General features: G+C 40.7%; 3 protein-coding genes across 15 annotated transcripts; all 3 read right to left on the bottom strand.

The window, feature by feature from the left end:
• Nucleotides 1-2,363: 2,363 nt before the first annotated feature.
• CDV3 (CDV3 homolog) lies at nt 2,364-19,385 on the bottom strand. Of its 9 annotated transcripts, XR_008448375.1 has the most exons (7): nt 19,089-19,385; nt 14,401-14,480; nt 12,186-12,322; nt 11,008-11,170; nt 9,809-9,858; nt 9,593-9,677; nt 5,077-9,430 (listed from the first exon to the last, which is right to left on the bottom strand). XR_008448375.1 is itself a non-coding variant. In XM_054057328.1 (6 exons), exons 1-6 carry the CDS (start codon nt 19,329-19,331, stop codon nt 9,670-9,672), a joined length of 681 nt encoding a protein of 226 aa, XP_053913303.1. In that variant the 5' UTR covers nt 19,332-19,385; the 3' UTR covers nt 5,077-9,669. The 9 variants fall into 9 exon arrangements, 6 of the variants coding, with proteins under 6 accessions (XP_053913304.1, XP_053913303.1, XP_053913302.1 ...); XR_008448376.1 differs by lacking the exon at nt 9,809-9,858 and having other exon boundaries at nt 19,089-19,383; XR_008448374.1 differs by having other exon boundaries at nt 9,593-9,858; nt 19,089-19,382.
• A 7,386-nt stretch (nt 19,386-26,771) lies between these two features.
• Nucleotides 26,772-43,821, bottom strand: BFSP2 (beaded filament structural protein 2). The gene is made up of 7 exons (XM_009570398.2): nt 43,366-43,821; nt 35,470-35,552; nt 33,388-33,544; nt 30,752-30,913; nt 28,365-28,496; nt 27,661-27,881; nt 26,772-26,863 (listed from the first exon to the last, which is right to left on the bottom strand). The coding sequence occupies exons 1-7, from the start codon at nt 43,819-43,821 to the stop codon at nt 26,860-26,862; spliced, it is 1,215 nt and encodes a 404-aa protein (XP_009568693.1). The 3' UTR covers nt 26,772-26,859.
• Nucleotides 43,822-47,374: 3,553 nt separating this feature from the next.
• Nucleotides 47,375-217,316, bottom strand: TMEM108 (transmembrane protein 108). 5 transcript variants are annotated; one of them, XM_054060390.1, is made up of 7 exons: nt 217,107-217,313; nt 214,793-214,913; nt 208,487-208,616; nt 135,805-135,886; nt 59,379-60,491; nt 49,084-49,238; nt 47,377-47,701 (listed from the first exon to the last, which is right to left on the bottom strand). In XM_054060390.1, exons 4-7 carry the CDS (start codon nt 135,842-135,844, stop codon nt 47,579-47,581), a joined length of 1,431 nt encoding a protein of 476 aa, XP_053916365.1. In that variant the 5' UTR covers nt 135,845-135,886; nt 208,487-208,616; nt 214,793-214,913; nt 217,107-217,313; the 3' UTR covers nt 47,377-47,578. The 5 variants fall into 5 exon arrangements, with proteins under 5 accessions (XP_053916367.1, XP_053916365.1, XP_053916364.1 ...); XM_054060392.1 differs by lacking the exon at nt 214,793-214,913 and having other exon boundaries at nt 47,375-47,701; nt 49,084-49,235; nt 217,107-217,316; XM_054060389.1 differs by lacking the exon at nt 214,793-214,913.
• Between the last annotated feature and the right edge of the window lie 26,477 nt (nt 217,317-243,793).

The raw sequence follows: 243,793 nt of genomic DNA, 5'->3' as shown, positions 1-243,793 counted from the left end.
GGAGCAGCTAACTGAGATGCACACCAAGCCCCCGAGGAAGCACTAATGTGGGATCTGAGCATTACCTGTTGTGCCATCTGCTCCGCTTGTGTGTGTCACAAACAGGCCAGAACACGCACTGCCCAAGTGGACATAAGCTGAAAGGCAGGGCGAAGGCAGGCACTGAGCAGCAACAGTGAAAGGAGGAGGACAGCGACAGAGCGCTGGGCAGGAAGAGGCAGGAAGCAGCTATTCCAGACAAAGCAAAGCTCTTCTGCACTGAGCCCAGAACAACGTCCTGACAACCCCCCTACTGCTGTGTCACACTGACTGCTCAGTCACTGAAGAGAGGGGTGAACGTAACAAAAGCGCGACAAACTTGGAGATATAAATTCAATTGGTGCTGTTAAGATAAATTTATTTTCTTCAGCTTTCTTCACAGGAAACATCACAAAAGTGCTTTACAGTTTGGTACTATTACTCCAACATGGGATGAAAGGGCAACAACGGGGTGTGCACTGCACAGTTAGAAGTTGTCATATGCAGAAGCCATGATAGGTAAACGGGTAAAAAAATCTACTGACAAAAATATATATATATATAGTTCAGATTTGAACTTAAGTTATGGTTATAAACATGTAATTATATAAATATACAGGCACCCTTAGGTTCCTGTATTAACTGGGAGGGAAGGGGACACACAGGGCTTCTCAGAAATAGATCACATTGTACTCTACTTTGCTCAGTTTCTGCAAATCATACCAGCCAGACAGTGTCATTCTTTCATTTGCATTACAGTAAGCACTCGAATGGCTTTATCTTCATTTCTTCAGGTTAAGTCTGGCGGTGAGACGTTCTGGTACGTTGCTGAAAGTAAACTGTTTTGTATTTTTTTTTTTTTTCACTTACAGCGACGTCCTCTTACTATTCATCACTGAGTCATCTCTTAATTACAAAAAAGAAGAATGCTTTAGGTGAGATCTTGCTGTCCAGGTAAGACAGTTTTGTTTGAGCTAGTACGTTACCAGTCATGCAACCCTAGTCCTTTTCAGAGCTGTACTGTGTTGTGCTGTGCTACTGCCTTCGTTTTGCTGTATGCTGTGGGAATTCAGCTCCTGTGTAGCCATTGTGGGGCTAGGTCTAAATTCTTCAGGGAGATCACATTTACTTGCTAAGCAATTTTGCAACAGCTGGAGCCACGTTTATGACGCTACAGCCCTAAATGAAGAAACACAGCACAATCAAGACTCAGGAATTCTTGTTTATAGAGCTGCTTTCTATGTGGTGAATTATTCAGGCATCCAACTAGAAATCCTTGGCAAGGTGATAATGTAGATGAACAAAAGGAGGAGGAAATACGCTAATGTAAATAAAGGTGAAACCAAGAGACTTTCAATGGGCTGAGTTGCAAGGGGGGAAAAAAATAAAAAAGCCAGTTATGTAAAAAACACTGTCATATCAGTATAAAAAGCTGGTTTGTCTTTTACCCGATTTCAGATTAAAGACAGTGCACAGTCAGAGAACTAGTCAGTCCTGAAGGATACTGGGTAGTTCATAAATAACAGTCAGGCTTTACAGTGGTAAGACAGGGCTCTGGTGAGCATAGCAGCAGAGGAGTCTTTTAGATGTGTGGGAGAGTATGAAGTACTGCATTCTAACACCTCTCAGATCCTGCTGCATCTGCTCTTCCCCTCCCCCCACCACCTCAAAATTAACAAACACCCTCAGCTCCAATTTGCCATCTTTATAAACTTCCAGCAGCTACAATGGTTTTTGACGGAACACGAGTAACTGCTGTAACAGAACACCTAATGATGGAATTTATTTGGACGCAAAATCCAAGGTACATTCTTCTCAAACACACATCACTGTTAGTGCTTGAAAACAGCTGTTCTATATGACATAGTATTCTGATACTGAAGTGGTGCACGGCTCCTACGGGGCAGGCTATACATCCTTAGAGGTTTGAGTCTTCCCTTACGACACCTCCTTTGTATTCATAAACATAGCATTACTGGTAAATGCAGTCAGCACTGGAAGACTTTACCTTACTTCTATTTATACGATCTTTAAAGTACAAGATGAGAATGTGAAAGGATGAAACAAACCACAAAGACTAAGCCTGGCCCCCAGTATTGCTGCACTCATCTTTGGCTCAAATACTGTCATCTGATTTCAATGACCAGTTAAATACTACAGGAGGTATGTTAGACAAAGCGTGGCTTAGCCCATCTGGTTGCTGGTCAGAGATCAAGTGATACATCTGCTTCATCTCTGCCACAAAGAGCAGAGTAACCCAGCAATTTCAGAGAAGATCACTATGGGGCTTGTTCACTTGTGCTTGATTCTGGCCTTTATATCTCAACTTCAAGCAATAAGATCTCAAGTGACAGAAATAGCTCCACTGAAACCAATGAAGCTAAGCTCTGGGAGATCAGACTCGTGCATTTTCCCTGTTTCTCAATACATTTGTTCTCTTTATCAGCCTGTTTTATGGTTTGAATCATTTTGCTATGGTTGTACATACTCTGAGATACAAAATAAGTCATATGTTTTAATTAAAATGGAAACTTATGATGTTTTAACTATCAGTTTTCCATAGGCAAATTATTTGAAATAAAGCAGGCAGTTGTAACTCAAGGACTTCAATGCTGGAACTAAGCTGGAAAGAAAATTCAGTACAGAAGACAAGGAACAACAGAAAAGGTCAGATTGAGTAAAAGTTAGTAAGAACATGCAATGCTAATCACTGTTAAGAAGAGTAAATTATAAACATGAAACTGAAGACTTCAGCATAATGGATGGCAAAAGCCAATGCCCGTAGAAAGTTATTAGGTTGTCAGCACTGGGGAAGATGGTGATTGCCAGAGTAAGCTGACTAAATCTGTAAACTTGGCAATTCAGTGGCAAGTGAAAGGCCACAGAAAATAAACCCCAGGCAATGGATACTGGAAAGGCTTTAATCCACTCATACATGCTCAGCTGGATTCTGAATTAGTTGTGATCTTTCAAGGGGACGGTCTAGGCATCACCACGGACAGCTTGATGAAGACTTCAGCTCAATGTGTAGTTGCAGTCAAGAAAGCGAGTAAGATGTTAGGCTGTATTAAAGACAGAACAATACGGAAAAATATTACAGCATGTATTTCTCTTAGAGGTCCTCAATGAATATTTTCTGGTTTATCAGCACCTTAAAAAAAAGTGACATAAAAAAATACAGGGAAAAAACTAAGAAAGAGTGGTAGAAGCAGCTCATCCTAGCTGCAAAGACATTAAGACCAAGGTAGTTTATTTGTTGAGAGGAAAAGAACTGATGACACCCATATTAAAAGTAATGCTCCTCCACACCATTTAACAGGACACCTTAAATTCATTTTTCAGCCACCTACCAATCTGTTGACTGCAGCATCACTCATCATCACCACCACGAATATTCTAAAAAGTCCCATGTTATTCTTTTTAATGCTTATCATTCAGCTAGTTAAACATTTCCTCTGAAGCAACTGCAGCAGTGTGTTGAAATGTAACAGTAATCATTTCTGGCAGAGAATTGTCATGGCTGATGCACATTAACAACTGTCTTAGAGGTGTTGCAATGACAAAAACAGCAGTAAGAGAAGATTGCTGCTGGGCCTCCTCTCTGCCCAGCCTGCGTGCATGCCACCATCATATTCTCTGCTTCTATTTGGAGGCCCACTGTAAAAGCTGAGCAATGAACCTTGAAAGCACCAACAACAGCAGACAAGGGCATATTCATAAAAATTGTTTCTTCATGTTCCTTCAGCTGCAGTTAAATGATAGAACAGGAGATAACAGTAAACAGTGTAATCACCTCTTGTGTATCTGTATTTCTTCCTCTCCTATGGCTCTGCTTACCCCTCTTAGCTATCTTCTGGGTTATTTTCTTTCCATTATCTGCTTCAGAGAAACCTCTCCATGGGTGACCATTTCCCTTTGCTTTATTCCCTTCATCTTTTTCCTCTATAGCCTGCCTCAAAACCAGACTTTAAAAGTTGTTTGAAGTCAAGATTACTCTCCCATATTTCCATTGTACCTGCATGCTACTTCAATACAGGAAAAGATATACAGTAGGACAAATGTGTGTTTAGATGTGGAGAGGGGAAGAAAACTACATTCCTATGACAATATCACTTCACATCCTGATACAAATAAACAATTTCAGGAGTTAACATTTCTAGTTCATGTAATTTGACAAACTTTAAAACAGCCACATTCTAGGAGATGGCCCTCAACTGTGCGCAGGATTTTATTTCATCATGGGGTTTACAAAATAGAGCAGTATTTATATTGATGTATTTCACATAAAAACAAAGCCTCATATTAATACACCATTTGGGTTGCACAGATAATTTAGAGTGGAAATACTAGTTTGACTGCTCAGTCTGAACATTTTCCTTAGCCATACATACTAAAATAAGTCTAATTACATAACACTTAGATAGAATGTATACTACATATTCTAGAAATAAGCCTTTCCCAAAGCAGTATTAAAATACCACAATGAAAGCTAATGTAAAGATCTTTTAATATAGATTTTCAGTCCTCTGTAACACTTTCCATCAGCCCCAGCCCTTAACAAAGAACAGCTTGGCCTCACAACACCCCTGTGAGGTAGGTTGTTGGGATTTTTTTGGTACATCTGGGAAAACTGAGGCAAAGTGGATCGAAATTACTTGCAGTTCAGTGCAAAAAGCAGAAAACCGAGGCCAAATCACACTCTGTTGGTCCTATGCTCTTTCAAAAAAATGGTCTTGCTTCTTTTCAGTGCATGCAGTTGTCTTCCATTCCAAATGGACTACTTTCTCTGGTGATTCAGTAACACCACTTGTATTCTGGCTAAGCAGCCCATTGAACTTCATTAACTTTGCTCTACCAACACATATTCTAAGCCACTGAACATAAACCCAAGCTATATGTACCACACAAGACGCTTCACAAAAAAAGGACATTTCTTCAGAGCAATTTGAATCAATGTCTCAACTTCTTAACATACAGAAGTGAAGAAGTTTTCTTAGATATGAAACAAGGTATTTCCTAATAAAATTGCTGAATTATCTCGGGATTTGTCTTTCCTTGGTTCTCTTTGGTCAACGGGTTAAACAGTTTCGTACCAATGTAAAATTCTACCTTCTCTCTGGACAGGTTTTCCTGATTCTTTTCTTTAAAGAGAAAAAATAAAATGGGATGCCTTCCTCAAGAACTGAACTTTAAACACTTTTGCTGATTTAAGGCCAGATCGATCTACCACTTGTCAAAGCAGCGCTTACCCATGCAGCGCTTACCCATGCAGCGCTTCTATCCAACCATTTACATCCCACACCCTGCCTCAGGCTATCCAGTTAATACCAGCATTTAGAAAATGGCCTTCCTAATCCCTTAATTCCTACACCTCCTGTGTTTTATTTGCATAATTTCCACTCTCCTTTTCTTTTTTTAAAATCTTCCTTCCTGCTCTATTTCACTTCAAACAGAACATGGCACAAGTTCACTGTGCTTCAGAGGCCAAACTCTAGATACATGATAGTTACGACTTATCCAAATCAAGACCCTTTAGTTCTCTTTTCTGCTGTCATTTCTTCTTCCATCTGCTAGAGCTTGCAGGTTCTCATATTAATCTCAATATAGAGAAGCTTTTCAACTTTTTATAAATGATTGATCAGCAAATACATATCAATTTCCTCCCCTTTTGTACATCCCTAATTTATATATCTGAAATTTAAATAACCATGTTATTCTTTTCATATATACACAAAATAAAGGCCTATTTACCATTAAAACCAATTTGTGAAATTAAACGCTGAAAATAGATAGGGAGAACTTGGAAACTCAATTACAATCAGGCAATGAAACCTGGATTGTGCTTACACATAAAGATTTTTAGTTACTCGATGTTTTTTTAATAAAATTTAGTTTCTTGGGCCTCTGATGCAAATTAGTCATGTAAATTATGAGGTACTCATTTCTCTGACCACGTCAGTACTGGAAAGAATAATATTATTACCTTGTAAAGATGCACCTTCTAAGCACACAAAGCCCTATCAGTCTAAAAAACCAAATATTTGCTCCATTTGACAGAAAACCACAGGCAAGTTCAAAACTGCTCAACCAGGCTGAAATCAGAAAGACAAAAAGATACAATTATTGCAAAAGCTCAGATAAGTAAACTCCAAGATGCGCAGCCCTACTAAATTTAGATTGTGTTTACTTGACCTAAACAGTGCAGGCATCTGGCCACATTGTGGTGAAAGAGCTTCCAAAAGCCAACAGATGAGGTCAAATACCAAAAACGCAGGTCCCTGTGGGGACAGGTCCCTAACATGATTTGTGCCATTAAAAGTCCATCTATTCGTATGCTTTGTAGGAGAGTGGCTTTGGACATGACTGGTAAAGCTACCTACAAAGACAAAACTGAAGTAGCAGAAGACCATCACTTCTAGTGGTCAATTTCTCTTCATTTATGAATAAGATTAAACATGGCACAGCTACAGTGGGGGATGGGGACGGGGCAAAAGTAATCCTCTCCTACACTTAGCGTGAGTGTAAGTAAATACAGATGACAGATTTCTACAGCAGGCATTTGAGAAGTCAAATTTTATTAAAATTGTCTAGTTTTTGGCATTTTAACATTCCTTAAATATAGACTGTATCACCAAGAACCACAAATCCAAATTGTTCCTTTATCAGTAAGTACTGGACATTTAAATGTTCTACCAGTAAATTGGTAACTTCATGGTTGTGTTTTTATTTTAAGCCAGAGAAAGTAAAATGGAACCTTTAAATTGGAAATTAATGACAAACCCACCATAAAAGCACGTTACAGGTTAGGAAGTTCCTGAAGTGACACACAACTGCATTTTACTGGCTGGTATCAAGAATCTCATTTCTACAACTGATAATCTTTCAATTTATGGAATGAACCTTCAAACAAGCATTCTGAAGGAATGGACATTCTTAGCATGCCTTGAAAGAATGCAAGAACAAACCAGAAAAAGTTGGACTTCAGGGTCTCAAAAGCATACTGAGCTTCCAGAGGACTGACTTTCAAAATTTCAGGCATGCAGAATAATTGTTACAAGGAAGATACTGACAACTGGCATTTTGATACTTGCTAGCAGCAATATTTAACACAAGAAACACTTTATAATAGTTTAACATTCTGTCCTATGCTGCATTTCTGATTTTTTTTTTTTCCTTTATGCCTTTAGAAAGCACCTGGAATGATATGCTTAAGAACAGCCCCCAAAATAATACCTCTAGTTGTCAGAAGCTGATGGAGTCTGGCGACAGCAACCATTCAGAGGCTCTTTTTCAATGTCTAATTTTTCAAGTGAAAAGTGAATCAAAGCTTCATTCATACTCAATTCACAATCTTAAACCAGTCCTATATGGTGAGATTAAGAAGACACCTTGACAGGCAGCAAACTAAACTTATATGGATAAATAAAAATCATATTAATATGCACCACTATGAGCCTTTAAACACAGTGCGCTTGACCATAAGGCTGACTACCCACTCCATGGCCTGTCCCTTAAGAGATCCAAATGCTCTGTTTCCTCAGCTGTTGCATGGTCATAAACTAGAAGGTAAAGATTCATTAGACTCCAGAATCCATGTATATTTCCATTTTATTTGATTTGAAACTGTTACAAGTTTTTCTTGAATTGCCAGAATTCATGCCCAAAACATCAAATAAAGACGGTACAATGGACAGTCTCATCTACCCTTCATACAGTAGACTAAAACTTGATTCGTGTGCACTGGTGATCTCAACCGCTTTTGAACATCAAGAAAAGCGCTTTAAGATTTCACATTTCTACCACATCAAGTGACCTGTCCATTTACCATGAATTTCACAGAGACCTTTAGTGACAAATCATCAGTTTTTCTGGCAACAATGTATTTTCAAGGAAGATACATGGCTCAGAGTCCAAGGTATTGATATGGGTCTTTCAGTGGGGTTTTGTTTCCAAATGAAGTTTCCATCTTTAAGAATAGTCTCTTGAGCCCTCTCTTTAATAGCAGCTTCTAGCAGAAGTTTTAGAGACAGTTAACTCTGCAAGGGCAAGGCCAGTTTTAGTCTGTGCACAAAAGAACCAGGTGAAACCCCAGCCCCACTGAAGCCAACGGCAAAATTCCCATTGGCCTCAGAAAGTAGATTTAAAGCAAGTCAGCAGTTAGTCAAAGGGAACCCAACTAGGCAATTCCTGCACTATCCTCATCCGCACAAAGTACTCCCACACACGTAAGTTTTGTTTTGTTCCCTTGTTTTTCTTGCCATTGGCAACTCTTATAGATGCTGTGTTTATTTTTTGGCATTTACTCTGAGAAGCCTCAACACTGGAGCACACCACTATTGTATACACTTCATTTTGCTTCTGATGTAAGAATTCAGAGAAGAGAAAGAGTTACAGCAGGACACTTCTGGTACTTGACAGTTTTCGTTCATCGAATCAGTGCCATTTTGCCTACTTCCACTAAATTAAGTCAGAAGTGACAACTTATACAAGTCACTGCCTTCCATTACTACTAAACTTCCTGACTTTGAATAAACATCATTTATGAGTTTTACTCAGAGGATTTCTGCCTCAAAAAACCTGCATGCTTCAGAAGTAGCCAAACAAATAAGGCTTACTAGCTTTAGTTATCTCTCCGCATACTGTTATTTTGGATATCAAGTAACCATTAGCCTTCATCAAACAACTTTTTAATAGTGGAGAATTTTTTTCTATTATCCCCACTGCCATGTATCTAATTTTTAAAAGAAAATTCTGAAGATGATAATTGGAGTCTGGATACTTCTGCGTCAAATCAAAATTCTCAAGTCTTAGTGCTTTAGGCCGAGAAAGCCAAATCTCATAAGGAAAAACAAAAAGAAACCCTATTTCACTACATTTCATTACTTAAATATACTGTGATTTGATACCAGAAACAAGGCAGGCAATTTTTTGTGGAGAACAGAATCAAAAAATGCTTCAACATACAACTGTGAAAACGGCTAATGCAAACAGACCAGTCAAACCCATCATTCCTCAAATCTGATACTGAATTGAGTTTTAATTTGGTTTGCAGTTACTTCAGGACAGCTATCTAAAAAGGTAAACAAACTACAGCTCTGTTATACTTGGATAGCATGAGTGGTATGATACGCTCCGGAAGTCTCTAGTAGGCTATGGCTACACATGACAGGATTCCTCAGAAGGGGAACAAAATACGTTCATCATTAAGGTCACTTAAATCTTTGTTATAGCAAATTGGAACCAAATGGCTGACTTCTGCAGGATTTCTGACAGGAATCCAGTAGAGCTGGTTTCAAGTTTCAGATGGCCACTAAAACAGCTGTAACCTTCTCTTCCAGAAGTTGTGATCCACATGGTGTCCACAATGAGTGCAGCAAGTCTGAGGTAGTCAACCTTTACGAAGGCTCAGTATCTGAACATAAAAAGATTTTGAAATGACCACTGGCTGTAGATATTTTTCTGAGCAATTAAAGAACACTGATGACTCTTGTTCATTTACATTAATTTGCCCCATATCCAATGGAGAAGTTGTAACATATTATGCTTCCATACTGCAGGAGAACCAATCACTTACGTCAAAGAAGTCTGCACTTGCTGCAGTAGATCCAGCAGAAATAAGGTGGCATGTTCATCATAGCCGTTAGCTGTAGTTTAGTTACCTTAGTAGAAGGGTTACCAAAAAAGCATTCCTTAATTGTAATGTATATGCAGCTCTACTGATCCCCAAGCACAGCGTACTGGTTGTCTAGCTGAAGTTTAAGTGCCTGGTTTTTTGAGACCTCATCCCTACCTCTAGTTTTGTGTTTTACTACTTCAAAGCTCTTCTCCATTTCTTTATCCCTAAGGGAAAATAAATGTAATCAGTAAATATTTTATCACTACCTTGTGAATTGTGAATTTCTAGTTGATTTCCACCCCATCCCAATAAAAACATTATGAACAAAGAACACTAAGGTCTAGACTTTTAACATAACAGCCAAACATTCCCAAGCAAATCTTGTAAAACCACAAGGTTTTACATAAGATCCAGACTCAAGCTCATCACCTGGTACAACTCTTGATTACATTCCAAATTTCAATATTAGCATTCATAAAAGTAAATTTAAGTGCATTTTTGAATAGGGCTTGTAAAGCAGAAGTCCATTTCTAGAATGCACGCTGAATTTCATCTTGGCTCAATTTGCATCATTCGAACACTAGCACATGGGTCTCAATCACAAGCAAAGGCATATAAAAAAAACCCTAAAAACCAGAAGAAATGAAATTTCTTCTAGGCTGTATTTGTCAATAACATAGTCAGCAGGAAACAAAAAAAACCCCAACAAAACAAAACCCCAAAAGTAGCCCCCAAGTCCCCAATCCCTGAGTGAATTAGGCATTCACCTAGCTATCTGTTCTGCAGGGAATGAGGTTACTGAAAGATTAGGACTCAAAAGCACGGTGAGACTCAAGTCTTCAGCACCACAAAACCAGAAAACACTTCAGCAGAATCGAGGAGGCTCACCACTGTAAGCCACAGCTCAGACAGCACATTTATTAATTTATATTTTGTATTAAACCTCATTTTTCCATCTAAGTGACCTTCACATCTTTAATGAGAAGGCAGCGTGCTCAAGACATCCTACTCATGGCTACTGACTGTAGTAACATGGAGCCTCACCATAGCCAGTATCTCACGAGACCAGATGCTGTCAAGAACAGAAAAATTCTACTTCAGGGAAATCCTTCAGCAAGTCAAAGATAACGTAACTGGCAGTCTTGTTTGGCTGTCTCACTGGGTTATGTACTATGAAAGTATTTTATGGGAAGCTCTTCCTAGAGTTGGAAAAAACAGTTAAGACCTCCCCCATATCTCTTTGCCAAACAGAATATTTTCTAAGTTATTTCTTTCCTCTGTGGAAAGATTCAAGATTAAGCTCCAAACCAAAATAAGAACTTACAGAAGGCAGTTCAAATATGTTTCCTAGGGAATTAAGGGAATGTACTTACCTTCGACTGTCTACAAGCTTGGCAGTGGACTGCAGTGATGGAAACTGCGTATCACTATAGATTTCTGGTGGTCCTTGCTGCACTCTCCGTGGCCTGCCACCCTCCCTGGCACCAGGTGGCCTGTATACACCACCAGTCTGAACTGGTTCTGGGGTTTCTGTAACTAATTATAAGAACAAGATTTAGACAAGAGAATAAGTTTATATTCATATCTGAAATAATAAAACCACACAAATTAAAGAACAGAAAAGAATCTTACAAGTATGTTTTTGCACCTTGTAAAGCTTTGGAAGCAAATCATTTAGATAAGGCTGGAAATCGGGCATCATGTAATTTAAGCTACACTTAATGGTCAAATTAAGATGTGGTTGCAGTGTATTACATCAGAAGCTCAGGGAATCAAACCACTGATGAGGACTTCATGTTTTGTATTTGAAATTTATTATCAGCTTACATTTAAAACTAGATATCTAAACACATAATTATATATTTGCCAAATCTAATTTAAAGCACTTCTGCAGACAGAGGATATCCAAATAGTTTGTATTCAAGGTAACAATATACTATGAAATAACAACAATTAATTAACTTTATCTTCTTGTCTGTATAAAAACTAAAAACACAGCAGGCCACTTTTCAATGAATTTCTCAACAGAATAGCCTGAACTCAAGTCGTGGCTAAGTAGTGTTCTTCCATTGATGTTAATAAATAGTATTTAATGAAAACTAACGTCCTATCCCAGTTAAAGAAACAGTTTTGCAATGTCATGTTCTCTGTAACCTAGAACTGAAATGAAAAGATTGCTACTATGAAACCCTACTCAAGAACTGCCATACCAGACATCAGATACTGGTTGAACATCCACTTAGCAGTACTTTTAGATCAACGGAAATGCTTCCAACAGATATTCTGCGGACTGTAAAGAAGAGCCTTTAAAAATCGAATGCTTCCACTCTCGACCTCCTTTTGAAGTAAAAACCCCTCCACTGGCATTTATTTAAAGTATCTAATAGTACTATCAATTCCATCCCTCAGATCTGTTCACAGGAGAATTTTCTCATTTGTTAGTATGTCAAACAAGCCATTAGTACGTTAGAAGGTGCCTGAACATGAACTGCTCCTTCAGCTCTACCCTCTGAGCAACCTGGAAAAAGCAACAACTCTGAGTTAAATTTACCAATGGGTTCAACAACAGGAGCTGGTGCAGGAGCTGATTTGTTCCAAGGACCAGATGATCTGTCTACACCACCACTTGTCTCCTCCCAGTTGTCACCAGTTTCTTCTCTTTTTTCACTTTCATCATCTTCTTTTTCACTATAAAAGAGAAATTCCAAGTAAGACAAACAGAGGCTTAAGACTTGCTATAACTTACACAATCACCATAGACAAGACTTCTCAGCTACTATACAGAAGAGAGTAAATTTAACCAGACTGCATTCATTCGGTAACCACTGTATTAGTCCTTCCCTCTGAGTAATTTCTGGTACGCTGCCACATAACTTGACAACTGAGAAAAAAAAATAATTCTTCAGAAAAAGACAAATTAAAACTGTACTACGTGATCAAAGAAATTGATTGTTATTTTGAGCTTAAAGATTTTTTTCTTACTAACAGCCATGCATTTGGAAGTGATGAGAAGATGAAGCAGGAAAGGGCTTACAAGTCCAGCTTCCATAAAACACTCCAGTGTTCAAGAGGAAGAAGTTGCGGAAAAGTAGTGACAGAAAACAAATCCTGAGCTCCCTTTCCCTATAATCACAGCCACCTGAGAAAATCTTATATTACTCACACATACACATAATCTACAAACAAACTCAGATAATTTTTAAAGCAGTCAAGAAAAAATAAAGAGAAAAACATGCCCTTTTTTAAAGGCAAATCCTGTGCAAAAGCCTGACTAGATTTTCTTTTGCATAGAAATAGTTGGAAATGCAAAATCATTTGCTAGACAAAGCTATTACAGAAAGCTGTGAGGTATGATGGGACATACATGGAAGGTGAGGCTGTTAAAAAAACCCAAGACATTGATCTGGACAACAGCAGCAAAGCATGAATAGAAATACTCATCAGTATCAGATAAGTTTCTGTGTAAGTAATAATCAGAGATTAAAAATACCTGTAATTTCTGAAAATTAAATGACCTTTCACTGTTCATCCAAAAGCAGCAACAACAACAGTAAGCTGGACCAAAAGCCTAAACACATCACCACTGTACTTTAAACCACAGTCAAAAGCAGATGCCTACAGACTAACCAGAACACACCAAGTATATATACATAACACCCCACCAGACACTGTGTCATATTTTCAGCAGAGAGATCTCCAGAGCTAAATAATTTATAATCTCCAGTGGGTTTTTCTTGCATTTATTTCTCTACTCTTCCCTTAAATCCACTGAGTGGTTACAAAATCCTGTGGCAGAAACTTCCACATGCCTGAAAATCTGCCATAGCATCAAAAGCATTCAGAATTCTGGCCTTTGTCTACAAAACCAAAGTACCCCCTCTTCAATCAAACAGTACTGCTAGTCAGTGAAGCAGCAGCCCACTTGTTACTTGTCCGTTCAGACACGTGATTATCCACTGTGACACTTCAATGGTATGGAGAACTTGTGCACCAAATACATACAAGTGGCCTAAAATGACCAGTTAACAGAGAGGGGTGGGGTGTTACAAAAAGTCCAGCCTAAATCAAAGAATATGTAAGACCTGCTCAAACAGTGAAGAAAGCATCTACTGCAACGGTTATAGGTGAGATGATTTTAAGATGACATCATTCTAAACACCATCAACACCTGGACAATGAGGATTACGTGACATCCTCATTCTAAGACTGAGTTCATAAAAAAATTTCTTCTGAACTGACGAAATGTTTTTCTTAACTAGGACAGCCTTAAGTAGACTTACTTTGGGCCAGACTACAGGAACAATCTAATGAAAAAAGCAACCAAAGAATCTTGGATGAGACTCTCAATTACAGTCCTGTGGGACGTTGTCATGGGACACTAGTTTTACCAGCTATATTTTCATTTTTTTAAAAATAAAAATGCAATGGTTCAGGAATCCATTCCCCAATCTGAGATGATGAATAGACTGAGGCAGATACAGCAGTCAGATGAATCAGTGGGAATCACTATGCTGCACTCCTCTCTCAGAGAAATTCCTACTTTATTATGTGTATGGAGGGGAATGTTAAGCATTTGTAACAAATATTTGAGTCCTAACCAAAAGAGAGAACAGGCAAACCTAAGTAACCCTACAAAAACCTCTATACTAGCAGAAACATACCAAACCTCTGTTTAATTGGACTCCATGGAGGCAGCTCTGAAGAAGGAAAGCATTTTTCAGACATAGGTTATGATTATACTGGAGAGCAAAAGAAAAAAGCAATACCTTATTTGCATGGACTGAACTCTAAGACCACTATAATCAACTTCTTCTTTTTGCTCAAACTCCTTCCAATCATCCTCTTCCTGTAAGAAGAGAAAAATATAAGTTGTTACCTTCTTTACACTAGCAGTAGGAAAGAATGTAACTAAGATAATACAAAGAAAACTAATGGTGAAGGTGCACTTCCATGGGAAACCAATCTGTGTGCACCACTACCAACAAGGGAAAGGATTCCAACTCCTTCCCTCCCTTAACTTACTCTGTCATCTAGGATGCACTTGTGAGCCGACTTTAACTCACTAGAACAGCTAAGAAACACCTCAGCAAAGAAGTCATTCAAGTGAGAGAAAACCAAATAATCCCTGTAAAACTCCAGCAGGATGTCAAGAGACAACACATAGTACGGAAAAGCACCAAAACAAGGGCAAGACTCCTCCCCTTTGACTAACAGTAAGCTTTTATGACAGCTTCAATGCACATGAAGCTTTAGATTTACTTTTTCATCACCTATTTCATGAACCAAACATTAAAGAACATTTGGAATAGCTTATAGTGGATTTACGACAAAGATTAATTTTGCTACATTTCACATTCACAATCACATTTACAGTCTTTCTTGTTTTCTTAATGTTTTCATAACGGTAAAAAGGAAAACTTCGAAACCACAGCAATCTTAGTATGCAAAACCAGTAGAACACATAGTCTTCGGAAAGCGCCACTTTAAGTTTTAAAAGCAGAGTTTGGATACATTCTTGGGAAAGGGGGACCCATCGAAGTGGAGCCAAATTTGTCCTACTGCATAATCAGCACATTCTGGGGTTATTAAGGCAGGCCAGAAACGGACCAGAATAAGCAATCCTTCCATGTTTAGTCACAGCTTTAAGACACGCACAGCTTAATTAGTAGTTTCCATAATTCCTATACTCTACATGAAATGTGGTTATTTTACTTTAAATACGAAGACCTTGCAAGCAAGATTTGCCAATGGCATACTCCCCTTTCTGCTGAACAGCTTGGAACACAGCTTCTTTTAAGAACGCCGCCTTAGGATCTTCTACGTTATCAAACTCTAGGAGGGAAACTTTGACCTGCTTTAAAGTAACAGCAGAAGTAGAAAGTGACCTCATGGTATTGCACCATCTGCTGAAGATTCAGTCCTTTGGAAGAGCTTTGAGCCTACAACTCTAAAATCATTTAGATTTCTTATATTCCCATGGAAACATCACAGTTTCCAACTAATATACCTTTTACATTTAATGATCTTTATTTTTAATCCAAATACAAGCTCTAGTCAAAACCAGGTATCATTTTACAAGCAAAAGAGCAAAAAAGCAGCTGAAAGATTACCACTGACCTTGGTCTACTTTAGAAAGCTACTGCAAGTGTCAAGCTCCCTTTGTTAAAAATTAGAAAAAAGGAGAGTATTCCTTAAAATTCATTTTAAAATACACAGCATTGCAAGTTGTAAGACACTAAATCAACTACGAGCATTTGCACTCTCCTCATGTCACTGTAATATGGTATAAAAAAAAATTGCTGGCAGTAAGGACCTTCCTGGCAGAAAGGCAGAGAGCTTGGCGTGCTTGGCAGAGTCAGGGGGACCTTATCACCAAGTTCCACATGCCACAAACCACAAAACCAGGTGGCTCACGGCTGGCACTTGAGGCACACAGAATCAAAAAATGGTTGGACTGGAAGCAACTATAAAGGTCATCTAGTCCAAGCCCCCTGCAGCGTGCATGGACATCTTCCACTAGATCAGGCTCAGAGCCCCATCCAACCTTGTCTTCAATGTTTCCAGGGATGGGGCATCTACCACCATTCTGGGCAACCTGCTCAGTGTTTCCCTCATCTTCAGCATAAAAAAAAATCTTTTCCTAATATCTAGTTTAAACCTCTCTTCCAATCCCAGCTCTGGCCACTACCTTGCAACAAGACCCAGAAACCAGGGAAGGCTGTGCAGAACCCAAGCCATAGAACGGGAACTGGCCCTACTTCCCTCCTCACAGATAAAAGGTGTGTTTTGAGACTGGGGAGTCCACTGGGCTTCCCTCCCAGTAGCAGCGCCTGCCGAGGGCCACTGCCCCACTCTAGGCAGGGCCTGATACTGAAAATGCTGACAAATAAAGCTCTAAGACACATTCTGCAGTTTTAGAAAGCAAACACCCTTTATGAGGCCGCGAGGGAGTGATCTCCATCAATTATGTGCACAAGACAAGAGTTGGTAACAGAAGGTATGTCCCGCTTATATGTATATATATAAATTTTCCCAGAAATCTTCTAGAATCTTCTATTACTTTCCAAGGACTAATTTTAATGTTATTATGAACTTCACAACAGTCAAATCTCTTGCTAATTTGGAACTGGCTCCAGCTGTCTGACCTTGCATTTGAGATATGGAAAGACTGCAAATAGAGGTGATTATATAAGATGACACATCTATTCACCACAGATCATACTTAACACAAGATGTTATCATTTCCAAAGAACGAACACTGTCTGGAAAAAAACACGGTTTAAAAAAAAAACATGCTATCAGAGGGACATTCTGCCTAAGATTCGAAAAATGCAATTACTTAGATGAATGACCTGAGTTGGAAGGGACCCACAAGGATCACTGAATCTAACTCCTGTCCTTGCATAGGACAGCCCCCAAATTTACATCACGTGTCTGAGGGCACTGCCCAAATGGTTCCTGAATACTGTCAGGCTTGGTGCCATGACTACTTCCCTGCGGAGCTTGTTCCAGTGCTCCACCACCCTCTCAGTGAAGAGCCTTTTCCTAATGTCCAACCTAAACCTCCCCTGGCAAATCTTCCTGCCATTCCCTTGGGTCCTATCATCGGTCACCAGAGAGATCAGCTCCTTCTCCTCCCTTTGTGAGGAAGCAGTAAACTGCTACGAGCTCCCCCACCAGTCTCCTCTCCTCCAGGCTGAACAGACCAAGTTACTTTAGCTGCTCCTCACATGGCTTCTCCTCTAAACTCTTCAACAACTTTGTGGCCCTCTTCTGGGCACTCTCCAGTAGCTTTGTACCCTTTTTATACTGTGGCACCCAAAACTGTACACAATACTTGAGGTGAGGCCACACCAGTGCGGAGCAGAGAGGGACAACCTCCTCCCTCAATCAGCTGGCAATGCTGTACTTCATGCACCCCACCCAGGACACAGCTGGCCAACTTGGCTGCCAGGGCACAGTGATAGTTCATGTTCAGCTTGTCGTCAACCAGAAACCCAGACCTCTTTCCACAGGGCTGCTCTCCAGCTTCTTGCTCCCCAGTCTGTAGGCGCACCCAGGGTTGCCGTGTCCTAGAATCTCATATCTACCCCAAGTGAGCCCCACTGATGGACTCGGTTTCTTCTTGGAGGAGAGGTGCCACGGGCAGAGGATGTCAAGGCTAGGGAAGCAGCTTTTCCCTTTCTAGAATCATAGAGTAGCTTGGGTTGGAAGGGACCTTAAAGATCATCTAGTTCCAACCCCCCCGCCATGTGCAGGGACACCTCCCACTAGACCAGGCTGCTCAAGGCCCCATCCAACCTGGCCTTGGACACCTCCAAGGATGGGGCAGCCACAACTTCCCTGGGCAACCTGTTCCAGTGCCTCACCACTCTCACGGTGAAGAAATTCTTCCTTATGTCTAGTCTAAATCTGCCCCTCTCCAATTTATACCCATTGCCCGTAGTCCTATCACTACACACCTTTGTGAATAGTCCTTTCCCGGCTTTCTTGTAGGCCCCTTTCAGGTACTGGAAGACTGCTATAGCATCTCTCTTTCTTTTCACCTCCTATGACAGTAACAGGTCCCAAACTGGAGACACCTCATCCAGCTTACTGCTCACTAAGGCACACCTGAGCATCCCGCTGTCTTCATAGAATCATACAATCACCAGGTTGGAAAAGACCTCTTAGATCATTGAGTCCAACCATTCCTATCAACCACTAAACCATGTCCCTCAGCACCTTGTCTACTCGTCTTTTCTTTCTTTCAGGTATTTGTAGAGAGCGATAAGGTCTCCCCTCAGCCTCCTCTTCTCCAGGCTAAACAACCCCAGTTCCCTCAGCCCCTCCTCATAAGACTTGTTCTCCAGCCCCTTCACCAGCTTCGTTGCTCTTCTCTGAGCACGCTCCAGAGCCTCAACATCATCCTTGTAGCGAGGGGCCCAGAACACAGTATTCTAGCTGTAGTCTCACCAGTGCCGAGTACAGGGACAGAATCACTTCCCTGGACCTGCTGGCCACGTCGTTTCTGATACAAGCCAAGATGCCACTGGCCTTCTTGGCCACCTGGGCACCCTGCTGGCTCACGTTCAGACGGCTGTCAATCAACACACCCAGGTCCTCCTCCAGGCAGCTTTCTAGCCACTCTTTCCCTAGTCACTTCAGCTGCGCACCAACCCGCCACTCCAAAACATCCAGGCCTGCGATGTCCCAGATACGAAACCTAACTCTAGGTGAGCTTAAATCAAAACATTCTACTTCTTTGTAACAGCAACTACTTGTTCCCGGCCGGCCTTCGCTCTGTCCCGCCACGGCACCCGCATGGCCGGGCGGCGCCGCTCCCCGGGGGCGGCAGTAGCGCCCCCTGCCGGCAGGAAGGCGCCTCCCGGGGCCGCAGAGGAAGCGGCGACCCGGCCCCCCCCCCCCCCGCCAACCCCGCCACTCCGGCCCCGCTCCCTCCTCGCGGCCGCACCTTGCTCTTGGCGGCGCTCGCGTTGGAAGCGGCGGCTCCGGCGCCGCTGGTATCGGCCTGGCGGGCTCCTCCGGCCGCCGCCGCCCCCGCCGCGTTGGAGGAGGCGGCGTTGGAGGCGGCATTGGAGGCGCTTGAGGCGGCGGCAGCGGCGGCGGCAGCGGCGCGGTTGCTCTTCTCCTTCCGCTTCTTCTTGTCCCGCTTGGCGAAGAAGTCGTCCAGGCTCCTCTCCTCGGTCTCCGCCATCGCGGCGGGGCGGGGAAGGAAAAGAGAGGCGGGGGGGGGGGAGGGGGGGGTGGAGGGGCAGCGGCGACCCCTGGCCCAACAGGTGAAGCGCGGCCTGGCGCTCACCGGGCGCCCCTCGCTGAGGGGGGGAGCGCGCGCGGCCGCCTCTAGCGGCTGCCCGGGCCCGCGCGAGCCCGCCCGACGCCGAGGCCTTCGCGCTCCACGTTGGTGGCCGCCGCTTGACACGGCACGAAAGGGGGTGGGAGTGGGAGGAGGTGGTGCCGCCGCGGGGCTGGGCTTGAGGGGAAGGGGGCGGGGCCTCGAGGGGCCTCGCCCTTCCCCCCTCCCTTCGTGCGCATGCGCAGCTGCGCCCCGGCCAATGAGCGGCTGGGAAGGACGTTCCAGCCGGCCAATCGGAAGCCTCGAGGAGTGGGTGGGCGTTAAGCTGGTGACGTCACGACCCGAGGAGGCTGCGGACTGGCCGAGCCGGGCGGGAGGAAGGCGCCTGCGCGCGCCGGTGTCCCGTTTTCCCCCCCACTTCCGCCTTCCCCCGCTTCCGCTTTTCGCTGCTTCCGTCTTCCGCTGAGTGAGGGGGTGGCTGTGGCGAGTGCGTTGTGACCAGGGATCCTTGGCTGCTTCCCGAGTTGCGGGCGGGGAGGGAAGGAGGACGCCCACGGAGGGTTGTGCTCACGGAGTGTTGTTGAAAGCCGCTTCCGAGTAGGCCGGGAGTGTCGGGGCGGCGCCTGCCCGCAGCCAGCCCTGCCGGCTCGGGAGCGTCTCGGTCTGTGCCGTGCTCCCCGCCCTCGGGGGAAAAGATGGGATCGTTTGATTGTAAAAGACCTTTGAGATCATCGAATCCACCCGTACCTGTCTACTACTGAATTATATCCCTGAGCACCTCGTCTACCCATCTTTAAAACATCTACAGGGATGGTAACTCAACGATCTCTTGGGCAGCCTCTTCCAGTGCTTGATAACCCTTTAGGAGATGAAATTTTCCCAAATAGCCAATCTGAACTTTTCTTGGTGTAAATTTATGCTATTCCCTCTCGCCTTGTCGCTTGCTTCTTGGGAGAAAAGACCAACACCCACCTGGCTACAACCTCCTTTCAGGTAGTTGTAGAAAGCAATAAGGTCTCCCTTTTTTTCCAGGTTGAACAATCCCAGTTCATTCTCATAAGTGTTATTCTTTGGTGTGGACTGAGATGAGTAAGGCTCAGCCTCTCCGCAGCCTAGAACAGGCCTTGCACTTAGGCTGTCATTGTAAAAGATGCAAGGAAGTAATTTAGCTTTCCTCTTGGAAGTGGTGTGGTTAAGTAAATGAGACTTGAAACACCACTGTGCCCAGGATGTCTGGATGTGTTGATGTGAACTTCCCAGCTTCTTTCCTGACTCATAGTGAAGCCTAGGGAATACTACTAAAACCAAACTTAACAGTGGGTGCCTGGGGATTGTTGTCACTAGCTTTGGGTGCTGTAGTGGCCATTAGCTGGGGAAAAATACATAGTTGTTTAAAATGCTCACTGTGGCTTCATAATACGTTGCCAGAAATTTTGTGGCAGTACATTTTGAAAAACAGCCTCAGGCTGTCATGAATCATAAGTAATTACATGAAACATTGTTTCTGATAACTGACACTGCTTGTCAGCCATCAAAAGGAGCTAGATGTTCCTACTGCTAAAGTGTGAGCCCAAATGAGAATTACCCATCAAATAAGAGTTGCTTTATATTATAGTGATATACAGTAAGCATGTTTGTATTCTTGATTTGCTATCATTTTATGCTTTGTGATATTTTCTCTTGAAATCATTGTGTGTGTATTAGAATTAAAAGTTTTTTTCAGAATTTTGAGAGTGTTTGACAGTCTCTTTTTGTCCATGAAAATACTGTTATTTAGTGTTTTCCATCCATAATTCTCAGCTTATTTGAAAAAAGGGGGAGGCACCATTATCTTTTGCAGAAAGAGGTTATATACTTTTTGTCTTTGTGAAATGTATTGTAGCTGTAAGCAACTGAATCACTGCAGTCAAGCGTTCTGTGTTTGAGAGATTTGTTACAATCTTCTTTTTATGCCTGTCATGCTGCATTCTCCCTATATTTCTCTACTACCATTGACATTCTGTACCCTTACAGGTTTTGATCCCACACAGAACTAAAAATTGCAAGCATAACAGTTCATTTGGTAACACCGAGAATAGCATGTGATCAACGACACTCTCTGTTTCATGATAGGAATAATTACTGAAGTTGAAGGCAAATTTGGTATCTGAGTCTCATTTTCTGTGTCTCCTTGGTGCACCTGCGCTCCTTTCTGGCTGTCCCCTTCAGCAGCTAGGCAGTTGCATGGCAGATGTGACGTAGGGCAGCTGGATGTGGAAGAGCATTTCATCTTCCTTTTGTTGAAGTGCTGCCTTCCCTTGCATTTGTACCCCATTACTGCCCAGGAAGCTGACTTACCTCCGCACGGCACCATGCTGTGACTTGCAAGCTCAGCACTGATAATAATATGCAACTAAGCAGCTGTATCCCTCCGCTTTTGTGGTAGATAAGCTAATAATGGCCGCTAAGTACAGTGCTTCGTCTGAATCTAAGCTACCTTTCATTTAGTTTCAGCAGCTGGCAAAATATTTTCATTGCCTTATTTTGGATAACCCCTAATATCAGGCTGAAGAATGCAAACCTGATGTCCTTTTGCTGCTGTTGGCGTCTGTCACTTGTCCCTTGCAAACACAGTGCTGTAAGGCTGGAATGACCAACTCTGAATTAGAAACTTAATACCTGTCAGGAGCAGAGTACCAAGAAACAATTCAACTTAAAGATGAAACAGACTCAGTGGAAACCATGGAAAATAGCAGCAATGTTTTAAGCCTCAGAAGGCTTAGATCCCACTTTAAAACCATGCCTCAGTTGGCACTTTAAAGGAAGCATTAGTTATGCAGTTATGCTTGGATTTGCCTCCCACCTCTAGTTTTATTTTTATGTAAAATTGTGAAAATGTGCTGTTGCACAGCATTTATAGTTCTCTGTGAAAGCATTGCATTTCTTTTATGGTTAAGGTTGTTGCTGTGCAAAACGTTAGATGCAGGGAAAAAAAATAAAAGGTCAGTGTTTCTGGTTTGGTTTTTATTTATTTTATTTTCCTCTCTCAAATTCAGCGATCCTCGATACTTATGCAGAGGCCATTTGAGGAATGGCTTACAGGCGTGGACTGGAAGAAGTAATGTTTATAATGCAGGGAACATATCCAGAATGCCACATTGCCATGACAGGAGCATGAGCTCAGCAGACAGCTTCCTACTGCACTGTGTATCACTGATCTGTGTGACCAACCTTTGGCAAGACACAGTGCTCCAGATGCCCCTGCTCAGGTACAATTTTACCAGGAGGACTCTGAGAACTTTGTTTTTTAACTCCCCCACGTAAAGCAGTGCATGCTGCAGTGTGCCTGCATGCCATGCAGTGGTGCCTGTCTACCTCCATCTGTCCTGTAGCTACAATGAGTCCTGCCATGATGCCGTTCCCTGTGCATCTTGGTGCATTTTATAAAGACTGTGGAATGAGGCACTATAGCATTTGGGAGAAGTGATGCAGCAGCCACTGTTCATGCGGAGAAACTGAAGAAAGGAAAGCTGAAGTGAATTGTGGGTGATGGAAGGGTTAGGAGCAGACTTCCATTTCCAGTCATCCAGTCTTATCCTTACTTCTTCATACCTAATTATCTCCATGCTGTTACATGAAGGTGATGATAGCACTGCAAACTGCTTTGACATTTGCAGAGCACAAACAGAAGAACACTTCATTCGATAACTCTTAGGCAGATGTCTGCTTAAGGAAGTGGGAGAAGGAGCCCTTAGGTGCAGAGCAGCTTGCGGAATGGTTCTAGCGGAGTCCTTGCCATAGCATGGGTCCCAGTTCTTTTTAGGAGCTTAACCTTCATGTCAGTTTTGGGGCACTGATTTCAAACCTCTACAGCCAGAGAGAAGTGCTGTCGTGCCCTTTTCTTCACCAGTAATTGACATCAGAAAGCAGGCAGTAGTGGCAGCAATGCATGGTATTTTGCTGAAGCATTCAATTTTACACAATGCGAGCTCAAAGTCACTTTAAAAATAATCTTTTAGCCATAGAATTGGTGCAATAATGTGTAGGCTAAAATGTAAACAATAGAATGATAGGCTAGAATACCAGTTCTTAGCTGGTGTGGTATGCTGCTACTCCGTGTGAAATCTGAAAGGAAGCATTGGGCTAGCATGGGGCTCTTCTCCCGTGGAGGCAGCAGCATGTGTTCAAGCTGTGGTGCAATAGAGGCTGGTTTTGGCTGAGGAGGAGGATGAAGTATGCTTATGGTTTGATGGTACAGCTAATCCAACCTAGTGACTAGCTGTCGCTGGGTGGGGCGGCCCTGCTTCACAGCCTTGACTAGTTTCTCTCCCCCTCCCATCCCTGTGCTGTGACTGGTACATGCCTGATGCTGCAGTTGGCCTGATTCAGGGAATCGAGTGGCAGGAACATTTCCTTGTGTTTTGTGAGGCTAATTTCCTGTTGGTTTTCCTTCCTGAACTGTCTTCTGACACATCAGACTAGTGTTGGTGCTAACACAAGTCAGAGTGATAGCAGGTGAGAGGGAGTAGAAATGTCCTTTTATACAGTAGCTGGCTGTTATATTGCATTATCTGTACCTCTGACTGCATCCAGAGTCTTCCTAACAGCAAATGTTACAAACCCCTACATGGAAATATAGATGGGACATATGCTGCAGTAGGAGATAATAAATAGTTTTCTAGTTTTGGTTTTCTTAGGAAAACCAGTTGGAAACGTTGATGTGTATTTAATGTAGCAACTGCTAGTCTAGAGGGTAAATATAAAGATAAATCAGTTTATGATCCTTAGTGGTGACAAATAGTTGTGAGAGCCTTTATTCTTTTATATTCTGTTTCCCATATCACTGAGATGATAAAAGGCTGTTAATATTTAGTAATCAGGCTGGCAAGGCTTGCTGGAGGGGCTGTGTAGCTAGCTAGGTAGCTAGCAGCAATCTGTGTAAAAGTAGAGAGAGATTTCTTCATAAGAGCTTTAACACTTAATATGAAAGCACTTTTGTTTTACAGAGGCCTACATTTGAATTCTGATGAACGAGTCGCAGGAATAATCTTTTCAATGGCTTTTGGTCTTTGTTAGGAATAGAGAGAAAAGCTGCTGGAAGTTCATTATTTATGCTTAGACGCTTCCTTCTTTTCCAGCCACTTCTCCATCCTGGAATACCTTGATGATTTTGCAAGAATCTATTTCCATTCCAATGAATAAACATCTCAGTAGGAATCAAATCTAATTTTTATGAAATACACTGGACCATTTGAACCTGTGATGTAAGTTTTGTTGGAACAAGAACTTGGAATAACATATAAGAAACTTTAAAAAAAATCCTTCCTTTCAAATCACAGTATGATTGCAGACTCATAATTTCACCAGATTTATCTCTGTCAGTGACATTTATAAAGAACAGTTTCACAGTGGCATAGCCAACCGTGTGTTTTCATACCTGAAGCATCACTAGAAAATAACAGAGCTCTGATGCCACATTATATCTTTCTGTGCTATGGGGTTCATTTGAAGATCTATAGAAGCTGCTGCCTGTAATTACAGCACACACGGGACAGAGAGAAAACCTGAAAACCTATCAGGGAAGAAATACACAAATCATATGTAAATTCCTTCTTCTTTCTCAAATGACCCTCTTATGTGTCAAGAATGAGGGGAAGGTTATGTTTCACTAATGTAAAAAAGTGACCAGTTCCAGGCAGCATACAGTTAACAAAAAAACCCCAAAAGTTTGTGCCATCTCATCTCCTTTACCACCGTTTGTGTATATTTTCTCTCATCATCACAATTCTTGATTGGAGTGTCAGCTTCATAAGTTCTGCACTGCTACGCGAGAAGGTATTATTGCTGTTCTAAGAAGCCTACATTCCATGAGAAAAAAAACCAGAATCTACCATCATCTACCTTTTTTTTTTTTGGTTGTTGTTGCGTAATCCCTTCATCCAGTAATTTTTTGATCAAAACCTTGCAGGTGGTACATGCCAAACAGCCTTTTTACAGAGATTTAATGAGGAGTTGTTTGTGAGGTAACTATATTGGGAAGGATTTTCCATGTGTGAGGGAATATGCCTGGAAAGGCAAGACAACATGTGTGTGCTGGTTCCTGTTAGTCACTAGTGGAGCAATTATACTGGATTTGCAGTGTATTTTATTTTATCAGTCATGAAAAACTAAGTAGCCTTATTAGCCAGTGTTTCAGCTAAAGATCAAAATATCTTCAGACTGCCTCTCACACATGCTGTACGCTGTTATATTCTCTAATACATGGCATTTCTCTTTGAGTACACTTGAACTATGTTGTCAGCCTGTGGAAGTGTTGATACTGTAAAGTCCTAATCCAACAAACATATATATGTTTAGTATCATTCCTGTGCAGGACCTTACTTGTGAAGAAAAGCCTGCCATCTACCTAAGATTTTGTGTGATGTGGCTGAGGTTCATTATGTTTCTCTGACAATACAGGATCCTTCTTGGCAATTTATATGACCGTACTGCAACTGCAATAATACGAGGATATCAATATATAAAATATAAAAGAAAGTCAGAAGTGAAACTTTTTCATCATGCTGCCATCAAAATAAAAGAAATTACCTAGGGTCATCCACACGTTGATTTTATGTGGGTGCCTTTTCAAAAGAAATTTGGCCAACCTGCCTTAAGGGATGTTCATATCAAGAAAGAGCCAAGCGTATTCTTTTTTAAGAAATCCAAATATATAAATATATCAAAAAGTATCACATTTGTACAAACTGGCAGCCTGGCTAGGACTTTCAGTATGCAGATTTGACCTGGACTGCAGACAGAAGTGCTGTTGCTGTCCTTCACCTTAAGCTTTTCCAGAAGTTTGGTCTAGTGTTAAAACACATGTAAGTTTCCAAGTACTGGTGGAATGCTCTCATTAGTGCTTATGCTGGCTTACATATTGCAAAATTATTGCATTGAGTTAATGGCACACTTTAGGTTCTTCAGCATTATTTGGGTTGGATTTCACACTAGTGAGCTGATGACTTGTGATGCAACAGAGGGCTTGCAATTTCTATATGCATGCTGTGTGCACAGTGGAGGGGTAAGTTCAATCTTGATAGATTTGTACTATAAAAATAAAAAGTTTACTTGCTGGAAAGTGGAGGGCCAGTTTTCTTAATCTTGTCTGCTTCAACTATGATGACAAATACTGGAAGGGAAAAAAAGTAAAACAAAACCCCTGATATTCTTTATTTTTATTATAATTTAAACAACATGAGTAAATTGAAATCTGTAAGCAAAGCAATAAGTGAGGAGGCTCTAATAAAGTTGTTCAAGCTACAACCTACTTCGGTTGTTGAATCAAACTGAATAAAGCAGGCTGCTTTGATGAGTTTTTAGCTTCCACTAACATAATTGGCAGTGACATCTTCTTTTGCTTTAATGGCGATGAATGGTGATGGTCTTTGGTGGGCTGAAAGTTTCATAATCAGCTGAAAGTTGGAAAGAAAAAAATTGGTCAGTACTATGAATAGGAGAATTGCTCAACCAAGTACTACCCTCAGTTCAGCTGCTGAAATCTCATCAATTTCAGCAGGTTCTGATTATAAAAAAGTTTCTCCCTGACCTGAGCAGAAGAGCAACTCAAAATCTGTGATCAGGTTCTCAAAGGTTCCATGACTAATGGTGATAAAAGATCTTAAAAAAGCCCAGCCAAGCAACTCAACCACTCTAAAGGCATTTACCGGCTATTTCCAGGGGACAAATATTTATAGTATGAACTATCGTTTCCCTGTGAGAGGTACAGTCAGTGGACCAGGTTCTGTCTTTGGGCTTAGGGGGTAACTTAGAAAGGGAGCTTTACCAGGATCACAGCTTTAAAATTTGGACTGTGTAGTGGGAGGCAGAGAGAAGACATAATGCACCCAAGAAAAAACTGCTCAGCGTCTTTGCTACTGTAGCCCCTAGATGCTGTAGTAGCTTTTAAATCTCACATCTCAAATCTTCAGGGAAGTGAGGCTGATAGACCTGCTGGTGTATTACTAAACTCTGCTCTTTAATGGCAGTGCTGGAAGCCACTCATCTCCAATACACCAGGAATCTCTGCATAGCAGCATTTTGGGCGTTCTTCCTCTTTGGCTGCATCTCCAAATGTCACCATCTACCACTCAGCCACAGGAAACATGAGAACCATCCCAGTCCTCCTGATTCCAGCAGCCTCAGAACCCCTTCCCAGGGAGCATGTGTTCTCCATCCATTGAAAGGCACACTTCCTTTAAATGACATGTACCTGCTTTGTTCTCCATCCAGAAGGCAGTGATATGCAGCAATGTCTTTCTCCAGTTGTTGTTTGCTGGTCAACAGGTTTTCACGATCCCGCTGCTGCTGCTCGGTTTCTACTTTGATTTCTCCCATTTCTGCCTCCAGCTTGGAAATGACGGAGCCTAGATTCTGCAGTTCGATGTCATGCCAGTGCTTGGCATCGTATAAAGAGTTCTCCAGACCCCTCTTCTGTAAGGGCAGAACAGCAGACATTAAACCAGTCAGTTTTCATATGCTTAATAGTGATTTTTATTCAGGTTTGGCCAATATCTCTATTGAATATGCTTAAGTGGAGATGTAATAGTTTGAGAATTTCTTTCTTTAGATACTTAGAAAAATGTGTCTTATCATTGCAAATGTTGAACTGCTTTGCTTACAAGATGCAAAAATTTTTCACATTGTCAAGTACTATCCACCCAGAAATCTCAGAGAAATTATCATTGAGTATGAAGGCAGTGAAGATTGAAATTTGGGGCCCAGGTGTCAAATGTGGTACACTTGGTGCATCACATCAATCACGAAGAGCCTAGAAATGTCTGAAACCTCTGCAAACAGTATCCACTGCAAAACGAGATTTATTCTTAAGCCTGCATCCCAAGACAGAATTGTTTTCCTCATAAGGCTTGTTGAATTCACATAGAAGGTACCCATTGAAAACCCAACATTACTTACCAAGGTTCTCAAAGATTCGGTTTCTGCTTGCAAGCTCTGTATTTTGCAAGCAGTTTCATGGAACTCAGCTCTGAGGGTCTCCACTAGTTCTTCCTCCTGGGTTCGCATGGCAGCCGTTGCTTCAGTCTGTTGCTGGCAAAAGATTGTGACTGTCATCACAGCCTGCTCAAATTATGGTTTAATTTCCTTGCATGCCAAACTGACAGTTAATATTTTCACAGTTTTTGGCAATTCTGACTTTCAGTGTTTTTCCTGTATGTTAAATCCATCAGTTGAACAATTCTGGATACTTCTTAGTGTCAGAATTATCATATTTTGTATGCATTTACTGTAAAATGGCTTATATGTATAAGTGTTTACAGTTTATCTATGTCAACAAAAGCTGTTCAACATACATAGTACATTTAAAATGACCTGCAAAAATAAAACATTGATGTAATTCTTCATTTTGTAGGTACACTATAGTATTTTTTTTAAAGTTGTGTTTTCACTTAGTCTGTTGGCTTTCAGAAGAATTCAGACCTTGATTTTTCATACAGGATTCTATGACTGAGAGAGCAAGTCATATCACAGAGGTCAGAAAAATAATTTCTGTTAATTGAATTAAGATATTCTTATGCAATTTCGTGCTCTTGTTGCTTGTGGGGTTTCATAAGTGTTTAGTTTATGTTCCCTGAAAATGGGTGAAGGAAAACGTACCTTAGTAAAAATAAAATTTCTATACTGTAATGAGAGCTGAGGTCAAGGTTTTCAACGCAGAGCTCTAGGCTTTCTAGCAAATACAATTCTGCAGTCAAAATCTACATTTCTTCTGGGTGATGTCAAGGTTAAACTACGCAAAATACTTCCATTCATTCAAAATTCATCTTTACCCTGTCCTGCTTATGCGTGCTTTTATTTAAAAAGTAAAATTGTTAAAAAATCTGGGACCATGCACCAGGAATACTTTTTCTATGTTTTATTGGTACCATCATAGGAACCCCACACCTTGGTCATTGTGAATGAAATAATCTCACGTGCATAAGGTCATTTAAGTACCAGTTAAGTCTCAAACAGAATTTAGGGTTTTTGAACCTTTGTTGCAGAGGGCTGAATTTCCATCTGAACACCAGAACTGTCATTTCCAGCAAATTGCACAGAGCCTGTATTTTCCAGGAATACTTCACAGGGACTTATGCTTCAGAAAGACTTAATTCCATTTCACTAGTCTTGGTGAACTCAGCTTAGCGATCATGGACCTGCCACTCTGGCCACACTCATTTGTGTCTCCCGCACTCCGGGCTCATGTATTTTTTTCGCTATGTCACTGAATTCCTTTGGTCTGTACAAACTAAAAAATCAAGCCTGCACAAACTAATCTTATGAAAACTTTGCTTAGTAACAGTCTGGCCTGCTCACATACTTGATGGGATCTCTGGGATAAACACGTTTGGTTGGCTTCTTCTAAATTACGTAGAACCTTTAGTATCACTGTTGTCACAGGATTTTTCTTCTTTAATTTGAAAATAAACACTACCCAGAGCTTGCATATATCTTTGCAAATGTATTTCTTGCTTTTCTTCTTGCAGTCTGGCTTCACCGTCCTCTCCTCTCACAGCAGCTCTGTACTATGGAACAGAGGGGGCTATGTTTTTGCTAAATATTTCTATAGCACGGCTGTATTAGGATTTGTTGTGCCATGATCTGCTATAATAGCCAACTCAGAATGAGACGGCTTCTAAAATACAGGGTTGTGTACTGAACTTCATGCTTAATCTCTGAAAAAATACTTATTTCAGCCAGATACTTTGGAAAAATGAGCGAACCTTCATTACAGAGAAACAGCTGCGTTAAAAGGTTATTTCAGTCTCAGTATCAGGAAAGGAGAGACCTTTTAAAGGGAATGAATGGCTATTATTATCACTTTTCATTTCGAAGTTAGTATCCAATTTTCTCACCACTGCCAAAGGAAACAATTTCAAGGAGAAACCCACAAGGCATTTGCAGCTGTATAATTAGTGCAGAGTAACGTATTTTGCCCTTTTGTTTTATAGTCCTCTGTAAATTGAAGTGTAATGACTGGCTTATCTGACACAGAAGGTATGGACTGGTTAAGTTTGTTTTTCTCAGTCAACATTTCAGAACCCTTAGAAGTCTCCCGCAGATACCTGTGATATCTGCAGGGTCACTTCCAACATTACTTATCTGTGCATCCCTAATATTTATGAGTGTATTTTCCAATGGACTCGGACCAAAATCCTTTAGATTTTTACCATCTTTTTCGTTTCAAGAAAAAAACCCCACACATTCAACCATCAAAGTTCCTGTGGAGTATTAGACAGATTTTGTGTTTGTTTCAAATTAATGAAATTAACATTTAATGTTGGAGTGGGTTACAGAGCGTTTACCTTGGTACGGAGCAGGGCACCTGTCTCAGCACGATTCTTTTCAATGTCTCTCTCCCAATGGATTCTGATTTTTTCCAGTATGTCATCGAGCCCACTTCCCAGGGGAACATCAAGTTCTTCCAGTTGAGATCCAGCAAGCTGCTTGTATAACACCTTCACGTCCTTGAACACAACGACATGAAAGAAAATGAACTGGACAATGGAATGGGGGCTTGAGGAAGAACCCTGTTGGTTCCACAAACAGAGAGAGTAATTATATTTGGTCCTGAAAAGTGTCTCTACGTGAATGATTCAGTGAACTGGAGGGCTTCTTTTGCAGATGTGGATTTGCCTTGCTTCTGCAAAGGGGGGATGTTGCTGGAGTTGCCTTTAATGGAAGGAGACTGAAGCCCTGCACTAGGGCACAGTCTGCAGCAGCCCTCTTGCAGTGGCAAGTTTCTCCAGCAGTCAGAGCTTGACATACACACATCCTGCACACCTAGGACCACAACTGTATTGTGCTATGATGCCATGGATCTACTAGGAGATATAACGAGTTGTGGAAAACAGCCAGAACTCTACAGCCTTGCAGCTTGTGTGAGCCACCTGTGTGCTTTTATGCATGTACAAGTTAGATGAAAAGCACTCTCCTTTGCTGTGACAGCATTTGGTTCTTTCTTTACGTACGAGCACTTCAAAAACATGTAGACAGGAGAGAATTAGTATGTCTAGGATTGCATGTGTAAAGGTAGTACATCAGTCGTAAACTGTGTTCAGGAACAGAAGAATAAATGAAATTTGCACACGTATCTGAACCGTCTGGTACCACAATCCTTCTACTCCAATCTGTTTATAAGTGCTATTGAAATAAGGAAAAGAAAAAGTGACGTAAAAGCATCTGGGAATTATATTTGTAGGTAGTGGCCCCTGACAGTGACAGCACTGGAAAAAAAGGAATGGGCAAGTATATGCGAATTATGAACCTGCAAGAATGAAAACCTCAAAATGTGCCCACTCCGAGTGCACAAAAGCTTCAAAAGAACTTGACACGGATTTCCTGGTGGGGGCACTGGGGGCAAGAAAAGTTTGAATTAGCTGTGGACTGTCCTTGTAACTTATTTAGCTAATAAGCTGGAGTAATTGCAATAGTTGCTTTCAACCTTTATTCTGTGACTTCTCTTGAGCATCTTCCCCTGGTGCCACTCCCATGGGAAAAGCAGGTTTGTGCTTGGATGGTTCTGCAAATGCTCAGATATTCCTAACAGCTAATGAAAGAAGCATTCTTCCACCCTGCAAGGTCTCCTTACTCTCTAAATGCAGAGTGAGAGTAGCTGTTGGAAAACTGTTATTCTTGTTACGTTATGTATATGGTCAGAGAACAGCATCAGGCCCAACTTTTCTGCTTTAACAGCAATTGTTGTGATAGACAGATGTTTAAAGAGGATCTTGTGTATTTCTGTCAATGTTCCGTTTTCCCTCTTATCTAAAAGAACTTCCATCTTTCTCAACCATACGGTGGTGCTGAAGCCACTGATTATTTTCTGCAAAATGCCAGCCATGGGATTAGACTCATGAAATAAGGGGGCGTATGAAGCAACCTCATCTTGGCAAGACGTCTCCATATGCCTGCCAACATTGCTGAAATCCTGTGGCTGGAGAAATAATCTGTAAGAAATGTAAGGCAGGGTAGTGCCTCACTTCCCTGAGCCATCTCAGTTCAAGCTCTTTTACTTCTGAGTCATCAGTGCAACTGCTTGCTGTCCTTTATGTGGTACTAGTAGTAGCTCCATAATCGAGGCCCCATCAGTAAAGATGCTGACTTGGGTCAGCTCTGCTGAAGGGAATAACTCACCTTCATGCAACTACTGCTGCTGAATATCATGACCAAGCGGGGAAGATATCGAAAAATTGGGTAGTAATGGGCTTCCCTTCCAGCTGCCTGTCCCTGTGACTTGCTCCAGTGGTGTGTTGCTTAGGAGAGACTCAGTTTTGGGAACCAACCAGTTTGCTAAGTCAAGCAGAAATTTTTCAGAAGAACCCATCATTGGTCAGTGTTAATGCAACAGGACTGGAGCTTGTTCCCTGCATAGGCATTTCTCTTTGGTCTGGCTGAGAATCAGATCTCACTGTTGGGATGTCCACACATATGACTATGCAGCCCAGTGACCAACATGTAGTGTCTAGCAAGAAATGATAACATCTCTTCCATATCATATTTATCAGATGAGAAAGAGTCATAGAATCATAGACTCATGGAAGAGTTTGTGTTGGAAAGGACCTTAAAGATCATCCAGTTCCAACCCCCCTGCCATGGGCAGAGACACCTCCCGCTATGCCAGGCTGCCCAAGGCCCCATCCATCCTGGCCTTGAACACTTCCAGGGATGGGCATCTACAACTTCCCTGGGCAACCTGTGCCAGTGCCTCGCCACCCTCATGGTGAAGAGTCAAAACTAAAATGTAAGTAATTTCATCATGTCTCATCAGTTAATGCTTTAAGTTAATGGAGAAGAGAGAAATAGGAGCAGGTTTCATGAGAATCCCTCCACCCAGACGTGGCAGGTGGAGATTTCAGTGCTTGCTTTGCACTTCATGTATGAAACCAACTGAATGAAACAGGCACACATTGGCTTCGCAGTGTCCTGAGTCTGGACTTACTTCTTCATGGTTCTTTGACAGCAAAGTTAGTTCTTCTTTCATACTCTCTATCTGACTCTCCAGATCCATTTTAGTTAGATTTGCATCATCAATCACTTTATATAGGGAATTAATTTCATCTTCCACTGCCTTTCTGAATGGCTGCTCATTTTCATACCTGCAGAGAGAAAAAAAACCAAAAACAAAAACCCGACACCAAACAAACACTAATGCAGCACAGATCAGCAGGGAGAAAACTAAATTTTTTTTTTAAAAGAACACTGTGCTAATTAGATCATGTGTCCCAGACAGAGGCACAGAAACACAGAAGATATACTTTGCTCTCACCTTGTCTCGCTATACTTGAATTCAACTGCTTGAAGTACCCTGTCATTAACTCAGAGTGTAATAAAATAGATCAAGTTAGCAGTCTGCACTGTAGTGTTTATCAGCCTGATAGGATTCCTGAATAAGCACAGAGAGGTACATGGTCTTCTGCTCGGTCTGGCTTTTATATATGGTATGACTATGGGTGGCTTTATCTCTGTCTGCTTGGCTTTAAAATGAGAATAACTGCTTATTCATGTAAATAAAAACTTGTGTGCTTAAAGAAAACACACACACACCATATCAAGCATTACTTCTACTGACAGACACGCCAAGGGAATTCTGGTCTTTGTTCGAGAGCTGCAGCCCATCCTTAAGACCAAATCACAGTATTATCCTAACAGAGAGCAAATTTAAGTAGTTTGTTTGTCAACAAGAACTGCTGTTAAACCAAACATCTTGTTCCTAAACAATGGCTGCAGTGGCAGGGGCAATTGTGACCAGCAGTTGCTAGTCTACAATGCTGCATCACTCTTATTTGTACCTTTTCATTTTAGGCTTTCCATTGAAAATGTGGCTGGGTGGCATGACAAATCTCCTTGGGTAGGAAGCTTTTGTGTCAAACTCAGCCAGCCTGGGGACCTGGTGGCCAGCAAGGCTAGACAGGGAGCTGGAAGCTTAGATGGGAGCCAGCTTCGTAAACAAGTCCTGCACTCTGCCACTTGAGAGCCACCCTCGTTGTTATGGGTTCAACAGCTTGGGAAAGTGGCAGCTCATTCCAGTGAGAATTAGGAGCTTTTTCTATGCAGTGGGCCGTTTTGACACTGGTTTTGTTATGTCGACTGACTGTCCAAGGCAGCTGACATTTGTAAAAAGTATTTTTTTTAAAACTACTTAAAACATGGGTGTAGCTTGCTGGATGTTAAAACAAAAATAAGCAGGTCAGAGTTGTACCTCTCTGAAATAAAAGATGAACCTAAGATCATGTTTAACATGTTTTGATGCAATTAAATAAAATAAAATGAGAGAGAGAGGTGTGATAATTTAAGGGATGCTAAAAGTTATAGGAAATAAAAATCAATTAGTTTGAGTCACAGTTTGAGTGCCAGATCATGCAAAAAAAAGATGTTTGTAAACTACAGGTCCATTACCAATGAAAGCTAGAAGGATCACCAGGCCTCCTGCGTAAAACTTAAAAGAGTTTCATGCACTCATGTATGTGAATGTTAGGCTTTACAAATGGGAAGATGTCAAAAAAGTAGTTTGTCAGTATTTAAAATCTTCTTTTACTATTAATTTCTCTCAGTAAAGACAAGGAAAATCAGTGCAGCCCATTTCTGTTTTCTTATCTAATATTTCCACACTGATGTTTGTAGTGGTATAGTTTTTGCTCTTCAGCTGCGGTAGAATCCAACCCCCTGTGTGGTACTGCAAATTATAACTAATAATCATATGAATGTTTGCCTTTACAAAATGTCAACCCAAATTTCAGTGAATACTGGCCTCTCAGTAAGAGATCAATGTCTGTACATTAACGAATAGCTTAAGTAATTTTGATAGTGCACATTTTTGTTACTGTAATTCTTCAAAATCTTCCAAAATACTAGCATCATAATTGTTTTACTGTTAAAAAATCTGCGCGGGTCAGGTGGTTGCATATTCAACTTCAAAGAACAAGCCCATCCTACTCACTAGGTATTGCTCCCCTATAGATTAAGCATTTGCCAAGGCAAATTTTCAAAGAAAGCAGCCAGCTAGGTGCCACCACAAGACTACCTGTCTTTAAAATCTTCAGCACAGGCTTGAATGTTCTCGGTGTGCAGCATAAGACGAGCATTTTCAAGAACTGCTTCGCCCACCTAGAAGAAAGAGACAACAGAGCTCAAGCAATGAAGAGCTTCAGCTACATTAGCTACACGCACTGTACATATATCTCTGTAGACGTATAGCTCTGACGTATAGCTCTGATTCCAAAAATAATCCTCTGATTCCAAAAATAATCCGTTAGCCTAGGGCTGTTCAAGTGACTCATACCAGATAATTTAATCAATGAATTTTGTACACATAAATTCATGAATTCTCTGCCAAAAGGCTGTAATTTGTCATGAAACCGTTCATTGCTCCTAAGTGTTTTTCTTCGTGTGGAAACACATTTATTTCGATTGTCAGCTGGTCGCAAGGGGTAAAATTCACTACTGTGTGCTAGGTATGTTCATCATTTAAGTCCCACTTATATTATCTAGATAAAGTTTAAGTAGCACTTATGCAGTTCCTATTCTACTTCCCATATCAGCAGTCCTCTTCAGGGTTGTCCTCTTCGGTGAACCAAGGAATACTTGTTTCTCATGCTGCCTGCGAGCCATCCTCAGCTCCCAGAGTGTCGTTTTTCTTCTCTGATGGGATCCTGTAAGCTCTTGCGATAGATATGAGACCTGAGAAGCAGGCAGTCTTCAAAGATTATTACACTGAATGTGAAATGCTTTGGAAAGATTGTGCAAATAAGACTCTGGTATCTTTGCTATGCCTCTGGAGGCAGGGGGTATCTTTAATGCCCAGGAGGCACTTGAGGGGTAAATAAACCTGAAAGGCTTGTGACATAGCAACTTGTTGTGATTTAAGATGGTTATATAAAATGATTGAAAGATAAAAAAAGACCATTGCCTGCCCTGGAGTCACGGGTGCACTGAGCTATGCAGGTGACTGAAGACATGCTGAATTCGGTACCAGCATTAGAGTGATCATCTCTGCAAGTAACTGTCTGGAGGCTCCAGCCATCCTGTAGGTCTGTGTCACCACTCTGGAGGAGCTAAACTGTTTTTTTCTTTCCTCAGGAGTTACCTATGGAAGTTTGCAGTTGAAACTAAACCACCACATGAATAAGAACAGCTTTTTAAGTGGGCCAGGAGAATTCTTGAAGCAGGAATCTTTCTCTAGATAATTAAGTCTGCAACTAAATGAGATTGCAAATTCACTGGAGCACTCTGCTCCCCTGAGGTGAAACAGGCCATGCAATGCGGAGACATCAAGGCTTCGTCTGGACAAGTTATCTCAAGTACTGCAAGTGGGATCATTGCCTTAGCGTGGTCCTACCTGCACCTGGGCCTGCTGCTTGGTGACGGGGTGGAGGTGGACATGCAAAGCTGAAGCATTTCTATGTGGTACTTCACATTACTCCTTATGAAAAGTGGCTTATTGCTCCAAATGTCTTACATAACTTGGACAAACAAATGTGAAATATGTGAAAGACTCTGATAAGGATAGGGCTGGAGGAATAACCTATATCTCACATTCAGAAGTCCATAAGGGATCATGAAACTAAAACCGCTTTGCATCGTTTAAATCTTAGGAGGCGTGAGAATTAGAAAAGTGATTTACTTTCTTCTCACCTACTGTTAGGAACAAAAAAGGAAGGTGGCTGTAGCTGGAAGCCTGGGGCTAGAGCTCTGTTCCTACCAGCCAACCCTGCTGTGCAGCACACAAGTACAGAATATTATTATGTGCTCTCTTGCACACAGAACTGGCTTTTCTTCATTGTTCAACTCCTTCTTTCCTTCTTTCTGCTTTTTTGCAACCCTACTTTATTAGCACCACCTAACTCCCTAACCCCTAAGTTGTCCCTTCTGCATCATTACAGAGTGGCTGGGCAGAGCTGGGATTTTGAGAACATGCTGGTTTGCTGTCCTCAGGTCCCCTTGCACCAGGAGACCCAAGTTTCTCCCGAAAGATGGAGAAAAGGCCTTTAGTTTTTACATGGCAGCAGCATGGAGGTAGAGGCAGTTATTTGACCCAAGCACTGAATTTCTGGTTGGGTCTTTTTCCCTTCTTTTTTTTTTTCCCTCCAGAAGTTATTTTGTCTTCCAACTTATACATGTGTGAATTTTAACAGAAGCTTCTGTTTTTTTTTTCCTGACTCAAATCAGAAAGCAGAAACGTTGCCTATGATTTGCCCTGCTTTCTCTAAACAAGCCCATTTGCTTCTGGCAGTGAGCCCACATGGTTACAATATCTGACCTGAAGTCTGATGAAAATAAATGTCTTTGAAAGAATTAGGGACATCTCATGAGCAAAAGTGACATTAAATCATGTGAGCTGCACAGTGCCAATCAGATGTATGTTAATGGCTAAGTTTAGAGGCTGAAACTAGTCTAAAATGGCATTTGTGCTGCAATAAAAGCAAAAGCAGGGAAAACTGGTGATTCGCAGCTGCCTGGATTTCTGCCTTTATACAAACTGTTTTTTAGAAGTGGGTTTTGGTAGTAATCTTGTGGTTTTATTGAGGCATTTGAGGTGACTTCTTACCTGCCCCACAGTGGATGTCTTTACCAGAACCCTGCTACTACACTCCTGAGAACTTGGTCAACATCCCATTCCCCTCTTCATAGACCAGCGGATAATGTCCAGTGAGAAAGTCCAGGGCTTTCCAAAACTGCACACAAACCTGAACTGTGCTGTGTAAGTGAAAACGGTATTAAAAAGTCTAGTGTTTGGAAGTCTTCAGGGATGAGTGTTGTAGCGAGAGCCTGCAGGCATTAGCCTTTCAGTTCTCTTGGAAACAAGTTGTGTTCCTTTAAATCTGACAGCAAACCTGGAGGACAAATAATTACATGGTAGTTCCTATGTAGAAACCAGGTTTCCTGAAAAATTCTCTCTGATTTGTGTGAGCTGTGAAAGTCCTGTTCTAGGCTTCAGAAGAAGAGATGTAAGACTTCCATCTAGCGGCTCTTTTGTTTGATTTAATTCTCCTAATAATCAACAGCTGGCTGCAAACACGCAGCATTAGTGAGACGGATTCATAGCCACTTTGCTGACACACGTATTAAAATGCATGATGCAGCAGTTTAGGAAACACTCTTCTTTGTGTCCACTGGAAACGAGAGGACTTGCAGTGCTGCAGACATTTAGACATTGCCTCCTTCATTTGTAAAGCAGAAGGCAACACTGTCTTGCCTCACTGGGCTTCTGGGAGGCTTAGGTCACTGATGCTCGTGTGGCATTTAAACAGCCAAAATAGGATGTGTTAGAAAAATGCAGATATTATGACTAATAATAGCACCTGTAAGTCACATACTGTCTTTCAACACTTGCATCTGTGATGCACGTACACCTTCTGAACGTGATTTTTTTCCCAGCTTTTGAGTTAACACTGAATATTTGTGGTATAAATCATCGTAACTAGAAAGTGGCAATAAATTTCTTTGGTTTCACTGTGATTTTATGGGCATGAAAATGCAATTTTAATTTTTAGAAAAAAACCTTATCAAATTCTTTATCAACGTACTGGCCCACTAATTGGGTTACATCTGGCAACAAGGAAAACCAGCTGGGAGTTTGCAGACTTCATCCTTGATAAAGTGCAACGTGATACAGACACTTATGGGGAGAATTTATTCCTGGTGACTGACAGCTTTTGATTTTTAACAGAGATCTGACCAAGTTTGGCATTGCAAGATTTACTATGCCTTTCAAATTTTTAGCTATGCTTTATCAATAGCTTTGTATAGTTTTGCTGCTCTTCCAAATGCCTAAATCCTTTCTGAAAGCTGCTAAATTTGTTGCCTCAGGTGTGACCTGCAATAACGAATCTCATGTTTTAATTATTCATGTAATGGAAAATTATCTGGCTTTTAAGTTCAGTCCAGTTAAAGCAAATGATGCCTCCACAAAGAAAGATCAGAAGATGCTAACCTAGTCTTTCCTTCCATATACAGAAAGAAATGGTTGATATCAGCCTATTGCCTCCATCACATTTTAATTCACAGCTAAATCAGTTTAAAAGCGTGCAACCCAGTGCCTGTTGCTCAGATGCCAAGCAGTAAACTGGTAACGGTTTTGGCCATGTTTTCCATGTTGAACGTGCTTCTCACAGCCTGAAGGAGTAAAACTCAAAGGTAGCAAGAGTGGCATTTGTTGCTTCACCTTGGGAAAGGTAGTGCCTGGAGAGAAGCTAGGAAGGTTGATGGGTCCTTCGCTGATTCCTGCTGCATCCAGGAAAATGTCTTCGTTTATATATCAAGCATATTATAAGTAAACAGGACTACATCAACAAATGCCTGGTTCTCAAAGCAGTAGTTACCTTCTAAAGAAACGATCTGTAAATACTGTAATCTTGCCTAAGCACAAGGAGAAAACCTTATTCCCCACCTCACAGCTGTATGTGAAGGTAGTCCAAGGTTACGCTGTTGGAGGTAGCTGAAAGGACGTAATTAAAACTAATTTATTGCCACTCTCTCTATGGCAATTGACCAAGCTCTGTGCCATTTTGTGGGAGTTTGTTGTGGCAGAATGCTATTTCACCAATTTACAGAGACTTAATCATGCACTGTTTTGCATTAGAATGTGTTATAGATTATACTCAGCGGCTTTTGTGGCCCCCTGGCAAATAAGCTACTGTGTGCAAGCCCAAATGCGGCAATTCCTTGGGCTGTCAGTCCTGTATATACTCTTGTGATCTGAACTACAGTACATGCTACCTCACAGGCAAAATAAATCTCTGTGTCTCCCACACAGCTGTAATTGAACAGTCACGGAGTCTGAGCTACCCTCTGCTCTCCATAAACTCTCTGAGATTTTGTCAAGTGTTCACTTTTCCCAGGTGTCACCCTGCTCCCTGGGAAGGGATTACCATTTCAAACAGAAATGTGTCTGTTCTGCAGAAGAGACACATTTGATTAGAGGTAGAATTTTACACAAGAAGACTGGGATGAAGCCTGGAGAAAAGGAGTGTGCCTGGGCTAAAGTGAGATGAATTTGTATCTCTGTCACATGAATTCCTCTCAGCATGGCTTTCTCATTGCCCTTGTTTCCTGAAAAAAATCCACCCACTTTGTGCCTGTCCCAATTAGTGTGTGTCCACCTGCTCTGCTAAAAAAAACCCAGCTGCCCAGGCAGATAATTAATTATGTGAGCTGGAGAGAGGCTTCTCATCGTTCAGCTCCTGTCAGGGAGACCCTGCTGCACTAACAGCTCTGCCAATGGCAATGAAACACAAGTGTTTTTTCCCCTGAGGGATGCTCCACTCATACCCTCCGAATCACTCATCGCCACATTTTTCCCCCTAACTCTGCATTTGGGAGGAATGCTGGCATCCAGTTGTTTCTGCTGGGGGGAAAGCTGCCTGATATGTGGGATGCCAGAGCCCATCGTAGGATGGGCAAGAGGGAAAGGGGACCTCTGGTCTGCTGGAGTCTCTCCTACCTCACGGCAGAGATAAACCCACCACATTTCTGATTTTGAGACCAAGAGAGTCCTACATGGCTGCATCCTCATATTCTCACTATCAGGGCAGGAGGCTCCTGTATAGACAACCCCCCTGCCACAATTGTGTATTTTTCTTTGCTTCCTCTTATTCAAAATCTGTTCCTATTGTAGGCGTTGAGGTTAAAACAGGTGGTGGCTCAAGTGGTTTTCCACCCCAGGACTTTCACAGCTGCTTCATGTGAATGGCACGGAGGGGTTTACGACTGCCGAGCTGAAAGCATGGGGCTGGCTGGGAATCAAAATGAATCCTCAGATTTTTCAGGAAGCTGAAAAGAGGATATATCACATTAAGCCAGAGGTGGGACAGCTACAGAAGAATCTAAATATATTTACAAATAATACATCTAGAAATGTATCTGCCAGGTATCTCTCATTTCTGTTACACCGTGCTCCTGAACACCTTTTACTTTTTCTGCTGGGATGCATCATGGCAGGAGGTTACTGATTTCCTATGATTCCAGCTGTTTCTGCAGCAGCTGATTTTGATTTTTTTTTTTAATAAATGTGACAGTTTCGGTGTTGATGCTGGCATACTTTACCAATTAGCTCCAGGATGAAAAATTTAATTGGTATTTGGGCTGGAAAAGATCCTACTTTCATTTTTTGTTAGATGCTTAATATATAAAAGCAAAGAACCCTGTTAGTTAGAATTGTACATAACAGCTCGGACTATACCTGAGAAAGTCAAACTGAAAACTTGATGTATTTTCTAATTCATTTTAATGGTAAAACAGATAGACTTATTTTCTATGATACTTGCAAAAGCTGTTACTACACAGCTTTATTTTTCTTATATGTATACGCAGAGCCTGATGTTCAAGCTAGGATTCATTATGAGCTGCTCTTATTTACTCATAGGAAAGGGAATTAGCAACAATTGGCAAGATGACAATATAAAGAAAGCTTAAAAGAAAAGCAATTTGGATGAAAAATTATTACATTATTAGGTTAATCTGCACTACGACGTGTAGGTTTCATATAAAGAAAAATTGAACACTGCTTCCTAAGTACACACAGTCCTACTTTTTTGGTCTCAACTGTGAGCCCTGATAGGCTTTATAGGAGAGGCCTACAGCTGCAAAATGGTACACTCGTCTGGAAAACATGGGATGGTGGCTGCAAAGTATTAACCCCTGATCTCAAATCAAAGTCCCTAAATAACTCAGCGACATAATGTGCTCAAGGGTATTGCTTTTCTTAAGTGCTCCAGATTTAGAGCACCCATCACCTTCAGCAGCCAGTCAGTTCAGGATGCTTTATGGAATTAGCTGCAGCAATGTCATTTACCAATAAAATAAAGTTAACAACGTTAAAAGTCTGTGCGAAACTGATAATTTCTGCTGACATGATCTTTGTACAGGAGTTTATACCGCCACATTCAGTGTTCAGATGACAATGATGGTGTTCTGCGTGGACGCCCGCCCTAAAAATGCAGTGCACTGTAATAACGTACCCTTTTTCCTATGCCAGAGGTAAACCTCCAGCCAGCCCAAGGTAAAACACAGAATCATCTCAGTGACCTTAAAGTTGGGTTTCAGTCTTTCTGAGGACCTGCCGATGGCACTTTTTGTGTCTGCACAAGCACTGCCAGGAAGAGATGTGCAAGATGCCAGGCTCCATCCGCTCCCGCTGACTGGGAGTTGAGAAAATGGGACTTGTGAGGTACACTGAGACCTCAGGGATCAGAGCCCCTTGTTCCCTGCAAGCAGCATAGCAACCTGCAGAATTAACTGTTTCTTCTCCATGAGGGCAGAGAAAGCATTATTTCTCACCTCCCCCATCCAACTAAACACTTTCCTGGAAAACCTGCAGTCTCTGCTGTATGGAGAAGATGGGAGGAATGGATGGCAGGGCGGAGACAAATGGAAAAGAAGAAGTTACTCATGTCTAGCCATGTAATTATTATTTTTTAATAAATGGAGCTTTTGAAAATGTGATTAAGCAAACAAGAGAATAAAGTAAAAACCTGAATTGCTAATTTAAAAAAAATCCAAAATGCTTGTAATGATATCATGTTGAGGGACAAACTAATTTAGTCCTAGCAGTTTTATTCTAATGATTTTGATGCTCAGTGTAATAACCACAGCTAAGAAAAAAACCAACAGAACAACCCAACAATAAAAAAATATCACCCATTTTAATCAGCCCAGAGTATCGCGCTTTGGGTGCATTTCAATCGTCCCCATGTGCAGGACGCCTGAGGCAATTCTCCTGCTTAATAGGCATTTTCCACAGCACACTGTGAAATGATAATGCTAATTATCATGAAGATAGATTTAAAGCCCTCTGTCTAGGGCACTGTGCCTTGAAAGCAGGCAGCATTCATCATGAGCATCAACCCTTGCTGCTTTGGGTTGCTAATGACTCATGAAGCTCCCCTTGTCTCCCCACAGCCAACAACTTTCCAACACTCACCTGATGGTAAATTGCCTCCCAGTTCTCCCGCAGAGCTCCCCAGCTGCCCACGCTGGCCGCTTTCTTGTCCAGGTACACTCTGATGTGTTCCTCCAGCTCCTGGTTGACTTGCTCAAGAGCTCGCACCTTCTCGATGTACTCCACCAAGCAGCCATTCAGGCTCTCATAGGAGAGACCTCTGCCCTTCTCCAGCCCTGGGGCCAGGGGTACAGCAGCGGAGGAGCTGCGCAGACCCTGGAGGAAGACGCTGCTGATGCCCAGGGCTCTGCGGGACACTCGGGTGCCCAAGCTGCTCACACCACCAGTGGGGACGGTGCCCACATAGACACCAGGCGGTCTGGACAAGCTCCCTCCACCCCCAACGCTGACCCGGCGGCCAGGTGGCCCCGAGCTCTCAGCCGTGGAGGAAGAGGGCTGCTGCCCCAAGAAGGATGACCGGCGCCTTGGCAAGGGCATGATGCCACTCCAGCCCGCCGAGCGCCACCGCTCAGCCCGGCCACCTCACCCCGCACTGGCGGGAGGGATGTGCCGAGCCCAGCAGGTTGGGTTCATGTGGGGTTTCAGCTTTGTGCGACAGCTTTCTGGAAGGGGGGCTTTGTGCTGCCCGGGAGCGCCCGTCACATTGTCCGTGCGGCCGCTGGGTCAGCAATCCCATTTCAGGGGAAATCTCCCTGCTGCTGCTGCTGCAAATGTGGCAGATGAAAAGCACAATGGTGTTTACAGGGACAGTAGGACAGGGATTCAGTATAATGTACGTGTTAAAATACCAGCTGTGTTTTCTACTCTGACACTCAGTACACAGATGAGTTCCTACCCACAGGTATCTAGACATACATCACAAACACATCAGCTGCTCACATCCTTCCTTCCTCCAGACGGTCTCTCCTGCAGCAAGACATTACCTGAAGTTAGCAAAACCCTAAGTTTTGAGGAGCCTGGGGGGCAGAGGCTGAAGCAAGTCAAGCCAGCCTTTCGTTGCTGCAGAGCCTCGAATGCTCTCTCGGCCCCACTGCAGCTTCTGGATTTCTCTGCGCTTTGGCGTCACCACACGACCAAGGCACATTGTCCCATACCCAGCAGATTTTAACGAGGGAGAAGCACCCTCGTGTCTACCCCAGCTCAGTCAGTTTAATGTTAACGTCATCAGCTGCACCTGATATCTTGAAGAAGGGCCCATTTCACTTTGACTGTACAATGTGGTGACAGAGTGAGACAACTGTGAACTGAAAGAAAAGAATACAACAATTCCCGAGACTTAGTGCAGGGGATGGGGGAGTTTTCCCTTGCTTTTCTTTTCATGCCACTGCTCCTCAGCAACTAGTGATCAGGTGGGCACTTTATAGGTACCATAAGCAGGATGGGTTCATGGCACAGTGGGATCCTTCACTATGCAATATTAGGTATAGCTTTTTCTACTTATACACAGTGATGCTTAGCAGCCAGGACGTCAGACTTGTTCCAATGTAGGATTACCATCTGCGCGTCTTTGTAGGCATGCCTGTAATGTGCTGATGTTGGGCATTGCCCTAATGCAGAGTAGGTTTGTACAGGGGTGGCAGTGAGTCTTTGGCGAGATGGAATACAATCAGAAATCCCTGTCTTCTGCGGGTGCCTAATCCTGGCTCACTGAGTTTGTGGCTGGAGTTTGTTTCACTTGTTTTTTAAGTTTGAGAACTGTGAGACTGCCTACAGTCAGGTCACCATTTCCCTGCTGTGTGAAGTCTGGGAATAGTGCAGCGTCTCACAGCTTTGCAAACATTTTTGGCTAGTTTCTAGGCGTTCTGCATTTAGATTACCAAGCAAATTGTGCTGAATAAATGAGAGGAATTTCTTCCACAACATTTTCAGTGCATTTCCTCTGTGTCAAATTAAAAAAAAAAAACAACTAAAAACATCTTGCAAAAGCAATACCCTATACAGAAAAAGAAATGCAAAAATAAGGACTTTTTTTGCAAATAACTGAATTTACTGCTCTGTCACCTGGTTCCCTCTTTCCACCTCCCTCTTGAAATAGATGAAGATCCTCGTGGGATTGCTCTCACTCTTGGCAAGACCCTCAGGAAGTTTTTACTGTATCAACAACCAGTGATTTCCAGGAGGCTATGATATGTAGGTATCATATTACGTAGCATTTATCCCACAATGAAAAGAGAGATTCCCAAAGTGCCCATTCACGTCCATACACAGCCGTGCTTTCCTGCATGCCCCAGTCATCTTGTAGGGAAGCAGCGTATTACTCTGATTCTGAACAGAAAATTATATATCTAGAGGAGTGCCTATACCATTACAATTTTCTAAGTTCGGGAAGCCTGTGGCCCACATTCAGATTTGTGCCTCGGCACAGTACAAGTGCACGTCTGGGACAGGGAGAAAGGAGAGGCAACAATGCCTTCACATCTTGGTTTGCTTGTTTGATTCCAGCTATCATTTACTAAAGTTGTCAGGGTGCTCTGACTAAGCAGAGCCACTGGGACACTGCTGGCAGGTAGGAACAGCTGGAGCAGATGTGATGCTGTTATAATTCCCTTTTATAGTACCAGCTGTGGCTCACCTTGAACAAGGCACGTGGTTAATGATGCTACACTCGACCTGTCTTGTCCAAGCTTCTGTTTTTTATGCAACCAGTAGATAAATCTGAGCAGCTGGTGTCAAGGGGCATCCAGATGGAGCAGGAAGTGAATTCCCTGCTGCCTCAGAGCCTGTTCTTGATGAAGTTACAAGTAAAGGTAGAAAATAACCTGCAAGGACTGATGGGCAGAGGTAGGGAGAGGACAGCCACAACCTCAAAGGACAGAAGCCATTTCAGTTGCTGAATGATAAAAAACGAGGCAATTTGAGAAGCAAAACTAAAAATTTGTCCCACGGTAACAGTTTTGCGTTATTCAAAGGCAGAACATCGATTTGGGCAAAGTCATTCCATGTTCCATGTTAGACTCCCCTTGTAACAACCTATTTTTAATCCATCATTTAAGCTTTGTTCTCCCCTACTATTCCCCTAACACTATTACAGCCTACAATTTAGTGCTTAAATGGGTAAGACCAAAATGCTATTTCACTCTGAACCACTGCATTTTTGTTCCTAAGGGGAGAAGGAAACTCTTAGAGAGGAGAGGAGGGCATGAGGAAACTTGATTCAATGACACTATCAGTCTAAGCACACAAGAGAAATAAAACAGTGGGGAAGTAGAAATGTGGTCAAAGCCACAGCATTCAATTGGTGAATTGATCATCAGATTTCAATACTTCTGATAAATTCAAAGGAATTTTCTGTTCCTTTGATGGGGACATTCTACATGCCTTCTTTTGAGGCTGTTTGCTCTACAGCAAATAAATTCAGGACTCACTGGGCCAGAGTGGAACAAGTCCAACATGTAGAGTGGTTAGGACATTTACACAGGAAAAAAAGTAATACTTGTCATTACAGTTTTGGAGCTCAAACTGGAATTTGGCTTTCCTGTTAAAGTCTGAAGAAGTACCATAAAAAAGTCATTGGGCAACTTTACTACCCCAATGGGTTTGCCCATGTCTTGTGTGATCCTAGACTGCATGACTGCATCAGGTTTAATTATAATTCCACAGAAGCACAGCTTCCCTACTGAGCTGGCAGACCCTGGCTGTTATTTACTGGAAGGGGAACGCTGAAGGTCGCATCCCAGTCCATGTTCAGGCAGAGCTGGAGTTAAGCAAAGGATACAAGATTGATACATAAGCCATATGGACTGCTTCTGGCAACAGAGCTGGTCCTGTCTGGTTTGTATTCTAGCTTGACAGTGTAAAGGAAAGGAATGACTGATGTAATTTTACAGCAGGAGAAGCGATGCTTACTGAAGAGGAATGCTGACAGCCAGGCTGAGTGATGTCATTTAGGATGCAGGATGCTGTACCCAGCATATGCTGCCTGCACCAACCCAGCCTTATCCAATATTCCTCCAGACGAAGTATATTTAGCAGCAAATTGTAAAGGACAGTGAAAAAAAACAGTCCATCTGACAGGAGTTTTGCTTAGAAATACCTTTATTTTATAAAGCTGCAGTTTGTTCTGTAAAGTTTTACCACACTTATAAAAAAGGGGCTGACAATTCTGAGGGAGAAAAGAAAAGCTGAAAACATTTCTTGTAATTCAGGGTTACACAAAGGATATATTTATAATATATATATATTTATAATTTGGAGACAGTAGAGATGAAACTGCAATAGGTGGGCAACTGTGGGGTCATATTTCAGAGACTTGTTCATGTCCTACAAATAGCGTTTCTTGACAGAAGGGGTTCACAAGGACCATCCCACTGTCGCAGTAGTCGCCGTTGGCGGGGGAACGTGGCTCAGAGAGGTGGTCCTAGGAGAAAGACAGAGAAGCAGCGTGAGCATTTCACACCCTTCACCCTCCATAAGCACACAGAGCACTCTGCTGACCTATGAGAATGCATGTGAGGAATGTAGTCCTGTTTTTACTGCTTCTCCCAACCCTCCAAAAGTGCTTGAACTTTGGGGCTCCAGCTCCCAGAGAGCTAAGTTTGGTGAGCCAGTTTTGCTCTTCTTCAGGCAGTAGGAGCTGTGAGTGAAGAGCTCCGTTGATAGTCGGGCTGATTCTTTCTCAATCTGGGCACCCAGAAGTCAGCCAGACTTCAGGTCCCTTAGCTGAATTTGTCTATTCATGCTTCTTTTTTCTCACTTTCACAATGCATTGCAACAGTTTCCTGTCTATCAGCTGGTCTGGACTCCTCAAAGATGTGTTTTCAGCATCTTTTTGAGGCCAGAAAACCACACATATGGTTCCAATTTAAATGACTCAGACGACAACTTCTGGACCATCCTATATGTGAAAAGGCTTATCATTCAGTTCTTGGTAAGCCTAAACCAGGTCCTGCCTTACCTTGAGCAAAATGATGGCCAACAAAGTGGGATTAATGAAGCAACTGTGAGTACTTGTCTACTCACATTTCAGAGGTTCCTTTCTAAACACTTTTGGTTTCTTAATGTAATGAGATGAGAGTGAAAAATCACTTCAGCACAAACCTAAACTCTCTGCTCTTTCTAGGTTTTAAATATCTTTGAACTAAACTAAATTATTCTTCTCTGTCTCTGAGTCAGAGGATATATTGCTATTTGTAGGATCATCTGCCCATACATGAATAATCACACTAAATCAGTCAGATTCCTTAAGTAAAGGCTGATGAGTATACATCGCTACACACTGTCTCATATTGATGTTTTGATTGCTTGTATACCGGGAACTGGTATTTTAGAAGGTATAGGCAGCTCCTAAGACATAAATGGACAAAATTTCTTTGCATTAACTCCTACTGCCTCCCTAATATGATACTGCATGGGACAGACATGATAGACAGATTAGAAGGACTGACTGTCAGTAACAAGACAATCTAAAACCCTCTTTTAAGTACTCATGTTATAGCTAGGCATTGACCACAGGCCCAAAGGGAAGAGAAATCTGGAAACAAAATCATCTAGAGGGGATTAACTCCCATGACCACATAGCAATATGGAACATATCTGCAGTGGCTGGGAGTAGCATGGCAGCCTAGTTTTGGTGACATATTTATCCCATTTTATACACGTGCAGCGGTGACTTCTTCTCAAAAAGATGTTTCCCTGAGTATGCATAGGGATTTCAAGGCTTTATTAATATAACTTCCTTTCCCCTTCTCCCAGCATTGCTTCAGTCACAGCTTTCAGACCCTAGTTCTGCAAGTGAGATACCTCTGAAGTCTCTAGGGACTGGATCTCTCGCGGTAACTCTACAGCATGCCTGTTGAAGTAGTCCATGGTAATTGCATTATTCCAATAGCTCAGGTTGTTTTCTGGGTTAGATGTCTTTTTCTTCCTCCTCATGCAGCAGACTGTCAGCAGAACTGCTGTCAATAGAAACATGTAAAAATTTGGTTATTTCCTTTCAATGAGGGCTCATAAGTACCACGGGTGTGTTTTTTGCATTACTTAAGGACAGGAGTGGTGACCTTCATTCGTATGATGCACTCTCAGTCAGATCTAGCTCTCTCCTAACAAACCCCCATAAACAAGTCAGAAACTGAACCAAGCAGATGAGGCCTTGAGCTTGGCAGAATAGGCAGTTTTTATTTTCCTTTTGATATGAGTTTATAATCTTCAAGATGCGGCTGCCTAGCTAATGAAAAGCTTTGGTGTAGTAAGTGATGGTATTTTAATACCTAAGCAGGGAATTACAGACCCCGTAAGGCAGAAAGCACTACCCAGGGACTGTGAAGGATCTGTGCAGATCTCCTGAGCTTCTAGCATGTTCAAATGCTGAAGCAATGAGCACATTAGCAAATGGGTAGTGAAAGACACCTGTCCTATGCTCAAATACTAAATTCATCAGCGCATGTAGTTGCATGTCTTCAATTCCAAAAGCTTCTGCCCTGAAGTACCACTGATCCCTGCCTCTGTCACTTGCCATTCATAACTTGGATTTTGGAAACTTTGTGACCATGCTCCAAAACATCAGTGACCAGCAAAGGGAACAGAGCTCCTGAGCAGGATGAGACAGTGGTGAGGTGGCATAGAGATCCCCTCCAGTCACGTCTCACATAGCTTACGCTTCCAGGGTAGCATTAACTCCAGAGGTGGCATTTTCCTGCCTGTCTCCATCAGCTCTATCAGGATGTGGAATCTACTGATATGCATATTCCATTCCTCACACTTGTCTGAGTGTTGGTGATGTCTGAACTTGGCTTTTTGTCTTCCAAGCTTCTCCCGTCTGAAATATTTGAGCTTAAACTAAAGCAGTTAGGCATGACAGAGTGACCAGCAAGTGAAACTTGTTGATGCAATTGTCCGCTTGGTTTCAAGGCCACAGGGAGCCCCATGGCCACAGAGATGCAAGGATAACGCTGCCCCAGTGGGTGGGCCAAACACAATGCTGGTTGAGTGTTATTTTCTGGAATTGCTTTTAGTTTAGTCTTTGTGGGTAATCTTGGTAATTTGATGAAAGCCAGGCAAACCCACTGTTACAAACTTACTGTTCCCACCGCTTCTCGCTCAGGCAGAAGCTAAGGCACGTATGAGGGTTTATTCAGAGGAGTAATGCATAAGCTCTGTGCACTTATTTTATACCTGTGGAATTAATTGACCAGTGATACTTGTAATCTACCCGATTTATACAGACAGACAGGTAGCTGCATGTGTACTTACTTTGATTTGTACCTGTGAAATAGGTAATGCCCTGCTGTAAATTCACTCCATTATTTCTAAACCCCTCATGACAGAAAAGAAGAGAGAAAATATTCACAAAACAGAAAAATATATTATTTTTCTCAGCTACAGCCAAAATTATTTATTAAAATTATAGTCCACAGGAAACAAAGGACTGCAGAGAGGTCAAAGCTGCTTTATATGTTTTGACAAACATTGCAGCTATCCATATGCTGTGACTCTAATTTCTTATCCCATCTATGCACATAAAATGGCAAAATGAAAGTGCAAAGCTAGAGCTCTATTTGAAACAAAATAATAACATATTGAAAAAAATTAATGAGTTTTAGCTCAGGCAGTTTATGTCTCATTCAAAGGAAAAGGTGAGCTTATGCTATAAATCTTCTTGCAAAACTAATGGAAAAATCTCCCGCATGGTTCCTCCATGTTTCAAAAAAACAGGTCACCATCAAACTTACTATTAACTTTGAATCATATTGCTTCCATCTTTCTATCGCCAATAACTTCATCTGCTGATGGCTCGACGGCATGATTCCAGCTGCTGCGCCCATAGGCAGCCCCCCAGAACTGCTCTCCCTGCCTGGGGAAACATTCCTCTTCCCGAAGGGCTGCTTCTTTATCCCCTACTTTGCTGCTACCCTCTCCAAGTCCCAGCCAAGCCTGCAGGCTCATTAAGATTAGAAGGTGAAGCAGAACCTACATTTAGACCACCCCATTACATAGGTAGTCAACAGACCTTGGAGCTTTTCGGCACCCAGCAAAAAATGCTCCCTAAAGGCATTTCTGAAGGCTCCTGAGGATATGAGAGCTCCAGTAAAGCAGACTCTGTCGCTGTGCAAATATTTTGAAAGCCTGAGGTTTTATAGCTTATAAAATGTTGTGGCTTCTGACAGAGAAGTATCAGCTTTGGGCTTTACGGGCTGGAAAGCTGGTGACATGGAGTTGAGGGATATCTCTACTTCTTCCAGCAGGAAATGGTCTTGCCGTGTGCAGATATAGTTGCTATAGAGCAACAATGCTCTGCCTTAAATACACTCTTGGCCTCCAACCTTAGTGCACACACGAGCAAAGGGATGGAAAATTGTGGAAAAAGGGTTCCTTAGATTTCTTGATTATTACATATTTTAGCACAAGACTATGTACTTAAGCTGCCCCTATTCAAAGCAGAGAAGACCTGATTTAAGAGAGAGAGAGGACAGTAGGGCTGGAATGGACCTATTGCCTCTTCATGTCATATTAACTATGTTTTTGGAGCATATTTCAGTGAAATTAACATAACTAACACAGGACCTCTCACTTCCAGAACAATACTAGAAACAGGCTACAGTTTTACTGGTATTCTTAGATACCTATTTGATCCTAAATTAGAATTATATGTATTACAGAAAAACGTCTTTCCAGACAGAGTTGCAATAGCCAGCAAAGACATATTAAGTGGATGAATTACAGAGAGGGCAGAGATGGTTTGGAAGGCAGAAATGGCAATAATAACAATAGAGCTGAAGAGAGAAACAGTAGCTGTAATACCCCACTCACCTTTCCTCATACATTATATGATGTCATAATATGGATGAGAAAATGTTGTTTTTCAGTGCTGCCATGTATCACCTCTGTTTCAGAGATGGCCAACTCTGGACAGAGAAAAGGCTAATTCTTCTCTGGCTTTCAAACACTCACCTAAATGCTTTCTGAGAGTCAGAAAAGCTAGACCGACTTTTCTCTTTGCCTGCTCCATGTTAAAGTCAATAGCGAATGCCACAAGAAGGACACTTCAGCATTGCCCCTGTGTAAGCCTGAAGCTCCTTGTACAGAGATTACTGTTCATGTGAGGAAATATCAGGGATTTTGTGGACACTGCAGGTTCAGGGAGTTCAGAAGCACTTCAAACCTATATCATCTGACCTGCTGCTAGTCTGGAGGGAGAAAAGTCAACCCACACATCCAAGGCCTAAGAGCTGCTGACAAGTTCTGACTCTGATGCTGGCCTCCTCCGGTCCCTAAGGCAAATGATGTCTCTATTATCTGTCTCCTCACCCAGGAGACAGGACATTACACATCTCACAAATGGAAGAAATCATATTCTCACAGATTTACAGATTTCTAGGCTGGTGGGAATATGTCCATTATCTACTCTCACCTGCACAACACCTGCAGACCAGGAGACTTTCACCCGTTAACTTCACCATAAGCTGTATTTAAGGTACAGCACATACCCAGCTTCATTTAAGGAGACATGCAGAGACTGGTTATCTATCCCATTCTTATGAAGTTTGTTTCAATACATAACTTCCATTGTGGGGACAGGTTTACATTCCCCTTCTTGTCTAAATACCTCCAGCTTTATCCATCACTTCCCCAGACTCTTTTTGCCTTTTTTTATTACGAGTTTCCACAATGCTATCAGAAATGTCCCCCATATATGTGGGCTTCAGCCTCTTCTTGGATTACGTGATGATGCAAGTGGAGTTATATTGCATTTCTCAGCTCTTAAATTATCCACATGGCTCTTTTCTGATCTTCTAATCTTTTTTGCTAAAAAACCATAAATCACCAGTATTATATACCATATTCAACACTGGTCTCACAAATGAGATCATACCAACTCCCTACAGTTTCCTGATAGTCTTCTGTAATTTTTTTCAATTCACTTAAAATATTTTCCCAAGATTATATAGCTGCATACTCCCTTCTCTCAGACTCCAGCTCCTACATAAAACATAGTGTTAACAGACCCAAGCGTTGCAAGCATTTATGAGTCAGGAGATATTCAAATGGAAGAATGTTAATTTACTTCATATGCCTGCAGATTATAATATAAACTAAAATTATACAGAACCCTTGCCTTTTGTGTTTTTTTCCATATTCTTCTCATTTTCCCTCACTTGCTGTGGTCATCTATAGTAGTACATCCTCAGCTGTAATACCATGATAGGTTTGGTTATTGTCACACCTGCCTACATCTGCAGACAGGAGTCTCTTCTCCAGGTCAGTCTGAGCTCACACCTGGATATTAGACTCGGTGCTTGGGATCTCTCTTGCTTTAGACTGGGAAGCAAAAGTTCATAGGTTTTGCAATGGAGAGAGTGGGTGAGATAATTTTGGAACGTGTCCCAGTGAATGAAATGTGAGCTAAGTGGGGTTAGGTCCAAGGCAATTCTTCATATATTCTTTGAGTTCTGCTGATGCCCGCATTCGGAGGCTCAGCCTTCCTCTTGCGTTTTCCTGTGTCAGCAGAACTGACTGAATGAATTGACTTCTGTGCATCTGATTTGCAAGTTTCTGTTCTTCCACTTTTTATTGCGTCATTCTGTAATTACAGAGATGTAAGTACTGGGAGCCCAAGGACTGGGACAGTGGGTTTTAAAATGAGTTTCTATTGCACCTTGTCCTGCACTACAGAACAGATATCAACATATGTACAAATGCACGAGTACAAAAATATTCAAGGCTGCCTGAAGGACACTGCAAAAACAACTCAAACTGTGACATGCAAAAAATACTGATATCAGTGTTATATATGACTTTGCTTTTCTGGGAATGCAATGATACGGAATCTTTTATTTTTGTAGCCCTCAAATGGCATTAGCAACATTACGCCTGTTATTTGTACCATGAAACCGAGGTACAAACACTGAAATGATTTCCCCAGGCTCACACAGCAGACATGGCTCAGACATTCCCACCTGAAGCACCACTTTTCTGGCCAGCATTTAGAGGGATTTCAGTGGGACCCAAAAACCTATGCATCCTTAAAGAAATAAGTACTGGAAGGATAGGGAGGCTAAATCCTGTATTTTATTTCAGCAGGTGAGCTCTTGAGGCCCAAGTCTTCAGGTTAGTGCTATAGCCACTGAGCTGTGCCACCAGTGTGGCTGGCAGGACCTGACAGTCCTCAGTGGGGCTCAGATGCTACGGCACAGCAATGCTGAACAAAATTTCAGATGCTTCGTGCTCTTAGGTGCAAATCCCCACGGCAGAGAGGGGCCAGTGAGGAACCCTGGCAGGGTTTTTCCTCCGTGAGGAGAAGTGCAGCATCCCAGGCACTTCTTCCAATGGGGATGAGAAGCCAAGGGCACCTGTGGTCACTCTAGCAGGTCACTTCCCTTGCGATGAAAGCTAAATGCCCACAGGTTTTCATTTACCAGGTACCCGTCAACCCAAGGTGTGACAAGGAGCAGCGTGTTGGGCCCTACTGTGCCAGGCTTTAAAGAAGGACAGAGGTGTCCCTGCAGCATCGCGGTACATCTTCCCTCCCAAGGATTTTGAGCAGCACGAGCTGTGGCCAGAAACCTCCTGAGAAGGAAGGCTTTTCCAGTCTCCTTGCTACCCCTCGTATAGGAGAGGGGTTATGAGGCACAAAGCACTGCCAGCAGAGGAAAGATGCACTAGCCACTGTGCAAAGGGCTCTGGAAACAACCTGGACGTCACCAAGCTGGCTCAGGGGCACTCCTCATTATCAGGAGGAAGGAGCACAGTTAATTAGATTCCTGCAGCTTTGCAGCCATGCACAGGCTCCAGCTGCTTCTCATCTCCTTCCCCTTCTTTCCAGAGTGCGCTGGTAACTTCCCTGCCTCGGAGCTGCCTCTCTCCATGGTGTAGGTCTTCCCCTTTCTTGCAGGTGTCTTAGCAGCAGCAGCCCAGATCTAGACCAGAAGTAAGGAGCGAATACCAGCACGGGGCCTCGTGTCCTCAGCTGCCGGCGCCTCTGCCCGGGAGGTGGCGACAGTCCCCTTCGCACACCCCTCTCTGCACATCTCACACCGCACACTGCGCATCGCACAGCTCCTACGGCACCCCAAGTGCTGCACCACACACTGCACACCCCGCACCCCGTAACACACTCCAGGCACCCCACACTGCACACCCCACACCCCATAACACAGTCCACACACCTCACACTGTACACCCCACACCCCGTGACACATTCCTGACACCCCACACTGCACACCCCACACTGCACACCCCACACTGCACTCCTCACACTACACACCCCGCACCCCATAACACACTCCAGACACCCCACACTGCACACCCCACACCCCATAACACACTCCACACACCTCACACTGTACACCCCACACCCCGTAACACCCTCCAGACACCCCACACTGCACACTCCACACCCCATAACACAGTCCACACACCTCACACTGTACATCCCACACCCTGTAACACACTCCTGACACCCCACACTGCACACCCCACACCACGTGACACACTCCTGACACCCCACACTGCACACCCCATACTGCACACCCCAAACCCAACCCCACCCACTGAACAGCCCATACCGCACACTGCACACCCCAGACCCCATAACACACTCCTGACACCCCACACTGTACACCCCATACTGCACACCCCACACCCTATACCTCACACTGCACACCACACACTATACACCCCACACTGCAGACCCCATAACACAGTCTGCACACCTCACACCCCATAACACACTCCACACACCTCATGCTGTACACTGCACATCACACACCCCATACCACACACCCCACCCCACCCACTGAACAGCCCATACTGCACACTCTGCACTGCATACTCCATAACACACTCCATAGAATCATAGAATCACAGAATCATAGAATCAGAGAATAGTTTGGGTTGGAAGGGACCTTAAAGATCACCTAGTTCCACCCTCCCTGCCATGGGCGGGGACATCCCACTAAATCAGGCTGCCCAAGGCCCCATCCAACCTGGCCTTGAACACCTCCAGGGATGGGGCAGCCACAGCTTCCCTGGGCAACCTGTGCCAGTGCCTCACCACTCTCATAGTGAAGAAATTCTTCCTTATGTGTAGCCTAAATGTGTCCCTCTCCAGTTTGTACACATTGCCCCTCATCCTATCACTACAAGCCTTTGTAAACAGTTCCTCTCCAGCTTTCTTGTAGGCCCCTATCAGGTACTGGAAGGTTGCTATAAGATCTCCGCGGAGACTTCTCTTCTCCAGGCTGAACAACCCCACTCTCTCAGCCTGTCCATGCACCCCATACTACACACTGTACACCACATGTCTCACGGTCCATTCTGAGAACCCCATACTGCACATGACATACCCCATACTGCACATCCCACACCCCACACTATACACCCCCCACTGCAGACCCCGTAACACAGTCTGCACACCTCACACCCCACCCCACCCATTGCACAGCCCATACTGCACACCCCACACCGCACACCTTACACTGCAGACCCCATACCACACACTGTATATCACATACCTCACAGCCCATACTACGTGCCCTATCGTGCACCCCACACACTGCGCACCCCACACTGCACACCCTATACCCCACACAACCCACACTGCACTCCCTGTACTGTACACTGCACATCTCACATCCCATATCGTACAATACACACGTGTGCCTGGACACACACAGATGCCTGAGGGTCAGGAAATAATGTGCCTTGCTGGTGTGCAGCACAGAGGGGAGCCATGACCCGGAGGGATTTAAAAGATGGGTAGACGAGGTACTCAAGGACACGGTTTAGTGGCAGATAGGAATGGTTGGACTCGATGATCTAAGAGGTCTTTTCCAACTTAGTGATTCTATGATTCTATGACTGATACATATGCATCTGGACACGTCCTCTTCCCTGATAGGAATAATCTATGCCTGTACAACAGTATGTAGCATGGTGTAGTTTAAAGAGCATAACTTCTGGATGAAAACAATTCGTTTTGATCGTTGACGATCGTTGATCGTGGCAGATCAACACCCCCCACCCCACCCCATTTAAATGCCTGCTGACTATTAATTTCCACTCTGAAATACATTTGAGGATGCCCAGATTTTAAAGGGACAGTCCCACTAGACCATCCTCAGAAATCTGGTCCTGAAAGCAGGACTTATATAGTTGAAACATTTCAATGCTCAGCTGTATTAGAGCTGGTATAGATAATTTTCAAAATAGCATTTGCCTTTTTAAAAATGTAGCTTACAAGTACAAGAAACAGGATAGTCACAGTCATATGAACACATACTGTTACGGTATAATAAGAGAAGTTCAAACACCACTATTTAATGAATAGTGGGTTAGAAGTCCTGCCAACGCTCTTCAGGTTATTATTATTAATAATAACTATCATTAGTTATTAGCTCATGTATGGTACACCGCAGGCAATGGCACAAACCAGTTTACACACTGGTTATGCTTTCTATGCTTGTGTTGTACGGTATAATACGTTGTGTTTTGTATTTGGATGCTTTCTATACAGAACAGCTTCACTTCTGAATAACAATGGCTCAAAACGTAATGCTTTGAAGAATTTACTTGATCTTCTATTTCTACTGATCGATAGACAAGGCACAGTTCATTAAAACATCAAATATCTCTACTGCCCATCCTATGCCTGCTATATCCGAAGTTCTCCTCTCCATTTTCCACATAAATACGCATGCACACTTCTGCTTTGGCTTCTCTTTATTTTGATTGCCCATCTTTTAGGTTTAAGCTTTGTTCTCACTCGTGGTTTTAACCACATTAGCAATAGCAGAACCAACTATCCCTGAGGTACAAGTCGAAAAGATACGCTGAGCCAATCCAACAATTTGCAGCTGCCAAAAAGATCAGTGCTGCTGCCTCTCCAGGTATGTACTCCTGCAGCCTCATCTGCTCCAGGTCTTACAGTCACCTGACCCTGTGCGGAGCCAATTCAGCTCACTGGGTGGACAGACAGTAACAAAGAGCAAAGTGAATATTTTTTTACCATATTAGCTCTCGGAAAGTGGCTCACGGAGATGTCAGGTCAGGCCTAGGCAGAAGGAGAGGGGTAGGATCACATGGCTGTGCCTTGGAGAGGGTAGGAGAGAGCAGCACTGTTGTTTTTGGCAGGAGTAAGCTGTGGCAGAGACTGGCTTGGTCAGCTCATCTAGCCTTGTCCTCAGTACAGCTCGTAGCTGTAAATAACGGAATTAGTACTCAGTATTGTTGGCTGCTACCCTTTTTATGTTTTCTCAGGCAGAAAAAGCTGGGAAATGTTTGGTTTTGTTTCACTCCAGATAGGTCAGCATAATCACACCCTGCAATGGTGAATCCTCAGAAAATATGTTGTCCCACCTTACTGATATAACCCAGCTAAGCAGGGAACAATCCCAGTGTCCACTCACAAGCTTTCTCATATTTTTTTCACGTGTTTTTTTCATAAGTGAGTGAAACCATGAGACTCTAAGCCGGGTCTGGAAATTCAACCTGCCCTGGTCCCGCAGGTAGCCAGCTCCTGGTCTCTGAAGGTCAGGATTTCAAACACTTCCTGCTCCCTCAGCAGCTACAAAGTTGGAATTAAAATGGAGGAAACCAGCACGTTTGTTATCAGACTTATAAATCTGATAGTTCACCAACTGCCTGCAATGGAATATTTTATTGCAGTGGAAAAACTGATGTTTCCTAAGGTAACAGTCATAACAACGGTCACTATTTTCTTGGGTGAACAGTAGGCTTTCTAACCCCAATTCTGCAGAAGAATATAGTGGTTCCTAGATTAAAGAGTTGTAAAATCTTTGGTCACCAGCTTAAGCAGCTTGAAGTAAATCTGCTTCACCTTCTAGACTTGCGTTACACTCTCAAAAGGTGGGCTCAAATAAGACTAAGTGATTTCTAACAGCTATGGAGCAAGTATGCTTTGAGTGCAAATGATAACCCTGCATTTTGGAGCTAACCACTTTGGCTGGTGAACGCGTTAGCTGTCTAGAGATTGCTTCTCATTCACCTCAAGCTCTCCACCTGGTCCTTGAATCATGGGCTGAACTCTGAATTGTAAGGAAAGAGAAAAATAAAGCAAAATAAAGTGCCAATTAACTTACAACATGAGGATATAGGTACGCTGATGGCCAGAATGATCCAGGCAATGTCCATCTTGCTGAGACAGATGGTTGCTCTGTGCTGGGGCTTGTCCCCCTCGGTCACATGGGAGATATTTCCTTGTACTCCAGGTTTCCAGGTCCCAGCAGGAACCAGTCTGTTTAGGAAGTTCCCAGTGGCGGTGGAACCAGCTGTGGAAATGGAGCTGGACAACCTTGTGGCAGGTGCTGCAGACAGAACACTGCCCAGCAAGGTCACATTAGTCACCGCACCATGCTGCGTTGGAGCAGGTCCTTTGGGTTCTCCCACTGCTGGAGAGGAGATGCTGACATCAAAACTGGTCTGAACGGAGTGACCCACTGCTGCTGTCGCAGATCCAGGACCAGCAAACAAAGGGACATTCGTACTGAGATTCAAGGTTACCCAAGAGTTGTTTTTGCTCAGTATATCCCATACACTGTAGTGGGTGGGTTTAAAAGGCACCGACACTGCCTCAGGATCATTTGATGGTCCAGCAGTTGTGGTGGCAAAATCTGCCTCCTGAACCACTAGCTTGGCCCCGTCCCCTTGTTCTGCTTCCCTAAGGCTTCCCGAGGCATTGTGGTGGGGAGAAGGGTCTGAGTGTGTAGTTCTTGCCAGCCCTGTGCCATTAGGATCGCTGGATGCTGTGGTCTGGGACTGAAACGGGTGGTCTGTGAAAGGGCTCCTCATGGTAGGAAAGGGTGAGTGCAGGGTTGTCTTTAGGTAAGGCTCTGAGGACTCTGTGAAGTTGCCTTTGAAAACCTGGAATATTTTCCCCTTGGGGCGAGTCTGTCCCGAGTACAAAGCACTCTGATTGTATAAATTATACGTTTCCTTTTCGCTGACACGAGGGTCACTTGCTTGCTTTTGCCCAGTGGAAGGGGCTTTCTCCGCCGGGCTGATGGGATGGGGAATGGCGCGAGTGGACGTAGGAAAGGGCTCTGCCACGTAGCGCTCTTTGTGGCGAGGTGTTGTTCCCATGGCTGTGATAGTGGTAGTGTCCATCGGGAAGCCCTGAGAGGAGGAGGCAGTGGGAGACAGTACCTGAACAGAAAACACCAGCTCTTCTGTCAGTGCCAAGATCAGTAGAACACCTGGAGGAAAAAAAAAAACAACAGAGAGAGAGAGGGTGAGTCACCAGGGAGGGACCAATGGACAGGGAACAGCATAGCTTGCAAGTCTGGCAGGAAGGAATGACTTCCGTGTTCTGCAGAGGACAGAAGAGTTGGCATACTTCTTTGTTGGCTTCTCTGGGGAAGTAGGAAGAGACAGAAAAATACACAAGGGCTGTGGTGGCCCCATGGCCATGGGAGCAGTGAAGTGGTAATGGGAAAGTTGCAGGGAATCTCTGTGGCAAAGAGAGAGAGGAGCTTGCAGTACGGACTCAGGAGAGTGCTTTGAAGTGCCATAGGCAGGCAATTTGCCTGTAGAAGCTACAAAGCATCCTACTCTTCAGCGGTAGAAACAAAAGATGTTTTCATTTTTGTTTTGGCCAGGAGGCTTAGAGGTGAATGTCCGCATTATTACGGGGAACCTTAGTCCGCTAATTCTTTTGGCTGCAAAATCCTAAATTGGGCTGCCTCCAGTCTTGGATGCCATTAAGCAATCTGTTTTTTGAGAGAGCAGCTGCTTAGCCCTTGCTGAAAATTAGGTTAAGAAAGAAAGTCTGATGAGAAGGCTTCCTGGGTTATATGCTGTCCTTTACTTAGTAACTTTGGAAATCTAGTCACTTATTTTAGAGCACGAGATGTGGCAAATCTCCAAATGTTAAAAATGAACAAGAAAACACAGCTACCATAGCCATTTTTAAAAGCCATGTTGATTACTTGGAGTCTGACTCAATCTAACACAACTACCCCTTGCACCCACATACAAAAGTTTGGTTGTAACCTGTTCTCTGCTACCATGTGCTGTAAGACTGCATTGTGTGAAATTTGCCTCCTGACACTCTCGGTAGTGCACATCATTTCATGACATGTCAGATTCACACTGCTGGGAACATAAATTCTTCCATTTATTCCTAGGACAGATAATGGACGTGGGCAGCTGCAGTAGCATAAGCCTCCCCAGGATGCAGGGCTAATACACTGGGAGTTAGCGTGATCTGCAGGGACCACATCAATCACACATCGTCATTTCCATATGTTGAAGTTGTTGAGAGTAATGTGGATCTAGGAAGCACATGGAATAAATCCATTTTGCACAGTCCACTGAGCATCATCAGATGGCACCATTAGCACTGTGCTAGTGTGATTTCAACCAGTGGTGTCACGGTGAAAAATGTTGTCACAGTCTTAACAAATCAGGGAGACAAGTTAGTCAAAGCTGTAGGACTCCAAAGTAGGTAACAATAGCTACCAGGCAAAACTGTGGAGTATGTCCCTGCCCCCTCTTCTAACCTTCCTAGGCTTGCCAGCTTTCTCTGTGAGCATTGCCATGCAATTTTGTTCTACCCTACTGGGGAATATCTGTCATGGGCAGCAGCAGAAAAGGAAGATGGTGTCTTCAGAAAATGAAACAAGAACTCTGATTAGGTGTCCACTGGGCCCTAGGGCTCTGTTGCATGTTGGGCACATGCAAATGCCATGAAATGTGATAACTCTGAGTCCTGTACATCAGTCACACTCATTCACTAGCAGTGCAACACATGTAGCAAAAACTCACCAAAGGAGCAGTACCTATTCCTCTTACCCAGCTAAGTGCTTTACTTTGATCGCTCACTGTTATTTCTCAATCAGAATAGCACAGAGCTCTGCAACCAACAAAATTCATCTCATCTTGCCTCCGGTAGCCTCCTGTTACTTTGCAGAGCATCCAGAAGATGAAAACACTGACTGGATAACATAGTGAGAGCCAACTACAAGCAATGCACTTTCCACTAACTGATGCTAAAATGCTCATATTTTTGTTCTTATTTCTGAAATAAAACTCTCTGTCAAATCGACCATCCTCTGGGATACTGCTTCCCAGTTCCTAGCCAGCCACAGACAATATGCTTTTAGCAGAACACCTAGCCAAAGATAAAACACTTATTCTGTGCACTGAGATGGAACCAGGAGAGCAGATCGTGCTATACTTATGGACCATCACTCTTGGAAATGAAAGGCAGGAGTTATCTTCACATTTTTGGCAGCACTTACTCTGAGGTCAAGGTCAAAGCAGATATTCTAGCGTCCATATGGTGAATATTTCATGCCAACACAAGTTGCTGCCACAGAACAAATTCAAAGAGGAAGGAATGACAATTTATTTTGGATTTGGTGCGCAGAGATAATCTTTCAGGAAACTTTAGGCCTGCTGTTCTAAGCACACAAGACAAACTTTGTTGGCAGATTTTATTAGATATCAGATTATAATGATTGTAATGCCTGCTAAAATTTTTTTATGTTCCTTGTGCAACTACTTTCTCTCACAAAGCATGTACAGAAAAACACCTCTATTGGGTGTAAGGATATTCTTTAAGGAATAAGAAAGCTGCTGGTTTCTCCGTATATTGTGCTCTGGCATCAGAAACCCTGATCACTACCTAAAAACCTACCTAATATCTATCTCCTCTTCTTGAAATGCGATAAAGCAGAAGCTTGCTGCTATAAAGATTTATCATCTCTCTGGGGCTGTGTGTTGTGGTAGCAGGTCACCACACATCAGGCAAGGAAAGCCAGATGCATTTAGCTATTACCTTTAGGTGGCTTGTAGAATATGGATAATTATTCAAAGGAAATACTACATCAGAAGTAATTTAACTGACAACAAACGATAACTCTCCTGACATTTGGCTGTCTCAGGACACGCAGCTAGAGTTGTTCATCTGCTAGACTCCCTTTAACAGCCTCTGCAGAGCCACTGTGGCCTCACTAGCTACAGATTTTTAGGACTATTTTTTCACTCGTTGAATGGACTACAGTAACTCCTTCAGCAACAACCAGAGCTAATGTGTGTCCCTAACTACTGAAAAAATATTCAGCTTAGTTGATCATTGTAAAAATAGCCAGTGCTGTATATTTAGGGAGAGTCAGCTGATAAGAAGGACTTAACCAGTGGGCTTTGCTGGCGCTTTAAGGAGAATTAATTTGCTTTATAATTGATTAATAGCCAACTGGAAAGCAAAAGTAAACCCGGAATCAGTATTTTCAGATGCTCTGCATCATCACCTAAGCATGTTCTGGCTGGATTTAGGATGATCTGATTTCCCAGAGCTCCTGCTTACTTTTCTGTTGCTTAAGAATATGTAATGTCTTAAAAAGTGGGACTCTTATTGAGGTCCTTGTTTGACAACTTTAGTTTAAGCCTAGGAAAATGTTATTCTGAATTTATCTACTAAGGTGCAGGAGGCATTTGCCACAAAACTGGGCTTAACCAGCCCCTTCAAATTTCTTTCCTTCCCAACCCATTGCCTCTGCTTCACAAATGCTCCTGCACTCAGAAAAGGGCAGTGGTGGGTATGATGCTAATTGTCCCCCAGTGCCTTAACTACCACCGAAAGGAAACCTTCTGGCTGCTAAGTTGCTGGCATGGACAAAGTGATGATATCCCAGATGAGGTGGTACAGAGCAGATACTCTTGATCAGTTCAAAGCACAGTCCTGCAGCTCTTTGCCAAAATCCTTCAATTTGGGCTGCTCAAGGCCCTTAGGACTGGCCTTAGAGCTTGAGCCCTTTGGGTAAGTCCTTACTACCTGCTGTAATAATGCTCATACAGATTGATGTAAGCACGTTATAGCCAATAACAATAATTAATTACATGTTCAAAGATCAGTTCACACCATTAAGTTTTTTCATAAGGGCCCATTTCTAAGGTACAGGACCTCATGCTCAGAAGGGGTCAAACGCGTTTGCCTTTTAAATGCTGTGTGTCACATACTCACTTTTGGAGTCTAATTATATGACTACATTAAAACCATTCAAACCTAATGAGAAGGCTGATTGATCTGACATCTTAGTGGTGTGAGTTGTGTCATCCTGTGGTCTTGCACACTGCACCAAAAGGGAATGCTAAGTACAAAACTAATTAACTCAAGGATGAGGAGCAGCAGAGTGACAAGCGGAGTGTACGTAAAGGGTGATGTGCATTTAGCCATAAAAACTCCTTCCTGACATAATGGTGCAATGGTTCAAATCTCAACAGGAGCTCCCTGCAGCACTTCTTCCCATAATACACTCACAGGAGGAGTCCAGAAATAGTGTGTACGGTTTTGTACGTGAAGAAAATGAAGGAGTTCCTTTACAGCAATGCTTTAAAAGACTGCAGCTGATGTCCTCAGTGGGTATCAGGAAAGCTGAGGGATAGGAATATTTTGTTTTCCAAAACTATGAAATCTACAGGGAGTCTAGCCAAAGTCTAGCCTTTAAGAAAGGCTTGGAAACTTCCTCACAACCCTTTTATTTGCAGGTAGGAGGCAGAACTGCCTCCCTCAAAACCAGAAAACAAAGTGGTCCAAGCCCCAGCAGCTGATATTCTTTGACCGTCTTATCTCAGGACGTTGGAAGCCCCTGCTAGGAGCCCATGTCCTGGCATAGGACAGCATGAGAAAAGCTTCATTTAGGAGTTACTACCGCCTGGTGCTGCAACAGGAGACTTCATGGGCACTTCAAGAACAGCCTTTTTGCATAATACAGCAGATCAGGCATGAAGCTCTCAAGCCAGCTCACAAGTTCACCCTCCCCAGGCCCCCCTTTTGAACAACAGAAACTTACATAACTTCTGATCTAAAGCCTATGGAAAGGTTCCCAATGACTTCAGTAGGCTTTGGACAAAGTCCTAATTGCCAAAGATACAGTGGAAACTTTCGAGCTGCACATTCACATTTTCTACAGCAAATGGATAAGCACAACGAGCTCAGTCTGGTGTTTGACCTCTTCTGGCCTCTGCTATCTCGGACCTTGCAGCAAGACAAACAGAGCCACGCTGAGCAGTACTTGGCAAACATTTTTGCTTTAGGAAGTCAGGAAGAACTTTTTGTGCAGAGACCTACTGCTGGACTCATTATTTCTGACTGCCGTGGGCAAGGGAAGCAAAGGGAGCCGTCCTACAAAGTACCCGTTATCTACAGACCCAGGGCTGGGGCACATGTGGTCAGCACACAGGATGCTGAAGCATCTACGTACTTTTAACAGTCTTGACTTATTAATAGTGAGAGAAGATTGTGCAAAACCTGTTCAAAGCAACAGCAATGTTATTGTTGTAATGAAAGCTTGTTGCATGACACTCTTAACTTCTCATGTGTCTCTGAGCAAACACAAAATATTACCGGGAGCAAAATGAATCATTAATATACAGAATCTGTGCAGAAAGTAACTATCATTATCTTTGTTACGGTCATTTCCTTTGTGATCTGTCAAAGCAGTATAATTTTCACTCAGAATAATGTAGTCTTTGTGCAAAGAGTTACAGAAATTTCATCCCCATGACTGGTGACAGAACTGAGGGAAGAAAAAGTAGGTTACTACTTTTCTCTTCCCTGTCTGTCTTTCAGTGGCTGTCACACCAGAACTCCTAGACACTAACTTGCAAGTTATTTTCTGTTATCCCTTGTAAGTATTAGACAAGGTGATCAACCCCAACTTCAATACACCAAGGTATTTGGTAAAATGCAGAGGATGAGACACACAGAGTAACAGTTCTATTTGCAGGAACATAAAACAGCATCAGCAGAAGCTTTTGAAATCACATGTACTAACACAAATTAAGCATTACTCACTGACACTCCCTGTACAACAACAGTAATGGTTGCTACAGTTTTCATGTGAGTGTCTCAGTCCTTTAATGATACAAAAACATTGCAGAATACCATTATTGCCTCTAAGATGAGCTTTTACTACAGAGTAAAAGCGAGAGTGAGTTCATAAATCAAAATTAATTTCTGGTCCTCCAGGGATTTAGACAATGTGTGATACAAATAGGACAGTGTCGTGCAGTTACAGAGCAGGCAGCTCCCAATTCATTCTCAGACTGCACTGGAGATCACAGATACTATGGGAATAGGTGCTTTAGAAATGTTTCAGATCTCCTGTTCACCTAAATATATACAGACACCTGAGCTGTTGAACCCTGTGAAAAGGCTTACTGACAATCTAAGACAACAGTAATTACTGAGAGGAGGGTAATAAAAAGAAAGAGCCCGACTCTATCTGCTTGTTCAAGGTAGTCACTTACCTGAAAATATCATTTGGACTTGTCAGCAGACATCCTCACCTGCTCACATCACACAGGTTTGGAAGCTTCATCCCTCAGTAGAAAAAGGAAAAATACATCTCCCTAAAGAGGCAGCTGCGGGCAGGAGTTGCTGTTATTGTTGGAACTGGTTTGGAGGAATGAGGACAGAGACAGCCCAGGCAGGCGTGTCTTGCAGGGCTGTGCAGTGAGAGGGCTCGCTCCTTTACGGAGATACCTTTGCAACTGCAAGGCAGGATTACTTACTGAGCCAGTCCCTCTCTCTGCCAGCAGATCGAAGGGCTGCTTGGTATTCCAGCTTGGTTTCCCATCAAGTCTAGATACAGTTTGTCTGACACGGGTCTATTCAGATGCCAGAGGATTGCTGGCAGTTCTCGTTTTCTGGGAACAAAACAAAAACAAGCACCCCAGCTGCATGTCCTTGTGAGGCAGTTCAGTCCCTATTTCAAGGCAGAGTGCCCTCCCTCCAGCACAGCATTTAGCTTTTTGTGTGTAAATGGATTTTAAAGATCTACCTCCTGCTTCTGTACCTCCACCAGACTTTCCATTTCATTCAATTATCTCTAATGTTATTAATATTCCTGTCAGAGGAAAATACGGGGAATGATGTAGCGATCCTCTTCTCTCCTTCTCTGACATCAAAATGCATATTCTGTAATTTATTTCCTCACTCCTCAGTAAGGAATGGACAATTTATACTTTGTAACCATAAATAAGTCCATAGGTCCATAATCCTGCCTCCATTCTTCCATTTATTTTTTTTTCCTGTCTCTCTCTTTCTGTGTAGCACAGCTGGGTGTCTGGAAGAATACATTGCCCTAAGAGCACCAAAATGTGTCCTGTGCAGCCAACTACCAATACCTCAAAAGGCATAGGTAGATGTTAAGAGAGCAACAAGTTAGGGGCTCCTTGAGAGCAGTTCAGGAATCCCCCAGGAGTCAGAGTCAGTCTTTGATTTAGAGTCCCCGTTGTATGCAGGGCTGCCTGAGCAGTTTGTTACATGGGCTTCCCCCAAAATTAATTCTTAATATTTTGCTAGAAAGAAAAGCCACTTCCTTCTCCTCTTTTATCATACCAGGTGACAAGATCCTCCTTTTTCAGGACTCGGACACAAGCATGTTGCAGCCAGACTTCTTTGCTGGCACCATGGAAGAATCAGAAAGGAATTATGCTGTGACAATAGGTTTGAGATTTGGCAGCACTAGCAGCTACGAGGCCTCCGACAGTGACCGCAGTGCTGATTTTGGGGGTCTGAAGTCCCAATCAGGAAGACTAGGCAGGTACATATGTCACAAGTAGATTTTACCCATAGTTACACAAACTGTTTTCACAGCCATGACCATTTCATGGAGGATGTGGAAAGACGGAGTACAAATAATAATCTCAGATCTGCTTTGCATTTTTGTGCTCCTATGCTGATGCTCCCTTTCTCCCTGCCATTTACAGGTCGCTTTTCACTCTTACTGTTTCCAGGCTGAAGGTTTTTCTAAATTAAGATAATTAGTGCATTATAAAAAAAAAGGTCCTTACAAATATCAGCTTGTTTAGCAGTTTCTAGAATTCAGGGCTGATTAAGAGCTTGCTGCTGAAACAATGTTTTAGCATGAAGCTGCAGCTGGTGTAACAAGAGAACCATGCCACGTATTTTAACCTTTGCTGGAGGATTTGCTACATCTGTAAGTAGTAACTCACCACAAATTTCCTCCCTGTGTGCTCTTATGGATGGAAAAATATGGCTCAAAATTGCAGAGATCACAATTTGGAATTTCAAATGAAAACTCTTCCTAAGGACAGAGGCTTGGTGTATTCTTTTGCCCCAAAACACATGGAATAAACCAAAAGTAATTTTAAAAGCACATGAGTATTCCTTGGTCTGACAGCTCCCCCCTCACACAAAGCTTGTCCAGCTCCAGCTTTGCAAATGCACATCCCTTCCTTTGCAGCCTTTACTTGGCAGCAGTTTTTGTTGGCAGGATGCTGTTGCCAAGGGAGACAGAAAGGATGTGCAGCTGGCTTTTCTTTCACCTGCATTTAGTGATGCTGATCCTATTTATGTTACTGCAGAACCTCTGGCTACTAAAAGACCTACCATCAATGTCACTGGACCTCTTGAAGAGTTTTGACAATGACACAAATAGCTGTGACCTCTGATGGAAAGCTTAAAATAGCATCTTGCCAAAGAGAGGATGTAGTTGGTGTCATAGATCCTGGGTATCCATTTCACAAGCAGCAGTAAGAAGGAGGAAAGGAAGATTCAAAGGTGTTTTAAAAAGGTTTCTGTACACACACCCCTACACCACCAAGCAGGGAGTAACTTCAGGTATGTAAAAGTTACATGCCTCATCTAAGGTACCTCTGGCTCTGGCAGGCAATCCACCCCATCCACAGGTTGACTAATACCCCAGAGAGACTCCTCTCTTTCCATTAGCAAAAGAGATTACATAGAGGATGATGACGTCCAGGTTTCATGTAATGAGAATTGGGTGAGATGAATCCCACCTTGCATCCCTCTATAAATTTAGATGGTATTTATCATAAAGGAAACCGAGGATTTGTTTAGTAGAATAAAGGAATAAATAAAAGTGATGTCTTAAAAGGTGAAAAGTAGTCTCTGTATTGTGATACCTTCCAGGAGAAGAAATCTCATTGCTTTGGACATTCAGAACCAGTTTCTACTGAACGTCAGACAAGAAGCGTTAGAGAGCATGAAGTGTGGCCTGGCAGCATTTCCATAGTAAAGCATTACCAAGTAATTTTTTTTTCCATATTAGAGGGTAAGTGGGTAAGCCACTAATTCAGCTGAAGCTAGGAGCTGCTGCCTCCCAAAGAACCAGCACACTACTGATCAACTGTGCCTGTAAGGCAAGGCGTCTGGTGCCTGCTGAACTCATAGCATGAGGTTGTAGGAGCCACTTTTTCATTCATATGGCATAGCCATTTTCCAAAAAATTACAGCTCCTAGGACTGCTGCACTCCTTTCAAAATCCACCCACTTGCAGGTGAGGGTAACCAAGTCAGAGGCTTTTGATTCCAGCACAAGATGATATTTTATTTCCAAGACATATCTTTTCCTTTTTCCTCAGGACTGACCTTTACGTTGACTTATCTATCAGTCATAGTTGCTTATTCTAGACTCAGGATACTCATTCATTATAGCACAGTAATTTTTAGCTGCTTATATTTCACTTCAGTGTTGTTTCTCTTGAATTAGAATCAAGAGGTGGAGATATACAGAGATGGAGATACTAAAAGAACATAAGGGTGAGTTGACGTGGTGATACCATGTAGTCAATTAGTCAGGAGATCAGTAATTCAAGTGCAAATACATAGGAAATTAGGAAGAATATCTCACTTTATAAAAATATGCTCCATCAACTCCTCAGTTCATTCATTTCTTTACTTCAGATTTGCTATTCAGCATGAATGTAGTTACACAACAAAGTACAATGTTTCATCTTTTTGCATGGATAGTCTCATTACATATGCACATTTGTACTTTTAAAAAAATACTAAACTGGGTATTTATGTATATTATGTGTATTTTACTTCTGAACATTATTTTAAACATGTATTGTTCTTGTCTTTTCATAGGAACATGTTGCATATCTGAAACATCATTTACGTTCAATGGCTTAAGTGTTCACAGTGGCCTCAGGTCATAAAAGTTTCACTCTGCCTTAAACATAGGCTGGCACTGTCATATGCACTTCTTTGCACCATTAACAAAGAATCCCTGTCTATAATAATAATAGTAATAAACGTAGCCCACATAAGCACCGTTATTTACAGTATTTTATAAGTAAGATATTTTATTTGTCTCTCCTTTCTGGTTAAACCTGCCTTTATTTATATTCAGGATAGAATTTACTTCATCCACTCCTGAAATGTTATCACCTCCACACTTAATTTTATTTTGGATGGAAATTGGTCTGACAACCCTAACAACTTCTGATTATTCACAGAAGAGCCTTTGTGAAGAGATTAAACGTACTAGCCTTCCAATGTTGCCCTGACAGGACACAGCCCTTCAGGGATCTTCTCTTGATGTGAAAGTTAGCTCAGCCTCAATGTTCATTCATCCTTGACTTCTGCTTCGTTAATACCAGTTATGTTGTTGGTGATGTGACGTGGACATTTTATCTCTCTCCTTCTCCCTGTGGCAACTACACTGGGAGCCTCATTTGATTTCAGTCAGGCTATTGCACAGTTCCCAAAGAGTGCTACTCACTCTTCAGCTACTGCTGATGGGGGCTGGAGTCAGCAGGCAAACAAACTATAGAGTGTGGCTCTTCTCCTACCTCTCCCCTGCACCACTTCCCCTCCCGGAGCACAGTGGGTGTACAGCAACCCTGGATGGCCACCCAGAGCACCAACTGCTCAGACACCTCTGCCTTTACACTATCCATGCAGACTGGGTTTCCTGTGCAGAGAAAGCATCGCAGGAGCAAAGTCCTGAGGTGCTTGTCCTAATGCTTTGCTCCATCTTGTGCCCTGTTCTGCTTTTGAAGGCTATTGGTTTTTTTTCTGGTGGAAATATCCCACTATGATAAAAAAAAGGGTTGGACTCGATGATTCAGTGGGTCCTTTCCAACCTGGTGATTCCATGAAATACAGAAATGCCAGCCATATAACTGGAACATTTGTTTTTCGGTAGTTTCAGTGCCTGCCTCAGTGGTAGCACCTGGCTTCACTGCACTGCCCTTAATACCTGTGACCATCCGGGTTCCAGGGAGGGCTTGAGATTTCCTGATGCATTGGCAACAAACTTCAAACACAGCTGTCGGTTGTTTCCTCAGAAATGATGCAAGTGCAAATGTACCCAGCGGTGCATTCGGAAAGACAAATTCATCCCTGAAATAGCTAATAAGATGGTTTTACTTACACTGCTCTGGTCCAGGCTTTCTTGGTCTGTACTTCATTTATTAATACAAAACCCCCATAAACCTTAAAACATAACCTTGAAACTAGGGTGCAGCAGAGCTCATGACAGATGAATAACATTCTGTTCAAGCACTTTGATGAACTACAATTAAACACCACTCTGAGTCCTCACCAGACAGATGCTGGAAGAGCTGTGTGGCAGTCAGATGTTACAATCCCTTGAAATGCAGTGATAACACTGACGTAAGTGTCTTGTTGTCACACTTTAGCCTTATTACATTTTACTTTTCCTCTCTCTCTCTTTTTAAGCATTCTCAGCTGTCATCGTACCAGAGCAGTAAAATTATTCCCACAGTAAAGTGCAATATCGGAAAGAAATTCTGTTTGGAGACAAAGCACTAAGTGTGGCACATCAGTGTTAAAGCTGGAAGAGAACATTAGTCTTTGCATTAACATTAACTACCGTGGCTAAGACAATATATTAACAACAGCCTTAGCAAAGGTCAGAACATCAAGGGGAAGGAATATCAAGAGGCATTATATGGAGGACATAATTTTAAGATAAAGTGCTGAGTTTCAGCCCCATTCAATATGAGTTGAAAGGACTGGATGGAAATAAATAACAGAAGGCTTGCTTGAGAGATCAATTCCAGGACTACTGATAGCAGTGTCAGAAAAAGTGCATTGGGACAAATGGGGGCTTCTGCTGTACCGCTGTATGTCCAGGATAACTCCTTTGCAATTAGTAAGATTATTCAGCATACAAATGACTCAAAGGAGAACATAAGAAACACTAAAAGAATCAGCAAAAGTAGGACATGGTTGGGAGCTGAAGACCAATGAAGACAAATAAGAAATAAGAAATAATCTGAAGATTAATGGCAATTTAGAATTGGAGGGAGTAGCCAAAGGAGTGGAGAAGCTCATCTGTTGTTCTCTTCAAATCTAGGTGCTAGGTGGGCCATCTCCAGCCATCATGACACTCCAGCGGCACCACTGCTTGGGTGCTTAATTACCTCAGTTAACTGGTTTGCTGGAAAACACTGTTCCAGCCAAACAGGAGATTTAAATAAAACAACAGTATTTGCACAGCAAAGATATGGAAAACAGCTGCTTGGCCTGAGATTATTCACAAACTTGAACTCATATATAGCAGCTAAAGCCAGGTTATCTGGTATGAACGAAGGTCAGTGGCTGAAATGCCTAAGATAACAAGAAGCCAGCCTAAGGTTGTGTTTTGATGTAGTCAAAAGTCAACTTCTTCTTTTGGGCACTGCCTCAGCAAGACACTGGAGTGAGAACCGCTTCCTTCTGATGTTGGTGGCACCACTCACATGCCACATGTACCACACATGATCAACAGCTTACTGATCTGGGAACAGGGTGGAAGCACACAGATAAAGCAGAGGGAACAGCATCATCAGTGTGTACCTCTGCTGTTACAGGCCTAAATCACAAAAGATTTTGAGGGATGTACAACATGCAGCTCTTCACGCAGTTGCATTGCTCTCCCATTCCACCACGCTTACTTAGTGTATATTTATTCAAAAGTGTCCCTACTGGGAGCTACTCCTGCGTGCTCATTCACTGTCAATTACATTGCCAGAAACACAGCAGCACCTACAGCAATGTTTCTATTGCATTACAACTATTTCCTTAAGATGACCTTGGGTCTGAGATATTTATCATGAGAAAAATAAAACAAAAAAAGGAAAAAATGACACAGTGACAGTTTGTAACAATTTGTTTGTGAAGGTGGTGTGATTTGAGCTTGCAGATTACAGGCAAACACTTTGTACTTGCTATGGCAATATAAAGCATCTCTTAAGAGCTCCGTGTCAACTTCTGCCTCTGTCTAAATTAATGCTTCCAATTAGTCCTGTTTCATTGCGCATCCATCACAGAAGATTCTCTGTTAGAGCTTTGAACTATACAAATCCTTATACTGGTAATTACGAAAAAATACGTTTAGCAAGACACAAATGTTTCATATTTATCATCAGTGCCTTGAGTGTTTTACAGTTTTTTTTCTGACACATTTTTAATTTCTATAGACAGATTCATCTTTGGGTTTAGTAACTAACTGCATGCAAAGGCTGTATAATGCTTCACACTGGGCTCAGGCTTGGCTACTTCATTTTTCCAACATCTCTTGAAAAATCATCTAGCTACCATGCATGCATTCAAGGAAGTAACCAATCTTCCAAGCTACGTGGCATGCACCATGTAGGGGAAAAAAATATCCAGGCTTACTCCTTGAAATTACACTGCATTACCTAACTTATCCAGTGCTGTGTCCAAACTTTCTCATTTTTTTTAATATGTAAAATCTTTGGCACATGTTTAAAATGTATGTGGAATAGCTTAGAAAAGATTGAAAAGATGGTAAAAGGCAAGAATGTACTCAAGGACCAACCAAAATTACAGTTCCCTAATTAGTCTGTGGTTTTAAAAGACACATAATTGTCACGATAATTATTGAACTGGGCTGAAACTTTTCAGATTTAGATTCAGTCCAGATGAGATATTTCCTAAACACAGGAGGAGAAGGAGCAATGTAAGGCTCAGCCCTGAGTCAAAGCAGATAAAACACTCATCATCTGCTCACTCACTAAGGTTGCAGGAGCAGCTGGACACAAACATCCTTAAACTGCTGGACTACCCACTGTTGGCAGAGCACTACTAGAAAGTGGATATGATGACAAAAATTCTTATGAGTTATTTTAAAAATGATTCTTGAAAACAAAAGGAATATTTATTTTTCAAAATGAAAGATCATCTGGAATTGTTGGAAAGCAAAACGACTGACACCACGCTTTAATCTAAGCAGATGATTTCCCCTGATTCTTTATTGCTCAGTCACTTATAGAGTGATTCTGAAGGAAAATGGAGAGTACGACCCCCCTCAACAAGACCCCTCTGATGCAAGAGGCCTATCCAGGTAGCACTAGGTTACCTTAACAGCTTTATCTCACTGTCTATATAGACTTCGATGAGAGAACGGAAGAGGGACAGGGATGAAGGGGAATTAAGTGAAGCTGGAAAGCTCTTTCTCCTGGTTTCTGGAAAGACTGCAAGAGAGATGTGCCCAAGGGCAGACTGAGTCACTTTGCAGAGAGCTGCGCTGCTTCATTGCTGCTTGAAAGGGAAACATTTTAAACCTTGCTCTCTTTGTGGCTACAGAACAACAACAACAACAGTCTAGTGAGAAAGAGAGGGCATCACAAACTCTGGGGCCAGGCATCTAATGCAGACAGCACCAGGGTTTTCGTACTTGCTGCCATGCAGCTGATATTGGGGCCTGGGAAAAAAATTACAGGGAATTCCTAGCAGGGATGAAAACAACAGGCTGCTGTAGAAAGCATTCTTTAAAACCCTTACACTTAAGGCTTTTAAACTCTGCAGGGTGTTAACTTTCCAACAAAAGATGGAGAGAAAGAGCCAGTGGGTCACAGCGCTCCAGATGGATGTATGGATGTTTCATATGGCTTTTTTTTTGGTAGCAGGAATTGTGGGTGACCAGAACCCACTTAGCCCTTTCTTTTTAATTTCTGGCCTGGGCAACATATATCCTCGACTGTCTTGGAGGCACTTTAGAGCAATGGACTAGAAACCTCAGCTTGTGTGAGTCATCTGCCCACACTGAAACCCAAAAAGCACTGCCAACTCGGAGTCTCCTGAGGCTGGCTCTTTGTACCTGGGAAGCTGCAAGGCCGAGTGCACTCTATTCTTTACAACACACTTGGAGCTGGCAGTGCAGAACAACCACTCCAAAGCTCCAGCCTCATCACGGTGGCACAGTTCATTAACAGGATCGTGTCAATGCATGCTTCTCCCTACTCTGCCCTCCTTAGATAGAGCCGTTGAGTTACCAGCCTTAAATAAACATGCTGATCGCAAAGGAGAGGAGGAAAGGGAGGACAGAGGGAGAAGGGAGAAACGGAATATTTTTAGATGGTAGGACAAAATAACCAACCATAATCTCCGTTAAAAAAAAATGAATCACCCATTCATTCATTCGCAGGCATGAATACGATCAAACTCACTCTCCAAAGAATAAGAGTTGCTGATAGCAGTTATGCAAATTCACTCCTAGCAGACGCCTGGCAGTGTGCATTCACATGCCGTTCCATGATGTGTGTTTGATTATGCTGAGGAGTTTTCTTGTCCAAAGATGAAATCTCTGGATTGACAAGCCAGCCCCAGCCCCTCTGTGCACCCAGAAGCACAGGCATGCTATAGCAGCGGTTGTGATATTTATAATTAACATATACATACATATTTCATGCTTATGTTTTGTTAATCTTTTTACAGATAAATAGATTATTAAAAAAGCAGTCTTTTATAGTTTAGGTCTAGGCCCTTCTTCCAGTAAACACAACAAGGTCTTTAATTAGTCAGAAGTTAGAAAAAACTGCCTGACAAAGGCTGCCTGAGAAAAACAGTGCCATGGGTCAGATAAAGCATGCTGAAGTGGTCTGAGGTAGACAGCATGGTCTTCACTGGGAAGGAAACAGAACTCCAGACATGCGAATTTCCTTGTTAATCTCTATTATGGATCCTGGACAAAACAATCTCATGTGGAGGCATCATCTCGACATATGGCAAAATCTCCAACCATGTATGGATGGCATGCAGCTTATGAAGATAAAATGCATTTAAAAGGATGCCTGCTCACGCAAAGAGAAACCACAAAATTGCATTTGCTTAACTCTAAATGAATGTCACAATGACTGAACCTCAGTTCAAGCGTAAGTATTGAGTGCTCTGAGTCCAACTTACAAGAGGGAAAGTCATCTTGAACTGGGTGGATGGGAACGCAAGTTGACAGCTCACAACATCTAGAACTGGAAGGCCTTGCGGCTGTCAGAACAAGAAGAAAATTAAGCCAAGAGATGTCAGGGGATGGCTGGGCCATTTAGGGAGGCTTCTTGTGATGGTTTAGGAGTAGGAAGACTCAGTTTCATAACTGCTGTTCATCTGCAGTTTGCCTGATACAGCATGTAACAATCTGATAATAGGCAGAGAATGGAAAACTCTCCTTTCTGTAAATACACTGTGGGCTTAAGGGGTTTCAGTGTCTGCTCCCTTTAACCATTTACAGCTTACAGTTCTTTTTCTGGGGTTAAACAGCTTGTTTGAAGACAAAGGGGCAGATCTCGTGCAATGTTATGTGAAATTTCTGTGGAATTTCAGCTTGACAGAAACAACAAAATTCACTCAACAAAAAACCCAAACCTTATTCAGACCCACTCAATGAATTTATGTCTGATCCTGCAACATTTTGATGAGATGTAATCTATATTTGTGTTTGCGGTTTCTGAAAAGTGAGAGCTCACCAACAGGCCAAGTTGAAACCCTAAAATGACACTTAAATGGCAACACTAACTCTTAAACTACCACTCCTGGAATAGGGAAGATATTGGAGAGACCCCTGCTATCTGCAGGCTTATCGCATTACTGTAAGGAAGGACAGGAAGAAGGAAGGACAGGAAGGAGAAAGGACAAAGGATATGCCCTAAGATAGGGAGTAGGAAGAAAGATAGAGGAAGAAAAAAGAGGAACAGAGAAAAACAGGAATAGCAAATGGCAGAGTACACATATTTTCTTACTGAGTGATACTGGATACAAGAATTATGTCCAGAATAAATAATGTCTTCTGCAAAGTTTGTTACACAGAGCCAAACCCTATTTCTGATCATCGCACAAGCTTCCCACCAACATGGCCATCGCTTATACTTCAGCCCATGCATTGGCATCAGAGCTGGAACTGGGCCTTTCATGCAGACTAAATCTGACATTCCTTCTTTCTATCTCTGCTTAAAATTCTAGGAAAAACAAATTTCTTCACGAATATGTAGAAAACGTGCCAAGATGAGTCCTGCCCTCAGACTGGCATTTCAGTGGGGCTGTGCTGCTGTATTTCAAAGCAAAATTTGGCCTTCGACTCTAATTGCGCCCAACTCTAGAAATATTGAATTGATTTTCTTCAGACATGAACTGTTTTCTTCTTCATCACCAAGGTCTATAAACCAATCTGTGTTCAAATTTCCTAGCATCAGCTGTTTTTGAGTTATGAGGGCAGAGAAGCTGCAACTAGAACCAATAGGAATTGTTTCTCTTCATGCCCACATATCAACAAAACCAGCCAGACTGATTTTGCTGAGAGTTCTCAAAATATTCACCTCTAGGCTGAAGCCAAGTCTGAAAAGTACACTGCTACTCCCCAAGGGACTTCCTTGAGAAAATCAGGAACAAGTGGAAAATGAAGGTAAGCCTGGGAACAGAAATTGATCAGAAGCCGCAGAAATAATTAGCAATTCCCATGCCTCCATCATAAATTAGCCTTGTAAGAGCCTACATACTCCTGAGTGGGACTGTGGCTTTTTTCTTTTCTAGAAGGGACATTTTTTCTCTTAGCATGAGATAATCGTGGGCTGTTTAGGGTGATATTAATCTGTTTTTTATGTCTGGCAGGAACACTGTCATGATGCCTATCATTAAGGTCTGTAAGACTTCACTCAGATCCTTGCTCATTGTCTGCTTTGGCAGCCCTGTCTTTCAAGTTCAGCCTCACAATCCAGATCACAGCCAGAAGTGCATGAACAGGACTCCATGCTGCTGCTTGCAAAGCCTGCCCAGGAATTTTATCATCATCCAATATACTGATGGCTTTCACATCAAGGCATGACGATTGGATGAGGGGCTTTCAGTGTTAGGCATTGCAGTGACATTACAGTCATCCACCTGTTCTCCAGTGAACACTTGCACCCATGCTTGTCTTCTGCAGCTTTGATAAGAGCAAAGTAGATTTCTAAAAATCTGAGTCACTGCAAACAAAAGCCCAAATCCAAGTACTCATAACAGAGGGTTCAAGGAGGAATTTGATCTTGGTGCTTAAAAACCAGCTTGCTTTGTTGCATATAAGATAGATGGACTGACAAGAAAAGCTGTTTTAGTTCTAGTTGTCCCCTTTTTGCAAAAAATTATTTGCACTTGAAAACCTCCCGACTAGCCTAACTGCATGCACATGCTTAAGCAAAGGCAGTGGTTCTGGAACACCATGTAAATACCCCATTTTACATGTCATTCCCTCGGACAGGGGATCTTTAGTACAGCACACTGCCACCCAAGTCATCATGTGGAGCCACCATGTGAAAATATGCTATTACTCAGTTGTCATGCTGTCAAAAGCTGCAACCACTCCCTGCTCTAGTGAACCATGAATTACTTGCTTTGCTCCTGATCAAGCTCTTCTGGCAAATGCAGGAATACTGAGACAGAAATGCCCATATTTTGATCATCAGAAAGACGGGATGCCAAGATGCTGAAACACAGGGTTTTCTTGGTGTTCAAGGGCAAGTGCTATGGGCAGAAGACAGCATTTTCTCAAGGACCCAGGTGTCTGCTCTGCCATTTTTGCTTCATGCTTCTATGACATAAAGATTGCATAGTCTTCCATAGCCATCAGGATTCCCTGTCAGGTTCAGTCTTGCTCTGATGATGATCAGGACATAATAAGACACAAGGGGAAGCAGAATTTGCCTTTCCATAAGGGACCTACGATTCACTGAAGTCACAGCGGTTACAGAAGCAGAGCCAAAACCAAATTTAAACTCATTATCTTTTGGCTGCTTTGAGAAATTAACTGTAATAGTGAAGCTGTTCCTCTTTAGAAATGGGTTACAGAGTGTGTGCATTTATGGGGCTTTGCTCCTCAAGGTGTGTACATGCAACTCCCATTTAGCTACTGTGGCTGTCGTGGAAATGCTCAGAGGTGGAGAGACAAATCAATAGGAGGTTTACCCCTTAGACTTTCAGTGAGCACACAGCACTCCTATTTAAAAATAATAGAATAATGGTATTTACAAAGCATCTGCCACTCAGCACTCAGAAAGACAGGGTCATTTGATTAGAAAAACATTTCAAACCCTGAAAATAATTATATACTGCAATAATAGCAACAATTTTAAAAATAGCAGATACAATCTCATCCAGGGACTTAGAGGACAGAGGATGTCCTCTAAGATGTTGGGGTTTTTTTAATAAAAAAGAAAAAAAGAATTTTTTAAAGTGGAAAAGACTATAGATTTTAAGAAGAAGCAGAAGCGATAAGCAGTCATCTGGGCTGTGTGTGACACATTCCAGTATAGCATATGCAGAATTTAGTTGTATTTCATATGAAATGAGTCGTATTTAGCAGGGAGGTGACCCGTATCAATGGGGAGGTGATTTAGTGTAGCCTCAGCTTCTTGGGATGTGCATGTGGAATAGCATGTCCTGGCCTAGACTCAGCAGTCCTAGAATGTGCTTTTGCTGTCTGTACAGCAAAAATAAGAATACATGAATGATGCCTGCAGCATAAGGAGTACTAATGCATCGCTTGGCGTTTACCTGTTTTGTGGATTCGCTTCCTGAATATGTAGTTAATGAGTCCAGAAACTATGAACACCAAACCTCAAGCCTTCCTTGTTGCACTGATAGTGAGTGTGAAGAGCCGGGATTGGACATCACACGGCCATTTCTGTTTTTCTTCAAAAGGAACCTCAGAGACTGCATGCAAAGAAACATTAGGACAAACAAGGAAAGCCACCCAAGCCTTGACATTAGACCTGCTGCTCTGCCTGCCACCGCCTATCCAGGAGTTGCCAAAGGAATCTTCTTGGGAAGCTTCAGAAAGGCTGTCTGCAGCTCCCGGGTGGAGATGTACAGGGTCTGTTGTGTCCCCATGATATTGTGGCCTCCTCACACCCAAAGTGGGGCAGGAACTTAGCTGATCCAGCCTGCCTGTGCTCGACTCTGACCCTGCAATGAATGGAGCTAGAGCTTAAATAAAGGGGCTTATTACAGGATGCTGGAACCAGCTGGCTTTTTAAGGATATAACGGCACATCTGTCTCTATTTATCTTCCTACCTACTCCACATGCTGCTTTATATCTATCTATCTAGATACATAGAAATAAATACAAACAATATAATATATATACACGAGTATCAGATAACCACATTGTTACAATAGTTCACAATGTTTGTTGCCAAATTTCACGCTTGTTTTGCACAGGCATCCTCCGGTTGATTCCAGATATTTTGATGAAAATATTTCGTGGAAAGAGAAGTACACAGCCATCTTTCTGCAGCTGCCATCACACATAGGCATGAGAGAAGCCAAAGACACATGTGTTCAGTGGCATGACAAACCAACCTCTCTCAGGTTTCAGTTACATTTCTGTTCTGCTAAAGGGTAGGAGCCCCAGCTGACTAGCTTGCTATCACTAAGTGGTAGCTGGGATGGAAATTAAACAGATGGAATATTTGCCTGCATGTACAGAGGGGGACAAATAGGAAGGGAAGGGGAAACAGTTGATAGCAGTCGCTGCAGCGCAGTAAATATTAGCATTAATTTTGCTCATCACAACTGCACATTCGTTATAGCTTTCCACGAACCAAATCCATAAGTCTATATGTGCTGAGAGACTGGCTTGCCATAGCAAGCAGCAAATAATGAATGATGTATTACCCCTTTTATAATGGATTGGTTATTTCGACCATACTTGCCTTGATGTGATGACAGCAATTTTGCTAATACATGGGTTTTCTGTTCTCCTCCTCCTTTCAAATAGGGCAGAAAGGTTTCCTTTAACATTTAAAGCCATGCAAGAACCCAATATGTATGATGGTAAATGACTATAATGTAAGTATGCCATAAACTGTAAGTACCATCTGGTTTGAAAAGAAGCTGATGTGTGGTACAAAGAAGGTATTTTATACACGATAAAGGTAATAAATCTAGAGTTTGCTGGAAGATTTAGATCCAACTGGAAATAAATCCATTGCAAATATTTTTGAAGTATTGTATTGCTACCTTAAGAAAGGACTCTGCCACTGAGCTTGAAAATTATCCTGGTTCAGCTGGTGATATTACAGCTTTGCCAGTTAAATACTGATCCTATCTATCAGTTTTCTATTTCAGACTGATGATGGGAAATGTATGGTATAAGCAACGTGTGGCATGATCAATGTTACTATATTCTCCATTAAAATACAGCACCTGATTCAATAGCAAAGAATTTCTGGTTTATGTCGTCCTTCCGATAAAGAAAAATTGGACAGGGTGAGTCCATCATGGCCCTCTTCCTTCCCAGTGCTCTGCTTGCCTCATTCACAAGGCCAAGCTGTGACCAAGGAATTGGAAAAAGCAGCCAAGAGCAAGTTTCCAGGAGTCTAAGCTCAGTACCAGCATGAAGCAACTGAGAGACCTTGTACCAGGGAGCTCAGAGCAACAACACCAAATTCAGCCTGTGGAAACCCAGGAGAAGCAGGTGGCAGCTAGAGACTCCTACAGCAGTCCCTCCATGCCTGCAGGAAACACAAGAGATAAAGGACCTTGGTGACAGTTCCATGTGGTTATCTTGGGGAAGAAAACCTCCAGGCAGGAAGAAAGCAGAGGTGGTTTCAGGGCTGGGGATACTAGAAAATTCTTAGGATAGCGTGGATGACTTCAGGTTAAAAAAGATTCAGGTTTGTTCAAGGCAAGAAGAAAAGAGGAGAAGGACCTGGGAGTGTTGGTTGAGAGCTATCTGAACATGAGCCCAGTTCAGTGTGTCATGAGCAGTGTGCCCAGGTAGCCAAGAAGGCCAATGGCATCTTGGCTTGTATCAGAAACGGTGTGACCAGCAGGTCCAGGGAGGTGATTCTCCCCCTGTACTCAGCACTGGTGAGACCGCACCTGGAGTACTGTGTTCAGTTCTGGGCCCCTCGCTGTAAGAAAGACATTGAGGCTCTGGAGCGTGTCCAGAGAAGAGCAACGAAGCTGGTGAAGGGGCTGGAGAACAAGTCTTAGGAGACTGAGGAAACTGGGTTTGTTTAGCCTGGAGGAGGCTGAGGGAAGACCTTCTTGCTCCCTACAACTACCTGAATGGAGGTTGTGGAGTGGAGGGAGTTGGCTTCTTCTCCCAAGTGACAGGGGACAAGACAAGAGGGAATGGCCTCAAGCTCTGCCAGGGGAAGTTCAGGCTGGACATCAGAAAAAAATTTTTCACAGAAGGGGTCATTGGGCTCTGGCAGAGGCTGCCCGGGGAGGTGGTTGAGTCACCATCCCTGGAGGTATTAAAAAGATGGGTGGATGGTTTATCAGGCACATGGTTTAGTGGTTGATAGGAATGGTTGGACTCAATGATCCTGGAGGTCTTTTCCAACCTAGTGTTTCTGTGTGTTTCTGTGTGTGATTCAGAGTCTGGTCCCAAGGCCGCTGCCATCTGTGAAAGGATTTCCACCAACACAAAGTGGCTTTAGTTAAAACCTGGCTCTCATTTATATAAGGACCTGGGCCCTACTCTGTCCCCACAGAATGGCAGCAGCCCTGTACTGCTCTAATCTTTGGCAGGAGGATGAAATTGTGCTGAGAATTCAAATAACTCCCACAGTGGGAGGACTGCGCTGCCTTTCAGTAAGGCTGGTCGCTAAGCCAGTTGTTAAATGCTGCCTGTAGCCAGCTGCACTTTTTCCAGCTGCTCCAGCTCTCATCTTCCCTCTGAGAATAGACACCACCTCTTGACAATACGGCAGTTCCCCCTTCTTTTTCCAGGCTTGGACACAGAAGTCCCTGCCACCCTAAGGCCTCTGGATCCTTACCAGGTTATTCGTTTTCTAGGACTGCTGTTACTTATAGGGGTTCTCAGTCCTCAAAGTTTTATCAGACCTAGCAGACTGGAATCCACAGTGGCAGTAGTGGCTCCTGATGTTTGTCATCACTTGTATTACTGTTTTTCACCACAGATTTTTTTTTTCCCATGAATGCTGCCTAGCCTCTTTCCCTTCTGCCACTTTGTTTAAGTCATATTTGCCCTCAGAGTAAAGTGCGGCAGCGTCATGAACAGGAATGGAAAGTTATGTCATATGGAGAGACTAGGATGCAATGTGATTATCATGTTAACCAACTCACTGCCCTTTCGATACTTGGCCCACATCCAGCAAAGTGACATCAATACGGTGTTCTGGGCACATGCTGCAAGTCATCAGATCCTACTGAAATGTCAGACAGCATCCTGGATGCCGCGAGGATCTCAGGGGCTGATCAGCAAAGTGCTGTGCGTTTCTGTGCTTGGCCAGATCCAGGCTCCCTCAGCAACACATGCAGCACACAGTGCAGGGACAGCAGTGCTGCGCATCCACCATTGAAATCATTGCATAATCCCTTAGGGGCAAGCAGGGCAAGGGATATTCTTCACAATGGTCTACAGCAGACATCAGGTGCAATAAGCCAAAATATTAAATGGACATCTGGCCTCTTCTTGATAAAAGAAAGCCTTTTCTTGTGGTATTCTTTAAGACCTCCTCCTGAAATACAAGTACTTCAGGGAGCCTTGTGTGCTTTGGCTTGGGTAAATCAAGGTTTGAATTTACAGCTGTATAGATCACTGGAGCCAGAATAGCCCTGGCTCCCAGCAGGGGCCCGTAAGCTGATGAAGTTCTGGCACCCATCTGCTAGCCACTGAGATGTGACCCACCTGTGGTGGGCAAAGGCACAGACTGAACCCCCTCTTCCAGCACTGAGCTATCAGTTATGCCCCTTTCCTGGTGCTGTCATACATGAGCCAGGCCAGAGCCTGATCCCAGGCATGGTGCAGCAAATCCAGAGTGGGAATTTTGCTTTCAGTGGCTTCCTTAGGTTTCATAGCAGGACAGCCATGACCACAGTCTTGCCCTTTTAGCAAATGAAGGTTCATTTCCTACTCAGTGTATCTTTTGTCTTCCACCTAATCCATCAGTGAAGTTACAAAGCTGAATTTCCATGGCAACAGACTCTGAAGTCAGAGAGAAAGTATTAGGCAGGATCAAGCATCTAAAGTAGAACTGGGAAAGGGAAAGAACAAAATTATTCAAAATTAACAATTGTAGCAGAGGGAATAACAAACAAACAAACAAAAAGACAGGTCAGATAATTCTCTCCGGGTGTGAAGACTCCTTTTAGTTTGTGACAAATCCAGTGCCAGCAAAAACCCTCTTTCGTCCACGCAGAACCCAGTTTGTCTCTTTGTTTCCTTTGAAGTCAACAGCAATTCAAATGGGAGCAAAATATGATCACCCCAAGAACTGCAGGAGAATTCCCAGCCATCAGGAAAATTTCCCAGTATCTGCCTCCTCTTGCTTAGTAAGAGCCCATCACGTGTTGTTACAAGCCTCCACTGAAAGAACATCACCACCTCCACAAATGTTGGGACATAGAGATTTTAAGCATTTTTTTCTAAGCAGAGAACAAGCCAACACATTTTTCCTTTAATCACCCTCTCAAACTTACAGTGACCACAGCCTAAAGCCATGTTTAATTAGCAATCATTTGCTCCCTAGTGTAGCCCGAAGCCAGGCTTCTACCCCATAACCAGGTGCTCCTGAGGGACAAGCTGCCAGTGTCCCCAGAATCCACATCATGTGCCCCATGGAGGCAGTGAGATTAGTGGGGTGAGCCCTGCATGTCCCAAGGATGGACAGCATGACTTTAGCAAGGTCAAGAGAGAGGGGTGTGAGGTGGGAATACATATTTCTCCCAGCAACATCTCCATCTCTTTGGAGTTGGACAACTTGTCACACAGGGGGCTGTGTTTTTGCTGGGAGGCTGGCAGTTTTCTCCTGTTTTTAATAGGGTCTCCTGCTGTGCCTGAGACACAGTCGCTGAGGCAGACCCTGTGCGATGTGCCTGCAGTCGCATTTTAGCTGTTACACAGCACTGATTCTGATGGGCTGGAGCCATGTCACAAATCCAGTGCCTTGCCTTTCTTTTAAGTGGCACCGTATATTACATGTCCACATTTGTTACCACCTTCCCCTTCCAGGTGATGATCTAGAATCTACAGTTCTTCAGAGAAATCCAATTAAGGGTGTTATACGAGCCCCTCTTCAGATGAAAGCCACCAATTCATAAAGCTACAGGCTTGCTGCCTGCACCCAGGGAATGAAGCACACGTTTCCCCCCAGCAGTGCTCCGTCCCTTGCTTCCCGTGTGATCGGCATGTGCTGCACATCAGAGGAGACAAGAGGCTTTCCAGTGTGTGGGTTCCCCACTGGGGATTCTTCTCCCTTATTCAGGAAAAATAGAGGAGGCAGGTGGTATCAGACACTGAAAACATTTTGGTGATGTTTAGAGGGGACGCAGGCAGATATGAAGAGAAAACTCCCGTGTCTATCTGGGATTTATAATGTGCATGGGCCTTTGTGACTTAAATTACTGCTTTTTCTGCTGCTTGATCTGAAAGAATATTTGAGTCAATCTGAATATCAAAGAAATTCAGAAAGGAAGTGGGGCAAGGAGTAGGGCAGAGACTGACAGGAAAATAAGAAAGCCAGGAAGGTCGTACAGAGATAGTACCACAGACAGACCAGATTAAAAGATGAATAAAAGAGGTGTATGTCTAGCCAGCAAGGAAAACTGATCAACTTAAATACACTTATTTTTTCCCGCTATTTTCTCAAATAGACGTTTTATGGTCTATTCTTAGGCTATATATACTCTCTTTGAAAAAAAGGTTTTCTGATGTGGCATGACGGCAGAACCATGATACAGCTTTGCACCAAAGCAATCTCTGCCATAAGACAGTTCCTCTGAACGACGTCTGCAAGGCAAAGCCACAGTCTGACCTGGCTCCCAGGAATGCCCATTTAGCCCACTTGGCCATAAAAAAGCATAAACAAAACCTCAGAGTATCATTACATACTCTGTAACCTTGAAAACTGAAGGGAAATTTATGTGTGCATGGTGGGATAGAGCTACTGAAACGCTCCAGCCTCTTTGTAATACGTGGCTGTTGGTGGCTCTTGGAGGTAGAACACATTCACGTCCATAAAAGAGAACAGCAAGAGAGAGTGTGTCCACAGCCCCTCTGCAGAAGGACAACATGGAAAAGCTAATCATGCCTGAACGACTGAACCATGACTGCTTTTATTATTATGTCTGTTTCCCAGCAAAACGCTCCTTGTCCATAATGCCAGGAGAAGTCTAGGAGAGTATAAAGAGAGAGCATGCCAGCTCCATCGCATGTTCCTCATCACTCTGACTTTGCATAAAGCCTTCCCTGGGTCACAAAACCATCTCACACACTTGAATAAGGAACATAGACTGTGATTAATATCCAGGGATTCATCAGCAATGGATGACAGTGTTGTCACAAAGAGGATGGTTGTTCAGGAGCTGTATCATCAATGGCTTAAAGGGAGCAGGAGATGCTTGTTGTTATAAACCTTTATGCATACATATCGTGTGTCTGCGTGTATAAATATATACATGTATGCATATGTACATACACACACACAAACCTATAATTAGTATTTTCACACTCATAGGTTTTTATGCTGCCCCTACAATGTACTTAGCATTATTATTCTATTAAATAAAATCTTCTGCTGTGTTGAATTTAAAGATAGCACATATAGTAGTTTGTATTACTGGAGTACAAAATAATCAGTCTTTTTTTAACTCTGAGATAAAATTCCTCTCACTTTTCCCCATATGCTGTTTTGAGGGTTAGCTTTGCTGTGATCTCCTTCCCTCCCTTATTGATACTGAAATATTCTTACCTCTGATACTTCTTTCATTGCTCTTACTGGTTTCACACATTTTCTTCACATGGTCATGGGTACTTACTGTTTTTATGCTTTGCACATTTTCATACTTCTATAAACCTGCTCTCATATAAGTCAGTCAAAATTTCATTTGGATTAAAAATGGGCATAACTGTGTCATTTTTTCCATCCAGCTTTCAGGCCAGTTTTGCAATGAGCCAGTTAACGAAATCTTGACTTGTTTATCTGCAGTTTGTAAGTTGGATTATAGCTGCATTTGGGGGGCCTTTTTCTGCCTCTCTGTTTTGTTGAGAATCTACTCCAAACTTGGCAGCTACTGAAAAGCTGCACGTTCTTCTCACAACTTGTCATCTTCTATCTTTATTCAGGCATTGCACTTGGCTACCTTTTGAGGCTTAAAATTAACATTTTATTATGGTTTCTGAAGACCCTTCAGACTTTGACTCATACCTATTGGAGAAATTTTGATTTCTGTTTATGTACTTGTTTATAATTTGGGTTCTGTTTCCAATCTGTCACTTGCTAAACCATCTGTGCCATCTGGAATGTGCCAGGCCCCAATTTGGTGGAATCCTCTTCATTATGAAATTCATGAGATTCAGCCTGCAGATGCTTTCACTGTTTCTCTGACAAATTTACTTAATTTGGCAGCTTTGAGGTTTGCATTTTTGTCAGTTTCTAGGACCGCATCTTGTTCTTGTTATTAGGCTATAGGTGGTGGGGGCATATGGAACATGAATACCTATGAAACACGAGAGTTCCAGTTTCAACAGCTTCGTCATACATGTGACCACAAGATTTGGATACCCAAGATCCTTATGAGCCATTTTTTCCTCTACTATGCCATAAAATCATAGGCATCTAAGAGTGTTGGTGTAAGGTAAATGAAATTCAAGCTGCACAAAAGGTCACCATCAGGTTTACATTCCAGATTAAGTGGCGCGGCAGATAACATCATCCAGGAAGAACTGGAATAGCCAAGATTATGGCTCATATATTCTACTAATGTGACACCGTATCTTTGCCATCAGTAGACAGACCCTAATCTGTGACAATAAAATCTGAGAATTTTTACCTCCTGGGAAACAAAACCATACCGCAGATGTCCTGAGGATCTGATTTTGGTGCTTTCCAAATCAACAAGGTGGTCTGAACAGGCTCACAAAGACTCATGAAACCGGCCAAGTTTTTAAAGGATTACCTGAACGACCCCTGGCTAATCAAAATATGATGGACCAGTCATGGGTAAAATGGATGCAGACAGGGTCTATGTGCTTCTGCATTTGGCATTATAAAGGTTACTACCATCTCAATGCTCAGGATCAAATATCTTAAAGGAAAATTTTCCTACCTTTTTATCTGCTGACTCATCCCTTTTCTGGATGAAATTCAGCTTCTATGAACTAATGTTTTGATGTACTGTGATTGGAAAATTTCACCCAAAAAGTACAGTTCTAACAAAATAGCCAAATCTAGAAATATATTAGATTTTATGTGAAAGAAAAAACTAACTTTTCCACAAGTTTTCTCCTACCCCTATTCAAACTCTGAATTCCTAGACAGGGGTCATCAAATGTGAACACGTAAAGACAAGTATGTTGATATGTATTCTAGCACTTTACAAAAGTTGAGCTGATTTCCTGGAGGGTAATCCCTCCCCAGCAGAAGTAATTCAGAGAAAATGAGAAAACCCAGGTAATGAAAAACTCCTGAAGCCAGATGGTACCTAAGCCCATCCTGCTGTGCTTACCTGTTTTTCTCTGTCACTCCCCTATGGCTGCCATGGTTCAATCACTTTATATTATGGCATTAAACAAAAGTTCTGATATACAGGATTTAGACTGCTAGGCTGTTATCAGAAAATGTTCAAAGTGACCAGGTGGTCAGGGAGAAACGCTATCAAACTAAAAGGGCTGTGCTTTATATTGAGAACTAGAAAGGACACCACTCACAACAACCTCCACCAAATCATTTCCTTACAGCCATCAATACTGACATGTGTTTTGTGTGGCAATCACAGGTCTTTGGAAAAACCCACTATACTAGGACCACCGCAAATAGAGAAGGGGAAAATAAACAGGCTTTGCCGATTACATTTTCTGTCTCAGTACAGGGAGTCATGGAGCTCTATTTGCATTAACAGCAACCCAACTGCCATGGCTTGAAGGTCCCTTTAAGATCAGTCGATGAATCTGACACCAGTTTGGGGCAATGCACTGTATTTTTATGTCCTAACTTCCCTGCCCCCTTCAGACACACTGTTATCATGATTACAGTTGTGTTATAGTAAAAACAAAAGACGCAAAGAAGCCATATCAGGTTAAAAGGTGCTATCTGAATTTATATTTGTTAATGTCATTAGCGTAAAAGACTCCTTGGGAAGACCCAAAGTGCTGCGGTCTGGATTGATGCTAATGGGCAGCATCCCAGCAGGAAGATGATGTGTGCTTCATCACAATGCTGGAAGGAGTTTGCCTGCCAGCCAAAATCTCTCTCCCACTGTTTATAAAGCAATATCTCACCGAACTACCCTCCTTTTTACAGTTCATTACCGCACAGTCTTTTAAAGGGATTGGCTGCTGTTCAATTTCAGGGCTTCAGAGTTGCAGAAAAGCAGCTTTCTGGGTATCTAACATTCCCTTCAATCTAATGGCTACTCGATGTGCTAGGTAATGTTTCCCTTGGTCTCTTGCTCAGAAATGTACTGTTTGTTGCTCCTGTAATAATCCCAAGTGAACAGAAAATCCATCGATCCCGTGTACTGCAAATAATTAGAACTGGGGCTGCATATCATTCCTGCAAAGTTGAATGGGTCAGGATTTTAAACATGAAATGGTTTTCAGTGGATTCAGCACTTGGCCTCTGAATAATGCAGCCTATGAATTGAAAATTCCTTTAAGAGATTACATCCTTATTCTTTATTGTCCTGAGTTAGTGCTGCTATAATTTAAAAACAAAGCTAGTATTTCTCCTGTTCACAGAATACCAGGGTTGTGGTGAGAGGTATCATACTGTAGGTGCTGTAACTTTGTCTCTTAACAGTTTTTATGATTCCCTTCAAATAATGGATCTTCCTCCTGTACTCATATTTTCACTTTTGATTGTAGGCAATTAATTTTTATTACCACAAAAAAGCCCTCTGAAACTCCTTTATGATGAGCTTGTTTTATTTATCTAGTCATTAACCTGTGATGAAAGCAACACTCTAACAGCTCAGTCAAAAACCTTCTACTGGCAACATATATAGATCTGCAGTGAGTGGTTAATCTTCTGTTAGATTACGGTTACTATAAAAGCCGGCATTGAATTGTTTAAAAGGTTTTCTTAATTTTAATCTTCTATACTCTAAGAAATAGCTAGAGTTAGATGCTAAAAAAGGCCTTGAAGCTTTACTGCAGTCACATGGTTTCCTAGGCATGAACTGGTAATTACTTACAGGCTTTATAGAAATAAAAAATCCTTTTATTCCTTTCCAGCCAATGCCATCAAAATTTTAATAAAAAATTTATGAGTTTCTGAGAGAAACAAACTATTTCTTGAATGAAATGCAAAAATCAGTTTATACAGATATGTATGTGCATGGCTTTTTGCATGGCCACCAGCATCTTCCGCCACACTTCTGGCAGGAAGGAATTTATTCAAATTCAGGAGATGGTTTTGAAAGAAAAGAAAATGTGCATCTTTTTGAGGTAGTAGTCTGCTGCAGATAAAGACTATCCTGACCTCTGGGAGTGCTGATGAGAACCATTTATAATCTGACTGACTCGCCTCAGCCTTAAAACACCTAATACAATTAGTTCTGTCATTAGGAGATGGAAATTTTGTCTCCAAGCACAGATTTCATTTGACAATGCATGTTGTTTGCACCAGTTCTCAGCACCAGGTGGGACTGAGAGTGGTTGAAACAAAAGTCTTTGCTGCGGCCTGCCAAGAGTGTGTATTTTTGTGGCCTTGGTAGTTGCTGGAATAATGAAATATTTTTGCTTATTCGCTGAATACAAGTTCTAGTTAACAGTTTCATGTACTGCAGGAGCAATTCAAAATGACACTAGCCTTGTAACTGTGGAAAACATACTAAGGAAAACCAAGGGAAACTAAATATAATTTCATAGAATAGAATGCACTAAGGAGTAAAAAAAAATGCTGATTCCGGAGGAATTTGTAAATTTTCTTTTCAAGCTTCTTTCTAATGCATTTACAAATACATAAATTGTTCCAATGCTCTTTAGGTCATAAAAGGCAAATTGGTAGGGTAAGAACTGTTTTTTCCTTGTCAAGTTGGGCACCCTACCTAGTTACAGAAATGAAGACAGTCTGCTTCCTTCTCACTATGCCATCATGATCAAAGGAACAGGATGCGAAAAATTTCCTCTCTGGAACATGCTGCTATTCAAAGCCCTTTGTAGACACCTCGCAGCAAAACACGAGTGTCTGGTGTGAGATGAAAAGAGAATGCACGTATTTATTTATTCAGGATGGCGTTTTGTGGCCCAAAAAGAAATGTATGCAAGTTTGTCTGCATATAGGAGTCACTAAGGAGAAGAGCACCGTCTATGTGGCGCTTTCTTTCCCCTGGGTAAAATCTCAGCCTTGAAGAGGACTCGCGGGCTGCTGCTGGCTCCTGAGGGGGCTCTGCCATCCCTTCCTCTGTTACCAGGCAACATTATCAGCGATGCTGCACATGTGTGCTGGACATTAATTACCACTTTCTGCTTGCTGGCTATGTTTTGACTTATGCATTTTCCTTTAGAAACATGAGGCGTTCTCGAGCAAATGAGATTTTTAGTTCAAAGAATGTTTGGACCCATAAGCTAAGCGGCCCAGTGGGTAAAATGCACCCTGGTGCAGGGCAAGCAGAAGACACCTGCACTCCTGCTCAGCTCCAGCCATGCTGGATGTCTCTTCAGCTCTGGTGAGCATGGGAAGGGCTGTGCCACCACTATCTGCAACCCAGGGCTTTTCAGCCCAGCATTCGACTCTCCTGGCTTCCACCACTATGGTAGGTATTTGTTGTGTTGAGGAATTAAACCCTCAATTCCCCAAATATAAGTTGCATTGGGATCAGTAGAAATCTTACCTGAGATGATAATTTCAACATTTGAACACGTGAACATCCAGACAGTTAAGGTGTGACTTTGTCTGGCTTTGTAAAAACAGATCTCAAGAATCAGATATCTGAAATCGCAGGCAGTATTTATAAAGTAATTTAGTGCATGACATGGTGAGTGCATGGTGATCTATCCCTCAGTGCAGGAACGACAGGAACTTGAGGAATAGAAATTACGTCTATGCAGTAATATCTTGTTCCTTCACTCTGCTACATAAAAAGGCTGTTATTCAAACTAGAGATGGAATCAGGGGATGTCAAGTCTTGAGTTAAGTGTGGTCCCCCCAGCTACACAGGACAGAGTCATAGTGTTAGCCATTCTCTCTCATTCTACCCAGAGACTTAATTTCTCAGCTCCTGTTTTGAGGCCTGTTTTCTACCAGCTTTAATCACACACTGCTGTTTAACGGAAGAGCAATGAGCCACGTATTGTATAGCCATTAATGAAAATCATGTCTGTGTGGGTGGGCAGTAGTCAGTTTGGCACATGGGGGACAGAGGCACTGAGCTAACCCTGCCTGGGACAGGCACCGGTGGTGATGCTGCAGACAGGAGCACAAAGCATTGTCTCCACCTCACCTCCTCTACGGGCCTGCGAATACGTACATGCTGAACAGAAATTATGTAACTATGGACATCTACATTTCCAAGCATCAATGTCAGAAATGTCGTGGCATTCTGATTCGGAAAAGGCTGCTACTACGTGTCCTCTAAAAACTTAGTCAACAACTTTCAGAGTGTTTTGCACTGCAATACATCAAATCATTAGTTCAATTTAAAAAGCAGGGGAGGTTTTACTGTAGAAGACTGTGTCACCATCGTAAGCAGCAACCCTTTTTCAGTTCAGAAACACTCTTCCATCATTCCTCTGCGCTAGTGTAGTTTCTGTGTCCACAGGCAGCCTGCACTCTCTCTAGACACACATAACAGATGAGAAAATGAGAAAATGTTCCAGAAAACACAAGACATAATTTCAGAAAGGGAGAACTACCTATCTGTCATTACCCCGCCTCTGATTCACTGCTATGACACAATACTTTTGTCTTTTACAAGAATCTGCAAGAAAGAATTCAGGGTATATGGTTCTTCTAATCCTCATAAATCTGGAATTACCCCAATTACCAAGAAGAGATATCATTAGAAAGGAATGACTGTGCAATCACCTTCTCAACATCACCGTCACTACACTGACAATTTAATTGAAACTGCTGTGCATTTAGTTATAATTAGTTTGTATCAAAAGTAAGATACAGAGTTTTTAAAATTCTCAGACCAAGCTCATCAAAGTCCCTACCTAGGGATTACATTGATTAGCAGACTTTATCACTCTTGAAGACATGTAAATATCTCAAAAGAAAGTCCCCATCTTCATATGGAATCTTCATGCCAGCAGATAAATGGAATTGACCAGGAATAATAATTTTTACTGCAAAAACCATGACCCTGAGTGTATGAATGACATGTTTCATTACACGATACTCTACATTTTTTGTCCTGTGCTCTGCTGCCCAATGTATAAAATGAAGAGGCATGTGAGGGAATCAGAAGGTAAATTTATTATACTTTTTTTTTGTCAGCAGAAGTCTACTCTAACTCTGGTCTTGCATGCTTAGGTGTAAATGTGAAGCAGCTGCCTTGGTGCCTATGGGCTTAGGGGAGCCAGGTGCTTACCCATTGAAAGCTGATGCTGCTTTCCTTCCCAGAATGAAAACGCTGAGAACTGTTTCAGCGATTCCTGCAATGCTTCGTGCCTTTCTTCAAACACAAAAGCAACTTCACTGAAAAGCTCTGCCTCACTTTTTAATAAAAATACGTTTCTAACCCATGTGAATCTTTAATGCTTCGATATTGAAAGGCAGCTAAATCAACTCAAAATGCATTTTCTAATCTCTTATTATTTAGCTCAGGATTTCTCAGAGCCTCACTAATGATTTTCAAGCACTCGGGACTGCAATGACTCCAGCTGGGCATCCGATATCCACTTATTTTATTTACTAAATTACTCTATAACAACTGCTTGTCTTTTCATGTCTGATCCTTGACAAGTGGTTTTACAAAAGCAGAGCCCAAGCCTGGTCCAGTGGGAAGGCTGTGGCACTTATTTCAGTCATACCCTCTGCCAGTACTTTTTCAATCTGGACACAAAGCACTGACAATATCCAACCGTCACAAAGCAGAGCTTAAGATGACTGTAAGACATCCTCAGCCCAGGGTTGCAAAATATATTGACATAGAAAAAGAAAGGCCAAGCAGTGAAGAGAAAAGCCATCTCTGAAGTCAAGGAGGTTGAAGCAGACTGGAGGGGGCAAAGGTTGCCTTTGACCTCCTGTTCTTTTCTCACGTGCCAATCTCTCTGGAAAGATTAAATCCAAATATGACCTCTGTCTATTTTCCTGGCATGCAAGTGATTTGCAGTCCTTAGCATAGAGAGGGAAGCAGGAAAGTAAGGCAGACTGAGTAGTTTGTGCGCAATTAGTGGAAAGAAATAGGCAGCACTTTCAGTGTCAGCCAGTTGCACCTGCTGAAGCAAAGTCAGCTCCGATGAACTTCTCTCATGACATCTAGAAAAGAAAATATGCATCTTAAGACCTGAACGCTGTGCAAAAAGCCAGTGCTGGTTGGAAGAGCAAGGCATGTAGGAAGGAAGGCTGACTAGAAGGTCAAGCTGTCTTGCAGACTGGGAAGAACGTGGCCTGCAGCATACTTCGCCATTGCTCTCAAAATCAGTAGCCTGAGCTCTAACGTTCATTCCTATGTATGCAAAGCATGGCTGGGGTGTCCTGGCCATAGCCCTGAGATGATGGATGCTGCTGCCTTAGAGCTACAGGATTGCTAGAGCTGCCTCTAATAGTAAAGGCACAGTAAAGATAAGGTAGTTCTGGCAGTCCCTCCCTGCTGGATGGTGGCATCCAAAAAGCCCAGCTGCAGGCTAGACTCATGCCTGTAGGTTGCCAGATGCCTTAGTTGATGGTGAGGAATAAGAGTTTGCTGAAGAGGAAACATCATGGAAGAGGGAAGGTTTGCCACAAAAATAATAATTTGGGAGATTGGTTCCCTGCTCTGCTTTGTTTTCATACAGAATTCTTATAAAAATGTGTATTTTTCTCCTGCCGCTACTGTATTTCAGACTTTTTTCTTTTGGGGACCAGTGTGTGTCTTCTCCCAACTGCGCTATTTATGTTCTCCTCAGCTTGTGTACCAGCTGCACGGCAACACGCTGCAGGTTGCCAATAAACACAACTGGAAGCCGATGAGACGAACATCTTTGAAGATTCAGGCGCAGTGTTCTCCTTGGGATGCCATGCCATGCCAGATTAAAAGCTTTCTATTTATCCACACACTGGCAATAACATAGATACTTCATACAACACAAATGCTAGATTAGTATGGTCACATCCTGATGTAGGAACCTCAAGGCTGCTTAGCTTTCAGAGCCAGATGAAGAAAACAGTCAGCATAATTTGATTTATATTCCCTCTCAGCACATTACTCCTAGGGAGAGCTTCCAAAATCATTCAGGTTTTCAGTTAAGTGCTGTCTGCTTTGTTCGACTGCACATATCACCTGTAAGGTCACCCATTCATCTCATGCATATAACTGGATCTCCACCACGGATCTTCCCCTCCCCAGTTCTCCGTTTTCCAAGTAATCAAGCAGAAACCCATGAAAACTGGTGGCATTAGATGAAAGATATCTCGCTATGCTCGATATCAACACTGATCTATTGCAGACTGGTGACTGTGTGTATTATAGTCATTCATGCTTAGGAAAGTAAACAAAGAAAGAAACAAACATCTTCCCCCAGAACATAGGTCAGCACCCTAAAACAGTTATGGATCAATCATAAACTGGTTATGTATGGAGGATAATTAAATGTTCATGGGAAAGACAATTACTGCTCTTTAGCCTTGTGCTATTAGTGCCACAGACAAGATGAGCTATTGTGAAGACATGTTGTTCTGCCGAAGGACTCCAGACACCGAAAAATATACCTGGCTGTGGAAAGCCCTTGCAAAGCCGTGATGGTGGTGGGATTGGACCTGCTTTATGAAAGTGGGATGATCTTAAGATGAAGTTATGTTGCGGTGATTGCAGTTAGTGGCATAAAGCCAACAAGCCTTCACCGGGACAGGCCTCCTTTGGGGGTAGGGCTGGCGACATCTTTGGTCTGCAAAAAAGACAGTCAGCTGCCTGGAACAGCTGGAGTGCCCAAAGCAGCCTGCAAAAGACAGCATTGGATCCACAGTCACAGGACCTTCTCTTCGCTGGACTTAATCCTGAACTTACTGATCAGAGGAACTACTGGTCAGAAGCTGGTAATTATTTCCCAAAAGTAATGAGGGATTGCCTTTGAATTGTCTTTGCATAAAATGATTTTGGTTTCTTGTGGTTTGCCTTTCTCCATTCAAAATAGGAAAAAAGCAACTAGATTTTGGGGATCTTCAATGGTCAAAATAGAAAATAAATTATTTTTTAGCTTCTGTAAGACAAATGTCCCCCAGACTTCCTCCTTTACTTTCAATAATTAGGATGTCTTTAGTGTTTTCAATTTTATAGAGATTAGTACAGGTTACTACCTACTAAATAAACATTTTCAATTAAAAAAGTCTTCAAAATCTCCATTGTTATGACAGAAAACTATCTAAAAAATGGACCCTTTTTCCAAAAAGAGTAGATTCTATCTGGACTCACCACCATCCCATGCTTGGGGAGAATGAGAAACACTACTGTGGTGTTCAGACTAGAACAGAGACGTGACATAGAACAATGCAGAGATATAAACTCCCAAAGAGCACAAGATTAACATTGCACCTCCATGCAGATATATTAGCTTGACTCCCAGAAGAGGTCACAAGTCACTTGGCTGTTTTTCCTCTAGAAAGAGGAGGAGGGAACTCAAAACAAGACAGCACAACTGCAGACATTCAGACTGATCTGTGTTGAGGAGTTCTCTTAACCTTTCAACTCTGTGGTGACGAGTTCTGCTTTTGCTTTGTTACCTCCAAATTTCATTAACATCATCCAAACTTAAGAGGCAAAGTTCTTTATTTTCTTTCACCCTAAGTAAGCCCAAATCAGTCACTGGGATAGTGTGTGAAGTGAAATCATAAGCATGGTCATCACTGCAAATTAAACACAGTAATGGCAATGAGCAAATAAACACTATTTAATATTTTCTCTAGCTCAGACTAAGCTCCTCAGACAACACCCCTTCTCTCTCTGGCAATGCCCCTTCCTGCATTTGTGGCCCTTCCCAGTATCTCCTCACTACAGACTGGTGGGTCTGGGAATAACGTAAGGCACACAGTTGATCTATTTCAGCTAAACCACGACTCTTAGCAATACAAGCTTTTTTTCACATAAAATACTTTTTTCTCTCTTCTGCATCAATTCCTCAGGGCTGTGGAGGAGTGGCGTTCAGTGTGGTTGGTTAATTCTTATTAATGTGATCTCTCCCTCTTCCTTTATTGGTTACATATGGGTGTGAAGTTGATTAGCCAAGGGAAAAGTAAAGTTACACATCATTTGTCTCCTCCTACATTTCCATTGATCAATCTATTCAACATTATCCATTTCCTGTTAATTTCCTATTTGCAGCATACCTTATTTTTAGAGACACAGTTAGCAAATTGATTTGCTGCTCTTAACCAGCAGTTTCCATCTACAGCCTGAGAAGTAGGATTAACACAGCATACGTGCCGTTTCATCTCTGTCAGTGATACCGCACACTAAACAATTTTTACATTTGGTATGTTTTGCCTTCTGGAAGAAGAACAAGCACAGCCAGGGCCAAGTCTTTAGTGTGCCCACAGATCATAGGTCTTTCCAGCAACATTGATAGGGTGTGTAACAGTCTGAGGAAGCCAAAATACCTCTGTACAAACTCACAGTGCAGCAGTGAGAACAACACTGCCTTCAACACCCCACTTCTCTATCACATTTTAAACACAATGAAACTCGATCAGAGACTCTGGTTATCTAATGTTATTGCCCTGAAAAGGTGTCATGATGTCAGGATAGGAGTTTTTTCAAAGCATCTCAGAAAAGCGTTTGAATGAATTAGGAGATAATCTGTTAATTCACCAGAATGTTCAGGCATAGTGCACACAAATGATAGAATAAGAAACATTGCTGTTTTTCTATTAATGGTTTCACATAATGCTGCCTTCTCTCCTGAGAGTTGATTAAAATGTAATTTAAATTGCTCCTGTCTTAGAGCTTCATTGTCTATTATCCTGAACTGAGCCATAGGCTCCCTATCGAGAGGGTGTTAAACAGCAGAACATTAACTGATCTCCTCACTCCTATTTCACTGCAGAAAAGTTTTCCATCTTTCTCAGCTGGTCTTGTTCACTACAGAAAGATGATGAGCACAGGTGACAGCATCCAAAAGAGATGACCCAGTCAGTAACTGATAGGCATTTTTTTTCTTTATTCAGCAAAAATCACCACCAGCTCCTGTTACCATCTTTTTCAGTAGACCAAAAATGCAACGTGACAGAATACGATCTATTGCTGTTGTTGCAATTCTTTTGCCTAAATTGAAATAAGTCTCAGTTGACATGCATTAACTTCAAATAGGAATAAGCCTTATTTCAACACATCATTGCAATAAATATGAGTCAGAACTTTCTGGCTCACTACATTCTGTTTAATCAATGAAAACTATTTCTAAAAAAATGCATTGTGTTAAAATAATTGATTTGGAAGGGAGAACTATTTGCCATATACTCTGATTTACATTCAAGACTTTTTCCCTCCTTTCCCTACTGAAAATAAGAATGATTTGGCAACTAAAACCATTCCTGAAGCAGACTGAGTGAAAGTAACACTTACTTTCTTATCTCAGTGCAACCACCCCATCCAAGAGACCAAAAATTGTTATATTGAGCTCTCTTCCTATACACTAATTCAATATCAAAGTCAATCATAATACAGCAATCAAAAACAATAAACAGAACTCTGTTACAGGAATCAGTAAGGTTTGATATATGTCTGTTTCTCTTTATCCCTTGATTCTGCTAGAAAGCCTCATATTTTTCTCAGTCTTTCACACTGAGTCCTAGCGTAATGCATTTCCACAAAAACTTGGCACTGTTAAGTCAACTACAAGGAGTAATTCCATAACCATTTTCCACCACACAGCACTGACGCTGATCTACAAGTATAATGTTTCTGATTTTGCTCAGTATTAGAGTGCTCGACAGAACAGCCATGGAAATCTCATCTCATTTCTATCACCTTCACATCACCGGCACTTTTTTCACTTGCATGACAATAAGGCGGTACGAAAAATTTTAAATGTTTCTTTCAGAAACACTGTGAAATCTTACCATCTCAGAGAAACATGCATCTTAAATTCCAAATCTGACTTGGGAACTTGTACTTATTAAGTTTCTTGGAAAACAGCACACAGCCTTTGAATAAAGCTATGCCTATATGGGCTAATAAAGCAAGACGTGGCAAGACGTGCAGGCCTGGGTTGAAGTTTTACATATTATCTAAAGGCAACAGGGTTCCCAGGCATAGGACTAGTGCTGCTGCAGTGGGGCTATCAAACTGCTACTGAGCACAGTGGGGACCCAGCCACCACCTTCTGCAGGCTGGGAGAGTTTCCCAGCCTAGAGATGTCACTAAACCTCAGCAAAACACACATCTGACATGAAGCCCACTGCTTCATGTCAGATGGCATCAGCTCTCAGGACTGTTCTCAGGCACGCTTAATTTACTAGTTAAGATACTAGCATAAATAGTTTGAAGTAATCATGAGAGACACGGAGTAGAATCAAGACCAGCTGGAACCACTTCCACAAGTGTACACGGAGTGTGAGCCAGGCTGGGGAAAACAGGACCTGTCTGAGTAATCAATCTCACATATATTTACACAACTTGAAAATAAGCAAAACACTATGCTTGTTTATTTATGCTAGTAAAAAATAACTGTGAATTCGACACTCTGGTAAGTACTTAAACACAGTATCAGTGGAAAGTATTTTAGGGTAGTAGTTTTGCTGTATACTTGAAATGCATTTCCTGATGAAGAAGAGATGCTATATTCCCAGTAGCATAATCAGATACATACAAAAAATTCTTTTGGAGAAGTTGTGACTGAGCTGTAACACATTATGTGTTAAAGAAAGCTTATAGAAGCAAAGATGAGAGAGGTAATCACACAGCCACAAGCACTGAAACAAATCCGTATAAGGGGAGAGTGCTGTTTATGGTTGACAGAGCTAGTAGAAATCTGTTAAGAAGATTAAGTGGAAATATGCAGTCAGACAAAGATAAACTATCTCATTTGGCATAATATTAAATATAAATTGTGTTTTATAACATAGAGCGATGAAAAAATCAGAATTGCTGCAAGGGAAGTTGAAAGAGCTCAGCGTTCCACCACAATGAAAGGAAATTTTTTTCCTACTCCTTCAAGACCCATTACGTAGCATTTCTATTTTAATCTCTGAATTTGAACCTCTGTATTCTACACTGAAAGTAGGATTTTATTCAATTATTTCAAGCATTTACCAAGTTAGCCTGACTGCATTTCCTATCACAGGCAAAAGGATTTGAAGAACTGTGTCATGAGAAGAGCAACGAAGCTGGTGAAGGGGCTGGAGAACAAGTCTTACGAGGAGTGGCTGAGAGAGGTGGGGTTGTTTAGCCTGGAGAAGAGGAGGCTGAGGGGAGACCTTATTACTCTCTACAACTACCTGAAAGGAGGTTGTGGAGAGGAGGGAGTTGGCCTCTTCTCCCTAGTGACAGGGGACAGGACAAGAGGGAATGGCCTCAGGCTCTGCCAAGGGAGGTTCACACTGGAAATAAGGAAAAAAAAATTCACGGAAAGGGTCACTGGGGACTAGAATAGGCTGCCCAGGGAGATGGTTGAGTCACGTTCTCTGGAGGTGTTTAAGGGACGGGTGGATGAGGTGCTGAGGGGCATGGTTTAAGGATTGTTAGGAATGGTTAGACTCGATGATCCAGTGGGTCCTTTCCAACCTAGTGATTCTACGATTCTATGAGAGATTTTGAACATCTTGTGACTTAGTTCTTCCAACCAAGCCTTCTCTAGTAAATACACCTGACAATGAGAAATCTGGTAGCACACAAAACCTAAGAAATAAGTAAATAAAATTAAATGTAACATGAGCTAAACGAGTAAGTTTTTCTCACTTGCTGGTAATTGTGATTTTAACACGGTCAGGATGACTTTTGCGTCAGCAAGAGCTGCACATTCAGTCATTAAGACTCTTGCCAATCCAGTTCTGAAGGAAAAATTCTGATCTTCTTTTCACCTTGTGCATATATATATAGTAAATCTTACAGCAGCAATTTTTCTGCCGTGGAATGATAATGATTTTGGTGTGGCTATGAAGCTTGAGACTATGACTGGCTTAGAGTGACCCATCTCACCCAGAAACACTGAGTAAGAGTGGAGATCAAGCCCAAATTGATCTGACTCAGAGCAGTAGAGGACTCCAGAAGCAAGCAACAACATCCACATTACCAAACAGCGCAGTGCAATAGGTGGGGCTCTAGAGTGGAGCAGGAGGTGCTGAGGACACAGTGTGTAACTATGTGTTTCAGGGCTCTATTTCTGATTAGCTCTAGTACCTGTCAGCAGCTGGGGGACATCAGTGAGCTCCCAGGGCACAGGCTTCAGCCTAATTTCATCCACAGGTATCAAAGTGCCACAGACTGAGGAAGCTCCCTGATGTGAACCAAATTGCAGTAAGTGGTGGCATGCAAGAGATTCACTTCAAAAGTATCTTCCTAATCTGAATGAAAATGCTGACCTATCCTAGACTGACGGTCTAAATGAGAACCAGTCACTGAAATCCAGAGTGCTCTTGGGCAAAGAAAGAGGACATGAACTAAATATAGCACTTTGAGGTCACATGAAGGGCAGTCACTTATGCTTTAGGTACCCAAGAAATAAAAAAAACCTCAATGACACTACTTGTTTGCAGTTAGGTGACTTTATAGGTAAGTTAACAGACAAAGGAAAAGATATTGAGTCAGACATGAACATTTCCCCAGAAACAATTTGATTTTCGTTGTGTCTGGGAAGGTGTTAGCAATGAAACACTCTAGTTTCTGACATCTTCCCATCTAAACATTTCAGCAGAATTGGTGTCTCTTCCTGTACAAGATGTGGGATGAAAATCTATCTGAAAGCAGGCAACATTCATACTTAACATTTATACACTGTTGTACATACAAATTTCAAACTGCTTTGCATAATTTTAGGCATGCAGCTCTCACTGAGTTCAAATGAGTTGCACATGACTAAACTTCCATGAACTGCTTAAAAAATATCTCCCCTGGGTTTTAAGTGAAAACTCGTTGTTTAAGTGTTGATCATTATTTTTTCTCCACTGAGATTAATTAAAGTCTTTAAGGAGCATAAGGGAAAAGAAGAAAGAGGACTTGCTCATCAGATTGATTTTTCCATGTGTGTACATCTAATTTTCAGTTGTAGCTGAGATACACTGAGAAGAGAAGTCAGCACACAAATGTGAGGCACACATCTGATCATGGACCTTAAGCTAATTGATCCAGGTAACAACGCTGATTAGCTGACAGAGAAAATAGAGTTGAGAAACCATCAAGATATTCATAATGAGGGACAAAACCACTTGCACGAGAACCACTGGAAATCAGAGTTAGGCAGTCAGACACTAAAAAACACTTTGAAAGTATGAATATGTTTACGCTTTACAGAAATATATTCAGGGAGCTCGAAACTATCTCTTGCTATAGTAGATCTACTTCCTTTGCAGGATGAAGTCCAATTAATAAAGCAAAATGAAAGAACAAAATTGTTCTGCCTTTACTGTGGTATAAATGGAGGCAGATCCCAATTAGGATACTCCCCTAGCCATAACAACCATGTTGGTTTACTCCATCTGAGGTTTTGCTTATAGAATTATACTCCAGGACTGTAAATCAGTGCTGCAAAAACACAATTGAAGAAAAGCTGCAGGTTAGAAATCAGGATCTAACTAACCCTTTTTCCTCCCATGGGGATGATTTGCATGAGACTGATTAAAAATGCAGAATAATACATGAACTGCATGAGCAGTTTAAAGGTTTATAAAATATCCTAATGCTTTCTGTACCCAGACAGCTAATTTAGATTTTTCCTGTGGATTAACTCACAAGCAGTCCAAACTCATCTTTCCATTAACCCATCTTGATTAGCGAGATCCTGACTGCCGTATGAGGAGCGAGCTCCATCTCAGACATAGTCATTTGGATTTGGAGGCTAAAGTGCCCTGATTACTGTTCTCTTTTGTGACCGAGAGTCATTTTAAATGGCTTCACTAATCTGATGTATGGGTTAGATGGGGAGGAAAACCTTCAGTCGCATCAGCTTAAGAATTAATAGTCATGAACTATGTTAATTGATGTGGTGCACACTCTCATGGAAGCCAAGTCATTGTCTTAGACAGCCTTTGAAGGGGTAGATCTCTTCCCTCTGTCTTAGATTGTGACAAGGGATAGATAAGCAATGAGAAAACCCTTCAAGTACCCAACAGAGGAGAGATAAAACACCAAAATCCTATTGAAGAGCAATGCCTGCTTACAGGGACATTCAATTAATCAGTTCCTGTGCACCTGAGGTAAGATTAAATACTGTCCCAGCAGGGCATCCAGTAATTTGTTGAGTAGTAATTACAGCTCCCAAACAGGACACAGCAGGAATACTGTTTATCCATGAGAGTGCTACTGTTTGTACATGACCACAGGATAACTTGTCTTGGGCAGAGGAGAAAATACTCAGAGATAAAAGCTTCAAAGCTTGCTCCAGTGCTCTGGCACTAACCCCAACACCTTACAGCAGTGCTGCCTTCACCCATATAAAAAACCCTACGACATATCAATAAGCTTTAGAATATTTTTGGATGGGCCTGAACAGGACACAATGTTTAATGGATCATTATTTGGAGCCAATATTGCCATTTTATCTGATGATATGTTATGGTCTACATGAAAAACATACAGCTGGCAGCTGTTAACAACCAGTGAAGCAGAGACTGATATTCAGAAGCACTCCAAGTTGTTGACAATCAAAACTGACAAGAGACACAACAAATAACAAACAAAAACTTGTTGTTGTAGTTTTGCTGTGAAGGAATTTGGTGGCTTTTTGTTTTTGTGAAAGAAGCCAAGGTGACACTGAGTGATGAATGGTATACCTCTCCCCATGGCAGACCTTCCAGCTTACTGTGGGGAATTACAGTGTGCAGCGAACAGTGCATTACTGCTGCTTGTGAGCCCTACACAGTGAAGGTCAGGAGAGGACCTCCTTGTGCAAGAGGTCACAATCAGTTATCCTTCAAAAGACACTGAAATAGTAGAGGTCTTGAAGAAACAGGAGAGCTTAGGATTCTAGACAGTTGGTCTTCTGTTTAGTTTTATTTTTGTGCGTGTCCGTGTTGCTCAACAGTTCTGTCAAGGCATTTGGCTCCTCTGAGATGCTTATCTTCTTGTAAGTCAAAGTCTGATTTTCAAATACATGCATAGACTCAAATTCAGGCATATGCCATAGACATAGGAATCACAGCCATGACTGTAACAGTTGACAGGTAGCAAGGCTCAAGATATTTTGCAAAGCACCTGAATACTACAACTTCAGTGGGACAGTTGCAGATTATTTTAAAACATATGGCTATGAACTAATAGGAAAATGAATCATATAATGCAGGCACCGATTTTGTTGTTGCTTATTTTGAGAGATAATTTCCTTTTTTCCAGAGCTACATTTTGTGTTTTTTCTTTCTAAACTTCGCAATAAGTTGAACGGGCTAGTTCCCATTTGCTCAAAGCCAATGTTTTAGTCTATCTGAAAATTCAAACAGAGACAAAGCCTATTTTACAAGACACTGCAGTCAGTTTTTGATTTGTCTCAGCTGTACAACCCCCCCAGTGACTGACTCACTCTACCTTACACCTACAAAGGAGCTGTGGAGCACTATAATGGAAGCTAGATCAGCACGCATTATCTCATGTGGACAAGAATCACTTTTCTTACTGGATTCCTAAAGGTGCTGTGGAGCAGACAGGCTTGGGAAAACCCTTGATAGCTGGTTCTTAACCTATGATGAGCAGTACATCTCAGCTTAGCTCTCTTGGCTCAGGGCTGGGCGCTTTAGTGGCTGCTGGAGTCATTTGGCTCCAAACCAGCACAAACCAAGAGCACAGAGCCACAGCGCATGAGATACGTCACAGTATCTAGCGTGAGATACTGCTGCTGAGCTGATCTTGCATTTGTGAAATGAGGTGGCTCACAGCCTCTGATAACCATGGAATTCAAAGAGGGATGGAAGCCGGGAATAACTATCTCCCAAAGGTGATATCTTCTTAAAGTGAGAAAAAGAGACTGTTTGGTGAGAGCAGTGAGCCAGGGGAACTTCCTTACAGCCTGTAAAATCCACACACTATGTATCTGTTGGAAATCATATACCATCTGCATAGGCTGGCTATGAGATTACAAGTAGGGTCAGCATGCAAATTGGGGATGCTTCAAAACATCCCCAAACAGAGCAGGAGATCAATCACCTAAAAGGCTTGTCCTCAGTGGGGTGCCCTGTTACACTGAGGTCACATTCTTGAGCTTTTCCCACAGTTTTTAACGCAAGAAAGTTTCTTGGAAATCTGAACTGAGCCCTCAAAAGGACAGTTTTTGCAGGTAAGGATAAGTGCAGCAGGTGCTGAATTTGCTCAATGAAATGCCTCATAAATTAATATATAAAGATATCACCTGCTCAGAAATATATGTTCCAGAATCTTGTTTGGATGAAATCTCATAACCCTGTCCTTTGTCAGGTACTGCCTGGCCATTTCACACTTCCTACTGAAAATAAAATAAGAAAGAAATGACCTGAAAAAGGAGAGCAAAATACAATTAGTTTGCAATCGAGTTAGAGAGGACAGTCATTCCACAAGGTGTATCTGCTTAATGTATCAGGAATGAAGAAATGACATGGTATGGGAAGGAAGGTATCTATACACACCTGAATTCTATTCAGGCAGCACTGTGATATAAATCTGCACGTTAGTCCCACTGATACCAAGGAGATGGAAATATATATTTGAAATTTGTTGCTGTAGAATAGACTTTTTGTTGAGAATGAAATAAAAACAGAAAGCCAAAATACATATTAGGCAGCCCCAAAATAGCCCATTTTTCAGGCAACCAGTAGCAAGCATTGTCTCCTCTTTCCAGAGCTCTGAAGGATTATGGCCTATAATAAAATAAAAACAGTAGAACTCTTCCAGCTGATATTGATGACTTTGCAGCAGCCATCAGCAGTAGCACTTACTTTCCCTACAAATAGAAGTGGCTTAATAAACTGTGTTTGTGTCAGTGCTGCATGAGGCATGTGTAGAGTTTTGCCATCTGGAGAACAACAGGCAGCATGGGAATTGATAACTCAGGCAGCAGAATTATGGCTATCCTTAAGGAGCAGGACTACACTTTTCAAGCAGAGGTCATACCTCCCCAATTACTTACAAAGTTTAGGTTCAATTAGCTAATGATTGTTAAAATGTCACTTCTCAGGCTTATGATTAGTTTATACAATTATCAAGTAACATTATAACTTGTCCTGTTCTCTTTTTTAATTACGCAGCAAATGTTCTGCTAAATACGCTGAAGCAGAAGTATAGACATACGAATCGAGAATAGATATAATCAGGTAAAGCGTATTGTGTTGAGCCCCCAAAATATCAATACCTTTTGTTTTCTGGCAGGAGCAAAATGGAATGATGTTAACAATAATTAAAGCCATTAAGGTTTTTACAATGATAAATTGAAGAGATGAAGAATTAAGGCTTACAAAAGACGTGCACAGAAGAGATTGCGAGTCATTTCTGCACACCAATAGTCAGAAGAGGTAAACCTAACAATCCTATTTATTCTGTCTGGGAATTCGATAATATCTAGACACCTAGAATAGAAAGGTATGTGAAAATGGAGAGTGCATAGAAATAAAACTAAGTTGGTACAGGGTCCTGAACAGAAGAGGAGAGAGGTAAGGTGTTGACCACAATTAGTCTGTGTTATTAGTGTAGAAAGAAGAATTTAATAAGGCTCAAGCAAGAGCTAAACTAGCTCTATCTAGAAAAAGAGCACTCTGTTAATGTAAATAGCATAAAATGGAACAAGAATCTCTTTTATGTCAGGAAAACAGTCATTAAGCAAAGTTAACCGAACAGTTGTTCCCTAGGGAGCTTCTCAAACTCTCTTCTGCATTGTCTAGTATATTGGCTATTCTCAGCAAGACAGTATCAGATTAGATATACACCGCTTTAGATGTTAGATGTGCCAAATTGGATGAGCTTGTATGCTGTTACAATGTAAGAGCTCTTTCCTTATTTACAAAAAGAGGAAAAAAAAAAAGAGCTATGCACAATCAGCTTCTAATCATGCAGTTTTCAAAGTGTCCATTAAAACTAATGAATAGAGACACCGGGGAAAAAATGCAACCAGGACAGATGTGCTAAGCTTTAGGCAGGGCAGTATATCAAACATGACTTGACTCCTTCCATTCAATACTACATGGTTGTTAATGAGTAACAATCAATAAATGTTCTTCAAATAAAACATTGGAGTGCTGCACACGAGATAAGCAAACAACAAGAATTTTCCAAGAAGGGGTGCACCTTTCCTGGTTATTACAATAACAATTGCTAATGCCTTGATTTAGACTCAAGGGACTCCTGTAAACTTTGTTTCCTCATTCTGTTGCATATATTTAATTGAAAATCCTGTACTAGGCATTCCTAACAAAAGGAGTCCCAAGATAATTCCAACACCAAATGCTGCATTCAAAACAAAGACCAGGGTGGATTTTCTTTCTAAGTAAAAAATTCATATTTCCGATTAGTTGTCTATCTCAGAATTGCAGAGAGGTTACAGAAACTTTTAACTTTTACAAGAAATATTGCTCCTGGAAGATGTCTCCATTTTGTTAAACAGCTTAATCCCTAATTCATATGGAAAATCTGAGGTTATGTTGCTCATAATAATCTTCATTTTATTGCAAAGTTGACATATTTAGCACTTTATATTTTATTAGAACATCAGAAGTTGAAACCCTCCTGACTCAGAAGTTCTCATTCTCTAAAATATATAAGAATGTTTTATATATATATATATTTTATACAGATAGATATAATCATTTTCTGTGCTACTGTACTCAGGGATGTTTAAGTGAAAGTCTGCAGATAAATATCCAGCTAAAAGTTAAATGACTTTACCAGCTGTCCACAGCAGGGGCAGTCTGTAGGTTGTCTATTATCTCATCTGGTCTCACCAGCTAAGTATGGTTTGGTCTAGTGAACTCTAAGATGACAGACATCTAAAAATTGTAGGTTTTGATTACTGCTGACAGCTGTATTTTTTATATGTTGGGTGGCATACTTCCCTCCCTGTCTATACAGAGTGTCATTTTTAGATGCTGCCAGGGATACCATTTTTTTCCGATGAATCGGAAGACAGAAGCATAAATATTATTTGCAAGGGTAAGCTAGGGATTTTCTTTCAGTTTCCATCACTGGTAATAACGAACAACACGTCTTTGACTGAAGTTTGGGACTTTTTCCATATTTACTTGTGCTCTTAAGTCCCTTCAGATGAAGGTACTGTCATGACAGACAACTAGATTTTCAGAGCTACTGCACTGCTCCAAGCACAAGGGAAAACTTGTTGGAAGTGCACATCAGATATTAAATGGATATCAGGTTTTTGAGAGTTTCTGGACAGGAAGATCGAGGCATAAATTTTACTTGTTCTTCCCTGTAATGCAGGGTGAAATATTTACTGTAATATAAAACTTTCAACAAGAACATACTCCAAGGGAGTATGGAGAAAGACATCAGCCTGCAGACACTTCCAGTGTCACAGATTATACTGAATGTCTGGGAAAGCATTTAGCACTCACTAACAAACTAACATAGCTCAACATTCCCCCCCTCTCCACTCCCCTCCCCCTAATGCTATATAAGTTAGATCATTCCATAGCACCCGTAAATATCCAGCTGATGAAATCAAAACTAATGCATGCACAATACCACAGTCTATACCCATGAGATTAGTTTCTGGGCTCTCGGGAGTCAGTATGTATAGCTGGGCTGTGTACAGCTGGGCTTCAACTGCTTTAGCACAGAGGTCCCTTGGGGGCAACAGGACTTTATTTTATGCTGATTAGCACCACAGTACCATTTTTTTTTACGTAAAGAGACGCACCTGCACTGTTTCACATTAAGTACTGCCTGCATTATTTCACTGGGATGGCCAGCCAAGCAGGTTCTGGCAATATGACAGGGAGGGGTCCCAGCAAGTTCCTGCTGCCTTAGGTATCATCGTCCTTCTCCCACTGATGGGAGTTACTGCTAGTGGCCAAGGAGTGGTGGTGAGCTGTGCCAGAGTAAAGCAGCAGCCCTTATCCCAGGTTGATCCTGTGCTTAGCACAAGCTCAGTCGGATCCTGAACCTGAAGTCTGGCTGCAGGGCAAGGAAGTAGTGCCAGAAAAGCCAACTGTCTGCACCCGGCCTTTGCATGCCACAACAGCTCCATTAACAAACCAAATCTGTGCTTTTGCCCTCCACCTCACTGGTGGTAACAAAGCATCGACCTGCAGCGATGGGGCAGTGTCAAGCAGAAGGGCAGCACTTCAAGGGCAACCATGTCTCCTGCCAACACTTGGGGTTTTTCACTTGTTTTTCCTCAGAGGCAAAATATCATAGAATCATAGAATATGATAGACTATCAAAGAATATCTATCATAGAGCCTGTGCTTAGCTCATGATGAGGGCTGTAATTCAGCAGTCTGGCAGCAGCATTGGGTAGGCATGCCCGCCTACATGCGGAAAGGTACAGAAAGACCCTTTATTGTTCATCCCATTTTATGGCCATGTAAGAACAGGAAAAATTTAATTTGATCCACAGTGACAGCTGATGTGGGTGAGAATTTCAAGATAGCACTTGAAACCCAGGAGCAGCAGCAATTCATCCAAAAGCTCTCCGGCACGTCTGCTGGAGCATCGGTGATTTGACTCCAGAGCTGCCATCCCACCCACCAGCGTATGCTGCTGGTTTGGAAAGCTCTGTCTCATCCTTCTCATGAAAAAGAAATCAGTGCCAGGCACTGGAAAGGCCTTTCCCCATTCCCATTATGGCCCACAGAATCAGTTTCTCTTACCATTAGAAAACAAGGGTAATTATGGGCTGCCTGAGAAGGAAAGAAATGTGATTCCTTGGGGTAAATGGTGCCAGAGTTAACCCCACATGCCCACACTGAGTAGACCTAACAGTCTGCAGAGCATGCAATTTAAAAATGCCAGGAATCAAAGATCCCTTCTTGCTAGAAAAGAAGCAAACCTCACACATTTTGTGGCTTTCAGAAAACCCAAATCTACTAACTTGGCATGGGCCATCATTTAACCTGCAGGCAAAGATGCCAAGACCTTGTAATTACAAGTACTGGAATTTTACTGCAAGTATTGATCCTCTACCGTGTGGAACAAGAACAATGTGTTGACCTCATTATTCCTTTTCACAGAACATCTGGGGTTTGACAACAACAGAGAATCAATGTCTAGGTAAACTGGTCCCCCTCTCATCCCACTGCCTTCCAGTGATAATGCAATTTAGCAGCTATAAAGCAGAAGGTAATTATTTGTCTGACTATATTTGGGCTTTCACAGACTTGCTGCCCTACTGTTTCAGAAAACAGCCCCATCTAAAATTGTCAGAACACTTTATTCAAAATCACCAATTCCCTCTCATCAGTCCTGAGTGGGCCTCTTTGTTACGAGTCTCTTCAGGATGTTTTAAGTGAAAAACTCTTTCTATTCCAGTTGTCATGGAACAGCCTGTCTCTTCTGGTGGAAAGAAGAGCTGGCATTACATTGCGGAAAAAAACATTCCACAAACATATTCTTTATTACTAATATCAAAAGCTTGATTCTGCCACGTTCACACAAATTGTCTGGCTGATTTTAATGGAAATGCTCTGCTTGATGAAGGAGAGAACTGCTACAAAATAAACAAAGAGTAAATAATAATTAAATAAAAATAAATGTTCTAAGAATATTGGGGTTTCAAATTTAGGCTCACATCATGCAATCTGCTTTGGGTATACTTCAATTCGGCTGTGTGAAGAACAGCTTGGATGACTGTCATCTTAAATTGGAACTAATTGCTCTGCTATCTGTGTAGAGGAATTTGTCTGTTCATGATTTCCCATTCCCTTGCCAAATTCCAAAACAAATTTCTTGAAACACTTAGTAAGACAGGAGGTGAAGGTACATGGATGGGGATAAAGACTACTAATTTCTTGCTGCAGAGCTAGTTGGTGCCAGGGACCCTGTTCTGGGTTGGCTTGTAAAGGGACACCATAGTAATTCTGGCAGACACACACGTGGCGTGTTAGGCAGCAGTGAATCAGTTACTGGGAGTTTACAGTCTGAAACTTAAGAGCACAAGGAAAGAAAATAATAAAATTCCACTGAATATATGGCTATGAGAGGATGGAAAGAACCAGAGGAATACCTCATTTTTAAAGTTACAATGTAGCTTCTTGTGTGTCTGGGATTTGATTTAGACTTGCTAGTGCTTTTAGTACAGAAAAACATAAAACCAACTTGCCCCGTGCAATATATAAGCAGTGATTCCAGCTCTGGGAGTCCTATGTTATGACTCATTACAAAGCTGTGTTCACTCTGAATACTAATGCTGACAAATTAAATATCATCATTTTAAGATCTTCATCATTTTATCAGCAGGAAGAAATGCAATATGCTTTGTCTCTGGAAGTAGATAGCAGTAATTACTATATATACAAAGAAATACGTTACTCTCTTACTACAACTTGTCCTACAAGCACACATTTCAAGCAACCTCCAGCTTTGTGTAAAGGAACAAAAGGAAAAGTTCACTCCTAATCAGGTTTTTAATCAGAATCAAGTGATACTGTCTCAAGTATCAATAGTCTCAGAAGATGCAATCTATTTACTGAAACCTCTAACTTTCCCTGAACAATTTCTGTAACAGACTAGCATATCCATCCATTGCATTTTATACCTGCATGTGAACAACACACCAAGAGTGGAACATGTGGGTCAATGTGACATAAATGAAGCTCAATACCAAACCCAAAGGTATACAGATGAGAAGAAAAGAAGAGATACAATATAGGGAAAAAATTTGTGGGCTTTTCCATGTAATTCTAGCTTTGTGTTATAGAACTTAGGTTTTGTGTCCTGCATAGTCAGGAGGTATTCGAAGAGATAATAATAGACCTTAAATTATTATTCCTTGGTAACTCTTAAACTCAGAGGTGTGATTAAAAAAAGGAGTATACCAGAGCTGGAAAATATGATGTGGGAACATCTGGAGACAGTTCGCAGAATGTAAAAATAGACTACATGTCTTAATACTTTTTTTTCTGTTTCCAGTGTCTGAGAGTCTGCTCTAACAAGCAGTTTTATAAAATCAGCTTCTAATAGCAGAGTATCAAACTAATGAGTATGACTGTGCTCAGTTATGTGTCATCTAATACTTCATAAGCATATGGTTAGAAGAAGCGTCCCTTCTCTTACAGTTACAGTACATGCTCACAGGTTGTACAGTCAAACATCTTACGCTCACATATTCCCAATGTGCAGAATGCATCCCCAGGAGCCACAGCAAGACATCTCTCATGAGCTGATATGCAAATCCTTGTGCGCCTCCCTGTCTCTCTCTGCATACATGCAAGGTCTTAACAATGCCTGTAACTCTATGCATATGTAGCACACACACACACACACAAAAAAAAAACAGGCTAGGGTTTGGTTTGTAAGAGTGATCCCAAAGGGCCACCATATTTAACTGCTATTCACAAACCAATATGAATCAGAGGAACAGAGGATGCTCTGATGAGATTTAAAATCTTTATTTTCTCAGAAAAGTCAGCTGTGGCTTTCTTCAAATACGTTCATTTTGAGAAGCCTCCAGGCACACTCAGGTTCACACAGAATAAGTGGCTCCTTTCCTACTAAACTCACCAACTTTTAAAGGCCTTTTCATCTGAGAGTGCTGCTGAAGGCGAGTTGGCTTCAATTTAAAAAGAAAGCCCACAATAAGACATTAAGCCATCAGATTGCTTATGGTCACCAGCTCTGCTATGTTTGCACATCCCAGTCTCTACACAGGACATGGGCAAGGCAGGGTGCAGGAATGGGGAAATAAAACAACAGATGGGTGAAGTCTTTCAAGGTTAAATCAGAAATTTATCCAAGGAAGTTGACAGTGGAGTCACTTATTCAGAACAACATCTCAGCCCTGCTCTGCCACATTCAAGCCAAGACTTCCCTTCTAGCTGGGTGTTACTCAGCGTGGCAATGCCTCTGGCCTGGGTCAGCAAGCCACACAGACGTGAGAGGCAAAGACAATTCACACAACAAGAACAAAAATACATGAAACGTAAGGAAACTTTGACAAAAATGTACATGAGGCCGCAAGAAAACTCAATATAGCTGAAAACACCCAATACAGACAAAGAGAATCTGAATCTATGATTCTTAATAGGATGAAAACATATAAGTCAGTGCAATCTCATCTCTTCCAGGGGAAGTGAGTAAGGAAGAGGAGCACAGAAGAATTTCAGTATGCTCAGCCTACCAGTTGAGTACTTCAAAATTATATTATATTACATTATATTATAAAATATAAAATATTTTATAATAAAAATATAATAATAAAAATAATGAGCAGGGGAAAGGTTTCAGTGTACACCAGAAAGGGTAAGAACGATACCTTTTTAACTGCCCTGTGGCAAGCAACGGTATCCTACTATGTGCTCAACAGGCACTACCATTTCACTGTAGTTCATTCACTTTGGTGATAAGTACAAAGCCTCTCTTTCTGCACAGAAACTCTGTTGCTTTTCTCCTTCATAAAGCCATAGTGATTATGTGGAAACAGCAGGGGACTTCTGCCTCCCCAGAAGATAAGTTTCCTACGTGAGCAGAGTGCTAATCACCTACACAGCACCTATCTGCAGGGCTTACAGTTACTAAACAGTTCTGAGTGAAATAAAAATCAAGTCATTTACTCTTCGCTGCTTAGGTAGTTTTTCTTTTTATAGTCCTGAAGACCAGAAAGAGAAATTAACACAGAATCAATTTTTTCCCTAGTTCTGTAAGTTAGATTTGTTGATAAAATGAGTGAAGAACCTGCACCGAAGCACTGGATCTGGCCTTGAGGATGGAGTTCAGATCTACCAGATCTCCCTGCAATCTTGGGAAAGCCAATTCCTACATCGTTTCAGTTTTCCAAGGCTAAATTAATGCTTTTGCTCATCCTCCCTCACGTCAGACTTTGCATGCTTTAGGATCCAGGGTGGTATTGCACATGTGTGTACAGTACAGAGTTTTAAGTATGACCCTTTCTCCTGTGTGAACGTAACAGGACTGTTATTATCACTAGAAATAATAAACTACAGAAAGATTTTCTCAACTTTCATGCCCTTGTCCCTGGCACTTGAGGATGGATGGCACAACCTTGACAATGTTGCACCTGAGAGGAACTCTTCTGGCTGGCGTAACTTCATCCTATTCACTTTAATCAGCCCCAGCTCCACATACTGATTTCCAGTGGCTCCTGAAATGTGAGAGGTTGTTTGATCTTTTCATAAGTGAGAGGAAGAAGCTTCCTGAAATTATGGTTTCCTTATATTATTCCATTACTTAGAGCGAGTCTAGAGGAGGGCCACAAAGATGATCAGAGGGCTGGAGCACCTCTTATATGAGGACAGGCTGAGAGAGTTGGGCTTGTTCAGCCTGGAGAAGTGAAGGTTGTAGGGACACTTAATAGCACCCTTCCAGTACTTTTAAAGGAGGCCTACAGGAAATCTGTGAAGGGGCTCTTTATCAGGGAGTGCAGTGACAGGATGAGTGCTAACGGTTTTAAGATGAAAGAGGGGAGATGTCGATTAGATATTAGGAAGAATTTTTTTTACTATGAGGGTGGTGACACACTGGAACAGGTTACCCAGAGAAGTCATGGATGCTCCATCCCTGGAGGTATTCAAGAGCAGGCTGGATAAGGCTATGAGCAAACTGATATAGTGGAAAATGTCCCTGCCCATGGGAAGTGGGTTGGAACTGGATGGACTTTAAGATCCCTTCCAACCCAAACTGTTCTATGATTCTATGGTAATGTGGGCAATATTGCTGATGTGGAGACTGTAGGGATCCCCAGCAATAAATGATACTTATTATATAAGAGATTAGCCTGCTCACTATACCCTGACTGTACAGTCACTTTTCCATATCAAGACTTTTAGCTTCTTGCTGATTGGGGCCAAAAAAGTGAGAACCCTTCCTATAAAACACTTAGTTCTTTCTGTTATGGAAGAAGGTGGCCAAGAGCTGCAAAAAGAAAAGACTGGATTCATTTTCTTTGTGCTTTCCTTTATACAAAGTGTTCTCAGTAGAGATTAATGTCTGTTCATGATCAGGCACTACTTCTTCCAAGATGGCAGAAGAACTGCTCAGCCATCACTTAGAGAAATGAAAGCAATCTCAGATCAAATCATCACTCATTTGAACTAAGGTCAAGCAACAAAAATGTGTTTTGAGGCAAAATTTCAAAATTTAGTCCAAGTTCATCAAAACCATACAACAACCAGGAATTACACAGAAAAGACCATCCTCTGGATGTTTCTGCAACATGAGTCTGATCACCGAGCCACATCTAAATCCCCAACCTGATGCTTTCAGCTTAGGTGCAATAAGAACCACCAGTTACGGGATGCCAGAACCCTGTACACTGACTGGCTGCATGGCACTGCCACAGCCAAGTGGCCTTCTGGTGGCTGGCAGACTGGCTGGAGTTGACCCTCCAGCTCTGCTCTGCCACCGACTTGCTGAGAGTCTTCAAGTAAGTCATGAGTTTCTTCCCTGCATAGATTTGGCTTTCCACCCATGAAACAGGCAGACAAATTAATGATGCTCCTGGTTACACTACCTATTTCTACCTACGACGACATGTTTATAGTACACCAAGCACAGTAGCAGTTAAGGGTGATTCACTTCTGAATCTCAGTCATGAAGTGTAGAATCACAGAATCATAGAATCGTTAAGGCTGAAAAAGATCTCAAAATCATCCAGTTCAACCACTAACCAACCCAACACCACCATGCCTACTAAACTATGTCCTGAAGTGCCTCGTCTACACACTTTTTGAACACCAGGGAAAGGGACTCGACCAATTCCCTGGGCAATGCTTGACCACTCTTTTGATAAAGAATTTTTTTCTAATATCCTATCTAAACCTGCCCTGGGGCAATTTGAGGTCATTTCCTCTCATCCTATCACTTCCTACTTGGGAGAAGAGAGCAGCACCCACCTCACTACAACCTCCTTTCAGGCAATTGTGGAGAGCAATGAGGTCTCCCTTCAGCCTCCTCCTCCCCTGACTAAATAATCCCAGTGCCCTCAGCTACCTCTCATAAAACCTGTGCTCCAGACCCTTCACCATCTTTGCTGCCCTAACAGGTATGAACCGAACAGTTATAAACTGTTTGGATTATCTGCACAAAACACCATGAAGGCCTCAGAAGGAGAAATAACATACAACATTACTAATTTCTAATTGTTCATAACCTTGTCTGTGCCTGAATTACCAGACATGTTTGTATGTGCTGTGTGATGCATAGCAGCCAGGCTATGGGGTTTTTTTTTGTTGTTTTTGCTCTGCTGTGAGAAGCACATTATACCATGGCACAGTAACTCACAAGACCCCAGCCTTACTTACTATGATTCACAGCCATGCTGAGGGGGTAAAGGTACATAAAATCATATGGCTGGACATTATCATAGAATCAGAGAATTATAGAATCAGAGAATCATAGAATCAGAGAATAGTTAGGGTTGGAAAGGATCTTAAAGATCATCTAGTTCCACCCCCACGCCATGGGCAGGGACATCCCACTGGATCAGGCTGCCCAAAGCCCCACCCAACCTGGCCTTGAACACCTCAAAGGATGGGGCATCAACAGCTTCCCTGGGCAACCTGTGCCAGTGTCTCACCACTCTCATGGTGAAGAATTTCTTCCTAATTTCTAGTCTAAATCTGCCCCTCTCCAGTTTGTACCTGTTCCCTCTCGTCCTATCACCACAATCCTTTATGAATAGCCCCTCCCCAGCTTTCTTGTAGGCCCCCTTCAGGTATTGGAAGGTCACTATAAGGTCTCCTCAGAGCCTTCTCTTCTCCAGGCTGAACAAGCCCAACTCTCTCAGCGTGTCCTCATATGGAAGGTGCTTCAGCCCTCTGATCATCTTTGTAGCCCTCCTCTGGACCTGTTCCAACAGCTCTTTATCCTTACTATGTTGAGGATTCCAGAAATGGACACAGTATTCCAGATGAGGCCCCACAAGAGAGGAACAGAGGGGGAGAACCACTTCCCTTAACCCGCTGGCCATGCTTCTTTTGATGCAGCCCAGGATACGGTTGGCCTTCTGGGCTGCTAGAGCACATTGCTGGCTCATGTCGAGCTTCTCATCAACCAGCACCCCCAAGTCCTTCTCTGCAGAGCTGCTCTCAATCACATCATCCCCCATCATGTATTGAAAATGGAGATTGCCCTGACGCAGGCACAGGACCTTGCACTTGGCCTTGTTGAACCTCATGAGGTTCTCAGAGGCCCACTTCTCCAGTCTGCCCACGTCCCTCTGGATGACATCCTGTCCTTCTAGTGTGGCAACTACACCACTCAGCTTGGTGTCATCCACAAACTTGCTGAGGGTGCACTCAATCTCAATGTCAACATCATTGATAAAGATATTGAACAGCACCGGTCCCAGTATGGACCCCTGAAAGACACCACTTGTCACAGATCTCCATCTGGACTTTGAGCCATTGACCACTGCTCTTTGAATACGATCATCCAACCAGTTTCTTATCCACGATACTCTCCACCCATCAAATCCGTATTTCTCCAATTTAGAGAGAAGGATGTTGTGGGTACATAAAATCATATGGTTAGACATTATCATGCCTACTATCTGCTCCTCCTGCACATACAGAGAAGTCAACCAGAGGCATCTGTCTGTCACTTCATACAACTTTCCCCCTTGTACTGCATGTATGTCTGCGAAATTGATATACTTCAGGGGATCATTTTCCTTCGAAGAATTGCACCCCTGCCAGGTGTCTCTCATGTGACAAACAATCAGCTTAGATGGCTGCTTAGTATCTAGAACTACCATAAGTAGGCAAAAATTAAAGGAAATGTAGCAAGGAAGGGATATGAAAACATTACAATAATTCAGTAAATCAGTTTTATCTTTGGAATGGGTGTGGAAAGAATCACATTTAACACCAGTATAATGTTAAAGATATAACTACTGAATTATGGTTTTTCCTCCTCAAAATCAAATTATCAGAGAAACCAAGATGAGAATCTGGACCCAATCACACCAGCTGTTTCCTGACAACGCCTACCTGTCTGTACAAGCAAAAGAAAGCAGTTGTCAAGGAGCAGAAAATAAATTAAGAGATACTTGAAGGATTTCAGTTGGAGTATCCATGCAATTAGCTGCATGTGAAAAAGGACTTGCACAGACCTTCCACTAATGTGGAAAACAGGAGGAACATCCTTAAGAAGATGTCTTGATGGATACTTACTCACTTAAAATTTTGCAAATACACGTTCTACCAAATCAAAGGCTTTGCAATACAGTGGCAGTATTTTATCAGATGTAGTAAAAAAACCTGCTTTGTCTTCACTGTTGTCCAAATCTAGGCAACTAATCAGGGTTTGTGGTTGAGTTTTTTTCCATCGTAGGTATGTAATACATTTCTAATTATGTATAACAGAAGAATAAAGCAATGAGTTCATGGACACAGTGGCTTACTGAATCCACAACAGGACACTAGAAAATGCTTCTATGTGGTATAAGAAACAGCAGTCACAGCACATCAGTTGCTTAACTACTCACAAGCTTTATAGGCGTCATGGGAAAGAAGCATTCCCAGCAAGGATTTCAGGTGGAATCAGAAGTTTGATAGGACTACAAGAACCCCCAAATGTCTAAATTAACTGCTACCACCTTGGATCCATTACAGTGCTGGCAGGACAAACACAGACATCATAAGTGAATACAGTCTGTGCTCTTTATCTCACTGTATAGGTCAAAACTAATCAAAAAGATTTGAAGAGCGAATAGTGTTTTCAACAACATGAACCCTGACAGAAGGGCATAAGAAAGCCAGTCACAGCTCATATAACTAATTGGTTTATATCTATCATTCTTGTCTGTACCATATCCATATTTTACCAATATAATACATAAAATAAATACATAATAGATATGATATAGAGACTAATTTATTTCAGTGGAGTTATAATGACTTAAACCAAGATAATCATGCACTTACTTATTTCTGCACACTGGAAATCTGATTCAGTGAATCAAAAAATGTTGAATGGTGTGATTCTGGACTTAATGTACCAGAAATATAGGCAGAATATGATCTTTAGACCCTCTAAAGGCATTAATAATAAATTACTTTTACTTGTTCCTTATGGCAATGAAACAATTTGGTGTCAAGCAGCTCATACACTGAAAAATAAAAGTTCAAAAGGAAATCTGGAAGTGTTAATCAGAGCACCAGACATCCCAGGGTGAAATCTTTCTTTTTGTTACAGAGTAGATAGAGCATGTTCCTGGCTCTTGCATCCTCTGTTCACTTGTGTGAAAAGTTTCCTAAACAATACTAGAAAGTAATCCTCATTTCCAGTGCTTCCACATTCCTATTACCCATACTGTTGCTCCGCTGACAGACCTGTAATTACTGAGTGTCCTCTTTACCAAAGCTTGTTAATGATTTCTGTCTCAGTTTTAATAATAACTTTTGAGGAAAAGAAGTTTAGAATATTTTCTTTCTGGACATTCTCTTGAGCTGGATCAGCTTCACTCTTTCAGGCTAAGCATTTGATTGAGTGACTGCCATCATAGACATGGCCACAGGGGAACAGATGGACATTGTTTTTTGAGGAAAGCAGCCTGGGTAGCTACAATTCTACCTCAACGTTGCAGCATTGTCCTCACAGGCTGATCAATTTTTGTTCAAATGCTAGTAAATAAAATTAAAGGAATGAAAACTGCAGGTGCTCCATCACTGCCAGCAGTGCTTTAGAGTATTGCAATCCCAACATACATTAAAACCAGCCTAAAGGTGCTTTTAGCATACTGGCTTAGAACTAAACAAAACTCTTTCAAAAGAGAGACCCATTAAATCCCCTTCATCACAAAAATTGGCTGTAGAGAGGAGCCATCAAATATATAATTCAGACCAAAGTTGAATAAATAGCTAGGAGGCTACTGACAGGAACACTATAGAAGTATAGCAGTCAGACATATATTTCCAATGTCCCTCTCATATAATCTCTAAACTGTGCCTCAGAGCACTCTTCTCGTGTGAAGACAAGGCATCTGCAGCACAGTTTAGCCTCTGCCTCTCTGCAAAGGCTGTATGAGATATAGTTAGGTAACTTCAGTGTCTCCTCACCAATTACTTTAGAAGTTCTGGAATATTTTTGTCAAATGTATCACTGCACTATATTTTCTCCACGAGTTTACAGGACAGCAAAATACATAGTTCACTTGAAGCTATCCCTCACCTTCATGTTTGTAGAGCACCTAAACAACAGGTTCCCAGTTGTTGCTAGAGTCTGTAGTAGCTTTTGTGCTGGAATTAGGAATACTGAAATGTCACTGCTCTTACCAGAATGCTATTGCAACCACAAATTCACTGATGACTGTTGCTGTGTTGTGCTCCTTGCTGATGCTGACGGGCATCTCCTGGAGATAGCAGCCTGAATGAGTTATGGGCAAAGCTATGCATCTCTCCTTTTCCTGTTGAACAATCCTACCACATTCCTACAACAAACAGCAGTGCCAAGGCCCTCTACAAATAAAAATGGAGTTGGAGAAGGGGAAGAAACCACAAGATTGATGCAGTTCATATGCAAACTTGCTGCAGAGGCAATATCTTAATTATCTACAGTGCCTGATGAATGCACTATAGGGTAGTAGATGGGCTTAATATATGTATGGCAGACAGAAATTCTCTTATGTTGAAGAATGGACAAAGGGATTAAGTATTGGAATAACAAAAAAAAATAGTATTTTACAACACTGAAATTTGTGGCAAAATCAATAGACTATGAGGTAGCTGTCTCCCCCTGGAAACAAGCAGTTCCCAATATATGAGTCTTACAGTTTAATATAAGTGACAAAGCCCCAGACCTGTCATGAAAATACATCCTCAATAGTGGCCAGAAGCACAATGAATCATATTAGAGAACCTTTAATACAGCTACTGATTTTATATATGAAAATGGCAAAAGAGGTGCTCATGACTGGTAATTTACGTCGTCATTGAAACATTTGTCCTTCAAACCAAACCCTGCAATTTATTGAAATTAATGGAGTCTTCAAATTGGAATATGTATTGTAAATTAATGCTTTTGATCTTACATAATGACAAATATAACACTATTGGCATTCTACCTTTTCTGCATAAAAAATACTGCTTGTGAGCAGGAGGTGAACAGCTGAAGAACTGCCTGACACTGTGAAGCAGAGAGGAGAACTCATCCTCGTTGATACCATAACCATATGAAACCACATAAGCCGAAGAGTCTTTCCTATCATGGTTGCCTTGTTTCTGCTGACTGTGAAAAAAATCTCTGGGTTCCCCCCTCTACCTAGTAAATTTTTTGCTTCCCTTTTAGCACAAGAACTGATGGATGCAGAGGAAATCCCTGTGCTGAACATGAAACAAAGACTCCTCCACTGCCTTTTTTTCAGCTTGCTTTTCTCTGCCTGTCTTTTCTGGAAAGCACATCTCATGATGGAAGCTTCCCAAATGAGAAGAAAGTGCTGCAGGCAAAATCGAAATAGGCGATTTCCCCTCACTTTGTTTTTTCAGAAGTCTCTCGGCAGCAGGAAGACTGACTAAGCACTGTTACAAAACGTCATTTTTAAAGTGCTTTTTATTAATATTTTTCCTAGATTTATTTGTTTCAATAGCAGAAGATTTACTGTGAGTTTTAGAGTTATGTTCAAAATCCATGAATACGAAAGATGTTGAAACTATGCAAAAATGTATTGCTTTCCAAAGTAACATTAATAATGCATTTGTAGATACTGAGACCTGCTCTGCACTAGTTGAGACAGAGTATGGATGTAATGTATTCACAAGCACTGTGGATAAATCACCGCAATAAATTCTTCATGCTATACTGTAACCTCCAAAAACTCTCTGACTGGTAAAAATCAGCCTTGCTGATCAGTCTACAGTTCTACTCACAGTCTTGTAATTCATCTGCCAGTGACACCTGAGGTTGAAACAACTAATGTCTTAACACATTTGATACCACAAAACAGCTTTACTTCACAAAAGGGAGTCTTGACTGTTTTAAAAGAACACTAACACAAACCTGCATCTCCTACACACAGCTCCCACAGGTGCCCCTTCATCATATCAGATTACCCTCTAAACAGAAATATACTTATCAGTACTTTGGTTCTCATCATAGAAGGCAGTTGTGCAAGCTTTTCAATGATTTCTAAATACTTAAAAACACCTCTGAAATAGTTCTTCCAAAATTATCTGTGAAACGGATGTACTGCATGATAGTACTTTCTTAACAGCAATAAACATCATATTCTGCTCACAGCTAAACTTTGGAGAAATACACCTCTATAAACTCATGCGTTACTTTAAAAATCAACTGTAAATATGTCTTTGCAGATTTAAGCACCAAGAGAAGCCAAATGCTTGGTTTGAGTTTCACTCCCTTGTGAACAATGCTATTCAGAACAAACACAAACCAATGCATCCTTTCCACTGGATCATGGACTCAGCAACACATCACTCCTTTAAATATAGTCACTGAACAGGAACAGAAACTCTTATAACAACTGGCGACAATATTTCTCCAATCCAAAAAGCATGACACACAATACGCAGTTTGGAGACAAAGCAGGAGCACGCGTGACCTCCTTTCTGCTACAGACAGAAAGCTTGAATCTCTTCACCCACAGGACAAAAGATGCTTTACACTTGACCATGCCACACTGAAAAGCATCACCTCTGCTATACCTAAAAAAATTAACCTTTAAACACTGAAGACTGAGATTTCCCAGTCTCCTGTAAGTCATGAGACAGTGAGTAAGAAGGACTTTATGATAATTTTGCTGACTCTATCAGAATTTTGCTGCATTGTCTACAAAGCAGCATACAACTTTCAAATTAATTTGAGAGCAACCTACTTCTACTCCATTCAACTCACATTTGTGATTAAATGTGTTAGGATAGATATTGGTAACGTCATAATCAAACATAATCTGATTTCCAAATGAGTATTTGGATTCACAAATTCATTTGGATTCATCTCCCAACCTCTGACATTTTGACAGTAGGCACTTGAGGGTGCAGAGAATATTCCCTATAGGGGATACATCCCTTTGAGGATTAAATGTAGGATTATTCAACCAAGAAATTTAATTTTAAAAGACAAGTACTAGGAGACAGATTTCTCTTTTAATTCATTCTTCAAACTTTCTGTAATAATCTGAATACTTATAAAAACAAAAGCAGAAGAATGGCATAACCAATGCCTGTTAATAGAAAAATAATTGGCTTAAATGAGGCACACACTCATATGCACAAAAAATAAATGGCCCAACAACTCTTTTGAGAGTTACAATATTTTTAGCCATATGGTATTTCTTATTAATTATTATAATTACTAAGAGCCAAACATATGCTTGGCACTGCACAAAATATCCAAACACTCTTAACCCCCAACCTAAAATGCCTACAGTTCAAAGGGTAAGACCTGTAGGAACAGGAGATACTGAGAAATGCAGTGACGAAAACAACAGCCCAAGGTCTAACCCAATATTAGGAGACAGATTAGGCCTTTCTCTTGAAGCTGAATCAGTAGCATCCTTCCTCTGAGAATAACAAAATGGGCTCTAAGCCTTTTCTCCTTCAAAGCAAAGAAAAAGGAGCAAGAAAAAGGGAATGCGTTTTGAGGCTTAAGAATCTAAACTGGCTTTGCAACATATTTTGGGCCCTTGGCAATTTATGCTAATTAAATGCAACCCTCAAGCTGTTCTTTCTGTGATAGGGCTGCTCTGGCATGCTCTGAGCATGGCCAGCCCAGAGACCAGAGAAGTCCAAGCTCCCACGCTGAACCGTGCCATGCAGCTCTGGGTCACCATAGAGCCTACAGAACCAGGGGTATGATGTTGAAAACTTTGATGCACCAGTGAAAACCACTGCTGGAAAGATATGTTGCATAGGTAAGAGTGATGAACATTTAACTGGACGCCCTGTTTTCGGCTTGGTGCTACAGCATCCCCACAGCTCTCCCTGATGCCCGGTTCACTGTCCTGCATATTTCACATGAGGCCAGGAGCAGGGAACAAGTACAGGAGAGGGCAGTGGTCTTCTCAGGAGTGTGAAGAACTATGTGAAGTTCTCCAAATAGCATCATCACCTTCTGCAAGAAAGAAGGATATTTTCCATATGGGGAAACACCTGTGAAGGCAGGTACCTTGTAACAGAGAGAACCTCAAAAGCAAGGAACATTAAGAGATGCTCCCAATAACAATTCAGACCAAGATATTTGCCTTAGAATTGCCCTTGATTTCCAAAACAGATCTTCCTGAAACAAGAGCTAGTTAATTCTACATACACCACACACCACTCACTCTAGTTTTTTTCTGGCTGTCAACTACTAGGAGAGAGAACCTTCCTTTTTCCTGTAGAAACATTTCCTTGGACTATGTACATTAAGCATTCTCTGTCTTATGCTGTCTCTAGTCCACCAGTCTCTGCCTTAGAGGCCACAGGATTTATATCTGTTTTTTTGTCAGTCACATACATGCTCTGCAGTGACTTTGCAGCTAATGGTCTCAGTCATAAATGTCCCAAGGGCCAGAAAAGATGCACTGCAATATGCATAGATGAGTCCTGAGTCACTCTATCTCATGGATGATCTCTCTCCTAAGGGATTGGTCTGGCTGGAAAAAAAAAAGGCTGATAGGGTCCATTCCTATTAAGCTGTAGCAAGTACTCCATTCCTGCACATCCTCCTTGTCTGGTCCTGACAATCAGTCTCAGAGAATCCTCTGTCCCTAAGTACCTATTGCTCTTTTCTTTCCAGTGCAGGCTTCATCCTCAATAACTGTCAGGGCACTTCTGTGCAGCACAGACTGTAATGTGATTAACTTCATGCTTCACAACCTCAGCATTAAGAAGTAGGTCCTGGGGCAGAGACTTGACATGAGGCTCTCAGGCATATGTAGAGCCTTGATCAGAAACACAGTTCTTCCTTCCTGACATGGCAGAACGAAACAGATTTGAACTAGGTGAAATACCCAGTTGCTCTAAGGAGACAACACTTCCAAACCTGAGCACTACTGCTGTGAAAGACACAAAACGGGAGATAATTGCTCCACTCTTAACTCCAAGACAAGGCTAAAGGATCACAGGGTTTGAAACTATTTCCTTTCTCTTCCTGCTTTTTAAGGCTCTGAATAAACTCTGACTGTACAAATACACGTGGTTTGCCCTGCAAGCATACTGTTGTCTATTCATCAGGTAATTTCATTGTTTGTTATCTTCACTTTCTTCTCTTTGACACCTTAATTGTGGTGTCTGCATGTTAATTCTCAATGCCCTTAGCAATAAGAAGCTGTGATAATGAATTTGTAGTCCCTAAAGGAGCCAGTGACGTCTAATGCTTTAGAAGATACTGCAAAGTCATCATTCTCCTTCCCATGGGATGCTAACTTCAACAAGCAGTGCCTTTTTTCAAATTCATGAAGAATTACAAACTTCAGATTAAAGTACTAAGAGTCCCTCAGAGGCTGGCTGCAAAGGAATTCGAGCCACAACAAAGCCCTAGGACTTAAAAAATTGACTTATAATCTGGTCAGAAATCTTGTTGTTTTTCACACAGTTTACACAAAAGTACTGTCACTAATACTCTGTGGTTCACTGTGAAAGCCACAATGAAATGTGATGTGAGGTCTTGTGTAAGTGCACAATTTTTCAAGCTCTTTTAGGTTCTCCTGCAATGACTCCTAACTACTGATGACATTGGTTATCAAGCTATTTAAGACCAATATTCCTCAGGGGTAACAGGGAATTTCTTGTTCCCTTCCAAGTAATAAGGAAGGTCCATGGGTTAATGACCACAGCGAGACAGAGTCTGTTGTCTGTTTTGAACATTTCCATCTAAGCGATATATCAGCTTTCTATGCAGAGCATGTTTTATTCTGTCACAGGACCGGACATGTACTTCTACTGATGATGGCAGTGGCTTGAAAGATATCTATACGCACCAGCAGTATCGAGTAAGAACAACAGCATAGTGAATACAGAATATGCATAACCAGTAAATTTGATGAGCACAAGTGTTTTAGTGGGTATATGGAATACACCTACAGAATTCTAACCATACTTACAATAAGAAATTAAAACATCTCCTTTAATAAGAGGATTATCCAGTCACCTCTCCCGCTGCTGTACTACCTCTTTCCCTGATTATCCTTCACTGAAAGGATATAAGAAAGGCTTCTTTTCCTTCTTCTCCCAGCAGCTGGATTTTGATATAGCAGAATTAGGAAGCAATGAATTGTTAAAGCTACTCTGACCATTCCAAGCTGCATGGCAGTGTGAACACACAAGAGCAACCTTTGTGGACCAAAGACACTTTGGAGTGTATAGAAAGGACAGAATGCTTCTCCTAGAGCATGAAACAGATCAGCTGTAACATTTTAAATTGGAAACTTAAATTAATTTCATAATTTCATTGGAACTTAAATTTATTAGCTAATATCTGCACAATGCTGTGATTTTATAAACTACTGAGAAAGAAGCATTTGTTACCACAACTAGGATCTATAAATATGCACTCAATTCAGTGCCTCTTGGGTGTTTGGTTGGTTGGTTTTTTTCTTTATAACCCTGTCTTAGTAAGCAGTGATTGTTATTCATCAACTCTTAAGCAAAAGATTTATATTCTGCACAAAATTACACAGTTTTGAAACAAAGTCTGTATCCTTACATTAGAAGAAAAGGCACTGGATTTTCCAAAGTCTCTTGGTACTCGTATCAAAGAGGCATGCCTAGTGCAATTCTTAAAGATACCTGCAGAAGTTTCCTACTATGCCACCATGAAAACAGCAGATTGACCTGCTTATCTATTGAACAAAACTCGCTGAACACTCAATTGAGTTATTAAGCTTTTGCTAACTTGGAAATCCTGGCCCCCAAATCCTCCCCTTGTCCCTGGATATGACAGGAGCCTAATCTTGAGTGAAAATATTAGCTCAAGAACCATGTCATCATCACAGTACAGAAAAAAGCCTCAGTGTCAAGAAAGCTGGTGGGGCTACAGAGCACTGCTCATTCAAAACCTGGGGTGGTGGGTTCCTTCAGGGCAGTCATGGTGCACATCAGACACACAAGCCAGCATGGGGACCCAGCCCCTTCATCCTCAGGAAACACGGCCTTGGCATTGCGGTTCCCTTGCCTTCTCTAGCTGAAGGGATGTGACATGCTACGAATTTTCTCTCCTCATTTCCAGAACCACTTCTGAATGTAGTAGTGGAGTGCTTTTATGTTACTATAGCAGCTAAAGTATTTTTCCTGCCAAGGTCACTCTTCAAACATCTTTTGTGGGACATATAATAAATATCTGCCTTTTATCAAGAATAATGTGGAGGAAAAAAAATCATGTGAAATGGGGCTATAGGCTTTTTCCAGACCTTGGGAGCACATCCTGCCCTTGAAGTTTAAGGCACTAGAAGATATCTGTAGTTTAAAGTGATAAAACAAAACAATACATTCATACCAACTATCTATAGGCCTTGATTTGTCAAGGAAGTTTTGTAGATGCATATCTTTAAAATTAAAACCAGCCCAGATGCATTGTTTTGAGAAGCAATGGCTTTCCAAAGGTTAACGTAGATGATGTTTCACGGCAATTTTTTTTGCAGGTAGAGTTTTGAAGCCTTTCACTGGATTGAATGTGCTTAAATTTTGGCATACACTCAATTTCTCTGGAAATCTGTTGTAGAACTGGAGAGGACATCTATTTATTTGATATGTAGAGATTGGAGAGGGATAATACCATCATATAATACCAAGTTCAATGACATTTGGTTTTATATGTATGTCTTCCAAATTGTTTCCACAGCCTGTGATGAGCTTGTTTTTTTAAGTATTTCTTCTGAACTATTTACACAGCCTGAAGTGAGCTACAATGGACACATACATGAGTGATCAAAGGTGGCATAACCTCCACAGTTAGGTCTTCCTTCTTCAACAATAATGGTACGTAGAGTGCTAATGGGTGGGTGGAGGGTGATGAGTTCAAAGGCTTTGTGAAAAGTCAAATTTTCAACATATAGAAGTTTCAACACCTAAATAACGGTGGCACCAATATCCCTGTATTACTGATACCAATGGTACAAATTCATGTGCATGGCAGTCTGCACATGGGGGAATATGAGATAACAATGTACATTAAGTACCTAACAGCCATTTTTCTGTCTTTTATACAGGAACACTATCACAGGCATAGGAAAATTCATGGACGTTAGACACCAGCATGTGTGCTGACATAAAAATTTTCTAATGTCAAATTACAGGAATGGAGTCCAACAGAGATTCAAGCCTATGGCTAACGGCTGCTGTAGGAGTAATCTGCCCGGTGCTAAGAGCTCTATTTACATATTTAACTGCCTTTACCGGATTAAGGTTTGAATGCAATATTGTCAAAAACACACCAATGTCTTTCAGGCACAGCCAGCAAGAAAATAAGGCTTAGGGGAAGGAAATAAATGTTTGACAGGATATTTTTGTTTTATACTGCAACATATCAAAGCAAGCTGGGAACATGAAGGCTGGGAATAAAATCCCAATCCTACTAAAGTCAATAGGAGCTTTGCCATGGAACTCAATAGGACAAATATTCCATGGTTGCTAAGCTCCTGTCTGCATATCAGAAACATTTCTTCCTCCACTTGACTTGATGCTGAGTCTCAAAGACACACACATGAAATTGCACAAGCTCCTAAGTCTTTGTTCCTGAAGTTTCATTTCTATTAGAGAAGGATGAATAGACTTTTTAACAGGAAAACAGAGAAAAGTCAAATCTATACTCCTGCCTATTCACCCTCCCTCTAAAACCTCCCTCTCAAGGCTTGAGGCAAACAATACTGAATCTAAAATAGAAGATTAGGCAGATACAATAGGAATTGCTTCAGATCAAAACCACAAATAATTCACAACATAAGATGGAACTAATACTGTGGATTCATTTTTGACCTATCAAATTAATGTTTTAACAAGACAGAAAGGAATTTTAAAACCAAATCCTCGCAGCATTTTCCAACATCAGTAAACATGCATGTTTATACGTATGTGTTTAATATCTCTTGATCTTCTAGCATAATAGTCATGGATATTGTTACCAGAATGTTCACAACCAGTGTGTGAATTCTTGATTAATATGATCACCAGGAAGTTTTCCATGTTCTCATTGATTTTTAAAAAACTACAAGGTTCTTGTGCAAATAGAACCAGTAAAAGCACAAAATTGAAGGTACTTGTTGTCAATAACATAAGACAACTAACAGATGATATGTGCAAAGGCACAAACTGCTTGCTTGCCCATCAAAATATCAAATATAATAATGTAACTGTCTATTGGCTTTATATCCCAATTTCAGTGTCAAGGACTTAAACCATGACCTGAAATCTTACAGTCTCAGTCCTCTTCTACATCCTTCTGTGTTTCAGCAAGTCTGCAAGAACAGTGGAGAAGTTTTCACAATATGTTAGCTATTTGGAGAGGCTGCTATGTCCTAAATTTATATCTGCTCTTGGCAGAAGAAGACAGAACATCCCCTCCCCAACAGACATACCTCAAACTCTTTAATGAGTTTGTGCAATCTGTGAAACTCTACCGAACTGTAATGTCTTTAAGGGCAATAATGTTCATGGAACCATTAAATTTAAAATAAATATCGCAAACTATTCATGGGAACATTTTTGGTTTTAGAATCACAAGAGCCATCCAATTCACAGAGCTGTGTTTATCCAGGCAGCGAGCAGGAACACACTCTTTTGTGTGTGTGCAGCTGAAATCTCACTAGAGGGCATATCAAGGACGCTGGAGTCTACATCTGATAAGAAAATGCATATTCAATTTAGTTTCTTCATAAGGTGCCTTTGCTTTTAAAGCTTTCTTTAAAAAGGTCTGTTTTCCAGGAAGGGATCACAAAATGGAGAGTTGCAGCATCCTTCAAGAAGGCAAAGTTTTTGCTGAGAAACTGAAGCAACAACATTTAATTGAATTCTGGGAAAAAAGCAAGTGTTGATGGACTGCTTGCTGTGAGCTGCCTGATGGGCAGCCTGTTACCAAGCCACGTGACTCCCAAATACAAATGCTCTAGCCCAGTGAGTATCCCAAAAAACACTGTACATGAAAGGCTGCATATCCAGAGGCTGTTTACCTTTCTAATTTTTAAGCAAACCAGATGGAATCTGTTGCTGGATAACAACTCCCTGCTACTCTCTTTGTTCAGGCTAACACCTACCAGCCTGAGTGCACAACATAAATGTTGTTTTCTTTTCTCTCTAAGAGTCCTCATAAACGACAGGAAGATGCACTCTGCTGATCTGTATCAAGTGATCCCCAGTACCTTTAAGCCTAAGTCTGCCGTACATTTCTGTTGCACAGATTAATTATACATGGCTTGTGCAAACTGAGAGCCTTCTGCTGAAACAAGCAGGCTCATTTGCACTAAGGACACAGTACCCAGTGGTCACAAGATCAGAGGGTTTGATGGAAGCTTTTGAAATCATCTAGATGACCTCTGTCTCCCCTGAGAGATGGTTTTTTTTCCATTTGGTGCTTCAGTGGCAGACTAAAATCCTCGTGACTATAGCTTGTTCTAGTGTTTCAATGTCCTAACTTGCTAAAGCACATTTTTTGCCCTATGTCTAATGCCAAGCCACCTGTTCTATAAGTCCAGTTCTTCATGTCTACGACTACAGACAGAGAAGACGTTATTCTCCTGCTTCTGGCAGTGGACTTCATTGCACTGTTACCGTGCCTTGCTGCTTGCTATAAACGAGCCATGCATAATTGTATAAGCAAGCCATCAGTGCATACCACCTTATTAATACTGTATATTTATTCACAGACAGTACTTGGTGATAGAAACAGGAGTTGGTGGGTCTTGGCTCCTATTAGAAGCAATTGCCATTGGGAGATAATGCTGTTCAGCACCTTTCAAATGGCACTGAGAACTGGATCTTCTCTAAACCAGGAATTTGACAAACTCGCATTGCTTATCAAACATTTATGAAAAGAGGGATGAGCCCCTGGACTGGCTTCAGACTTGAATGGAGCAATGGCTTGTGCTAACCCTTTCTACAGGGTGCACTTCATCGCAAAAGACTTAACCAAATGGTAGTCAGTCTTGCCAGTGAAAACCTAGGAAGGCGAGCTGCATCCACAGCAAGGGGATACAAGATCTGATACAGCCTGTGTTGTAACGCACCAACACTCACTGCCATTTCTGCTCAGTTTGTTATAGAGAGCAGTGCAAGCCTGTACATAGGAGTCCCTTTCTATTCATATTACTGGGCATTGTGCCAGGCCTCAGAGATAAGCGAGTGATGCTTGAGAACGCAGTAAGTGATAACAACAAGAAGAAACACTCAGACTGACACTTATTTCCCTATGCTATGGTGACAGGTCCTCATGCAGATACTGGTGCTGTAAGTAAACAGCAAATAAAAGTCCTAACACTCTTCAGGAAAATGAACATCTGAAGGAGAAAGTCTAGTATTCAGTGCGCGTGCCAAGAACTCCACTGGTTACCTTTCTCCACATTTTTCTCTAGTTTATATGCAACTTGTAAGCCCTTAGTGAACAGTGCATGCATGGTAAATTATAACGTGCATGTTTTATTACAGAAAATGCAGACATATTGTGGTTCATGCTGCAGGGCTTAAATCATCACATTACGTCTTTAGAAAAAATAGAGATTGCTCAGCCTCATGGGAAAGGCATTTGCATCTTCATCATTACAGAGGCAACAAACTTCATCCATAAAGATGTGCCTAGAACAAATGGCAGCAAATTGTGGACACATGTTTTGCTTTAATTGGTCCTCATCAACTCAATCTAGCTAGTGACTTCAAAGAGCTCTCACTAAGAAAACTCTTCCAAATTTTTTGTTCTAATCTTTTTATGTCTGGGGTTTTTTTTAATGTCATAAGAGATTTCAGATTAAATAGAATCTTTGAAGATACAGTTTGAAAGCGTTGCTTCTTTACAGTTACATCACACATTTAATTACTTATTCATAAATTACGAATGACTAGAGGTAAAGTAGCATTGCTTGGAGCCCCTGTCCTGGGCCTAACGTAGCACTGCAATTTTTACAAAGTCTACCTCTTGATAACAGGGATCAGATTCAAGCCAGCTACAACTATAGTCAAAAGAGCAGCTGCTGCTAATGCCATTTTCACATACTATTCTTGATCAGCATAAATGGATGGAATATGCTCTTTTTGGAAAGCACAGCAGAAGAATACGGATGGCAATAGACTGATTACAGAACTCATCTAAAATTCATGAAAAAAAGATGTATGCTACAGTTAAATCTAATTGACATATGGGCCCTAACTTTCAAAAATACAGCTAACATCCCACCAGTATGTAAATCAAACATCTATGTAAGTCTTTTCTTCTAACCCCAAAGCCAAGCAGTCCTCATGAGTCCAAGGGTCCTACTGTCTCAGATACCACACAGACACAGCTGAACAGAGCACAGCTGAACCAAGGTGGAAATGAATATATAGAAGAATGTAGGCCAGTGGAACCGCTGGGACTCAGCTGGTTAAGATGTGACAAGCCACACAGCAAAGGACCTGTTTGGGGATGAAAAATTGCTTCTTACTATCTTTCTTAGCCACAGGTATGCTCAGAGAAGCACAGAGTTTTGTCTCTCCAGCTCATCACTGTTTCTACAAAAAACACCAACACTTTGTTTAAGCCAACCTAGGTTTTGACTCACAACAGTAGATACATATGGCACTTCCGTCTATTACCGTAAGCCTCAATTAATTGCTCATAACACAGCAGACAAAATGAAAATGTTGCCATATCAGAGAGGCAGCACCATAGATCCACTTGTTGCAGTTGCAGGTAAGGAAGGCAAGTGGGCATAGGACATTGGTGTAGCAGCCCAAAGTAGAACATTCTCATCTGACACTTTTCACAAGAAGGCATGGGTTCTTTCTTCTCTGTATAGTAGCAGTAATTTTCCCTCTTTTGTGTAAATGAAACAAATAAAACCATGCTTCAGGCCCTTCTTCTATCATAAAAAACAGTTAAAGGAAACACATCAATTTCTTCTTCCATGGTTGTGGAACGCACTCTCTGGAGACTGTTAATTTTATTGTGATGTAACTGGGGGGAAAGTGAGCTTAAGTAACACATCTACAGTGCATCTAAAAGAAAACCGATTTAATAGGAATTAAGTAAGTTGGTGGATCTTGTGATAGGCTTCTTACAAACCAGCCAACCAACCAGTCAGTGAAAAAAGTCATTTCAGAAGCCTACAATATCTATTATATATCTATAGCTGTTGCATTTGTTAATGACAAGTACATTTAGTACACATTTTTTGCTGCACTCTGAGAAATGAAGCAGTCATTTGTCTGTCAGTAGAAACAGTATGTTCAGAATTCATCTTTTCAAATTACATCATAGAGTTCACAATATTGTTGCCTATAGAAGTGTCTGTGTGTGTACAGTTTTATCAGCCTTTCCCTCTTAATTCTCAGTATTCCTCTGTTTGCTCCCTAGATATATTACACTGAAAAGTACAGTTTAAAGCAACAGGAAAAGCAGTGGAGAATGCTGCCAAGGAGGGAAGCATGATACTAAAAAAACCAAACCTACAGAGCGACCTAACAATGTGATAGGTAGGAATTAGTGTATACCTTCCTTTTTCTCCCTGCCATGTTGGTAGAAACGTATTTATACAGCTTAGTTTCATATTTTCATTACAAGGAACCTAATGCTGTTCCAACAATTGAGATAATTTTAGAATTAAGTTACTATACAACACACAGAAATATGTAAAAATGCGACAAAGTATTCTGAGTCCTCAGCTATTGTAAAACTCCCACAGCCCCCAACGCTATCAGTGGTTTTCTGGTTACAGCCCTTCCTGAGGAACTCTTCCCCTATCCCACTCCAGTCAGGCATCCAACCTCTGGGAGCCAAAGGTGTGCTGCTGGGCAGGTTGTCTAGGCACACCTGGCTTAGCTTTGTGCTCATGGGAGCAAAATTATCTAGGGTGCGCCTCCAGAGCCTCCTCTCAGATGTCATGAATACACAGATTAGTTTCTCCTATGTCACAGGAGAAGCTGAAAATAAGAATAGGAACACTAGCCAATCTAGCAAAGCAAAAGAAAACTTTCACTCTGTACTCTGATGGCAATGAGTAAAGCAAACATTAACTAGATTTCTGTAGCAGTCCGTAAAATATTTGTTAGACTTAATTTTCACACATGCCAATAAAATTAAATAGTCCTTCCATTGCTCATTCCATGCATACTAAGTATGATCTTCTGGTTTCTGTCTTGCTTGAACTAGAATAAGAGAAATCCATATAAAAATGTTTACAAAAATATGTATCTTGAACACAGAAATTATGCTGAATTGAAGAGGTAATGTTAAAAAAAACTTTTTTAGATTGTTACTGTAAATTAGCAATTTCCTTTGTAAAACATACGACAGCAAATGATTACACATATTTTATCTGTTCTTATTTTACTTAATTTCTAAAATTTTGAAGAAAAGTTTTTGGTTGTGACGTTGACACTGAAAACTGTCAGCTTACAGAAATGCCTGAACAGTGTCAATACTGTTTCACATCTAAAACCTTGCTTTATCAGTGGGAACTGGGGAGGCAGATCTCATCCATACAGTCTAAATTTCATCTGAGCCTTTTTGCTGGACTTTCATATTGAAGGACTCTTCTGAAAGCCAAATCTTAGAAAAAAGAAACTCATCATCTCAGGAACTGACACAGAATTTAGGGCTGTGTGAATCTGGACCCCCTGCCTTACTCGTAGATCTTTTGTTGAGACACCACCATCATATGTGCCAAATGGGAAATATTGCTTAAGCCGCTGAGTACTAGATAAAAACCACAACTGCATTATTTTTTGCAACCACCACTGCATTATTTCTTGCAACTGCCACTCTCTGCATCTCACTTTTCTGAGGGTGTTCACAGCTGCAAGGCACAACAAATACTCTTCTACAAGAGACTGCAGATACAGCTGATAGGTCAACTTGTTTTTTAGTTCATCTCCAAGTACTTCAGTTAACAAGATAATTTAACTTCCATATAGTTCCTTCCAGGTACCTGAAGCAAGGGACATGGATAAGTACCCACCTGAATTATGCCCTGCATAAACATTACTATCTTATGTAAAGATTAGATTAGTTCCTTTCTTACAGAAAAAAACCCAAACATGTTAACTTACTAAACAGTTGGCAATAGAGGACCTGTGAGCTTCTCTTCATGGTATCATGTGGTCCTGCTGGTCTGCCAGTTTATTCATGATTCTGTCAAAGAAATCAAGAGAAGAAGAAAATTATTTAATACAAATTATATGTTCAATTATTATGCCTGTTAATTACAAAGCAAGATGAGGCTTCACAGAAAAATCACATTGATTAGCAATGGGAAATCACAGAATGGTAGGGGTTGGGAGGGACCTCTGGAGATCAACTAGTCCAACACTGCTACAGCAGTTTCACCTACAGCAGGTTGTACAGGAATGTTTACGGGCAGGTTTTGAATATCTCCAGAGGAGGAGACTCCACAACCTTTCTGGGCAGCCTATTCTAGCACTCCGTCACTCTCAAAGTGAAGAAGTTTTTCCTTGAGCTCAGATGGAACTTCCTGTGCTCCAGGTTGTGCTTGTTGCCCCTTGTCCTGTCTCTGGCCATCACTAAAGAGAGTCTGGCCCCATTCTCCAGTTTCTCCTCGGGAGAGAGATGCTCCAGTCCTGATCATTTTTGTAGCCCTCTGCTGGACTCTCATCAGTAGTTCCTTGTCTTTCTTGAGCTGAGGAATCCAGAACTGGACACAGTACTCCAGATGGGGCCACGCTAGGGCAGAGTAGAGGGGGACTACAACCTCCCTCAACCTGTTGGCCACACTTTTAATGGACCAAATTACACCACTGGTCTCTCACAGAAATGAAAGACTGGTTCATCGCTGGCTTATGGTTAGCTTGTTGTCCACCAGGACACCCAGATCCTTCTCTGCAGAGCTCTTTTTGCAGCAGGCCAGCCCCTAACCTGTACTGGTGCAGGGGGTTACTCTTCCCTAGGTGCAGGACCCTACACTTGCCTTTGTTGAATTTCATTAGGTTCTCTGCCCAGCTCTCAAGCCTGTCCAGGTCTTGCTGAATGGCAGCACAGCTTCTGGCGTATCAGTCACTCCTCTACTTTCATGTTGTGTCTATTAATTGATAAAAACCAATTCACAAGACTTATTTAGGTTTGGAGAAAGGGTCGTCACTGGAGGGGAAACATGAGATGTGGACACCTCCAGGCAGCAGTGTTGGGCTGGAATGTCTTCCCTGACTCTCACTTTTTTGAATTCCCCAAGAATTACAAACAGGAAAAAGCCCATTCTCATTTCCCAATTAATGCTTTAGGGGTGTTGATGAATGGAGTTCCCAAAATGTGCTGAAATGATAGCACAGAGGGCAGCTTTGTCCTGGCAATTTCTAGCTTCATGTTAGCCAGCTGCTGCGGCTCATATCACCTCCTGACTCACCCCACTGAAGAACCTTCTCTACATCCCTGAAAACTTTCTATTTCTCCAAAACTGATCTATCTTGGGATAGGAGGAATCTCACAATTTTTATAATTACTGTCTGAAATTGTGTTGTGACAAAAATATCTGACCACCACCCATCTCCATGCCTTTGCCAGCTTGGGTAGTGACTAATAACATCTTAGGCATCCTCAGGTGGTATTTTCAAATACTTCACGCAGATATTTTTCACCTCAGTTTTAAACATATTATGAAAAAAAGAAATCCCAATCATGCTGGTGATATTATTCACATTGTGAGGAAAATAAGTGCATAAATCAGAAGTGAAAAGTAAGTGTAGTCCCAAAACACTGCTGTGAGTAATGTTTCACTGTGTACCCAAAGACAAGAAAGCATTTAAGCTCTTCATTCCATAAAAAAAGCATTTGCTAAAGATTCATAACCAACTTTGAAAGATAAGACACTGAGACATCCTCCTAAAATGCCTACTGTCAATAAAATAGCATGTAGGATCCTCTAGTTTTCAGTTCAACATAATTGCATCTTCCAAACTCCTGGGGACATTTCTGAGTCATTTTAATGTGACCCCCATATAAATCTTTCAGAGACTGCATTTTAAATAAAATGTCTTGAAGACAGAAGATAAACAGTCAAATCAATGAATGATACCTTTGAACTGAATAAATGTGAGAGTATGTGAACAGAACTATGTTTGATTTCTATGTAGAAGCCTCAAAAGGATCGTGACTTTTCTTGCCTGTGTTCTGTAAAAAAGGATGCCTGGGTTTTCTTAAGTTATTAGATATGGAAATTTATGTACACAAACACTGTGGCTTTGGATTATTCCATTCCGTTTAAAACTGGACCTTAAAAACATCTAAGTAATTTGCAGAAATGTCAATATTTGCAAGGTGTGTTCTTAAATGAAAGCAATCATCTGTGAATTAATTTACTGTTTTTAATAAAAACCAGAATTAGATTCTTGCTGTTGTTTGATCATGAAAAGTTAGAATCATAGAACTTGTTAAGTGACTCCTGTTCACCCCTTTCTCCTTTATGTTTACCAAACACAAAGACAGATACAGTAATAAAACTCAGTTTTTATGCATAAATAGACATCGTATAGTCTACAACAGCACTTTTCAAAGAGGACTATACAAAAAGTCTATGTTTAGCATCCATTAAGACATCAACAAAAATATATGCAGGAAAGGGCAAGGACCAGATAAACCACTGACAATGTAGATCCCATATCCCCAAGGACTCTGCTTGTGAGTTTGTGTCAACGCAAGATTTACAGGCTCTGACACAACTGAAATAAAAAAAATGCAATGGAGAAAAGGGAGAATCTGAAACTGCAAACTTAAATCCACATTACTTACTTTGTATAATTTGAATTGTGCTTGGCAACTGTGATGTGATACAGGTTTTGGCTGTGAGCAACAATTATTTCATATTTCTCTTTCATCTTCATGTTAGTGCTATCCATAACATAAAACGGTATTTGCTTACAAGTTCTGGTATTATGGTTAAAATAAATGACGTGCTTTTGTGTACATATTAATTTAGACAGGACTTTTTGGGTAATTTACCCTGTGCTAAGAAATAGGAACAAGCGTGCATATGAGGAGAGAAACTAAGATTAGCACTGGAAAACTTCCACAATGTTTTTCTGTAGCTCTTAGTTAGAAGATTTATCTTTTTGACTATATAGCCATAAAATTATACGTACAGAACCTGGTGAAGATGCATAAACTAAATGTTGCCATGAACTCATAAACTCTCAATTTTTTCAAAGTCCTTAGTGTTGACTTAAGGTTAGTAGAATAGAATAAGACAGAACAGAACATTTCAGCTGGAAGGGACCTACAACGTCCATCTAGTCCAACCAATTTAAATGTGGGTGTAAAATACTGCAATTAAACCTTCCATAATTTCTAATACCTTATTCCTTGTGTGCAAGAAATGTGTGCAAACCAAGGATTTATTTTACAGGTATTGTAAGGCAAGATACATTAAATGAGATTTATCTGTGTACCTTTGGAAGCCAAATTACACCAATGATGGTTTTCTGCTTGCAATGACTCTCAACACCGCACAGAGTTCAGGTAGATGAACCACCCCATTAAGCGCCTGAATCAAGACCTGATCTACAAGAACCGAGGAACCACTGCTGCACCTACACAGGCAAAAGCTTCAGTGAACCCACTACCCTATCTTTAGTGTTAGCTGTTCACAAGACCGTATGAAAAGAACATGTGAAATAATAGGATTGCAAAGTAATCCTTACAGCCTGGCATAGCTTGCTCTATTTCCAGCAACCCTGAGCTGAATACAGTATCTGAGCTGCTACAGTTTTTAATTTGACAATAATTATTCCTTACTTATCTCCTCCATGTCATACACTAATTTAGACTTTCATTAGATCATGTGGAATCTCTTTCAAGCTGAGGAATTCTCATCTTTTTGTTTCTTTTACTCAGAAGATATTACCCTATGTCTGATAATTGTCATGCTTTAAGCTGTTTGAATCTGAGGAGTAGGGAACAAAATTCCATGCAGCCATCAAAACTTGAGTGTGTACTGCATTTTTGTATAGGACAGTGATGTTTCCTGCTTCTTCTCTACTCCATTCCCAATTCTGCCTATGATTCTCTTTTCCTTTGTGACTGCTGCTGAGCTTTAATCCACTGTTTTACAAAGCTGCCTGCTACAAATCTCCGAGTGGCAATAACTCATCTGAAGTCCATCCTCACGTATGTAGAGCTAGGACTGTTTTTTTGCCTGCATATGTGACTCTGCAATTATTGACACTGAATTTTACGTGCCATTTACTCAAATAAATTTAAACTTAGAAAGATCTATCTCTAAATTGGAGGAAATTTGTATTCAGAAAAGTTGTCACATGCCTAGCCTAAGAGGCTTGTGTTTGAAAATACTGGCTAAGCATTTGGTACCTGAAATGGACTTAGATATTTTGCCCTTTTTAGTGCACAATATTTCACATATAGTTTATCTTACATAGGATGATGAATAGATGTGTGAAATCCCTATGGACAGCTAGAAATATTGTCTTTCACAGTAAGTGATCCCCTCGATGGCACAGCTAAATTAAACAGGACAATGAAGACATAATGATGAATAGAAGACAAAAGAGTCCAAAAGAGCTGACAGCTCCCAGTCATTCATTATGTCTGATGGGAAAAAAGTACCAAAGGTGCCTTAAATTAAAGAAGAAATGGAGAAGAACAGAAGATGAGCATTGAGGCAAAGCTAACAATCAATGTTTTCTTCGTGAGTCTGTCAAACAGAAACAGGAGAATGAAATAAAGAAGTTAAAAAAACTGTAGTGGAAAGAGGAGACAGACAAAAGACATGCTAATTCCATCCCATGAAGCACCCGAACTTTATTATGTTTTTTCTGACTGCCTTCTGTCCTCTATGGATGATTCTGGAAAGAATAAAAAGCTACATCACCAACAATTTTCAACTATGTTATTCCTGGCTCTGCAGAAAATGAAAAAGATGACACACACAGAAGTTCATCCATTTCCAATCATTGTAGAATCCCCAATCAAAGAAACACAGACTTGATCCTTTTTGGTATCATACTGTCTTGTGATGTTCAACAAATGCCTTACAAGATAGCAACAGCACAGGCTCTTCATTCACAACTCAAAGGACTGACTCCCCTAGAAGCTACTCACCCATCATAAATTCCAACACCAAGATCTTCACTCACTGCCTCCCACAGGTTAGTCGCTTAAAGGGTATTCAAATCTGTCTCATAAAAGGAAACAGGTGTACTGTTCTTGACTATATAGGGCTCAAACGCAACTTTGTGTTTTCAAGTTTGGTGGGTTTTTTCCTTAATTCTGTGACATACTTCCACAATCCAACTGTTATTTTGCAAAATTGATGTCTGAAAAAGCTTCAGGGCATGCTAATAAAAGGATGATTAACTTGCAGCAATAAGATTCCTCTGAGCAGAAATTCCGTGTTCTTGTTCCAACATGTGCCACATTGTCTGCTGTGATTTATTTCCCACTGTGTGGAACATGCAAACCATTGTTACCACCTTTCTTCATAAGTTCCTGAGTGCAGCATCTTTGATGTCTATGTCTCCTTTATACTAAGAACTTTTAGCACTCTTTGGAATGGATTCCTCTTTGCAGAACTAAGAAAAAGCAATTCTCATCTACTTCCACAATTATCCCTAAAGCATATACCTTTCACTCTCCTAAAGTTTCTAGAGAATAGGGTCTGCTTTCAGGATATCTAGCTGAGCAGAGCCAGTCTTGCTGGCATTGTGCAGACCTGTCATGTTGCATTAGGAATAGTCAGGTAGAAGCTGAACTGCAGATATTAGCATGCTTTTCTGCATATACAAGACTCGCATCCTACATAACACGGGCTTTAAAGCAGAGGATCTCATACAGTCCAGGAAAAAAATAAACCAAACAACCAAAGTCCCTCTTCTCTTCGTGTTCAGATGTAGAGCATCTACAGTTCCTGCTGATCCAGAGTCTGCTTGTGGTTATTCTCGTATTGGTGTTTGAATCTATACCTTCCCGTTACCAGGGGTATAAACACAAATTAAGAAAAATACACAAAGTATTGCTAATACACAGGAAAACCTCACAATAATTCGTCCCTCTTCCCCAGTTTTCCTACGTCAACATTGACTTTTGAAATCCCACTCCCCTCATCCCTACTAGCATAATAGTTCAAATGACTGTCCCCACAGGTCTCCTCCCTACTGTGACAGTGTCTCTATGAACAGCCCTAGGCTAGATGATCACTTAAAGGCTACTGTCATTAGCATGGTGAGTGGAGGACATTGTCACCTAACTTATTTTTCATCAGTTTCTTTTATTCACATGTTGTACCTATGGCATGTGGATGAAAGAGAGAGGGAGGAAAGGCCTACACTCTTGAGGTTTACTATTGTAAAAACAGATCAGCTGGAAGAACCTTGTGTCCAGGTGACCATGGCCAGGGGAAGAACTTAGTCTGAAAAGGCCAGGTAACACTCTTGTTGCCTTTGGCTGTCAAGTGCCTTGATGTCTTGATGTAAGCTTATGAACAACCACTGAAACAGCCAAGGGCAAGGGTTGAAAGGGTATGGAAAACTGAGAGAAAAAAAACTAGTGTGTAAATGAAAGGTCATTTAATATGAGACTTCCCTACTTTGATGTGTGCCTGCCTTCTAGCAAGCTTGAGCCCCATGACCTTTTTGGAATAGCTGTGACAGACAGGGTTACTGCCTTGGCTGATTATAACTGATAAGTCATAGAGAAGGAGACTAGAATAACTATAAAGCACTAGGCTATTCAATGTCCTTCCCATTCTACTGATAATGCAAAGGACTATTTCTTGATTTTGTATTCAACTATCTACCATTAGCAAATAATTTTGAAGGTAAATCCAGTGGGAGAAAAGTTAAAACATTAATTGTTCTGGTTGCTTCTTATTCCCATGAGTCACAGACATGACTCTCTGTCTGTCTTTCTGTCCACTTGTAGAATAAGAAGCAGCCTCTCGCTTTTATCATTCATCTCTATGGAGCTCTGAGAAGCTAACACCTTTATAAGGATCAAACTGACTTCACAGCTACAGGGTTTATTAGAATTTGGTCATTAATATGCATTAGGGATGGAGTGGAGAAGTCTTGTGTGCATTTTAAAACTTGTATATGGTTGACTTTGGATCCAGCAGCATTTATGTAATAAAATTTCTTTTGCTTATTTTTTTCCTGCACTACTACTTAAGCTACACCGCTTACTAGTTCAAAATTATACTGTTGCAGTTATATCACACATAAAAATACTTTTCCACTTTTCTCAATTAGTTCCAAATTAATTAACCATCTGGTTACTATTATCAAGTTATTATACATCAAAGTTGAAAGAAAGTCTCACAGGGAAATGTCTATTTTCTGCAACAACCTAACACTGGATTGCAACACTAGCCATTATAAGGCACTACCAAATGCTATTAGAAACTCTTATTTGACAAGAAATTTATTGCTATAGAAGGTCTCCTGGATGTCCATTTGTCTTCTGTAGCAATTTTTTTCTAGTCACAGTACCAAGGTGCCATTTTCCTTCTGCCACTTCAATAACATAAAAATCTTTATTTTCTAACAGTAATAAAAGACATATAACACATACATGAGACATTCAAACTTCTTTCAGGAAATATCACAAATACAAATATGTGTTCTGTAAATTTTTGTCAAATGGAAAACTAATAATAATATGCTAAAGTCTAGCTACATAAATATTTCCATTGTAGTTCTTTCTTTTCAGTTCCTAATCGCCATCCAAAATTTATCTTTGATGTTGAAAGTTTATAGCACATCTTGAAATGTGCTATTTTTGCTAACTGAAGAAAAGGAATCTAACTTCTCTGAGTCTCAGGGAGAAGCATCTTTCACATTGCAACTTTAAAAAAAAAAAAGAAACAACGGGGTCAAGAAAGTTGTACAGAAATAGTTACTAGAGAAAAGAACGTTTCAGTGTCCTCTTGAAGACTAGTAAAGAAAAAGAGTTGTATAGTTTTTTGAATTTTTCTCTATGGGTCTCACAGGACACAAAGAAAATCTTTTAATATCATAGTTCATGATGAAAATGTCATGTGCCACACTATGCCTAGGAAGCACTCACTAGTGTGAATTGTTTACTTTTTTTTGATAGCAAAACTTTATAATAATTGATAGTTCTCCAACTAAGAGACTTACTCTCTTTGCACACAAAACTACCCTAGTTAAGATATCTCTACAATGTCTGGGAAACTAAGGAAAATATTGCTTGTTCTTCCTTGCTGATCACAGCAGGGAGTGGACATAGAAACAAGCTCTGTTTCCACATCACTCTTGTGATGGTGTGTTTTCCCCAGAGGACCTCCCACAGCATCTCACCTTCCTCAGGTTGTCTAAAACATGGATACTGACATTCGATTTACTCACCTCAACTCCCTCTGCAGGTAGCAAGTAGACTGACTCGTATGAAACCTGATGCCTGCAAATTGTTTAAAATGACTTTGTCGGAAAGAGAAGACCCATTCCTTACATAGGGCTGTTTCTCCATGCTGAGTTTCGGAGGCTGAAGGTCCACCATTGATCTCAGCTCGTGAAAATGAGGATGCCAACATGTGTAGAAAGGAATCCCACCCAGTACCTTCTCCAGCTACAGTGATCCCAAGGTTTATGGGTTTAACTTCTCCACAGCTGTGTTAAACTATTCCCTTGTTCCCACTGTGCAGGATACACAATAAAAAAGGCTCAATGTAAGCAACAAGCAAGCAAATAGCTCTGCCTGCACTGTAATAAACACTAGAGAATCAGAAACGGGTGCAGCTTTGTGAAGCAGCTCAAATCATGCTTTTCACATTCAGCTTGATTAAATGTAAATATTTCAAGTACAGAAAGAACAAAGAGTATAAAAGAGAAGGTACGATTTTCCCCTCTTACAATATGGTACTCTGTTCTTGAGGTTGATTGATTGGGCCAAATTTTCAAGAATGGAAAGCACCAAGTGTAAACAAGTGGGGCATGCATGCTCAATATGCCTGAAATCTAGGTGAGAATAAAAGTTTCATAAAGATGCTTGAATATTCAGAAATGTAAGCAAGTGCCTTGCCGTCAAACACTGTATTGTAGCACCTATTGTGGCCCTAGGTGACTTCAAAGAAAATATGTAGTAGAGATTGAAACATCTCAATCTAACTGCAAGATAATCTTCCCTTTAGTAAACACCACAATTATCCAGCTAAACAAAAAACCTTTAATAAACCACCAAAAAGCAAGCTTAATATCATGCATCACCATTATCTGATTTACAGTGAACTAAATATGTAAGCTAAGGAAGGAAAGTACTGTAATTGTTTTGGCAAAAACCTCCTAAGCTAGGTTTAAGATTTGAAAATTTTAACAGTAAAGATCAAGGGAGTTGAGTGATACACAAGAAAATGTCAAGATAGGCTGATAGACTAATTAAATTTTTGTCCATCTCTAGGGGAATTTCTACTGACCTGACATAAGATAAGTACAGATCAGCCCACCCCACAACCCACACACTCTGCTTTGTCTCTCAGCTCACTGGCTAGTCCATACCTATAAAGCATAGGGGAAATAATCACCAATGAAGGACACCAACACAACACCCTTCTGACTCCATCAGATGCTGAATCGAGCCCACAAAACCAGCTTTTTTGGAAACTGAAGATAGGTGAGGAGCAAGAGCTCTCAATCAGGTCACAGTGCCTCATCGGTGTATTTTGGTTGTGGCCCATCCTAGTGTATCAAACAACATCACATAATCAAGGAGAACAGAAACATGTCAGCTGACAAAAAAATAAAAAACAATGCACTCATTATTGCAGTTGCAATTTTGAATTGCACACAGATTTTTGTTTATGCATGTATACAGCAGATGATTGCTATATTTTCTGCTAGTCTTTCCTTATTTCCTTAATCATACTAGCATGCCTCTCCCAGTGACAAAAGGAGGGAAAAAAAAAAAAAGGAAATATTAATAAACATATATTAGATTTCCCCTTTTTCTTTTCAGTGAAAAGAAAATCATTAAATTTCCTATCATCATATATGTTTAAGAATATCTCTGTGTCAGCTTTGGATGGAATGTTTTGAACCAGTTCTAAGCATAATGGGTAAGTATGGCATAAGGATGACAGGTTATAATATACATATAAAAGTAACTAAGATTGAAAGAAACATTTTATTATAGCTGAAAAAAGCATGGCAGGAAATCACAACCTTCTGAATTCTTAACTATTCAGCCTCAACAGTGTGTGAATATATTTAATAGTAACCCATCCTGCTGGGTTTTTTTTAACAAAGCATAAATTCCTAACAAAAACAACACAGTCTTCAATGATATTTTAGTAAAACTATTATGTTAAACAAACATGAAATGCTGAGTTTGTTAAGACCTCCTTGCATGGCTTGCCAGATCCTTTCGCCCCTATGACAGGGTGTTAGTTCTGGAGCAATTCCAACTAAATTGTTTGCTACTTTCTTTTGTTTAGCTATTTTAGAGCACACATTTATCTTGGAATAGTATCTATCACTTCGAAGACCAAGTCCGTCTGAAGTAGCTTCTTATATGAAATTGTAATAATTCATGTTTTAAAAACAGAGATATCTTTGACAGATTTGGACAGATGGATGGATGCATAAACGCATGTACACAATCACACGCCATGGAAAGCAAGATGATGTCGTGACCTATGTCCCCCTGGTTCAACCTCTTTTTAACACAGCCGTTTACTACCTCTCTTACAATCAGACATTCAATATGGTAAGAAGAGAAGGGAGATAAAGTGACCTCTGAAATATGACTGCTTTGCTTTGGAGGGCTGATCAACTTATACTAGAAAGCAGAAGAGAACACTCGCTTAGACCTGACATTTCATCTGAGAGTTTATTATGACTGTGTCTAGTTCAAGGGACACCATTTATTTATGCTCAACTTTCAGCCCTAGGGTTTTATGTCAAAGGAAGAAGCGGCCTCAGAAAGAGTAGGGGACTACCAACCAGTGACCTAGTCATAATTAGCAACCCCTTTTACAGAAGAATATTTTCCACATCATATTGACACAGTGAGTGGGAATAAAATGCCAGTTTTACGTGGCATCAAACAGAAATATAGCCCCATAGAAATGGAGAGAGGTGGCAGGAAATAAGCTTATGGTAATTTCCAAATTATTAATTCTTGTCCATGGGAGGCTACTGTAGTGCAAACACTGCATTTCTTTTGAAAATATATGCAGTCCTGCCTGATTCAATAGGAAGAGTTCCCAAGAAAATTAAATGTCAGAGCAGGGTGGCTTATTGGTTTTACTCAATATAAATTCACTTTTAAAGCAACTCTGAATAATAATGCCCTGCTCTGTGTCAACCACCAGGCTTTGGAGAGGGGGACTGAAAACAAGAGAAGGAGAGATAGGGGCACATCCAGTGTTAACCTGGCGCTGTCTGAGATTTAGCTCTACATGACAGGTCTGTAGCTTTAGAGAGGATTTAGCACACTGATCACTGCATGTCTTATTTTCTTCTCTTTCACCTTATGCAGACAGCAAGACTGCTATTGGCTAATCTCCCTCCCCCTTCAGAAGGTTCAAGCATTAGGATACGTAGACGTGCAGGTAAGCCAGAAGGATTGCATATGAAATGCATATGAAAGAATATGGGAAATCTTGAACAGCAACATCTGGAAACATGTCATGCTGTCAAATAAAACTATGCTGAGATGCACAATTTATTCCAGCAGATTAGTGAAAACTCTCATTCACTGTCCACAAACGTGAAGTTCTTCCTCAGGCAAAACCCACAGACCTTGACAGGAGCTTTGCTTCAGTAAAGAACCCAGCACCCAGATCAGGATTTGTAAAGCAGTGCAAGCAAATGCCTCTGCTTTCAGAAGGCTGTTTTGAGTTGGTTTTGGGGTTTTTTTGGTCAGAGGTAAGAAACAGCATAGGCAGGAAAAGAATAAAAATCCTGGTGACTGTACGTTTGATAGGTGGATTTAATAAATGAGCATCTGCTTGAATAATTCGCCTCAACTAAAATGAAATGACAATAGTTTCAGGTGCATCAGATATTCCTTTCCTACAATGCAACTAAGATGGGCTAAACTATGTTCTGAGCTGCAAAGTGCAAACCCAAAGATCTAGGGGACATTGGATCATTACAGCAGGACTTTTGTGGGTACAAACTTTAGTGAGATTCCCCTCTCACGCTGAAAGCTAATGGAGCCTAATTCCTATCTGTGCATCTGAAAACTATCCCTCTGTTTTCCTACTAAAGAAAAGTATCAAGAAAACAGAGACTGCCTTCTCCATTCTCTACTTGATTGTGCTATGGCTTCGCTTATGTAGGGTGTAAAAAGTCAGGGGGAATATGTTGTCTCTTCTGAGTGGAATTCACTTCCGAGCCACGATTTCAACCCCGCAAGGGCGGAAGGTGGGAGATGCCCAACCATGGGTCTGTCACTTGACATGGTTTCCCCCATATCAGCTCATGTGACTGAGCAATTAGACAACTCACGGATGCAGTGAAGGATCCTTTTAAAATAAAACCTGCAGCTTCTCTCTGGCTTTGGGAGCCCCTGCTCCTGTGTGCCAAGATTGCCATAGCAGAGTTACACAAGATGGGAATCAATGAGAAGCAGGGAGAGCCCTTTTGGTGCATGTGCCCCTGCAGAGTAGAAGTCTGCACTGGCTGTGGTCTGTATACACTGTGACAGTCCGAATAACAAACTCACATACTTTGGGGTTTTTTTTGTCTACTATCCAGCCTCAGTTGGTGTAAGGACAGGGACTGACCACACACATTCAGAGAGTCAAAGTCACATTAAGAAGGAACCTGTTGCTTGTTGCATCTCTGCCTCACCACTGATAGCACTGGAGAGCCCAATGAGAATGAGGTAAGGGCTTGGAGAACCACCATGATTATGCCTAGGGCAGCTGAAAGCTGTTCTGGGCACCTGGATTCTCTTTCTGCATCAATGCCTAATGCCAGGGAAGCCACAAAACACAAACGCTGCACAGGCGGATATTAATTGCATCTTCCTTGTTTGCTCAGAGCAGAACACGAAACACCTGCGCTCTAATCTGTGGAAGAGCAGAGCAATTCCAACCGTGATGGACTCAGTAAAAACTGACTCCAGAAAAAAGAAAGAGCTCCCAAATGTTATTTCTGGAAAACTGGGGCACAAACACCTCAAGTTTGGCATCTAAATTAAATGCCCCTTCTTGCCATTAAGCTTCTGTGCCTCTTTTTCCCTGGTGTATAATGTCATTTCACCTTATTAGTACATTGCGAAGACAAATTTATTAATGTTTGTAAAGTACTCACATGCTGTAATAATGAGAGCTGCAGAAGCACTCCTCAGGAAATTAATAACTCTGGCTTCAAATGGATGGACCTGAATGATGTAGAGTTATGGGAGGAAGGAGTGAACTACTAAAATAAAATAAAATAAAATAAAATAAAATATTGATTTATCTGATCAGTGTTGACTGAAATCTCCTTATTTAAGAGAGGTTTGCTTTGCACCCTTTAACGAGCTTTTAAGTGTAACTTAGGCAGTTTAAACAAAAAGCCAAATGATGTAAAAGAAGACCCCAACACAGAAACTGTATCATGCAGCCTTACTGACACCCACACAATCCTCCAGAGAACTGAAGCCTTTAGGTCCTCAACACAACCTGTAACACTTGAGCTTGCCTTACTACTAATCTGGTCTTTTCTGCCAGAGTCCTGTCAATCTCCCTTTCTCCTGTGCGTTGCCTCCATCCCTTCTTCCCAGTTCCACCCATTCGTCCTCCCTGCTCCTTCTCCATGCATCTCACCACTTTCTTTCCATGTACTTATCTCTTTGCCCTTCTCCTAGTTTACCTTACACAGGGACCATATCCCAGTCCCATCCTTTCTTTCTTAATAATTTAAATACCCGAGTGAACCATATGGTCCATGGTCACAATCTTCTTATCTCTGGTCTGATACACATTCCCTACCGACAAAATGCTAGGAGAGCTGAGCTGCAAAACTTAAATAAATGTATGCAGGTAAGGATTATTCAGACCAAAACACAACCTAATCTGGCAGATTTCTACCAAAATGCAAAACCTTGACTCCCACTATAGAAGTCTCTCTTAGCTTTTGTCCTGCATCCTCCTCTCTCCCTGACAAATTCCAAATTCTTGATCTGTGATATGGAAGTCCCACAAAATAATAGAAGGTACCATAACTTCATTAAACAATCCTGCATTTTTTTTTTTTCACAGTGACTGAACTATTCCTACTGAAATGAATAAATTACAGATGTGTATTGGAACAGAAATCTTCTGGGTTGGGAAATTTCACTTTGAATAGTAACAAAATGGTTTTACTGAGCAAGATATCAGGCAACCTTTGCCAGACTCAAAGTCAACAGAGTCCTCTACACTGCTCTGCACTCTGACCCACCAAATCACATCAGGAAATTGAATCTTTTCAGGGAAGCAATCAAACTACCAAGAAGGGGAAGTCCTGCAGATGAATGTGTCTTATTCTTCATGGCAGGGAGGTTGGAACTAGATGATTTTTAAGGTCTCTTCCAACCTAAACTATCCTATGATTCTATGATTCATATACTTCCCTGCAAATTATGCAAGCAAAACTTCTGGGTTTTGCCGGACCATATACTCAGAGGTGTATTATAATTTACAGGATTTATCACTGCAGAGTTCTTCAATTTCATTCATATTGAAAGATATGAATGCAAATCTCTAACTGAAAAATATTTAAAGAAATTAACTGAAATGGACTTAATAACATATATAAAACTTCTGCAACAAATGCACTAATTGTATGCAAACTGAATTAAGTCGTTTATCAGCATGTAATTGGAGGAAACATTAATACATTATTTTAATCTGAAAAAATCATAAGTTAGAAGCTTTGAAACAGAAAGCTCCATAATGGCAGCTTTAACATTAAGATGTCATTGTAAAAATGAATGTATATAATGAAGTCAGAAAAATAGAAATATAAGCATCTGATCCTTTCCTTGTTTCCTGTGCATCTGCATTGGAGTTTGCCTATTGTTATTCAACTAGCTAATCATTGCCTTTTGTGTGGTACGACTGTGTTTTTACTCAGAGTGGCTAATCTGTGAAGACATCTGTTATTTGGTAGAAAATAGGCCATTTCAAGTCTCAAAGCCCTGTAAGGCATTTCTGAAGAAGAAGTAGATACATCTGTTCCCACCAGGTAGGACTACAACTGAGTGTGCTGTGACAGGGCAGAACAACATTCTTTCACTTGCTATTCACCAAAACGCTAAGTGAACAAGAAACAACGCAAACAAAGAGAAATCCTGGTGTGGTTTGTTAGGGCTTGGAGGAAGACTAACTTTATATAAATCAATTACTGTTTTCTTGAGAAAACAGAACATCTCACACCAAAGAACAACGAGATTTGTCATAGTGATCACAACCCACTAGACCTATAAACCAGGCACAGTCCAAAAAGCCATAGTCCACCTAATCTGATGTTCTGCTGTTGGTGAAGGTTAATGTTACACATTTTGGCAACAATGCAAATGCTTGATTATTCACTTGATAAGAAAATCTTGTGCTGTTGCTCCCTAATAACTTATCCATGTGAACCAGTTCTCTCTGTATTCCACTTATAACTTCTGTGTTATCCATGAATCGGTTGCAGCTCTCAACAATCCTTCCCATCACAATTTTGGGAAGAAACAGGACATATCTTTAACTTCAGGCTGCATAAGTAACCCAGCACTCAGTAGCTGCATTCTGAAAGCTTCCATCTTCATCACTCCGTCCATCTTTCCCATCGTGCTATGAATGCAGATAAGACCTATATATGCAGATTTATCTTTTTTTAGACTTCGAAATGGCACTAGCCACAAACTGCAAATTCAAGGAGTTTGTGTAAATTCTTACTCCATTTCACCTACTCTTGCCTTTTGGAGAATCATTGCCTAAGTAGGAGTTAAAGTTTTTTGGCTTGGTTTTTTACTGCCTCAGCTCACACGCCGAGAATACTGCAGAGGTAGCAGAGCTGATGCAGTGTTGCTCCATTCTCTGATTAGCCAACTGTAGAAATGCAAAACTGAAGAGTGGCATATGATGTTGACACATTCTGCTGGCGTGTACAACTGAGAGAGTTGTTCAATGAGACCAGTTAGACATGTTTCTGACCCCAATCTTTTCGCTTTTGATGTTTCAGATATTTTCCAACTCTCCTTAGGTAAGAAAACAGCCTTTCAACTCTTTTCTCAGAAAAATGAGGCTCTGTCCTGCAGTTTGGGGGTTCGTTATCCACAACCTACCTAAGTACTCTAATCATCTCTCTGCTGAGCTTTCTAAAATGAAAGTGACTTCCCCCACTGCCACACTAGATCTATTTTTCCATTTTGTATAAATAATTAAGACATAAAACCAGCAAAGGCTTGAATCCGAGTCTCCTGTGTGTAATGTGAGTGCCTTGTCCACTAAGTGACAGTTTCTCTTGCTCTCTCTGGCTATCAACATTGAAATCCTTATTTGAGGTAGGACAGCTGTAGCAGGACAAACTGAGAAACTCAGACTGATCCTGTAGCCTGTTGGCTTATAATTTAGGTGAAAAGAATAAACTGACAGACATAGTTTTAAAACTCAGGTAGTTACTTCCTCGCTGTACTTCTTGACTGAGACACCTACGTACAACCATCAGCGGCCTGAGATCTCTGGACAATATTAAACCAAGTGATCACCTGCTAAAAAAATGTATGCATATTTTGTCAGAGATATTAAGCACAGACCCATGGATGCAAAGTAGATAACTTCGCTAACTGAAGGTCCTTCGTGCTGACAATAGTTTGGCTATAGCAAGAATCAAGAAAGACTTCAGCTGCTGTAGAAGGTTGGCAGGTGCCTCCAAAGTCTCCACATGAAGGGATGGTTCCAGTCAATGCCACAATATGCACTCACCTTGCATATACCTCATTAAAGCATCCTAAATGTACAAGCAGTCGTGGTTTTACCATATGCATGGCAGGGTTTCAAACAGTTGAAAGGTTTGTGAATGACAGAAACTGTTGGTCTTAGATACCACTTACATATAAAGAAGTTCCTCTCCAAGAAGCCAAGAGCTTGCAATCCCAGGCAAGATGGATATACTAAACATCTATGTTAGAGCCTTTTGCAAGTATATTTTGCCAAAGATGTGAGCTGACTGAAGGCAGAAGCTATGCAGTGCAGTGCTGTGCTCCAGAGAATAAATCCAACCTCTTGAGAGAGCTTATTGGATCTAGCAGAGCTAATACAGCTACAGAGCTTCCCATTCAAGGCCACGGTTTGGGGCACTCAGGAGCAAAGTGAACTCGGATAAGTCTGCAAAATTCCATCAAAGGACAAATAAGAGGCAGGAACCCCTACTCCCAATAAGAGTTTTCTGTGTAAAATATGAAGTAATAGCTCTGTCTGGAAAACAGACAGATCCTGGAAGAAATGCATTATATGTTTATGGCATAAAAAGTTCTACAGGTGAAAGGGAACACTGGAAAAGAACTAATAATAAAAAGATAAATGGTAACAGTCTACAATACATAGCACATCACACGTAAGTTTTCAAGCAATGCTGCAAATGTGTTTTATGGAGTTTTGACTTCACCAGCGGATATTCCTCTCCACTAGTGCAGAACCTAAGCACATTAATTCTTGCTCTGCAAGATTCCATGGTGTCTGGAGGAACTATTATCCAGCTCAAGAGCAGACTTTAGGAAAGGCTCATCTCTCTTTTTTTTTTTTTTTAGCCATGTAAAAATTCAAAATCTCATGTAAGTTATTTGCATAAGCTTCTTTTTAATCAATGCAAAAAAAAAAAAGATAGGGTGCCCTGGGTGCTAATTGATCTTGTCTTAAAGTTGGGATGAAGGTCTCTCTTAAAACAGGATGGCTCACTACCTGCAGGTGTCCATCTGCCCTCATTGATGACAGAAAACCCTAGGTGCCTTGCTCCAAATGAACAGGCCTTTTTTAGAGAGCAAAGACTTAGTGAAATAGATTTCAGCCTAAGTGGTTAATCCAGAATCGGTTCAGTTCTGCACTTGCTTTTCAGTCCACAAGAAATATTAAAATGAAATCTGGAGTCACTGCTTGAACTTGCAAACAATGATCAATGAGCATTTCTCACCATACAATTTATTACCTTTCTTTTTCATGGTCTTTGTTGTGCCCTTAAGTGCCACACTGATTTACTACACTGTTCTGCTTAATTATCTCTAGTGCTTCATTTTAGAAGTGATACTATTCTTAGCTGTTTCTTTCTTGGTAGTATTGTGTTCAGAAGGATTGTCCTATGATCCGCTTCAAAGCTACAGCATCAAGTTCAGATCTGCAGTTTAGAAACAAAGAAAACATTTCAAGTATTTGGGGAACAAGGAGCAAAAAAAGGCTATCAAACAGCCAGCTCCTCTCTGGAAGGCAGGAAAATTATTCTGAGAGTGAGATAAGACAACATTAAGATAACTGAAAAATAACTTTTTTGCTCATAGTCTTTTAACTCAACTATAACGGTCCGTATGGATGCTTTCACCTATGTCACCCAGGAGCAGAAAGAAGTGCTGGTTGGCACAGAGGAGGACACGGTGTGAGCTGGCTGTGAATGCAGACTGGAAACAAGAAGACACTAAGCAGCAGAGATTACAGACTGTACTAGTAGAATAAAAACCCCTTAAATTTTAAAATGGAGCTCAGTGGATCTGTGAAAGCCTGATTGAGAGAGCAGCTGAGACAGAAGGGGATTGGATTCCAGGTCTGTGTTTCTCTGCCTATGGAAGGGCTGTTTTGTTAAGGCTAAGCTTAATAAGAATAACGACAAGGACCTGTGATTTGGTTACTTATGCTCCTACATAATAGTCCTTCACAGTATACATGAAATGTAAGTAGAAAACTACAGGAATTAAAAGTGGAAGGGAAAGATACCTGAAAAACTGGATCTAAAGAGCAGACCCAAGTACTTGAATCCTATTAATAAAAGCAATTTGTACAATCATTGAGACAAAGATTTCTGCAATCAAAAGCCACTGTTGACAACAGGATGGAGGTTTCTGTGACGTTTACTTTAAAAAATCCTACACGATAAATTAACTAAAATCCTCAGTCCAGGTATAACGTTTGAATAACTGCTTGAGCACATGTATTGCTCATGCTTAAAAAGTCAATGTTTGCCAAAAGATAACAAAACATTCCTACAAGATATAATGAGAAAGACCTGTTGCAACTTGGATGCAGGGCACGCGATGTCTACCAAACAGAAGTTGCTTGGTTACTACTGGACATTGCATAAGGAAGGGTAACGAAGGTAACGGGATATGTGTTTATGTAGGAGAGAAAACATATTAGATAGCAAATAACAAAATCACTCTGAAAGAAAATGTAGTTTTGCCTCCTTTCAGAATTCATGGCAAATAGAATGCCATTTCTTAAATTAGTCCTCATTTCCACATCCTTTATTTTTTTGTGCCTATTGCTGTTCCTAACTCTAACAGGAAAGTGTCAGTGTCAGAAATGAGAGATATGGTATAACTGCAAATAAAAGTTAATTACTGTGGAAATTCCACTCCAGTGCTTTAATTAGAGCCTGACAAATGTATCATGGACTGCAGGCACCAGTGTGGAGTACACCCATTAGAGAGATTACTCCTCTTTCTATGGGCTCCCATGCTAACACAAAGGAAATATCAATCATGCTAGAAAATGGCTTTTCCAAATCAAAGATGCTGGGAATTATTCTATTACCTTTCTCAGAGAGAATTTTCAGAGTTGCTGAGAGGGATTTTTATGCAAGAAAGCAGCATGTTAGTATAAATTTTTGCTTAATTGCTAGGTTAATGTTAAATTGCAGCTTTTCTTTCAGGAAAAATGGCAGCTGGCAAGTCCCTTCTACAAATCTACATTTCCTACCTAACTTTATGATATGTAAATAGCTATGCAGGAGACAATCAGCTTCAAAATGGCATGCAATGAAAAGAAGCAGAGGATAGAGATGCTAGGAGCAATCTTCTCTTAGAGAAAACTGCAGTGGACTTAATCTAGAATTCTTCAGCAAGCCCAGACCTGTTTTTGCTGCCCTCCAAAATCCCCCTGCTGAGAATAATTATATCTACAGCAGTCCCCATTAAAAGCAGTCTGGGATGGTATGTGGAGAGTATCACTTTTTCTTTCAGACTCTAACCCTCCAGCCAACTGAAGCCAGAGCACTACTAAGAGACAGAGAGGTTTTCGTCTCAACTGCAACTATTTCATCATTTGCTGAGCCCTCAGAAGTAACAAACAATGCTGACAAGGTAATATAGTAACAGCTGGAAATTTTGCTTTTATTTACTTAATATTTGAGACTTGGTTTTGCAGGTGATCAAGAAGTAAAAGGAAAATATACTCAGCTCTCAAGAGTTGTTTTGTTACTCCTTTTGCTGCTAAAGATATTTAAATAAAGAACTTCCTCTTTCACAGCCCAGGTTCTCCCCCCTCTTTGATCCTGAAGCAATAATCCTGTATTTATGAGATTATTTTTGTTGCCATGGAAATTAACGATGTAAAAAATTCAGCATTTTCTTTTCCGTATAAGCAGGCAAGATGCAGTCTTCTTGACAGACAAACATTTTTCTACCACCTCTCCCTGCCCCCACCACTCTACACACATCGCAAATCATAGCACAAGAACCTAAAGACCTGTGTGCCACATGCAGCACACCACAGCCTTGCATGTGGCCAGATTCCTCATACAGGTCAGACATACCCTTCAGGTTTAATGTTATGGGACTATTTTTAGGACTGTGAGGAAAGATCCATCCCAGCTGAATCACAGAATCACAGAATCACAAGGTTGGAAAGGACCCATTGGATCATCGAGTCCAACCATTCCTAACACTCCCTAAACCATGTCCCTAAGCACTTCATCCACCCGTTCCTTAAACACCTCCAGGGAAGGCGACTCGACCACCTCCCTGGGCAGCCTGTTCCAGTACCCAATGACTCTTACTGTGAAGAATTTTTTTCTGATATCCAACCTGAATCTCCCTTGACGGAGCTTCAGGCCATTCCCTCTAGTCCTGTCCCCTGTCACTTGGGAGAAGAGGCCAGCTCCCTCCTCTCCACAACCTCCTTTCAGGTAGTTGTAGAGAGTAATAAGGTCTCCCCTCAGCCTCCTCTTCTCCAGGCTAAACAACCCCAGCTCTCTCAGCCGCTCCTCATAAGACTTGTTCTCCAGCCCCCTCACCAGCTTCGTTGCTCTTCTCTGGACACGCTCCAGAGCCTCAACGTCCTTCTTGTGGTGAGGGGTCCAGAACTGAACACAGTATTCAAGGTGCGGTCTCACCAGTGCTGAGTACAGAGGGAGAATAACCTCCCTGGACCTGCTGGTGACCCCATTTCTGATACAAGCCAAGATGCCGTTGGCCTTCTTGGCCACCTGGGCACACTGCTGGCTCATGTTCAGTTGGCTGTCAACCAGCACCCCCAGGTCCTTCTCTTCCGTGCAGCTCTCCAGTGGACTTGGCGCACCAACTCTGACAAAAACTAGAGACAGCGGTTTGTGGCAGGTTGGGATCACAGGACCCTACTGTACAAGGTAATATCTAAATGTCCCCCAAAATCCAACTCAAGATCATTGCGAGCACTTTGACATACAGTCTCCAATGGAACAGCACTGTAATCCATGAGTGGGAGCTCAGTGTTTCAGCAATGCATTCTCCACGCTCATCCTATGGTGAGATAGTATTTACCTATGCCAGCTGGCAGACATCTCTATCTTTAGTAAATCTGCAACCTCTTTTAGAACAAAAGCTCCTATGTCTTGCACGTGCTGGTGGCTGCTAAGTTATACCACCCATGGCAAATTTTAAGTTGTTCCTCAATAAATTATCAGTTTTAACACCTTGTTTTGTCCATAAAATTACTCTTTACTCCTAAGAGTTGTTGTGATCCAGAGAAAAGATGGAATGCCAGGATCCAGGAAACTGTGCTTTCATGCAATATTTGAATCTTGAAAATATACAGCTAGATCCCAGGCATATCCAATGACTCACATGCTTATAGGAATCAGTGAAAGAATTTGCACAAACTTCCGAAAAAATAATGCATCAGCAAATCCCCAAAGCACCGAGATCAACCCTCTGTTCTGTTAAGTCTACTCCTTCACACTGACTCGGTGCTCATGCAGGGCTGGGGATAAAATTGAATTCCTTCTGGCACTCCGTTTGCACTATCCTTAATATATAGCCCTCCCAGACTGAGCATGGTGTGCGTAAATTAACCGTTGCACAACAATACTGCCCACATCTTTTTATGTCTGTTTTGATAATGCGATATACCTAAAAGGCACACATGAAAAACATGCAACTTTAAAATATATACATACAATATACGGGCAAGTAACAAAGCAGGTCTCTCTCTCTCACAGGTCTGACCTAGAGAGACCAAGAGAGGTAAACTCCATGTCTTTTCAGTCCTCAGATGCATTTATGAGACAGGCAACATTTCAAGCCAACTGTGATGATTACTGTTATGATGTGGACATCTGTTTGCTGAGACTGGCACATTTGTTTCCTTACAAATGAAAGGGCTGAGAGAAGAAGCCATTTTTTTAGCATCTTTATGCATTTAGTCTGACAGTAATACTCAAGAAAAAATAAAAATGACATGGTATCTGTTCCGGTATATCTTATAATTTTGGCGATATAAAAAAATGTTGGTTTAGCTACAGGGAATTTCTCTCTTGAGATATGAAGCAGTTTCCTGTCCAAAGTTTCTACGATTTCATCATTTACTGGAAGCAGATGAATTTTGTAGCACATCTCTGAAGCCAAAATTGGGAACTAATGTTGAGTGATAATTCATATTAATGTCCTTAGGTATTAATATCTCATTTATGCAGCTTTCTGGCCATTCCCCATGAACATGCACAGAAAAGGATCATTGCAGAACTGATCACTGCAGTTGACAGTACCTGTCACTCTTCTATTATGGGCTTAAGTTGTACCTGGCTCTTGGCGATCCTTTAAGCCAATTGTTGGTTCAGAGATGATGTTTGCAACTGTCTGGATGCACACACACACACAGATTTAATTTCCTCCCTCACAACTTTCTTCTAACAAGTTCATGCAGAATGTCACAGACTATCTAACACAGCTATAGTGAGAGGGTTTTAGGCACCAAAGCCTGTCTGTTTCTGGAACTAAAAGGATATTAAAACTCACCAGCAACAACAGTTGTCCTCCCTGTACAACCACCACTAGAATTAACTCTGCCAAATTTTAAAAGGATGCTGCAGAACTCTCTGTTCTTACGGTCAGATGCAGATGTCATCAAAAACTCCACACTGCTAATGTATTACTTAGATTTCCTTCTTTGTTGACCAGGTGCGGATCTGCTCACCATACAAGAGGCAGTATGATATCTCACTTTTTCCTAAGTAAACTCTGACAAAACAGAAGCTCCATTTTCCTGAGGTTGCTAAGCCAGAGCCATTCCCGAGTGCTGAATTCACAAGATGTGAAGAATTATTTGAAGTGGACAAATTGATTTCCTGAAATGAAAAGACCCCTAATGCTCAGAGAAGACACATTTGCCTGTGTTTACAAATGTTCCCCCAGCCAACCAGTGATACCTGAACGTAAATACACCGCAATTCAGATAAGACATGGAAAGATTAATGTACTGTAAGTCCAGAGGGAAATCCCTCCAGACATTGTTTTTGAAAAGCTTAGAAATCAGCTTTTTTTTTTTTTTGCTTTTTTTTTTTTTGTGGTTGCCACTATTCCTTAGCAACAAAGCTAGTCTGCTGAACGTGGCTCTGCTGTAACACATTCCAGAAATAACTAGCAGGGCTGGCATTGTTTGGAGTAACAGGGGAAAACTAATCAGGTCATTTGCTATGTGCTAGTGCTCTCCACCTGCTGACCACCTGCGTGCCCCCAGGACAATCCAAGCAGCATTCACAGATATTATGTGTGTGTGTACCTAAATATACATAGGTATATTTAAAGAGTATTTATAAGGGAAGATTTTTCACAAGTGTTATGCGGGGGATGGGATGAAGAGAAGGATGGAGTAGGAGAAAACAAAGGTGTCCTTCTGCCTCTAACAGAAGGTAGGAAGAGTCTTACAGAAGCCCAAAGTGTGTTCTTTTCCCACTTAAGTGCTACCCTGTAGCCTGGAAGAACTCATGTCCTCGTCCTTCAGGCAGCATGACAACCACCCTCTACTATAAACTCCACTCACCACGAGTGGAGACATTGCAGAGAAGAACTTAGATTGTGTTCTCAGATTTCTCTATCTTTAGAACAGCGTGGACGCAGCAGCTCCAAAACCTGATATGCTAATGTAGAAGCTCCCTTGTTGCAGCAGGGAGCATTTGGAGACTTACCTTCTTGCTTTCCAGGGCTTGGCAGTGAGGTGGGGTTCCAGACCAGCACCTATTACAGACAGTGTCCTAGAGGTACGGCCTAACCCATCATGTTTTCCTCACGGAGAATGCATCAGTTAAAGAAAGAACTCCTCACAATGTAGTAACAAGGGCAGGTTTTTTTCTGTTAGGCAAATTGTCAACATTTATTCCACACTGGGGTAAGGTTCTTACAGTTTTTTCATTAAAATAAAACCAAAACAACACACTCCTAAACCAAATCTCACCTAGGATGTAGAAAAAAAACTAGCTCAATTTGTTGCTTGGTCCAATTGAACTACGGACTACCTATAGCTCCAGCTCCTCACATGAGTATCTCTGTACAATTGTAATTCTGATACTCACATGAGTATCTTATTACTCTCTACAACTACCTGAAAGGAGGTTGTGGAGAGGAGGGAGCTGGCCTCTTCTCCCAAGTGACAGGGGACAGGACAAGAGGGAATGGCATGAAGCTCCGTCAGGGGAGGTTCAGGTTGGATATCAGAAAAAAATTCTTCACAGTAAGAGTCATTGGGTACTGGAACAGGCTGCCCAGGGAGGTGGTCGAGTCGCCTTCCCTGGAGGTGTTTAAGGAACGGGTGGATGAAGTGCTTAGGGACATGGTTTAGGGTGTGTTAGGAATGGTTGGACTCGATGATCCAATGGGTCCTTTCCAATCTTGTGATTCTATGATTCTGTGATTCTCTTGACCAGAAATTATACTGGGCTTGAGAAACACAGGCTAGGCAAAATGGCTACATTTTAGTAAAACAATGCTTTCCTTTCAATATAAAAGGATTTTCTGACAAAGCTGGTTGCATTTTGAATGTCCAGGTTGCTCTAATTCATATCTAACACGTCAAATCCCAAAGCTCTGTGTAACAGAAATACTGACTGTGCAAAACTTCACATGCAAAGACAAAACAACACCACCAGTGACAACTGCTCTCCTGTCAGCTAAATGGATGCAAACTGCAACGCTATATTAAAAAAGAATTATGGACAATAACTGAGTAAACATTTCAATTTCAAGAGACCATAGCCAGGGCACCACTGAGTACCACTTCATCACCTCTAGCTAAGGCTCCATCTCAGGTTTTTCTCTCAATTCTTTCCGATGCGTCTGTGCTGCTGCTAACATGCTGCTGTTATGCTGAATGGTACCATAATATATTGAATTCAAGGTCAAAACAGGGCAGAAAATTTAGCAGATTTAGACCTCTTTCGACTTGATTGTTAAAGGGATCAACTGTTAATGGGATCAATTGTTCCCTCTTGCCTTCATCCTAACAGAAATGAGGGGAAGGCAGAGAGGAGCACAGATCACACTTGCAATACACCTGCTACTGCTGGCCAGAAGGCTCACTTTCTGCTTTGACACACACTATGCCTCAAGGTGAAATCTAGCCTACCACGTATAAATGCCTTCATTTTTAATTTCACACATTCACCTCTTCATAAAAGAGTTCTGTACTTCAGGATCAATGAACTGAGGCAGGGCATGGATTAATGCCTCACTGGTGCGCATTTTGGATAGGTAAAAATCATTCAGCCATCCCCAAGGTGCTTTGCAGCATGCCTCGGGCACGTTCAGTGGGCTGTGATGCACGCCGAGCAGCCAAATTGCTAAAGGCTTTCATATATTCCACCTACTACACAGCACCTCATTGCTGAGACAACAGCCTCCAGCATGACGGTGCCTCCAGGGGAAAGGTACACAGCTAAAACACACAGCAGCGCACTGGATGCCCATAGATTCCAGTGCATCTTAAACTGTGGCAGCCATGAATCAGTTAACAAATGACTCACCGTATAAATTAAAAGCTATCTGCTAAAAACGTCCTCTTTTGACAACCTTCAATTACAAAGACTTGCTGTATTCACACCCAAATTAAACATAAAAAAGTCTGACTTTCAACTGCTAATTAGCTGTAGAAGACAGAGTTACATTTCTGTTATGGCATATTATACTTTCTGTTAATTGTTATTTACTCCCACTGTTTTGAATCTGCCATTTGATATCTAGCGATGTTAAATGCATTTTACTAAGGCTTGGGGGAAATATAAAAATCAAAGATCAGGCATCTCTGTGGAAGAAAAGACACTGTAAAAATAAAATATGAGGTCTTCATTTGGTCATAATCAATGTGTGTCTACTGAAGTCAATGGAGTCACATCGATTTTTATACACACTGGAAACCCACCCCAACACTGCTTATACCCCTTAAGGACAAATCAAGCAGACTCAAAAGTGTTTGAAATGGTACTAGTGATGATAGGAGGAGATAAAAATGGGAGGGAAAAAAGAGAAGGAAGCTAAAAACCTGTTTTTAAATAAAAAAAAAAAAAACCACTAAGAATTTAACCTTTGGTGACCTTTTCCTTAACTGAAGCTTTGCCAGTTAGTATCAAAAGGCAAAAAGAACAATGGTAAGATAACTTTCTTGTATCATATGGAGGGTTATTAATGTAAGTAGCATTAACATCTAAAACTCACTTTCCCACATTTCTGTTCTGGTGATTTACTCTTCGGCTTGTATATTTAACTAAGCCCACGCTCAGCACTCCCCTCCTAGTGAGTCAAAGTCAAAGCTCTGTAAACAGGACTCTTTACTATCTTCATCAGTGCTCTTTTTCATACTCGCACTAATTACAGAAATAAGCACACGTTATACATCACGGAAACACAAAGAATGCATTGGGCCAGTTTCTGTTCTTACTAGCACAGGATTTGTAGGGACTCTAATTCCCTTCAACTGCAATACAACTTCATGAGATAAGATGCAGGCTCTTCAATAACTGAGACTACACAAAGAGGAACACTTCTAATTCTAACAAAATATGATGACTCTATAATGAAAGAATCAGTATTTTGCTTACTTGATCCTTTTCAATAATTCCAAACTGTAATATACACTAGCACACCATCTCAGAAGATTTGATATTACCAAATTGCTGAGTACGTTAAATGCTAAAAAGCTACTGAGAGAGGAAAATGACCCTTAATATTTTCTTTTTTTTTCATGTCATTGAACTGAAGTACTGTTCCAATTCATTTTCCAAAGCTTACATGTACATCTAGAGGAGCCTGAGGCTGAATTTTGTCTCTTTCAAAGTCTCTGGTATAATTGCCATTGACTTCAGGAGGTTCAGATTTTGGCTTTAAATAATTTTGGGTATAATATACTATTTCTGTTTCCAACTAAATCAATAGCAAATCTACTTATAGTAGGCCTGGGTGTTAAATATTAACCAGACCATTAAATGCACATCACAACAAGGAACATAAGATTATCCCCCCTTTTTTCATTTTATGAGTTATAGTAATAGAGGTCATGAAAATCTGACCTGTTGGAAATACCTCTTTGGAGTTTGGTTTCAGAGAAAAAAGGATTACTGCAACCAATCTTTTTCTTTCATAATCTAAGGTAACAGTCAAAAATCAGTGAATGTCTTCCCTTTCCCCTTAAATGATAGCTACCAAAGTTCCAAGTATATTTATTAAAAATGGAAAACAACTGGCTGCCAATTTGGGAAAATAGTGAAGTGCTTAACAGGTCACATTTAACCTGCAATACAAGAGCCATGAAGATGTCTAAACTGAACACAAAGGAGATTTTAAAACTAATGGAAATGTAATCAGTGTTTTTTCATCCTACAAGATTCTGTTACATTGCTCCAGACTGCTCCCGATATCTTCTGTCTCGAAAGCTCAATCTTCTCAAGCAAAGCTTTGATCTACATGTTCATTGCTAAGTAGTTTTACGTATTAAGGAATTAATAACCCTGCAGCGTACGTCCTCTTGCCTAATTCTGCATGCTGTATGGTTCTTCAGAAAATCAAACATTATCCATCAGACAAATGGTACCATGGTTATTTGGAACATTTAACTTGGCAGTTTTCTAGCAATTCAGTAGTGTTTTCAGTTATGGTAATATAATAATGAAAATGCTCGTATTGTGTGGCTACCACAGAGACAGTTTTCTGGTACAGTATGAAAGAAGCCCATACAGTCATCCTGACAAGATGAAATAGACTGCCTAATACCCAGACGACATGGTGGGAATGAGATGAAACTCCAGTCTTTTGTTCAGCTGCTCTGAGGCATCTTCTTAACTTTAACATCCTCCACACAATGTGCTTGTTGTTTATAACTTATCAACTATGTAACTACAACAATTTCTTCTGTTCAATTCACACAGTAACAGTAATAAATTTTGCTACTTAGAAAGTATTTGTATCCCACACCATCTTCAGCACTTTTTTGTTAACAGCATTTGAAATGAAGCAGACTTAACTGCTCTTCTACCCATTAAGAGATTCAGAGTACTGGTAGTGGCATTTCTTCACAACAGCGAGGAAGGAAAACGAAGCATTGAGTCCATGTGGATCACTCATCTTCAAAGGGCTATGGTTACTGTAGGAAGGAGGTGGCATTCCCCCCTGGCCAATGGGTGCTCAGCTGCTGGTGTCTGAGAAGGTAATCTCACCTTCCCCAAGTGTGAGCACTTAGCAGCTGCCAAAACAACCCTTACCATCATCTCCACAAAGGTAGGTTTTGAATATGGAGTCCTCCACATGTGGTGATGAAGGAGACTCAGAACTCACAGTTTTCTCTAACCATAGTCTTTTATTCAGCACACCATACAGAAGTCAAATTAAGAAAGTACACCGGCTTCTCTCTTTCAAGCAGATTTATATAGCTCTTTGGTTCCCAAACTAAGAAGACAAACAAGATATTTTGTTTTGTGTATTTCATACCTACACTCTCGTGACTATTTTCAATTATGTCTCCAGTCCACTTACTCCCAGGCGGGTTTTTCTACCCTGGCTTTCTCACACACTCAAGATTTTTGTTTTGAGCGCCTGGTCTTTTAATCATGTTTATTCTGATCTGCTGCATACCAGATTCATGGTTTATCTCGGTCTCAATTAATCTTCCGTATACTTGGCATTGCTCCCACATCCACACAGGAGTAAAGATGCACGAAGACCTAAGCTGAACACCAGGGAGCAAGTTGTTCTACACAGCTTTATAGTCTCACCTTACATCTAATGAGCCATGGCCCAATGTGAATAGTTTTGTATGACAAACAGTGGTGCGAAGGGCCCAGCAACCACACAGTGTATGCTTAAGGGTGGTTTACTTAGGACTGATTTTACTTTAGCCTTCCAAGGATTGAGTAAGAACTAGCAGTTGGATATGTGGGGAGCAACTTCTGATGTAATTTCACCCCAAAGGAACCCAGTTCATAAGCACTGGTACAGCTGTGAGCCACAGCATAAGTGGAAGCAACTGGAGGGATTCACTTCTAAACCAAACTAAAATGCTAATGCAGATGTACTGGCTTGTTGGCTGGATTTGTTTTTCAGTGGGGTTGCATCATTAAACACCCAGATGTGAGGTGACAACAGAAGCACAGCCAATAAAGAGGTTTATAGAAGGGTTGGAATAGGTAGTATTTCAGCTTCTGCATCAAGAGAGGTAAGGTGGTTGAGCTTGTGATATGACTGACACTTCCAGGTCTTGCATGAAAATAGCTTTTTTCCCCAAATTTACTACTTGTGTAACCCCATAACCATTAATAAACTAAGGTAATTGTACTAGCTACTAAGCAGGGAGCTATAGAGCCTGTCGAGAAGCATGCAGTGATTGCTACCTCTAGCTAAGGAATAGCTGCAACTGTTCTGTACTTTACTTTTTAGCCATAGCCAAGGGACATATATGGTGCTTATAATTGCTATTGGAGGAAAAAATAAATCCCTGTCATGTTCAAAGGACACAAAGTAGAATAAATAAGAACAAATAACAGAAAGAGCTACTTTAACAAAGTCTTTGGATTTCTTATGCTAAAGCAATACGTCCTAGCCTGCAGCTCTTGGTACCCTTGCTAAACCACTAAGGCAAGGACAAGAAGACTGGGCCTCAGGATGGATATGCAATTAAATAAAAGCTTTCAAAAACATGTTTGTGGAGGACGCTAGGAGGAACAACTAATAGCACAGCAGTGCCACATGGATGATGCAAATAACTTGGCTATTTAAGTGCCTGATCATAACTTGCTGTGGCATGAATGGACTGCTAAAAGGTCCAGATTTCCTCAGACAGTCACTCTCTGTAATAGTTATCCTTGACCTCTACATATCCAAATGCTTTCTAGTTTACCGACTTCCTCAATGTCACCGTAAAAGCTCTCAAAAAGATAAGACTCCTTCCAAAGAAGCTAGCAGCAATATTTTCAAATTTGAAAATAATTTCTTCTCTCATTAAGTACTTAGTTGCAGAAATGTCCCACTTATATAGCAGGAGGATTGGCTGAACTGGAATGCTGACCAACTAACTCACTAGGCTGTTGGTCACTTGTACTGTATCACACTTTTCCCATGGAAAAGGCTGCTCCATAAAATTTCGTCATCTACAGGATTTCTGAGTAGCAACATCTAAAAGCAGTCACTCACAGGAAAGTGGTGTTTGTGTTTGGTTTTTTTAAACAACCTCATAAAAATAGGATTTCATACGCATTTTTAGTTTTATCTGATGATCACCAACATTTGAGTCATTCAACTACAGCTGACATATTTGCACTTAGCTCTTGCTAAGTACCGAAATCCCACACTATCACTCCCTTCTTAGAGCCCTCTCTCAGGCAGAGGTCATCTCATGCCAGCCAAAGGCAGGCACACATAAGGAAAACGTATGAAGTCTATGTTTGTTCTTGTGTTTTGCTTTGCTTTTAAATCCTATTCCAAGACTATACTCAATTGCTAGTTTCAATGCAGACTGCTCCTACTGCAGGAGCATCAAACTGTTTACTGGATCAGAGCTTTGCCAAAGTCAAGGTGCTGCTAAACTGCATGAGAGGACATTGATGTTTATATCCCCGCATGAATCACAGCTTGCACAAGCTAACTTTCACCAATATGGAACTAACACTCCTGCTGTTTCTTTACATGGTTTACCACAGACATCAAGCACATTGACTTTCCAGATGCTGTAAAGAAGTTCTCTGGAAATGCTACATTGCTCTGTTAAAACCATGGAGAAACCCTTCAAACTTATTCATACCGGCTGAGGTAAAGAATGCTGACACTGACCTTTCCTACCACCAGATATAATATCTTTACCCTGCATCTTTTTATACTCAGAGTCACATTGATACCTACACATGTAGCAAGTATGAAAACACATACCATACCACTGAACAGCGTATTGGCAAAGCAACTCAACCTTTCTGTGTCCTTCCTCCCAACTTGTGCCAAAAATTAAATAATACACGTATACCTACCTGAAACAGATTTTTTTTAGTCTTTCAGCATTAATTGGAAGGATGTGAAGGGAGGGGAAAAAAGGAACACTTTCTTTAATATCATTGCAGCTGAATACAATATATAATAAGAGCTCTCTAAGGACATTTTCATCATTCTTTGGTCACTTTGAATACTGAGAGTTGTTTATTTGATATGTTCTCCTTATCTCTGAGAAAAACTCAGCAATTTGCATATGGGCCAGACTTGCTATGTGAAAATTAACTCTCTGGTTAAACTGCACTTAGCTCCCCACTTTTCAATAATACAAGCCCACAACCTAACATGTAAAACAAGGTCAGGTTTTCTGAGCCAATGAAGCTGTTCACATTGTTCTGGTGCCTTTAAGCACGCTTATATCCAGTTTTCACCATCCCTGTTTTGCCATCCATCCCCTAGAATTTCCAAGTATGGAAAGCAAGAAATTTCCCAACGATGTCCCTCTACTGGAAGAGTTTCTTGGAGCCAAATGACTGCTTTACATCCAAAGCATTAGGCTACGCTAATTCTAACCCAGAACAGCCCAGTAACACTCAATGCTCTACCAAGGTGGAAAGCTTCCTTGAGACTTCCTGCATGGAGATACAAGATAGTGGATCATTCAGCATCAATGATCACAATCCAGGTCTGAAAGTAGCTAAACAACCAAATTACTCACATCTTACTTTACAGAGCTGAGATAGAATGGTTGTTCTTCACAGCCGGGTACTGTCAGTATTATGCAAGCATTATGCCAGTGAATGCTTATCTCATTGATTTTGCTGGCAGATCACCCAACATTGGCATGGAGAGCTGCATTTTGCCAATCTTCAACATATGCATATGAACTAGTAGAATAAATTTTATTGCTCTGCTCTGGCTACTATTCCAGCATATTTTACTGAATAAAATACCATCTACAGACAGATCCCAAAGTTAATCGTTTAAGTCTTTTGTATAAAGGAATAATTTTAGGGCTCTTTTCCTGTAATAAGTTGAGCCCTCCCATTAGAGCCACATGGAATTGGAGGAACTCCTGAAATATCAAAATATTCAAATGAAAGATCATTATTCCAAATGTTCTGAGTAAAACAGAAATCCACTTATTCATACAGGTTGGCATAATGAAATTCTGTCCAAAGAAAACGCTTGTTACTCATGGTCTTCACTCCATTCAGCATTTTACCTATTCTACAACATGGAAAAATATACCAAAAAAAATCTTTTCTCTGCCACTTTTACATGAGTATTGCATGCCATCTCCAAGCCTGACAGGCTGATGGCAAGCAAAATCAGCAAGAATGTTAATGATTCACAATTCCTGATAGTAATAGCATTGCAAATTCTAAAAGAAAAGTCAAAAAGAAGACAAGGGGTTTAACTATGATGTTTAAAGGTACAGTCTACACAGCGTAACAGTTATTAAAGATTATGTTGCTGATGTGCAAATGTAGAAGAAAAGAATTGGTTCTCAGTTTGTTTCAGTGCCACATGGCTAGAAGACTAGACTTGTGGGAATTATTCCAGTTTATGGAAAAATCAAAAATATATGCATCATTTCAATAAAATTAATATGTAAGTAGGCAAGATAGGTAGTCTTTACCAGGTATAAGCAGGTGATCTATTTGAGATCTTCTAGGTTTTTCTATGATTGTCTGTGGCTTCAACCAGAAGCTGTAACACTGGCTCAGGATATTCCATGTTGTAATTAAAGGCTTAATTTCTTTCTAGTCGTCTGGGCAGTTGTAATGAAATATGCCAGTTACTCCCTAGTCTTGTTTTGGAAAAATGCCCAGCAGATTACAACAGCAACAAAATTAAATTACCCATTCTGTACGTCCACTTCACAGCATATCCACACTGCCCTTTACCAGACTCACATTAAATCCAGAAATATTAAATGAAATTAGCTTTCTCTGTTTTTCAGATTTCATTTCGCTTCAGGGAAAAAACACCCAAATTCTTGCTTAGGACTCAGTATGTCACTTTGCTTTTCAACACGTCGCTTCACACTTCTGTCACGACACAGCTCTCTACAGCACTACACATTTTATCTGTTACATGTTAATGACTAAGCAATATTAACTGCAGGCTCTTGACTCATAAAAACAGAATAACAAGGGTGTAAAATATTCTCGGAAGCAGGGTATCATCCCCCAAATGCACTCTTATGCCCTCTGTTTTTGATGACACTACCACTTCCTTTTTGTCTCTCATTCTTCTACCTCTTCTCTTTCCTTTTTCCCTGCTCCATGTACTGCAGGTGACCAACCCCAACTGCATGTGAGTGGAAACAAGACTGAAAAAAATTTAACATTACAGGTCAAAACAGACAAAGGGTGTGAAGAGCAAGTAATCTGCAACTGTCTGCTGGCTTCCAAAACTGTTCAGAAACTGCTCAGCTGAACCCCGAAAAGTCGCATCTTACATGTACACAAACTAGTCTAGACTATAATACGTTCAGCCACATCCTACTGCAATAGATCTGACTACATAAGCAAACATAATAATGATCCTACAAATTACACAACTTGAAAATCACCCAGACTTATGTCTTTGTAAACCTCCATTGCCCTAAAGCTCCTGACAAGATTTCCTTCTGCAGCAGAGCTGCCAGCACACAGCCAAGTTATCACGCACTGGTGGGCTTATAGGACCCAAGGGATATGAGGTGAGTGAGGAGTATAGTCAGGACCCTAAATATCAGGAAAGCAGACTTCCAGCTCTTCAAGGAGTTACTCAGTAGGAGCCCCTGGGACATGATCCTCAGGAACAAGGGAGCAGAACAGACCTGGAAAATACTTAGAATGCTTTCCATGAAGCCCAAGAGCGCTCAGTCCCCAGATGTAGGAAATCAGGCAGGGGAGGGAAGAGACCAGCGTGGCTGAGTCGAGACCTGCTGGTCAAACTCAAGAACAACAGGGAACTGCAAAGAGAGTGGAGGCAGGGACAGGGAACCTGGGAAGCGTACAGGGACACTGCATGGTTGTGTTTGGATGAGGCCAGGAAGGCCAAGACACAGCTGGAGCTGAACTTGGCAAGGGAAGTGAAGACCAACAAGAAGAGGTTCTACAGGTAAGTCAATCAGAAAAGGAAGGTTAAAGAGAATATGCTCCCAACGATAGTTTAAAAATAGTGACCTTGTATCAACAGATGAGGAGAAGGCAGAGGTACTTAATTTTTTGCCTCAGTCTTCCCTGACAACCACTGTCCTCACCCCTCCTGGGTCATCGGACAGCAAGAAGGTGACCAGGGGGATAAAGCCCCACTATAAAGGAGGAACAGGTTCATGACCACCTGAGGAACCTGAACATATATAAGTCTAAGGGACCTGATGAGGTGCATCCCAGAGTCCTGAGGGAATTGGCAGATGTGGTTGCCAAGCCACTCTCCATGATAGCTGAAAAGTCATGGCATCCTGCACTAACGTAATCTAATTGTAACTGCTTTTCTTCCAGTAATTCCAAGAACAGAGCAAGTTAAATATACCTGGCTGATTTTATTATGAAAAGATAATCTGTTGAATGCTATCTAATAATGAAGCTTAAAAAGGGGGAATAGCTAGGCAAAACTGTGATAAAAATCTAAGTACTAGAAGTGTTATATTTCTTAAGTTTATCAAGGGAGTTTGCGTTGTATGTGATCCTGGGAGGGGAGGAGTAGCAGAGTGTGCATCTGTAAGCATTTCTGGATTAGTACGATGTCACTCGCTATTTTAAGAGACTAGACTTGATGACCATTTCATTTTTATATTCTTCATTAAGGACTCAATTATGTTTTCAATTAGATAGAGAAAAGTACGATGTAAATCTGTTTCAGTTGTTCTGGATTTACAAAAGAAACCATGCTGTCCAGAAAACTGTTCTGATAACACGTACATTTATGCAATGAAAACGGACTCACGCAAAGCCCTTGCTACAAATACTTTAGCTCTTCAGAGGATGGTCAGAGACACATGGCATGCGTACTCTAACCCAAAAGAGCTGCTGTCTTACAGCCTGTCCTCAATGTCATTAGAAAGTGCCGAAGTGGAGGGAAGTGGATAAAAAATGGGCTCACCCGTATTTCAGTTGTGAAATCTTCACAACTGTTCACCCACAGAAGAGAGAGACACTTCAGCAGTGCACAATTCACACAAGCCCTGTCATTCACAAAGAACCAGACTGCACTGAGGTAGCGTTCAGACACATACCACACTTTACCAAAAATTGCAGTATACAGATCAAATAAAAAATTGTTCTGGAGTGTCATCTCTCAACAAATAACTGGACAGATTTACATTCAAAACCTGGTCTTCCCCTTTTTTACAAAGCTGCTTCGAGGCCACTTTAGATAGCACAGCATTTGCAGTTTCAAATCCTACAGCAGGGTTTTAACCAGTGAAACAAATCCATACTGTTTACATTAGATCTTTGTAGATTTTTTTTTCAATGAAGATGCCCAACATAAATTACTTATTCCTTATAAAAGCAGACAAACGCAAATATACTTAAGGAGGCTAGAGGAGATGACAGCCATTAAGGAGACAACTAGAAAGACATGGAGACCAAATGAATGCCATAATGAGAATGGGAATTACCGTTCCTTTTGTTGGTTTATATTCTACTCCTGCTCAATCTCAATCAAAATGACTTTGATTATGTTATTAAAAATCACAGGTTCTTACAGAAAAGGAGCTCAGAATGTCTCAAAGCAGCTATTCCAGCTCCTGCAGCAAGGGCCAAGTTAGCTTATTGCAAAATGGTTGCTTCTGCAACCAATAAAAATGACAGTGAGGTTGATGCAACAAACAGCAGTTCTGGAAAATCTCCCAAGCAATTCATGTTTAATTTAGGAATTTAATTTAGGAATTAGTGAGTTTGATGATTGATTAAATCTGAATTTCCAAATTAAACATCCTGAAGAGCATTGAATTAATAACACTATTATATATTGCCGGTGACATAACAACTCGTAGTGCCTCCCTGGATGTTGTTAGGCACCAGCAGTTGATCAGAGGTACTGATAAAGCTCAGAGTTAACTCCCCCCAGACTGATTAAGCGCAGGTGCTTTTTGCATCTTGTTTTCAGATTCTGCACAAGCCTAGCATGCAGTACAGCTGAGATCCATTTCACTACTGTTCTGCAGCTTTTTCTAAAAAAGCTCACTGATCACTCCAGAAGCAAGCGTTCACCTTCAGTTCTTGCTTCCCGACACTCCAGTTAATTTTGCATTTATCTCATAAGGAATTATTTGAAAATGTATGCAAGTGCTCACAAAAGCAACATCTAGCAGCAGATGTCCAGCATCTCAAATGATACAACATTCAAGCCAGGGCTGGGGAAGCCAACAGACAGGTGTTCCTGGTCTTCCATGCTGCCAAGTCTGCCCCATTAAGAAAACAAGACTGAAGGCCATCGGTGCAACAGTCAAAACTTAATCTCCAAATGTCTCTCTGTTCTAAATACCTCTCGCCAGCTGGTTACTACTTATCCCCTGATGGTATCCACACGTTCCCCTCCAAAAAAGCAATCAGCCTCTTTTGATGTGGTGTGAAAGGCCAAGTCTGCTCCTTCCTCAACATGACCCACCTGCAAAAAGTTCACAGATTACCAAAAAAAATTGCTTGACAGCCCATTTTTCCATGGTGGGCTGGAAAAAGCCTTACCACAATCAAAGCTGACATTTTGCCTTTTTTCATCAGGAAATCATTACAGTGGAGCTGAAGCAGCATTACTGCCCTCCTCATCTAGCACTGCAACGTCAGACTAATTCTTCACTACTGGAAGCTGGGTGCAGCACCCCAGACTCAATGGAGAATGTAACTGAAGGCAGAGCTTTTCATGGTCCTAGCACTGCTTCTGCAAATATGTTGCCTGATTTGTATCCAATGGATGGGTTAGGAACAGCGAAGCCACGTCTTATTAGCAGAAAGACTTCTTAAAAAACACAGGAATGTGGAATTCTATTTTTTCAAGTGAATTTATTGGTTTAACCATGCTTTAGTAAGTCACCCGCTGGAGTCCCGGCCCCTGTGTGCAAAAATATCTGGGCACAGGCTAATCTAAAAGCCAACATTTGAATTTGTGGCATACTTCAGGGAAGGACTTTCCTCAAAACATTCAGTCCTGAGTTAGGGAAAAACCACTGCCAGCACAGGAATGCAGAAATGATTGAAGAGCGTAAGCACCAAGCCTGGGTCCCATACACAACTTTTGTCACTAGGCACTCAAACACACACTTCACTTGTTTTGTTCCTACTTATCCAAGCACACAGACTAAACTTGAGTGCTAAAAAGAGGTATTTCAAGTATGAGGTGGTGCTCTGTGCCAAAATGGAAACAACTCTCACATTTATAGTAGTGTTGTGCTAAGCTATCTGTAAATTACTAAGAGGGACAAAAAAGAAAAGCTAATATATTTTTATTATCTCTGTTTACTTTTTGCACCTTATCCACTCAGCACAATGCTTTTTATTCATCTACCAGAAGAATGCTACTTAGTCTCCAGTTTATCAGAGGTATGCTTCAATTTTGTTTAGAAATCACAGAGGACTGTCTTTTTATATGAGTAGTCTATTGGGACTTAAGAAACTCAGGCTTACTCCCAACTCTGACAGAGATTTTTCTTTTTGACATCTCGCAAAGTGCTTTATTTCTCCACACTTCTGAAAAGAGTGTTACTGCTCTGTTATGTTGCATCAATAACGATATCCCATCTGAAAAAGAGAGATACCATTTCCTTTTTGCTGTGCATCATCTTGCCTTGTTTACACTGCAGTCTCTGCAGGACCAGGACTTTTCCCCGCTGTGGGTTTATATAGCATCTGTTATACAATGGGGCTCTAGTACAGCTCAAAACCTCTAGACACTACTGGAATACTAATATTAATTCAACTACTACCACTGAGAAGGTGAAACTAGTGGGGGAAGGTAATCGATGAAAACTCCAAAATCAAATAATGCAGTCCTTGTACTGACAAAATTCTTCTAGCTATCAAGATGTCAGGATTAAGCCATAAATAAAGAAGGCATTATTTTAACAACCAAGCTGGCAATGCATTTTCTGTCACAAATGTAGAGGTGGAGCCCAGTCCTGCAACACACCTACGTGAGTAAAGAGGTCTGAACTCCTACCTGACTGACAAACTCAGTTTTTTCTTTATTCTAACCAGAGAAGTCCATATGAAGCCAAATGTAAAGGAGAAAGCTTAATTTATCCTACATTAAGATTCAAATTGTTCAGAGCTAGACTATCACTGATTTAACTCCACTATACAAGATATCATAGCCTATGATTTAATTGGCCAATTACTTATCCCTGATGAGAAACTAGGAGAATGCTGTGCCTCATACATGAAGCAGTGATTGTTATAAGGGATAAAACATGCAAGTCTGCATCAGAATATTTTATCAATCATTTTCAAAGCTGACAGCTTTAATGGGTTTGGAATGATGAATATATTGGCATTTTGTTATTTGTCACAAACTAATAGAAAGCCCTATTAAAGTTATGTAAATTCTTTGTCCAGCATAAACAAATGGTGATCCATATTCATGCTTGCTCTGGGAAGAATAACACATACACATTAACTATTTAGCTCTTTTTCCTGGCTAATACTTCACATAGAGAGCAGGAAAATTTATTTTTGCAAATGCCAAACTACACTTTCCACAGTTTTCCTAATTTGCCCAGGGAAATCAGATCTCCCTTAGACTTCAAAGTCAAAGTATGGACAAGATGTCGCCATTTGCAGCACACAATGAGCTCTTGGTCCATCATCGTTCTCTGGATGCCTGGCACTTAGGGATAAGTTTATTGATGTCCAAATAAAAAGATCAACAGAGAAAATGGAGATTTTGCAAGGAAGAAAAGCATGTTTTGGTTTTGATGCCATTTTCTGTCATTCCTAGCCCCACAGATGCAGTTCAGACAGAGGTTATTATACAAGTATTTTATATGCTTTAACATACCCTTTTGAGCAATATGGTCACCCCTAACGTGCTGCTATTTTTTGAAGCAAACTGTATCACTTGCTCCATCCACCTTTTGTTCCCATTTCTGTGCCCATTTGATTTATCTCTTTAACTGAGGACATTTCCATCTTTTGTATTGCACATTACAATGGCTGAGCATTTCAGGCTCCATTAGGAGTTCATTGCTCATACACCCTTGGGCTAAGTGCCACAACTGACCACTACATGCAGAACAAGATAAGGCTTCTGCTCTTTGTGCTGTAGAAAGCAAGCAGGGGGCAGTGGATTCCCAAAGCCCAGGGGATGCAAGCTAGCATAAGATTTACATTGACCTTTGTTCCTTCCCTTTTCCATTGCCTTCTGATGGTGATGGGTTGCTTCATTTATGGTGCCTGAATAGGAAAGCATTATCCTTTCTAAATCCAAAGGGAAGGACATGCAAGCACAAGCATATTTACTGCTTTAAAACTAAAGGGTAATACACCAACCACAGGTCAGGACCAAGTACTCACAGTAACATACATTAGTTCCTGGGAAATCAAAGAGGGAGAGCTGGGGCTGTGGTTTACCTTATTTCTTAAGTGACGTAGCTGCATGCATTAAAGGCAAAACAAAATGAGAATCTTTTTTTTTGGGATCTACAACTTAAGCTTAGATGGCATCACTGCTTAGCTCCATCCTGCAGAGCATGGCATTTAGGATCTTGGTCACAAGAGATGATACCATTGAAAATGATTACACGTAGGAATTATTTCCAAGGAAAACTGCTAAAGAAGGAAAGCCTTGCGGTGGAGGAGCCCAAGAGAGACATGAGACCCTCTAGATAGATCTGCAAAAGATGTTAAGTGAAGTGAGGGTTTTAACCAGGCACCTTTGGCTTGCTCAGTGCATGGAGAGGGAATTACCTTTGTGTTCAACAGCTGGCCAGCTGTCTCACCATCTGTCAGCACACACTGCTCTTGACTGTGTAAGAGATGTCCCCAGAGCCTAATAAAGAATGCCTTAGCAATGGTCTTCGAGGCCCCTCAACTGTGCTTAGGTAAATTGCTATAGCTCTGCAGCTCTGGCATTTAGCATTGAGACACATGGGGTCAAATGAGCTTGGGTTGCAGTCCCGTTTCTTCTTTAAACGAGCCTGATTTAAAGCCCATTGTGTTCAACAGAGGATTTCCATGGGCCCTGAAGCAGGCTCTTAATCACAAAACACATCTTGAAATGAAAAAGAATAAATTACAAGTGTTGGGCTTATGGGATTTCCACATTATCAAACTATTAGGGTGAAGCAGTGTCTAGGGAGTGGGCATTTGGAAACTGTATACTGCCACTGCTTTTAAAAATTTCTGCTACTACTGTGTGGAATATGAATCTTATTACACTAGTTAGTATTCCTGCCTATAAATGAAAGCAGAAAGAAACCACTGAGAGGAATCAATGAGCTGAATGGAAGTCTTTTTCCTCCTTAATCATGTTCCAATTCGGTGTTTTCTGAAAGTTATTCTTGTCTCTTTCTCTCTATTATCCTCAAGTGCCTGAAAATCTCTTTGATGCAAGACAGCTGCATCCTACTCAAGCCCTGGAAAAATGCATCTGACAACTAAACTCTGGAAAGATACATCAGTAATGCCTTCTTTCAGTGTAAAGGAATCAGTGCAGCGAGACAGGAGCTCTTGCTCAGCTGCTGCTTTCTGACACTTTGATGGCTGCTTCCAAGGTGACTTAGCCTGTAGGCATGCCAGAGAGGGCTCCAATCTTGTCAGGTCTCATAAGCAAAGCGATACTGGAATTGGTCAGTATTTGGATGGAAAGCGAAATTTTGCAGGAGATAATGTTGGGGGTTCAATAGGTGGCAGTCTTACCTCAGTGTCAGATCTGAGCAGACAAGCTATTGCGGATGAAGCCTGGAAGTGCTATCTTTCAGAGGAGGTGCAAAAACCAGGTACCACACTTTCAAAAACCCTAAGGTACTTCTGGAAGATCATGAATAATTGTTAATTTTTCTCTGAGAAATGACATTCTGCTAGACTGTAGACTTCCTCTCTTGCAGTTTCAAAGCAATACTATTCTGAAACCATGACATGCTCTTTAGACTCCCCTATCTCTCACTCCAGAGATTGCTAAGCTTAGTGAAAAGTGATTTATTTTCTGTGTATGAGAGCAGAATTTCACTGTACAGTTCACTGAATAGTGTCCGATGGCCAGCAATGTCACAGGAGTGACACTGAAGTATGGATTTTTCTAACTTTTAGAGTTGAATAGCTCTCACATTACACAGCTAAGAGATGATTAAGCTGTGACTTTGACCATGTAATCAGAGAGGAAAGAGGTAGAAGAATTTCACTTATATCCCTATAAGATTTATCCTATTCTTGGGCCTCTGCAGTCCTGAACAGGTGGGAGATAAAAAGCTGCCTTCTGCTATGTTATGCATGACTTGGCTAGCTAGCAACACAGTGCTAGTTATGAGTTGCCTGGACCAACAGCAATGCTCCATGCCCAATATTTAATGTAAAAAAGCAAAATTACATCAAGGATTATGTTTCTCTAACTGTCCTGTCTTCACTGATCACACATATCAAGGCTTCAAAGGCATCTGTCCTTGTGGGCAACAAACTACTTTTAATTGTCTTGTCCTAAACATGGATTGACTTCGAGCTGCTGTCTCACAGAATTTACTAACACTTTTTGAGATGTGGCTTCTGTCTTTAAAATATTCTATGAAAACAGGAAGAACAGCAACATTAGTTTTAAGAGTGAGCTCCCCCTATTATGCTATCCTAGAGCTAAACAGAAAAATGCAATGTTGAAGAGCCCCATCGCCAACAGCAATCACCAGAGAGACAAAAAAATCCAAAGGCAGTGTGCCATTTTCAGCTATAAATCCAGGAACTGCAGTAAGGTCGCTCTCATCCCTAGAAGGGAGGGATGCTTTCGTTGCTTAGCTTTCATTTCCAGATCCTCCTGTACATTCTTGATTATTTTTAACAAGACTACTAGTTAATTAATCTTGTATTTGAGTGGTGGGTTATAATTTTCACCCTTTATTCTTTGGGCCTGCTGTTTACTTCTAGCATTAAAAACATTGCAAAAATGCCTATGATCTTCCTCTCACCTGCCTCTCCAAAGAACACTTGCCTAACAATAGATATATTATTTTGGAATAAGGCACATCAAGTGTCAATACATCAGCAGCTGGGCTGCTATGTACCTCTGACCAGTTCTGGCATCAAAAGTGTACACCTTGCAGAAAATTAACCACCCTGCAATCCAGTGGCCAACCTCCCCCTTGGGCTGAGAGCTCACACTGTGCTGGTGCCACCCCAAAGCTGCAACATCACTGTGGTCACTGATCTTTTTGACATGATCTGGCAGTGCTGGCTGGCCATAGGTGTCTGCAAGGTCAATAAAGGAGAACGGACAAAACCAAACCTTTGCCTTATCCCTGCCATGTGTACACATGGCATGCATAGTCGTAGCTGGCTGCTAGTGGGTACAAATCAGCCAATTTAAGAACAAAACCTCTCCTTATGGCAGGTACAAACAGCTGTATGCTTTCCCCATATCAAATTCCAAGAAATTTTAACAGTGCTAGATTAAGGTCTTCTGATGCCTTTGCCAGTGTCTCATTTCTGTCTTTCTTTTTCTTGTCAGAGTGCTGTAGGGACTTAATTCCTGCAGCTCAAAGTTCAGAAATACTACAAGCTAGGAGGACATTTTGTTTTGCCAGCATTCAACATCTAGAACAAGTACCCCTTTCTTTCTAGGTCTATCACACAATAGCCTCATCTCACACCATTTATTTCCTTCTGATACAAGAAAAAATTAAGTGTTGATGTACATGTCAACATGTCCATAAATATATGTATGGCTTTACTTATATCTGCACATGTATTTATGTGCTTACATATACACACACAGCATTTTTGCTTTTAAAATTTTGTACACTTACTCGTTTAGATTTGTTCCCATATTCTTCTGAACAGAGACGTAATACTCCACATTGCCTTTTTATGCACAAAATATTTTAACTTTTTTGCAGAAAACAAAGTAATTTCTAAACATTACTACAGTAAAGGAAACAAAGCACTGAATAATGATCAATAGAAACAATCTGAAAACAGGTAAATATATTTAAAAGGACCCCTACTAGTGAAAGCAAATTCAACCCTTTGAAGAATTTCATTACCCATTTCGTCACAGGTTTGATTTACCGTACCAAGCAATCAACTAGTCTTTGGTTCACGATGCAGAGATCTCTCCTTTTCTGGAGAAAAGGCCTCAATAGAGGATTCATTGAAGTTGACCCTTGCCCTTTTGTCAGCAATTTTTAAGTCTCAGTATATCAATGACAAAAAACTTGAAGAAATACACAATGGGCTATCAAAAATATTAGCAAATGGTGCTGGTTAAAGGAACAGCATATGACTGTCATAAGAAAACTGCCAAGTTATACAGAAAACAGCATTCTTGTTCACTCATGCAGCTACATGCAAATCACATGTGTATATTACTATGTTAAGACACAGCTGCCCGATCATTCAAAATACTCCCCAGTGGGCATTAGGAACTTGTGAGTCCCAGCCTCCTCTCTAGCAATGATGCTGTGTTTGCCTTTTACAAGCTACTTCTCCTCTTTGCTGCAGTTTAACTAGCTGTAAATGCAAAGAATATTATTTACCTACCTTAGGGGAAGGTTAGGAGCCTTAACTACATAATAGACCTTAAGTGTTTTCATCAAAAAAACCTTTAACTGAAAAAAAACCCAGATGTACATTTCAAGGAGTTTCAGTTATTTTTATTGACTCCTTTCTTACAAAGACAGAAAATGTTTAACCCATTAGAGGCAGGAAATAGAAACAAACAGAGACTTCTCAGTCACTACTTCCTAATGGAATAAAAGGATACAAGTACTACGGAGTTGGCATGGATTGTACAGGAGGGCCACTGCTAATGATACCAATACAGCTTTGAGACCCGAAATATCTATGACACTACATACAATCAAGTACAGTGCCAGTTCCTAATGAAAACACAAAGTCCTCTACCTAGGCTTCCTCATAAAACAGAAAGCTTCTGTTCTGTGCCATTTAATGTTTCTCAGTTGTAACAAACTACTGTTACTCACTCCTACCTTCAGCTGGCAGCAAGGATTCAGTGATATTCTGCTCCTGTTTTCACTACAAGCCAATTTTGGTGGCCTAGCTGCCTCATAACAAAAACCTTGACTGAACAAAGAAATGATTTCTCACCCATCTCACATAACGCAGCACAAAGGAAAGCCCTGTTTTATTCCTCTATTTTGCTTGTCACGATGTAGCTTTTCAGCAGCACTTAATTTGTCCTCTATCCATTTCTACACAGTACCTTCATCACCAGCCACCTCCGGAAGGGCAGGAACTTGCTGCTATTAAAATGTGAGAACACATTTCAAACTGCTTAATGCTTACAGCAACCTGCAAACTCAACTGCATGAAGGAGAAGTCCATCTCTGGACAAGCAGATGTATACTCCAGGGCTCACCAGGGAAGTGGTGCATAAAGGCAGATCTGCCCCCACGTATAGGTCTATCAGGCAGGCAAAATTCCTGAGAACTAGATGTGAAATCTTGCAGTATTGTTGTAAAACCTATTGTAAATTTGCAGGCATATTCCATAATGTCAAGACATGCAACTTAAAACAACTGTTCATTCTTGAAAATAAAACACATGGGGAAATTTGTTTTGAAAAGGCACACAGAAATTCCAGGGGAAATTAGTTTGAAAGACTCTTGCAGAGTTTCTGTGCACAACAAAAGAATCTCTCAAAGGATCTCTTTTACAGTTATTTCCGTGTACTTAGTCTTAATTCTAGCGGAAATCACAAATTACTTCTGAAAGGAATACTGTCACATATTTCGTTGTCCCAATACAGACTTCTTTTGGGTTCACCTGAACTTTTTAATATATATTCAATGGCATCTAGCTCAGTCCTGTTTGACCTAGTCTTGACTCTGTTCTTGCCCTAGTCTTGACTCTGTTCTTGCCCTTTTCATCTAAATCAGTAATTTAGATTACTGATTATGGAGAGAGTTTATCAAACTCTCTCCATAGCCCTAATACGGGGCAGTGGCTTCATATTAACCACAAGAGATGCTCACCTCAGGGTAACATTACACACAATCCCCTCTGTAGTTTACATATTTTGAGAAAGCCTATCCTACAAGCCTGTGAAAAGGGTTTACAAGCAGATTAAAAGGATAAAATTGCCAACTGCACTAAAGTATATGGTCAATACACTGTTAATCACAAATCCATAACTGTTTCCTTAATAAAGCGTTGCTTAAGCTCCAGTTTGTTCAGATTGCTGCTTCAGATTCCTCACTACATGATCAGCAAATTGAGAAGAAGTCTGTTGTTTCCAGAAGAGCTATGCTGCCTTGCAATCATGTCTCTATAACCGGTTTTCAAATTTCTCTGTTGAGTTTTGACGTGATTAAAGGAAACCAGCATGGAATTTCCCCTTTACATTTTCTTCAGTACAACTGTTCAAGGAAAATATTTTAATTTGGCTCTGTAGGTCTTATAGTTTTAGAGGTTAATTTTTCCTTCTGCCCAGAACCAGGGGCTCAATTGGCTCAACGCCAATTGATTGCCAGCTGCATCTCTTGCTCAAGAGCAAAATGACCGTGGTGGAGTGCTGCTTTGCTCAGAGAGGTTGGAGAATCTCTGCCTTTAGAGGTCTGCAACACTCAGCAAGGCAAAGCCACAGTTAACCTGATCTGCTGTTGGCAGCAGCCCACTTTGAACTGGAGGCTAGACTAGGTGACCTCCAGAGAGCCCTTCAACCAAGATGACTTTGTACATGGTTGGCGATTGAAATGGAGAAGGTACTTCTCCTGGAACACCTATTTGTAGAGCATTCCTCTCTCAGTGGAGAGTGCTTAGTGGCTATTTGAAGTGGAAGATTTTATTTTACAAAGATATGTTTGGAATCCTCTGTCATCTAACATCCTCAGAAGGGTACCATCTTGTGACATTAGAAGAACGTAAGCAAAAGGAGAAAATGCTGCGGACACTTTCCCCATGTTGACCAGGGCTAAGAAAAAGATCTTCAAGAAGCATTAGAATAACAATACGCATGTGCTGAAAAAAAGTGAAAACAGGTATTTGAAATGCACTGAAATCAAAGTAAAACAATGGATTATTCAGCATACTAGTACCTCCTAAAAAAAAATATCTAACCTATTAGTACTTTCTAGTCTAGCCTTATAATATTTGCTTAAGGAGAGAGTGTACAAATATATATATACACACGTGATCACATCGATCTCTAGACAAAAGTAACATTTAACATCTAAACAAACTTGCCTCAATTGCATAGAGTCTATTCAAGAAAGTATCTTTAGTGTAACAACTAGATGAAGTTTTTATGGATGGGGCTATGCTAACTACAAGGCACACCATTTAAGCAAAAGTAACTAAAAATTACTAAAAAGCTTCATTTGTAAGTAGTTAGATTTGAGTATGCAAATATTACTGTTGAAGTTATGTGCAACACTGGAAGCATAAATCACACTAACAGCAGATAGACGCTTTGATTTCTCTCTGGAGTACAATCTACTTAGAAAGTCATTGCTAGAAGGTAACATTTGTGCCAAGGTAGTGTTTGATATCTAAATAATTGATTTAAAAGTCTTGTTACTTGATGGTTGACCATAAAAACATTGTTTGCTAAAATAGTTCAAATCAGATCAGTCATGCAGGAAAGCTGTCATGAGTGATCCCTTTTTTTGCCCCACAAGTCAATATCTGATGCTTAAATGTTTTTCATCTTAAGAAACCAGAAGAAAAGCACCTTGAGAGTTTTTCTCTAGGGTCAGATAAGCTGCTTGTTATAAACACACATAATTGCATAGTCTAGTTATTTTTAATCTTTCTCCATTTGCAGACACACCCCTGCACACACTCACCCCACGTATTTTCCAATGGAGGCAAGACTGCCTCTGAAGCAAATTTAAGCCTCCTGACAGTAAACCTACTTGACTTTGGTCTCTGCTTTAGAACATTTAGAAGTAGCTCAGTGATTCCCAGGGATCTGCAAACTGTCAGCTCCACAACCAGAGTGCTGCCATCATGACTCTACTTATACTGGCATGGGTGTGTAGGAAACCTATACCTAGTAACTGACTTTTGTTTCTGTTTTACTTGTAGATATCACTACAAAAGCCTCGTACAACATGCCTCACAGCTATAGAGGATAATGCTATGTCTCATATCTTTTATTTAGTTGGTGTTTCTTTGCAAATAAAACCAACTTTTATCAAAATTATCTGCCTTACTCTATCTCACTTCTCAGTATTTTAATATGTATGATCATAAAAAAGGACATAATGGTCATTAAAAAATGTACAGAAAACATTCGCCCACACACCTGAAAATAAATATTCTGTATTATGCACAGATATACTTTAAAGTTTTGGCCCCATCTATTTCAACTTTTTTTTCCCCTCCAAAAATAGGACCTTCTCATTATACCCTCAGGTATCTCACCTTGTCATGGATCCAAAATCAAAACTAGTCAAATACAAACATTAGCCATTTACAAACTGAGGAGTCTTCTTCCAATACTTCCTTCTCAAGAACTGGGAACAGTGAATTATGTTGAAAGTCAGAAGAATTACACTCCCTTTATTGCTCCTGGCCTGTGGTATTAAAATAGACACCTTTGCATTTCAAACTTGCATTCAGAGCACACATTTCAAACATACTACAGAGCTGTCGGGGCACTTTGCTAAGTTAGGTCAAAAAAAGGAAGGTTGCTTCTGAAGAAATTTAAAATTCCTCCTAAGAAACATTCTAATTTTTTTTTTTTTTTTTAAAAAAAAAAGCACAATCTAGAAGAAGAAAAAAGGACTCAGGCAAAAATCAAGTCAAATCTAGTTTTAATGAAAATGAAAAGATAATCTCAGTCCACAAGGCTACCAACTGAATGAAAGTTTCCAGAAGTATGTCCAAACAAGTATCTATAAAAGTGCTCGTGCATTGGTTAAAAAATGAAAAATCTCTACACAGACAAATAATAACTTGGCTGTGGATCCTAAGACCTGTGCTACCTGTTTATACGTCCCACAATCCAATGTACTTATTCAAACATGAGTGTAATTGCAGCCATGAGTGTAATTCTGCCAGAGAACCCGTAGTGTTTGTTAGCTGGATACTACTGGTGCTCCCAGAAGCTGCAGGATGCGTACATTCTGCCCTGTCTTCTGACAGAGGGGCTGCAATGACAAATGCCTCTTTAAACTTTTGCTTTGTTTTAAGTTGCATTGGATACAGTCGGATATAGTCCATACTATTCATGTATGGTATTGCTATATAGTCCTGTAAGAATTCATGCTTTTCATACCTTGCTGTTTTCACAAACTATTCCACAAACTTATATCTTCGTAAGGTGTTTCATTAAAAATTATGACACTTGGCTTAAAGTCAAAATGCCTTGGACTATGCACAAACTTGATTTTTATCCCATTATTTATTTATGCAGAATTTGAGTTTATCCAGTTTTTACTGATTATTATTATTATTTATTCCATGTCTCACACAGCAGAGATGAGAGCTGTTTTACTTTGGTATTGGTCCAGCCTTTCAAACTCAGTCTTGTATAACAGAACACTGGAAAGGAACCCTTTAAAAACCTTATGAGGACCAGAAACAGGCTCATAATCATCAAAAAAACCTCCAAACCCTCTTTGCATAGAAGTAGTAGGGTCAATTTCGGTGGCAGACTTAGATGCCACTGTGTGGTCATTTAACCTCGAAGTTGTACCGTGTTTTGAGAACTGAAAAGTCTAGAATTTTGCCACAAGAAAACATAGCTTCAAATTTTCATTTAGGTTGTTCACAAATTTTTAATAATGTACAAAGGGAGGCAAACTATTGAATAGAAGAGCAAAGTTCTGAAGCACAATACCTACCACTTAAATTTTTCTCAACAAAACGTGCTTTTCAACTACAGCCAACGTTTGACACAATTTATTCTAATATATTGATCTTTCAGGCCACAGCTGTTGTCCTTTGGACTTCATTCACAGCTGTCCCTTCCTTTTCTCGTAATCAATGCAACTGAAGATACTGCAATATTTACTTCTGCCAACTTAGTTCATAAAACGTTTGCCTTTTTTTTTTTTTCTTTTTTTGGCAAAAATATTTTATTTCTAACTTGGCTTCAAAGCCAAAACAGGTTTTTGGTTTTTTTTTTTTTTGCTCTCTCGTAACTACTTACTGTATATTAAATAAAATCAACTAGTCCTGAATGACAAAAGTAAGGCTAATTTAAAAGTCTGCTTTTCTCAAGCATGTAATGACCCTATTGCAGTTGCTAGGGATTTAATACCATTGCAGAACACTTTTGGTATTGTCTACAGGCAGAAAATATCTCAACTCTCTGTGCATTCCACTGCCAGAATGCCACAGTTTAAAGAAGGGAGGTAAATCCATCTACGCAAATGAAAAATTGGCTAAAGACAATGCATGAGTTACCTTTCAGTTTTGTTCCCCCATTCTGTACAGGGATAGCTGTCTCAAAAGGGTGTTTACTATCTCTACAGGTGCCTCTTCCCTCCTCCTTCCTTCTTCCACCCCTAAAACACAGCATTAAATTCAAAGCATCGCAGCAAGTCCGCCGCAGCCAGAATGTAATTGTAAGCATGGATGCTGAAACAAAGCTGTCAGAAATGTCACTGCACCAGGACTCCTGGACTCGAGTAAATTATTGTAATGAGTTCAGTATCAATCAAACATGCTCCCCATGTCAGAAATAAAGCCTGTTTTCTTACTTTTAGAAACAGTTATTAACGTCGATCATGATTTGAAGTCCATTGCACCAGGAGGGCTGTGGCTGAATCTTGAAAATTTTAAGTATGACATGACAGATGGTAATAGGAAGCCTTTGTTATTTGTGCTGCAGCAACAACAGCTACGTTACAGTCAGGACATACAAGAAGAAACACAATCAAGGCTTTAGGTCAACATTTCATACTGAGATGAGACACACATAGCAATGAAAGACTTTTTGTTGTAAGGGCACATGTGAGCTTCTATTCCTGGAACTTCTATGAAAGCAAGACCTGTATTTCAGATACCTGGGTTAGAAAACCTGTCATGCATATGTTATTGTAAAAAATACTATTTTCCCTTTGTGGTAAGAAGTATATATAATACATCTCTAGAAGTCCTGTAAGGGAATGCCCTATGCTAAAACCCTGTCTACATGGGCAACTAGCATTAGAAGTGTCTATGGAAAAGTCGCTGCATGCAAATAACGTCAAACCTGTTATCAAGATGTCTTAAGAATGACTTCCAGCAAAAGTGCGTACAGAAGTATGAGGTATATCACAAAATACCTATTTTGTGTGTATGTAAGTTTCCTCCACAGTCTTTTCCTAGGCTGACAACTAGGATTCCTGCATTGCTTTGCACTTTGCCTTCAAGGTCGCCTGCACTATCACTCCGCATCTGAAAAGCGACAGTCATTAGACTCTGCTTCAGTTCTGGGTCTCTCTTTGGGCTCCTACACTCAAGGAGTAAGAAGTCAAGAAAATGATTTTTTTTTTTACATTTAGCCTTGTACTTTATTTACCAAGTGAGTAACACAAACCAACATAATTGAAAAGAGGTATCATGGAGATGGCCAAGCAGTACACTGAACAATGTGCTCTTTAAGGCATAAACATGACTTACAAGCAAGTTGAAGAAAAGAAACACATGCCTAAAATCACTCTAGCTTCATTGTGGAAACACTGAACATATTTTTGGCATAAAACGATAGTCTAACTTTCTGTTTCACCACAGACTATTGTACATCTACAAAGAAAAAGGAGGGCAGGGACAATGACTCCTTTCAAGGGGATGCACAGAAAACACAGGATCTTCTCACTGAACTGGTGTCTACTCAATAAACAAACAAAAGCCACCATGATCCAACAACCCTTTCTCTGCTACAAGCCAACATCCTGCTCCTGAGAACAGTCTGGCTGCCAGGCAGCACTGCAAAGAATATTGGCAAGCATCACAGCATTAGTCCTTACAAGAAGAATGCATCTTGTGATACACAAGTGGCATTTCTTCTAGTTCCCCCATCTCAGATGCTGCCATCTTAGTGGAACGACAAGCTAATTCTCCATCAGGCTGTTATCTCCTCACCATCTCTCCTCACGTGACAATCATTGCCGTCATGAATGTCCCACTAAAATTGATGCTTGTTTTTTACCCCCGATACCCACTCACAGACTTGCAGCTCTAGAAACGCTCCAAAGAAGAAAATTAATCATTTGACCAATTTTGTCACTAAGCTGCTAGCCACTAAGGTGTTGCCTTTTTTTGCCTAACAGTGTGATAATTGTTTCAACTGTCTGTACTTTCAGTATGTGGTTTTTATTTTGCCCATCAACCTATGTACCATGGCTTGTAAAGTTCATAGCTATCTAAAACCAATCTACAAAGCTGTCTCTGCAGAACTCCATATACAAAACACAGCCTCTTTAGATAGAGGCTTACACCTCTCTTAAGTTCATAAACATTTCCAATGCATGGAGAACTAACACCACACTGATTAGAATTCCCCAACAGCATGTCAAAAATTTTCCCCTTCTTCAGGCAGATGCAGTTGAGAGGCACATCTACCACTCATTCCTGGCAGTGGCCGTTCAGTGAGGTATTTCAAGGACTGCCAACAGATTTTTTTTGCAGTCTCTAACTCTATCCTAGCTCTCAGTGGGATTTTCTGCCTTGATCTTACAAATCTTGTGCAGAGCACAGTACAAGGTTATAATTCAAGACAAGTATTGCTCAGTTGTCTAAGCCTTCCAATTAGTGTCCATCATGTGCTCTTCTCATCCTCAAAGGCTGCACTACATCACTGCAGCTGCTTAGGTGGTAAATAAACAATTCTTTGTCATTCAAGTGTCCAGGATAATGTTCACTTGTCATGAGTACCAGCGAATAAGTACAGCTTCCCAGAATTAGAGGTAGAACACAGAGATCATTCAAGGAAGAAAAGGTGAGTAAACAACTTGCTTTTCCTCAGGCAAAACCAGTGAGAACACTTATCCTACTTTCTACTTCTGTTTTTCATCTTCAGCTTTTCAATCGAATCCACACCAAACTTGCACTAAAGTCAGCAATGGGGAACGTGTTCATATTTATGAACTGCATAGCCGATGGGGGAATACAAGCAATGAGAGGGGATTTGGGTTTCTCAACCTGCAGTCAGTATCACAGCCTATCACAACAGATGACCTCAATTAGGGCTACTTTATTATGTCCTTTACTTTTTTACTGCTTGAAAAATGGTACAGATTGGGAAAAAAATAAGGGTTCAGCTGTCTGGAACTTTTAGGCACCAAACAGTTAGATTCCTCCCTGGTTAGAGAGGACTAGCTGGTACCTAAAATGTAAATAACAACTGTAGGTACCCAGGCAGACTACATAAAATCTGCCCTGGGGATTAAACATACCAGCATGCAGTATGTTCAACATGTTTAGGGACGAGCAGAACCACAGCACACGTGCAGGCAATGACGTGCAGTATAGTAAGGGCCAGGCATCCATTCAGAAGTGCACCACTTCATACTGGCTGACGTGAAGCAGGTGTGCTGAAGATTCATCCCTTACGGTTTATACTTCACTTGTAAACAACCAGAAAGAGACCTTATAAAATGTTAACTACTTTTAAGGGAGTGGAGAAATCGGGAAGGTTTTTTTTTTCCCCTAGAGAAACTGCTCATCCATCTAGCTAAAAAGATTATCTAGCCTGTGTCATTTCTTATGCTACCTAACACCATATTCTGACTGTAAATTCTGTAGGTTTCCACACCAAAGTGCAGCCATGAGTGTGCCTCGCATTTGCAATTAACCTTCCTAAAAAAAAACAGGTTTCCTCCAAGAAAACATCCAAATAATTCCCATTCCAAGATGCAATACACCTTCAGCTGGCATCCCTAAACCAATTAAACATGTAGGATTTTACCTCAAAATCTAATAACATTTTGAATAATGTGGACATTTTTAATATGGAGCAATACATAGTCCAGCATTCAGAACAAGTTTTCCTCGGGCAGCAATGTAATCCAAACAATTTTCTCTGGTTTTAATTTTAACTAGTTCATAGATCTTTCCATTGCTACCAGGCTACAAACAAAATACTATTTTTTTTTCCATAGAAATATTATTCATACAGTATTTCCAACTTTGCTAGAACTAGGATGTAAAAGGTGCCAATATAATCCAAAAAGCCCTGTTCTACTGACTGTAGTCAATTCGGCTTCTTTGAACTTAACCAAAAGTTCCCTTATTTGACACCAAGATCACACTGGAAATGGCTATTCATACTGGAAATGGCTATTTAACCATAGCTTACTCTATTTCCTCTGAAAGAACAAGGCCTAGATTTGTCAAGCGATCATCTTCAGTTCATTACCAAAGTTGAGATCATTCTGAAATCTCATAAAACTGCCTCGATAGTCTTTAGTGTGAGGTAGATTAGTTTTCTGTGCTGTGTAAACATTGCATTTGACATTTCCTTCCCATAAAGTTCTGTGACACATTCTCTTGTGAGAGGAAAGCCATAAGAAGCGCTATAATTTCATCTTGTAGTTTTAACCTACCACTGACAGTTCGGGCTTTTTTTTTTTCAAAAAAGAAAAAAATACCTAAACAGGTGAAATGTCTGAATCAATTTGCTGTGAAAAGTTGCTTTGGATGTGGAGAAAGACAGGAGTGGGGAGAACAGGGTGATGTCAGTTTGATAATACAGTTCCTACAAGAAAACACATTTTATGTGGATGGTAAGGGTCATCAATAAAAAGCCTGGTGATCATGAAACACTGTTACAATATAAATGTGACAGCCATGCTGAGATAGGGCTGTTGGGTTTTTAACTGCACCATGAAACATGACATTTCCTAGTGTTTCACGTCAGTTAACAGTGGTGGGGCCATGTTCAATGTGTATCTGTTTGGTTGCAATAAAAACATTTGAGATCTATTTTATTATTCAAATCATACAATTGATCTGCAATGGGGTTAAAGACGTGCAGCTGGGCTATGAGCGTCATAGTGGGATTTTCCACTTCTCCTTGGAAGTGCTGTGTGAGGCCATGGCTAAATTATAGTCTTTTTAGCTGCTCTTCAGACAGATTCATTTTGCTGGATGCATGATAAGTAAATAAATAAATGCATAAACAAATAAACTTTACAGAAAATCATGGGGCAAAGGAAAAACTTGTCTATCAGAAATTTAACGTATAGCCCAGGCAGGAATAGCAGCTTAATAGGTCAGGTCGATGTAACTGTTGGCACCCCCAAAACCATAAAGAAATCAGTACCTCAGTCTTCCTGACTTATAGCTATGCTAATTTACTGACACAGTTGCAACCAGATATTTATTAGGAAACTTTTCACTAGCTTCTAACCTTGAAGGAAATGGTATTGTGTCGTTATTAGGAAGCAAGCCAAGGTTGTGAAGTGTCTTTTGCCATGAGTTACGGATGGTGACAATTTACCAGATACTACCCAAATCAGTTCAGCTCTGTTCTCAGTGAGAAAACTCTGAAAAGAGAACAGAGCTGTCCCTTAACAGAAATTACTTTGGCACCAAAGCAAAAATTCAAATGGAAGCCAGTTCCTCTTCAACAACAATTTTTGGGACTTCTGCCATACTTCTACAAAGTATTAAAAAAAAAGAAATAGTCAGCTTAACAAACACAAATTGTATCTATTAAGTTCAAAGAAAGCAAAAAGTAAAACCTATTTTTAGACAAAAGAGTAGAAACAGTAAATGGCCCTCATTGTACAGGGGAAATAAAAAGTACCATTATGGAAAAGAAAGTCTGTTGTAAAAAGATAAAAGGATAACCGAATATACAGACAATAGATAAAGAAGAAATTTGGCAACATTATTTCAAAAAGCATTCATTCCACTAGATTGCTTTAAAAAAATAATTGTTTCAATGGGTCTGTTTCCTAAACAATAAATTTCTTTCCTCTGTACCTTAGTAACATCAGAAAAGCCTCTTGCCTTAAGCCACTGTCTTCCCTGGAGAAAAGAAGCCTGTGCTGTGGCTCAGAGCTATGAAGCAGACAGACTGGCCAGACAGAGCCTAGAACAGGCAAGTTTTAGCCTGGATTCCCCTCCCTTGAGGAAATTAATTCATTTTTTTTTCCCTTCTAACCAGCCACAGAGCCTGTGTTAGGGTTTGGGGGTTTTTTTGGTTTTTTTTTTTTTTTGGTTTATTTTTCCCCTTGTGATTTTTTGGGAAGGGAAAAAAAAGGAATATGATTAATAGTTTGTTGTACTTAAGCATGGCATAGTAATGAGGGTAGACTGAGGATCACTAGCTTCAGTTCAGCTGCATGGCTCATAAATTAATCCTTTAAATAGGCCTGAACACACAGCATATGTCTAACCTATTCCAACCAACTATCATATGGCCAGTGAACATACAGCTTCAGCTGCTGCTCCTGTGGCACTGAAGTTATCATGGGCATGCCAAAGGAACAATATCAGGAGAGACAGGTGTTCAGGGCATTAGCCGGCACTTTTGGAGACAGCATTAACTGCTCATCAGAGTATGTGGATTTCACGAGACTAATAAGCACAGAGGAATCTGACAAACTGATCCAAACTGGTCAGGCTACACAAGTCCCAGAACAATACACACTAACAGATCAATCTGGTTACTAAAAGTGCTTCTTGGTATCAGGGAAGCACCACAAGGTAAAAATAAAAAAAACCCAAAACAAAATAATTAGCATTATCATCACTGGACTCTTTCACAATCTGCTGTCCATTCCCATAGCATGGAAAATAAGGCCAGAATGAGCCTTTGGGACACAGAGTGAGTGGTCTAATTCTGGTGCTACAAATAATACCATGACAAACTAGATCCAGCAATGATGTCTGTCACACCAGCCTCTGTGTCGCCTCCCTCTGATACCCAGGCAATAAGGCTGTTATCTTTTGTGCCAGTGATTAAATTGGTCCCCACGAAGCCTAGCATCTGGGAGTCACAAAAGTAGTTTAAAGCTTTATTTAATCACCTTTCATCCAAACAGCTCAAGAAGACCATGTGGTTCCACTGCTTGGGCCATGAATTAAGAGCCCAAACAAACTGTGCACTCTCAGTCTTGTGCTTGTGCACCAGAAGAACACACATGGTTCCCTCCTCTGCAGGGCATTAACATCTACTTTAGCAGCAAACAAGCATTCTCAGTGAGTGCTAAAAGCCACCAGGTTTGTGTAATGCTAGACAAGATGCTTCTCCTTTAATGTCTTAACGTAAATATTATACTTGGAAAATTATTTGAAACTATGAAAAGTATTTGAAACTATGATTGCTATAGGAAGTTACTAACTGGTTTCCAAACTTTTTTATTAAAGGGAAGCAATGTCTAGAATCCCAGACTTGAGGCGCATTTTATCTTTCTCACTAACAGGAGCTTACTACCATTTAGACTGTGTCTAATCTAAGACAGGCAGTCAAGCATACGTGAAGGGGTTCTGCCTGACCACTTTGCATCTTACAGCATTATTTGTACAACTTCAACTCAGTAGAATTATCGTAGCATGAGACTAGCATAACACAGCGTCCAAGCAGTCCTATTATGCTAAATTCTCCATTGTTTCTTGGTAAGCTGCTTTTATGTCTTGGCTGATTATCCACTTAAACTATCAAGTACCAATTATAAAAACACAGTAACATTAACGTCACAGATGCTTGGATTCAGACAGAAGCAACCCCAGATCATTTTGGGGATAGTAAATTGCACTACAAAAGCAGCAGACCTCAGTACGAAATGCCTGTCTCTGTGATTTAAAATAAATAATAAATAAATCATTCTAGTGTACTAATGACTCATTCCTAAACAAGACTTATACCATGGTTTATTTCTAACTAATATAAGTTTGCTTACAGCACTGCTGCAAACAAGTACTAGAATCACATACATATAATGGCATTGGCAAGTGGAATTCCTTGTGCAGTCAACAGAAAAGTGCCTCTTTTAAGCATATATTTCTGGCTGGTTCTCATTAAATAAAGTCCCAAGAATCTTGCTTCCCTCGTGCAGAGAGGTCTGAAAAATTGAAGCAGTTTTCTGTAAGGAAGACTTGCAATCTGTCCCTGTTTGGTTTGCCAGCTGAGCTCCTCAGGCTCAAATAAACTGCAGACATTCAAAAGCAAAACTGGTTCAAAACATTCTCTCAGTTCCTGAAAGTGGGGTAAAGTCAATCCCAAACACCACAGTGGCACTGTCATGATCAACGTATCTCACTGTGCATCCTCATGGTCTATGTGTGACCTTAGATTATCATTGTAACATCTGATTTCTAATTCATTCCATACCCTTCGGAGATGGCCAACCTGTTGCACCCTGGGTCACATTTCCAAGTTACAAATCATAATGGAACGCTCATGGGTGCTGGAAATTGATCATCAATGCTGTTAAATCATTCAGTCACTGGCCTAATTTTAACAACTCTCAGGCACCCTTTGGGCGTTAGCAGGTGCAGATACCACCCCAAGCAAGCAATTTACACGTGGCTACCTTCTGGAAGCTAAAAAAATTAATTATACCAGGACGAGCTGCATGTAGGTAGCTGTGCTCAGGGTTCAAGAATGACTCTGGGCATGCCACATGCAATTAATTAATACTGATGCAGCCACACTGGCTAGGTAAGGTAAACAGCTTCCAGCTGCAGCTTCTCCCCTACCACATGGCCTAAAGGCATAGGACATGTGCTTCCATCCTGAACATCCATGAAGAAATATGAATGAAAGTACTTGAGAGGTCTGTATGTCTTTTGATCTAGAAACCTGGGTGTCTTAGCTCAGTGTGGAGAAGCCAAGTTTTGCCCCCAGCAGTCGGGAGCTCACCATGGGCCACTCACCAGCAAGAACGCTCTGTCTGGGAAGACTGGTGTTTAGACCACTTTTGAGTTCTGACCAACTTGGCCTTAGGTCCCTCCAACCGTCTTACTCCTCCTGCGTACTGCTTTGACAACATTACTTATGTTTGAGAAATACTAGTCCTTTATATCTTCATGGCTTCTTAGCTCTCCCTTCATGCCATCTGTTACCTCTTGCTTGCTTCCCCACCAACACACTGATAGGTGTTTCTCTCAATTGTGTAGCAAAAAATGCATTAAGAGAACTATATCCCTTCTTGCTTTCTGCTCTATACAAACACCACCATCTCAAAGACAGTGGAAACTGAAGAAAGAGGAAGAAGAAGAAACCAGAGGAAAAAATTTACAGAAGATACAAATCAAAGGGAATTAATCCTATAGCACTGTGGAAGAGCAGGTCAGCATTATTTTTGGCAGATCACTATCACCTGATTAATTTTCAAGACGGAGTCATTAAATGGTTTTAAAATGGAGTTATTTGCAAACGAAACTGATGAGCAACGGGAAAAACAAGTGTTCAGAGAACAGCTGCTATCAACATCTAAAGAGCACCATCCTGAAGCTGACCAGCCGTCCATCTATCCAATATTCTGTCTCCAGGGAACCACATACCTGAAAAAGCCTATTATTTTGCCTCAAGATGTAGTCTTTGGCTACTGAAAATCTTTCATTTTAAAATGCCAGTGGCTTAACACTGCATAAATAGCTAAGGTTCTAGAAGAGAGAAAGAATGAATTTTGGCTCTAATGACAGCATAAAAGTACAAAAGGAATTGAGAAACCTCAACAAATGACCCTTCCTCCCTACACGTCACCCTATTCCCTCTTACACATTAAGCTGAGCATCATCCCACATTTCCTGCCAAGCCAAAGTAACATACAATATATGTCTAAAGAGACTCAAAGAATCATTTAACACCTCCTAAAGGGTTTCTTCCAGTCTTTTCCATGGTCCCAGTGATGCTGTGCTCCACAAATGCACCAGACCGAGGTATATGTCTACATTTATTCCTACATCTGTATCTATCTACACATAACTCTGTTTCATTCAAAGTTCCAAAAGCATTTTACAAATAATCTGCAGAACCCTTTATTAAGTCAGGTAACATAACCTCCTTATGGATGAGTGTACTGAACAGCAAAGGCCCTTTTTGTCACAGAGCAAATCAGTTAAACCAAGCATATCAGTCACACAATCAGCCATAAAGTTGGGAACTCTGACCCCATCTCCTCCCCGTGCTCGATTTGTCAAGCCACATTGACATCCCTCAGTCGTATTTATTTTGCTCTCCCCTCTTTCTTCCGTTATTCTTCTTTCACGAGTGAAGTTTTTGTCAGCACAATTCCTTGATGATACGGATGAATATCTTAACAGTTTTTTTTCCCCAAAACAAGCATAAATCACTTGCCTTTTTGTTTTTTAGATTTTTAATTCTGCAGAGAAAATTACCTGGCCAGCACTGAGAATGCTGGGCAAGCAGCTTCAGTTCCACAGGGACAGAAAGAACAAAATTCAGTGGATATATCTGTTAATGAAGCAGGATAAATGCTGCTTCAGTAATTACTTACGCTACCTGGGTTAAGTGACAATAGGAGCTAGAGGCTCAAGTTTTATACTTTTATATATTATTAAATATAATTTAAAGATATTAAATAAGAGAAGAGAATACAAAAACTTTCCACTTGGAGAAAGAGCTTATTTGAAGCACTTTCACACTGTAAATTATTTCCGGAACACATGAAGTGTGATTTGGGGAAAAGTAAAGGAAGTGTTATAAAAGTAATATTTTAAATATAATTAAAGACTGAGTTGAGGACTTAGGTTTGGTGGACCGAGGAAAAGAAGAGAGAACGAAGAAAAAATTTTACGTGGGTTAAGAAGACTTTATACGACTAGGGTGGACTGTCGATTTTTTTCATGTTGATTAAGAGTTATAAAAAGGAAAAGGACTCATAATAGAGATCAGCCCTCTCTGGGTTACGAAGAGTTTAGTAATAATGATTTCGGAAAACTAGTGCTTCTGTAGTGAGGGACTGATTCCCCAACTTCTCCTGGCTGACAACCTACTCACTACTAAATCTTTCACTGGAGGCTGGAAGGCAAAGTCCCATGTTTACTGCCAACCTCTAAACACAATGGCTTAATAAATCACAGAAAAGACTCACTATAGCTGTAAATGGGTTAAGCAGTGAAAGGCTGAGTTAAGAAGCCTTGCTGACTTGAGGCAGAAGTCTTCCAAAGTGCATTTTTTTCCCTTTATAAGCTCTGTTAATTTAAATAACCTGTAGCATGTCCTTACCCACTTGGCTGATTTCCCTCAAAAGACATTCACATGCTCACATGGCTAACATTCAAGAAGTAATACCTCTGCCTTTTCAGACCCTTATAAGTCAAAGGGTCAATATGCTTTCTCTTCCAATTTCACCACCTAGACATAAAGGTTTATAAACTGCTCCGTTATTATATGAAATACATATATTTATCTTGATCAACTCAGCAAAGTCATTCTACATTGATGAACTGCTTACTGCAAAGAATGAGTCTTTTATTGAAATTCATGTAAGAACCTGAACCTCACCTAGAAAGAAAGAGGAAATTACAGGCAATCTGTCTTTCAAGTCACCTAAAAATATATTGGGCAAACAATGGAAAATATGACACCAGGAACAATCTGCTTTGGCACAGCAATGAATCAAGTTATCTATGACCTTTTTCATCATCTGCTATTAAATTACATGAACCGAAAGACAGTATAAATACACTGTAATTATTAATTTAAAAAGAGACCTGAAACTACTGGTGTTTCATCCTATAGATCATAATAGATAAACTATTTTGAAACCAGATTCCAATACTCCTGTTGACACCAAATAGTAAATTGGCCAAAGTTCACCTACTTTAATAACTGTGGGAGAATATCTGAGAGGACATGGGCTTAAGTACATAGCTGTGAAATGACATAGTCCTGAATCAAGAATAAGTACCAGAAAGTCATCTAGTTTTTAAAGTAATTTATTACCTTATTAGACTTCTCTAGCACTCTGCAGTTAGCTATTAAATTTTGAATTACGTCTTCACTAAATAAAGGACAATAAAAATATTAATAGTTGTCTTCTTTGGAAGGAAGAATTCAAAGTCGTATAGAGAAAGGCTGTGGAAAGGTCTAACTAGTACTTCCCTGTTATTCCTGGAGCGGTCATTATTTTTTTCTGATCCAAAGTAGACTATAACGTATCAGCCTTTTAAATACCAAAACAGTAATGGCAGAATTGAGGGATGGTGTTCTTCAGAAGACCCAAAATAATATGGCAACATACTAACACTCTTGTACTGCAAAATGACAGAAGACATTCCAAGTTTGGGCAAAATATAATCCTCAAATATGCTAGATAATGCCATGAAGCACGGAAAGTAACAAAAGAATAAAGAAGAATCACAGCTAAAGATGCTGTACAAAACCACTGTAAATTAAAATATCTCACACTGACTCATGAGTAAATAGGAGAGGGAGTATGTGATCAATATTTATTAAAATAGTTTGAAACAAAAAAGCTGCTTTACCTCAGTGAATGCCACCTTCCAGAGAAGGCCTCTTTACAACAACTATATTCACACTTTGGGGAACCACTGTTTTGGAGCTGAGAAATTAGTATCACGTCTAACAAAAGTGCTGCTTACTTCAGTGATCCCTAGGGTCACTGCAGGACCACACATTTTCTAATTAACCCTATTTACTTGCTATCAAATCTTTGTCCTGCTCCTGTGATCAGTCCTGCCCAATACACTGAAAACAATTGCGCAAATACACTGAACACAATTTCAGCCATTAAGTAAATACAAAATTACTCTTAATTTCAGCAAGTGACGCCCCTGTGCTTTTTCAAAAATATTTACGATGCAGTCTGCTTTCAACAGTCAAGATATAGGCATAACTTACTCAAGATTACCTTGTCCTAAGGTAGGGACCAGATTACCCTTTCAGCAGAAAATGCTGCATAAAGGGAAGAAAATGCCTCTAAGAATCGGCTTGAGGCAATGCCTCCAAGCTAAAAAAAAATAAAAGTTCAAAATACAGATACAGACAGTGAAAATAAATTCAGTCATAGGATACATCCCAAAAAACAGGGGACATCTGTGCAAAGGTCCTGTATCTCTGTAAAAGTTCTTGCCCCTACCCACACAGCAGAATGGTATCAGCTAGTTCTCCTGCTACTGAACCTGTATTTGTGATCAGTGTGTTATTTTGGGTGATGGAGATGTTGCAGCAAAGCACAGAGTAGCCAGCTATTTAATAGCAGGAATTGAGCAACCCATGCTGAAATAAGAAACTAAGCTTTCGTTAGCTACATTTCTTATCACATTGTGTATGCCAGGAGGGAGATCCGAACAGATGCCACCTCCACAGCTAGTTACTGTATTTAGAAAAGGTCTGCAGGGCCAGAATGCAAAGTGGTGGATTACTTCTGACCTTTACCTAGTTACATGATTACCCGGCTGTCAGCTACAGGCAGTAAGCTCCAGTGATAAGGAATCAGCTTGAACAATCCTTTGGTGATCATAGTTGGCAAGTTTTGCTGCATTTACAATGCAGTAGCAAAAAAACCTATATTAGACCTGACACAATAGTCCCACCAATATTAGAGGTGTGCAGGCTCTCTAAAGAATGAGAATGATAGCTTTTAACACCTACACAAAAAACCAGAGGGTCACGAAAGACAGATAGGAGGGAAACAAAAAGTGGTGGCTTTGTTTCGGCTGATTTTTAACGAACTAACAACTGACTTGCTTTGCACATTGGTAGGGGCATTCTATCAAAAAGGTCCCCAAATATTGACAATTTTCATGCATTACTTACTCCATGGCAAGAAGCAATTCAGTATGATTCCTACCATATCTAGCTTTAAAAGAAAGACAATTCCAGCTCTCTACGAAGAGATTTATGATTACAAATATCTTTCACTTAAAAGTTGATTTAGGGACAGTTTCTTTGCAACAAAGGTAGAAAGAAGGTGCGTTAAAGAAGACAAACAGAAGAAGGTCCTAAGGGAGGAAACGCTGCCCAGAGATGAAATCACTCTCCCAGGAGCCACGACTCCCAATTTCTATTTTTGGCACTCCTGTTGTCATAGCATTAAGACCTTGGAAGGAGCACATAGAAGATGTGATGGGCTGGCTTCCACGATTTTACCCAACACCATACTTGCAGTTATAAACAGATGCACTAATTAAAATATAACAACTCTAGGCAGTGCTCCGTAAGCAAAAGTCAGATAGTGCCTCAGAAGGGTATTGGGAAGTTTAATTAATGCACTCAAAATACTTAGAAAGCCTTAAACTAGTTCTCTGTATCAGTGTAAATTAGTATATTTGCCACTGCTGCAGAGCACTGTTACTGGAAGTTTGAAGAAAAATAGCAAGTGCTCCCCTTGTTTGCCATAACCTGCTAACACATTTTATATCAGACAGGGAAAATGAAGGCAATTCAGTACAGTGGGAGGTTAAAATCAGAGATAAAAATCATTGAAATAAATCTGTGGAAAAATTTCTTCCCTTCCTGCCACATTCAGTGAGTTATCTTCTCCTCACATAAAAACTTCTTAATTACAGTCTTTTAATATCCCCCATGAATAGTCATCCATGTCAGATATCAGGATATTAGATTAAACAAAGAATTTATGCTACTTGTGCAGACAGTCAAAATTATCTTCCCGCCCCTTCAATACCTTCCCCAACTGTAAGCTCCTGCCTCAGAACCACTGTAACAGCTGCACTATCAGGTTGAATTCTAGACTGTTTTTCAATTGCTTACATCTTAGATCACCTTTTAAGGAAAAAAGTCACCACTGGCAGCCATGTATCCAAACCTAATTCCTAGGGAGGCCCGCTGGAACCCTATGGTTCTTTAAGACTAAACATACATTTGGGGAAGTAGTCAATTATTTATTTGTACTCTTAGATATAACCCCCTACTCTTTTGATATTCTAACATTTGTATGTATTATATATAATAACTTTCACCTACAAATCTTAAAGCACTTCCCAAACCTACCTCTGCACAACAGCACCACAACTTCCACAGGAAATACACCGTTACAGATGAAGTATCAGATTTTAAGACGTCTTGCCATATTTGATATTGATAAGCCCTAATGGTAGCCTTCAAATCAGTCAAGCCTAGCTGTCTAGCCTCTCTCATAATTACACTAAGCAACAATCTGGTTTTGCTTTTGGGTTTTTTAAAGAAAGCAAACGGTCTTAAAATTTGTTCTTTTACAAGCCGGTTACACAGGAAACTTCACAGAAGCAGCAGAGCCACTCTCCTCACCTGCATTCAGTTAATTCCTTTCACTAATGCTAAGAATTAGAAGATCTTAGAAAATGGATCCTTGACGTGAACACAGGTTTCTCTTAGGGAGGAACTACATTTGTTTAAAACACATTTTTTCACATTTCTCTCTGCTCCACTGGAAGAGATGCACACCTTAGATGAGACTGTACCTCTCATATCTGAAGTGGTTAGAAATTTTTTTTTCAGTTCTTTGGGGAAAGATGTGCAGGAAAATAAGCAGAATGGCTTCCTTTATATTTGGACACTTCTACTGATTAGTGCAAAGAGTCTTCATATTTGAGACCCAGCACTTTAGGGAAATTTTTAAGGCACATGCCCCTAACAGGTTTTATCACATCACTTTCCTGCGACTTTTCTCCTTGTGCAGGTGGGAAAATCACACCACTTCTTTCCCAGGAGCTGCTTATGTGAAGAGAGAAAGAAGGGCTATTTCATTAGGACTGCTTTGCTCTGACCTGCCATCTGTACAACACATGCCTCAAGTCATTGTACTTTGGTCTTTTATTCCTGAAGTTACTTTAAAATAAGTGGTGCGCTGACACTAGAGAGAAATCAGGCACTAGGATTTCACAACCTATTGCTGGATGAGGTATTGAAAATTACAGCCTACACTTCTTGCCAAAATTTCTTTAACAAGTTCAAATTTCCTTCACTCCTCCAAGCCTGGAAGTCAGGTGTTCTGCAACTTGAATAATGAGAGCAGTAATATTAAATGAAAAAACACGCTGGATGGGACAAGACCAGAAACACTTAATAGGCACCCAGCAGAAGGTCACTGGGAAGCTATGCATGAGCGCATGAAGCGCGCAAAGCACTGTTTTCATATATAAACATGTTATTGAGGTTGCAAGAGACAGGCATGTCTCTAATCATGCCTGTCTAATAAGTTTAGCACAAAAGAATAGGAATGCTAGTATAATTTCCTTGTGGAAGAAGAGATACCATGTAAATCTGTTTGATCTGAAATCAGATAAAAGAATAAAGTGCTAACTGCCAGCTTGGAAATGTGTTTGATTCTTTTTAATGACCAACAAGCAGAATATTTCTACTTCTCTATAGAGCAAAAGTTCAAGGGATGACACAGTCTTGGGAGGGAAACACGAAGATACCACTTAGTATAAAGCTGGATCACAACAGATTCATCACCTGTAAACAGACAGCTAAAATTAACCTGGAAAGGCACAGTAAAATGAAGAAGGAATTTCAATAACCTAAGGGAAAGGGTGGAAGATGTCAAATTCTCCAAAGGGGGAAAATTACAGCAAGACAAACAGAGTTTGAAAGATGAAGAAAGATGTAAGCTATTGCTGAGAAACAGAAAACTGAAGAATACAGTATTATATAAATTGCCAAAGAAAGTCCAAAATAAGTGTAGTGCAATGGTTCCTGCCAGTTTGTACCTACAAAGCCCTTTCTGAAAGCTATCAGGTTGTGTAGCAGAATCAGGAAATAAAGTAGATTTATGCCTAAGTCAACAGCATGTTAACAGAGATTCCACTCAAGGAAACAAAGATTACATCTGAAAAGAGAAAGCAACAATTGCAACTGAATAAGCCTATTGTGATAGGTAAAACAACCTTCAATTTAAAGACAAGCTCCAAGAATAAGATTTTCATCTGCATTGTTTTTGGTGAACAGTTACCTCTACTAAGATAACAAGAGCAGCTAACAGAACAAATCAGAAAGAAGGTGGGTCTCTAAAGTCATTTTTAGCTTTAAAAGTTTCTTCTGAAGAATGATGAGGAAAAAAAAACCCCAAAACTCAGCATGAAAAGCCAAACAATTGAATCACCTGAATTTTATAGATAATATACCCTACCTCCAAAACCAGACTAATCTGAGTAAGGTAAGGGGGCAGTGGATGCAACTAAATAAGCAAAATGTACCATTCTTCAGGGCATTCAGAAAAGGACTGGGACAAAGTATATAACTTCAAAAAAAAACCCAGTCTATTATTTGCACAGCTACAAAGGAAATCAAGAATTATAACACTGATGTAATCAAAAGACAAGCCCAAGAGAGAATTTAGGATATTAAAAATGTATTTGGTAGTTCACTAGGATGCCTAAACAAAGCCGTCTGCTGATTATGTTGTTCAAACCAGACCAAAGTCATACAATAACAGTGCTCTGCATTTTTAACAATCTGGATCTTCAGCAACTGCACATGCATTTTTCCCTTCATTTTGTTCCCAAAGTCAAATGAAGCTAGCGCTATGACTCCATTTAACCAAAGAAAAGATTTAAGGTGGATAAATTATCTAAGTTGCCTAAAGCCATGCAAAAAATCCTAATCAGATCTTGGGTAAGACCATGCCTAGATCACTTGCTTCACTTACTAGCAAAAGAAATCACCATTCCTTCTTCTGACAAGGTTTATCCCATATATAATTTTCTTATGTCTTTTAATACACTTTTAGAAAGATGTCAACAATTTAAATTTGGATCCCATTTTGAAATGCATGAAAACATGCTTTTACAAAACATTTAGAAGTGAAAATCTTTCCCCACTTTTGGAGTACTTCTCTTCAACACTCAGCTAGCTCTTTGCAGCTATAAAAAATCCCAACTATGTGTAAGAGGATGCTGGCTTTTACTTATGAAACTTCACATGACATGTTTCTGCCTTCCTACTCAGGAGCATTCCTGTGACTTCTTAGCACTGCTGTTGGCAGGATAAATGTCAAAAGATGCTTGTTTAAAAGAGAACTTTACTTTGCATTTGCTTTTTCACAGGTTTGTTTTTAAGCAGTGCATATCACACTAAATCTAAGCAATTAGCACGTGCATGTAAGGAGGAATAAAAATAATGAGAACAGAAACAAAAAAAGAAAATGTTATATCAGAAACGGAGCTTTAAAAATGCACTACTTCTAGTAATCTGACATGTTATTAACAGTACAGATACAGAAATAAATACACAAGTCACACTGTGTACATTTGTAACACTTTCTATACCGACTTAATTTCCAGTGCATGGATCTTTATTTACGGGGACCTCCTTAGCACAACAAGGTGGTGGTGTTTCATCTGCAACTGCAGCTTTGCAGGCAGATTAGAGTTTAAAAGTTCAGTTTGGCCTCTTTCTTGTATGAAGCTGAACTCCAAAACTGACTTTCTACAGTTTTCTGTACTCCATTTAGTAGTTTCAGCTCTATTCCTGAACCACAAATAGTTGAAACAAACTGTGACCTTTTTACTCCCTTTAAATCTGACCTAGAAACGCACAGCTGAAATTCAACAGACTGATCCTTAATCTAACTGAGGATAGGAGTGGTATTGTCTACTCATCCTACAGCAAGATCCCACTGGTATAAGAGTATTGGGTGAAGAGCCAGGTCTGGTGGTTGGCTTTTGAAGTGGAATTTAGTTATCTGCTTTACATGAGCCTGAGATAATCTCAGTGGCCATCTGTATTGGGGGGGAGGAGATAAGGTCATTTCCCCACCTCAGATGATGTGACTTGTTACAGGTTGTGACGAACCTGAAGCTAAATAAGTAGACACTTAAAAGCATCCCAGCATAACCAGGTACCCACTTCTTCCTTTTGCCAGTACTTATGGACCCTCTTAGATTAGTCTCAAAGCAAGCTTACCTTTATATCAGACCCAACCTGATTTTACACAGTACACCAAATTACTTTTGTACCAGCTGTCAAACAAGAGGTCATACTCCCAAGCTTCCTCCGCTTACTACTACATTATGGGTGCATTTAACTGCACCCATAATACTTTCCTCAGATGCATTGTACATAGTGTCCTACCACCCTAAAAGAGGTGTTGCTGCTTAATACCAGGAATAATCAAACTTGTCATGGCCAGATCAAGTAGAGTGAATTATGCATATTCAATGGCATGAATAAAATGTTACCAAAACAACTGTGTTTTCCATCTACTCATCAGGAAATAATTGCAGCATCTCATGTGCTACTTGAATAGACAACTAAGTAGCAGCAAGTGTTTACGTATGGTTTACAGAAGACACTCTTCTTGCAGAAAAATTAAGTTGTATCAATTCCCAGTCAGTGGCTCATATCAAATCTAGATAAATGCCTTATTTTTGATTGTGAAGACTCCAACTTTGCTCCATACTATCTTCCTTTTGATGGGTTTTAAATATAATATTCTGTGACTAGTGTCCAATGTCAGTGGTAATAAATGGTGGCAAGGACAAACACCTTATGGTTGGTTGGCTCTGTTGTGACTTGTAGATCTTAAGGTCTGTTTTGGGAGGGCTAACTTCTGAAGCTAACTCCCTTCAGGATTTAGCTCACGAATCAATGACTTCTAGCATGCTCTCAAGCAGTGGCAGGGAGAAAACCTTGGATTGCTAGCTGCTATCTCATCTTTTCACTTCAGGCAGCACTGGGAAACACTGCAAAGCAGGACATATCACTGGGGATAAGGAATCAAAAGGGCTGAAATTAGAAGAGACAGTTTGGCCACTTTCAGTTCAAGTGGAAGTATTATGAAAAAGTGTTTCAAATTATGTCGCAGAGGGCAAGTGTCACTGCAGTTAGTAAGAACTTACTGTGCCAGCAAATGTCAGGACAAATTATACTGCAGGACAGCCGAGCTGTATGTCACTCTCATTTCCAAAAGGGAAAGGCTTTCCCCTGCTGCCAAAAAGCTGCTCTCAATTCTGAGTTGATATAAATCAAACTGCTCTTATTCAAATCAAAGCAGTATGGAGGGACTACTATAGTGACATTACATGCAATTCTTCAGAGCCCATCCTTCTTGCAGGGTTTAAATTCTTTGATTCTCCACCACCTTAGAAAATAATCACCTCAAGGCTATAGAGTTGCCCACGTAAATGGCTGCCTAAAGGTTCTTTTCCATCTAATCTTTCTTGCCTTTTTCATCATATACTCTTTGCAGAAAGGTGCATCTGCAATTTATGCTGACCTGACATGTTATCCAGCACTACTGAGGCCCCATCAACAGCCATGTCCCTTAGCACTAATAGTAAAATTGAAGAATAGGAGCATCAAATTCACTGCACGAGAGAATACTAAGTCACAAGCAAAATGAATTTACTTTATCTATCCGTAAGGAAATCTTTCACTGACCTGTGAACTCTTTACAAGGTGAACTGGTTCCGATTCGGCTATCCTGAAGTTTGAAAATAAATGTTCCAATTACAAAAGTTACCAGCGCTTCAATATAAAGAACAAACACATCTTTATGTTCTACAGAGGGGGGAAAAAAGCAAGAGCTACAGAACATTTTGACGAGTTAAAGGAAAGTTTTATTCTATTTTAAACTTTTCTAATACATGACTTCCCAGAAGTTTTCAGGTGCTTCTTCAGGCTTTCATTTAAAACTTAAGATTACTAAACCCCGCCCTGAAACTCACACAGTTTCTGTTAATATCAGAATACCTGTGTTAGGTAAAAAGTAGAAGGTAGTCTGTTCCTTCACTTCCTAAGCTTTGTTTGACATTTCAATCATTTCTCAGCCCAAAATGATAAATACACCTAGAAGGCTACCATGAATAACACCCCAAAATAAACAGCAATATAAAAGTTCAATGATTCAAGGTCTGGCTTTGATTTAAGACACTATTACGTCCAATTGTTTATACTATCCTACAGCAGGCTATCATTCCAAATAGAGTCACTATAGCACACCATCTCAGGTGCTTTAAAGCAGAAAGTGCACAGCACTGAAAGAGCAATGAAGTTTTCACTTAAAACTGAGATTACAAACAGAAGTAGCTGGGTTGCAAGCTCACGTTTCTACATGACAACTCTGTAGGGATGACAGCCTTTGGCAAATGAAAACTAACAAAGCAACTCTGGGGCCCTAACAACATTTTTACTGTGAATAAGTGCCTATAAATCCAGTTAACTAAGACACTGCAGACTCTCTGACCCTGTACATTTTTCTTAGCTGCTAGCACCAGTTCTTTTCAGAAAGCACTCAATTTATGTGCAACTCTGTCACTGACTTGTGTTCTGAACGGCTGGACTTGAGTTATGTCTGTGTAAGCAGAATTTGCCTCTACGTATTCATTTTCTATCCCCAGAATGGCTGCTGCAAGAATGCAAATCCTATTTGGAAGGATTACTCGCCATGCAACAGCCAGAGGCCCTGGCCAAGGCTGGGCTCCCTCCCTTGCCAAGAAGAACAAACTCAGAAGCTTCAGTTCAGAGAAGGACATGATTAAATCAAGCAAGGTGGCAACATGGTGTTCTCATTTCACGCGTGCAGAACCAAAGCTATCATTCCTCACCCTCCCTTATATTAGTAATTTGCACTAAAGCTGGGAGTATCATAAAATAGAAGCGTAAAGATGTTCAAACAAGACAGCAAAGACCAGGTCAGTGTTTACACTTGTGCAAACTGGCAATAACTGGTTGCAATACAGATTCCACTGCAGCACTTCTGTGTGGAGACTAGGGGTCACAAACACCTCGGAGGGGAAATAAAACTCTTCAGAGAAGTGCCTGTTATCTAGAACAGAACTTGTAGGTTTTTGCGGTCTATGTACATTCCTCCATTACAACAATTATGGAAAGTTACTGGAAAATCCCAAGTACTCAAGACTTTGAATGTGTTTTTCCTTGTAAGTTGTATTTGCTATTGCTTATCTTTGCATTTTCTAAATACTTCACAGATTTCATTCCTGCTATTTCAGCATACAAAGGAGCACCTCCTGTTTCCGTAGGATGCAGTGGCAGTTTCTGTTATATTCCCCACCTTAGGAAAAGCATTTCTTCCATTTAGTTCTTCCACAACAGAAGAATGAGGAGAGCTTGTCATGCGTGTGAACATGGCACACTGATAATACTGGCAGTCAGTATCTCTGTACAGAATAGAAGCAATGGTAGGTCGTTGCCCAACACAAATGGTTCCCTCAATGTTTAACACTGGCTGGTGAAAATAGAGAATTGGAGTGTCACTGACTTCAGCTGAAAGTCCTCTCTTGATTAAAGCAGACCCCAGATAGGACCAGCTGTAATTGCCCCTTTCTGCAAATGCACAGCTGCATCATTTGAGCTCCTGAGTAACACAGTTGGTGGTGTGGCTTTGCGTTTGCTCTGTAGCAACCTTGTATTGATCAGAATTGTTACAACATGAAGAAGTCCCATATAGCCCTCCTCTAGTCATTCAGAACCACATCAACTTGGAAATGAGACATTTTACTTTAAAATTAATTTTCTTTGTGTCTTTCTCAAGTGTTTCTACCAGTTCCAAATAAGTTTTTGAAAATCTGTGTTTTGTACTTTCTCTGAAAACAACTCAGTAAAGGAAGCATTCAGAATAAGAGACAGTATACCCAAGCATTCAGCAAAAGATGCCAAGAAAATATCAAGCTCTCTATTACCCTCATCTCAGACCGATATGTAATTAATTTTTATTGGAATAGATAAAGTAAAGTTTGGTAATTTTTTTAAACAAAACATAACAATCCTGAAAGAGAAAGAACAATGAAAATGGTATAATTTGAATCTCCAGTTAGAGACATTTTCTCCTCATTAAGATCCTGCACTAAGAAGCACAAGTTTCAAGTCTACTTCAATCTACAGTAATTAATAAGCACATAAAAAAAAGATGCCTTAGGTGAGTGAGAAGGATTCCTATTAGCAGATGCTAAAAATAGACAACCTGTAGAGCTATCTATCTGAACAGATACTTAACATAATAAAAATTTGAATTCTACAGGCCCTGAGGATCGACATTTGTCATTGACTTTTGAAAGTTAAGGCCTTTTTGCGTCTGAACATAGTCCAGTTATATATTAATTGTAGGCCACAGTTATTAGGCCGAACAAGCTTTGGAGAACACCTTCAGTGCCAACTTGGGCAGCATCACAGAAAAGAGCTGCATTGCACTAAAGAGAAAGAAATCAGCAGAAAAATCCTTTCATGTCTTACCTTGTAATAGGAAGAGCAGATGCCTTCAAACATATCTATATCCATACAGTCCATCGGTTCAGATCTTCCTGGTAACAGCAACTCTTCCAGGCTCCTGTTTCGTTATTTTTAATCTGCCAGCTGGTGGAACCTGTAAATTTACAGAAGTGGCTATGTTATTCTAAGACATTTATTGATCTCATTCTACAAGGCTTTTAATTTAAATATACATGGCCCTGCACCACGTGGCTCCTATTGTTCTCTAGAGCTTTCATCATAACCTATTACAGACCACAAAGTTTCTGTGGGTTATTGATTTGGCGGAATACAGGTAGAGGGCTCCAGGATTTCTTTGCAAGCTTTCCAGAACATCACATTCCACATGTGTATAACTTACATACTTCAGAACATGTTCCTACCTTAAGAAATTCAAATAGTCTCCTGAACAAAAACATGGCATAACTTGCATCTCCGAATTGTCAATTTCTCTGTTAAATGTTGATTCTGTGGAAAGGGACTAAGTTATATTTAAACACTAGCTCAGGAATAGGAATGTTACTAATTTGAGAAACTGGAAGGCGACAGAGTGGCTGTAATTTATGTTCAGTAATTAAGCTAAAGAAAAACACCTTTCAAAAATGTAACTTTGGACACTGTTCAGAGTTTTTCAGGAGCCGAGTTAATTAGTGGGATAGTATGAAAACTCAGAGATATTTTTTTTCTTTTTGGTAGAACTACTCAGGAAAGCACAGTGAGATTTCTCAGATGCATCTATAGCTGCGGTGCCTTCCAAGCATTTAAATGTGGCCATCTAAACCCAAAGGACCTCTGGAAACTGAGCAACAGGTTCTCTGCTTAGGCACTGTAGTTTTCATCAGTGAAAGTTATGAGGGAGTTGCTTACATATGTGTGATTCCCCGTTACAGCCTAGACAGCATAGAAAGCATTACCTAACAGACACCCCTTCACACCCTCAAATAGCTTAATGCCCTATGTGCAGGATTCACAAGCAGAACACATTTTCATGGTGAATTTTATCAAAGCATATTCTAGTTTCTCAGCAGTTCAAATAAACAGAGTGCAATTATCTGTTCACTGGTAGATAGGATGTCCATGTCAGTTCAAAACCGCTTTGCTGAGCTGCATTCAACTTCTCAACGTATCTGACTGTCATTACGAGATCTCATTAGACACCCCTGGCTCCAGCATTATGGTACAGAAAATGGCATGCACACCACTTGCTGCTCTCCACATTTTGGCTGCTGCTGCTTAAAATCCACCCCTGCTTTCACAGAAACCGTTTACAAGTATTTCAAAGGTTACTACAGCCTCAGGTATACAGTTTGTAGTATACATATCTTAACAGGCAGCTCGCTCTCTTCCTTTTTTTTTTACTAAAAATCATCAGTGATCCATTTTATACTGCATTGACCACATGTAGCCTTACATCTTGATGTAACTCCACATTGTAAAGGATAGCATACAAGGCCACCCTCTGCCAGCATGGCAGAACTGGCACGTCACATACTGATGGCATCCGATTCGTCATTTAAACCTGAAACTCCTGAAGGAGCCAGAAAAAGCCTTGATCCTGGGAGATGTTTCAAGTGAGCTGTGCTTCCTCCTCCTCCATGCAGACAGATCTCAGATCTGAAAGGTCGTGCACAATTACCCTAGAGCCCTTGACTCACATCTCCGGATAATAATCAACTTTACATACACTTTCCTCTTCTCTCTGAGAACTTTCAGGACTTCATTTCACTAAAGTACAAGATTTGTCCTTCAGAAGTACTGGCTAATATGAGAGCCATGACTTAACATGGAAAAAAATTATAACATTCATAAGCATCAGAACATAAATTGCAAGGAAAAAAAAATACTAAGAATGCCTCATTATGCAGGCCATCTAAAGATTCAGAGACTATACTTTTATTCAATCCATAGTTTGGGTCTTCTTAAATGAGGACAAAACCTCCCCGTTTGTGACACTGGAACATGCAGAGACTGGCAAGTGGAAAAACTTTGCACTGCAATTCCACTGCATATTACAATCGTTATATCACGCTGTGTTGCAATTTCAGCATAATGCTGTATCATTCTTCTAAATCAAAATCCAACATAATGCCAAATGTGTTCAAATACATAAATATGGTATTAAAACATTAAACCCTCCCTCCATCTCAGAGCTGTTTGATAGACAAAAGCCTGTAGGTCATGACAGGCAGCCATCGTGTCTCCTTGGCACCACATGACTGACCATGTCAGTGAGAAGGTGATCAACCCTCTTGTCCCCGTAGCATCAAGGAGACCTGAAGCAAGGAGGGTCCAGACAGAGTTGAGTGGCTGCTGTCATTTGGATGGTGGACCAAAGATGCACTTCACTGAACCACACATTAGATCACTCAACTTGGCAGGAAAAGGAAGCAGATTAAGAAAAGGGACATCAGAAGCTTTGCCATGTGCCTAGATGCAGGTAAAGAGAATTCTAATAGTGTACCACTCCCAAAACACTACTAAAGAACCGATTACTGTACAACACAAAAATTGGTTGTCATGTGCCAAATTCCTGTAGCATGAGGACTCTGTGTATGCAATCATGTCAATTATGTGACTGCAGGGATAGGTACGAGGTAGCATGCACTCAAGAACAAAGAGGAACGAGCCAACAGCAGCAAGCAAGATAAAGAGTGAAAAGATTTCTAAAACTGCTTTTACTAAGAAAACTAAAACTGCTGGTAACTAAGATTACCCTCATGACGCAGAGGGCCTGCTCAAATGTTGATAGAAACAGAAATGAATAGGAGATCCCTTTGAATCTACCATTGTAAGTAGAATGCTATGATATAATTTTCCATTCAAGCCTTGGATATATTCTATTGCCTGTCCTATGTATACAATACCGTTATTATTTTACAGCGTTTTCCTAATGATGATAGGCATTACATGGACTACAGGAAGTGCAGGTTAACTAACAAAATTCCCAGAACATCTTCAAGTGGCTGGTTACATGCCTTTAGCTACTCAGGAACTAAAGCAAAGGGAGCTGTTTGAGAGATAACATACATCTTGGTTAGCTACTGTCCTGATTTCAGCCACACTTTTAATCTACGCAAGTATAAAACCCCATAAATTTAAGCAAAAGAGCATTAGCAATATGTAAAAGTGATTGCATTCCTTTCGGTTCCACTTACAGATGTTAGCTCTACCTCTTAAAATCTCTACCTCTTACGAAGCGAAACACCGATCTTAGTTTTTCTGTGTGCACTCATGTACAGAGAACACTATACCTGCACCTCCCTGATCTGAAGTTTCAGAACATGCTATAAACGATTGCTCTAACAGCTTAGCGCAGATCACATGGATCACACCTCTAAAATCTTTGAACAGAAACACCGGCAATCAAGAAAAATCCCTCTATTTTATGTGTCTTGGGTGGCTTTCAATCTTCTGGAAGAAAAGCATAACAGGCAAGGTACACAAAGGGCAGACAGGTACTGCTCCATTGATTTTGATTGACCTATTTACAGTGGATAAGGATCTGTACAAATGATAAGTACAAAGCTGCAACTGTTTCTCAGGTATGAAAATCTCTCAATACACCTGCGTTATTTAAAAACATGAAAGCATTACATGCACATATATACATGCGTACATATATATCATGAAACCAGAGAATCACATCTTATTGCACAACCTCAATTTTAAGACCATTATATAGGACTCCTAAGAGTAGTCCTGCATCATCTATTCTAGAGGACTATCGGATTACCACCTGAATGCCAGTGACCCTCTAAGTGACCACAGTAGCCTTCTTCCACCACCAATTACCCCATATCTTCCACAACTAATTGTACCGGTGTCTTGTCATAAAATTACACTTCCTCCTTCAAGGCACTGTGATGCTTTAAAGGCCTTTCCCAGAAAAGTCTGCCTTAATAGACAGAGCTTAAGCAAAGCAACTTGAGCTGCCCAGACAAACATTTTATGAAATCACACCTGAACTTCCAGAACTACACCATCGAAAAGGAAAGTGTCCAGGATGCCCTGGAAGCACATACACCAACTGCAGAGCAACACACCCATACTTTTTTATTCATCCTAATGTCATTGTTTATAGTTGCAGGATGCATTAAATCCTAAATAAATTGCCAAGCATATGAGCACTTGTGGATTGATATTCAAGACTGTGGTCTTCCCCCAGTAGCATTATAATGAAGCTGACATAGACCAGCCTGCTGCAACCAGCATCAGTTACCCACATTCATCCACACACTTCCACTCCCCAACTCCTTCTCCTTCCCTTTTCTTTGTCATTTTCTCTTCTTCCAGCCTTCTTGTTTAGTCCTTTTGTACCAGCACTGGTTGGAGGCCACCTGGCTGGGAAAAGAGCTTTGAAGAGAAAGACCTGGGAGCCCCAACAGACAACAAGTTAAACATAAGCCAGAAGCATGCCCTTGCGAGAAAGAAGGGAGAGTAAAGAAGATGAAGTCAGACTATTCTCAGGGGTGCCCAGTGTAAGAACAAGAGTAAACAGGCACAAATCTAAATACAAGCAATTCCATTTAAACCTAAAACTCTCACTGTGAGAGTGGTCCAACATAGGTACAGGTCATCCATACAGTCTGTGTAGTCTCCATCTGCAGAGGCTGGAGACATCGAAAACGAGGCTGGACACAGCCCTGTGCAGCATGCTCTAGATGCTTTGACAAGACAAGACGATTGGACAAGATAACCTTCAGACTCCCCTACAACTCGAGCCATGCTACAAGCCCATAAAAAGAGCCCTGTTTCCCAATTTATTTTATTTTTTTTTTTAAACAAGTATGTTACTGACACGGTTAAGACGAAAACCTGATTCTGAACAGTGAGAAAATTTCATTTGAGGTCTCTGCACTTCATGTATGGAAGGGAACAGTGAAACAATGACTCTGAAAATTAAACTAGATGTTAAAGATGCTCCTTAGTCTAAGAATTCTACAACTCCTCCTGTAGCTTTCTTAGAAGAAAAAGCTCCGCTGGTCACTGTTTCTTGCAGTAAGATCAGTAGTTCTGCTTGCAGCATTTAATGCATTGCCCACTTGTGGCATTATGCTTATGTCTTGCCCTTCATATCGTGCTCCCAAATGGAGACTGTCAGTGCAATTTCAGTTAGCAAATATTTTCTTCATCAGATCATACTGGAAAAAAACTGCTTTATGATGCAAAAGGAATGATGAGAGAGCATAGAGAATTCATCCTCATAATAAAAAGCAAGTTGGACCCCTACTCAGTGCAGAGCTTTGCAAAGGAAAACCAAGTATGCCAACTCATACACTTATTTCAGGGAACATTATCAGCGAACCAAAGATGATAATACTGTCATAGATTGAGATATTGTCAACCTGGCTAGGGTTACAAAGTATTACGTAGAGGTGCAACACGTTCTTACCCAAAGAGGTGCCCAAGAGTTCTGCACCTCCAGTTCCTCAGTCCACCAGAAGCAAGAGATGGGTTGTTCTTTCCTATACCCATTATTCCATATCACAACAGTTACCATATTCCTATCATTAATGATCTATAGGCAACACCTCTAAACCTCGACATTCTGAGTTCTAGTACTTTAAAATCAAGTTTGAAAAGCTTTATAAACTTACAAAGTGGGTCCCCAATTACAATCTGGTCTCGCACCTATTTCTTCTGACGAATAACTCGGTTTTCAATCAGACAAGAGAATCAACTATGAAGCTTTCTTTTTATGGATGTTAAGTTAAAAACTTGACAGCAATTTACATGCTTCCTATTTTGTAGATTTACTGTGACCATTACATGCCCCCAGCTGAGTTATTTTCAGTTACCCTATGGGAACTGTGTTGCCTAGTGGTTTCATTGGATTAATTCAGGGAATTCAAAGACGGTAGAAATTAAAGTTAACTAAAAACTGTTAACCATCTTCTGTATTGCAGTCATAAATTCAAACCCTGTTACTCAAAGGCAATCTGTTGCTGACACCACACCGTCTTTAGCTTTTCTCCACCACACAGCTGACCTTCTTATACAAAAACTTAGTACTTATTCACAAATCTGTTGGTTATTAATTTGAGTTAATTAATAAATACAGCCAGGCATACCAGTTCATTTATTACACAAACAAGGACATCATGAAACAATTCATTGAAAGTTTTTACACCGATTCATTAACTCTGACCTGAACAAATAATTTCCAAGCACATATCCTAGAATTTATGTGTACATTAATTGCCTCTGTTTACCTGGCAATTGATTAATCCATTTTATAGCACGACAAAAACCTCTGGACTAGCTACAGTCCTCAGAAATGAATTTGTTTACCTGCAATGAGCTAGACTGGAACACGAGTTGGCAGGCTGGGTCTTGTTGATGCAACTAAGGTCTGTTGCACGCGCACCGAGGGATTCAGCTTAGCTAAACTCTTGCCTTGGACAGCTGCAGGCTGTGAAGAAATGCAATCTGTGCTGATTCGGCATGTCTGTTCAGGCAAAACTCAGCCCTGGCAAGACCTCCAAGGGAAGGCAGCACCAGAGCAGCCGCAACAGCACAAGTACTTAGGAATATTGCCTCCTGCTGCCAGGAGAGGGAAGACTGCCCAGTGTTTTCAAACTTTTTAAAGTAATCAGTGTCAATACACAAAATGTCTTTAATGTATGCACATTATTGCAGCTATTTTAGCATTACATTGGTGCAACAGTTTTATTAGCAGAAATAGAAGGCTTTGTCAATAATAAGCTTGAGTTTTATTTCATTCTGCATTATGCTATTGCAACTGCAGATACTGTATATAATCACATAATTGCATGTCTACCATCGTAACATTTGTAATTGCCTTCCCTCTTTCTTTAATCTCTCCAGTGTAAAGACTAAAGTTCAGACTATTCCATATCTGGCATTAATCTGGAGAACATCAGTTTACAAGGGTAAATTCCATCAGTCCTAATAGGATTAAAGATATTTCTACAGTTTTCAAATCCTCAAGAGTAACAAATATTTTTTAAAGGAATAAGTGGTGTGCATACAGTTGATTTAACGTGGGCCATCATAATCAGAATGGCTGGTAGGAAATTTGCCATAATAATTTCACTGCATCTGTGTCAAAGATTACTTCATTATTAGGACCTAGAATAAGTCTGCTTGATAAAATAGAGGAGAATAGGTCTCTCTGGGACAACAGCACAGTAGGCAATAGCCAATTCCTTGCATCTGTAGATTTCAGCCTGATTTTTAAGTAAAGTCACTAGAATATTTTCAGATATAGGTAGTGTCACTGTTACTATACTGTTATCTATTCCTGCAATTTATCTGGTTAAAATCACTCTACAAATGTAAGAACGAGAACTTAATACAGATTTGAGCAGTTGCATCTGCTCTCCAGAGGTACTGATGCAAAGCATTAGGAGAAAATTATAGCTTTTTTAAAATTTGCTCTTGAATTGCACTCCATAATCTACTATTTTTCTGCTGCCCCCCCCTTAAAAAAAAAAGCCAGCTGTAAAATGACAGCCTCATTCATCAAAAGCACATTCCCATTGCTGATTTACCTCCTGAGACAGTCAAAGGGTCATTTTTATACATTAAATTGTCAATAGGATAAAGAAGGACTGGTCCGATTTGCTTTAATTAGCAGCTTTTTCCACAGAAGCTTTTCCATTTAAAGGACTCCCTCCACAGACCTTGAATGCCTGACTGCTTTCTGCAGCTGAGAGGTGGATTTTCTCTTTTAGATTATATATTTTGTAGCTCTGCTGCACAAGCACAGCCATTTATTCATACCATAGCTCAGTTACCTTCACAATTTTTCTTGCAGAAGTCACGTCGATCCTTAATTATATATCCGTAGCCGTTTTATCTCTGTTATAACCCATCTCTTTAATCTATGCTTTAAAATATTTTCCCAAAACAGTCATCTGGCCCCTCCTACTATTTGAGAGGAATATATGAAGGCTCTCTCTCGTAAACCGCCTAAAGAAAGGTATTGCCTATCACAGTACTACAACAGGCTCTCTCAGTTGGCTGTGCTTCAAGACCTGTTTAAAAAAGGATGCTGTATTTCATGCAGCGTTCTGATTTAAAGACGATATGCAAGCCACGGGCTCCCAGTTCATTAGGATATGGAGCAGTTCCGTGCTTTTGGTTGTGTATTAGCAACACACATCTCAGCAAACATATGCTCACTGCTTGCGGCGAGCACCCTGTAGCTCCTGCTTAAGATATATAGACATATGTGTGTGTGTATATGCGTATCTCCTGCCTTCTACAAGGGATGGGGTATTTCTCATGCGGATACTAATGTCACCTTCAGCTCCCACCCATTCAAAAAAGAGTGGAAATAATCCATAAGAGATTCTTCACTACGTGCCTACCCCCAAAACTGCTTATTCACACCCAACCGAGCCCATCGGGATGCAGGAGGGCAGTTACAACGCGATGCTTCCCGAACTACCAGCGCAAACCACCGGGCAGCTGCTACTTCACCTCCTATTTCATAAAATAAGAAGAACGCCGAGAAGCAAACGCATCTCGGAAGCGGAGCCCCATCCCTGCCCCATCCCTTACTCCAGGGTTTAGCGCTGCCAAGCCCAGCCCCGCGGCACCTTTCCCCGGGAAGAAGGAGCCGGCGCTGCTCGCTTACCTCCAGGCGCGGTTCCTTCCCACGCTCCGCAGCGCGGCCGCCGGGCGAGCACGGGCAGAGGATGCTGCTCCCGAGGCGCAGGCGGGGCTCCCGCGACCCAGCCTCCCCGGGAAGGATGCTCGGCTTCCACAGCGGGTGGGGAGACGGAGGAGAAGGAGGAGGAAGGAAGGGGGGGAAGGCGGCAGGAACAGCGGCGGCCCCGCCGCGGGAACGCGAGGCGGCGAATGGAATTGAGGAGCGGGTATTGGGAGCGGCTGCGAGGGGGATTAGGGGCAGGGTTTTACACGGGCTGGATTGGATTAGCCCTAATTGCGCCGAGAGGGGAAGTCTGGTGTTTAAGGGCCCAGGGCTGGAAAGGTTAAACGTACAACAAAAGCGATGATTGGACCCGAGGGAATGGCAGGAAGATGCCCCAGTGGAGGTTTAGGTTGGATGTTATCAAAAGGTTCTTCACCGAGAAGGTGGTGGAGCGCTGGAACAGGCTCCCCAGGGAGGGAGTCATGGCACCAAGCCTGATGACAATAAAGAAGCGTTTTGATAATGTCCTCAGACACACGGTGTGAATGTTGGGGTTGTCCTATGCAAGGACAGGAGTTGGCCTAGATGATCCTTGTGAGTCCCTTCCAACTCAGGACACTCTATGATTCTGTCTTCTGCCGGTGTAGACTACCTAATCTTTTATTTATTATCACTTCAATGGAAATGTTGAGTGTGACAGGAATCCAGAACTAAAGACTGGAAAGTTGTACATGCAGCTTCAGGCATACTTGGTAGGTCATTCCTGTGAGTTGAATCCTGCTGCCTGGTTGCTCAGAATTTCATTCCAGATGACAGCAATACAGCGTTATAATGGAATTACAGGTGGCTGCCTCAGTGGTTTGCTCTATGAAGTCCCTTTTGCTGCAAGTAGTGGGGTTGTTTGGAATTCAGGCAGTGTTTGAACTGTTCTTGCACTAGGGCTGGTGGGCTTTCAGGGCAACTCTTTGCATTTTTAACCCCACTGGAAGACACACACACAAACAGAGGAAATCTGCCACTGCTGAATTAAGAGTTAACCTTGGTAAGGCTACTCCAAGAGAAACAGCTTCAGAAGCACACATCCGAAAACAGTGCTAGCTCCGTACTCAAATCACTTCCAGTTTAATGCCTGTGGTGGTGTGACCACCCCCTATCCACCTTGGGCCACTTGTCAATCTCCACACACTGCTGCTTGTTGAAAATTTTAGGCCTTCATTTGTCTTCCTTCATTTCCTTCCTACCTTTTTTACTTACTTTTTTTTTGCCCTAGGTTGTCTGTTGTTACCTAGTTCCACAGGAATCCATCTTAAGGCTGGTACTCTTTAATGTCTTCATAAATGACCTGAGAATTCTGGTCAAATTTGAACATGAGCAAACTCAACATCAGCCATCAGTGTGCCCTGGCAGCCAAGGGGGCCAACCGTGTCCTGGGGTTCATCCAGCACAGCATTGCCAGCCGGTTGACGGAGAAGATTGTCCCACTCTGCTCTGCACTGGCATGTCCCCATATTTAGTATTGTGTGCAGTTCTGGGCACCACAGTATAAAAGATATATATAAAGCTACTGGAGGTTGTCCAGAAGAGGGCCACAAAGTTGGTGAAGGCTTTAGAGGGGAAGACATATGAGGAGTGGCTGAAGTCACTTGGTCTGTTCAGCCTGGAGAAGAGGAGACTGAGGGGAGACCTCATTGCAAACTACAGCTTCCTCACAAGGGGAGGAGGTGCAGGCACTGATGTCTTCTCTCTGGCCACCAATGACAGGACACAAGGGAATGGCAGGAAGATGTGCCACGGGACATTTAGGTTGGATGTTAGCAAAAGATTCTTCACTGAGAAGGTGGTGGAGTGCTGGAACCTTGTTCCCCAGGGAAACAGTCTTGGCACCAAGCCTGACGATAATAAAGAAGCATTTTGACAATGCCCTCAGACACACGGTGTGAATGTTGGGGTTGTCCTATGCAAGGACAGGAGTTGGACTAGATGATCCTGGTGCATCCTTCCAACTCAGGACATTCTATGATTCTGTCTTCTGCCGGTGTAGACTATCTAACCTGTTATTCAGTGGAAATGTTGAGTGTGTCAGGAATCTAGAACTGAAGACCAGGAAGCTGTACATGCAGCTTCAGACATACTTGGTAGGTCATTCCTGTGAGTTGAATCCTGCTGCCTGGTTGCTCAGGATTTCATTCCAGAGGCTTTGCAAACTTTGCAGTCTTCCTTCTGATTAAAAAGTGTGGCTGTCGCTACAATACAACCAACATTGAAACTATGGTTTATTAGATGAGACTTTGTCAGTGCAAGAGCATCAACCACTCTCTTGTTTTCACAGCTTTCCCTTCTCTTTTATTCTTTTGCCCAATATTTCCTCTGAGTTGCCACATACCACTAATAACAAAATGAATGAATGACTCCATGTCACCCGCCAAAAACTAATGACATCTGTAGTCAGTTATTTTTTCAAATCATGGTACAAATATGAAATAATTAGGCTAAGTGTGCTGATTGTGCTGTAATAATGGAGTAACTAATTGCTGACTAGGAAGTGCAAGATTCCCAGCCTCCCATTTGATGAGCAAGTAGCTATAAGGACAAGTTTTCACATCAGCATACTCAATTATGTCTGCCAGTTTGTGTATACTTCAGTTTATAGTGCCCAACTTAGTAAACTAATTGCCAGCTTTTAGACTCCATAACATAGTCAATAGCCTTTAGAGCTATGGAGTGAGAAGTAGTGCTCCAATGTTTGGCAACAAAGGGTCTGCATATGTAAAATAAACCTTTCCATCTACATCAAGCGTCCATTTGAGGACTGTTAAAATCCTGGCTGTAAATACCCAGTTCAGCTTTGCAATAGGCAATGCTTTCCAGCAATCAGTGGGATCAAGCATGTCCTCCCTGAGGAAGCTTTGCTTGCCACAAACGCTTTTAAAATTCTTTTTTTTTCAAGCTTTTATGCCCTTACTGTACCTTTGCTAGCAATGAAATTGGTAGTAGGAGGAATATTATTGGAGATGGATAACAGAGGCCTTTGTACTCTTTTCTGACTGAGTAGACCTGATGCAGAAACAGTGTTGGAAATGGAGTAACTCTTCTTATCTCAATAAGGATAGGTTTCTTTTTGCTAGAAATTAAACATCAATACAGATTCAAACTGAAAAGGAGTATCAGTTTGCCTAATCTTCTTGCTGCCCTATAGGGAATAAGATGACAGTTCGAAGTTAAAAAGCTCCCGTATGCTCCACGCAGAGGAGATTTGTTTGGCAGGATTTCCATCAACTCTGATAACCTTTTAAAATAATTTTGTTCTGTAAAGGCTTTTTCTCCTACGCTGTTTAGTGCAATTCATAAGGAAATCTCAACTGCTGTGAAAATACTATCCTGCAGTTCACATAGACCACACATGAAAACCATATTTCAGATAGAATCATAGAATTGTTTAAGTTGTAAAAAACCTTTAAGATCATTGAGTCCAACCATTAACATAACCCTGCAAAGTTCACTGCTAAACCATGTCCCTAAGCACTGCATCTACGTGTCTTTCCAATACCTCCAGGCATGGTGACTCAACCACTTTCCTAGCCAGCTTGTTCCAATTGTTGACAAGCCTTCCAGTGAAGCAATTTTCCCTAATACCCAATCTAAACCTCCCTTGGTTCAACTTGATGTCATTTCTTCTTCTATCGGTTGTTACTTGGGAGAAGAGACCAACATGCATCTTCCTACAACCCCCTTTCAGATAGTCGTAGAGAGTGACAAGTCTCCTCTCAGCCTCCTTTTCTCCAGGCTAATCAGCCTCAGTTCCCACAGCTGCTCCTCATGAAACTTGTTCTCTAGACTCTTCACCAGCTTCATTGCCCTTCTTTTGATATGCTCCAGCACCTCTATGTCTTTCTGGTAGTGAGGGGCCCAAAATTCAACAGAGTATTCAAGGTGCAGCCTCACCAGTGCCAAGTACAGGGAGATGATCACTTCCTTAATGCTTACTGGCCATACCTTTTCTAATACAAGCCAGGATGCTGTTGGCATTTTTGGCTACCTCAGCACACTGATGGCTCATGTTCAGCCAGCTGTCAACCAAGACTCCCAGGTCCTTTTCCACAGGGCAGCTCTTCAGCCATTCACCCCCCTAAACCTGAAGTGCTGCACGAGATTGTTGTGACCAAGTGCAGGACCTGGCGCTTGGCCTTAGAATCATAGAATCATGGAATCATAGAATCACTAGGTTGGAAAGGACCCACTGGATCATCGAGCCCAACCATTCCTAACATTCCCTAAACCATGCCCCTCAGCACCTCATCCACCCGTCCCTTAAACACCTCCAGGGAAGGTGACTCAACCACCTCCCTTGGCAGCCCGTTCCAGTGTCCAATGACCCTTTCCATGAAAAATTTTTTCCTGACGTCCAGCCTGAGCCTCCCCTGGCGGAGCTTGAGGCCATTCCCTTTTGTCCCATCCCCTGCCTTGTTGAATGTTGTACAAATGTTCCCAGCCCATCACTCCAGCCTGTCCAGATCCCTCTGTAGAATCTTCTTACCCTCAAGCAGATCAACATTCCCACTCAACTTGGTGTCACCTGCAAACTTACTGAGGGTGCACTCAGTCCCCTCATCCAGATAATTGATAAAGATATTAAACAGAACTGGCCCCAATACTGAGCCGGGGAGAACAGTGTTTGTGGCCACAAGCTGGACTTAACACTGTTCACCACAAATCACTTATTTCTCCATCTTTAACATACCTAAGGTTAACCACTTTAAGGCAGTTTAGTAGGGTTTTTTTAGCTAGTTATTATAACCAGTATTAGTTATTCAGAGGTTAAGAGATATTTTCTGAAAAAAACTGAGGTTCAGCCTTTTCAGAGATCTACAATTTAAAGACAGTTTATGGCTTGTCTCTGGTCAAAAGCCAGCACGCTTGGCCCCTTCGAGGCATTATATTTCATAAGTAATTATAAAGAACAAATGACAGGGATTAGAATTCTTTTCTTGAACAAAATTAATTTTGATGTTACAACTATAGTTATAAGAACTTTTCAAAGTCCTCATGGGATTTGTAAAAGCACAAGACATTATTCATCCTTGTACCTAAATGAAAAATAAAAAAGGGAGTTCCAAACCAAAATAAATGGCAATTTTCAGTGCATTGGGAATCCAAATTGATCTGGTTTAGATAAAAAGTAAAATTTGTCTTTGTAAAATGGATGGAAATGCTTTTGTTCATTAAGTACTCAGTAGCACTTGAGAACTGAAGACTGACAGATCTCAGTCAGCTTCAAGGGGTCTAGATGAGTCGCACAAACAACACTCATCCAGTTTGAAAAAGACATTCATGTTGGAGCCAGGGGAAGTCAAGTTTCTCTTCCTGAGCCTGCCACCAAGGTAGCACGTTTTTTCTGACAAGCCAGGTTATTTCACAAGCTCTTCTTTTTCTCTTCTGTCTTTGGCCAACTTGACTTCAAGCTTCCTGGGATAGACACAATCTTTAAAAAAAGCACATGGTCTCAAAAAGTTTCCAATTTCAGGTAGGAAAAGTAGGTACAATATAAACAAACTAAATTTACAGAACTATAGCCAGCAAAGTAATTAATTCCACATTTTTCAGCGTCCTTTTGAAAATGTGGCCCAGAGAGGCTGCTCTTTTGGGCAATGCAGAAATGGCTATTGCCAACTCTCAGCAACAGCCCTGAGGAGCCACAGATGAGCCCTCTATGGCTGTAACCATTTCTTCTCACAGTAGACCAGTCACACGATGGGTAACAAACACCCAGCAGGAACTTGTATGCAATTTTTAATACTTAATCAGTATGTAACAGAAAGGAAAAAGTGTACAGAACTTATTACACAGTATGTTTCCACCCCCTCCTTATTCTAGAAGGACTGTGATTATTCCCTGTTGCAGGAGCTGTGCAGTAGTAATCCCCCTCCTCCTACATGCTTCATTTACAACTTGAGAACTAACAGCCTATTAAGCTTTTAATAAATTATACTAAAATATTGTGGCAATGTTCTAAAAATAAAACCTGGAGATGAGTTGTTAAGGATAAGTTCCTTACATGCATAAAACTATCTCTTAAAAATATAATTTTTTTTACAAAACCATATTGGCTTATAAGCACCTATGATCATAAATACTTCTCAGAAAAGAACTGGCAGTGAATTTGTAGTATTAGAGTAAATTTTTTAAAGGAGAAGGCTTTTTTCTTTTTCACTATTAATCTATTACCCTTTCATCTCAAATTTAATTCATCTCTAAGTCTTTACAAAGTCATGAAATTATTCATGTGCTAAGAAGGATAAGGTAGTATGAAAGAAGGAAAGACCTCACAAATTTGATAAAAGTAACAGTAAAAATACTCGGAAGAATGTGGAGAATACTGGACTTTCATTCATTCAGATCTACAACATTGGCCTGAGCCATTTTAGAAAGTTTCAAAAACAATGCTTTTCATTTTGCATTCACAAGACTAATATTGATAGGAAGCCCAGATAAGAGAGGGCTGTGGAGTGTTCTCTTACTGCTGTGTTTTATATTTATGCATATGTTTAACACTGGGTCCCCAAATCCACAGGTAAAGTATTTAATTAGTCTGCTTTTCAGGCACCTTGAACATTCACCTGCTTCACTGACCATCACAGAAGCTATAAATACCTACCAGCAATAAGACTGAGCAACATTTGCTTAAATCTCTGCACGTGACCCTGGAAGTCTAACATTAAGACGACAAACTTCAAAACCTCGTATCTAGGGGTTTTCTGTCCACTTCTGTCTGTCAGAATCTTCTAGCACACTCGAATTTGTAAAGAAGAGAAAGGGAAGGACAGAAGAACTAAAAGATGATCAGTATGAATGCCAAAGTCATTTACACACAGGATATGCTTACATATTGAATAGCTTGAGGAAATTGTTCACAGATTTGGTGTTGATGCTTGTCAAGCAAGATGGGCTCCCAAAAAGATAGCTTTTAATAGGGGAAAGTTTTTCTCATGCTGGTTGCATGAACATACCAGAAGTTTCTAAGCATTTAATCAAGCAAATAATACTTTAAAGATGGAAAAGAAGCAACATATTAAAAATACAAAATCTTAAACAAACAAACAAAATTACCAAGGCTTTAAAACTTCTCAGAGGTGGAAGAAAAAACCTTAAACCTTATAGAAGAATTCAGAAGACTTCAAGAGTACTATTGTTTGGGTCAGAGTGCAGCTGTTTAGGTATTCCGCTGAAAACCATGGAGTATACCATTGAAAAGAGTAAACTAGAATATAAAATTTTCAGTGCTTGACACAATTATTTTAGTTTATTCTTCTGAATATGACATATCAGCCTTCAAAATACGGGTGGTTTTCCTATAAATTTGCTGAAGAGACTATTCAAAACCAGAGGCATTGAGGATATACACATACCTCACCCCTATCTTAATGAAACACATTTCTGAGAATGATCATGAGTAACTGAAAGTAAAAATAGGGTTATTTTGTCCAGAACAGCCATCTGAGAGTAGTTTACATGGAGAAAAGGATTTATTACAACATGTCAAAGAAGAAATCTAGTTTAAAAAAGCCCTCGGCCATAAAGAACTCCTACTACTTTTTCAGCAGGAATTGTCTTCCTCAAGGGTCACCACATCAAACTGGAACAGTGGAGGCTCGAATTAACATTTCTGTGGGAGTCAGGAATCACAATATCAGCACAGCAGGGAAAAAACTCAGGCACTCTGGACAGCAAGTGAAGAGAAGATCTCCCTTCATGGCATGCCTAAGCCTCTTCAACAAATTGTACATCTTCATGTGTCCCATAAACAGCAGGATTCTGTTGTGGCTGCCTTTTCCTTAATCTTAGGTGTTTCCTTAATTTATGTCTGTATGGCTGACAAAAATGTTCCACGACCACCTTTATGCTGGGGTTTCGTATATGCTTGCCAGCAGCCAAAGATTCCCAGCAGCCACCTGGTAAATTACTTTGCACTGGGAACTGCTTTGGAGCATCTTTGCAGAGCTTCCGCTTCACCTTGCACCCCACCCCAGAACAGCTGCTTGGTCGTTTGTGCATCATTCAGCCATTCTCCATCAGGAGAGCTCTCTGCAAACAGGTTTTCTTCATGTAAGCCTGAGTGAGTGCTTTCACTAACAAGTTCTGCATACTTAAAACCAACGAACTTTCTAAACAAAACATATTTGCTTACTGCAAGAACTTATCAAAACATTATATGCCTCAAATAGGTGGAATTTAGTTCTAAAACATTGTCCGGGGGACAGATGTACATCTTGTGGAAACTTAGTGGTGTCCTTTAAATTATCCTCAGATGTACCTTATGCCCCGCTCTTGGAAGCAAAGGAAGAAAACACTATTGTAATTGTACAAAAAAATTACTAAATAAAACTAAAAGCAACTGCAGGAAAATCTTTGATTAACTGTGAAAGAATGTAAGGTAGAACAGTAGCAAGATCTTCAATTTTTTTCCTATCTCTTGCTAAATGTTCTTAACTAAATACTTAATCCTATAGTTGGGTTTTAATAAACTGGTATTATGGCTTTTGTTATCGTGTCAGCATCATGATAAAAATCCAGTAGGCCTTTCCAGAGATTACCATCATAGCAGCAAAAAGATAGGGCTTGCTATTTTCTTAATAAACAACAGATAAGATACAAACTTCCCTTGTATTTAGAACCTTACTCCTGTCCAGAAACTAAGCTCACTGCTTCATTATAATGAGGACCCTTGCAGATTTCTTTATAATTGCTAATTACTTTTTAATGTCCCTGGCAATAAATAGCTTTTCTAAACTTAATTGATATCACTCACAAGGACTAACAGATTATCCAGGATTCTGCCCACCATCTGTCATGTAAAGACAGGTAAAGTAAAATTTTCCTTGTTTTTCCCTTGTAAATGATGTTTATTTTACCTTGTAGTTGTTCCATCCAGATTTAGAGTAGCACACAGCTGTTTTCCATTGGATGCATTTATTTGTAAAAGGACTTTTCAGAAGCAGAAATGAAACATAGAGAACATCAGAGAATTACAATAGGTTGCAAAGGTTAAGATAGAAGGGCCCCTGAAAAGACAGTGCAATTCCTATTCCTAAACGTAATAATCCCTAAACCTACAATCAGGTTCCAAACTTGCAAGGGATACTATTAATTCATTAATATATATATATATATGAATTAAGAAAATTAAAATAAGTTAATAAGTTATATTTATTTGTCTTCCTCTGAGCTGTGCATTTCAGGGAGAACAGAGAAAGAAAACTCATGTGATTCCAGTACCAAAGATCGGGACTGCTTTGTAATGAAAATTAATTGTCACACAACTTACAAGTATAGGAAGTGGAACTTCAAAAACAGATGTCTGATAACAATTATTTGCACTGTCCCTGATCCAATTAGACAATTATCGCCCTGTCATCGTGGCAATATATTTCTGTTTTTATGAAAATGTTACCAGTTAGAGCCTACTGGATCTTTTCTTTATAGCTGGATAGAAGTATTTGAACAACTGCATTACCAAAACAAAGTTATAGGTCTTTTTCAAGGGTGATTAATTTGGCCACGAAAATTCATCATTTTGTAGAGATTTTTAAGTTCATTTCATTGCAAAACATACTGTCTGATTCTGATTCACTAGGGTATTACTTGTCTACTGGTGTGACTCCTGGAAATCCCCCACCCAAAGCAGTTTTCCAGAGAGGTTCCACAACAGTGTCCATGTCTTGACAATAATTTTTTTTCCTCACTGTGGTAAGGAAAAGAAAAAGAAATAAGTATTGCACTGAAAGACCTGCAACCTGGTATGTGAATTCTGTTATAGTATATTAATTTCTTTTGATTGTTTCTGCCCACAATGTTAGATTTTTGTTTACTGTGTAGATAGGAAAAAGAAAAAAGATAATTTTCTGAGACAGTTTTTCCTTTCCTTTTGTATCTTTCACGGGGTAAAAAACCTCTTTGTTTTCCTTCCACTTCCACTTGCTATTCTCCTTTTGCTTACCTTTGCTTCTTTTTCCTGCTTACAAAAGCTTCTTGGCTACTTTTACGCAGCCAACCTAAATGACTTCTGCCCATCCATGTCCTATGGGTTTGGGTGTTTCACTTTCTCCCCTGACTCTTCCAAACTCCTGGAAACAGCAGCCCATAGTTCTGCAATACAAATCTCCATCAAATCCTAGATTTGCCTCATCAGTTCTGAAACACAGAAATTCAGTTTGGAGGTAGTCTGTATTTTGTGCTGTTTTGCAAGAAGCTTCTGATCAGTCAACACCAGATTTTGTTCATCTATTTCTGTTACGTGTTAATAAACAAACAAACAAAACCTTCTTAAACACTGTCAAAATTATGCTGGCTGATACTGTTAATATTAAAAAAGGCAGAAGTTATTAATGAGATAGCAGGCTGGCATTAGTAGAGAGCATTTGTCAGAGTGAAGATGGACTCAGTGGCAAGGAAAAGGCATTGCTTAAGGAAAATTAATGCAAGTTTTAAGCCTCAGTTTACATTTTAGATATCATCCCTGATCAGTAACAACTGTAAGATACTGGCAGCTGATCTTTGTTTGGTAACATTAATGAAAGAAGATGGTGAAAACAGCTGCATTTCTAGTGGATATTTATCTATCTCCGAATGTGTATGAATTAGCTGCATTAATTAACTTTGACATTAATTGCCAGACACAGCATTATGAACAGAGAAATGAGTCTCAAAGAGTTCTGTTCCCTCCTTTCATGTTGAGGAGAATGGTGGGCTCAGGTGATGCGCTGTCAGGCCACTCCCTGGGGACTCATAGTAACCCTCCCATTATCAGATGCAGCCACAGGCTTTAGCCTACTGGCATGTTCCATGACCTCTGAAGGCACAATATGGAAAGTACCTACAACATCCACCCTGTCTTGGTTTTAAAGCAAGTACAAGTTATTCAGTGCATCTAATACAGTTGCTGATATTTGCAAAAGTCATGAAGGGATTTTCGTGGGAAGGATGGATCAACAAACGTTTTGGCTTCTTATTTATATCCAGTAAAAACAGAGGTTCTAAATGTTGCTGATTTTGTTTATAATGTGTTACACTTTAAGGTCTTTGGCTGAACATTGGTTGCACTCTGAAATTAACAAAATGCAATGTGTTAGGATGGCAACAGGCCAGTCCCTGGAAAGAAAATAGATGTATTCCGGCTGTGAAATTTGAAGTAATGACTCACGCAGCCTTGTGGCAGCAGTGTAAGGATTCTGACTGGTAGATGCTGAGCCTAGACTGATAGGAACAGGGCTCCTTTCTCTTCAAACAACCAACCCAAGCAGGACTTGAGAGTCCATCACTAGGAGTGTCATGCTGTGCCTTGAATTTGCAGGACAGACAACAAATAATGTCTGTGTATGTGCACATGCAGCAGTAAACAGATGTTGTGATTTGCAGCTCAGATCCAACATAGTGTCTGCATCCTCTTTCATCAGTGTGCCTGAATCAACTATTTTGTTTATATTAGTGGCAAGCTTCTTAGCTCAAAGAATGGGATTTTTCTTAGACCATTTAAGAGTTTACATTGCTCCCACCTTTCCTGTAACTTCCTTGCTGCACATGGAAAATAGAGGTTTCCAATTTATTTATTTGGTTCTCTTTTATATATATTCAACCTTGTTATTGACCACCCTTTAGCAATTCACAGTCCTGCAACACATCAACCAAGACGATCCTAGTGGTTTTACAGGTCTGTGGACATGTTCTGAGACTTTGAAGTTAATAAATTTTCTTGAATAAGGACTTCAGACATGTTAAAGCATTTGGTTAAAACCTGCATACACAGAAACAACAAATACAATATCCCTATATGCCTCTTGTTTTCTTGAAGACTAAGTGGAAATATTTGCCTCATTCTTTTAGTCTTCTGTGCAAATGTCTGCAGTTTCATCAGGTTTACATTATTAAAAAAATATTCTCCAAGGCAGAAGTTGTGGAGCCAGCTGAATGTGTCTCATTTTCAGGTCAATGAATTTCTATTTGAACAGTTAAAACATACAAGTTACGATAGTGGGATAATAAAGCAATAATCTAGTAATAACAAAGTGGGAAGTAGTACAAGTACTTATTAAGTCTCACTCCCTCCAGACTGCACAATTATATTTGAAGTTTTAAATATACTGAACTTCAACTTAAGTTCAATGCATGCAATAGACCAAGCAAAAATGTAACAAATTCACAGTTAACAGTTTACTGAATTTTGCATGTGTGTGATTAGTGCCTCAATATATAATTTTTTTTCCTAAGCTGCCATTTAAAAATTAAATTATTAAGGAAAAAGTAAATGCAACTCTGTATTCAGTCAAAAAGAATGTGTATGTGATAGTGCTGTTCTTTTTTTCAGTTTACTTTGTCTTAATGAATGACCATGAGTAGTTTTTCGCACGGCAGTTAATCCTGGAAAAAGTGAAGGAAAGAGTGAAGAAATGAACAGGAAACAAAAGACTTTTGTGAAAGACCAAATAATATAATCCAGCTGTCGAATTTTAGCACTCATGCAGCACCTGTTTGTATTCAAAAGTTTAAATTTCTTCTTCTCTTTCTGAATTTATTTTAGGATCTACTGACCGCATTTCAGCTCTGCTGTAACAGTTTTCAACCTAGATAAGTGCCAGCTTTAGTCATTTAGTACCTGTGTCAGCTGTACCTTTGGCATTCATCCTCCATTACTACTGCAATAAGAACTCTCTGACCTCCTTCTTCCTCTACTACTCTGCCAGCCTCCAATGGGTCTCCTCAGCCTCATCTCATATTAAAGTCAAACTTTTAAAAGTTTTCAGAAACTTTAAAGCCAACCCATAATCAATTCCAACCAGTGATTTTATTTATTCAGTGTCTTTTGATTTATAATGCCATTCAGTGTGGCACCTGCCTCATCTCGACCGTATTCAACCTTTCCAAGGGCTTGCTAGGCACTTGCTTATTCTTCTCCTCCAAGAAATGCTTTACTTAATGGAGAGCTGCAATTCTCCATTTCTTAAAGCAAGGAGTAAAGGAACTCATTTTTGTTTGTCAGCTGCGTGCACATACATATATGCACATACATATATTTTTACTCCTCACTACAGGTTTTTCCAATCATGAAAGCTTCTCTGTCTGGCTGTCATGAAAAATCTGTGTTCTCACATTACCCATATTAAATTCATCTCTGACTCCACTACTATTAATGCAAACTAGAACTGATTCTCCTGTTTCCTCCAGATTTTTATTTCCTTTCTCTCCTAGCCAAGGCAAGAAAGAATATATGGGGAACAGAATACATCCGGGCAAAAGAAAATTTAGCCTAACGAGACAAGCTTGGTTGAATATCCCTCTGAAGACTACCAGAAATTATAAAAAGCAAAGAAATGAAAACTCAAAGGCACTGTCATGCTCTACATAATGCTGATCTACTAGTATTTTTCTACTTTCATTGCTGCTACTGGCTTTCTCAGGAATTTGCACTCTTTATAAATGTTCTAGATGTTCATGTAAAACATATGCTTACAGAAGTGTATTTTTTCAGCTCCTGAAAAGCATTTTGCCCTGTTACACAATGTAAATTCCAAGAATAATTCCCTTTGGATCTGCCAGTAAAATTTGTGCCAAAGTTCAGACTTGAGCTTCAGATCACTGTAAAAAAGGCTTGAATCACAATTCTATGAACTCCGTGCTTGGGAAAGTTAAAAATTAGATTGAGTTTGAGACTTGATTTCGAGACTTGATTTCACTTTTGGTTGAAAACCTCAAAACCTTTCCTTCTTCTGCATGGATCCATTACTGAAGAGGGTGAATATGACAGGGAGAAAGGCAGCTTCTTGCTGTAATGTAAGCAAGTTTTCTCCTGCTCTGGGTTATTGCCTTAAGATGTCTCAGTAGTCCCTATGGTCAACTGTGCTTTACAGTACAGGCTATAAAAACCATGCTGTTAATAATAGAGGTATCCCTCCAATCCTTCTAACCTGTTGAGCACTATGCTCAGCATCTACATTGGCATCACAAGACCTTTGACACTGGTACTGTCCAGCCGACATCAACATAAGCCCTGCTGTGGAGTCCAAAGATCAGAAACTGTTTCAGACGCAAGTCAGAATTTTGCTTTCTAAAAAATATTTGTTCTATTAGCCTCAAAGGTGATTTTACTTTCTCTATATCTGTTGCTTCCTTCCTATCTTGTTCAGTAGAATGACTAAAAATAATTACCTGGTTATAAATAACTAATGTCCCTGAATACAAAGGGAAATGAAACAAAACCTGAGAGATCTTTTGCATTAGATCAAAACCTGCTAGGCACAGTTTCCTTTGGAGTGTAATTGTAATTGGCCAAATCTGTGACTTAGGGGCAGGGAAGACTTAAGAAATAAAAGGAATATAAATCAGGGAGAGAAACAGCCCACTTTGAAGTTTGCATCTCACTTTGAAGTCATATCACAAATATGAAGTCATGACACAAATAGTGTTGGTTAATAACTGTATAGCAGACACAATTAAGTCAGGATTTTCATAGAATCATAGAATAGTTAGGGTGGGGAGGGACCTTAAAGATCATCTAGTTCCACCCTCCCTGCCATGGGCAGGGACACACCCCACTGGATCAGGCAGCCCAAGGCCCCATCCAACATGGCCTTGAACACCTCCAGGGATGGGACAGCCACAACTTCCCTGGGCAACCTGTGCCAGTGCCTCACCACTCTCATCGTGCAGAAATTCTTCCTTATGTCTAGTCTAAATCTGCCCCTCTCCAGTTTACACCCATTGCCTCTCGTCCTGTCACTACAAGCCTTTGTAGACAGTCCCTCTCCAGCTTTCCTGTTGACCCCCTTTATGTACTGGAAGGTCACTATAAGGTCTCCTTGGAGACTTCTCTTCTCCAGGCTGAACAAGCCAAACTCTCTCAGGCTGTCCTCAATCACATCATTCCCCATCCTGTTCTGAAATCCGGGATTGCCCCAACCCAGGTGTAGGACCTTGCACTCGCCCTTGTTGAAACTCATGAAGTTCACACAGGTCCACTTCTCCAGCCTTTCCAAGTCCCTCTGGATAACATCCTGTCCTTCCAGTGTGGCAACTGCACCACTCAGCTTGGTGCGACCTGCAAACTTGCTGAGGGTGTACTCGATCTCACTGTCAATATAATTGATAAAGATACTAAACAGCATTGGTCCCAGTACGGACCCTTGAGAGACACCACTTGTCATGGATCTTCATCTGGACTTTGAGACATTGACCGCTACTCTCTGAATACGACCATCCAACCAGTTTCTTATCCACCGTACCATCCACCCATCAAATCCATATCTCTCTAACTTAGAGAGGAGGGTGTTATGGTGGACCATGTCAAAAGCTTTACAGAAGTCCAGATAGAATCATAGAATCATAGAATCACTAGGTTGGAAAGGACCCACTGGATCATCAAGCCCAACCATTCCTAACAATCCCTAAAACATGTCCCTCAGCACCTCATCCACCCGTCCCTTAAACACCTCCAGGGAAGGTGACTCAACCGCCTCCCTGGGCAGCCTCCCTGGGCAGATAGATCACACCCATTGGTTTACCCATGTCCACTGCTGTGGTTACCCCATCATAGAAAGCCACGAGGCTGGACATACAGGATTTGCCCCTGGTGAAGCTATGCTGGCTGCCATTTATCACCTCCCTGTCCTCCATGTGCTTTAACATAGCTTCTAGGAGGATCTGTTCCCTGATCTTTCCAGGCACAGAGAGGGGCCTGATGGGTTGGTAGTTCCTAGCTTCATCTTTTCCACCGTTTTTAAAAATGGGAACAATGTTACCCTTCTTCCAGTCACCAAGGACTTCTCCTAATTGCCATGACTTTTCAAATATCATGGAGAGTGGCTTGGCAATCACATTGGCCAATTTCCTCAAGACTCTGAGATGCATCTCATCAAGTCCCAAAGACTTACATATGTTCAGGTTCCTCAGGTGGTCATGAATCTGATCCTCCTCTACAGCGGGAGGGAGTTGTCCATAATGTCGAAAAACTAAATGGAACTGAGCAATGCAGGTCTGAGGAAATACTAAAAATAGCATGGAGCAGTGCCAGTCAGTCATGGGACCAACAACAATGCTAAGTATTGTACTGAGAGAGTAAGAAATAATCCCTTCAGAAGATGCAAATTCCCAGAAGTTTTGTAAGGTATTGGACGTTTTTGTCTGGAAGGAGATTATGACCTTACAAAAAGCCCTGTGTGTTTAGTACTGGCATCGAAGCAGACACTCTTGCAGAATTAGTTTTCTTTGCATTTTGCTTAAAATCAAATTTTATTTTCACATGTTCTGTAAACCATCAAATGTTTGTGAACTATTAAAGATGTGAATCTTTGTGTGTAAACGATTTTAATGAAAGAAGAAGCTACCTGAGAAAGGATACCTAGATTATGCTCTAGCAAACAATGCTTACCCATTTTCATCAGACACCCAGATTACAAAAGTAAATAGATAAGACACAGGTCATAATAATTTTACCACTCTTACTACCACTCTTTTTACCAACTGGGATGATTCAGGGGATGACTTGGGAGAGATTTCTTGTTCAACAAGGTACAATTTCTGCTAGAAGATGGATTCTGTTTCATCATACTTAAAAAGCTGCCCAAGTTTGCTAAAATATAAATGACTACACTTGTATTTTTCTGCACATTACTCTTATTTGAATGGATAACGTAAGGGAAGACACGATTGAAAAATGGATGTAGGTTTGTTCAAAATCTGGAGAGACTTACAGATGTTGATATGAATGAGGGCCTATTTTAAAAGTTGCAGTACAGCTAGAGGACACGGGGCTGTCTTAGAGGCTCAGAGCTTCAGTGTGAGGCTCTGCCTAATCCAATGCACAGTGTATGCCACTGGAAATAATGGCAACACACTGATCAAGTAAGGCAGTCTTTCTGCATCCCTTGAGCAGAAATATAAAGGTGAGCTACCATTTGCTTTACTAGCCAGAAGCAGTTCAATTCCACCTCTCTCATTTTAATTTTGTCAGCCTCTATATCGTGGTTGCTAAAACACAACTCTGCCTTTCCAGTCTGCCTTGTTTATATTGCTTTAAAAACTGTTCCTCAGAAATCACCTGTCAGGATTTAAATGTTTCCATCACTTGCATGCTTCTAAGAATGCTGCCCATTCATCTTATCTTTGAAAGATCTGGAGTGAAATATTAGTAATACTAAAGACAAACGAGAATTAGTTATTTCACAAGAAGAATAAGGGTTTTTTTAAGAGAAAAGAGTTTCAAGGAATTTTGTGTTCAAAATTAAGATATTTATATCAATCATCGCTTTTGTTAACATCTTTGAATTATTTACCACACATAGAGTGCTATTATCGGTTTCTTAGCTATCCAGCACGAAAACAGTAGTAGTGGATTTCAACGCATAGAATTACATAAACCTACTTAGAATGTACATAAACTTTTATAAAATCAGAGAGACACTACAATGACCTCCAACTGCACAAAACCTTTCAGATACAAAGAGATTGCTATAGCTCTAGTCCCTAATTTTTATTCACTTCTCTAAAATTAATGTGACACATTTATTCACATTGCAAGTACCTGACTGCACGTGTTGCTCTACTGTAGAATAGAAAGGCATGGTGCTGACTGAAGACCAGATGCTGCAATAAACATCCGATTACAGGAGATTTTCCATTAAGTCTGTAGGAGCATAGTTATAAACAGGTCACGTTCAGCATAAGTCAAACATGTAGTTTTTGCCCCATCAGGCACAAAAAGAAGCATAAGTTTACTTTGTGTTCTCTGTCTTTGCTTGGAGAACTCACTCATTGTTCATCCAACACAGAAAGCAAGCGATTCACTACATTTTTTTTTTTCTTTTCTCTTATCTGTCAGTCCTAATAAGAGAGGGCTGAGTTTTATTGTTCCTTTTGATCATTACTAAAACACATTTATTCTCTACTGTCTCAGGGTTGACAAATAGGTGTATTCTTAAATCTTCATTTAGTTTTCAGTGGATCATTTGGATGTTTCTGAGTTCAGTCTCTCACATCCACTCCTTCATATCATTCAAATTTCCCCTGTGCTCACAGGATTGCAGTGCCAGATTAATTACCATGTATAAGTCCTGAGTTGAGGAAACTATGATGCATTAAAAAAAGTATTGTTATAGTTCTGATAAAGCAAAGTGTGTAGAACACATCCTTTAATTAGATCAAATGGTACAGTTAGGAACAAGTTTCCAGGCACAAAGTTGTGAAGCCTAATTTTTTTGTCCCAACTGTATCAGCTGCTTTAATATCATTCTTCAAAGGCTTTGCCTCTCTGTCACACACACACACACACACACGCACACCCACACACAACACACGTACAAAGTACTACTTTATGCCTTGCACTTTCTTTTTGAGTGAGAATTTATTGGCAGGACATGTTTGTTTCTTATCTAGGAAATATAAGGCTGGAGCAGGAGAATAGGTAAGAAAAATGATTAAGAGGCAACACTGAATTCCCTTGAAAACAAACAAGAGAATCAGTTGCTTACAAAGACTGTTATAGGGTAGGTACTGGTACACACAGCCAACTGCAAATTTCTTTGGGAAATTACTGTGATGGAGGTCCAAATCTATAGACCTCTGGGCTTCCTAAATTGGGATCATGATAGACTTTCACCTGCTCTGCACTGATTTACGGTCTACGAGGTTGGTGTATTCTTGACATATTTACTGCATGAATCTATTGGCATGGTGTGACAGCTGGGGAGAAATAAATGGGAAGTGTTGGGAATGGGAAAAACAAGACCTGTGAAGAGAGGATAAAATCCAAGGTTCTTTCTGAAAAAGAAAAGTGATAGATTGGGGGGGGGGCGGGGGAGAAAAATAATCACTTGGTAAAGTAATAGGCATAATCAGTGGTGCAGGAGATGGATTTCTAATTCAGTTATGATACATGGCCCATTTCACAACCTCTTCCTCTAGGACTGCTGTACGCACAGATAGCAGAAGGCAGTACAATCAATATGGTAGGAAGTCTATCTAGTTACTGTACTGAGCAGGTTTTCACACTTTTGAAGAGAAGATCTAGAAGTATCTGAAATTCCTTCTGTAGACAAGTGATGAGGCCAGCCTTTGAGTGAATAATGCAAAAACCCCAGAGAGGCATGAAACTTTGCAAAGGCAAAATTAAGTGCAGTTTACCACATCTGAATTAAATCACACAAGTAGGGTATTTGGGAACACATCACAAAAATAAGCGCTACAGGTGTCCCCTGCAGATATTTACCCACATTTTGTGCCCCTGACTAGGATCTGGTTCCCCATGTACATCAATGTCCCTAAGCCTTATTGTTTCCTTATTACAAATTCACTTTGATGAATTGTTTCAAAACCCTTCTAGCCTGAAGGAATCTCAAGAGGTTAGATAATTTAAAACATTTTTTACTTTCTTTCTACTGAAAAATGCACCCTATTTCTGAGTCTAACTATCTAAAATTCAAGAAATTGGGCTAGTATGTCCATACCCTTACAGTCATCAGGGAAGTTGTCACCACTGAAGGCCCACTCCTTTTGATAATGTTTTTATTTTGTGAAAGCAAGAAATTCTTGTCCAGGTAGGAGGTGACAAGCCAGTGAAGACTTGTTTGTATTTGTCAGCCTGAGACAGAGTGTGTCCTATCCCGATCTTATATTTAATGTGCAGATCAAAGTAGAGGTCTTACCAAAGGAAGATACTTATGCAAAAGACTATGGTGAGCTGCTGGACCACTGATTCCAAAGGAGGTCCCAGGCTGATAGTATTATAGAACAAAGAGGAATACTCATGATACTAATGAGGGAGTGGTAGTGGTGGACCACAACAATTGGATTATTATGATCATAGGAGGAGGCCAAATTATCAACCAGAAAAAGTAATTAAAAGTTAACAGTAGATCCTAGGAAAGCCAGTCTGCTTGAACTGTTGCCAGTGCCAAAATGAAATGGCCCATCTGTGGAAATAGAGGCTTTTTGTAATCAAGGTTGATATTAGCAGGGCTTATGCCATTCCACAATAATGCAGTGTTTATAGCTGAGATTAAAAGGTTTTGTAGACTATGATTAACATGATACAACAATAGAAAATGCTATTTACTGCTCGCATTAGAGTAACACATGATATTTTCTTTGAAGTGTAGAGGAGGAAGAGAGGCTTGGACAGATTTCATCAAACTGTAAACTCCCTGCCTACGTTCCATGCACACTGATGTTGTTTTCAGATCACTTCTATAAGGCTCCGAGCATACTCTGGAAAGTGTTACTTCCCCAAACCGTACTCATACTTCTGCCTTCCTCCTTTTCCCTCAGTCTCTACCATGTTATTCTCCATTACTAAGTTTGTATGCTATCTCTGTGCATTGGTAACACTTGCAAAGTTCTTCATTTATTATTTCAACACAGCCTCCTCCTTTCTGTTTACTTCTAATATACAAAGAAGAACAAGAATGAAACGTGTTATATATGATATAAAGGTTATGTATTTTGTTTTTTCCATTGCAATGATCATGCATTTTTTTTTATTCTGACCACAAGAAATACAACAGCTGCTTTTTTCTGTTCATTAGCTTCGTTGCATTTGCCTCTTTGGCCATTCATTCTGAGCTGTCTGTTTCTCCTCTACTTTGGTTGCCCTGAGTAATGCTTATTGCAGGTAAGTAATAACAAAATTATTCCTAAATGATATGTCTACAGCCACACAATAATCAGTTCTAGGGAGGGACTACTGCTCCTTCATTCTCTACCCTTCTCTCCTATGGCAGACCTGAGGCTATGGTCTCGGTTTTCACAAGTTCAGGAGGATCAGGCCAGCACTGTACTTGATGAGAGCTCTAGTCCAAAGCCACTCGACCTGCAACAGTACTGCACCAAATCAGTGCCTATATTGTTCCTCACCACAATGGCTATTGGTATGATTGTTATCCAGCTGATGAAACAAAACTGATCCTTTTAGCCTTTGCAGATCACTGAAAATCCCAATTGTTTGGATGAGATTACTTCTAGTGTCACAGAGGCTACAATTAGTGATCTGTGCCCAACCTGTGCAACCATATTGTCATGGCAATGATGACTTTGCATTGATAAACCAGAAATGCTGAGTAATATATGGCCTAAAAAGTTCAGGAATCCCTTTCCTGAACCAGTCTAACCTGGGTAATTATATTCTAGCATCTTAAATGCCAAACAAATTTAAAATGGTTATTTAGGGCTTCTTTTCCCACTTCATCCTCTAAGCCTCCATCTCCTTGCTTCTTCTATTAAATAAAAGTCCTCATATTTATGTAAGACTCAAACTCACAGACATTATACACACATACTACTATGTGTGTACACCTTTTTGATGTGCTTTGAGGTGAAAGGCAGTGTATTAATGTGAGATTTCTATCTTTTCTTCAATAAGAAATCAAAGGGAAAAAAGATCAAAAAGTAGTGATTTCATATTGAAACACAATAAAAGGCCTCTGTCTTTATGTTTTTCCTACAGAGTTATTTATAGCCTGTAATTATTACTGACCTTTCCACAGTATAACTAGATTGTGCATTGTAGATTATTAGAGTGATTATTCAGTTATTGGTCAAACCTTAAGGTCCTAATTAATTCCTAGTACAAGTGAAATGATAAAAATCAGTCACAGCTTTATCTAGAAATGGGGTAAAGCCAGACTGTTTTCCCAGCACCTGGCCTACTGCTTTATTTCAGAGTTCTTTTGTCATCTTTATCTTCACTGCTTTATCCAACATACAATATTTCCACTGGCTCTGCATAAGAATGAGATTAAAAGAGATGCGTCATCCCTTGGAGTAGCTTTGCTAGGACCAGCTAAGAAATAACACAGACGAGCATTGCCTTTTGTTTCACATACTGCTCCTTTTTCCAACAGACCTAATAGTGAAGTATTCCTTAAATTCCTGCTTGTTTATATCACATGGATTTCCAGAGGAGGTCACCTAAGTAAGGGTGAAAAATGAGAACTGACTTCACATTCTGATCCAGCTTTCAGCAGCCCCCAATATTTAAGGAGTAAACTGAGAGATACCATCAATGGAAAAATGCACTGAAGTAAGACTACATAATTTCCCATGCTTTAGATTGAGTATCTCAGTAGCAACAGACAAGTTTATCCCTACATTAAATATCAGTTTCAGTTTGCATCGCAGATTTATTGAAAATTAGAATGGAATGCAAAGCATGAAAAAATGGAAAGCTGCTAGCAGAAACTACTTTGTTTCTGGGAACATAACAAGAGGGTATGCAATACTTACATTTCTGACCTGAAAGCTGAAGCAGATTAAGGCAGTTTGACCTGAACCAAAATATTGGATCCAAACTCTGAAACTAGATGTAATGTTTTCCTTGCTATCCATGCTTGCCTTTTATTTACAGAGAGTGCTGTTCCAGGATTCGTGATTCCAGTGTCATCATATTTCTTTGACTCATAAGGAAATTGAATGTGAAAACAGATTTAGATTTTTCAACTCAGCCCAATTTACAGTGCATGTCTGGAACAAAGTTTCATTTAATTTACCTCTCTGTTTAAAATGTCTAAACAGCCCACGTCTGACATGCATTAAAAGTAAAATAAGAAAGATAAGCAAGTAAATAAAATATCAGATTTTTATTACACAGAAATATTTTGAAAAATTAATTTTCCATCTGCAGACTAGCAGAGAAAAAAGGAATTATTTTTTACTTCATTTTCAGTAGACAAGTGTTTCATGTAGTGCCTATAAACTGCCAACTTTCCCTTAGTCTACATACTAAGAGAAATCTGATCACAAAGCTCAAGAACAGAAATAATAGTTGTAAACCAGGACAGATATCCTTCTGATGAAGTTATTCCAAAATCTATTTCTCTCAACTCATGGCCATGCAGACACTAATAAAAAATGCAATGACGTCCACTGCTGTACCCTGTAAAAATTATGAGATCTGAACAGTCAGCAGTTAATTCTGAACTATGCCAAGTACTGCTTTAGGAAGACAATTAAGTATCTTTTTGTTCCTTGTTTTGTCGCTGTGCAGACACCACTGGCATTTTCCTGAAGATACAAGTTTATTCTGTATCTTTCCTAAGGATTAGTTTAAGTTCTGGAAGAAGAAGCAGAATCTGTGTTGAACACTTGTAACTCAGTAATACAATGGATTGAAAATGTAACTCTAACTGTATTGGTTTCATATTTTGATTAAAAGAGATTGATAGAGAAGCAGAAAAAAAAATCTGAAGAGCTGAAGTGATGAGTATATCATCCCATATTGAACCACTGGAACACCTACATCATACTGCACATTGTATATGTCACATATGTTACAGAAAATATTTTGACATGTTCACCACTTTGTTTAGAAACTTTTTGGGGGAGTAAAACTTTTCTATCTAGATGGAGCAGTGTCTACAAGGACAATGCTCAGGTCTTGCTCTCCATTGCACTGCAGCATTTTTCACTTTCTTAGAAGTATCATATAATTAAAACCTACTGCTTCTACAAAGGGAGGCCCTTTGACGAATGCTTTTATATAGCTGGTCAGGAAACCAGCATATATGAAAAATCCTGAGATTTCAGTCTTCAGCTACTCTTGTTATAAAGAATCACTAACATTTTCTCAGAAAGATGAGAGACACGCTAAACACAATATCTAAGTCAAGCACAGAACACATGACATGCGAGAGGCACAGTTCCACTGTCCTGCCTTTCCTGAACTGAAGAACAACTTGAATCTCCCGTTATCTAAACAAGAGAGAAATGTAACCATACATCACAAGGGTTCATTACTCCAACTTCCAGTGGTGAAGTTCTTACGCAAAGCACAGTAACCGAATCTCAAGAGTGTGAGAGACTCCCACCCTGGAAAAAACAACCATGTCAGTGTAAGGCACTCATAGGATATGTCTTTCTTCTTCTCACATGCTCCTGTTGCAGAAGGATACACTCCCATATCCTGAATCTAAAAAACTCCAAATATTTTGTCACCCAAAATTTGCATATTTCTGTTTTACTGTTTCTTTCTCAAAAAGTTCAAATTTTTAAAAAAGAACCACTCAAAAATAAAAAACTTGTTGACTAACTTCAGTGATGTATACGCTGTAGGGAAGGGAGGAGTTCTTTCAGGCCTTCTTTTAGACTGGTGAGATTGATAGAGATCTAGCTTTTATGCAGCTATGACATTTTTAAGAAGAGAAAAATCATGATCTGCCAGTTTGGACTCCTGTTTGTCTTCAGCTTTAACCAAACGCGCCTTTTCCCTAACAGGAAGAAGAGATAGTTTAAAATTTGATGACATTCCTGTGGCATACTGATTTTTTCCTTAACAAGCAGTTTGAAATACTAACACAAATGTATTGAAGATGCATTAAGGAGGAATAACAGTTCTGGCATGCTAAGGGCAGCAGCAAATGTATTTCTCACCTAAAATTTGCTGTGCAGATTGTACAGGTAATCCTCACAAACTTTCAAAGGTAGTGGTGTACCATTAGCAAACACCACCCTCATTTTAAGAGGCTGCTTACATACCTCTAATAGGTACCAGAGGGTTCCTGTTTGTCAGAAACATAAATTTTAAAAGACATGACTGACAGTATAAGAGAAGTTAGAAAGGGAAGAGATCCACGAGCTTCTGCAATGCATTCTTCTACTGAGGATTCATTTCTTTATTCTAATTTACCTGAAATGTTCAGGTGTGTTCTAATTTTAGCATTTTGAGAAACAACTTGTTAAGAATGTTTAAAGAAATTCACCTGCTTTCACTACAAGCGAGCTACATGGGAAGTGTTTTTCCTTAGAGAGCAAGGAGTCTAAAACATCATCAATCTGTTCCTGTGTTTGGAAATCCTTTACCTACCACCTGGGAACATTACAAACTGACATATGGTACTGTCATTGTCTGCCTCCTGGCAGTGAGTGGAGGGTATCTAAATGAGAGGAAAGTTTAGCCTAGTTAGCACTACAGAACTAGAAAGAAGAGAAACAGATTTTTTTTCCCAAGCGGAAATTGCACTCTTAAATAATTCTTAAAATATTGAAGCAATAATTAGAGAGCAGGAGGGACTGAGCTTGCCACTCTACTATTTTTAAAGCTAGGGTCTTAAGAAGAAACAAAAGAGAAGAAAAATTTAACACAATAAATAATTCAGCAGTGGAGCCCATGGCCACATGAGAATACATTTATGAAAAGATTAAAAAAAAATGACTAGACAAACTTATATAAGAAAGATCCTTAGATGACTATCAAATATTATTACAGATGCAAACTCCAACCCAGAAAGTACCCCTGATGTGTTAGGCTGACAGAAGCTGGAGGATGTACTGATAGAAGTGTCACTACATGCTTTTCACTTCTTAATACTCTCTCTAAAACATCAACTATTAGACAATGCCAAAGATAATAGAGGTCACCTTCTTGTCTAATCTGCTGTAGCTGTTTTATGCAAGAAATGCTATTTACAGAATCACCAGTCATCATGTAAGCTGTAAGTCTAAAGGAATACCAAGCCATGTACCTTTGTTTATATAGTCATGTACTTTTAGTTATGTGTCTGAATACAGGTGTAAATATCAGATTATAGGCGTTCCTGTTCAAATCTTTTAACTAAAGGACTTTTAAAGTAGCATACATCAACTATTTGTGTAAAAAATGGACATATGGCACCATATATATGATAACTATGACATCTTTTTATACAGGCTCCAAATGTCATTTCAAGACCTTTTAACATCCTGCAATCTGCCTTTTATATTAATCAGCCTGCATCTACTTTTTTTTGCAATACAAGAAACTTAAAAGGACATTTCCAATCTACAGCAGAATATTTTTGCTCAGCAGAAAACGTAAGTAAGAGTTCAGCTAATATCCTCTGTGTCATCTATGCAGATCTGCAAATCTATGATAGTCACACATAACCTATTTTTTGTTACTGAACTGATGGAATTAGTTAAGTAACTTGCATACACCTAGAGAAGGGATGACACTGACAACATAGGTTTGAAGTCTAAGTTTTAGCAGAAGCTGCAGTTGGTAACCTTGCAGCCAGTCTAAAATTATGCAGATGGATTAAGAATTTACTAACATTTCAAATGCAAATGATTTATTGATCCTGAAAGACTGGATAAAGGACGCATACGGTGATTACGTTCATGGAACTCAGGCAATTTTGTTGGTGAACAGCCTTAAGCCATGGGGCAAAATCCACTTGAATGGAGACAAGGAAACCTTCCTAATGGGAAAGCAACTGAACCTCATCTTTTCTGTATGGCAAACCCACCGGTCTTTAGAGATCAGATGCCTACAAAGGATGCGAAAAAATCTCAGTCCTATGCAATCTGCATGAATTCTTTTTTACCTGTCCTTGGGCTCTCAGCTCTTCGAAGGATGAATGAAATCACCATTCCTTTATGATTTAGGGAAATTTTATATAAAATTTGCCTAAACAAACCTCTTAACGGTTATTTTATTGCTGCTTCACAGGAGCAGTAAGACAGAGGCAGAAAAGATAACTCCCTCCTTGATATGTAATCCCCTATCATGGCTGAATTTATAGTTCCGTAACAAAAACACAATTTCCTTCTCCCTGGTCTTGCTGTCTCTTGGTGCAGATATAGCCTTGGCCTGCTCTTTCAAGACCACACAGCATTGAGTTAGACTGAGATTGACACTGAGAGCTGATAACACGTCCAAGCTC

Source organism: Cuculus canorus, chromosome 2 (assembly GCF_017976375.1).
Source record: "Cuculus canorus isolate bCucCan1 chromosome 2, bCucCan1.pri, whole genome shotgun sequence".
Lineage (NCBI taxonomy): Eukaryota > Metazoa > Chordata > Aves > Cuculiformes > Cuculidae > Cuculus > Cuculus canorus.
Note: the sequence above shows the minus strand (reverse complement) of the source record. Positions and strands in the feature narration are given on the sequence as shown.

What these genes read in the sequence shown, in the direction of transcription:
- TMEM108 (XM_054060390.1), bottom strand. Translation starts at nt 135,844, where the DNA reads ATGAAGAGAAGCTCACAGGTCCTCTATTGCCAACTGTTTA. An exon ending in CCTCTATTGCCAACTGTTTA is followed by an intron (nt 60,492 to 135,804) that starts GTAAGTTAACAT and finishes TTTTTCCTCCAG; the next exon opens with GTGTTCTACTGATCTTGGCA. An exon ending in CGTACCTATATCCTCATGTT is followed by an intron (nt 49,239 to 59,378) that starts GTAAGTTAATTG and finishes TTCTATTGACAG; the next exon opens with CAGTTCTGCTGACAGTCTGC.
- CDV3 (XM_054057325.1), bottom strand. Translation starts at nt 19,331, where the DNA reads ATGGCGGAGACCGAGGAGAGGAGCCTGGACGACTTCTTCGCCAAGCGG. An exon ending in CGAGCGCCGCCAAGAGCAAG is followed by an intron (nt 14,481 to 19,088) that starts GTGCGGCCGCGA and finishes CTCTTCTTACAG; the next exon opens with GAAGAGGATGATTGGAAGGA. An exon ending in TCCTGTTGTTGAACCCATTG is followed by an intron (nt 11,171 to 12,185) that starts GTAAATTTAACT and finishes TCTTATAATTAG; the next exon opens with TTACAGAAACCCCAGAACCA.
- BFSP2 (XM_009570398.2), bottom strand. Translation starts at nt 43,821, where the DNA reads ATGCCCTTGCCAAGGCGCCGGTCATCCTTCTTGGGGCAGCAGCCCTCT. An exon ending in GCTGAAGATTTTAAAGACAG is followed by an intron (nt 33,545 to 35,469) that starts GTAGTCTTGTGG and finishes TTCTCTCTGCAG; the next exon opens with GTATGAAAATGAGCAGCCAT. An exon ending in CCGAATCTTTGAGAACCTTG is followed by an intron (nt 27,882 to 28,364) that starts GTAAGTAATGTT and finishes CTGCCCTTACAG; the next exon opens with AAGAGGGGTCTGGAGAACTC.